General features: G+C 37.9%; 6 protein-coding genes, 1 long non-coding RNA gene and 1 other non-coding gene across 9 annotated transcripts; 4 read left to right on the top strand and 4 right to left on the bottom strand.

Moving 5' to 3' along the window:
- Window positions 1-94,711: 94,711 nt before the first annotated feature.
- LOC132142244 (uncharacterized) lies at window positions 94,712-218,977 on the top strand. Its single transcript, XM_059551961.1, has 3 exons — window positions 94,712-94,952; window positions 214,759-215,443; window positions 218,631-218,977. Exon 2 carries the CDS (start codon window positions 214,790-214,792, stop codon window positions 215,438-215,440), a length of 651 nt encoding a protein of 216 aa, XP_059407944.1. The 5' UTR covers window positions 94,712-94,952; window positions 214,759-214,789; the 3' UTR covers window positions 215,441-215,443; window positions 218,631-218,977.
- On the bottom strand, window positions 152,112-188,315 carry LOC132142242 (melatonin receptor type 1A-A-like). The gene is made up of 2 exons (XM_059551957.1): window positions 187,877-188,315; window positions 152,112-153,923 (listed from the first exon to the last, which is right to left on the bottom strand). The coding sequence occupies exons 1-2, from the start codon at window positions 188,058-188,060 to the stop codon at window positions 153,055-153,057; spliced, it is 1,053 nt and encodes a 350-aa protein (XP_059407940.1). The 5' UTR covers window positions 188,061-188,315; the 3' UTR covers window positions 152,112-153,054.
- LOC132142243 (kelch-like protein 5) lies at window positions 199,012-254,191 on the bottom strand. Of its 2 annotated transcripts, none has more exons than XM_059551960.1 (11): window positions 254,079-254,191; window positions 230,747-230,929; window positions 225,669-225,805; window positions 224,502-224,698; window positions 222,660-222,872; window positions 207,863-208,049; window positions 206,266-206,490; window positions 205,547-205,709; window positions 205,216-205,428; window positions 200,973-201,144; window positions 199,012-199,529 (listed from the first exon to the last, which is right to left on the bottom strand). In XM_059551960.1, exons 2-11 carry the CDS (start codon window positions 230,887-230,889, stop codon window positions 199,473-199,475), a joined length of 1,707 nt encoding a protein of 568 aa, XP_059407943.1. In that variant the 5' UTR covers window positions 230,890-230,929; window positions 254,079-254,191; the 3' UTR covers window positions 199,012-199,472. The 2 variants fall into 2 exon arrangements, with proteins under 2 accessions (XP_059407943.1, XP_059407941.1); XM_059551958.1 differs by lacking the exon at window positions 254,079-254,191 and adding an exon at window positions 239,032-239,719.
- A 2,097-nt stretch (window positions 254,192-256,288) lies between these two features.
- On the top strand, window positions 256,289-260,647 carry LOC132141813 (uncharacterized). The gene is made up of 8 exons (XM_059551477.1): window positions 256,289-256,399; window positions 257,556-257,753; window positions 257,926-258,330; window positions 259,111-259,218; window positions 259,373-259,453; window positions 259,535-259,582; window positions 260,069-260,116; window positions 260,281-260,647. Exons 1-8 carry the CDS (start codon window positions 256,321-256,323, stop codon window positions 260,355-260,357), a joined length of 1,044 nt encoding a protein of 347 aa, XP_059407460.1. The 5' UTR covers window positions 256,289-256,320; the 3' UTR covers window positions 260,358-260,647.
- A 481-nt stretch (window positions 260,648-261,128) lies between these two features.
- LOC132141812 (uncharacterized) lies at window positions 261,129-261,994 on the top strand. The gene is made up of 3 exons (XR_009433928.1): window positions 261,129-261,207; window positions 261,690-261,740; window positions 261,844-261,994. It is a non-coding gene; the product is annotated as an uncharacterized LOC132141812 (long non-coding RNA).
- A 150-nt stretch (window positions 261,995-262,144) lies between these two features.
- Window positions 262,145-269,751, bottom strand: LOC132142241 (protein NOXP20-like). Its single transcript, XM_059551956.1, has 13 exons — window positions 269,678-269,751; window positions 268,468-268,758; window positions 268,284-268,368; window positions 266,997-267,178; window positions 266,677-266,811; window positions 266,375-266,527; window positions 265,512-265,638; window positions 264,988-265,073; window positions 264,673-264,882; window positions 264,033-264,172; window positions 263,879-263,951; window positions 262,831-262,881; window positions 262,145-262,678 (listed from the first exon to the last, which is right to left on the bottom strand). Exons 2-13 carry the CDS (start codon window positions 268,750-268,752, stop codon window positions 262,553-262,555), a joined length of 1,653 nt encoding a protein of 550 aa, XP_059407939.1. The 5' UTR covers window positions 268,753-268,758; window positions 269,678-269,751; the 3' UTR covers window positions 262,145-262,552.
- Window positions 269,752-270,089: 338 nt separating this feature from the next.
- Window positions 270,090-270,161, top strand: trnap-ugg (transfer RNA proline (anticodon UGG)). The gene has a single exon. It is a non-coding gene; the product is annotated as a tRNA-Pro (tRNA).
- Window positions 270,162-270,898: 737 nt separating this feature from the next.
- On the bottom strand, window positions 270,899-285,157 carry LOC132142240 (Krueppel-like factor 3). The gene is made up of 7 exons (XM_059551955.1): window positions 284,961-285,157; window positions 278,901-278,940; window positions 277,478-277,843; window positions 276,251-276,374; window positions 275,930-276,071; window positions 273,830-273,978; window positions 270,899-273,088 (listed from the first exon to the last, which is right to left on the bottom strand). Exons 2-7 carry the CDS (start codon window positions 278,928-278,930, stop codon window positions 272,907-272,909), a joined length of 993 nt encoding a protein of 330 aa, XP_059407938.1. The 5' UTR covers window positions 278,931-278,940; window positions 284,961-285,157; the 3' UTR covers window positions 270,899-272,906.
- Window positions 285,158-288,358: the final 3,201 nt, after the last annotated feature.

Below are 288,358 nucleotides of genomic sequence, written 5' to 3'. Positions count from 1 at the left end.
GGTTATTAAAACCAGGCTGTGAGAAATTAAAAGCACCTGCTCTGAATCCACAGCTTTATTCTGCATCTACCACAGCTTTGCTTTATCTGAAGAGTGGTCCTCAGCTGATGGAACTTGCCTTGTAGTCTCCCCTTCTTGCTGCTTTCTAACACCTCTAGACAGAGATGTCAGGTGCCAGAAAAAAAGCATTTCCATCTATTTTGCTTCTGTGTGTGTGCGCATGTCTTCAAGATTTGTATTCAGAGGACGTTCCTGCCCCCCAACCTCCATTATGATAGATGCATCTCTCTAAATCATATGCAAATCATCCAAATCTTGTTACTTTTGAACAATGTGATTGAGAATTACCAGGGACAATTGGATGGGACTTATGAGAATGGAAAGAAAATAAAAATATATGTTTCTGTCTTTATTCAGTCAGTTTCATCTCTCTTGGGACAGTCGCCATCTGATGGGATTACTCAGGAAGACATTGCCAGGTTGTGCCACCGCTATGATTCTGTAATTCTTGAATGACCTCAGACGTGATCAAAGAAATTGGATTGTTAAAAGAATTAATGAATATTCAACTCATATACAACAAACTCAACGTTCATCATCACAACCAAGAACACCTTATAATCTGTCCAACAACCAGCCAGAACAACCCTAGCAATTATCTAGCAACTACTTCAAACACACAATCATATAGCATCAGTGGGACAGCGCTCTAAGGTCAAGGCACTACTGTGTGTAGCTATCGACAGTGTCATCCTTAGCTGACACGAGGCCCAACGCGAGGTAGGGAGGTGCCAACCATGGTCCATTCACATTCACGTTACAGGAGGGTAATGTATCAAAAGAGTCCTTCGATATGTCACGTCTAAAAGGAAATATATCAGTATATTGGTCATTAAGCAATGTTGAGGTATCAACATGAAATCCAAATTGACTCAGATTTTCAGTTTGTTCCTGGTCTTATTTTGCACAATTAAAAAAGAATAACAACTAATCAGTTTCAGTTTCACTTCAAATTATCTGTAAAATGGTGAGTAAAATAAATGTTAAACCAAATCTAGGAAAAGAAAAAAACTCATTTACATCTTGTTTATTGGTCTGATTGCATTTCAGCAGGCAGAAAGTGATTAATATCTTTAACTTTTTTTGTGGGTGTTGCTTGGATTACTGCGTTGATTTTATGATAGCTTATTACATAAGTAATGAACTGGATGCAGGGAAGTAAACCATTTTATAATGTAAAAGCATTCTCATGAGATAAGCTTTTTTTTTTGGCAAATTGAACATGTACACATGATTTTACTACTTGCTCTGCTTTTGTGCATTTACATTTGTAAATGTACTGTATTTGTGTATTTGTGCAAATAAACACAGTGTTTCTACCCTTTACTAAATTTGACATTCCTCTTAAAAAGAAAACATTTCATTGAATCTGTGGAATGTTTGTTAGAACAGACTAAAAATGCCTGGGAGATACAGTTTTAGCATTTTGCTTATTAAAGAAAAACAAGTTCTCAGCCTCACCAGTGATGGGAATATGTGTGAGAGAGAGTGAGAGCAAGAGAGAGAGAGAGGGAGAGAGAGAGAGAAAGAGAGAGTGAGAGCAAGAGAGAGAGAGAGAGAGGGAGAGAGAGGTACAACCTTTAGTCTAGTTCAATTTGTATATGTGATCTATATGTAAATGTACATACACTGTTCAAAAGTTCGGGGTTTATAAATCTATAACACTCTCATGCTCACCAAATAATTAAATTTACAGTACAAGCATATATTGTGTAGTACATATATAGTGTAAAAACAAATATAGTGTAAACTGCCATTCAAGTTCAAGCTACTCCTCCCAATTGTCTGGGTTTCACCCCAGAACTCTCAAGCTTAATAAAAAACAGAAATTCTCTTAGATTTCCCAAACGGTGCCCCCACCAGATTTCTGCAGTGAGCCTGAATGGAGGGAATCTTATGTTCTCCTCCATATCCCTCAAACTCTATTCCACGAGATAGAAATGTAATATTTGAAAAAGAAATTGATGTGATGATCTGTGCTGTTGGGATTGTGGAAATCGCCGCATTGCGTCACTACATAAAGTTAAGCTCAACTTGTTGCATCACCATTGGCCGCAATACCTTAAGGTGCCTGAAATTCCCAAATCTCATGAAGCCGCCATGACGTCAATATAGACTGACCCTGAAGGCTGTGCTTGCAGCAGAAATGCTTTATGCATTTTTGGAATAATTACTTTCTATTTTTGACTAAAATAAACATTTTTTTGGGCTACACTTGTGTAAAATTTGTGATAACACAAAACATCCATAGTGGATTCTTTCTTTCTCTTATAAAGCACAGTACATGGGATAAAGAGCATGTGTGTGAACATTTTCTCTTTTGTATGTTTTAAAAACTGTAACTGATCATCATATTTCTTGCACATTTTTCACAATTTGTAAATACCTTTTAGCTTTTTCCAGTTAAATTAAATAGCACTGCACTGTAAAAAAAAATTATTATTAAAGTGCAAATAAACCATATAGTGACTCAACATGAGGACATGTATACTGTAATAATAATCATACAATAAAAATGCTGTTTAAAATAATTTTAGATGGTATATCTAAGAATCTGCTAAAAAAAAAAAAAATAACGTTTAACACAAATTTAGACAGAATTATTCAGAAGTAAATGAAAGTTAAAACCAGGCAGAAAATATAGTTTAAAATATATATAGTAAAATCATGTATAAACAATATACAGAGCCTAAATGCCTAAACCCAATTTCTCAACTATATATACAGTATATTAAATAAAATCTCTTAAAATATAATAAAATGCCTTCAGATGTAATGATAAACAAATGTTTATTTCCCTTTCACTACACAACAGAGAACAGCTATTACTAATTCTGTGCAAAAGCTGTAATACTGTACACAAATACAATGATGTGTTTTATGTCTTATGTATATATATATATATATATATATATATATATATATATATATATATATGTATATATATATATATAATCACAACATTAGTTATTACTGAAGCATGTCATCACTATGTCTATGTGAATGAAATACTTAGATATGTGAACAAATGCGATATATCTTTTTTGGATGTTTTATTTATTTATTTTTGACTCTTGCTATGTTTCTTATTTCTTGTAAGGAAAGAAATCCGTCATAAGTAAAAGTGTATTGACATGACAAAGCAAAAGGAAGTAGAAATCAATCAGTGCGGTTGATATTTCTCTTCAGCCAGTGCTGATACAAGGGGAGAACAGAAGCCCTTATGATCTGCAGGGAGGTGAGAATAAAAAGTATAGCACTACAAAAACTTGTCTTCTGGTATCTTCTAAGAAATAGTAAGATGGTTTACTGAGGATAAAAAAATAAAAGGCTCTGGATTAACTACACTGCAAGCTGTTTACCTATGTGATTTTTCATGATATGTAGATCAAGGATGAGAAAAACATGCTTCCTGCTGTTAAAAAACACCAAGTTTTATTAAAATTAACAAAACCTACATCATCATTTCAGTCAATTTTGGTCAATTTTTCTTTCACACCTCTACCAAGAATCATCTGTCATTGCAATGCCTTTATAATAAAGAGACATGTGAATGATCTAATTCCTTTTGATTTTGAACAGTGAAGCATGACTACTGCTCTTTGAATAGCCCTTTAGAAATGTGTAACACTGTCATAATGGCAATAATTAATATAATAGGCATTATAGTTATAATAATACTAGGGAAATAGCTCTCAATTAGTCCCAATTTTACATGATTATCATGTATCACAACACAAAAAGACTTCAGACCAGTGCCCCATTCTCATTTTGTCTACTTACAGACAAATCATTATCAATGATGTTTGAATTATTATTATGCCTACACATTTAGCTTTGTTGCACCTAATTTAAAAGCAGTTATGGGTAAAAAAAAGAAAACAGAAAAAGAAAAACAGTGAAGAGCAGAATTTAGGTCTATTTATGTAAACAATCTGGTGATTGGTTAGGACTAACTTAGATAATTTTGTTTTGAAACTTGTACTCTAAAATGAAAAAATGAAAAAAAAAAAAAAAGTATTCATTATGCTAGCACACTTAACAGTTCAGTTCCAGAACACTTATCTTGTTCTCTACACTGTCATATCTTTCTTTTGTGCATGAAATTCTTTTGAGTTTCTTCTTTTTGCTCACATTAGCAATTTGATCCTGACATATGTGTGCAAATGTGCTTGTCTCACCTTAGTCAGATACTGGTTTTATTGAGGTTTTATGTAAATGGTTTTAATAAGCAGAAAGAGACTATTGTGCCCAGTCAGTTGGTATTTATAGCTAAAGATAACAATGGGATCTGTTGTTGTGTATCTACAGTATTGTTGTTGGCATGGCTCTGTGCAAGGGCAGATCGTTGGAAGCTTTTCAAGAAAGTCTGGTACTTTACTGGTACAAAAGGATGTCTTCTTAACCCAAAAGAGAAAAAGTTTTCAAGCCTTAAATGGCTTTTTGTGAGTAAAAGTTTAGCAAAACCGGCAAATGTAAAAGTGGTTTTCATTTATTTCTCACACACCAAGTGCAGCAGGGTTTTAGTGTGCCGTTTCGTCCTTGCGCGTTCTAAATGCGAGCTGTCGTCTCATCTTGCAGATATCTCTAGGGAAATCTCATCAAGGTCCTGCATTTGCAGCTCGTAGCTAATAACATTTAATTAGGGATTTCCATAACCAGCAAGAGATCACATCACCGGTTTCGACAAAGCGAGGATGCGACGACAAACTCAAGTACAGAATTTTCCACATGGTGTGGAAGAATGAGAAGAGAATATTAAAAATTGTTTTAAAATCTGGCTTAATGCACCATAATATTCATGTACAAAATGTATACTGCAGGATTTGGTACAAATTTTGATATAAATTCTGTTTTCATAGTAATAACCTGATATCTTGAACCAAGTGGGATATTTGGAAGCTTATTGAACAACCTACTGGTTTAAAGGTCCAAAATTAGCAAGCTATTATTAATGGCCACACATTACATGATTTTAAATCAAACTGCTAGTCTGACGGTCACTCATGTAAGTTATGTGAAAGATTAAAATCAACTATCCATTTATCTAGGATGCATTTTATTTCAAATCATTCCGCAAATAACTCCAACCACAGGTTTCAAGCAGATAATGGTGACAAAGGGGCAAAATTTACGGACTGCAGGTTTAAAGGGAAATATATTTAAAAAAAAAAAATTATTTTGTATGCTCCAGAGTACAAAGAAAGATCTGTTTTTTGTATTCCAACAAACAGATCCTACCTGAATTTTGGATATAAGCAGGACCTTGACCTCTGGTAATGTCTGAATGCCCACAGGCACTCTAGGAATGTTTCACCTACACCTTATGACTTTGGGTGGTACTGTACGTGTCTCTGCAGATATATATTTGAGCACTTATCTCCGTATATGCAGCGAAGCCCTGGGGCTGATCCTCTGACCTCTCTTCAGTCTGGCCACGTACAGAGTATCTGTCATTCATATTCTCCTTTTCCCATTTCCTCACCACAGGCTGCTATTAAACTGCTTGCTGCCCTGGGGCGCTGACAAATTTGCCCCTGATTTGACATGCAGAACTGGGCATATAGAATGTATGTCATCCCAAAGGCTTTGATTAAGGAAAACGAGAATTACCTGGCTTTTTCTGACTTGCGATTAAGTGTATTCGGGGTTGCTGCTGGGTACCAAATGTACATTTTGAAAGGCCATATAGCAGCCATTTCTATTAGACGGATAATTTAGAGTGCTATAACTTCTACAAAATCAATGTGCAGGTATTAATAATGTATGCTTGGGCAGAGAAGTCTTGTGTGTTTGTCTGCCCATCTCTCCATCTCTCTATCATGTGCATTTCACCCTTCAAATCGCAGGATCCTTATAGCTGATTTTGCCTATATATTTAACCCTGCCCGGCAGACATTTTTACTGCCTGTGTTTGTTCTTCTCATAGTTTGCAAAGGAAGCAAACATCAACATAGCTGTTTGTCCTTTTGTACTGCTGTGTTTTGACCTCCACCAGGGACCTTTCTATTTTCAATGGACAATCATAGACAGTCCTGCTATATTAAATTATATTATATTATATTTAAAAAAAATTAAATAATTGTTATTAAAATAAAACATCTACTAAAATGGTTACATATTTTACATTCAAATAATATGTGAACTTGCAAATGTGTTACTAAATTATTTAAATATATCACCTTAAATTCTCTGGTGGTTCTTCAGTAAATGTACATCAAAGGGGTGTGTCTGTGACAGGTGTTAAACCTAATTTGAAATACGCAATTGATGTAACATCCAGAGAGTTACCTGTACATACGAGAACTGGAAATAACTGACTGTAACTGAGGCATTATCAAGAGTGAACTTTTCTTAAAACTTAGTAATGCACAAATTGCACACATCACCTTTAAAATGTTACTTGCAAATACAAGAAATTCCTCAACTGAACTAGTTTAATGCCTATTGATACATTTATTATTAAACATTTCTATACAATGTAATGTTAATACTGTATAAAAGGTAAATAATGCAAGAGATTAGAATTTATTCAATGCACTGAAACAAATTAGGCATAGTATGAAAAGCAATTAATTTATAGTTAGTCAGTTTTGGATTGCATCCTCTTTTACCATGGGATGTGGATTTGGAGCAGTTCTCCTATTTTGGCAGTGAGTGAATAAGTGTAGGAACCACTTCAGTCAGAGAGAGAGAGAGAGAGAGAGAGAGAGAGAAAGAGAGAGAGCAGCCTGTGAGCATGAGCTTTGAATAGAGGAAGATTTCAAAGGGATCTTATCTGCCAGTTTGTCTGTGTGAAGATACATGCCAAACTTCTCCTGAATGTACATTTTCCTGCAGTGCTATCATCAGGTGAGTTTTCCAGGTAAATGTCACCTAAAAACTATTTGCTTTGTCATGGTCTAGATGTGGACCACATATGAAGCCCATTTGGAGAAATGTCAGTGCTTTTTGCATGATGCACTTCAAGACATGTTTTCCTTATTTATTTTTTCAAGCCTTGGAGGCAAAGTTTAGAACTTTCCTGAAAGTGTGATAATCCCATTTCACTTTTATCTAGATTTGAAGCAGCCTCATATTTGAACAGCCAGCTTTCCCTCAGATCTGCTGCTGTTAACTAAAGCAGGTCTGAATTGTGATGGCAGGGAGGAGATGGAACTTGCGATGCTTGATGTGATTTATTTTCATTTTGGTTGCATGCAGCTATATTGCAGCTGCTCAAGTGTTATTTGTGGCAGTGTGAATGCAGTAAAAAATCACAAAACTGAAGTTCATGAAACCCATTTAAAAAATAAATACTTACATACATACATACATACATACACACAGTACATATATACCAATTTTAAAGGCATTTCCTATACTCGTAACTAGCCCCATATTCATTGGTGCTATAAATACACTATTATGCAGGTAAAATGCAAAGTCATTTGAAAAATTCTGAATCATTTACTCAATATATATATAGAATATGAAAGAAGTACAGAGGAAAAATAGGGTAACAGATAAGGACACTTATTTTATTTGATCATATATATCTTTAAAAAAATGAAAATTTATTTACTTATTCTCATGTTATTTCAGACCTGTATGAATTTATTTCTTCTGTTGAACACAAAATCTTCTGTAACAACTTTTGTAAAGGACCAATTCTCACTATTAACTAAGCACATATTAATGCCTTATTCTGCATGACCATATTTTAGATCACTTAATCCTACCACATACCTAAATTTAATCAGTAGTTTATTGAGGCAAAATTCATAGTTAATATATAGTTAATAGTGAGAATTTGTTAATGGGCACCAGCAACGTTTTTGATATTAATTGTTAGAAAAGTAGTTGTTAAGTTTAGGTATGGGGTAGAATGAAGGGATGTACAGTAGAATATGGTCATGCATAAAAAGTCATTAATATGTGTAATGAATTAATCTTTCTAATCATCGGCAAGATGGAGGTGGGAACCGGCGGACAATCAACTGAAACTTTAATAATCACAAAATAAACACAAAACAGCGCACCAGCCCCTCACGGACGACTGATGCGCACAAAATAAAAACCAAAACACAACTAAAAGTCCAGGCCTGGTCCTCTCTCGTCCTTCACTGTCGTCGCTCCAGTTTTATATCCTTCCATCTCCTACGTGGGACTCGAGACCGGCAGTGTCAGGTGTCACTGATTTGCCCAATCATTGCCGGCCTCACTCCTTGTTCCCACGTCCCTCGGCCCCGCCCCACTCGCCACATACCCCCATCGCCCCTCGCAGGCCGGGGGGTACCCTCGAGACTGCGCTCTACTCCCCCCCCCTCCCTCCGGGGGGGGACCGCTCACGGGGACCTGCGGGAACCTGGGGGTAGGACAGAAGAGGCGAGAGAAAAGGAGATGGAAGGAGGAGCGACAGAGACAAGAGAGAAAAAAAAAAAATTCCAGTTCCCAGACGTACTGCTGCTCGGCCCTCCACCGGCTGGGCGATCTCCTCCGCGGTGCCTGGCGGTGGCACTGGACGGCCCTCGGCGGACGGCACGACACCCCTCCGCCGCCCGGTGGACGGCGACGGCACCTCCGGTTTTGGGCAGCCGGCAGGAGTCCCCCGTTCCCTGCTCCTCCGGATACCTTCACGGAGGCAGCAGGCTCCGGCCCCCTGGCGAACGGCGCCGACTCCTCCGCTCCCTCACGGACGGCAGACGTCCCTCCACATCGCGGGTGGTCGGCAGCGAGCTCGCCCGTCCCCGGCAACTCGCTCCAGTCCACCGCCTCAAGCGTCCATGGCGGCATCCTCCTCGCCTGCTCTGTGGCACCGCGGATTCACCCCACCAACCCCACCACACCCCACATACTAATCAGCAAGCCCCAATGATAATTTTAAGCTTAGTTTCATTACAATAGGCTAATTCAATCAAGTGTTATTAGCATTTTTTGAAATTTCATTATTAGTGGCTAATGAATGGTTTATTACATTTGACCAATAGGTGGCACTGTTACCAAATTGAAGTTGCGTGGTCAGTGTGAGGTGATAATGGTACATGCCAAGTTTGCTGTCACTATCACTATCAATGTTTGCAGAAATAGTCTCAGATACAGTTTGCCATCATTCCAGCAAATTCATTGTTGCGTTATACAACAACTGTTTCGTATATCAACACGAAATCCATAAATTTTTGCCAGCATGGTCTGAAGATGATCTGAGTCAAATTTGGTGGGAATCAGACCAAAGGAGGAGTTCAAAAAAGTTGGCTTTAAACATAAATTCAAAATGGCGGACAGGAAGTTCAGCCAGTTGTGGCATAATTGGTATTGATGTTCTCAGGACGATCCAAGGAGCGAGTTTCATAACAATAGTCCTGTCTGGGTTTTGCACTTTGTGGGTGAAGTCTGTGTGTTACGCGTCAGCACTGATTAGTTTGTGGGTGTCTCTGTTAATTGTCATCAGCAACAGCTGACACTCATTACTCATCCCTATATATTGGCTTGTCTAGCGTCTTGTGTTCGTGAGAGCATTGTTTCATGTTTGTGACCTATGCTTTGCTCTCTTGTGTGTTTCTGCGTTGGATGTCCGTGTCTCCCCGGAACCCCGTCCAATCTACGCAAACCACCACCACTTACTTTCGGCTCGCTTCCCAGCAGTTCCTGTGTCACCCTCTCCTGCTGCCAACTCACCTCGGCCTTCCGGATTCATCATTCATCCCCACCATCTTGGACTGTGCATTCCTCCCAGCGTTATTTGTGTCTCAGTATTGTATTGTTTCATTGTCTTTATTAAATCTCATTAATCTCGCACTTGCTTCCTGCCACTCCTTCACGTCGTTACAGAACGCTCTCACCAAACATGGAAGCAGCGAGCACCCCTTCACTGTCTGAATTCATTCACCACAGCATCAACCGCATGGATCAGCAGCAGGAGAGCATCGTGAACACCGGACCCGCGATCCAAGCGCTGGTGACACAGGTGTCCGAGCTCACCCAGCGGATTCATCAACTCACCTCTCCCACTGTGCCCACCGCACCGCCTGCGCCGCCCGTCCCCTGGGAGACCTCCCAGGACCACTTCCACCCAGAGCCGTGACTTCCGTCGCCAGAGAGTTACTCCGGTGAGCCAAGCTTTTGCAAGACTTTCCTTAACAAATGTTCCATGCATTTTGCATTGCAGCCCTGCAACTTCGCGACAGAGGAGTCCAAGGTTGCATTTGCTCTTACCCTACTCTCTGGCAGAGCCGCCTTATGGGGGACAGCGGTGTGGGAGAATCAACATCCGTGTTGCGCCTCGTTCCACTCCATCTCCGAAGAGATGAAACGGGTCTTCGATCGAGCCGTGGCCGGCAGGGAGGCCGCTCACCAGCTCTCGGACCTTAAACAAGGAAAATCATCAGTGGCGGACTTTTCCATTCAGTTCCGCACCCTGGCAGCCGCGTGCCAGTGGAACGAGGCGGCGTAGTGGGATCGATTCCTGCATGGGCTGGCCGACCGTGTTCAGAAGGATATCTACCTCCTCGAGCTGCCCCCAATGCTCAACGGCCTAATCGACCTGGCACTCCGGGTGGACGCTCGGATTAACCGCCTGGGGAGACAAGTCAGTCCTACACGCCATTATGTTTCTCCGGAAAGGGGCCGCTCGAGTCGAGAGAACATGGTCGGTCCCGTCTACGATCACAAACCCATGAAGGTGGGTAGAGTTCGGCTTTCCCGGAGGGAGAGAGAGCGGCGGAGGTCCCAAGGACTATGTTTATATTGTGGTGGCTCGAAGCATTCCATCCATTCCTGCCCGGTAAAAAGAGCCAGCCCAGTAGTAAGTTTGACGCTACTATCAGGTGGGATCTCCACCGGGAAGTCCTCAACCACATCATCGACTCTCCTTCCGGTGAAACTGCGGTGGGAGAACCACACTCACGACTGTCACGCCCTTCTGGACTCTGGGGCCGAAGGTAATTTCTTTGACCCTCTCCTTGCACGTCACCTGAACCTTCCAGTCCTTCCTGTGTCTCATCCCATCCATGTCACCGCACTCAATGGCCAGGAACTGCCACACGTCACCCACTACTCTGAACCCATAACTCTGCTCACCTCAGGCAACCACAGTGAAACCATATCCTTTTACCTCATGGACTCCCCTGTAGCTCCCATTGTTTTAGGTCACCCCTGGTTAATCAAACATAATCCACGACTGGATTGGGGTTCCAACACAGTCACCTTGTTGAGTGAAAGTTGTCATGAGTCTTGTCCAGGGCCGGCCTGAGGCATAAGCGAACTAAGCGGCTGCTTGGGGCCCCCTGGTGGCCTAATCGTTTTTTTTTTTTTTTTTTTTTTTTTTTTTTTACAATTAAATAACTTAAACAAGTGATATAAATTAATGAATATGAATGAATGAAGGAATAATTCAAGAAAATAAAAATTTGTCGACAACTGCTGCTGTGCCTGCGTTTGAGTCATGCGCATACACACTAGACACCTCGCGACGGCTGTCACGACAACTCGCGCAGGCGCGGGCGCACACGCGGAATTGCACGTCACTCTTCACGAATCTAGCCACCTGCCATGTCACAAAAAAGGACGTATCCCTCAGGTGCCGAAAAAAGAAAAAAGAAAAGGACCGAGGAGGAGAAAAAAGAGCGAGATAAAGGTATGTTTGCATGATTATTTACAGTATGTTTTGTGCAGCAGCAGCACAAATTGTGCTCACGTTACTTGAGGTAACGTTAGCAGCTAGCTAGTCATGACTGATGATATTTATAAGCCATCACCAGAGCTAAATCCCCGCCATCAACAGTGAAATGTTATTAATATACATTTATCTATCTAGGTAGCAGCTAGGTGTGTATTTCACATTGATAGATATCTGTTTAAGTTGGAGAAAACACCGATGCCAGCTTAACCAGCTTGGCATGAGTGAATGTTCCAGCTTCATAGGCAATGCACGTGCGCTCTCTGCTCTAAGATCTTTGTGAGAGATGCGGTATTTATCTTTATGAAAAAAATATACCAAAACCATGTTGGTGGGTGGGGAGGGAGACTTCAATTAATATGGTGGCGATTGATGTAACGTTAGCAGTGCTATCCTTATAATTATAGGCTGCAGTGTAGTAGATCACCATGTTAAGTTTTCACCATACTGCAATTATGCCTCATTTGGCAAATAGCATATGAAATGTTAGGTGTGTTGTGGAATTGCTTGTTGTGTAAGTAATGATGGCAAAATAAACTCATTCTGCTCGATCAACTATGCATTTATGAAATGCTATTTTTTTCCCCAGGAACACTGTTGAAGTATTTTGGAGCACAACCAACCCTACCTGCCCCTAATGTTTCATCAAGTGTCAGAGCCTCTTCAGGTGATGATACAGCAGGTGAGGTTTTTCTTGATGGCAAATGGTTACATAGCCTGTTAAAGGACAATTACGGGGGAATTAACACATGGTTACTGAGTCGATCGTTCCCTGGAATGCGTTTTCATGATAATCGAATGTAAAGATTTTTATCTCTAAAAACAGATGATCTTATAACGCTAGTATATGGGGCACAGAGTAAGTAAAAGTAAATCGCTAGTTAATACCACTAACAAAGCTCAAAATAGCCTCACACTAACACGGTAGCATAATGAGGGTCCCTACATGCAAACCGAAGTATTGAGAACTTTGTAAGTGTACAGACAGTTTAATAAGAAGATACTTTATAAAGACTTTAAACGATACTTTATACTTACTATGTGCCCCATATACTAGCGTTATAAGGTAATCTGTTTTTAGAGATAAAACTCTTTACATTTGACCATGTGTTAATTACCCCTAGGTTCATTTTTCACTGGAATTGTCCTTTAATATGACATGACACATTTAGCTTTTTTTTATTTATTTGTTTGTTTGTTTGTTTATTTTATCATTGCTGGTTCATCCACTGCAGAGTTACATGCGACTGAAAGCGAGGAGCAGTTACAAGCGACTGAAAGCGAGGAGCAGTTACAAGCGACTGAAAGCGAGGAGCAGTTACAAGCGACTGAAAGCGAGGAGCAGTTACAAGCACTTACATTCACTGGTACATCGGTTTCAACTTCAGCCGGCATGACAGGTCAGTTAATCTAAAAGTTTTTGTTTTGTGTTGGCTTTACTATAAAATATTCTGTGTTATGTTATTTTATAATTCTATTTTTTTTTTATCTAATGTCCCTACAGGTCCTTCTACATCTGCAACCACTGCAATAGATTTCCCATCTACTCCCTCAACAAGCTCCAGCTATCAAGATCAGCTATCAACAGCTCCTCCAGTTGACCCAGTTGAATGGTCAGCATTCCTGTCAGACTCAGAAAGGACTGATCTGGTAAGAAGAGGGCCAGTGCCAATAAGTGACACCTTTACCTTCCCCAAGAAATCAGATGGACGAAGCTTTCACTACCACTACACATACAGACAGTTAGTTAATGGGGAAAAAATCAAGCGAAGCTGGCTGATTTATTCAAAAAAAAAAAGATGCGGTTTACTGCTTCTGTTGCAAAATATTCTCAAGAAAGTCCACAAAACTATCAACAGAGGGACAGCGTGATTGGGTAAATGTAGGTGCTTTGCTGAAACAGCATGAGAATAGTCAAGATCATTGCAATAATATGGTGAAGTGGAAAGACTTTGCCCTCCGTCTTTCTAAGCAGAAGACTATTGATGCAACAGAAATGGCCCTTTTGGAGGCAGAAAGAAATCGTTGGAGAGATGTTCTCATCCGTTTGATTAGTATAATTCAGTCTTTGGCAGAGAGGAATCTTGCACTCAGGGGGTCTGTCGATACTTTGCACCAGGCCAACAATGGGAACTTCCTTAAAGAGGTGGAACTGATGGCAAAATTTGACCCGGTGTTAAAAGATCACATCAGACGAATTGATAGTGGAATGCAGCACAACACGTACCTGGGTAAGACTATCCAGAATGAGCTGATAGAGTGTGTCAGTGACAAAATAATTGAGGTAATGGTGGCAGAAATCAAGGACTGCAAATATTATTCAATTATTTTAGACTGTACACCTGATGTTAGTCACCATGAACAAATGTCTGTTGTGGTGCGCACAGTCACTCTGGGCAAAACACCAGAAATAAAAGAGCACTTTTTAGGATTTCTGATAGCTCCAGAATCCACTGGCCTGGGTTTGTCCAATCTAATCCTTAACAGGCTTGAGGAATTGAACATCCCTTTTCAGGATTGTCGGGGGCAGTCCTATGACAATGGGGCTAATATGAAGGGAAAAAACAAAGGTGTGCAGGCTAGGCTATTGGCTAAGAATCCAAGGGCTTTTTACGTGCCTTGCAGTTCTCATACACTAAATCTGACAGTTTCAGATGCGGCTAAAGCATCAACGGATGCTTCTTGTTTTTTTGGAAATGTGGAGAAGGTGTACAATTTGTTTGCTGGGTCCACTCAAAGGTGGGCCATCTTACGGAAGTTTGTTGACATCACCCTCAAGTCCTGGAGTGAGACACGCTGGGAAAGCCGGATAAAAACACAGAAGCAGTGCTGAAAGAGAAGCGATTGCGTTCTACAAAAAGGCACTTTGCCTATGAGGCTGCAGATGAGCCAATAGTGGATGCTATGAAGAGGCTGGAAGTGTCATTTTTTAATGCTGTAGTGGACTGTAGCATTCTGTCATTGGAGGATAGATTTAAGTCTCTAAGTGAGGTTAAAGAGAACTTTGGAGTGCTGCTCAATTTTAGGGAGCTAGATCGAAAGGTCCAGAGGGAGCAATGTGAGCTTCTTGGGGAAAAACTCTCTTGTGGAGAGGAGGCTGATATTGATGGTAGCGCACTGGCAGTAGAGATAGAGAGTCTTCCTGAACTTCCCCAAACTATGATGACTGCCTTTGAGCTTCTCACATACCTCTCACAAAATGAGATGTGTGAGCTTTACCCAAATCTTTGGGTAGCTCTCAGGATAGCCTGCACTCTGCCTGTGTCAGTTGCCTCAGCAGAGAGGAGCTTTTCCAAGCTCAAATTGATAAAAACATACTTGAGATCATCAATGGCCCAGGAAAGACTAAGTGGACTTGCAGTCATTAGTATTAATAACAAAGTTGGCCAAGCAATACCATACAATGATGTCATCAGTGACTTTGCCTCCAGAAAAGCAAGAAAGGAACGATTTTGAGGTCATTGTTGTACAGTTGTGAGGTGTCATTGTTGAACCCTTGCTGTTCTTATGTTTGCTTTCATTATTTAAGGATCTTTGTTTTTGTAACATTCTATTTTTTATTATATTGATGTCTATTTTGGTTTTATTTAAAAGATTGCACATTTAATGCACATTTGTAAATAGTTTATTTAATGTTTTGTGACAGATTGTATTCAGAAGTTTTAATAAAAGAGTGAAATATTTTAAGTATCGTTTTTTTTATTTATTTTGTATTATAACCTCACTGTATACATTTATAATATTCGCTATAACATTATAGCGTGACATTTGTGTCAATAATCTAGCACAGGTGACTCTGTGTGGTGGGAGGGGGGCCCCCAAATCAAATTCTGCTTAGGGCCCCCAAGAGGCTCGGGCCGGCACTGGTCTTGTCTGATTTCTGCTTGTCCTGTTGTGCCTGTTTCTGTCTTTCAGAAAGAGAATATGGTGTTATCAAACGTGCCTGCAGAGTACTTTGACCTGAAGGAGGTGTTCAGTAAGTCCCGTGCTGCTTCTCTTCCTCCGCATCGTCCCTACGACTGTGCTATAGATTTAGTGCAAGGTCAGTCTCCGCCTAAAGGCAAGCTTTACTCTCTTTCTATTCCGGAGAGGGAGGCCATGGAGAAATACATTTCTGATTCCTTGGCCTCGAGGTTCATCCGGCCTTCCTCTTCTCCAGCAGGGGTGGGATTCTTTTTTGTGGGTAAGAAGGATGGTTCTTTGCGACCTTGTATTGACTACCGAGAGCTGAACAAAATCACGATAAAGAATACCTATCCATTAGCATTGATGTCTTCAGCTTTCGAGAGGTTACAGGGAGCATCCATATTCACAAAATTGGATTTAAGTAACGCTTATCATTTGGTCCGCATCAGGAAGGGGGATGAATGGAAAACCGCCTTTAACACCCCTAGAGGGCACTTTGAATATTTGGTGATGCTGTTCGGGCTCTCCAACTCGCCAGGGGTTTTCCAAGCACTCGTTAATGACGTGTTGAGAGACATGGTAGATCAGTTTATATATGTTTACCTGGATGAAATATTGATTTTTTCTTCATCTCTCCAGGAACATGTTCAACACGTCAGACGAGTGCTCCAGAGATTACTCGAGAATGGGCTTTTTGTCAAGGCAGAGAAATGCGTATTCCATGCACAGTCTGTCCCTTTCCTAGGGTATATCGTCTCATCCGAGGGAAAACGTATGGATCCTGACAAGGTTAAGGATGTGATAGATTGGCCATCTCCAGATTCCCGTAAGGCCCTACAGCGGTTTCTGGGGTTCCCCAATTTTTATCGACATTTTATTCATAATTTCAGCCAACTAGTCTCACCTCTGACAGCCTGGACCACCCCCAGTACTCCGTTCAGGTGGTCGGATGCAGCCGAGACTGCATTTACCAACCTCAAGAACCGCTTCGTTTCGGCTCCCATCCTTGTAGCCCCTGATTCAACACGGCAGTTCTGCAGTTCAGTTTTGTTTTGGCTAGCTCAGTTTGTGCCAGTGGTAAGTCGTCTAACCAGCCTCCTGATGGGCTTCTTCAACTGCTGTCTGTCCCTTCGAGACCCTGGTCACATATCGCACTAGATTTTGTTACCGCCCTCCCGCCCTCTAATGGCATGACGGTCGTTTTGACCGTAGTGGACCAGTTCTCGAAGGCGGAACATTTCATTCCCTTGCCCAAATTACCTACAGCCAAGGAGACAGCAATCACTGTCCTAGATCACGTCTTTCGGTTACATGGCCTCCCGGTAGATGTGGTTTCTGACAGGGGATCCCAGTTCATATCCAAATTTTGGAAGGAATTTTGTAAATTGCTAGGAGTGATGGTTAGTCTGTCTTTGGGTTATCATCCCCAGAGTAACGGACAGTCTGAGCGAGCCAACCAAGATATAGAGAGAACGTTGCGATGTTTGGTCTCCAAGAATCCTTCTTCCTGGAGCCAACAACTCTCTATGGTGGAGTACGCTCACAATTCGTTACCAGTGTCAGCCACGGGCCTCTCTCCGTTTCAGTGCAGCTTAGGTTACCAGCCACCAGCTTTTCCTAGTCTGGAATCGGAAGTCGCGGTCCCCTCCGCTCACGCATTTGTCCAGAGGTGCCACCGCACCTGGATCAGAGCCCGCGAGACTCTGCTCCGGATGCGGGAGCGCACTAAGGCCAAGGCCGATCGCCACCGGTCAAAGCCTCCCGTTTATGTCGTGGGTCAAAAGGTGTGGCTTTCTACAAACAATATTCCTCTCCGTGCCGTTTCTAACAAATTAGCTCCCAAATTCATTGGCCCATTTACTATCACCAAGATCATTAGTCCAGTGAAAGTCCGCCTCAAACTACCTCCAGCGTACAGGAGGATACATCCCGCCTTCCATGTGTCCAAAATTAAACCCGTGTTTTATTCACGTATTAATACGCCTACCCAGGTTCCCCCGCCACCGCGTCTCGTAGATGGGGAACCAACCTATTCGGTTAATCGTATTCTGGACTCGAGATGGAGGGGACGAGGATTCCAGTACTTGGTGGACTGGGAAGGTTACAGTCGAGGAGAGGAGAGGAGTTGGTTTCAACCCACCACCAAGCAACACCACTTACCTTCGGCTCGCTTTCCCGCAGTTCCTGTGTCACCCTCTCCTGCTGCCAACTCACCTCCGCCTTCCGGATTCATCATTCATCACCACCATCTTGGACTGTGCATTCCTCCCAGCGTTATTTGTGTCTCAGTTTTGTATTGTTTCATTGTCTTCATTAAATCTCATTAATCTCGCACTTGCTTCCTGCCACTCCTTCACCCAGTCGTTACAAGTCCAATGCATCTGTTAAATATAGCATTTTATAACAAAATACAAAATGGGCAACACCCAAAATGGCTGACATGGGAAAATTGGATATGGTTTAACTTGGCATGTTGAACCAAATCTACAATAGACGAGTTTTGTGATTTTTGGTCAAATCATTCTGAAGTTGTGCAGATAGCCTCAGGTCATGGTTATTATAACACACCAAGTTTGGTCTCTTTGGTCAAGCCTCTTATCCATTTTTGTGTGCTCTTCATCAAATGTGTTTGCACATCAGAAAAAAAAGAAAGAAAAAACGGTTTATGATTGTAAAAAATATGCCTTAAATGTTTGTATTTGAATAATGTTTATTACAAAAAAAAAAAATTATAATACATTTGTTGGCACGTTATTTGAGAATGGTTTGATGAATCAACTTAAGTTTTTGCCAGCATAACCTGAAGATGATCTGAGACAAATTTGGTGAAAATCAGACAAACTGTCTAAGACGAATTTGAAAAAAAAGTTTTTTTTCGAACTATTAAAATTTATGAGAAATCTTGACCTTACAAAATTGGTGTCGGCATGAGCCAAGAATTTAGAGTAAAAATATTTTCCTTCTAACCTTATGGATAAAAAGTTATAGCATAAACATGAGTGAAACTTTGGACACGTGGTGACGATAGAGAGTTTGAGTTAGATCATAGAATTCAAGAGCAGAAGAAATGGAAAAAGAGAATAATAAGAACGTCAATGGATGCAATAGGTGCCTTCACACCTTTGGTGCTTGGCCCCTAATGAAATAAAATTAATTTCACAGTTTTTACTAATTTTACTTATATATTCATCATGTGATCAGGTAGGAAAAATCAATACAGCATATATTGCAATATTTTGCAATCAATTCAAATCCAATTCAGATTTATTAATCATATCTAATGCAATATTTTTACAATCATATCTTGAGGTTTTAGGAGTGAATCTCACGCATATTATGTGATATATTATTCAAATTACTTCCCCCCACAAACTATTTCTCTCATTCATATTCAGTATACAAGTACAAAAAAACAATATGGTGAATAAAAAACATAACAGATTCCTTAAACCATACATGCATTTTACAAAGGCACAAGCCAGTTTCAGATTTCTTGCTTTGAGTCACAGTGATATGTATCAGCCCTCTTACTCATCTGTAAAAAGTTAATGCCTAATTCAATTTTGCTCAGAATGCGGTTATTAGAACTGTGAAGAGAATAATTTAACACGCTGTCTTCCATCCCAACATTCCTCCAAAACTATTGTCAAGCAAACACAGCACACACTAGAAGAGAATGAGAAAGACATTTATCCTTCTTCTCTAGTCTGATGTCTGCATCTCATACTAACAGCTCTGTCATGACATAATTTATCAGTCAATACATTATGTTTGTGCATGGTAAGAAGCTATGCTGTGTTCTCAGACTTAACTGGAAAGTAAATGGAAGTCATGCCATGCCATGCCATGCCATGAAAATAAATATGCTGGACTGTTTCACTTTCTATACATTTAGAACTGCACTGCTTACTTGCTATTAAGGCTTTGATCTTCATACATTTTTTATTTTCTTCACTCTGTAGTTCACCTTAGGGCTCATATAGCTTTATATGTGATGGGTTTATGAATTTTGCTTTGTAGTGCATGTGCAGTCTGATCAACTGAACTGGGGCCCAGGGCTCAGTATTAAATATGAATAAAAGTTTTACTGATAAAACTACAGATAAGAAAAGATGAACATTGAAGTAATCATGGTTGGTCTATTGGTTTGTCCTTAAGTGTCCACAGCTCATGTCCTTTACAGTTTTTGTTGTTTGCGTTCACCATAGCTTACAGTAGGCTATAACTTCTGTAAAACTGCTTTAATTAGCACTGTTTACTAGAGCCACTCTTGCCTCAGGTGGATTTTAATGCATTGTCAGTGCCACTGTATTTAAATAATTTTTACCCCTTTAACAGATATAGTTCAGCATTTTTTTTCTTTTTCTTTTTGCTCTTTCATATTTGTGAGACAGCCCCCTTGAGCTTTGCATTTCTGTATGTCATTATGTGTCAGAGGATTGGAGTGCATTCAGAGTGTTTAGTACAAACTCAACAGAGAAAGATACTAAATATTTACAGTGCGAGAAGATTTTGCTTTTGTTAACTTTTATTAACATGCAAATGAACTCATAATAATAATAATAATAATAATAATAATTCATTACATTTATATAGCACTTTTCTAGGCACTCAAAGCACTTTACTTAGTTGAGGGGGTATCTCCTCATCCACCACCAGTGTGCAGCATCCACCTGGATGATGCGACGGCAGCCATATTGCGCCAGAACGCCCACCACACACCAGCTTACTGGTGGAGAGGAGACGATGTGAGTGATGAAGCCAATCTGTTGCCGATTGTTGGGAGGCCATGATGGTCGGAGGCCAATGGGCGAATTTAGCCAGGATGCCGAGGTCACACCTCTACTCTTTTCGAAAAACATCCTGGGATTTTTAATTACCACAGAGAGTCAGGACCTCGGTTTAATGTCTCATCCGAAGGACGGAGCTTGTTGACAATATATTGTCCCCATCACTACACTGGGGTGCTAGTACCCACACAGACCAAAGGGTGAGCACCCCCTGCTGGCCTCAGTAGCTCCTCTTCCAGCAGCAACCTAGTTTTCACAGGAGGTCTCCCATCCAGGTACTGACCAGGCTCAGCCCTGCTTAGCTTCAGTGGAAACCGGTCTTGGGCTCCAGGGTGATATGGCTGCCAGCGTCAACTCATACCACCCATCATCAAAGATTACATAATCTGGAATTAACAGTGAATAAACTGACAAAATACTGACATAGTGAACATTAAAGTTGCATGAATAATCAGTTGTTTCTCCTAATGGTGTCTTTTTTTTTACTGTTGGATACTAGGTTACCAATACCACCATCATCCCCTCAAACAACTTGATGGAAACACACCTAATTTTTGTTTTCCCGCTTCAAAAACCCAGCTAGTGCTTTAGGATTTTGACAGTTTAAGAAAGAATAGACATTAAAAATGTAAAATGAAGTAGGAGTGAAATAGTATTCTATACTATTATTTCTAAGCCACTAATAAAATAAGTACATTTATGACAATGATTGTGCGAACCTCTTTTGTACAGAAGATCAGATTTCCTTGCATCCGTATTTTTCAAATATTTCTGGATAATATGATCATCATATTTTGCACAAGCTTATGAAGTTAATGTGAACTTAAGGTATGTATAACATGATATGCCAATATCTGAAAAGCCGATATAAAAAAAAAAAAAAAATTATCGGCCAATAGCCGATGCCGATACCAATTTCCTTTAATTTTGATACAACACCAAGTCTCCTCTGTGCAGAAACTGTAAACAAATTATTTTACATTTCGGTTAATTTTGAGCAAATATCTATTTATTAGAGCTAATAAACATTATTAAAATATATATTTTTAGAAGACTACATTGACAGCTTTGAAAATAACTATAATAAAATTACTCTCTGCTGTTTTTATTTATTTATTTTTTCTTTTGCAGACAAATGCAGTTGAAACCTTAACATTTTAATTGTGGATTTAAAGAAATAATCCACCCCAAAATGAAAATTTTGTCATTACCCCCATGTCGTTCCAAACCCGTAAAAGCTTTGTTCGTCTTCGGAACAAAATTTAAGATATTAATGAGGAAAACCGGGAGGCTTGTGACTGTCACATAGACTGCCAAGAAAGTTACACTGTCAAGGCCCAGTAAAGTATGAAAAGCATTGTCAGAATACTCCATCTGCCATCAGTGTTTCAACCCGAATGTTATGAAGTGATGAGAATACTGTTTGTAAGTGAAGAAAACAAAAATAACAACTTCATTCAACAATTCCTTTGTCAAAACCACAAGGATGCGCTGCTTTCTTTCAAATCAAATCAAAATCAAAAAACAGCACATCATTGTGGCACAGCTGGCACAGAAGAGCGTAGGCAGTTTGGTGGTATGGAGAGACACAGAGCAGACTGTTGAAGTTATTCTTGTTTTCTTTGCTTACATGGGACATGGGACAGTCACAAGCCTTCTGGTTTTCATCCAAAATATCTTAAAATGTGTTGCAAAGATGAACAAAGCTTTTACAGGTTTGGAACGACAAGGGGATAAGTGATTCATTACAAAATTTTTAATTTTGGGGTGGAGTATCCCTTTAAAACCACACATAAAATGTTAAAGTTTCAACTGCATCTGTCTGCAAGAAAACAGCAGAGAGTAATTTTGTTATAGTTATTTTCAAAGCTGTCAATGTACTCTTCTAAACAAAAGATAACTTTTATAATGTTTCTTAGTTTTAATAAATAGGTATTTGCTCAAAACAAACCAAAATTAAAAATAATTTGTTTACAGTTTCTGCACAGAAGAAACTGATGTGTTGTTTCAAAATTAAAAGAAATCGGTATCGACATCGGCTATTGGCCAAAATTATTTAAAAAAAATGTCGGCATTTCAGATTTGGAACGACATGGGGGTAAGTGGTTTTGGGGTGGAGTATATCTTTAACTTTAATAGATAGTCTTAAGCAAAAGAATGGTAACAATTCTAAAAATCATTCTAGTATTTGGGTGTTCATTATTCATTTAAAACAAACAAACAAACAAACAAAACATTACATTTTAATAAATAAATCTGTATGTATTAAATTATTTAATTTATTTAAAGTGTCATGTTTGTGATTTTTATTCTGGAATTGATCAAAACAGACTCATGATTTTATGACATAAATTACTGATTTATTTATATATAAACAGAAGTATCTTAATTGTATTTGTGTATTTTACTTTAAGTACGCTTTACTTTAAGTTTACTATAAGTAGGCGCCCCCTTAATAAAATTGTTCAACACTTCTCACAACCATCAGTTGTTAAGCTTATAGCAGGCCGGCCCATTTCATATAATTATAATATTTTCAGCTCAGTTTTATAGTTAATATCAATAATTTAGTTTAACAGTTGATGGTTGTGAAAAGCTGAACAGGTGAATTAAAACATGATTTCAGGCTTATGGATTGTAGTATTTGTGTGTGTTATATGGTGTCTTCTGGTTGTGTAATGAATGACATCACCAGGAATGTATATGATTATATCATGTTTTCACAGCTGAAACAGGAATTGACTAGAGATGTTTATATAATTTGAGCTTTGTGATTACCAGTGAATTTGGTGCACAGTGTCACCAATCAGTAAATAATCTGCAGCATGGAATTACCGAAAACCTTAATAGTTTACTAACATAAAGTGATCAGTAATTATATGGGTCAAAATCAAGGTCAGGTTAAGGCAAAAAAGATCTTGTCTTACGTGGTTTGATGTGAATCCATATATGTGAGTTAATATATAATATAATATTGTAAAATTAACTTCTGGACCTCACTCTATATTAATAAATCAGAACAGCATAGAAAGGTAGAGAAACAGACAAGAGAAAGAAATGCAAAGATAAGGAAATAATAAATGAATATGTAAATAAAACTAAATTATTAAATGAACTTCTGGCATAAATCTATGTTGAAAGCCTTAGAGGATGCTCATATTCTTTCTCCTTTATATGTGGCTGAGTAAAATGGAAATGTTCTCATTAGAGACTGAGAGAGGAAGTTAAGACCTTGTTTCGCAGTCCTTCTCATAATTAGGCAGCAGATCCATAATTAATCTGGCCATTAATAACTGTTCATTTAGCTGCCCCTAGTGCTGGGTTTGATTGACAGCCAAGGGACTATGACATAGGGTTAGGAAAGGTCTATTACTAGCCTTTGATGGAATGCAAAATCAAACTTCAAGTGGAGCTAGGCTCACTTCCTTTTTAATGAGGTCTTAAAACATATATTCAGTCAGACCCTGCAGGTCGTACCCATAATACAGTGCATAAGTCCTGACATTTTAGCCCCTGGTTGTCAGCCAGGCTGAACCACTGGTTCTAATTACAGAAGAATGAAATGCCTTATTTGGTCTCTTTCTCCTTCCCTCTTTCTCAGGGTGTGCAACACCTCTCAGTCATCACCCTGACCCTCACCTCATGCTTACCCCAAGCCCTGCTGCAAATTCAGCTTTTTTTTTTTTTCCTCCCGCTTGGATAACCTTAACCATTTTTCCTTGAAACTTTAGTTGAATCAAACTTAACCTTAAATGTATCCCTCAGATCTTATTATTTTAAAAAGCTATTTGCTGAGGACAGAGGGCCTGATAGATGAACACACTCAACCAAATATATATCTGAAACTTTTTCCATGAATAATTTGGAAAACTTAGATTGGCTTTAAATTGCATAACACTTGCTTTCGGAGTTTGAATACTGTCATTGTCAACTTTATCAGAGGCAGTTTCTCTACCTCCTCAATTATGTTCCTCTGCTCAAATGAAGCCTGGAATCTCCTGAACCATCTATCATAACAAGTTTCTCATCTATAACAGTGACACCTATCAAACACTGAGGAATGTGAAAGCACTTAATTTTGTTTCACTCTGGTTATAGCCTCAAGTGTGCACGGAGTAACTTTGATAAATTACTGAGCAACAGTTAATTTAGCTGGACAGTTCACAAGGAAAATAGAAAAAGAAGTGTGTAAACTGTAATGAGTCTTTATATAATTTTTTATATAAAACCGTACCTGTCAGTGTCCTTGTAAATTAATTTTTTTTAAGGAATTTCTTTTTTTTTTGTGATATGTAGTACCACACTGTAAAATACTGTCTCACATGTTCTCCCTTTAGAAAAACTAATTTTCTTCCATGTAAATCTGTAAAAGATTTTAAAATCTTTAAGACAAAGAGAAATTAGTACTTGAACTGAATACTGTAGGTTTTTAACATTCTGCAATAATACTGGACAGCTAATCAAATGCATGCACATTCTTTACAAATGTTTCTGTACAAAAGGCCAGATTTCCTTGGTTTCATTTGAATGTTCTTTGGAGTGTTTTCAAATCATGCTGAGATTACTTAGATCAGGTTTGGCACAAACTTGTAGAGTCTGTGCCAACTTGAATACATGCTGTCATAAAGCAAGAGGAGAACATGTACCAAACACAATGAAAATGCATGTTTTTCCACTTCTCTTTACTCTAATTAAAATTGTTCTGGATTCGTCTCCATTACTATTTTACAGAATGCGTACACGGCACAGTGCTTGGTCTCATTTTCTTTCATGTTGTCTCAAGTTCTATTCATTACACGTACTCACAGATATCTCTCAACATTTGCATTTCAAACGGAATAATTTTACATGTTTGCGCAGCACATTTGTTGGCCATTTTGTTGTTCTGGCACATTTTTAGTGCACTGCCTGTGATAAAAGTTCACAGACTCCTTGAGATGATCATACACATGAACATTTGATTGTTACAAAGGCAAATGTTGAAAACAGAATCAGTAGAGTATAGTATTGCAATCCTTGGCAGGCAAGGAAACAAAATGACAGTGAGTAAAGTTTGTATGTATGTATCTACAGAGAAATGTGTATGCTTTACTGATGCTTTTCCTGTTTATTCAATGCTATCTCACGACCAATTCGTACGTATTTTACGAGGTGGCTTATTCGTACGAATTTGTACGACCTCACTCGTACGATTTTATACGATTTGTCTAAACCCCAGTGACGGTTAGGTTTAGGGGCGGGGTTAGGTGTAGGTTTGGCTTAATCATTGTTTCCTGGACCAGTGACTGTAATTAATATAACTAACAGACTTAAAGGTGAATTATTTGTTAAAATACGTTCTCTAACTTTCTCAACTTTAAGTTAGCCATTCATAAAACAAAAAATAAAAACAATTAACTACCTCAAGTGGGTTTTTATGTGCACCTTCTTCGTTACATTCCAAAAAATGTAGTTATTTTCCAAATATTCACATAATATATATATATATATATATATATATATATATATATATATATATATATATATATATATATATATATATATATATATATACATATACATGAATCCTACTTCACACACTACATACACAGGAACTCATAGGTCCTCTATTAATGTTTTTGGTGAAATTGTATTCACAACCCTTTTTACTTACGTATTATTACATCAAGTGGTAAAATGAGGTATTCAATAAGAATTTTTTAAATTTCTATCAAAAATGAATCATTGCAAGAGGTGACAGTTATTACTTTCTGACCAGCAAACTGAATTACGAATTTGGTTTCATCTATTCTGCTTGCTTTATCTCATGTTTAGGTTTGGGGTGGACCTTCAAATCGATCGTAAGGACACTGACACTGATCAGGATACACATTTTAGGAATGTGTATTAATAAACTGAATAGACTCAGTTTTAATCCTATATCTGTTGGTACAGCTGTATGTGGTAAGTCTCTTTCAATTATTTAGCATCTTGCGTACCTCGGAAGTTAATTCAGGACAGAACTGTGCATGTGACTGGTGTGTATTTGTGTGTGTAATTTAATCTAGGCATTGTTTGACAGAACTCAAGGACAAGTGCTGTAACACACATGAAAAAAAGAGGAGAGAACAAAAGAAGAGAGAGATAGAGGTTCCCCTTCGAGGGAACATCGAACTGCGTCGAACGACACTTTGGGGGAAGCCCCTCAGCTTAGCGCCTCTGAAGTATGAATGAAACTGAGCCAATCTTGATTGGTGTTGCGTCATGACATAATGTGTGACGGCATACGCGGAAGCTATAAAAAGGACACCGGCACACAACAGAGATAGCGTTCTTCAGCAAGCGCTCTCTGTCTTGTGTGTCTTATTTGGTGTTGTATTGTCCCTAGTCACAAGCATTATTATGGCGAGCAGTTTCACGAGGTGTGTGCATCCCTGCCCACGTTATATCACGGGTGGAGACACACACCGAATGTGTGTGCACTGTTTGGGAGTGCAGCATGCGCGGGCAGCTCTCGAGGGGGCTGCTTGCGAGGATTGTGAGAGATTGCCAATCCGTGTGCTGCGCTCCCGCCTGGCCGTTTTCACTGGGGATGGCCAGGCTCGCGAGCCCCGTGGTGCGGGACCGGCGGACGCGGCGACGCTCTTCATGGGGCTCGCAGATGGATCTGGTGGCGGATCTCGAGACTGCCGAGGCACGCTCTCGCGGTTCATCCGCCAGTTCTGATGCTCTCTCGCCTCGCGCGGAAGCCCGCCCCGCGGCTTCTTCCGCACGAGTGGAGAGCCCGATGCTTGACTTGTCGGCTTCCGAGGAAGTAGATGTGCTCAGCATCGAGGGCGGGGATTTTGGGGATGACTCGCCACCCTGTGTCCCCGCATATGAGGAGCTGGTAGAGGTTGTCTCTCATGCAGTGGCCCGTCTTAATATCAGTTGGCCACATGAGAAGCAGGAAACACTTATTAAAAGCAAGTTGGACGAGCGTTTCCTGCAGCATAGAGAGCAACCTCGTCATCAGGGTTTACCGTTTTTTCCAGATATACACAACGAGTTGTGTAAATCGTGGAACAAACCTCATTCATCTCGCGTGTCCAACCCCCCTGTGTTAAAATATAGTAATATTTTGGGGGGGCGAGAGAACGGTTATGGGATGATGCCTCGGGTGGAACAGCCGCTGGCCACTTATTTAGCCCCCGAGTCTGCATCATCCCTAAAAACCCCGGTGCTGCCCACTAAACCGTGCCGTGATACATCTGCGTTAGTGGGCAAGGCTTATATGGCTGCGGGTCAGGCTGGCGCTAGTCTGCATACAATGGCAGTACTGCAGGTGTACCAGGCCGACCTTCTTAAGGATATTGATGAGGGCGAGGGTCCAACTCCGGAAATTGTTGCGGAGTTGAGGAGGGCCGCAGATTTGTCTCTCCGAGTCACCAAGGAAACAGCCCGTGCTATCGGCCGTTCCATGGCGGCAATGGTGGTCTCCGAGAGACACTTATGGCTAAATTTGTCAGGCATTAAAGAGAAGGACAGGGCTTTCCTCCTTGATGCCCCGATTTCGCCCTCTAGCCTGTTCGGCGACTCAGTTAATATCGTCGTCGACAGGTTCCAGGAGGCAAAGAAACAGTCTGCAGCCTTTAAACAATACCTCCCTCGCCGCTCGAGATCTAAGAAGCCTGCCCCAGGCGGGCAGCCGCAGCCATCCGCCAGCTCCTCCGCCTATAGACAGGCGCAAAAGGAGAGCGTCACTTCTAGAGCACCCCCTCAGGCAGCCTGGGGGCATAGACGACGCTCTCAGCCGAAGCCTCAGCCTAAGCCGGGCGACCTGAGGGCCGTCCTACAGGCGAAGAAGGCTTCAACAAAGAGGTCCTAGCCAGCCTAGGCCCTCTGCGGGCGGCCCCACCCGTGGGGGAGCGATCGAGGTCGCCTCCTCTGCGGAGCCCGCAGGAAATCGATGTCGACTTCCCGCCGTTAAGTACGCTTCGGGACGCATCGGTCTCCAACGAACGCGCCCTGCACTGTCCGCCCCACGGGCTTGCGGCCAGGCAGCATTCGCGTCCGCACATCGAGAGTCGTTTTTGGTCGAACCCTGCCGGAGATCCGCTTCGGGGGGCCAAGAACGAATCCCGATTAATGCCCGAGGCCAGCCTCGAGAGGCTGGTCCCCTTAGTAGAGTATTTCGATGCATGGGAAAATCTCACAAATATTTCTCCTTGGGCTCTGCGCACCATTCAAAGGGGGTACAGACTACAGTTCGGTTCCCGTCCACCAATGTTCAATGGGGTGGTCTGGACTGTAGTCAACCCAGAGCAGAGTCGGGTGTTGGAACAAGAAGTAAACTCTCTGCTGGTAAAGGAGGCTATAGAACGTATTCCTCCTCCAGACAGGGACTCCGGGCTTTACAGCCGCTACTTCTTAGTTCCCAAGAAGGATGGGGGGTTGCGTCCAATAATAGATCTCAGGCACTTGAATCGGTCTCTGAGGAGGTTCAGGTTCAAGATGCTCACTATTCCCATCATCGTGAACCAAATTCAATCCGAGGATTGGTTTGTCACGATAGATCTGAAGGACGCATACTTCCACATTTCCATCCTTCCGTCTCACAGGAAGTTCCTCAGGTTCACCTTCGGGGGCGAGACGTACCAATATCGGGTTCTTCCGTTTGGCCTAGCTCTCTCCCCTCGCACATTTACAAAATGTATGGATGCAGCTCTAGCACCACTGAGGCTTCAGGGTCTCAGGGTTCTCAATTATATCGACGACTGGCTGATTCTAACCCAGTCACAAGAGCTGGCAGTTCGGCATCGAGATGTTGTCCTTGCCCACATCCAGAGCCTGGGATTGAGACTCAACACGAAAAAGAGCGTGTTGGCACCAGCCCAGAGAACCACATTCCTGGGAGTGGTGTGGGATTCGGTCTCGATGCGAGCACAATTGTCTCCTGCACGGATCGAATCCATCCTGGCCACGGTGACCAGGATAAAGCTAGGCCAGGCCATCACTGTAACTTTCCAGAGAGTCTCCTGCACATGAGGCCCTTGCAGTGGTGGTTGAAAACCAAGGGGTTCTCCCCGAGGGGAAACCCATTTCGCATGATCAGGGTCACGCGCAGATGCCTTCGTTCCCTATCTATGTGGAAGAAAGCTTGGTTTCTGTCCCAAGGTCCCGTGTTGGGAGCGTCATGTCGCCGGAAAACCATCTCGACGGACGCCTCCCTCACGGGCTGGGGCGCGGTCATGGACGGCCGCTTTTCGAGAGGTCCATGGCAGGACCATCATTCCTCCTGGCATATAAACTGCCTGGAAATGTTGGCGGTGTTCCGAGCTCTGAGGAGCTTCCTGCCGGATCTCAAGGGTCATCACATCCTTGTGAGGACGGACAATATGTCTGTGGTGGCTTACATAAACCATCAAGGGGGTCTGAGGTCTCGCCCTCTAAGCAGACTGGCGCATCGGATCCTATTGTGGTCCCAGGGGAAATTGTTGTCTCTCAGAGCAACATACATCCCAGGGAATCAGAATCAGGGAGCAGACATCCTGTCGAGACAGGGGCTGAGGCCCGGGGATTGGAGACTCCATCCCGAGGTGGTGGAGTCCATATGTCAGAGGTTCGGCCCAGTGGAAGTGGATTTATTCGCGTCTCGAGAGACGACTCACTGTCCACTGTGGTTCTCTCTCACACATCCAGCCCCACTGGGGTTGGATGCCATGGTACACACGTGGCCGAGGCTGTGTCTGTATGCCTTTCCCCCAATCGCTCTGCTCCCGGGAGTTCTAGAGAGGGTTCGTCGCAACAGCATCAGTTTATTATTGGTAGCCCCATTGTGGCCGGCCAGAGTATGGCTCTCAGACATAATATTACTCCTGGACGGCCCTCCGTGGGAGCTTCCCATCAGGAGGGACCTGCTGTCACAGGCAGAGGGCTCAATTCTTCACCCTCGGCCCGAACTATGGAAACTATGGGTCTGGCCCCTGAGGGGGCACAGTACCGAGAAGCCGGCCTGTCAGCAGGAGTAGTGGAGACCATACTCAACTCTAGAGCTCCCTCCACGAGGAAATTGTACGGCCTAAAATGGAATGTTTTCACCGTTTGGTGAAGAGAGCGGGAGGTGGACCAAGTTAACTGCCCGGTGGCTTCAGTGCTGGAGTTCCTCCAAGATCGCTTCTCAGTTGGTCTTACCCCGTCCACTCTCAAGGTGTACGTGGCTGCCATTTCGGCTTTCCACGCTCCTCTGAGTGATGGGCCTCTGGGGAGACAGCCGTTGGTCGTACGTTTCCTCCGTGGGGGTACCAGGGTTCACACTTGGGACCTAGCGGTGGTTCTCGGAGGGTTGGTTGAGGCCCCCTTCGAACCGCTGGAGTCGGCTGAGGCCAAGGACCTTTCCCTTAAGGTGGCTTTCTTGTTGGCCATTACTTCTCTGAGGAGGGTAGGAGATCTCCAGGCGCTCTCTATATCTCATGGGTGCCTGGAGTTTGCTCCAGGCGACATCAGGGCCATCCTACTTCCTAGGCCAGGCTATTTGCCCAAGGTGCCATCTAATGTGGCACGGCCTACGGTTCTGCAGGCTTTTCATCCTCCACCTCACGTGACGCTGGATGAGGAGAAACTTCACTTGCTCTGCCCTGTCAGAGCTTTGAAAATATATATCCAGAGGTCCTCTTAATGGCGGAAGTCAGACCAGTTGTTAGTCTGTTTCGGGTCGCCCAAGAAGGGGCTTCCTGCTTCCAAACAGACCATTAGCAACTGGATTGTCCAAGCTATATCTATGGCCTACCAGGTGCGCAATTTGCCTTCACCTCTGGCCGTGAGGGCTCATTCTACTAGAGGCATGGCGTCCTCTAGAGTCCTCCTCTCAGGGGCCCCCATCCAGGAGGTCTGCAATGCAGCAGGATGGGCCACCCCTCACACTTTTATTAGATTTTACAGCCTGGACATTCCCTTGTGCTCTCGTCCTAAGTGTGCCTGTGCACAGCTTCACACTAGGACAGGCAGGGCTCGTTGTGGCATAGTGGGTACTCGTTCCCCCAAAGTGTCGTTCGACGCAGTTCGATGTTCCCTCGAAGGGGAACGTCTCGGGTTACGACTGTAACCCTTGTTCCCCGAGAAGGGGAACGAGAACCACACCTCCCCCTGCCTGGGAGCGCTTCCTTCATCACATAAGCCATCTCTGTTGTGTGCCGGTGTCCTTTTTATAGCTTCCGCGTATGCCGTCACACATTACGTCATGACGCAACACCAATCAAGATTGGCTCAGTTTCATTCATACTTCAGAGGCGCTACGCTGAGGGGCTTCCCCCAAAGTGTTGTTCGACGCAGTTCTCGTTCCCCTTCTCGGGAAACAAGGGTTACAGTCGTAACCCGAGACGTTTTGCATCGTTGTCTGAAATGAAGGGGTTTTCTATATATACATTTTATCAGTTCATGCATTCAGTGTGAATCATACCCATGACCTTGGTGTTGCAAGTGCTATACTCTGGTGCTTGAGCTACAGGAACACCACAATTGTTGACTGCTGAGTGTATCTGTGGCTATTGATCTAGGCCTAAAAACTGCACTATGGCTAAACTGTGAACATGGAATAAGAGTAGTGATTTTTGTTACTTAAGTATATATGAGTCCATCTGTGTTTGTGGGGTTTTGTCAGAGTACAATAGCCAATGAAATAATGACTAGATAAGTAGTGTGTAATTACCATGGAACGGTGGGTGGGGTGCTGAGTACAGGCACGCAGGCAAGTGAAAATAACACTGGTTTTGACCTTTTCTGCAGTGGTCCACCACAAAAAGCTGCCACATTAATGCAGAGGGTACTAAACACAGGTCACTGAGACCTCTACACACACCTTCTTTTCCCAGAGCTTTTTTCATGTGTGTGTTAATTCTATCACAGTGGTTCCCTTTCATAGGTCACTTCAATGCTGCGGTGACGTCACCACTATGGGAACACCTTCGGTGTGACGAATGTCTGAAGCCCTATACCATCCCGCCAATCCTATTGGCCAAATAGCGCGTGGCACCACCCATGCATGCGTACGCATATATATACCTGGTGCTGCGCGCCATTTCACTCAGATTTCATTCCTTCAGTAACGAAGCGAATCTTCTGTGCCCTATTATCTCGCGTTCAACAGCGATCGTCAAGAGCAGTATACTCCTCAACAGCGGACGCGATGACTCAACGAAAGGTAGGAGTCGTATGATGGGTTATCACGAGGAGGCACTTATGAGAGGTTCGTTGCAGCCTCTCTACAGGTTCTCTCCTTGATAGCCTACGGCTACAGTAAAAAATATATATATATATATAAGAAAGTATCCGCGCTCTGGAGTGTATTTCTTAAGTCGCCTCGCGTCTAACCCCCACCGTTTCGCTGTTGCTTCAGGATTATACACAACGAAACGCAGCGAGTGTGACGCATGCGTTTTTCCTTCATGTTTGCCAAGGACTGTGCCCGCCTCCAGAGAGCGCTGTTGGACTGCTAATGCAGATCTAATCCTCTCACTGCAGTTTCCACACTCTAACATTTGACTGTCTCGCAGCAAGGGCACCTCAAGCGTCATTGAACTGAGCTATCATTTGAGCGCCCCCTCAGACACTCTGCACAATCCAGCCTTCAGAGTTTGAGGGACGGCGCGGAGGCTGGCAAAGATGGCCAGCGTATGACGGTTCACACAGCCGCTGCGTTCTCGCTTGCGGCGTGGCCTGATGTTTATCTTGCTGGATTAAATCCTGCCGTGGATACGCTTCAGGATTATTGGATTGAGCTGTAATGCCAATCGTTCCCTCAGACACTCTGCGCAATCCAGCTTTCAGAATTTGAGGGGCGATTCAAGGGTCCTGCACAGACGACCCATTTATGACGGCTCGCACAGCCGCCGCTTTTCGCTAGCGGCAGAGCCCAATGTTCAATCTGTTGGCCTAATTCCTGCCGTGGACACGTTTCAGGATTATACTCAACGAGACGCAATGGCTCTTATGCATACACTTCCCCTGTGCACGAACGCCACAAGCTTTTTGTGCCCGGACATTTTAACATCTATGACAGCGTTGCAGGAAGTGGGAATTTTGAGACAGCTAGTATGGTCTCGGGCCGTGTGTGAACGCTTGCCCAACATTTCTCTAAGGGTGTTACGGATACACCATTCAGTTTCAATAAGGCCCGCCTCCTTTCCGCAGTATTCTTTCCACGGTGGCGGAACCGATGGAAATAGCGGTGCTGCAACAGGAGATGTCAACTCTGCTGAGCAAAGGGGCTATAGAGGAAGTACACCCCTCTCAGATGGAGGCGGGGTTTTTACAGCCGTTATTTTGTGGTAAAAAAAAAAAACGGCGGATTACGACCCATTCTGGATTTACACCATCTGAATCTTGCACTCAGGCCGAGGAAATTCAAGATTTTGATGATCATCAGGAGACTCAGGAAGTTCCTCAGATTCGCTTTAGAGGGCAAAGCGTATCAGTACTTCTCAAAGTGCATGGATGGATCTCTGGCCCCGTTGCGGCCCCAGGGCGTTCGTGTTTGAACTATTTTAGGCGATTGGCTGGTGTTAGCGCAATCGCAGACTCAAGCACACTCTCATGGGGATCTTGTGCTGAATCATTTAACAGCCTGGGCTTACGCATGAAATCCAAGAGAAGTGTTTTAATCCCCTCTCAATGGATAACCTTCTGGGATTAGAGTTAGACTCTCGCGCGATGACAGCGAAGCTTTCTCTCCCGCGCGCTCAGTCGATTGCATCATGCATGCGGCGCTTCAGAGCAGTGACAGTGAGATTGTGCCTCAGACTTAGGTCTTATGGCAATGGCATTCCCTGTAACTCGCTGGGATTACTTCACATGCGCCCTTTTCAGTAGTGGACGAAAAGATGGAATGTTTCACCCCGTTGTCTCCGCATCGGACGATTCCGGTGACACGGCGGTGTGTGATGTCACTAAAACTATGTATGTCAACCGAATTCTCCTGACCGGAGTTCGGCTGGGGATTTGCGCTTCCCGAGAGACTGTCACGACGGATGCGTCTTTGACCGACTGAGGAGCTGTTTGTCAAGGGAGTTGGCACATAAACCGGTTGGAATTACTGGCGGTTTTTTTCTGGCTCTCCAGTATTTCTCGAATCTGCTGATCGGCCGTCATGTGCTGCTCAGATCAGACAACACAGCGGTTGTGTCATACCTGAATCATCGGAGAGGATTATGCTCTCGCCCCCTGTGCAGGCTGGCGAAACATGTTCTTTTGGTTTCAGAACTAAATTCTATCGATCCGAGCTGTTCATGTCCCCAGACTTTGGACTTCGGAGCGAATTTGCTATCCAGGCAGACTCTGGAGCAAGCGGAGTGGGGATTGCACCCCCAAACGGTGAGTCTCCTATGGCAGATTTTCGGGGAAGCGAAGTGGATTTATTTGCGTCGAACACGACTACGCTTTACCTGCTTTGGTTCTCCCTATGCCCTCCAGCACCCCTGGGCTTGGATGCATTAGCCCACAACTGGCCCAGGACCAGTTTGTATGTGTTTTTTCCCAATCCGTCTGATTTCGGCGGTATTATGCAGAATACGGGTGGACAGGGTGGAACAGCTGCTGCTGGTGGCTCCGCGGTGGCACACACACAGCCGTGGTTTGTGGATTTGATCAATCTGTTAGCGGGCTCTCCATGGGAGATTCCCCTCAGACAGGATTTATTATCACAAGCACAGGGACTGATTTGGCACCCGAGGCCAGATCTATGGAATCTGTGGGCGTGGCCTCTGAGCGGAGTGAGTTCATATGTCCCGGTCTTTCTGCTGAAACTACCGAGACTATACTGAATTCTAGAGCAGCTTCTACGAGACGCTTATATGCTTTCAAGTGGAAACTGTTATGACCTGGTGTGAAACTCATAATATGGATCCAGTTTTACTGCCCAGTGGCTTCAGTACTGGAGTTCCTTCAGGAACGTTTTTCGGATGGAGTGACACCAGCTACCCTAAGGTTTACATGGCAGCCATTCAGCTTACCACGAATATATAAATGGTGCCTCAGTGGGCCGTCATCCACTGGTTTCTCGTTCATACAGGGTGCGCGCCGGCTGAGGCCTTTCCGCCCCGTGCGAGTTCCTTCATGGATTTTCCATTGTGTTGCATGGTTATCAGGGCATCTGTTTGAGCCCTTGGAATTTGTTCCGGATAAATCCTGACTTTTATAACACGGGCTCTGTGGAAGTGTTGTTGCGACCAAGGCCTAATTATGTCCCTAGGTCGCATCTATCCCTTTCGCTTTCAGCAGGTGGTCCTGGAGGCTTTTTCCCCTGCTGTGGTGAAGTCTGGAGATCTAAGTCTTGCCCTGTGAGAGCTTAAGACTTATTTGGATCGTACTGCCCCATGGTTGAGTCTGTCCAGCTGTTGTCTGTTTGGACAAAGGAATAAAGGCCATGTGGTTACAATTCAATTCAAGTTTATTTGTATAGCGCTTTTTACAATACAAATCGTTACAAAGCAACTTTACAGAAAATTATGTTTCTACAATATTTAGTAGTAGCTAGTAGTTTGTGCACGTTTGACAGGATTTTATAAAAAATAAAAAATAATAATAATAATACAAGACGTAGTCAGCTAGACGATGAACTATCAATATTATTAATTAATAGTAATTATATGATGCAGTCACACATGTAGCACAAACAACGCATGTCCCATTGGCTGGTGGAGGCAATATATTTAGCCTATGAGGCGCGCGGGCTCGCTTCGCCCTTAGGAGTAAAAGGTCATTCCACGAGAGCAGTGGCTTCTTCTCAAGCCTTTCTCAGTGGATCTTCTATGGATGATATCTGTGCTGCGGCAGGCTGGTCCTCACCGAGCACTTTTATCAAGACTTACAGTCTGGATGTGAGGATGGCTCCTAGCTCCCGGGTTTTCTCTGTTTGAGCAGATGCTTCCTTGGATCCCAGCTATCAGGTACGTCAGGCGTTATGGTATAGCGTTCCCATAGTGGTGACGCCACCGCAGCATTGAAGTGACCTATGAAAGGGAACATCTCGGTTACGTATGTAACCTTGGTTCCCTGAATAGGGAACGAGATGCTGCGGTTCTGGCCGTGCCGTACCTTGATAGCATTCTTCTTCAGTCATGAAATCTGAGTGAAATGGCGCGCGGCAACAGGTATATATATGCGTACGCATGCATGGGTGGTGCCACGCGCTATTTGGCCAATAGGATTGGCGGGATGGTATAGGGCTTCAGACATTCGTCACACCGAAGGTGTTCCCATAGTGGTGACGTCACCGCAGCATCTCGTTCCCTATTCAGGGAACCAAGGTTACATACGTAACCGAGATGTTTTCTTTCTTTCTTTTTTTGTGTTTGTTGCATTTTAAAATCTTTATTTAAATTATCCTTATTTAACATCTTACAAATACCATGAAGTCATAGAATATTTCTTGAAGCGGTGCAGCAGCAGGTTTTATAATCAATAAAAGCTTAAAAATTTATGTTTCTGTGTGAGTCTGTATGTTTTATATATTCCTATAGGAATCTCCTGTTCCTACCCCTGTGATGTATTTGTTTTTGCAGTGTATGTGTAGTGTAGTCCACTTTAATAAGGCCAAATTAAACTTGTACAATTAAAATGTGTTGACCAATATACTAGAGCAAAATACTTTTGACTGTATGTATTATTCAGTATTACATGTAAAGTTAATATATATATTTTGAATGTACTAAATTGCAGCTTTACCATTTCAAATGTGTAATTAAAAATATATTTAAATAAATGCATGATATATGTTTAAGTAGAAGATACTTGAAAGTTTTTTATTTATTTTATAAATGTATTTTTTATTTTATTTTTTTGCAATGCAAGTCTGCAATGCAAAGCAGCAGCACAGTGGAATACAAACATGTTCTTGTGTGAAAGGCTCCTATCAAGTGTAATTTCACATATGAGCACTTTATATTCTTATATTCTTACATGTGCACTTTCTTGTAACTCACGTTGACATACTGTAAGTGCTTTAGAAAAGAATTTAAATTTAAAAAGAAAATGTTTACAGATACTGGTTCTCTAAGGTTTAATTATTTTAAAAATATGAGGATCTTAGAGAACAATATCAAACCTTAGACAACGAGGTCCATCCCTGCCTGTTTGCTATTGCAAGGGAAGATGGGCCTTTCTCTCTCTGTACTGTATGTGTGTGTGTGTGTGTGTGTGAGAGAGAGAGAGAGAGAGAGAGAGAGAGAGAGAGAGAGAGAGAGAAAGTATGTATATGCGTGAGGATATCTCCTCTGAGTGTATGTGTAAGCATGTGTATTTGAAGTGCTTCAAACATTCTCACAAATATGTTTCCATAGTAACCCTGAGCTCTGTCTTTTTTATCTGTTTTGCATACCCTATTTGTCTCTTTCTTTTACATTTATCTGAATTTTCTTGGTTCATTGCATTATTGTCAACTTGCATTATTGCTCATCAAACTGAATTTTTCCAGGTTCCCAAGACACTTTCCTGGGAAATCATCCTACAAATGCCTTTATTATTGAATAGTTACCTCTGTATATTAAGCTAAGATGTGGGGATTTTTTTTTTAATTGTCACAATTTTTATTCTATGGCCATATCAGTAACCATTCATTGTTGAATGCTCTCTACAATATCCAAATACATACCTTGCTCTCTGAACACACAATACCTTTTAGCTGTTTTATATCAACAGTAAAAAAGTTTGACAGCTCAGTCATTAGTAATTGAGTGAAAAGCATAACCTGTAACAACCACACTGACATGACAAATGTCTAGTTGCCCACTGACAATCAGGGCAACAGTTAATGTCACTGTAGCTTCTGTAAATCACTAACGACACACTTTTCAGGTTTCCTCTCAAGAAACATTTAATTTCAAACCCTGTTTGTTATAGATCTAGATATTCCCTTGTAAAAAAAAGAAGTACAATTTAGAATTTTTAAAAAGAGTACTTATTATGCAAATAATAACATATTTAGTGCAAATTAAATGTAATTTTTAAACACTTTAGTACTTTTAAAATATGTTTACTGTGGATGTAATATTGAACATACATACAAATTTCTAACAAAAAAAATTTATAATGTACTTTAAAGGAAATAAAATGACATGTACTAAAAGTACTTTTTAATCAGTCTTATGTAACCTGTAAGAGATGCTTTTACATGAAGACAGACCATATGGTTACAATATCCTTTGTTATGAAATTTTAACAAAACCATCTTGGAGTTGAGTAATTTGCTGAAGGGCAAAGTTGAAATACAGTAGAAATATTTATTTCAGGTTCTGTATTACCACGATTTGAACCTTAAACTGTGTCATTAACCATTAAGCTACACTGTAAAAATTTGTGCCATTAAATAACAGTAATTTACTGGCAGAAGGGGTGCCAGTAAAGTACTGTTAATTTACAGCTCTCAACCATTAATTTACCACTCTTAATTTTTTTACAGTATTTTACCGTAAATTCTTCCATGGAAATTAACTCCACTCCCACTGCTTCAAACAGTTCGAGTTTAAAAACTAGCATTCCTATGATGTTAGTACTATAAACTTCTTTCATTTGAGTCCACTGAGAAGGAATATTTCTTAATATAAAACTGCAAACACTTAATGTGTAATAGTAATGTAACTAAATGCATGACTTTTACTCAAATCACTGCAGCTCACACGTATGTGCTGAAATACTTAACACAGAGATCACCACTGTATCAGGAGACTCCAAATTTACTGTCTTTAAAGCAGCAGAATATCAGAATTTGTGGCTCATAATTGACTGAAGCACAGGCTCTACTCTCCAGCACAATGGTGAACAACAAAACTACACTAACAGATCTCTCTTGTGCAAACACATTAATACAGTTGAGTTCAGTATTTACTCTCATTATCAGTGTATGACTTTGCATACATTTTTTTCTATGGATGTTATATTTTTATTATTAACTAATATTTTAGTTAAATTCACTTTTTTTTCATTTGGTAAATCTGACATTTACATTTTACAGTATATTACTGTTTTTCCTTGACTTAATGGCAACAAACTGTAGACAAACACTTTTTTTGCTGGCAACCATTAATTTACGGCAACAAACTGTAGAAAAACAGTTATTTACTGGCAGCAGGGGTGCCAGTAAATAACTGTTTTTCTACAGTTTGTTTCCTGTAAATTAATTACAGTTTATTACTGTTAAATTATGTTTCAAGCTGTTTTTTGTCATCTTAAATCTTTAACACTTTAAACCCCACAACAAAATCCTCAGTTTTAAATGAACACTTATAATGTGTACACACTACAGAGTGTTTGAGTAACACTGAATTAGTGAAGTTAATGAGATAATTCTGTGATTAATTGATGATTGAGCATTAGTGATGAACACCTGCTATTAAAAAACAGAATGACTAAAGGAAACAGAAACACAAGAACTACAAATGACTTCAGCCACAGCCTTGAATTCATCAAATCTCTCAAGATCTGATTAAACAACTCCCAAAACAGCTTCACCAGATTCACATTACTAACCAGACTGACTTTATGTCTGTCAGATGTCTACAGAAGATCTTATTGTGAGTTAAATAGGTTTAGGTGTTTTTTTCACTACCATGATGGAGATCAGTGTTTACTTTAGTTGGGCTCTTGAACGTGACTTTTCAACAACTAAGGTTTTTTTATTTTATTTTTTACATGCTGTAACAATGCATCTTTGGAACTTATTACAGCAAAAAAAAAAAAAAAAACAGTCAACAGAAGAAATAAATCTGGTATTGTTGTTTACAGATTGACAAGAACAAACACTCTATTATTTCTGATTCAGTCCTGTGTCCCTTCTCTTATTGAACATTGATACTACAGCAAAATAAGAAACACTGCTGAGCCTTAAGTTATGAAAGACTGTTAAGAAAATTTAACTCATAAAAAAAAACCTTTGCTGAAATTTAGACAGAAAAATCAAGAATCAGCGTATGAATCACAACAATGGTGACCATCCACAAAATAAATAAACAGATAAGTTTTGAACTTCACAAAACATGCTACTTATACTTAAGACATAAGCAAAATTATAAGCACATAAGAATTCAAGAAAATAAGTGAACAATTCAGGGGCATAATTTATTCATGCCACAATGCATGCTGGGAATCATGGATAAGTTTTATCCTGTGCTGGTACCCAGCATGCATTGCATCATGAACCTTTTGATTGTCACCATTGTTGAGATCCATATGCTGATTGTTGATGTTTCTCTTTGAGTGTTGTTGACACCGCTGCCCAAAATATTTAAAATTCAAACTGTCGTTAAATCCATATGTTCTGGTCGTCGCATTACTGTTCAATCTTATAAATTGAAAAAACAAAAAATTGTGTAATTCACTCACACATTTCAACACCAAATTAATATTTGATTACTATAGCAATACTTTAAGTCAGTCTAGTAGATAACGCCTGACAGAAACCTCCATAATCACTTGACTATTAATATTGCTGTAACAGATGTACCATAAAGATACAAATACAGCAATGAAACAAAATTTAAAGTACAAAAGTCAAGGGACAGGAGCCCAACTAAAGCAAAAGCTGATCTCCACAATGGTGACGTCACACGAAACAGTAACATTATCATCTAAATCTCTGTAATTCTCAATAAGATCTTTTGATCTCTGATCTCTGATCTGATAGAAATAAAGTCAGTCTGGTTAGTAATGAGTGAAGTTGGTAAAGCTGTTTGTTGATTGTTTAAATCTTCAGTTGATTTCATCTAAGGCTGTGGCTGAAGTCAGTTGTATTTCATGTGTTTGTCTTGTTTTTTTTCTTCTTCAGTGATTCTACTCGTTAACAGCAGCTGTTGATCAGTGTCTGAATTCACTCATTAGTTTTCATTGTCTCTGTCAGGTGGACTATATTAGTAAACTCATGTAGGAAATAGTGAATGAGGGTGTAGGGTGTGATTTGAAACACAGCCGCTGAGTGTCGACTTTGAACGTTGTTAATTTACGATATATAGCAGCAGGCTACCTTCTCGAAAATGATGAATATTACCCAGAATGCACTGTTTTAATGAAAAACAGTATGTTACTGTCAAAAATTTTTTTACAGCAATTTTTAACAGTGTACCTCCATCCCAGTAGTGCCTGTATTCATTTCCCACTTGTGAACAAGTCTGGAAACTATTCAATAAGCCTATATACTGTATAATATGTTTAAATCTTATCTTTCCCAAAGCATCAACTGAGCCAACATAACTATCTGAAGGTATCTTATCAACAAATCTGGAAATCCTTTTGTGGAAGCAGTTTGTCCGACCACCAAGATCACGTTAATTGCCTCGAAAATCCCATTTTAACCCTGACTGTCCCTATATACACAAATACATGAGAGTTCACATGAGAAAAATTATTATTTTAACAATAACTGAATAGAGTGCACAAGTGTGTGTATATATTTGTGTGTATATATCTGTTTGTGCATTACACAATGAAAGTCGTGACTGTATCAGGGCATCAGGAGATTGTATGACTAAAGGGCCATAGGTTAATAGGATTGCTTCATTGCTTCTGAAGATCATCCCTAAGGCTTTGTTTGAAGGCCTTGCTCTGCCCTTCATTCAGGACTACCAATACACAATCATAGACTGACACAAAGAAACTCCACTCCCACACAATCCTTCTGAAATACAGTATGTCATAAACTATTACAGGAAATGCGAAACCACATATTTTCCCATGTTATTGTTCTATATTTATATTCCCCCAAGAATTAAGTCAGATTTGTGCATGTGGGTGTGTGGCTGTTGTGTTTTGGAGTTGATAAGGGGGTAGTCTTGCAGAGGAGGGAACAGCAAGGCAGTGGGGCATCAGATTAAGGCCCAATCCCAATTCTATTTTATACCCCTTCCCCTTCCCCTTCCCCTACCCCTACCCCTACCCCTACCCCTCCGCCTACCCATCCCCTTGTCCCTTGAAACAGAGTGTTAAGGTGTAGGGGATAAAATATTCCCCTAAGGATTGGGACACCACTACCATGACGTCACACGCCATCATTCGTCATCTAGCTCTTACAATACACACATATACTGCTGTGCATTAGAGCATTTAATTATCGTTCTGGATTAATGAGCTGCATACTGACACACACACATATCGGAAATCGTGCAGCTCACACATCCAGGAGAAAATAAACTTGTTAACGCTGCCCCATGACTTTTATTAAATACGGTTTAAATACTGAATCACGACATTATATTTTCCAGCGACGAGAGGATACAAGCGCTGTTTTTAAGTAAACTCACTCTAAAAAGATAAACGCACAGACGCGAATACACACAATTTCCCTTTCTCTCTCTCTTTCTCTCTCGAATAGGCAATATTTGAGAAAATGGTTTAGCAGTTTCTAATTATTGGGGGGATTAGTCTACAGCAGTTATCGCCCTGATCAGACATACATGCTGTGGCACTATCATGCAGTCTGTAATGATATGACGTTAGCAAATATTAGCGAATTTTTGCAAACATTTCTTTGAGTAACATGACTGTTAATATGAACTCACAATTGAATGTAACATAAAACAAATGATTACTTTTCGTTAAAATCTTTATTTATGCCAGAAAAGCTTACATTTATGTGTCTTTTTGTTCGCTGTAGCAGCCATGTTTCCGAGATAATTCATACCCTTTCGCTTGAAGTGTGGTGTAAGGGAAACAGGTCAATTTAGCTCAAAGGTAATCATTTAAGATTTTAAAGGGAATTTGAACAGAATCACTGTTTCACGGCTGATCACTGAGACGCCCTGCGATTCACAGAACGAGCCGTTTAACATCAAATCTGCACCGGATATTAATATCCAAACTATAGTGAAAACACTATCAATTAGCACAGTAACAAGATCGGCAGTTTAAGACATTAACTTGTAAGCACAAAACACAAGATACTTCTCTTTTTTTAATATGAATAAGGCTTTATTAGATAAATCTAAGACATATAAACTAATCTAACACATAAACGCATGCACGCACACATTCACACAAGTTGCAGGAAGATCAAAAGATAGGGAAAGATGAGTTTAAGAGAATGGAAATGTGGAATCCCAAGTTCACAGCAATACGTTAAATTGCATAGACATGAACAACCATCAATCACTTAATTAACCCTCGCATTGAGTTCCTCAATGAGGTTAAAATTATATTAGATACACCAGTACAAATGTCTGAAGGTACATTGCCTGAGTAAAGGGGTCCCTTTGTTGTCGTTGATTGGCTGGAAGTTCAGTAGTCGTTGAAGTGACGTCTTGGGAAGCCCATGGTTGGGCGTTGGCTGAAGATGCAGAGTTGTGTGTAGCTGGTTGAAGTTGAACTCGACGTTACAAAACTTAACTCAGAACACGAAACTCTCAAATGGAAAAGAAAATAAATAAAGTTTGCGAAGACTAGGTGGTGTTCCTTCTCATCGTGGCTAAGTAGCAGCAGGCGTGCAGGCTGAAGCACATTGGAACCGTGCTCAAAGAACAGTGATGACAAACACCATGGCTAAAAGCTAAAGCTAAGAAGCAAAGCTAAAAGCTAAAAGCAGGCATGACTGATAGCAAAAGCAGAGCTAAAACTAAAAGCAGGCATGACTACTAGCAGAAGCAAAGCTAACAACTAAAATCCGGCATGACTAGTAGCAGAAGCAAAGCTAACAACTAAAAGCATACATGACTAATAGCAGAGCAAAGCTAGAAGCTAAAAGCAGGATTTTATGGTGTCCTAAGTATTTAAACTGGCCTGTTGGCCACACCTCAAATGTTGTCTTGACCAATCAGATATTGTCTTGGCTCGGGGGTATCATAAATCATATGTTGTCATACATTGTCCGAATTTTCCCGCTCTTGCAGGGTCTTATTTTGGACATGATTCCTATAACAAGAATATGATACATTTGACAAATAACTGATGGTCAGGACTATTTCAAGCAAGCAGATTCGATTACATAGATACTAGACATGAATATGTATCCTTAAGCTATCCCATAGTTATTAAAAGACATACACAATAAGTGATTATAACATGATAGTCAAATGTGTGGGTTACACATAAATGAATATGGAGTGAAGCGATGGACTGATATTCATTTAGAAGTCCTTTTGAGTTCATTTTGGTCCATATATACGTAGAAAAGACAGTTTCTGTGTCACTATCTGACAAAGATTTCTGTGGAGACCAGAGGTTCAAAGCCCCCCCCCCTTAGGAATTTCAGTCTGGTTCTGCTGGGGGAAGTCAATGGAACTTGTGTAGTACTCTCATGGGTTTACACGTGATGTCTGTCTGATCGACTCTTTAATTTGTCTGGTTCGAGTCATTTCTGCTACAGTGGTCCCGAAAAATCTTCGTTTGAAGGGCTATCTGGCCCTTCCCCTTACCCCTACCCCTCCAACCAAAAGAGAATCGAGAAAGGGGAAGGGCTAAGGGGTAGAATTGGGATTGGGCCTAAAGCAGGACGCAATTACAATACTGTGTGTGTGCGCATGTAACTATGTACTGTATTGTCTTAGTATCTATAGGTTGCTTCTTAATCCCATGCATACTGAATTTGTTCATGCACAACATCCTTTACCGATACACAACATCAATGACAAATGTGCGTCATACATAAATACTGTTAGCAGACTAATTAAAATAACTAGTCAAAAAAAGTGCTTATTTTCTAAAAACCTACAGGGGCAAATATTAGTTGTAAAAACACAGGTTTATCTGAAAATTCAGGTTTGTGAGAATTCTGGTTAAGTCCACAGGCATGCTTTCCTCTCAGAGCAACAGAGAAGATGAATTAAACAAAGAGGCAGCAAAAAGCAAGCTGATTTATTAAGCTGCTTGCTAGACATCCAAAAGATCGATCATGACCTGAGCAAAAACTGTGCCAGCACCAAGTGTACAGACAGCAGGAGAAGTTTAAAACTGTGTGTGTGAGGTACAACCCGAATTCCGGAAAAGTTGGGACGTTTTTTAAATTTTAATAAAATGAAAACTAAAAGACTTTCAAATCACATGAGCCAATATTGTATTCACAATAGAACATAGATAACATAGCAAATGTTTAAACTGAGAAAGTTTACAATTTTACGCACAAAATGAGCTCATTTCAATTTTGATTTCTGCTACAGGTCTCAAAATAGTTGGGACGGGGCATGTTTACCATGGTGTAGCATCTCCTTTTCTTTTCAAAACAGTTTGAAGACGTCTGGGCATTGAGGCTATGAGTTGCTGGAGGAATTTGGTCCTATTCTTGCCTTATATAGATTTCCAGCTGCTGAAGTGTTTGTGGTCGTCTTTGACATATTTTTCGTTTAATGATGCGCCAAATGTTCTCTATAGGTGAAAGATCTGGACTGCAGGCAGGCCAGGTTAGCACCCAGACTCTTCTACGACGAAGCCATGCTGTTGTTATAGCTGCAGTATGTGGTTTTGCATTGTCCTGCTGAAATAAACAAGGCCTTCCCTGAAATAGACGTTGTTTGGAGGGAAGCATATGTTGCTTTAAAACCTTTATATACCTTTCAGCATTCACAGAGCCTTCCAAAACATGCAAGCTGCCCATACCGTATGCACTTATGCACCCCCATACCATCAGAGATGCTGGCTTTTGAACTGAACGCTGATAACATGCTGGAAGGTCTCCCTCCTCTTTAGCCTGGAGGACACGGCGTCCGTGATTTCCAACAAGAATGTCAAATTTGGACTCGTCTGACCATAAAACACTATTCCACTTTGAAATAGTCCATTTTAAATGAGCCTTGGCCCACAGGACACGACGGCGCTTCTGGACCATGTTCACATATGGCTTCCTTTTTGCATGATAGAGCTTTAGTTGGCATCTGCTGATGGCACGGCGGATTGTGTTTACCGACAGTGGTTTCTGAAAGTATTCCTGGGCCCATTTAGTAATGTCATTGACACAATCATGCCGATGAGTGATGCAGTGTCGTCTGAGAGCCCGAAGACCACGGGCATCCAATAAAGGTCTCCGGCCTTGTCCCTTACGCACAGAGATTTCTCCAGTTTCTCTGAATCTTTTGATGATGTTATGCACTGTAGATGATGAGATTTGCAAAGCCTTTGCAATTTGACGTTGAGGAACATTGTTTTTAAAGTTTTCCACAATTTTTTTACACAGTCTTTCATAGATTGGAGAGCCTCTGCCCATCTTTACTTCTGAGAGACTCTGCTTCTCTAAGACAAAGCTTTTATAGCTAATCATGTTACAGACCTGATATCAGTTAACTTAATTAATCACTAGATGTTCTCCCAGCTGAATCTTTTCAAAACTGCTTGCTTTTTTAGCCATTTGTTGCCCCCGTGCCAACTTTTTTGAGACCTGTAGCAGGCATTAAATTTTAAATGAGCTAATTAAGTGGATAAAAGTGTAAAATTTCTCAGTTTAAACATTTGCTACGTTATCTATGTTCTATTGTGAATAAAATATTGGCTCATGTGATTTGAAATTCCTTTAGTTTTCATTTTATTAAAATTTAAAAAACGTCCCAACTTTTCCGGAATTCGGGTTGTAGAAAGACTATCAATGAGTGTCTAACTGGTTGGCTACAGTAATTATTAACATACCAAAAACTACATTGAAAAAATAGGAAAATATGTTCTTTTGGAGGACACAATGAGTGCAAACATGAGTAAATGTTGAGTGTTTAACTGTTCCAGAGATTATTAGCTGCCATCAGGCATGTAAAATGGCATCATATAGTACATGTTTGCTTAATTACTATGCACATCACATGTGTCAACATGCATGAAGACAGCAACAAGGTGCAAGTGACTATAATAATGTGCACATACATGCACATGTGTAGTTCAGAGATCTGCAAGAGTGACTTCATAGAGTGGCTTATGGACTGATATTCATTTAGAAGTCCTTTTGAGTTCATTTTGGTCCATATATACATAGAAAAGACAGTTTCTGTGTCACTATCTGACAAAGATTTCTGTGGAGACCAGAGGTTCAAAGCCCCCACCCTTAGGAATTTCAGTCTGGTTCTGCTGGGGGAAGTCAATGGAACTTGTGTAGTACTCTCATGGGTTTACACGTGATGTCTGGCGTTGCATGTCAATTAATTGCGCCAAATTTAACAATCTCTTGTCAATAATTGTTCTAGTGGTGTTAATGTTGAAAGCTGTTCTGTGGAAGAGTTGGTTGGTTATCTTGCTTGGGACTTGTGGCACAGAATGTTTTATTACTTCCTGTTGCCTTACTGAGGAATTCGGCTCGTGTTTCAACCACAGCCCTGATCGACTCTTTAATTTGTCTGGTTCGAGTCATTTCTGCTACAGTGGTCCCGAAAAATCTTCGTTTGAAGGGCTATCTGGCCCTTCCCCTTACCCCTACCCCTCCAACAAAAAGAGAATCGAGAAAGGGGAAGGGCTAAGGGGTAGAATTGGGATTGGGCCTAAAGCAGGACGCAATTACAATACTGTGTGTGCGCATGTAACTATGTACTGTATTGTCTTAGTATCTATAGGTTGCTTCTTAATCCCATGCATACTGAATTTGTTCATGCACAACATCCTTTACCGATACACAACATCAATGACAAATGTGCGTCATACATAAATACTGTTAGCAGACTAATTAAAATAACTAGTCAAAAAAGTGCTTATTTTCTAAAAAAACCTACAGGGCCAAATATTAGTTGTAAAAACACAGGTTTATCTGAAAATTCAGGTTTGTGAGAATTCTGGTTAAGTCCACAGGCATGCTTTCCTCTCAGAGCAACAGAGAAGATGAATTAAACAAAGAGGCAGCAAAAAGCAAGCTGATTTATTAAGCTGCTTGCTAGACATCCAAAAGATCGATCATGACCAGAGCAAAAACTGTGCCAGCACCAAGTGTACAGACAGCAGGAGAAGTTTAAAACTGTGTGTGTGAGGTAGAAAGACTGTCAATGAGTGTCTAACTGGTTGGCTACAGTAATTATTAACATACCAAAAACTACATTGAAAAAATAGGAAAATATGTTCTTTTGGAGGACACAATGAGTGCAAACATGAGTAAATGTTGAGTAATTAACTGTTCCAGAGATTATAAGCTGCCATCAGGCATGTAAAATGGCATCATATAGTACATGTTTGCTTAATTACTATGCACATCACATGTGTCAACATGCATGAAGACAGCATCAAGGTGCAAGTGACTATAATAATGTGCACATACATGCACATGTGTAGTTCAGAGATCTGCAAGAGTGACTTCATAGAGTGGCTTAATCATAGCATGTGTGTTTGATTCATGCCAGAAGGACACCACGTCATAACGGGGGTTTGAGGTCATACGTGTGCAGATTTTTGTTTAAAGCTGTACATCACATTCACAAATGTGTCCCAAGCACACGTGTCCTGCTAACTCAAGGGTGTTATTTGACCTCCATACATATCAAGCCAGATTCAATGGGATAAACACAGAACTACTAAATTGGCAATATGTATTTCTATAAAAGTTTCTGGCCGGAAACAATTACTTAAAATGCAATCACAGGAACCCATAGATGATAATAAGGAATTCACAGCAGGGAAAAAGGTTGTTTTGTCCAGCCATTGTGTTTGTCCAGGTGAGTCACGGGGTCAAAAAAGAAAGCACAATTCCATAAAGGAACCCATTTTCTGAAGGAAAATCTAAAACCTCAATTCAAATTGAAGGTTGTCACGAAGTGAGGAAAAAAAATTGCACCGTCTTGTTCTATGATTGGTGTGTCACTGAAAAACGTGCATGATATGAAATTATGTAAAAATGATCAAAACCAAGATTTTACTTTTATTTTAGCCACATAATTTATTTTAACATTTATTTGTAAACTTTTACTTATTACTTATATGGATTTTATAAAAAAAAAAAACTCCCCTTTCTTAATATTAGGATCAGAAGGAAGGTGATGCAAAGATTATGTTTCTCCACAACTTGGCACTGCACAGTCTTCTTGTCTTCAGAAAATCTTTTTCATTTAGATTCTGCGTGTACCTGTGTTTCCCTCTCTCGTGATTAACATTACACGTGCAAATCGGTAGGCAGGGCTAAGCAATGATGTAGAAGCAGGTGTTAATCTTTTGCAGAGGCAGTGTTTAGCCACACTATTACGTCATAAAGTGGCACATTCCACAACCTGTTGTTTTGGTAGATTGGCTTCAATATAAGCTGTTTTTAGACTAACAAGAAAGTTTAGGATTCTGAAACTCACAGCATGTTTTTATATGTCAAAAGATCAAGGGAATTTAGATTTTTCAGTTCATGACCCCTTTAACCCTTTAGAACCTAAAGCTAAAATTGGCCGTTTTCACTCATTTTGTTTTTTTGAGTATAAAATTAGAACATAATGTGGTATCTTCAAGTGTAAGGTGTCATTTTTTTCAGAAAATGATAGGCTTTGAGGAAATTACAGTTATTGTACATTATTTTGTGAAATTAGTTAGTAAATAGAATTTAAATAGACAAAAAAATTATAAACGGGAAGAAATTGTACTGGTTTTTATTTAGAAAAAATCTGAAAACTCATGATCGAAAGAATCTAATTCCTCAATCTTGAAAAAGGAACTATAATACATATATACAAGTCTTTTTGAGACACTGGATTGCACAGTTTTCACTCAGGAGCCATTTGTTGTACTCCAGTTCTATAGGCGTTTTTGGATCCTTCAATAGAGTCATTTGAATGTGGTCTCTCTGAAGCAGTTCCTGTCTAACTGCAAGCATAATCCCACATCACATTCCTTGCACTTCCATGGGGTACTCCTTTTGCATCATATGCAACTCTGTGAAAGGTCTTGAGTATCACTCACAGGAACAGGCAGATGATCGCATCTCTCTCGAGCTGCCATCCAGGGGAACACCTGTGAGCGGAGCTGCTAGCAGCTCCTGAAAGTTTTGCCGTGTCATGAGCTTATCATGGTGGATGGCACACATCCCTTTGTGTAAAATGAAGCTGTTGGTCACTGCAATGTCCAGGAAGTGCTGCAAAATGGTCACATATGACTTGTTTTATGGGGCAACGACTTTGTTCTGAGCATCTTGTTGGAGGTGTCAAGTCTCCCCATGTACTTATTGTACAGCTACAGCTGCGACCACGGCCCCGGCCCCGGCCCCGGCCCCTCTGAGATGGTGTTGTGTTCGATGTAGATGGCCCATTTGCTTCTTCATAGATAACTGGAGTAAGCCACACTGAAAAAAAAGCAGCATGTATTACAAACTCACTATATATGTACATAAAAATACTTTTCATTATGAAGCAATCTATTAGTAAGAGAACATTTGTACAAATAATATATAAATATATAATAATATAATAAATAAATAACTATAATAATACTACAATAAAATAATAAAAATAAAGCCTGCAGTTACTTACATTTGCATACACACAATCACACACACATATATGCACCTACACACACGCAAATATACAGATATAGACATAAATGTATGAATGCACAAAGTCACGCAAGCGCGTACACACACACATTTGCATACACATCAGACTGTATAAGATACACACATGCACACAGATACACACAAACAGATATACATACACACACATACACACAGATATACACATGCACACATTAGCAGTAGCACACACAAACACACATAAACATATGCACACATGCATGCACTTACACAAACATACATATAACGTTACACATCACGCACACATTCGCATACACACACACGCACCTTTACTTACTTACACACACACACACACACACACACACACACACAGAGAGAGAGAGAAAGAGAGAGAGAGATATGTCCATGCACTTACATACACAATTATGTATGCATGCACACGCACCCATACACATAACGTTACATAAGTAAATATGAACGCATGCATGCATGCACATATGCACTGTAAAACAGTGTTTTTTCGAACAGAAACACGGAGTCTGACTATTTTATTCATTTCTCATCGATTCATCAGAAAGAAACAAATAAATAAGCTTCACTTACCAATCCACGACTGGATCAAAACCAGTACACCTCCTCAACGTCTGAATACAGACACCGGGTCCGATGAATCATATTCAGCCTCTTCCCAGGTGTAATCAGAGATCAAATCAATCGCCTCCTCTTGTGTAAAACATTTTTTCGCCATGTTTTTGTTTATATTTCACACTCTCAAACTTTCAAACCTGCTGCGCTCCATATCTCCCGCTTCAACTCCGCCCTTCCCCCTCTCCCCGAAAGCTGCTGTGATTTGCTGCTGGAAAGCATGCAGTTACTGTATTAAGCTGTATATTGTCTTAAAGCGCAAGCTGTCTTCTATCAGACGCAATTAGATTTTTTTTCATAGTGCAAACGGTTGCTGAGTTATGAAAACATTAATAGCTCATGTTAAATTGTGTCGGCGCCGACACGTTCGGTTTTAAAGGGTTAAAGAGATAGTTCGCCCAAAAATGATGATTTCCTCATCCTAAAGTCATTCTAGGTGTATATGACTTTCTTCTTTTGAATATGTGTGAGAAATGTACTGGCTCTTCCAAGCTTTATAATGGCAGTGAATGGGTGTTATTTTTCAATAGTCTAAAAGAGGTCAAATAAAGCACATCCATCCATAATAAAAAGTATCCCACACAGTTTTGGGGGATGAATAAAGGCCTTTATACCTTTGCTCCTGTAAACAAACACTGGTTCTCGCGAGACTAGCATACTCACTGGACCTTACGTTGTGCCTACATCCAATGGCATCCGCCGTAATGGCATTCTATTGTGAATGCTCATACAACAGCTTATTAAAAACAGATATTACGGTTTATAAAATGTTAAATATGGATTTTTTTTCTTACAAAAACACATTGGTTCGCTACAGGGGGCCTTTATTCTCCCAACATTTGTAATAAAAAAACGAATTATTTGATTTGATTTAATTTAATAAAATATGTTAATCAAAAATATGTATACATATTCAGTTTGAGGGAATTTACTTATTTTAAAATCAACAAGTCAGTGTTGCTTAAAACTGGATAAACTGAAATAAATAAATAAGAATACTAGCATACTGGCCATTTATTAGTACTTATAAAGCAGATTAATGCCTTATTTAGTATGACTATATTTTAGATTCCTTAATCCTACCTCATACCTAAACAGCCACCTTACTAACTAATAAACAGCCAATTAACAGTTGATTGAGTGAAAACTCTTAATTAATAGTGAATATGTGTTCCCTTTTCTAAAGTGTAACCACGTTGGCCAATGGATGTTAAAACCATTGTGCCTTTGTAATGAAGGTCATGCTTAATGACATGTTGTATGATGTCATGGGCCACATGGACCAATAGGATGGGCATACAGTGAAGTTTCACACATGCTTCAGACACCAGTCATGCTGGCAGCATTCCCCATTGTGTCTGCAAGAGGATGCAGTGTGGGAACACTGCATTGATTTGGAAACATATTGATTCCCATGCTTCCGTTTTTGTTTTTATAGTGATGTTGAATTCAAAATTTCCTTTCATTATGTCTATCCTTAAATATTACTTGAGCAATTAGCAATAGTTGCTCTTGTGTCCTGTTTGCCTTCCTTTTAAAGATAAAATGAAATTTTTTTTACTATGTTTGTTTGAAACTCGATTCTAAGCAAAGCCAGTCAAGAACTACTGCTTTAAATGAAATAATTCATCTGAGAAAGCACAGCTCACTTAGAGAAAAAAAAGAAGGTGAGAAAAAGAAATGATATAAGTAGAAACAAATAGATAAAAGAGCTGACAGTAGCCCTTTTTATTCCCTGATGCTTCCTTTGATTCAATCCTCTTTGATTTTCAATCAGTGGACAGCTCACCTTCTCTACAGATATTTCCAGTCAGCAGCTCCAAGAAAGTGACCAATTACTCTGGGCTCTTATCCCAGAATTTCGGGATTGAAGAACCATCTGCAATATGAACCACTTTACTGAACCTTTGTATCAAAGTAATTATAATCACTAAACAATTGAACTGATTCATAAGCAGCATAATCAAGCACCATAAATGCATATACATTTATTTAATGGTGTATTAAGGGCTCCCCTACAGTTGAAATAATCATAACTTTGTTTATTACTTTGTGACTTTTCAGTTTTTTTTGTTACTTGATATTTTGAACATTGCTGCCATTTTCCACGAACAGGGTACAAATACTGTATATACTTAATCATTTTCTCTTACAATAACTTGTGCCTGATGTTACTGAGAGAGCTATTATAAATTTGCCTTCTGTCCAAGATCATACATCTCCTTACACTTCAGGCTAACAGCAAACATGTTTTTAATGTTTTTAACTCATGAGATCTAAACAGATTAAATGCTTATGTTTCTAAGTGTTTTCCTTTTGCAATCTCCAGTTTAGCTGCCTGTCTTCGCGAGGTCATGGCTGCAGAGCTGTTCAACCATAAACACAGATGAAAACCACTTTCAGAGGATAAAGTTATCCAAGAGCTCTTAGAGTTAAGAGCCTCATATCACAACTGTGAGGGGCACCAATGTTTCAACCCCAGTAAACATAATTCAAAAGAAAGAGAGAATTGTATTCAGCCAAGGGGTAATTTCTCTGTTTAATTTGTGTGTGTGTGTGTGTGTGTGCATATAAATGAAAGCAAACAGAAAATATATTCTAATGTGATTGTACCTTAATTCGACAAAAATAGAGAGCATGTGTGAGAGAGAGATGGAGTGAAGGACACAGAAGATGATCGCTCACTGTCGTGTCTCATCCCATCAGTCAGTATAAATGCCGTTCTTTGAAGGTTGGTGAGTTGTTAGGCTCCGCAGGAGGTTTGCAAATGCAGCTTGGGTGTGAAGCACAGATCAGGTGCAACAAATTACATAGCGCTCAAGCTTAAAGTAGTTCATCCAAAAAGGACAATTCTTTAGTTAATTATTACTCATTCCAAACCCATATGGCGTTATGTTTTTTATGTTGTTTGTTTGTTTTTAATTGTTTGTTTGGTTTTTCTATGAAAGAGAAAAGGAAAATAATTGAAGCTGCTTTTCATTTTACAACATTAGCGACCTGACTACATACAGGTGCATCTCAATAAATTAGAATGTTGTGGAAAAGTTAATTTATTTCAGTAATTCAACTCAAATTGTGAAACGCATGTATTAAATAAATTCAGTGCACACGAACTGAAGTAGTTCAAGTCTTTGGTTCTTTCAATTGTGATGATTTTGGCTCACATTTAACAAAACCCACCAACTCACTATCTCAACAAATTAGAATACTTCATAAGACCAATACAAAAATTAAAAATTAAAAATAAAACCTTGTTAGTGAATTGTTGGTCTTCTGGAAAGTATGTTCATATACTGTCCATGTACTCAATACTTGGTAGGGGCTCCTTTTGCTTTAATTACTGCCTCAATTCGGCGTGGCATGGAGGTGATCAGTTTGTGGCACTGCTGAGGTGGTCTGGAAGCCCAAGTTTCTTTGACAATGGCCTTCAGCTCATCTGCATTTTTTGGTCTCTTGTTTCTCATTTTCCTCTTGACAATAGCCCATAGATTCTCTCTGGGGTTCACGTCTGGTGAATTTTCTGGCCAGTCAAGCAAACCAACACCATGGTCATTTAACCAACTTTTGGTGCTTTTGGCAGTGTGGGCAGGTGCCAAATCCTGCTTGAATATGAAATCACCATCTTCAAAAAGCTGGTCGGGAGAAGGAAGCATGAAGTGCTCCAAAATTTCTTGGTAAACGGGTGCAGTGACTTTGGTTTTCAAAAAACACAATGGACCAACACCAACAGATGACATTGCACCCCAAATCACAGACTGTGGAAACTTAACACTGGACCTCAAGCAACTTGGACTATGAGCTTCTCCACCCTTCCTCCAGACTCTAGGACCTTGGTTACCAAATTAAATACAAAACTTGCTCTCATCTGAAAAGAGGACTTTTTAACCACTGGGCAACAGTCCAGTTCTTCTTCTCCTTATCCCAGGTAAGATGCCTCTGATGTTGTCTGTGGTTCAGGAGTGGATTAACAAGAGGAATACGACAACTGTAGCCAAATTCCTTGACATGTCTGTATGCCTAGACCGCAGCCTCAGTCCATTCCTTGTGAAGTTCACTCAAATTCTTGAATCGATTTTGCTTGAAAAAGGCTGTGGTTCTCTCGGTTGGTTGTGCATCTTTTTCTTCCACTCAACTTTCTGTTAACATGCTTGGATACAGCACTCTGTGAACAGCCAGCTTCTTTGGCAATGAATGTTTGTGGCTTACCCTCCTTGTGAAGATTGTCAGTGATTGTCTTCTAGAGAACTGTGAGATCAGCAGTCTTCCCCATGATTGTGTAGCCTAGTGAAATGAACTGAGAGACCATTTTGAAGGTTCAGGAAACCTTTGCAGGTGTTTTGAGTTTATTAGCTGATAGGCATGTCAGCATATTTTAATTTGTTTAGATAGTGAATTGGTGAGCTCTTGTTAAATGTGAGCCAAAATCACAATAAAAAAAAACAAAGACTTGAACTACTTCAGTCTGTGTGCATTGAATTTATTTAATACACAAGTTTGACAATTTGAGTTGAATTACTGAAATAAATGAACTTTTCCATGACATTCTAATTTATTGAGTTGCACCTGTACTTAGTCTAAAGCAGAAGGGTCCAAACTTTATAGTCTCAGGCGTCACACCTGAACGTCTGATGCATATGGCCCACAAAAATGGAAACACTTCGGAAGTTTTGAAGTTGTCATCAGATTGGTTGAATTATACAGCATTTCCGGGAGACGTGTGTGTCGCGTTCTTTAATGTTTTGCCTGGAAACAAAGATGCCATGGCACCAACCCCCCTCACAAAAGAAAGCCCCCGTGTTTACAACTGTGACGATGAGCGCATATCAGGATCAACTAAGGATTCTCAAAAGTATGTGAAATATTTAAAGTTCATGGCATAGAATCTTTAAAATACATCCGAGAGTTTTGCACACCGTGGCGACATTTCCACGCCCCGAAACGTGATGCTGAAACAAAACAAATTGTGATTGGTTGTTTGACATGTCAGTCAAACAGCCTTATGGGTGGGCCTTGGCCAACGAAAGCAGCCATGGATTCCAGACCTTCACCAGAGCTTTTTCAGCTCTGCTTTTTTTTTTTTTTTTTTGGAACATTTAAGTCTTATGAAATGGAAAAAAACTGTTGAGTGAAAAGGTAAATATGCCTATATTTAGACTCAACCATTGTGGGTTTTTTTGGGGGGGGGGGTGCAGTTCAAAGAATTCACATGATTATTCAAACTTAAAGCACTCACTTTATCCTGTTAGGCTCTCTTTTTTTTAGCAGCCGCTGCAATAATCGTTCTGTACATTTTCCTGTATGTTGTGTTTGAGATGTCATTGTTCATCTGATGTTCTTTTAGTCTCCTATAAGCTAATATAGTAGATTCTCAGGAGACAGTTTGGACTTAAACCACTGACATGCTTATACTGTGTGTCTGGCTTTCACCGTCTCTGTCTTCATCTCCCCTCTGCTTCATTTTATCCCATCAGTCCTTTCATGCCCCCATGAGAAGAGGAGAGAGAAAGTGGATCAGTGAGTGCTTATATGGAGATTAGCAGGCAGACAGAGAGAGAGAGAGAGAGAGAGAGAGAGAGAAAGAAACAGAGAGAGCTCAGAAATATATTAGAAATCAGCCAAACACACACAGGTGGCATCTGTAATCTAATAAGAACCAGGCTCTATTCCTAACTATTCAGTTTTTAGAGTTTTAGGACATGCTGAATTGCTTTTGGAAATGAGAGTGTGGTTGAAAAATCTCTTCTGTTTGGGCATATTAATTGTTGTATAGTTTGTTTTTTGTGTGATGGTTCTGCTTTATGCAGATTGGAATAGAAAAATATAAAAATGTTAATGAAGTTTGTTGTTTGTATATGGTTTAGGGGTTTATAACAAATTTTACTAAATCCAATATTGATTTTACAATATATATATATATATATATATATATATATATATATATATATATATATATATATATATATATATATATATATTAAAATATAATATGTTCCTGTGACGCAAAGCTGAATTTTCTGCATCATCACTCCAGTCCTCAGTGTCACATGATTTTTCAGAAATCTAATATGCTGATTTGGTGCTCAAAAAAACATTTATTATTAATATAAATGTTGAAAACAGTTGTGCATTATTATTTATTTATTTTGATGAATAGAAAGTTAATATTTATTTAATAGTTTATTTAATGTATCATTGCCAAATAAAAGTATATTTAAAAAAAAAAAAACTTAATGAACCTGAACATTTTATTAAAAAAAGGATCTAACCTTTTTTATATTTGTGACTTGTGCATGTAAATTAATACACTTTTGAGGGTTGTACTTTACTTTTGTGAGTGAATATTTTCATTTTTAACACTACTGGTACCATATGCTTCATTAAAGCTACTGCATCATTTTACTGTCCTTTGGGATTATTATTTGTTCATTACATGTAATCTTAAATGTCCTTAAATGTCCATTTTTGCCTTTCCTTTCCTCAGCTTGAGTTTGCTGGAAGTATAAATACACCTGTAGTGTGTGTCATGTACCCTCCACAGCTTCACATTAAGAGACATATCGGTAAAGTTTCCTCTTTGAGCCATTGTGTATGAAAACAATTTTTCTCCATTGATCCTTTCATTGACTAACACTAACCACATACATGATTGCATGCTGTCCTGTCTGTATGTTTTGTTCATTTCCTGATAGTATTGGGCTTTATTGGCTGATTGGCTGACACTGACCTGCTTCTAGTGACTGTGAGAGTGCTATATTTATAAAGGCATTTATTACCTGTGAACAATGACACATTTGATGTGGGTAATATTGTGCTAAGACTAATTAATAAAGAGTTATGAAATGGTGTGCGTTTAACTATAATAAGGTTGACCTGAATGATTGATTTTACAATGACGTTGTTTCAGTATGGCTAACTGGCTAGAATGTTGTCATTACTCATCTGCTGACCCACATGAAAAATTTGAAATACATAGATTTTGTGTGTTTACTGATTAAATATTTTCATTGAGGTGCTTTACTTAATTTTTTTTGGGATGGGAAATACATTGAAAGTCAATGGGGCCTGAGTTGTTTTGGAACCCATTGACTTTCATTATATGGACAAAAACAGATAAAACAATGTTTGAGACGTATAAAATTCCTTATTTTATGAAGAAGAAAAGGCAGTTTCCACCACTGAATAAATCATAACAAATAAAAGAAAGATATTGCGACTTTTATCTCACAAATTTGACTTTTTTCTCTGCATTGTGTTATATTATGCTGCATTCATGCCATGTCATAATTACTGTGATATCGAGATACAATTCGACAATACGTGACACTCCAACGCTATCTCACGACCAATTCGTACGTATTTTACGAGGTGGCTTATTCGTACGAATTTGTACGACCTCACTCACACGATTTTATACGATTTGTCTAAACCCCAGTGATGGTTAGGTTTAGGGGCGGGGTTAGGTGTAGGTCATTCGTACAAATTCATACGAATTGTGCAACTCGTAAAATATGTACGATTTGGCAAAAATCGTATGAATTTTTACGAGTGTGGTCGTACGAATTCGTACGAATAAGCCACCTCGTGAAAAATGTATGAATTGCCGTGAGATCGGGTTGGACACTCTACTTCTACTGTTCACACCCTTGGACTATCAGTGCCCAAACATAGCACGTAATGAATCTGAGGGGGTCAGGTGGTACTAGTACAAGTTGTAGAGTTGCGAATTATAAAGTCAGAATTGTGAGATATAAACACAATGTTAATAAATAAAATCAGAATTGTGAGAGGAAAAAAAAGTCAGAATTGCAAATTATAAACTCGCAATCAATGTTCCCTCTAAGCTGCCCATGTGCATGGACATGCACTGCATTCGTCTCGGCCGCACAAAATAAATAATATGCCACACACAGGACATTCACAAAAATAAGTTGAGAAAGCCATGAGATTGAAGTCTAGTTAAGTGCAAAATGATTGCAGTTTTCAGGCAAACCACTATAGAGGCGGTGTCACTATGGAGACAGAACTAGTAACTAGTTACAGGTTTCCTAAAAAGGGAATGATGTACACCAAATCTGTCACATGAATACTGAAAAAAAAAATATTCAGCAGAAGAAAAAAAAATTGAAGGAACAGTGCTTGCAATTGCAAGATAAAAAGTCAGAACTGAGAGAAAAAGATAAAATAAAATAAACTATAAAACATGAAAAAAGTCACAATTGCAAGTTTATATCATGCAATTCTGAGAAAAAAAGTCAGAATTGCGAATGTAATCTTGCAAATTGCAAGAAAAAGTTCTGAATTGCGAGTTCATATCCTATCTTGATTTCATGTCATTGTGAGTTTATAACTCGCAATTCAGACTTTATAACTCGCAATTGTGAATTTATACCTTGCAATTGAGACAACAAAAAAAAAGTCCATAAAAAAACTGTGCAATAAAAAGTCGCAATTAACCTTTTTTATTATTTATACTGGGAGCAGCCACTGAGAAGGCCCGGTCACCTTTCGTTTTGTAATGTGAGCGAGGACCAGAGAAAAGTAGATGATTGGAAAAATGTAAGGATCTTGAAGCATTGTATGGGACAAGAAGATTACCGATATACTGAGGGGCAAGACCATGTAAAGCTTTATTAACAAAAAGCAAAGTTTTAAAATCAATCCAGGACCTAACCAATAACCAGTGGAGAGAGACAAGTACAGGAGTTATGTGCTGACACTTTCTAGTGACAGTCAAAAGCCTAGCTGCTGCGTTTTGAACTAGCAGGTGATTTACAATTGAATTGAATTGACATTACATTTCAATCAGACATGAGGGTGAGTAAATGATGACAGAATTTTGTCATATCTGTGCTGTGCTGTCCTTTCTGTGAACAAATCACTGTCTGGTTTTGGAAAAGATCCTCAAAATATTGTTTTATTTTCAAGTTTACAAAAGTCTGTTTCAAGGAATGACAGCTATTTCAGACGTTCAAAACCAACTGCTTGTGAAATGCTGAAATCTCAAAAACTGATTGCCAAATTCACATTTAAATAGCATTTCAAATCAGCAATAGAATCTCATACAAACTGACCCATAAATTTGGTTTCTTAATCTCAAAAAAAAAAAAAACTTTATTTAAAGTTGGTCCAGTGAGCCAGAGCTTCTAACGTATTTGCTCTTTTATTTACAAGGTGGGTCTTGTTCTGCCTTATTGTGTGTTGCTGTTTCTCTGAGGAAAAAAATAAAATAAATAATAGCCAATAACATAACGGCTAACAAATTTTAATGTTTTGAATAAATCCATTCTTTTGATTTTCCAACAAAATCAGCGGATGAAATATTAAAAATTCAGCAGATTCTGTCTGGGCTTGAAATTCATGAATTTTTAATTGATACTTTATTTTTTTATTCTTGTCTTATGATTTATCTATTAAATATTCTGAAAATTATTCTTATACCTGTCTTCTCCTTTTTTTCCTTTCTATTAACTTTAGAACAGCCACTTAAAAAGGTCAAATGTGTAACAGCTTATACAGCAGTGGCACTGGAACTCGGTGGAATGTGATTGGTTGAGGTTCCCCCAAACATGACACTCCGTTTTGTTACACGTCCACAAAAGCACTTCCGCTTATGAAACAAACCAGGCTAAAGCACTGCAAAGTGGCTAATGGAGAAGATGCATTACATTCTGTCCTTTCTGAAGGGTGTCATTTTTCAATCCGGTGCACCAGCGACAGTCAACGAAATGACAGACCTGAATTTAAAACGTCTTCCCTGAAGGGGAGAAAGCGCTTGCTGCTTCTTCTTCTTCTAAATCAACAAATTCAAAGAATCTTTTAAAAATCATGGTTAAGGGGGAAAAAATAGTCCTTGAAAAGAACCGTTGATTGAAGTCCGTGTATTTAAATAAAGATTCTCATATTAAAAATATCGTCTTTGCTTAACATTATCTGTTGTCATATAGCTTGCTATAGGTGGTTTTTAGTTTTTCTTTGTCACCACAGGAATGTAACCATAGCAACTCATGGTTCATGGTTCACTGTCTTAGTGACATTTTTGTTTCCCTTTATCCCTCACAATTTTCTTGTCATTCTTGTCTCTTTTTTCTGTGCTGTACATTTTTTATAATTTTCTGTGAGAACTCATCCGTTCTCTATTTATTTTTTGAGGGATGTTCCTATTAGTAATGTAATCATCACAAACTACCTTTCAGGAAAAATAAATACAAATAGGGAATACAGTACGCATCCTTCTAGAACATGCAGTGCTCTGCCTAATGTATTACTTCACTATGAGTACAGAATGTTGAAGCATGAGAAAAGGGAAAGTTCTGACCTTACTGTCATGTTGATGCTTTTCATATTTCCTGCATTAATGAAGAAAAATGACTTTGAAATATTGCCACATACAACAAACTGATTGCATCCAGGATTTAAACATCAATTTTGACATAGATTGTAATTTGTGATGGAGGAAACAGGCAGTTGATGATATTAATGATGACATAAAGAGAAAGTCCACTGCCTATGTTGCACAACTATTGGAATATCCCTGTATGCACATATTCAGAACAACCTAATGAATAAATCTACATTCTTTTCCTGTTATTCCTTACCCCATTTCTGTTTCAATGTTAAAATTAAACTTAATAACATAAGACACATTTTGAGATATAAAATCAGTTATAAGAAATACATTTTTTTACAACATTAACGTTTATCTCCTTGATAACTCCTTTATAGCATTACTGTAGAATCAAATCTATGGAATTTAGAGTCAAATCTGACTTACATTTGTACATGTGTAATGAAGGGTTTGAAGGGAATTATCTGGAGAAAATAATGAACTATGAATCCGCTGTCTGTCCTAAACGTAAAACAGAATGATAAGGACATCACACTCTTTTCTATTTTCATTTTCTCCCTTAGACACTTTAATCACCTTTTATGTTTGGATATTTTATTTACGATAAATGCCTCTCCAAGGTGTGTCACATTGTGTTTTCAGTCCCTGACAGAAAAATAGAAAACCTGCCAACAGGATGAGTGGAGACGGCGCAGTTTGGAATATTCAACACAGTGGTGGACATCTCTCTCTCTGGCCCTCCTGGAGGCTATAGTCAGTCTGGATTGGGGACATTGCATCCACGGTGGAACAGCAATGATTGCAGCATATAAAAGGCTGTCATCCTTGAGTTTTTGGTTGAAGCTGTTGTACAGACTTCTTTTTCACTGTAGCTACCATAGGGTGAACAGGAGAGAGTCGGAGAGATCCTGAAGAGGATAGTGTGGAAGAGGTGGACTCCCTCTGGCGTGACAAAGTAGCAAAACATTTCCAATGCTGGAACTGAAAAAGGATGTAGCGGAAGGAGATGAGACCAGCATGACACTCGGTAGGGAACTATAATAAAGAATCAGCCTTCCCTTGAATCACTCTAGCTTCGTCCCTAATATCAGCCACACAGCAGCAGTGCATGTCAATAGAATTGTGTGAACTAGGATTTTTGTAACAGCCGTGAATAATAGATTTTGACTTAGACCTCTCAAGTTTAAAACAAGGTATTGAAGCTACCTACATTATCTGTCCTAGAGGAACGGTTTTGAGATACAGAGATTTCACAGTAGTTGAGTTCATTTGTAAGAACATCAACATCCAGACTGAATCAAATGAATCTGAGTTTACACTACTGTTCAAAAGTATAAAAAATAAATAATAATAATTCAGAAAGAATGCATTAAATTGATAAAATGTGAAAAGGAAATTAAATGAATGAATGAATGAGTTCATATTACAAATAAATACTGTTCTGTTGAATGATGACCTTTATATAAGTGAAATAGTCCCTTGATTTTTTTTATATTTCACAGGCTATGAATTTCACAGGTTACGAATTTGAGATCAAGGTGAATCAGGAACAGCATGTCTGTCAAGAAAACATGTTCGCTCTGATATACGAGATCTGAGCTGCCCTATTCCTAGCATTCTGTGAGTTATTTATCTCCTGGGCACAAAGCTGCAATCAATAGTGATATAACATACAGTAAATAGTTTCATTGTATTTCAAGGAAGTGAAGTTCAAGGAAAGTCTTGAATTCTTTTGTTTTTGCAGGAACTTAGCGTAGCCAGGTAAATAATTCTTGACTTAGGCATATATAAGACCAGACAAACAGTGTGTGTTTGGTGTTTGCTTTTGTAGAGGGGTGCTGATGAGGATAATCATAGACAAATGTGTGATCTTGGAGTGTGAACAGGTGTGAGCCAGGAGGGATTCTGGGAAATGTAGTGTGCTGAGGTGACAGGCTTAGTGAATGTAGAATAGATTGTGATCATGATAGTAGCAACGGCTCTAAGCCAGTTACCTTGACCCAGCTTTTAGACACTTAACTATACATAGATGTGCTGTTAAATCATAATTAACCATACAGTAGATCCAATCTCTTTATGAATTATGTGATTAAACATCAGCTATGTGACCACCTAATTTTCAAGTTCAAGTTCACTGGGCTTTCCAAAAAGTGGAGTCTGTGAGGCATTTATTGTTATTGTTCATGTGATCTGAGGAGTAAATGTGCTTGTGTGTGAAAGACACAAAGGACAAACAGATAGTAAGAGTAAAAATGTGGAAGATAAGGAAGTGTGTGAAGGACAGTATGCCCTACTTGAACTTCTGCTGACAGAAGTAAACAAAAAGGATCAAAACTAAAGGAAAGTGAACATCACAAACTTAAAAGGATAGTTCACCCAAAAATGAAAATTATGTCAATAATAACTCACCCTCATGTCGTTTCAAACCCGTGAGACCTCCGTTCATATTCAGAACACAGTTTAGGATATTTTAGATTTAGTCCGAGAGCTCTCAGTCCCTCCATTGAAACTGTGTGTATGGTATACTGTCCGTGTCCAGAAAGGTAAGAAAAACATCATCAAAGTAGTCCATGTGACATCAGAGGGTCAGTTAGAATTTTTTGAAGCATCAAAAATACATTTTGGTCCAAAAATAGCAAAAACTACGACTTTATTCAGCATTGTCTTCTCTTCCGTGTCTGTTGTGAGCGAGTTCAAAACACTGCAGTTTAGTGATATCCGGTTCGCGAACGAATCACTCAATGTAACCGGATCTTCTTGAACCAGTTCACCAAATCGAACTGAATCGTTTGAAATGGTTTGCATCTCCAATAAGCATTAATCCACAAATGACTTAAGCTGTTAACTTGTTTAATGTGGCTGACACTCCCTCTGAGTTCAAACAAACCAATATCCCGGAGTAATTCATGTACTCAAACAGTACACTGACTGAACTGATGTGAAGAGAGAACTGAAGATGAACACTGAGCCGAGCCAGATAATGAACAAACGATTGACTCATTCTTGAGTCAAGAACCGGTTGCATCGGTTTTTGGATCACCAGTAGTGATGGGAAGTTCAGTTCTTTTCCGCGAACCGGTTCTTCCGGACAGTTCGATTCAATAAACCGGTTGAAGAAAACGGTTCACCGGTTCTTTTGCGCTCGAAGTAATGACGTCATTGGCGATGATTGCCCTCCATTCAAGCCTTCGGTTTACCCGCGCTCATAACATTAGCACAGAGTCAGTTCAGAATCAAGCACCAAAAGAATCAGTTTGGTTCAGACGCTCTGTGTGTCGGTCTGCTTCACGCTGAATCACACATGCGCAGTATCATCAGCTCCTTGGTTCTCGAATTGGACACGTCTGACAGAAACGGTTCTTGACTCGTGAACGAGTCATTATCTGGCTCGGTTTGGTGTTCATCTTCAGTTCTCTCTTCACAGCAGTTCAGTCAGTGTACTGTTTGAGTAAATGAATTACTCCGGTATATTAGTTTGTTTTAACTCAGAGGGAGTGTCAGCCACATTAAAAAAGTTAACAGCTTAAGTCATTTGTGGATTAATGCTTATTGAAGAAACGAACCGTTTCAAACGATTCAGTTCGATTTGGTGAACTGGTTCAAGAAGATCCGGTTACATCGTGTGTTTCGTTCTCGAAGCAGATATCACTACACTGCAGTGTTTTGAACTCGCTCACAACAGAAATGGAAGAGAAGACAATGCTGAATACAGTCGTAGTCTTTGCTATTTTTTGACCAAAATGTATTTTCGATGCTTCAAAAAATTCTAACTGATCCTCTGATGTCACATGGACTACTTTGAAGATGTTTTTCTTACCTTTCTGGACATGGACAGTATACCGTACACACAGTTCCAATGAAAACTGAAAGCTTGGACTAAATCTAAAATATCTTTAACTGTGTTCCGAAGATGAACGGAGGTCTTACTGGTTTGGAACGACATGAGGGTAAGTCATTAATGACATAATTTTGATTTTTTGGAGAACTAACCCTTTAAGTGCAGGCATCAACAGTTTTGTCAGTGAGTTTTTGTTGTGTATACACTATATATAAGATTAAAAAAAAATGCATTAACAAAAATAGTATTGTTTCTAATGAACATTTAAATAATAATAACAATAAAAACATAAACAAATTATCTGGAAAATAAATGATATAGTCATATAAAAAATTATATATCATGACTTAATTTGTTCCCTCATTTAGTTAAATCGCAGACTAAATGAAATTAACAATTCATTAAAAACCATTCATATTGACCGTTCATTAAAAAGAATCATCTCAGCTATCTATCATCTATATTGAAACAGGTTCTAAATAATAGTACTGCTTTATTGGGAAAGGCACAAGTCAACTGCCAATATATAAACAATAATGATATAGGTGTGAGAAGATGCGAAGGAAAAAATAGCACCACAAAAGCACTTCTTGTTATAGAAATGAGATATTGTCACTCTGGATGCTTGAGCAGTTCGATTTCATTAGTAATTCAGCCGATGTAATCGCAGACTGCATGTCCAATCTCTATGGAAGTAAAATAATGACTTATGTCTTTGAAACAAAAAAGCATGCTGAATAGCACTAACTGAAAAATAATGCATTGCATTAACAGTACTTGCATTTTAATGCCTTGAATTTCCAGGGCTTGCATTGTTAGGTCCTGAAATTTTATATAGTTGTTCATTTAAGCTGTGAATATTTCAATTCAAAATATTTCACACACCTTTTCATAATTAAAAAATCAATAATTCATATTCACGTTCCAGAATTCACTTCCAAAATATTAAATCGGTTTAAAAATACGATGTATAATATTCGACAGACAAATTTCGGTCCATTTTATTTCACTTTCCAAATTCGCTTCCACAAATTCAGTGGTTAAAATTCGGCAGATAATTCGCCCTTTAACATCCGGGAGCTGCAGGAATATGAGAGGTCTTATGAGAGGACATCTGAGGTCTTATATCACAGTATTAATTGATTGAGAAGCGTTACTCGTCATTGGGGAATCCTGGAGTGTGACGTGAGGGGATCCCCAGTATTACAGCACAGCGATGCACAAGCCATGACACAAAGTTAGGCAAACTAAACAACCGAAAGCAATATGTGTCTTCCTTAGATGTAATGTTAGTTCTGTACTTCAGCGTTGGGTTAAAACACCATTATAATCTCCTTTGAATGCTGCTTACTTGGTAACAGCAAAGATGTTGAAATAAACTTACGCACAATCAGCTTTTCCACATGCCCCGATAATCAAAACTTCTACTTAGCGTTTGCTTAATTTCTGCAGATCAGTTTTTGTAACTGTATTACTTAATCCACCTGTTGCTTTGGCCTTATTTAACAGCCGCTTGCACCACCTGCTGGTGAGCAACTGACAGCAGATGAAGATCATGCCTCTGTGCTCTACTGCTATTCCTGCAGCTCCCGGATGTTAAAGGGCGAATTATCTGCCAAATTTGAACCACTGAATTTGTGGAAGCGAATTTGGAAAGTGAAATAAAATGGACCGAAATTTGCCTGTCGAATATTATACATCGTATTTTTAAACCGATTTAATATTTTGGAAGTGAATTCTGGAACGTGAATATGAATTATTGATTTTTTATTATGAAAAGGTGTGTGAAATATTTTCAATTGAATTATTCACAGCTTAAACGAACAACTATATTAAATTTCAGGAGCTAAAGATGCAAGCCCTGGAAATACAAGGCATTAACATGCAAGTACTTAGAGAATACTAAATAATTTTGTACGTTACATGTTTTTCTGGAGCTGATTAAAATCTGCAATTAAATTTAATCTGCTTAAGTAATATTGAGATAAAACAAATGGGAGCACATGGACTTTACTCATTTCAGGTCTTTAAATTACATATACAGAATTGATAATTAGGGAATATTACCAACAATATTGTCAAAGAAAAAACAATCGCTGATATTAGCTGGATCATTTTAGTTTTAAGAAGCTGATAATTTAAGCTTTAATAAGCCATATAAAACTGAATGTTAACACAAAGATAGGCATAAAAATAAACTCTACAGCTCTTTTTAAATTACACATTTTATTCTCAGTCCATTTCAAATGTTTTTTTGAGGCTGCAGATCAACATGAGCTCTAGCTGGGAGTCTATGGTCAGTCCCTTTCGAGGCAATTTCCAGTTTCCAGTACATTTTCACAACCATCCCTTAATTTTCAAACAAGTTTACAAGTTTGATAGAAAAAGTAATCTAAAAAGTAGTCAGAATACATTTCCTAAAATGAGTAACCTAGATTACGTTACTACAGTTTTCATCGTGAGTAATTTACCAAGCACAGCATGACAACAAAACAAACTGCCACACTCAAGACTATCACAAGAGTATTTCCTGTCAAGTACAGATGAGCTTTGATCACTTTGTCTTTGTGAGCAAATGTGGAAATAAAAGAATACAGAGGTACCTGTGCCACATGTAGGACATCATTAAATCTCTCTGATGAACCTGTTAAAGTTGTCAGTTCTAATTCATGTCCACATCTTTTTCCAAAACACTGTCTAAAATCACAGTTTTCCCTCAAAAACCATGATCTATAGTCTTGCCTGAAGGTTGCAGGGTTCATGTGAACTTCATAATTCTTCTACAAAAATGTTCGTAGATCCAAATGACAAAGGTCATCTATAGTCTCAAAGCAAATAAATATAATAGTCTTTTAATAAGATATCAGTCATCTATGTGCACATACACAACTCGCAGAGGAGACAGAGAGGCATTTAAAGTGCATGGACACTCCAGACAGCAAACATTTCCTCAGACTAATACAGTCACATAACCCACCAACCAGTAGAGCTCTGATCAAGCACCACAGCAGGACTGGACCCTACCCTGCCTTTACCTCTTAGAATTTGAATTTATAAGCATAAGCATTATAGCAATATCTTAAACTAGCAAGCCCCCCCCCCCCCCCCCCCAATAATAATAAAAAAGAAAATATAAAGAAAGGCAAGAGTTCCAAAATATTTGCATTTATACATTTATAAACTAAATGATTTAAAAGAGCTGGACAAAAACACTGTAAAGATGATGGTGAAAGGTTTCATAAATATGATCTTGTCTCTCCAGGAAGTGTTTAAGTGTGTGGGCAGGAAATGTCTTCACTGCATGTGTATTTTTTTAATATATTAACATTTTCAGAGAAAAGGCAGACTATTTCTTTTCTAACAACACTTATGCTTTAAGAATAATGGTGTGATTTTTCAGACATCATATTTAGGAAGTCACGTCATATATTAGGCAAGTTTCTCATTCATTCATTTTTACAGAAAAAAATACCTTTTTCTCATAAATAATGTGGTGTGGTCCAATTAAATTTAGTGTTCATTAATTTTTGCACCCCTATAACAATAATTTTGAAGATAACAAGGTTGACAAACCTAACTTGTTAATTAGTTTATTATTTAATGACATTATTAATATTACATACAATTTTAATATATGTAAATGTTATTTTTTATATTACATTTATATATATATATATATATATATATATATATATATATATATATATATATATATTAATATAATAATTATAAAATATAAATTGAATAAGGAATATATATGTAGAGAGCGAGCGAGAGAGAGAGAGAGAGAGAGAGAGAGAGAAAGAAAGAGATGATTAAAATATAATAAAATACTGGGGCTACTGGGACGCCAGTGGTTGTCCACCAATATCTGTTGTTATATCCCTGGTAATTTGGACCTGAAGCAAAATATGGTATTATGAAAGTTTAGATTTTTAAATAAAATAACAAAACTGCAAAAATGGCCCATCTCCTCTGAATAAACCATATAGTTTTCACACAAATTTGAGTAGATTTGAAATAGCAGAAAGGGGCAAATAGGCTTTAAGAAGAACAGAAAAGTGTGTCAGCTGATATGTGATTCATATTATTTTTTTAAATGTGATAGTGAAAGCTGCTCATCAGTGTCTGATGGACAGTTATTTGAACACTGTGGGTGTTGTGTTATGGTGTTAAAAGTGTGTGTGTGTCTAATAAATTGTTCAAACGGGGAGGTTAAGGAAGCATTCAATCAAACATTCAAATGACCACACACACTATACTATTATGTGTGAGTAAATCCAGTTTGTCCTTTCAAATGTGTCTCTAAGTTGACACATTTGACTACAGTTTGACCTTTCTCTGAGCTTGTACAAGGTGCAGTGTCCTATGAGTTTCATGCTGAGATTTCTCAGGCTTAGTGGATGCCCTTTACAACCGTCCGCTCTCTTGTTCCTCACACCGCAAAAGATAAAACAACATTCGTTTATTCAAATGCCTGATTCGGCCTTGACTCATTTAAGTGTATTTAACTAACTGCATGCACTCAGGTGTTTGTTTACATGCACGATAGTCTTTGACTAGACAGCTACTGCAAATCTGCCAACCAAAATTAGTCTTGGGAACTCAGAGCCAGACATCATGAATCATTTATTACTGTAGCCAGTTCCAGATGTTTCACCGCAATCAAAATAGACTGAATGAATATGAAATCACCTTGACTGGAGCTCCAGAGGCAGTACAAAACATTAATCTTCTTTTATTGCCGGAATAATTCAACACTACTGTAAGTGCATCCAAGAGTGTCCAACTTCTTCAAAGTTTCAAAAATGGCCTCAGAGGTGTATGATTTTTTTGTGCTTGTTTACAAACAACTAAAAAAGGCCGGCTCAAAGCTGCTCATGATGTAAGTGTGCTAGTACAGCAGGGAAATTAAAAGCTACACATTCATCCTTATTCTCACTTTTGCATTCTCACACTCGCATGCTAATACAACCACAGAGTAGAAAGGTGCATTTTTGTCCCCTTTTCATGTAAAAGTCAGGAAATACATGCTACAATCTATAATGTATAAAAATAAGTTCCTTGCAGCTCTCCTTTTTTCTGAAAAAGAACGGGTGAATGTGTAATCAAGGTGAAAAGGCAATGCTTGAAGCTTGCGCAAGGGTAAACACTCCTATTTTTAGCATGCTTCCACCAAGACATACACCAAAACAACTCAATCTGTTTTGACGGTGAAAGAGAACTTATCTATTTTTAGAAAAGTGCATTTATATATTCACTTGAATTTCATCAATCGGGTGGAAAGCCCATGGCATTTAAGCACGTGTGTGTGCACTCACATACATGCGTGATCCAGATGTTGTGGAAAAGCAACCTGAGTTTTTCCTCACTGTGAAGACAGATTAGCTGTGACAGGTTCAGGACAGTCGTGTAGAGCGCGTGCACGTATGTATGTGTACTGATCTAACAAGCGTGCATGCATCTTTCACAGGGACTTAATGTTTGCATATTTATAGGAAACAAATTAATGCTCTGAGTCTGCTGATGTTAAATAGGTTTACAGAAATGAATGTGTGTATCTGTTGGTATGTGCACAGTTGGTTAATCTGTATGTGCAGGTGTGTGACAGAGAGAGAAAGTGCATTTCAGGGGACATCTGGCTCCAGGGAGATGAGGGAGCTGTGAAGTGGAAGTTAACCAAATGTATAGTCTCTGTGTGAATATTTGTGTATTTATGGGTATTCTAATTGGATGATATGGAAAATAACAAATATAGCCATAAAAATGTGAAGAATAGTCAATAAAACTATAAATTCTGAAATTATTTATCCAACCTCGTCCTCTTCCAAACATATGGTTATATTTCCCAAAGAAAAGCAGGATGTAGAAAAGTACAAAAGGATTGTTATGCAGTTCTTGCCATAAAAATAAAAATAAAAAAGCAGTTCATTGTGACCATGTCAAGGCAAGGGTTTCATTTAAAAAAAAAAAGAAAAAAAAAAAAAAACATTATTCCCAAACTTCTGATCCTGAAATTAAAATGTCTTTTAATTTTTAGCTTTATTGAATCTGCAAAATGTCATTCATGTTTGCATTGTAATTAAAAATACAGAAACGGCATTATAAAGTAGTCCAAACAATGCACTATATTGCAAATCTTATGTTGTCTGTGTGTTGTTGTCTCTGTGTACTGGAAGCTTATGTCACTAAAACAAATTCCTTGTATGCTCAAGCATACTTGGCAATAAAGTTCTTTTTGATTCTGATTCTGATTACAATAACTTTGAATGACAAAACAAAATGTAACCTTAATTTAAATCTTGCCTTCCTTAAAGCTTGTTGTCAGCCAGCATTTGCATATAAAATTCACATTTAACCACACTGAGTCGTATGAACTATTTTTATCATGACCCTGTTTTTGTTCATACTTTCATACCAATTATATTTTTACCTGTTCAGCCTGCAATCACTTTTGCTAGCACAGTCGCATTAGTTGTCACTATAATGCCACAAACTTGTTCACCAATCTCTTTGGTGTTACACCTGACATTCCTTGCTGCACAACAATCTGATCAGACTGAGGTGCATCGAAGAGACTTCTCGAAATATCTTCTTATATGTTCAGCAGAAGAAAGCAAATCATGCAGTTTTAGTAAAAGGTCGTTTTCATTTCTAGGTGAACTATACCTTTAACAAAAATCTGATTTGAAATACAACTGAGACCCACTAGAGCATGGTGCATTAAACGAGTTTAAGAACAAAGCCAAATATACAAACACTTTATATTCTCCATCTCTTTACAAATGATCAAGCATGAGTCCAGTGCCTCTGTTCTAGCAAAGGCAGAGAGAAGAGACAAGAATCTTAAGCGGAGTGTGTCTGTGTGTTCCTTCTGTGGGAAGGAGTCACGCTGTTGCACAGGGGTTTGTTTATATTGACAGGTTTTCTCTAAGACTGGCGGTCTGCTCATAAGGAACACACACAAAGCAGTTACAAGCTCTGTCGCACATAATCACTTTCTTTCTAACATATATATCAGCCCCATGTAGCATTGTTTGTGTTCACACAGTCTTCACTATTTTAGTGTCTGTTTCAAGTAACTAGGCAAAGCATGTATTGGATTGATTCTGATTGGCTGTCACTGTTTTTATCGTTCATCAGCTGGAAAAAAATTGTTCTGAAAGTCATTCCAGCAATATCGTTTCTCCGTGCCTTTATCATTATAGTGGTGGTGTGGACTCCGTTACAGTATTCTATAATACTGAGGAGGACGATTTTTAGAACTATATCTTCATCCTTATCTTTATAGTTATCGTCCTTGGTGTGAACAGGCCTTAAGTAAAAGTGACCCGAGAACTGGTCAGAATCCAATTATCACTGTGCCCTTGAGCAAGACACTTAACCTCTGGTTCAGGGAGACTTTCCATGCAATTAGTGTAGCATAAATCTCTTAGGATGAAAAGTGTCTGCTAAATGGAATGTTACTAAGACAGACAGTCTTGTTCTCTCCTTAACAAACCCATCCTTTTATTCAATTTATCTTCAATCTATTTCTAAATACATGATAAATGAAGGTGTTCTATCATGTTACTGCAGCATTCAGTCAATAACCCAACCATCCAGCTGCACAATTCAGACCAGATAAGAGCAAAGAACAATAAAAAGAAGCTGGTTAATGAGTGTTCTTGCAACTTTGCAATTTCTGCGGTTAAGAAAAAGTTTTTTCTTTCTTGTGTTTTTCTCATGAAATATTGCATTACTTATTTTTTTAATACACTTTCTTCCTGAAATAAGATTGGTTCGTCGGTTTTAATATATATTTAGGTCTCTCTGGCTGCCAACAGCATGTAAGCAGGGATGAAATACTTGCTTCTTCCACAGTAATTGAAGCAGGTTTATGAGGAGAAGCATTATAATCTGTAAGGAATACCCTTAATATCTATTTCCCTCTCTCTCTCTCTCTTTTACCAGCATTTAGCTGTAGAAAGTGGCTTATCATCCTCTGTCTGCTCTAAAAAATGCACAGCTAGAACAAGTCCCTCACTCCAGGGACAACAGCAGGTTATTCAAATATGATTGTCCATATTGCTGTCAAATCTTATTGTATTAGCATATAAATCAGAAATAGTGGAGCCCACATGGAGGTGCATACAAACAAACACCTTTCTTTAAGGGACAGGTTACTTTAAAAATGAGAGCGCAGTCAGCATTTACTCACCCTCAGGTTGTCCAAACCTATATGACTTTCTTCTCTGATTTTTTTTTTATTTTACGAGATATTTTCCAAGGCATTTTTTCTAAATGCAGTTAATAATAATACAATTATTTAATAAGATTTTAAATAATGTTCATAATAATGTTTTTTTTACACAGACTGATTATTTTGCTTCATAAGGCCTCAAAATGTTGCCAGAAGTCATGGTTATTTATTTTGGGTTGCCTGGTAAGCTTTTTGCATTGTGTTGCATTTTATGAATCACCAATGAGCACAGTTTCAGCTAACAATCTTCTTAACTGTTCTACTGAAGACAAAAGTCACCTCATTTGTGGGTGAACTATACCTTTAACGGTAAGTAAAATTAGTACTTTTCCATAAAGTACAGTACCTCTTTCTTCCTTTAGCTCTCCTTGAAGTTCTTGTAGTTGTTTTTATTTTTTTATTTTTATTTATTTTTTTAATAAATGTTTAATCATCCAACTTTTTTTCTTATTGGAAGAGGCACCAGGCAACATTTGTAAAGCTTTGCCCTGTGCGCCTGCCTTGTTAAATATACAGTATCTAGCCGTTGACTAGATATATTTAACATTTTCTTTAAGCCGGGGCCATTATCGTCACTGCTCCAAAGTCCCTCGTGGCAGTACTTTATTTTAACAGATTAAAAATCAGACCCTTAGGAGCTCAGAGAGGTGCCGGATGTAGCAAAAAGTGTGGTTGGCTAATTAGTTAATGACTTTTTTAAACTCATCAGAAGCTGACTGGACTAAGCTAAAGATCGCAGGGTCATTGTCAGAAGCCCCTAAAGCTTTTACGCTCATTTACTGCTTATACTCTTCAATGAGCCTATTATTTTTTCTGCTTTTCATGTTCATATTTTATGTATACCTATTCAGTTTTTCAACTTCCTATCTGTTTTGGGGTCTCCATCCGTACTCTAGATCAGTAGTACATGTGTAGCTACAATACATTCTCTTAACCCCAGTTTATTAATCATTGACTACTAGATGTATGCCATTCATGGGTTTTTCTCCCCAAAACTGTAAACTTTGAGCCTCCCAGGCACCATCAGAACATTTAGGCTGTGTTTAAAATCGCATACACTCTTGAGTAGGTACTTTTTTGAAGGATTCATTACTTCGCAAAAAGAGTATGTTCTACTGTACTGTATATACCGTAGTACAAATATGTGTAGTCTTCATTGTCACGAGACCTGTCAGATGTGTCGCATAGCTGCTTTTCATAAATCCTCTCCCCTGGTCTCATGGTATAGTAAAGTATCTGTCTTATGCACACTTCAGAATCAAGCCAGAAGTAGTAGGTCATCTGGCTACTTTTTGCTTACTTTTTATGAGTACTATGGATTTTTATGAGAACCTGAGATAAAGTAGTAAAATGTTTAAGAATAAAGACATTCCCATTTACATTTACAAGTCCTGTCTTTCTTCTTCACATTGTTTTTAGTCTTGTTCATTATCTTCACGTCCTGCTCACCCAGTCATTCAATTGTGCTCGTTTTATTACCATCTAAGCACTTTTCTTTGCCCCTACATTATGTCTTCCATCTTTGTGTGTGTGTGTGTGTGTGTGTGTGTCATACTCATCATCTCCATATCCCTCACCTTTGCTTCACTTAACATTCCTCTCATGTCATTAAGATTAAAGTCCCGAGCAGGCAGGATGACACACCAGTCTAAATTATTTAAATAAGGGTGAGTGGGTGACAAGGACTACAGTGACCTCAGAAGTACATTATACAGCTGGTAGTAATAAAATTACCAGTCAGCTGCAGAGGAACGTCATTTTATTTCATCGCCAAGCCAAAATTTACTTGCATTTGGCTCTTGGTTCATTTTAGGTTATTTATTTATTTATTTTTAAATTAAATTACATTCAGATTTCACGATTTATATCGATCATCACCTTTAAATTTAAATTCAACATGAAGTTGATATTGTTCTATGATCATGCCTTAGTATCATAAACACGTAATCATTCTTTTAAAAGCCTTAATGTGCGATCTGACAAAATCGCTAAAATTAGGCGTTCTCATCACATCTTCTCATTGATTTGTTCCAAATGGAAAGCTCTGTGTTTCTGGTCATGAAACAGTGACCACAAAGTTTATGTTTATAGACTTAGGCCCAAACACAATTCTATTTTACACCCCTTCCCCTTCCCCTAGAAAATATTCCCCTAAGGATTGGGACACCACTACCATGACGTCACACGCCATCATTCGTCGTCTAGCTCCTACAATACACAAATATACTGGTGTGCTGGTGTGCATTAGAGCCTTTAACTATCGTTCTGTATTAATGAGCTGCTTACTGACACACACACATATCGAAAATCGCGCAGCTCACACATCCAGGAGAAAATAAACTTTTCAACACTGGCCCACGACTTTTAATAAATACAGTTTAAATACTGAATCGCTACATTATATTTTCCAGTGACGAGAGGATACAAGCGCTGTTTTTAAGTAAACTCACTCTAAAAAGATAAACGCACAGATGCGAATACACGCAATTTCCATTTCTCTTTCTCTCTCTCTCTCTCTCTCTCTCTCTCTCCCTCTCGAATAGGCAATATTTGAGAAAATGGTTTAGCGATTTCTAATTATTGGGGGGATTAGCCCCCATCAATGTCCACGGCAGTTATCGCCCTGATCAGACATATGCTGTGGCACTATCATGCAGTCTGTAATGATTATATAACGTTAGCAAATATTAGCGATTTCTTTGAGTAACATGACCATTAATATGAACTCACAATTGAATGTAACATAAAACAAATGATTACTTTTCGTTAAAATCTTTATCTATGCCAAAAAAGCTTACATTTATGTGTCTTTTTGTTCGCTGTAGCAGCCATGTTTCTGAGATAATTCATACCCCTTCGTTTGAAGTGTGGTCCCGAAAAAACTTTGTTTGAAGGGCTATCTGGCCCTTCCCCTTCCCCTTCCCCTACCCCTCCAACCAAAAGAGAATCGAGACACCCCTACCCCTTCACGTGAACGCACGAAATGGAGGGGTAGGGGAAAGGGGAAGGGCTAAGGGGTAGAATTGGGATTGGGCCTAAATTGATCAGCTTTTTGCATGCATAAAAGGAGACACCGTGTAAATGCATTGTAGGAAGTGCAACCTTCGGTGATTGTTTAACAATGTGACATAAAAAGATCACACTGAGCAAAATCAGCAGGCTAAAGTGATGTTGGAAAAGCTATCCCTTCACATCTCATGCTTTTTGTCTGAGGGAATGTTGGGATTTATCCCACTCTGAACCAGCTGGCCATCATGTGCAGATCAGCAGGGTGTTTCATGGGTCCAGGACTGGGGCACGAGTCCTCAATAACCAGCAACACTTTAATCATCACTAGAGCAAGGCAAGGTCAGAAGTGAAGTAGCTTTGAAAAGAACATTCGCATTACCAGGAGAATTCAGATAAAATTCAGGCTGTCTGGGTTGAGACTACCTGTTGTTAGCAGTCTCACCTCAATCAATAATGGTGCAGCATGTGGCAAAAGGTGGAAATGTAATGAACATATACCTGCTTGCTGTTTGCTTCTCCCACTCTGGAGGCTCAAAGCATGTGGATCGGTTGCCCTAAGAGCAATTATTTAGTAATTGTACCTCCAACGCATGGGAATCAAAGGTGTAGCAATTCCTGGCTTTCCCACAGCTAGAGATAAAATGAAACACCTTTGATGAGGGGGGCTTCTCTTAACTTTCAAGTGCCCTGGAGACAACAAAGAGGTAGACAAACAGAACAGAAGATGAAGGTAGAAGAGAAGGGGTGGAAGGAATTGAAGGAATTACAATGAACAAAAATCTGAAATCAAAAGAGTCTGAAAGAGTGGTAACTTGCCCAGTGAGAGTGGGATGAGTAAAGTGAGTTGAAGTGGTAAATTTGGTATGGGGGAGAGTGAGGTTGTAAAGAGGGAGAGAATGGAAGAGACTTGTTTACCTGGCCACTTGCTGCGGATCTCAGTTCTCATCTGCTCTCTTGCTTACTGTCCTAGAATGCCCTGCTGTGATGCCATCTCGCTGTTTTCAGGACTACAAATCATTCCTCATCTCATGTGGCCCAAAGCAAGTCTAAAACCAGACACCACAACATTAGACAAAGATCTGCTTTCAAACAGTGCCAGACTGCACAGATGTATGGTACACATTGGTGTGTCATCATTTTTTTAAACATTAGAGGTACAAATTAGGTTTTTGTTGTAAGAACTAGACCAGTTACCATTGATTAGCTGTCCTGACTTTCACATCCAACAATTAAAATCAGAAATTTTGCCATTATCTCTTGATTTCATATTGAAATGATTTTAGTAAAATATACTTAATTTACATTTACTTTGTCTTATATTTTGCATGAAACCCTGTCTTTTTTTTGTCTGCAGTAAAAAAAATCTGTTTTCAAGATTTTAAATGACGTTTTTATTAACAAGATTAGGGAGGAGTGCATCATATACTTAGCCTAATCAACACAGGTGCACCATAATCAAGTAATCAATCCCATAGTATAAATATCGCTGACTTAACTCTATCCATTGACGTTTATCAGCATGCTGGTTCGCTTCGTCTGTCACCTTATCACAGACCCAATTTTCGTACCAACGAAGAGAGCTACACCGAGGATTTATAAGACCTGCTGCTTTTGCCGGACCAGCGATCACTCCTACCCCACCAAACACGGCCGTTGAGCACCAATTACGCTTCATCGCGACAGCTGCTCTCCTCGCCAAGCCACACATTGTGGCCAATAGACCGTGCCAGCTCCGAGCTCGCCTCGCTCGACACAACGATCGTGCCGCCCGAGACTGAGCTCTCCTCGAGCGCGGGATTGCAGCAGCAGGAATCCAACCAGCCTTAGTCGCACACCAATTATCACCGCTGCAAGCCTCTCTCACTTCCCGCCGCGGCTCAGCCTTTCACCCCGGCGTTCCGGCCGAGTGGCAGTTTGAGGCCGCTTCCTCTAGCGGCGCAGACCGCGTGACATAAACCAATACATTTTCAGGCGAATACGCTAAAAGCAGGTTCTTCTTCTTCATTGGATTTTTACGGCTGTTGGCATCCAAAGTGTTGCATCTAAAAGCAGGTTTGCGGCTAAAGTTTGTTAAACGACGTCATGACGCAGTTCCGTCGTCTTCTACTAGTGTTTTATGGCGGTTTTGGCAAACCAGCATAAGGATGCATTACCGCCACCTGCTGATCTGGAGTGTGGAGTGCGCATAGATTTGGACGACAGATACAAACGTAGTTCCGTCGGATGATGATGCCACTTTTAACCACGAAGCCAAGGCATTACTTCCAGAGTCTTCATCCACACTGAAATGTCCAAGACATTACATTCGCCTTACCACGCACGTTTAAACCTCACTGAAATGATACAGACATAAGTTCCATGATAAATATATAAAAAAATTTTTTTTAAAAGTCTGAATGCACCGTAAGTCGCTGGATAAAAGCATCTGCTAAATGCTTAAATTTAATTTTCAATTTTAATTTCCATGCAAGTATTCGGGCAGGACCGTCTAAAACTCAAATCAAATCAGGCAACCAATTGCTAAGCTGGCAACACAGTAGGCTACCCATTCATTTTTAGCTTGCCCCATCAAATGTTACTAACCCTTTTTACTCTTCCCGCAGCCAACATCTACAGCAGCCGAAGCAAGCTCTGCAGGTGGCCCAAACCGCTATCTCTCCTCCTCTTCTCATGCTCCCCTTTACTTCTCTGTTTTCCACATCTCCTCACTGCTGCAGCAGTGTCTGCTCCCGCAGGAGCCTTTCCTGTATCTCCTCACTGCCGCAGCAGTGTCTGCTCCCGCAGGAGCCTTACCTGTATCTCCCCACTGCCGCAGCAGTGTCTGCTCCCGCAGGAGCCTTTCCTGTATCTCCTCACTGCCGCAGCAGTGTCTGCTCCCGCAGAAGCCTTTCCCGTATCTCCCCACTGCCGCAGCAGTGTCTGCTCCCGCAGGAGCCTTTCTGCTCACACGCAAAAAAAAAAAAAACACCTCTGCTTAAAAGGTATGCCATGCATCCTAGGTTGTGGTGATAGTATCATGTATCGACGATAGCTAAGACGATATTAGGCTCATTCTCCAATCAACGTTTTTATTATAATTATTATGCGGCCTACCATTATTCGGCTATCAAAATGCTCCGTTATCCCATCTCAGCACTGCACTTCACGCTCGCCCGTGCTCTCAAAGGATGATGTGAGCCCATGGGCGGCGGAGAAGTCTCCAACCACAAATAGACATAAATCGTTTGCAGATATAAGGTATTCCATCGTACTTTAACAGGTAATCCGATACGTGCCATATTTTACACGAGCTCTCACTAACGGAGTTTAATGCCACAATATATATTTCACAGGACAAGCGAGATGACAGTAGTGCCGACTACATGAACTAGCTGTTTTAAATATAGTATTTTATATTTAATGCCAGTTTATCAGTACATCCGGAAGTCTATTTTTAGATTATTGGTGATTCCATATGCTCTTTTTCATGCACCTGCATGGTTAAAATGGCATATAGTAAGCTCAGACAAGAATAAAGAATCTTTCTCTTACTCCACCCATGCACAATTACATTGTCGATATGTACCATCGATCTCCTGTGCTGACAATATGACGATTCGACAACGACCACATCGCTGATTCATGGCACCTATTCCGGGTACACTGGCACAGGAAATTTTATTTATTTTTGCACGCTTAATTTCGAATACAATGACTGCACCAAGATTTTTCTGACTCGTTATCGGAAGCAGCTCATTGGATTTTGCTAAACAATTATTCAAGTAAGCCTCACAGTGTCTACCCTGGTAGACAACCAAATCATCCTTAGTATTGAACTCCCTGTCAGGTGCTGCAAGAGTGCTCCCGGATGAGCCAACCTTTGCCTTCTCCATTAAACTATCAGCAAAGCCTACTCGTATGACAACCCGAGTATTAAACTCCTGTCAGATCCTTTTACCGCTTAAGCAATCTTGGACTTTCCATTCGACCACCAGCGAAGCTTACCCGATTAATGCCCGATTAACCCAATAAATAAAAAATAAATAAATAAATAAAAATAATAAATAAATTCTTTCAGTCAGCGACACTTACCTATCGAACACCGAGTACATCGCAGCTAAAATAAATTTTCCCTCCGATGGCAAGACGTACCCATCCAATACCGCAAATTAAGCTTTTGCTGAACACCAACAGGTGCTTCGCAGATAAAACAATCTCAGTTTCCCTCTGATGGCCGGAGAGACTACCCATCCGGTGTGGCAAATAAAAAATAAATAAATAAATAAATAAAAACAAAATGTAATAAAATAATAATAGATAAAAAAAGTAAAATAAAAAATAATATAAAAACACCGGATACCGGCCATAGCCTCCCGGCCAGATAACCCTACCTTTTCTATCCTATGGCCGGCGAGGCTTCTCTCTTCGATGCCAGGAGCTCGAGCTCCCATCGGATGCTGACGAGAGCCTCCCGGCCAGACAACCTAACCTTTTCCATTCTGAGGCCAGCAAGTCTTACCCGTTCGTTGCCAGGAGCTCACTCTCCCTTCGGACGTAGGTGAAAGCCCCCGGCTACCCTGTTTGCCATTCTGTCTTACGTACAGAGAGGTTTACCCATCCAATGCATGGAGTCGGGGCTCCCTTGGACGTAGGTGAGAGCCTCCCGGCTAGACAACCTTACCTTTTCCGTCTTTTGGCCAGCAAGGCTTAACCGTTCGATTCCGGGAGCTAAGCTCCTGACGGACGAAGGTAAGAGCCTCCCGGCTAGACAACCTTTTCCGTCCTTCAGCCATAGAGGTTTACCCATTTGATTCCTGGAGCTAAGCTCCTATCGGACGTTGGTCAGAGCCTCCCGGCTAGACAACCTGACCTTTTCCATCCTTTGGCCAGCGAGGCTCACCCGTTCGATGCGTGTGCTCCCATTGGACGCTGGCAAGAGCCTCCTGGCCAGACAACCACGACCATTCCACGTGGTTTAGGTCACAAAACCCATAAACAAGCCGTCCGAGAGCCTCACGACCACACAAACTTACCTTTTCCATCCTACGGCCTTGCGAGGCTTACCCAGGACGTCTCCGTTGGATGCTGGCGAGAGCCTCCTGGCCACCTAATGTTACCTTTTCTGTCCCACATCCGGAGAGGCTTACCAGTTCGATGCGTGTGCTCCCTTCGGACGCCGGCAAGAGCCTCCCGGTTAGACAACCTTACCTTTCCTTTTCTATGGTCAGCGAGGCTTACCCGTTCGATGCATGTGCTCCCTTCGGACGCCGGCGAGAGCCTCCTGGACAGACTACCTTTACCTTTCCACTCTACGGTCGGCGAGACTTAACCCGTTCGATGCGTGTGCTCCCTTCGGACGTCAGTAAGAGTCTCTCGACCACGCAACTTACCTTTCCATTTGACGGTAGGCGAGGCTTAACCATTCGACGCTACGAGTCTCGTCCTCTCGCCAAATCCTGCACAAAACAAAACAAAAAAAAACTCTCTCAGCTACCCTCAGCTACCCTCACATCTTTTAACCCCGCCTGGCGAGGCTTACCCGTTCGATGTTCTGAGTTTAATGCCCCATCGGATGCCGCGAGAGACCTCCCAGTCAGGTTTTCCTTTCCACTCTCCCTGTCCGGCGAGGCTTACCCGTCTGATGCGTGCGCTCCCTTCAGACGTCTGGCGAGAGTTCTCCTGGTCGGGCCTATGCTTGCCGGCCGCAAGCGAGTCTCATCCATCCGATGCCGTGAGTCGGGATCTGCCTTCGGATGTCACCAGAGTCCTCCTTGTCGGCCAGCCCAAAGCTTTTTATCTGCCAAGCCGAGAGGACCCAGACGTCCGTCATCCTGAGTCTCAATCTCCTGTCGGAGGCTTCATGGGCCCTCTCGGTCCGTATTAGGCCCTTCGCCCACTGAATAGCAGGGGCTATCAGCCAGTAGGGCCCGTACGCCGACACCGTGACCTATTCCGGTCGAGGCAACTCGGGGTCCTCCCGGTCGGGCACCACAACCACGCTGCTCCTCCTCATCGGCTGGTAGGGCTCACCGTTCCAACGCCTCAAGCTCCCGTTGAGCATCGGCTCGAGCCCTACCGACCGGGCACTAACAACCACGTAGTTCACTACCTGCAGCCAGTAGGGCCTACTCTTCCAATGCCCAAGTCGCTCCCTCCGGAGTACGTAGACCCTTCCAGCCTGCCAACGAGACGACTTCTCAGAAAACCAAATCAGCCCCCGCCAAAACTCTATGCTATTTTTGGGGGGGCGTTCTTTAAACTGGTGGCTGTCCTCTTGTACATTTGCTTTTTGGGGGGTACTCTAGATTCGGGCTATTTCCGAGCTCGGAGCCCTTCCCCGGACAGCACGCCAAATACGCATACTATACCTCAGCTAAGTATATGTAAGCGTGAACTAGTGAAATGACGTTTTTATTAACAATATTCGGGAGGAGCGCGTCATATACTTACGCCTAATCAACACAGGTGGACCATAATCAAGTAATCAATCCCATAGTATAAATATCGCTGACTTACCTCTATCCATTGACGGTTTATCAGCATCCCTCCTCCACCCCATCTCCTCATTTTGAGTTCACTTTATAAATAGACGGGGAAGGGGGGTACTCTAGGTTCGAGCCATTCCCGAGCTCGGAGCCCTTCCCCGGACAGCACGCCAAATACGCATACTATTCCTCAGCTAATTATATGTAAGCGTGAACTAGTGAAACAGTTTTTGCTAACAGGGTTGCAACAAATCTTGTGTTACCTTATAGAAAAATCTAAAGAAAATACAATAACGCAAGGTTACAGCAGCTCTCACTGATCATTTCTTGAAAGAAAAAAAAAAACATTTCTGGCCTTATTGTGTGCTCTACTTGTGGAAAGTGCCCAGTGTTTTTGTAATTGTGATTTTAAATGTGATTTTGCAGTTGATGTTGCTTTTTGCATCAAACAAACACACACATACACACACGTCTGGTTTACTATACTTGTGGGGAATATCCAAGGCGTAATGTTTTTTATACTGTACAAACCATATATTCTATCGCCCTACACCTAAACCTCACAGTTTGCTTTCTAAAAATAAATAAAAAAAATCATTCTGTTTTGTATTTACAGTATAAGCTTGTTTACCCATGGGGAACTCAATTTAGGTCCCCACGGTGACACAACTCTCCATGAGTCAGTGTGTATTCAGGTTTCAGGTCTCTACCAGGATAGAAAAACATGCACACACACACACAAAATACCAAATATTTCCCATATTCAGTATTTTCAGGATTATTTTGCTCACTTGGCTTCAATGTCTCACTTGTGGACAATACCTCAGATGGGCATCTTTTTAAAAGGTTTAGCCAAAATAACTAACATGTACCCCAAAAACTGAAAAAGAAAATAATTTACTTGTTTTCACTCAGAAATTGCTTGTAAATTTCACAAATATTTACCCAGAAATTACAAGCAATACATTAGGGCTAGACGATTATGGCCTAAAGTCAAAACTTCGATTAATTGAACATTTTACCTCGATTACGATTCATGAACGATTATTTTGTTTCTGTTTTGTTTTTTTGCCTCATAGTACACTTACAAGGTTTGTACTGTAAACAGGGCCAGTTGGGGTTTGCGTGGCCCCGGTTCAGGTTGTACCACTGGGCCCTGTTTGAAAGTGTTTAATTTGTATGTTCGTTCTGTTTATTTGTTCATCAAAATGCTCGCCACGTCCAAGAATGCAACGCGGCACCCAAGGCGCGGTCACTTTAAGAGACAATGAATGCATCCAATATAATACACATGCGATTTTTTTCTCAACTGTTTACTTTAACTTAAGACATAACTGACAGTTTTTTCGAACATACTATCCAAGACGGGTATTTTGACATATTTTTTATGTATTCGTCGGTACAAGAGCAAAAACAGACAAATTCGGTGTTCAAGTGTTTTGAGACGCCTCTCTCTGCGTGAGCCCTGAACACCAGAACACTGCGGTGCTGAATTGGGCACTTACACATCCTTTTCTGTTTGTTTAAACTGCGATTTGTTTTTGTTCGTTGAGGAGCAGGAGGAACTTAATGGAGAACTTTGCAAACGAGAAGTCGGTTCAGTGTTGCTGTCTGTGAGACGCGGCTCTCTCTTCACGTGCGCACCGAGCACAGCGCGAGTAACCAGCTACTCTGTTCAGCTTTTCCACGTCTTGTGTTTGAATGCTTTAAAGTCTTTTGAATGGTTATATTTGCAAGTGGCAGGGCTTAATAACACGTGAAAATGATACGCTTTCGTGTCGACACTCAGCAGCGTTCTGTCAACTGTCCTGAGATCGTCTATTAAAGGTGGGATATTTTTTCCTATTGAAAGAACGATCATAGCTCACTATCAGCAGTTATTTTATCTATGTTCGCAACATTTCTTACATATTATTGCTCGGTGTAAGAGATAAATAAAGATTAAAGGCAAACAGTACCAGTACGAGTGATTGCGTGTTTGAATTAGTCATACCGTCTCTATATTATTGTGACGCTGGGGGTTGTAAATAGCCTAGTTCCTTCAAAAGTAGAAAAAGATGCTATAATAAGTTTTGAGATTCTAAGATACTTTAGTGATAAATCACAGGACAGCGCTGACAACTTTGTTCCTCTGTGCGCGCGATCTTCACAGCTATGAGTGTTCGTGCCACAATGCAGCTGCGCGAACATGGTAGCTCGATATAATAATACACATCCGATCGTCTAATCGCTTGAATGTCCAAACCATAAAACAAATACAACTGACAAAGTTAAGTGAAGACTCAAGGCTCACCGCTCGCGCACCATCACTATGTGTTGAACCGGCATTCACCTCCGTGTTTTGCTTTTATGCCTCTGACTGGAGAGCCCTGTGGCTACACACACGCTAGTATGCTTTTAAGGGGGAAGTATTAACAGGAAATAAACGAAATAACCGACATGGGAAAATTACGTTGGTTAGAGGTTCTAAATTTCGGTTTCGATTACTTTTTGATTAATCGTCAAGCCCTACAATACATTGAATTAAACATGATTATTCTTTTTATTTTTTTTAAGAATACTGAAGTAGTATTTTCTTGTAAAATGTACTCCAAAAAAATCAGCTTGATTTACAAGCTTGAAAATTCATTTTTTAAAGTGTACTGTTACTACAACGAGAAGCTTATGTCATAATTAACAATTAAAACATTCAGTTCTTCCTGACTTGCCCAATCAATGTGACATTTAGCCTGTTCAGTTACGTTAAAGTAGATTCCTGACAGCCCGTGGCTCTTGGGGGATTTTCTCCTGACAATCCCAGATCATGCAGCCTTTCCGTAAGGGATAATTCCCTGTGGACTTCTGGGGTATAAGGCCAGATGAGACATTACCTTCCAATTAAAGTTCCACCAGCAGAGGCTTAAACCACTGGGATATCAGACTGGCCTAGTGTGACCAGATATGGTTAAGGATGATTAGAGGACTCATACAAACCCAAGGCTATTTTAAACACAATGCTGTATGTAGATCAGCTCGGGACTGCATTACACGCAAGACGACGGGGTCTTATTGTCAAGTGGATTTCCTTTTCCACACTGTTTGGGTTTTCTAAATGATAGGATTGATCTCTAATCACGGATGTTGTGTTTATAATCGTGGTTTGCTTTTTCAGCAAGCTACATGGATGTAACGACCTGGATTTAACTGTATTCAAAAAGGAAGTGATGCCAGTAGCTACATCCAAGCATGGCGAGCTGGAGTTTACTCGATAGCACCTTTACATATGTCGAGGTGAATGACACTTACAACTTCTAAATGTACTTTCCAGGAGTGAAATATTCAAGCGTAAAATCCTTTCTCTGGGAAGGTACAGATATTAACACCCTGCCACGGCCCGCTAGGTCTCAGACATCCCTGTTCAAAGGTTCAATTCTCTGAGCTTTTTGCTCAGGCAATGGCCTGTCATCATGCCAGGTCCCTCGTTCCCCTAATTATTCATACCTCAATGTTTCAAGACTGCTATCTGCTCAGTCTGACAGCTTGGCACTTCTTGTGCATGTTAATCACTTGGTGTGTAGCTAACGGAGCGGCGCCACACACTCACACCAATAACAAAAAAAAAAGAAAAAAGAAAAATAAAAATTAACAATTATCCGATAATGCTTACAGTAAAGTAATAAATACCAGTTGCAGACTGATTATATTTATTATTTCCTATGGAGAAAAATATTTTAAAGGAAATGAGCATCTTTTACAGATCTCTCAAGGTCTGCAAGGGCAATAAAGGCAAGAATTAATGAAAAGCTGCTAACACTCGAACGCAAATGGCAGAGTTTTTAGTATTACTTTCAGTGCTTGACAAGTCTTGGTCCTCTACTTTAAGTAATTTATTTTCTTTCTTCTTAAAATATGACATTGGCAAAACGGCCATTAACTTTCCAGTTCACTCAATAGCAAATGAACAGGTGATGGGACAAGATTCCACCTCAGATTGGAGGACATTGTAGTGATTCATTTAAAAGGTAAGGAGTTCATCATTGATATTTTCACCAATTATACTGGATTGAGTTCTGACCTCCAGTGATCTTTTTGGCCTTGTGGTTTTAAATGGATGCATGTGGTAAAATCAAAGACTCAGTAGCTAAATTAACAGCCTGACATTCTACTGCTGCATACAGTTTTCCCTTTTTCTGTTCTAGAAAGAAATCATGTGTAAAGAATAAAAACAAAAGTAATTAGTAAAATAATTAATTCCCAAGTTGTGTTGGTTAAATCAAGTAGCAATTAATTGGATATCAAATTAAGCATTTACAAGACAGCTTTAAATTGGACCTACAAGAGCTTCAAGGAAGGAAAATGCAGAACGTAACATTTAGAAATTTGCAGACCTCCACATGGACAAACCTGAAAGATTGTATATTTTCTAGATGATTTAAATTCAAAATGTAACCACTGTAATTGGCAAAAACCCAAAACTTGGTAGACAACCAAAATAACCTTTATGTCTACAGACCACTAGGGGGATTGTTAATTTTCTATATTAATGGCTATTTTTCCTATTCTAGACCTGAACTGCTCTACATTATTAGGACTATGGTATTCTCAGGAATACCAACAGAATAGCATGCCATTAGTCAAGGAGCTAAAGCGGAGTTAAAAATAGGTCTTCTAAAAAGATAATGACCAAAAGGATTCAAGCAAATATGCCAAAAAATTGCTCAGGAGAAAGAAGATCAGTGGATTTGCCAGTGAATGTCAAAGTCCTATCTGAAATCCAAGTGATATTTTGTGGCAGGATGGTTTATGCCGTTGAACCTTATACTCAACTGAATTCTACAAGGAGGAGTCAACTACCTCAAAATACAAACCTGATTGCAAAAGAGTTGGGACACTGTACTAATTGTGATGAAAAACTGAATGCAATGATGTGGAAGTTTAAAATGTCAATATTTTATTCAGAATACAACATAGATGACATATCAAATGTTTAAACTGAGAAAATGTATCATTTTAAGGGAAAAATAAGTTGATTTTAAATTTCATGGCATCAACAAATCTCAAAAACATGTGACAAGGCCATGTTTACCACTGTGTGGCATCCCCTCTTCTTTTTATAACAGTCTGCAAACGTCTGGGGACTGAGGAGACAAGTTGCTCAAGTTTAGGAATAGGAATGTTGTCCCATTCTCGTCTAATACAGGCTTCTAGTTGCTGAACTGTCTTTGGTCTTCTTTGTCGCATCTTCGTCTTTATGATGCACCAAATGTTTTCTATGGGTGAAAGATCTGGACTGCAGACTGGCCATTTCAGTACCCGGATCCTTCTTCTACGCAGCCATGATGTTGTAATTGATGCAATATGTGGTCTGGCATTGTCATGTTGGAAAATTCAAGGTCTTCCCTGAAAGAGACGACATCTGGATGGAAGCATGTTGTTCTAGAACTTGTGTATACCGTTCAGCATTGATGGTGCTTTTCCAGATGTGCAAGCTTCCCATGCCACACGCAGTCATGCAACTCCATACCTTCAGAGACGCAGGCTTCTGAACTGAGCGCTGATCACAACTTGGGTTGTCCTTGTCCTCTTTAATCCGGATGACATGGTGTCCTAGTTTTCCAAAAAGAACTTCAAATTTTGATTCGTCTGACCACAGAACAGTTTTCCACTTTGCCACAGTCCATTTTAAATGAGCCTTGGCACAGAGAAAACGCCTGCGCTTCTGGATCATCTTTAGAAATGGCTTCTTTTTTGACCTATAGAGTTTTATTCGCTAACAGCGAATAGCACAGTGGATTGTGTTCACCGACAATGTTTTCTGGAAGTATTCCTGAGCCCATGATGTGATTTCCATTACAGTAGCATTCCTGTATGTGATGCAGTGCCGTCTAAGGGCCCACAGATTACAGGCATCCAGTATGGTTTTCTGGGCTTGACCCTTACGCACAGAGATTGTTCCAGATTCTCTGAATCTTTGGATGATATTATGCACTGTAGATGATGATAACTTCAAACGCTTTGCAATTTTTCTCTGAGAAACTACTTTCTGATATTGCTCCATTATTTTTCACCGCAGCATTGGGGGAATTGATGATCGTCTGCCCATCTTGACTTCTGAGAGACACTGCCACTCTGAGAGGCTCTTTTTATACCCAATCATGTTGCTAATTGACCTAATAAGTTGCAAATTTGTCCTCCAGCTGTTCCTTATATGTACATTTAACTTTTCGGGCCTCTTATTGCTACCTGTCCAAACATTTTTGAAATTTGCAGCTCCCATGAAATCCAAAATGAGCCAATATTTGGCATGACATTTCAAAATGTCTCACTTTCAACATTTGATATATTATCTATATTCTATTGTGAAAAAAATATAAGTTTACGAGATTTGTAAATTATTCCATTCCTATTTTAGCCACAATTTGTACAGTGTCCCAACTTTTTTGGAATCAGGTTTGTATTTGTCAGAGACTGATTAAAGACTTTTTAAGAGCAGGTGTGAATACAGCAGTCACACTCAGGATGTGGACCAAAAAAACACACTGTGGTTTTGTTTACAATATCTGGTTCATTTGCAAAAAAGGCAAGTGTGAAAGCGAACCACACCAAACAAAGAAACAAAAAAAATCATCATTGTATTTGGTCCGGACTAAAGCAAGTGAACTAGAGCACGCTAAAACACTGCTAATGAAGGTGGAAAATGATATTATTATTGAAAGGTTAATAAGTTTATTAGAATCAGAAAAAAAAGCATTTTCAGACCTGTAGCTCACTTGCTTTTTTTTATAAACAGAGATTTGTTACAGTTTTGCAGTTTCTTCTTGGTTTGGTTTGCTTTCAAAATGCAACATGTCAAAGTTCACCAAAATGTGTTCATGCAAAACACATGTGAGTAAAACTGACCTCTTATTGGGCAGAGTATGTTACTCATAGCATGGACCATCAAGATGATTCGCTCCGCAGACATTCTGTGGCCTTATCTGTAGCTGTCGTTACACACACACTTAGTATGCAGATGTGGCCACCATTTCCCATTTTAACTGACAAATTACATATATAAATAATACTGTATATCAGTTAGAATGGGAGAAAGGCTTTGTCGGGACAGCATTCTTGTTAAGCACCTGTTTCAGAAAAGAGCAATTCAACAACATTTTAAGATGAAGAGACACTCTTTGGTCTTCAACTGCTATAACTAATGTGATCACTCACAGAATTATACACTGCTGCTCACATTTTCCATTCTCAATTTTGCTAAGGGAGGCAATCTCAGAAAGAATATTTTGGGGAGGATCTGTGTGATTGAAATGTTTCTTTTGTGCCTAAACAAATCAAACTAATGGAGAAAATGTGCCAGAATCTGAAACAAAGCTGCTAAGTACTTCTTATGTAAAAAAAAAAAATATTTTATTTCATCAACCTGGTCTTTACCTGGCACTGCTCTGTCAAGCATAATTTTAAAGGTGACACTCAAATGATCTAAGTAAGATTTTTAGAGATAACCACAAATCAAACAGGCAGATTCTGTGGTCTATAAATACTCACAGGAGGCAGGAGATTATGTGTATCTATTATGTAAGGGTGACAGGGACATGATGAGAGACAGCCAGAGGTCTGACAGGATCTGACAACTTTTTGTCTCTTGTTCAGTTACACTCTCTCTTTTCCTCTAGAAGTGATTGACAGATTAAAAGACTCAAAATGACAGTAGTTATGTTTTAGGGAGATGACATACCAAACTTGAGAACAACTGGAGGAATATGACTGCAAAAGTAGACTCTGCCCCTTATTAATGTATTGAGATTTGCAGAGAATGACAGCTTAGCTTTTTTTTTGGGGGGGGGGGGGGTTCTCAGTGTTTAACAAACTTCTTGGTTTCACTCATTTCTCTTATACTAGTTATACTAGTATAACATCGATTACTGTTGGGAAGACTAAAGTGGAGTATGGAAATGTAAAGACTGAAATAAATGTAAAAGAAAAAAATGTGATCTAATATTTAAAATCATGTGAAATTAATAACCATTTTTATCGCAACTGAAAGTACCAAGGCCATGTAACATTCAGCTGATTCTGATTTATTCTAACATTAAGAGCCATCTTTTATCTGAAGAAAATGAGATGAGATTGAGACTGTCTCCAGGGAAAGGAAACAACATGAGAAGAGGACAGAGTAGATGCAGTTTTCCTTTAATGCTGTTTAGAGTTACAACAGAACAGAACCTCTGTGCTCACATTGGAGGAGAAGCTCAAGGCAACGTCAAGATCAGTAACAGGTTTGGTGGAAATGGTCACGGCATCCATTGATGCATGAATTGATTCTGTCAGTCCTAATGAAGTTAATGCCCCAAAATAAGCATTGTTTTGACTCAGCTCTGACAAAATGTTGCCAGCCACTTTAAAATGAGGACAGGTGAAGGTCAAAAGAGGTCAAGTTCTGTCCAAATGCTCAGCATGAATACATGTACAGACCCAAATGTGCATTCACAAACAGATGCAATTGCAAACGCTGCTGCATATAAAGATGTGACTGCAGAGCTTTATGTGTCATTTCATCGGTTACGTGGAATCGATTACCTAGAGTCTGTATTGAACTCAGGTTTAGGTTTCTTTAAGTACAGTTAAAAAAGGCTTGAAAAGCACAAATTTCCCAACAACACAAACTTCAGTTCATACCGGCTTCTATCAGTCAATCAGTATATCTTGTTTTCTAGTATGAATATTTAATTTCATAAGACTTGATTTAAGCATAAACCTCTCATAAATGTGTTATTTTACTTCTTATTTTCGAATAAAGTTTTAGATATGTGTTTTGTTCTAACACAATCGCATCGCTTCGCTTCAGAAGGCCTATATGAAGTCAATCAAGTCAAGTCTGCTTTATTGTCAATTCTTCCACATGTACAGTACATACAGAGGAATTAAATTGCTTTACCCCACGGAGCCATGTGGAGCACTTTTTATAATGGATGAATGCACTTTATTTTGCTTCAAATTTTCAACCACTATTTAACACCATTATAAAGCTTGGAAGATGAACTGTATTCATCCAAAAGATGAAAGTACGGGTGAGTAAATCATGGGGTAATTTTAATTTTCGGATTAACTATCCCTTTAACTATGAAGAATCTATCAATAGAAACTTCTGCTAACTTTCTGCTAAACACTTTAATTAATTTAGGTTATTACGATTATTTTATAATGACTACAAATGCTTCATGTTATAATGTGCATGTTATAATATATTTTCAACTTCACATTCTCAGTGATTTAGTTACGGTAACAGGTAATCAGATTGTCATGATCCTGGTATTCTCTTTCTCTCTCTCTCTCTCTCTTTCATTAGCCTTTCATTCCAAGCACTCACACTCTAGCTCATTATCCCACTCACCTTCAGCTGCTTTCCATCATCTCATCTCTGCGCTCTCTCCGCAGCTGTTTCCTACCTTCTCTGATTAGACTCTCTATTTCTAGGCTTTCCTTTCCTCTGTTCTTTGTCAGATTATTGCCTGATGTTACATTTCCATAACCTGCCTCCTTACCTCTGTTTAGTCCTGTCGTATCGTATCGTGTCCCGTCTGAGAAGTGAACCTGATTACCAGACTTATTGCCTCTGCTCTGTTCATCCTCCAGTGGTCCACGGTTGGTGTATCCGTGCTCTGAACGCACCCAGCCGCTCTCTCTCTCTCTGCCCCCAGGGGTTTTCCCGTGGCCGGTCCTGACCGCAGTTTTCTGTTGCTTTACTGTTGAAAGACTTTCTGTTCCCGTGGGGCTGAGATTATCATCTGTTGGAGTTATAACCCAGATACTTTGTGTTGGATCAATCCGCCTTGACGGCTACCTGTGTTTCCTTCTAAATACTGAGACTCTTCATTAAATCTTTGTCAAATCGCCTTTTGCTTTTGGGTCCTCTCTCCTTACCCTCTGACACAGATTAATAAAATTCTGGCCTCCTCCACATATCTCATTTATAGGAGCACTGTACTATATGCCAAGCTCTTACATGTTCACTTTTCTCCAAGAAAATACAGAGGGAAAAAAGAACAAGCATATGAGTAGGTCTGTCCTTTTTCTGTATGCCCTCATATTATATAACCTGACGAATCTGGACAATACAAAAATCCAAACCACTTTCATTTCCTTCTAATGGTTTTTTACTTTTGACAAGGGATGTTTCTATTTTGTGATTGATTGTTCTGTGAAGCATGGAAAAATATACACAGAAGAGGTGGACAGTAGCTGTTGGCTATGTTGGATAGCCATTTACAGTATAGGGCAAATTGATGGATACTGTATATAGTGAATCTGCATATCCTATTCATTCCATATATATTTTGGGAAAAAAGCATAAAACAGACTTTTTTCTTCTTGCAAAAAAGTTAATGAATTAACGAACAATAAAAAATAAATATTCTCTTTCCTTCAAAACAGATGCAGGTATATAGGCTACTGAATAGAAGACACTGTGCATATATATATATATATATATATATATATATATATATATATATATATATATATATATATATATATATATATAAACATGCCTCTTTGAATGCATGTGTGAAATTCTGTGTTAAATTTAATTTCAGTCTCTCACTGAAGGTTTTAAAGTACCTTAATGGTCCCTATACCACATTATAATGGCCTGTATAATTGAGCCCAGCATAATTTTCAGTTTGACGTTTTGTTATTCATTCATGCCAAAAAGTAGATGTTCAAAAAATTCTGTGACTTATGGAAATCCATTTCTATAATCCAATATAATAATAATAATAATAATAATAATAATAAAAGTAATTGAGACTTTTTATTTCATAATCAAAATTTTGCAATTCTGAGTTTATAACTCACAATTAATTTTTTTTCCTCACAATTTTTAATAGTTAGTAAGGTAGTTGTTGAGGTTAGGTATTGTAACAAACCTGGTTTGTAGCCTTCTGTCTATTTGCCAACAGAATTTGCCTGTGCTTTACATTGACTCTTGCACCACACAGACTTTCACAGATCACCCTGGACTACAGTTCCCACAATGCATCTCACTGATTACACTCACATCTTGCTCATCTGGGCCGAGTGCTGTTAGAGTTTAACGCTCGAGAGCATTAGCTGAGTGGTTCCCTGACTGAGTTACATTTTGTGTCTTAGCCTTAGTTAAGCCATTCTTGTTCCCTGCCTTAGTTCTAAGTTCTTAGTCTTAGTTCTACTATTCTAGTCATTTTGTGTCTTAGCTTTAGTTTATCTGTATTTTTCGGACTATAAGTGGCACCTGAGTATAAGTCGCATCAGTCCAAAAATACGTCATGATGAGGAAAAAACATATATAAGTCGCACTTATAAGTCGCATTTATTTAGAACCAAGAACCAAGAGAAAACATTACAGTCTACAGCCACGAGAGGGCGCTCTATGTTTTCAGTGTAGACTACAGGAGCGAGAAGGGTATTCCTGCACAACCCATAGACAGTAAAAGAAATGGACACAGCGACCCCATTGGAACTCAATTGAGACAAGTGAAGCCCATTTTTAGTGTTTTTAAGCACTTCCGTTTCTGACGCGCAGACTCAAACTAAGCTTGATGACGTCAGCAACCTGTCTGACAGATGTAAATCTTCTAGTAGCTGTGCGTGAAAACTGCCATCGTTAATCTTGCAGAGACGGCGAGCTTGAGCGGGGAGTTCTTTGGCGTGAGTGAGCAGGAGTAAGTATTCTGATTAATTATTTTGTATAGTATTTTAAAATGTAATGCCAGTACGCCATATTAAGTTAATTGCCTGCGAGCTTCTCCTCCTGTCTGTACGGTAATGCGACAGAGAGTCAAGTGGTTATGACGCAATCGTTAGCCTATTTTAACAAAAACTTTTTCTACGGGGCCATAACGTAACATAGAAGGTAATGGAGCCCTTTATACATTGTCGTGTATCTTTAGAAATAAATAATGGACAAACAGAGTCTTTAAACGCCACAGATGTAAAGTTATTCGCTGTCAAAGTGACGCCAAAATGAATGGGAGTCAATGGGAATGTTAACGCAAGTGAAGTTCTGCTACAAGATGGCGGCACTCAACTTCCGGTCGACTTCCTTGCCGCCTGGCACAACCGGAGGCTGCAGTTTCATGACCGAAACTCTTTAGGACCCTAGTTTTTTTGTGACAGCGCCACCTACTGTACTGGATCAACACTAATTGGACAATCAGATGGTGAGTACCGATATTTAATTAAGTTTTATTTTATAACGTTTAAACGGTGCTAGTGAGAACTGCTAACTATGAATTAATAATTAAATCCCACCAAAATAAGAATTTGTGAGCTAGTTTTATTAATTACTACAACGTTAATTCGTGGCCATGATTTCATAAATCCTTGTTGAGTTTTAATGATGAAGTATTATAAGTGAATCTAGCCTGCACATTAATTAAACTTATCAGATGACAAGAGCATGGTTGATGTAAGGTTTGTAAGATTTACATGCAGCTTAATGTATCAGTGTGAATACTGGCTTAATAGTCGTTGTTTTACCATATTTATGTATAAAATATCTTTCATAATTAAACTGCACTGACTGCCTAGTTGCAGTATGTGTTAGCCTGTTGTTTTGGCATTGTTTTGCAATGATGAATGTGGCGTTTGGCAATTTTAATAGCTTGAATTTGGCCTAATCTGCAGGTCGACTCCACATACACTCCATTGATATCATGTGTTAGTTTCTGTCATGTTCTGCATGGCCAATATGAAGTGATTTTATGGATTTGGTTAGGCTCATTGTAGGACAGATGATTAAAAAAGGCACTAGGGATATTTTCATGATCTCAAAATATTCTAACAAGTAGGCTCTCTCTTTTTCAAGATACATATAACAATCCAAAAAGGGAGATCCCTGCCCAATTGAAGAGATGCACCACATGCTGCAAAGACTTTCACTTTTCATATATATATATATATATATATATATATATATATATATATATACATTACAGACCAAAAGTTTGGACACACCTTCTCATTCAAAGAGTTTTCTTTATTTTCATGACTATGAAAATGTTAGATTCTTACAGATTCTTACATATATATATTATGTGTGTGTGTGTTCAAAATAAGCTAACTAAACTAACTAACTAAAATGACTAAGTACTGCAGAAAGGCAAACGATTACAATCCAAAAATAGGCTATAATTTCAGAGTCGATAATAATAATAGAAGTCGATTTTAGCCACTTCTTTTGTCAAGCCTATAATGTTTTAATGTAAGATGTCATATTGTAATTATATATAGCGTAATATGATATGATATATAATTATTATAATATTATTATATTATGTTATTATATTATATTATGTTATTACTATACAATACGATTTGATTTCCAAAATCACACACACGCAGACATATGTGAGTTTATTCTGATGCGTCATTGAGCGTTCGAGTTCAGCTTGCTTGCACTTAACGTAACGTTATATACACCTGGCTAGTCTGAGCCCTTATTTCTGGAAAGCCGTGATACTTCGACCTTGGAAACTTCTGATCATCATTCAAGACATCTAAGTATTGTGTTATAGGTGGTATTTTGTTAATTCGGTGTGTTAACTGTTTGTTGCCTTTTTTTCGTGATTTCATCTTCAATTTACTTGTTGCTAGCATATTTTCCCTCGTGCGAAAATGTCTTGCTGTGTAGCATACATGTGTTCTAAGAGGCAAGTCTCTTCTTCCGAGTTAAGCTTTTTCAGGTAAGTACACTTTCTCCATCTGTATAATGCAAGATTAGAGGCCATGGGGTGGATGGCTAGGGTGATACATGAATGGCACGGAGGGGAGAAAGAAGTGTGGGGGGAAAAAGAGCAGTGACTATTGAACAGTGTTATATCTACCAATGTGAACATGTATTAAACTAAAGACAAAAGGCACATACACAACCCCAAAACAATTTAACAATCTTCAACTGTTTCAAGTTAAAAACATGCTGAGAGGTTTAATCCAGCATCACCCCTACTGGATTAAGACTCTCAAGCCTTCAGCTAAATTATAAAAAAAAATATCATTACCCCTAGGTGATAAATGAACTTCGTCCCTTAGAAACAGTTGAGGCTTGTTACAATTTGAGGGTGATGCACAATACCCCTGCATTCCCAAGACAAAGGTAGCCATGACACTGTTCACCCATTTACGGGACTTGTCAATTTTCCCCGGAAGGCCCGATCTCCACCGACGTCTCTGGGTGATGTCAGACAGCACAATGGTCATCTGAGGGAAACGCCGATAGAGATGTTGCAGATCCTGCTTCATCAGGTCTCTCTGGCCCTCTCTTCCCCACGATGAATGTAGCTACTCCCATTGATCCAAATCACTGGACCTGTTAATAGCATACAGCAATCACAATCAAAACACTGTTTTGTCAGTATGAGTAAACAGATTTTAACACACAAGTAACTTGTCTCTGGCCATTGATTTATTTATATCCGATCAAAACAGAAAAAAAGTCTATGCAAATATACAATAAAACACAAATGAATTGCTCTTATCTGTTCATTGAAATAATAATAACAATATAGGTATTACACAAGGTTAATTTATTATTTTATTCTCTCTTACAGTGTTGCTTTCCATATTTTATACTATATTCTAAATGATACTATATTAATATGGCTTATCTTTGTTGGTAGCGTAGTTAGCCATAGTTTTAGTTTTTTTTCTTTCTTCATTTTCTGTTGTTAGCAGAAGAAAAGTTTGTATTTTTACCTATGAGGAAAGAAAAATGAAAAGGGCAACCATTAGTTATAGATGTTATTGGTGACATTCGTTATTGTCCATTTATTATCTATATGTTATTTAACAGGCCAAAGCAGACGCTTTTGTCTAAGCGATTTACTGAATAACTTTTTTATATGACTGATTCGTCCATTTCTCTTGCGATGTAGATGTGTAGATAACAGTTAACGCCATTTTGTGGTTATATTCGGCGCCCATTAACGTTATACAACATCATGTGCATCAAAAATTCAATTATATTTAAAATATTCGATCCCTGGGCGGTTAAATAACTATTGGGTATGAATTCATATCAGTTCTTGAACATAATTTTACATAACTTCTTAATAGTGTGCATTAACTTAATATGGCGTACTGGCGTTACATTTTAAAATACTATACAAAATAATTAATCAGAATACTTACTCCTGCTCACTCACGCCAAAGAACTTCCCGCTCAAGCTCGCCGTCTCTGCAAAATTAACGATGGTAGTTTCCACGCTTGTCAGACAGGTTGCTGACGTCATTAAGCTTAGTTTGAGTCTGCACGTCAGAAACGGAAGTGCTAAAAATCGCTAAAAATGGGCTTCACTTGTCTCAATTGAGTTCCAATGGGGTCGCTGTGTCCATTTCTTTTACTGTCTATGGGAACATACTATTGACAGAAGCACTGAACAGCATAGAGCGCCCTATTGCGGCTGTAGACAGTAATGTTTTCTCTTGGTTCATGTCTCTAAGTTAATTGTCTCTAAGTTAAATTAATTTCTCTTAAGTTTCATCCCGTGCCTCGACCTTCTGCCTGCCTTAGTTTACCTCTCTAGTCCTGCCCCTGTTGGACATTGTCTACCCCCTGCTTGATTATAGCCTGGATACGGATTACCCTATTGGATATTGTTTGCAGATCGCAGATCCACGCCCACCTATGCATTATAGGGGTGTAACGGTACGCAAAAATCACGGTTCGGTACGTACCTCGGTTTTAAAGTCACGGTTCAGTTCATTTTCAGTACAGTAAGGGAAAAAAATGCAAACATTAAACTGCAGGTTGTTTATTACTATACACTTTAAAAAAAAATACTTTTTAATAAAATATATATAAAATAAAAAAAAGAATAAGAAATAAAATACTGCTGCAAAGTTCTCCACTAAATAAAATACTCTCAGTCTCAAACCAATATCATATAATAAAATATAATGAAAAATATAAATACCGGTAAATAACTATGATTACAGTGCAGCATTACCAATCCCAGATTGTAGGCCTGCTTCACCAGAACCGAGCCTGACGCGGCTCTGGCGCGCTGCTCATGCGCGTAATTTGCACGGGGGTTACGGGGGTCATGACCCCCCCAAAAATCAGATCCAGCTAATATAACCCCCCCCAATATCATCACATCATTCAGATTAAAATAGATATGAAATATTCAGAATGAATACTTTTGTTCATTTTCTTTATTAATTTCATTTGCAAGCAAGAAAGATAGTATCATATTTTAAATAATCTGTAATGTACCCCCCGCCCACCGCACCGATTTGGTATTACCAAAGTCTCTGGTATTACCCAACCCGCTTTCAGTACCAAGTTTGTTCACTATTTTGCACAGTCGATGGGATGAATGGTTGGAGAAAGCTGACGGAAAGATGAAAAGGACACTGAAAGGCAGCCAGACAACGATTTTTCATTGTTTGTCGACACCAGCCAAAAAAAAAGAAAAAAAGAAAAAAAAAAGAAAAACGAAAAATCCTGACCAAACGGAGGTACCCTTAAGTTAGCTGTTAAGTTAGCTCAGCTTTTCTCAAAGTGTGGGGAATAGAAACATGACAAACAGGTTTTGTGCCCATCTTTTTAATTCCTTTATTTATTGACCATACACTCAAAACAAAGACACATTTAAATGTAAGCCTTGACGTTACTTAACCTCTTCACACGTAAGTTTAAAAGTATTTCAAGGCTACCGTTATTGATCGTAGTATCGCTTTATGGTTCCCATGGAGACGCGCCATTCATTGCTTGTCACACCGTAGCCACAATAGTGCTGAATGACTGATGATCTGCTTTTATTTCCTTTTTTATTCAAAATTTCACAAATGTGTTAGCTATAGCAGGATATATCTGATATTCCGATTGTCAAATATGTGCAAGTGGATGTGTTTTGTTGTTCAAACAGCTTTATAACGATCGCATTACTTGAGCTGTATGCGCAACGTATTTTAGGTATCTATCTTATTAAAATACCTAAAAAAATATGTACATTATTAGGAATTTACCACCTCTGGTTCAATTTGAGATTATTTTTATTTTTGTTTGTTTTTTTGTTGTTCTTTTTGCATGGATTTTGCAAAGTGTCAAAATGAATCAAAGCACAACTAGGTTAATGTTAGTCCACACTTGTATTGATGTTATCAGAGGCTAAATGCAAACACAATTATTATTATTTTTTAATCTAATTTTGAGTCTTATTTCATGCAAAGTGATAATATAATTGCACTTTCATTTTCTTTATTTGAAAATTTTTAATGCTGTTATTTGATGTTAAGTTTTTAAAATGTGATGTTAATAAAATACATTTTAACAGTTAAACTTAAAGCCTAGTTTATTAACATTTTGTTGGGGTGATTGGGGACAGGTGGGGCTCGAAACCCTTTCCTACCTCTGAAGTGGGGAATGGCAGAAAAGTTTGAGAAACACTGAGTTAGCTGATGATTTGTTTTGTTGACTGGAGTTGGCTGGCTAGATGTTCGTTTGCCATTGTCCTATGAGGTAAAGCCAGAGGGTGCCAGGGACTGTGTAGAACCAATGTCACTGAATTGTAACTGCTGTTTGCTCCAATACAGTCACCCGTTTTGGGGGGGATTGCATAATTAAATTATGCAAATTAGCATGTTACCTTTTACACAAGAAAATAATACAATAAATTAATAAATAAATAAATATGCCGCGAGTTTAACCCCCCCAATGGTAGACCCAAAGTTACGCCCTTGGCGCTTCTGCTACTGTAGGTGACATAGAGGGAGACCGCTGACAGACCAGGCTCTTGTCTTCATGACAACAATATCTATACTTCATGTTGAGCATAAATATAAAGCCTACTGATAAAGGACACCGTCAACAGTATTGACGACAAAATAGACTATGTTTGACAGGTGCAATATTTGAAAATTGATAATTATTAATTTATTGAATTTGAATTGATCTGAATTTATGTCAACCTATAGACTTTCAAACATCAAAGTATCATGAATTAATATGTATTTGTGTACAAAATGACATATAAACATATTTTCCTATTCTATTTTGCCTGGAAACGCTTCCAACACGCTTGCCTGTTGCGTGAAAAATAGGCGTCGGTTCTATTTCTAGAATGCACGCGTTTTCCTGAGATGCGCGTCTCACGCAGGCAGTCTGCAAGCTCTAACCTGTTAACATGGGAGCCGAATTAAAAATGGACACGCCACGCAGCTGAGACGCTTGCACCACGCATCTTATGTTTCACCGGCCTTAGAATCAGCTGAAGGGCGGGATTTGCGCTGAACGCGGAGACTTCCGCCACTTAATATGTTCGTTTGGAAACACGAAAATGTACTTATGTTCCGCGCACAAAATATTGCATTCCGTCATTCGGTACACACGTGCACGGTACCGAAAGCCCTGTAGTCTACCGAAACGGTCCGGTACGAATACACGTACCGTTACACCCCTAATGCATTACTCTTCGTCTTGTCTCCTCTGTTTCTGTTTGCCGGTGTCTGATCTTAGCCTGTCTTACCATGTGGTCTAATAAAGCTTTGCATTTGGATTCGCACATTTCCTGTTCTGTCAGCTCCGTAACAGGTATGGTGTATGGAATGTTAAACGATATTTCATCTACAGTTTGTAAACTGTGAGATTGCTGTATTGTGTGTATCCAAAGAAATCAACAAATATGAAAATGAAGGGACATAAAAGCTGAGATTCTTTCTATACAACCAACATATACACATGTACAATCCTTGCATTGATTTGAGAATAAAGAGGTGAGAACTTTTGTCAAATCAAGAAGTTAAACTGCTATAGGCTACCTTAGAGGAATGGTGGTGAATAAGAATGGACAGGCTTAAGGATGAGCTGCAGGAGGCTTTGTTTGGGAAGAAATTGTAATTTCAGTGTAAGTCTGTGACAATGGGGTCTATCTCTTTTCATTGACTCCACCTCTTTTGTGTTTCCTTATTCTTGTCTTTTCCAAGAAAACCGCATGCATTTCAACACACTGTATGATGTGGTTGAAAATAGATTGAAGTTCCTTCATTACACAGTGACCTTCTCATCCTGCGCTACAATGTCTTTATTTGAGAATGAATGTACGTATTAACGACGACTGTCACAACTGAGCGTCATCTTTGTGAGATGGACAAGTACTAGGACAAGGATGGCGACTACAAAGTGAATGTACATGAATGAAGCTTGCCAGGGCAAAGAGATAAAAGAACATTGGAAGCCTCTTTTTTATGTGTGTTAAATACAAATAACATTAGAACAATGACGATGCAAAATAAACTGAGTTTAGATAGAAGTAGATTTTAGGAGAACGTAATTAAGAGATGCTTATAAATGAGACACTGAGTGCTACAAGGTTCCTATTGTGAGCTTTCTGTATAATGATTGCTCACCAAAAGGTCAATAGTGCATGCTTTCTGAAATTAATAAACAATATGTAATAGATAACATATATAACAAATAGATGTATTGTGTCATGAAATATAAATCAACATCATTCAGTGTTATTTTATGGTTTTGTGTAATTTTGTGAAGGTGCCATTACGTTGGTTGAGATAACACTTTTAAGCACTTTAGCTGAATCCTTTTACTGATGTCAAAACCTCATTCTGAGTGTTTTCAAGTGACACCAATCTGCTTAATCATTTAACAATTCTAACATTTTAATACTGTAAATTGACCCTTCGCAAAGACTAGACCCTCCTTATTTACCGTTGCTTCATCCAACAATCCATGGCACTCTTACTCCACACAGTGAAAAATACATTGCGGAGCAAAAAGGACACTGACAACATGCAGACATGGTATGAAACAAAGTCTCACCTCTCAAATTTTGTCATTTTTTAACCAATTCAAACAATGAATACCTTTTTGTGTCTCTTTAACCGGTTAACCAGTACCCCCCCCCCCCCCCCCCCCCTCATGGGACTCCTACTAACTTAAATTTGTAATATTTCCTGCTTCAGTGAGCTACACAGACAATTTTGGTGTGTTTTTGCTGTCTATCATCCAGAGTTGATAATGCTCAAAAAGATAAAAATGTTATAGACACTGAAGTGCCTTGTAAAAAAATTGTACTCACTGATTTTTTTTCATTTCATATAAAAATACATGAAATCAGTCCTGGAGCAATCCGGAAAAGTCATGGGTTGAAAGTTTTAAATTTGAAGAAGATACCATGAAAAATGAGATTCCTGCAAACATTTTTCTGCGACTATGTCTAGAATGTGTAAATATTTACCAAAAAAATATTGTACTATATGCATACATACTGTACCATATGCATAATTTTTCAATTATAAAACAATAGTTTAGTAAAACGACAAACTCGCACAAAAGGTGAAAAGGAACAAAACATCTAATCAAAAGGTTTAGTGCCAAAATGTTGCCTTTTAAGACAAACAAAAATGACAATTCCAGGAGCCTATACAAAGAAATATTATGGATGAGTACTTGTATTTCAGATCGACTGAAGTAAAATAAATAAATACATTTACTATAAACACAGAGATTTTTTATGTCACAAAACATAATTTGATGGACTGGAGTCGCGTGGAATACTTGTGGATTACTGTGGTGTTTTTATCAGCTTTTTGAGCTCTCATTCTGACGGCACCCATTCAAACAACCTCATACGTATTGATGCCTTGAAGGCAAGTATAATTTCAGCAACGTTTCATTTGTGAGCAAACTATCCTCAAACTAGCCTGCACCCCGACGCCCTCGTCCTGAACGCCCCTCAACTTGCACGTGTCAGTGTTTATGAATAGATTAATGAAACGGGACAAATTTAATCTTGACAAACTATGTATCATTATACAGATCTTAGTCTCAAGCATCGACGACAGATCGCTGTTTTTCAATGGAAAGCTTATAAAGACTGTATTTGTTACATTTGTGTAAGCAGTACACATAAAAACATGAACATTAGAAATGCAGTACATACCAGATCCGTCGTAATAACGAGTCATAAACACATCCACAGCTGTAAATCCTGGTTTAGTTAGAAAGGTAAGGGTCCACTGAATGACATCTCATGGAGCACGTTTAGTCCAACGAAGCAATAAGGTTGTAAAATGGATCATAATTCCTTTGTTTACGTTTCAGTTCTTCAGCGACAGAACTGTTTGTGTCCGTTATGGAATAACTCACGGTCGGAAACTGTGTCTTGGTAGTAAAAAACGGCATGGTTTTGTAGTGTACAGTGTCACAAACAGAATGAGACGATCCACCGGAAAAAAGAATGAATGAAAGATAGGCGAAAGATAGTATATTTGAATTTTGGCGCTCCCTCGTGACGCGCTCTGATGCATCTGTCAGCTGATGGAGGCGGAACTTATAGCGATCGCCTTTTTCTTAGTTTTTTCTTTTATTTTTCAACAGTTTTATATATGTGAGAGTGTGTTTTATGTTGAATGTGAATGAATCTGCATGATTACCATCTGTTTGAGTGCAAGTCAGCTCGCTATTACTGTATGATCATGGCTATCAAAGTGAACACATTTGTGTTATTACCATTTGTATAAGTGGCCATCAGCACATCAGCACTTATTTGCATCGTAATTCATTGTAAATGCTGCATTTCTAGCAATCTCAGGATTTTCTGTAATTGGCCAACAAAGTTAAATCTTTTTAAATTTTTCTTATTATTCTTATTTTTCTTACTCAAATTAGTCTTATTGTATTTTTCTAGTGCTCAAATAAATCACTTATATGATGTCTAAGTTTCTGTCTAGTGTTTTATAATTGAAAAAAAAACTATGCAGTGGTATGTTTACAGACTAAATAGTTTGTAGAAGCCTTCAATGCTATTGGGAAATATATTTTCTTATATTTGGGGGGTGGGGGGTGTAGACATAGTCTCATAAAAATGAAACATGTGACTTTCAACCCATTACTTTTCTAGATTGCTCCAGGACTCATTTCATGTATTTTATATCAAATAAAAAAAATATTTAAGTGTGGTAAAAAAAAAAAAATTTCAAGGCACTTCAGTGTCTATAACTTTTAATATTTTTGAGCATTATCAAATCTGGTAGATAAAAAGTAAAGCCCAAAGGGTCTTCTTTCCAAAGACACCAAAATTATGTTTGTAACACACTGAAGTAGGAAACTGTTACAATTATAAGTTAGGTAGAGAACTTCATCTGTGAGTCCCATAATGGGGGGTGCTGGCTAACAGGTTTTAAGTCATTATTTACAGATAATCTGCAAAAGCTTATCCTGTTTTGTACATTATGCAGTTATTGGCAAGATGGTGCATGGGGTAGACATAAAAATTTCTGTTTGTTCATCACAGAAAGTTGTCAAAAGGCTTCAGAAGACATGGAATTCATTGGTATGCGTCATCTGGACTGCTTTTATGGAACTTACATAGAGATTTTTTGGCTCTTTATAACTGTTGTTGTATGGCAAAACCCACACAATGACTCCTCAAACAAATAAAGATTTTTGTGTCCCAGAGGAAAATAACAGAATACAGATTTTGGAATGGCAGATTCTTCATTTTTGTGTGAACTACTTCAAGATTCAGTTTCGGGTGCTCAGTGTTCTTTGTAGTGTTCACCTCAGAGTATTCTATTTGTGAAATGATTCTCCTTCTATTTGTGCTTCTTCCTCTCTCACTCTGAGTGACAATTTCGTTGCAGCCTGACACATATGCCTATTTCCTACACTTCAAAACATGAAAAAAAGATCCTCAATTACTTCCATCCACTGCAATATACATTCTATTCTCTTTTTCTTTTCGTTCTCCCCATGCTTCCCACTTCCACACGGATGTAAGCGTAATGTGTGTTCGGAAGGGCAGATAATCAAATTTTGAGGAGGAGAGTGCAAAAGGAAAAAAGAGAGACACCTAGAAGACATACACAGACGGAGAGAAAGAAAATTTAACAGAAGGTATAGTGTTATCTACATTCATATTTTTCTTGCTCCATTGTGGGCCATATGTTTGTTTGCACTCTTTCGACTGAGGTAGCTGTTTTTAAACAGAGAGATGACGGAAGGGGAGAAAGAGAGTGGCATGTAGTTTGTCTGAACAGAGAGAGTGCATTGTGAAAACCACCTTCACTTATGCTCCCAGTTTGAAATTCAAAACTCAAAGCACTGTTGGTGAAAAGATGAAAGATGAAAAAATGAGGGATGAAGAAAAAAAAGCGGGAGAAAAAAGTGGGAGAAAAGGTTTTATGTGGGTGAGAGAGTGCTGAGGATGGGTTTGTTTATTACATGAGAAAACAGTGCCAGAGAATAAAAGAGAGATTTGACTAGCTGAGAGAGGAACGGGTCAGAAAGAGAGAGACTGAGAGATTTTCTTTTAATTAGACGAGTCCATGCTAGTCGAGAAGAAGATTAGCTGGATTTGATTCTGTGTGTCTCTGTCATCCTCCATTATTCCCTCTGCAGTCACACACAGAATGTCACAGTCACACAGAAGTGTTTCACTACAGCACAAGGTGTCATGAAAACCCAACCTGTCCTCAGCGATACTAACTAGTAAGAACTAAACCGCTTAGAACCAATAAAATACAAACTACATATAAATTATAAAAAAGTTGTTTATCATCATGAAGGATTTGCATAATTCATGAAAGTTTATGGGAGATTATGAAGTGTTCAATTACAGGGCTGTCAAATCGATTAATCGCATCCAAAACAAAAGTTTGTGTTTAAATAATATGTGTGTATATATACATGTATATATTTAAGCTATGTATATATATATATATATATATATATATATATATATATATATATATATATATATATATATATATATATATATATATATATATATATATATTTATGTATATATATATTAGTGCTGTCAATCGATTAAAAACTTTAACTAGATTAATCACACATTTTTTCTGTGATTAATCGCAATTAATCGCAATAAAAAAAGAAATGTTTTTGAACGTTTTTAATTTATTTTATAATGTAATAATTTCACAGTTAATCAAACTAATGTAGAAAAACATAAAGACAGTATATTTTAAATACTTGTTTAAATGGCATCTTTTTATGAATGAAGGCCAGTATTACTACTGATATTAATACAGCTACTGATTTTTTTTTATTTTTTACATTTATTATTAGGCTTCAAAAATATAACAGTTTTTAATTTAAGTAAACTTAAAACAATGCTAACATAATAAATGTCATGTTTACTCCTGCCCTTCCTGTCTTAACAGTTAGGAAATATACAGAAATTTAATAAAGTTATCAAAGTTATATGCAGTCTGCACTGCATAAACTATAAATTAAATAGTTAATCCTTATTAAAGCTACAAAAGTTATTTAGTCAAGAGCAGCGAGTCATTTTCTCTGTTCCCTTTGTTCTTTAACTTTACTGACAGGAAGCTTTATTGGCTGCTGTCCCTTTAAGCAGACAGACACGCGGATCTCACCGTTTATATACTGTCTATGGATCTCGCCTCATTCTCTCACAACTCTTTTTGTTCATTTTAGACTTTATATAAATCATTTAAGATTGCTCTTATGAGGATAATCGACAAAACTGGCACTTTGGGATGTTTATTGTTAGTTCAAGCGCTTAAAAGTACTGGATTCTGGCGCCCTGTCTATGCATTGTGTGTGTGTGTGTGTGTGTGTAGCCTACGTGTGTATGTGTCACATAAGGGCATTCACAGACAGCGCATTCTCTTTTGTCTTGCCACGCTTGAAATGTTTAAAAGCATTTAAATGAATAAGAGCGTGATCATATAATGTAAAGCTAGCCATGGATGGCAGAAAATACGGATGCTTTGACACGTTAAACCAGACAAAAATTAACGTTAACGTTGACAGCACTAATATATATATATATATATATATATATATATATATATATATATATATATATATAGTACACACATATATCACGTAAACCAAACTTTTATTTTGGATGCAATTAATCACAATTAATCGATTTTACAGTTCTAGTTCAATATTATCCATTTTGCCAATTATATATGAGCTAAAATTATTAGTTAAGGCCACAGTTATAGAGATCACAAAAAAAAGATGTGGCTGCAATGACTCATTGGAAAAATATGCTTCAATAAACTCCAAAATTGTACCTATACATACAGTTAACAGCTGAGAAGAACACCACAGGTAGGGCTGGCATAAACTCAACTGCTGCTCAAGGAGAAACACTCATGGCGCAACCAATTCACATTCACAATTAAATATGATGTTTAAAATCATACTGCAATAAAAAATGTAAAAAAAAAAAAACACTAGTAGGTTATACTGTAGCTGTGCAAATTCTGTAGGCTATTAGATAGCTTATGATTTAATACGTGTAGCCCGGAGTGGCCATCAGAAGAGATGAAAATTAATGTGAATGAAAAGCGCTGAGTGCGGCATTAAATTATGCTCATGTTGCAGCATATTTCTTGTTACTTGTTTATAAATCAAATCATACCCAATTTTGTGAATGCAGTGACCAATCAGAGGCATTCAGATGAGTCATCGCTGGCATCCTATCCCAATGAGTGCCAATTTATGTGTCAATATATGTGCATTGCTCAATAGGCATCTGTATTATTTAGGGTGAGCTCTAAAATTCATCGATTCATCAAAAATTCACAGTGCAATCACAAGTCTGATAGCAAGTAGCTTGAAGTATGTGCGTGAATACCTGCACTGAAATAAAAGTATTTCAGTTTCTCAGATTAAAGTCAGTCAGATTAAAGAAGATTTGACACCTGCCAATTCACATATTTTGCCTAGCTGCCAACACATGCAGTGTCCCTCTCTGCTGTATCTCTTATTAAAGTCATCTCTCTATGCTTGAATATAATGCAGTCTGCGCTTAGAATGTTTTGATGATAGTCATTTGATTGACACGTGGGCTGTGCTGAAGTGACAACACGGCTGTGCAACAGTGGCAAGTCTCCTCATTTCAAATCACATTTAGTCACTATGCTAAAAGAACAATGCTAAAGGTGAATGGAGCCATTTGTTTTTTAATAGCTTTTGAAATTATCCTGGTGTTACAGCTGCTGATATTATGATACTTTTTACAGCATTAGAGATAGCTGATCCAAAGAAAGAAAAAACCTTCAAAGTTAGAGATCAAAGTCCAGACACATCTAAAACACACTAATTCTGTCTCCAGAGAGTAAAGGAGAGATGCTTGCTGAAAATGAGACCCTTCCAAGATGACTCTTAAAAAACTTTGCAATTGGCAGAATATCCAAATGAACCTGAGTGGGGACAAAAGCTTTTCAAGACAATTGTATGATTTTCATTGCAAGTAATATGAAAAAAAAAGATATATATTAAAGTTATATTTATATTTATATATTAAAAAATATACAGTATACACACACACACACACACACACACACATACACATACAGTATATATATTGAAAATATTTACATTTATACAATTATATATATATATATATATATATATATATATATATATATATATATATATATATATATATATATATATATATATATATAAACAACATTTTTCTTAAATATTTACATGCATGTGTTTGTATTTATAAATATGTAATAAACACAGTATACACACATATGTTATGTAAACAAAAGCTTTTATTTTGGATGCAATCAATCACAATTAATTATTTGACAGCACTAATATATATATATATATATATATATATATATATATATATATATATATATATATATATTAAGGTAAGGCCATCAATTACTTTAAAAGATCTGGCTGAATAATTGTGGCATCACACATAATTTAGATACCTTTAAATTATAATTACAATAATAATAATAATAACAAAGATGTAATAAAAATCTAATAATATTTTTTTTTTAAATTATGATAACTGAGGAAAAACATAAGTATAAAATCTGAATATTTTACAGTAGTCAAAAAAAAAAGTTAACTACATCCATATCTTTACAACAATTTTTACATAAGAAATCAATTCACAATATTAAACTGGGGAAAAAATATTGTAATATTTATTTTTTATCATAAACAATTTTTACATAAGAAAATCAATTCACAATATTAAACTGGGGAAAAAATATTGTAATATTTATTTTTTATCATAAACAATTTTTACATAAGAAATCAATTCACAATAATAAACTGGGGAAAAAATATTTATTTTTTATCATAAATATTTTTTTTATAAAGAATATATACCTATGTAATTTATCCTTCAAATATAGTGAATTTTTGCATATGGTCTCCTGCTAAGTTATTTGCATAAATATATTTGGTCAAGACATGCAGCAATCAAGTATGTGTACCTTAATGCTGCTTGTTCACTTTTGAGAAATTTGTATAACAGAAATCAATCAGAGACCCCACCCCAACCCTTCCACAAAATAATAATAATAATAATAATAATAATAAATGGCAGGCTGGATTTAATGTTCCATCAAACAGCCCTGCTTCCACCTTTGTTTATAGCAAAGCCTTATTTTTTTCAGCAGACAGAGGATAAAAATATATTCTTCCAAATGTCTTGGTTTTTGGCTACCTACAGATCCTTAGAGCTTTTGTAATTGTTGTGTCTTAGAACAGAGATATTTTTTAAAACATTCATAAACATGGCCCTGTCACTGGTGACATTCCCTATTTTTCCACCTTGTTATCTATGGGTTTGGAGGTGGGGGAGTGGGGGAGGTGGCTCACGTGCTGCACAGTCTAGCAACAGACAGCTAAAAATAGATCAGCCTCGCTCTGATCCCAAAAACCAGAGATCCGATGAATGAGCATGTTTCTAATATCCACCTCATTGAAAAATGCATGAGATTAAAGTGTCGAGAACATTGCAGTTTTTATTTTAATGTGAGAAACATTGTTTTGTTGAAACCAAAAATCCTGGCTTCCACAGTAAATTAATTTTATATCGACAGGCTTTAATGGTGCTTTTATAGTCAATCATCAAATAGAAACAGAAGCTGTGTGTAATGTATCTGCATCCAGGGTAGTCTAATTAAATAATCAAGGCTCTGGGATTTTAGCTGATTAGTTTTTCTAATTAAATCGTACACATGGTTTTTGCCCTTTGAAACATTTTCCAGGTCCGAGATTGAATACACTTAATCTTTTACAATGGAAAAGTGAGTTACAGCTCATGATATACAGTATCTACCACAGAAGTTAAAAAGCAACACTGTGTATTTTAATTTGTTATTAGAGAGGAGGCTGATCTCCTCTGGTTATGGAAAGACAAGCTATAAGGAATGCTAGTAGCTAGCTGATCAGTGAGGTACAGTGAACACTGGGGCTTCCAGATATCCAGTTTGACAGAATGAACAATTTCAAGACTTTAGCAACCTTGGTGGCTTTAGTTTTTTTTTTTTTTAAGTTTGGAAAAAAACAATAATAATAAAAATACTGCTGTTCAAAAGTTTGCGATCAGTAAGATTTTTAATGTGTTTTTTTTTACAAGGTTTCTTATGCTCATCAACTAGGCTGCATTTATGTGATCAAAAATACTGAAAAAACTATATTTTGAAATATTATTGTCATTTTAAATAACAATTTTCTATTTTATTCTTGTGATGCAAAGTAGAATTTTTTTCAGCCATTACTCCAGCCTTTAGTGTCTCATGATCCTTAATAATTCATTCTAATAACAAAAAGACAATTCTCTAATAACTATTATGATGAGTTTTGTTCCACCCGCTTAAATGATAAAAGTACTTGCGCTGTAAAAACTATTAAGACTGTGTCTGTTCCCCGAATAGTGAGGTCAAAATATAATGTAGGATCTAGAAAAAATCTTATCGTAATTAAACCAGAAAAATGTAAAGTAAATGAACAAAAACAATTTTTTAAGTTTGGGCTCATAAATATTAGATCACTCACACCCAAAGCAGTTATTGTAAATGAAATGATCACAGATAATAGTTTTGATGTACTCTGCTTGACTGAAACCTGGCTAAAACCAAATGATTATTTTGGTCTAAATGAGTCTACTCCACCAAACTACTGTTACAAGCATGAGCCCCGTCAGACTGGTCGTGGCGGAGGTGTTGCAACAATATATAGTGATATTCTCAATGTTACCCAGAAAACAGGATACAGGTTTAACTCTTTTGAAATACTTCTGCTAAATGTTACACTGTCAGACATGCAAAAGAAGTCTAATGTATCTCTTGCTCTGGCTACTGTGTATAGACCACCAGGGCCATATACAGAATTCCTAAAAGAATTTGCAGATTTCCTCTCAGACCTTCTAGTTACAGTTGATAAGGCGCTAATCATGGGAGATTTTAATATTCACGTTGATAATGCAAATGATACATTAGGACTTGCGTTTACTGACCTAATAAACTCTTTTGGAGTCAAGCAAAATGTGACCGGGCCCACTCATCGTTTTAATCATACACTAGATCTAATTATATCACATGGAATCGATCTTACTGCTATAGATATTGTACCCCAAAGTGATGATATTACAGACCATTTCCTTGTGTCGTGCATGCTGCGTATAACTGATATTAACTATATGTCTCAGCGTTACCGTCTGGGCAGAACTATTGTTCCAGCCACCAAAGACAGATTCACAAATAACCTGCCTGATCTATCTCAACTGCTATTTGTACCCAAAAATACACATGAATTAGACGAAATGACTGACAACATGGGCACTATTTTCTCTAATACATTAGAAGCTGTTGCCCCCATCAAATTGAAAAAGGTTAGAGAAAAACGTACTGTGCCATGGTATAACAGTAATACTCACTCTCTCAAGAAAGTAACTCGTAGTCTTGAACGCAAATGGAGAAAAACTAACTTGGAAGTTTTTAAAATTGAATGGAAAAACAGTATGTCCAGCTATAGACAGGCTCTAAAAACTGCTAGGGCAGAGCATATCCACAAACTCATTGAAAATAACCAAAACAATCCAAGGTTTTTATTTAGCACAGTGGCTAAATTAACAAATTACCAGACGCCACCTGATTCAAATATTCCACCAACGTTAAATAGTAATGACTTTATGAATTTCTTCACAGATAAAATAGATAACATTAGAAATACAATAGCGAATGTAGATTCTACAGCATCTAACACTTCAGTTTCATCCATCGCACCCAAAGATAAACTGCAGTGCTTTACAAATATAGGACTGGAAGAGCTAAATAAACTTATCACTGTATCTAAACCAACAACATGTTTATTAGATCCTGTACCCACTAAATTACTGAAAGAGTTGTTACCTGTAGCCGAAGGACCACTTCTCAATATCATTAACTCGTCGTTATCTTTAGGTCACGTCCCAAAACCATTCAAGCTGGCGGTTATCAAGCCTCTTATTAAGAAACCAAAACTAGATCCTAGTGTACTGGCAAATTATAGGCCTATTTCAAATCTTCCATTTATGTCTAAAATATTAGAAAAAGTTGTGTCTGCTCAATTGAGCACCTTCCTGCATAAAAATGATCTGTATGAAGAATTTCAGTCAGGTTTCAGGCCCCACCATAGCACAGAAACTGCACTTGTTAAAATTACAAATGACCTGCTTCTTGCGTCAGATCAAGGCTGCATCTCATTTCTAGTCTTACTTGATCTTAGTGCTGCGTTCGACACCATAGATCATGACATACTCCTAGATCGATTACAAAACTATACAGGTATTCAAGGGCAGGCTCTAAGATGGTTTAGATCCTACCTGTCCGATCGCTACCATTTTGTTTACTTAAATGGGGTGTCATCTCATTTATCATCAGTAAAATATGGAGTGCCACAAGGATCCGTCCTAGGTCCCCTTCTATTTTCAATATACATGTTGCCCCTTGGTAATATTATTAGAAAATACGGAATTAGCTTCCACTGTTATGCTGATGATACTCAGCTATATATCTCAACGAGACCAGATGAAACTTCCCAATTATCTAAGCTAACAGAGTGTGTTAAAAATGTAAAAGATTGGATGACAAATAATTTTCTCCAATTAAATTCGGATAAGACAGAGATATTAATTATTGGACCAAAAAACACCACACAGAATCTTGTAGATTACAATCTGCAACTAGACGGATGTACTGTTACTTCCTCTACAGTCAGAAATCTGGGTGTTATATTGGACAGCAATTTGTCTTTTGAAAATCATATTTCCAATGTTACAAAAACTGCATTCTTCCATCTTAGAAACATTGCCAAGCTACGAAACATGTTATCTGTTTCTGATGCAGAAAAGCTAGTTCATGCATTCATGACCTCTAGACTGGACTATTGTAATGCACTTCTAGGTGGTTGTCCTGCTTCGTCAATAAACAAGCTACAGGTAGTCCAAAATGCAGCAGCTAGAGTCCTTACCAGGTCAAGAAAATATGATCATATTACCCCAATTTTACAGTCTCTGCACTGGCTACCTATTAAGTTCCGTATCAGTTACAAATTATCATTACTTACCTATAAGGCCCTAAATGGTTTAGCTCCTGCGTACCTAACTAGCCTTCTACCACGCTACAACCCATCACGCACCCTAAGGTCACAAAACGCTGGACTTTTGGTAGTTCCTAGGATAGCAAAGTCCACTAAAGGAGGTAGAGCTTTCTCACATTTGGCTCCCAAACTCTGGAATAGCCTTCCTGATAATGTTCGGGGTTCAGACACACTCTCTCTGTTTAAATCTAGATTAAAAACGCATCTCTTTCGCCAAGCATTCGAATAATGTATCTCTTAAATTGTGAGTGTAGTTGCATCTGCATTTTTATTCTTTAGCTTGGGTTAAACTAATTTTACTTCAGTTTCAGCAGCTATGCTAATGATGTCTCTATTTTGTTTCTATGTTTTGCCACGGGATTAACATCCCGTGGTAACTAAGATTTACACAAGCTCCAGTCTGGATCCAGAACACCTGAGAAGAGATGATGCTGACCCTCAGAGGACCCCAGATGATCCTAACCTTGAATCAACAAACAGAACTAACAAATATTGCTACATGTGTGACTGCATCATATAATTACTATTAATTAATAATATTGATAGTTCATCATCTAGCTGACTACGTCTTGTATTATTATTTTTATTTTTCTAAAATCCTGTCAAACGTGCACAAACTACTAGCTACTACTAAATATTGTAGAAACATAATTTTCTGTAAAGTTGCTTTGTAACGATTTGTATTGTAAAAAGCGCTATACAAATAAACTTGAATTGAATTGAAAAAAAAACTTGAAAATTCTAATATGCTGATTTATTATTAATGTTGGACACATTTTTTGGCTGCATAATTTTTTCCTTTTTTCTTTTTTTCAGGATTAATTGATGAATAAAATGTTTAAAATTACATAATTTATTTAAAATAAAAAAAAATTGTAACAACATACATTACCATTCTTTCTTTCTTTCTTCTTTTGAAAGAAATTAATACTTATGCACAAGGATGTGTTAAATTGTTTAAAAGTGATAGTAAAACTTATATTGTTAGAAAAGATGGGTTTCATTTTAGTTAATGATAATAACCATGGCTTAAACTAAGAACTAAACTTACTAATTAGCAGACTGCATTTGATCGTTTATATGTTAATTTGACTAATTTTAATCATTTTACCTGCACTGTAAGCTTTTTTACATACATGTTCGGTTTCTGGCAGGTCTCTCTCGGACATCACACCCCTGCTTGTGCTCAAATGCCCATATGGTTAATCTGTCCCAGAACACAGGGAGCTATCTGGAAAATGTTATAAATTAGGACCCAGTGTTTAGGGATAATGTATTACAAATGACGCGAGTTACATAATCAGATTACTTTTGTCAAGTAATTTGCAAGAAAACATCCAGGTTACTTTGTTTTCCCATTTATTGACTGAAAAGTCTCCTGTCCCCATATTGGGAGAAATCGGAAGTACAGAAGTAGCTATTGTGTGCGCTGTGCAAACATGATGTAGTTCTAGACTAAATGTGCATGTGCATTAATTTATCCCACTCGCAAAAAATGTAAAAAAAAAAAAAAAAAAAATTAATTAATATTCATCAAAATGAATTAAAACTGTAAAGTGCACACTTAGAATATGACGCAAACCTGCAATAATTAAATTGTAAATTAGCTCAGAGCAGTCACCTAAATAAATCACTGGTGTACAGCAGGACTTGCAACTTAAAGCAAGACACTACAGACATTCACTGGTCAGTTTTGAGATGTTAGACTATTTTCCATGATCCCATCTGTAAAACTCTAATACTTATACGATAATAACGATACAAGAATTTTGAACATGGCTTTATCCAGTTCTGTTCTAGAAATGTATGCAAAATATTTAATTAGATAATTAGATAATTTCATTTACATTTTTAAAAATAACACACACTGATCAGACACAGCATTAAAACCACCGACAGCTGAAGTGAATTGATAATCTCGTTACGATGGCATCTGTCAAGGGTTCAGTTCAGTATTTGAATTCAGTTCTTAAATTTCATGTGGGGCAGGTGAAAAGATCTGAGTGACTTTGACAAGAGCTTAATAGTGATGACTAGATGACTGGATCAGAGCATCTCCAAAACGGCAAGTCTTGTGAGGTGTTCCTGATATGCAGTGGTTAGTACTTAAAGTGGTGCAAGGAGGGACAGCTGGTGAACCAGTGTCAGGGTCATGTGCAACCAAGGCTCTCTGATGCATGAGGGGAGTGAGGCAAGCCCATCTGGTCTGATAGCACAGAAGAGCTACTGTTGCTCAGATTTCTGAAAAACATGCTGGCGATGATAGAAGGGTGTCAGAACACACTGTGCATTGCAGTTTGCTCTGTAGCTGGAGACCCTTTACGTTTACATTTTATATTTAATCATTTAGCAGACGCTTTTATCCAAAGCGACTTACAAATGAGAACAATAGAAGCAGTCAGATCAACAAGAAAACAACAACAGTATACAAGTGCCATGACAAGTCTCAGTTAGTAACGCATAGCCAGGTTTTTTTTTTTATAAATGAAAAGAAAAGAAAAGGAAAAAGTGCTAGTATAGGTTGGTTAAGTGCATGCGAAAAAGATGAGTCTTTAGATGTTTCTTGAAAATGAGTACGAATTGAGATTGGGAGGTCATTCCACCAGCTGGCCACAGTCCAGGAAATGGTCCGTGAGAGTGATTTTGAACTTCTTTGGGATGGCACCACGAGGCGTCGTTCACTTGCAGAGCGCAAACTTCTGGAGGGCACATAAGATTTAACCAGTGAGTTTAGGTATGTTGGTGCCGTGCCAGTGGTCGTCTTGTAGGCAAGCATCAGTACCTTGAATTTGATGCAAGCGGCTACTGGTAGCCAGTGTAACCTGATGAGGAGAGGAGTAACATGAGCTTTTTTTGGCTCATTGAAGACAACCCTCGCTGCTGCATTCTGGATCAATAATGTTGTATAAGGCAAACCTGCAGGAGCGGGTCGTTGTAGCAATGTGGTCTGTGAAGCTTAACTGATGATCCATCACAACTCCTAGGTTTCTGGCTGTCCTCGAAGGAGTAATGGTTGATGAACCTAGCTGTATAGAGAAGTTGTGATGAAGCAATGGGTTAGCTGGAATCACCAGGAGTTCTGTCTTCGTAAGGTTAAGCTGAAGTTGATGGTCATTCATCCTGCTAGAAATGTCACTCAGACAGGCTGAAATGCGATTCAAGAAGCGCTGGGTTTAGAGATGGTTTCTTGAGCAGTGGGCTTACCCGAGCCTGCTTAAATGCTGAGGGAAATGTTCTAGAGTGAAGAGAGGAGTTGATAATGTGAGTAAGCGAAGGTATGACTGAAGAAGAGATCGCTTGAAGGAGGTGAGTGGGGATCGGATCAAGTGGACAAGTAGTAGGATGATTGGACATTTAAGACTGGGACATGCAAAGCCGACTCCAAAGAATCAGTGACGACAAAGCCAGTGGTGTTGTTGCATCTGGTCGACTGCTTCTGGACCAAAAATCTCTGTTTGAACACACCACAGTGAATACAGACTAGTATGTGCTTTCTGTGCCTGCATAAGAGGAATTAACTGTCTATATCAGCAGATATCAACAGAAACCAAAACATGTGTATATACGAGATATAGACAAAATGTAAATCAATCAGCGCTTGCTTAACATTTTGAATATCAGTTATGTTGATAACTTAATTTTAAGCGACTCATGTTGTTATGAAAATATTTGCATACTGGAATTCTCCGGTAGGATGACGTAACATTAGAACAGCCTTCTGTCTTTGCCGTTTTGACTTACTTGCTTGTTTTCATTACTTTTGCTTTAATCATCAAGCACTTACTAAACTGATTTTTAGTTTGCTAAACTGATCAGTTCAATCAGTTCTCACTTTCACCAACAGCCCTGACAAATTGAAGAAAAGGATGCTGGCGTGTATAACACCACAAAAGCTAGCCCAGAAGACATTTACTGATGGCCAGATGTTGGCCAACGACCGTCAGTCAGTGTGGAGTGTCCATGATGACCCTTGCCCACTGCCAAAAATTCCTACAATGTAAGCACCAGAACTGGACCATGAAGCAATGTAAGAGGCTTTCCTGGTCCATGACAAAGTGTTCAAGGTGTTGCCTTGGCCACCAAATTCCACAAATAGATCCAAATGAGCTTCTATGGGATGTGCTGGACCAACAAATCCAATCCATGGACTCAAAGGATCTACTGCTAATATCTTGATGCAAGCTACCACGTGACACGTTCAAAGATTGTGTGGGGTCGATTACGCAGTGCACCAGAGCTATTTTCACTAGTTAACTAATTGGGACAGCATTTGGTGGAATTCTGTTGGTCTAATGTGAGTTTAAGCTTCACATAATTTACATTTCTTAGTATTTATGCCTTGAAAGGTCCCATAAACTGGAAAATATGTCATTGTGTAGTTGTTTTCTTTACAGTAACCTTCCACATAAAATTGGTTTTAACATCCAGACCACAAGGAAAGGGACTATGAATTGTCCATACCTGGTTCCAGGACTGTCTCCCAGTGTTTACCTAAACGCTGCTCCGTCATTCAAGATGTTTCAAGACATTCAAGGAGAATGGGGTGGATGACATTGTGATTGTTACAGTTCTAGTTTCACATCTTCATAATATAGTTTCTTGGTGAACCTCTAGGATAGTTCTGACTTCAATAAACTCTTCCAATCAAAAGCCTTGAGGGCGCAGGCTATACTGTATGTATTTTTGGCAACAGTCCCTTCACATTGTTTCATTGCATGTTTTTGGACTTGTTGTTTGGTCCTCACGAACAAATTACACTGCATCAAATATTTAGAGGACTCCACATGAACATATCTATTTTTATCCAACAAAGCCTCCCAGAGCAGACAGCTTAACAGCGGAGTTAGGGCACTTTCTAAAAACAGCATGCACGTTTTCAGGCAATGAGGACTCATGAGCAAGAAGGGTTTTAAACAGAGAAGGGCTTCAAAGCCTCTGCGCTCCACTATCTCTCTCCCAAAGCTGTCGCTAGCACGGACACTTCGTATTAGCGTCAGTACCCACGGGACTCAGCGCGAGAAACCGTGACTGACTTCAGTACTGCAGGTCACAAGCTGCTGAGACCCAAAAGAACTGAGCTATCCTGGCTTTCCCTCGCTTCTACATCTCTTCTTTTTATTCCTTCCCATGAAGTTGAACTTCTAGGCAGCTAACATTATTGAATATGCAGCTAACAATTGTAGTAGAGCTGTAATCGGGCCTTAAAAGTTAGGCCCGACAGGACCCGAGCCCAACAGGTTTCGGCCCGAGCCCGACAAGTACATTTTGATTGACAGCTTTTTAAAAGCCCGAACCCGTTTACGGCCCGACATTATTCAAATGTGCACACACACAGCTCTTTTTCCTTTTGTCGAGAATGAGTCATTTATACGTGTTTTAACAATTTATTTTAATAAAATAGACCAACGCACCAATAAAAATGAGTTTTTTTAAACAAATTAATTTAAGATACATTTTAAGTTAAGATTGGTATTTGTCAATAACGAAATTAAGATAAAGGCTCCGCCAGATTTGCTTCGCCACTAGCAGCTGACATTTAATAAAAGAATGCCAACATTAGCGTAAATACTCTGTCCAAATTATGCATTTAAGACTCTGAATATTTAGTTATCATTTGAAAAACCAAAACGTAATCGCCAGAGGCAAGCCTCCGTTAAACCTACTCAGCATCCATTTTCACATCTTTATCGCGCTAATCGAAACACATTACATGACCCTTCGTTTACCTTGCAAACCGGAGCGCAAACCCGAGCCTGACCCGAGCCCACGTAAGATTATATAAATTAAGCCCGAACCCAACCGAACCCGTCGGGTCCCATCGGGTCCCGTCGGGTTCGGGCAAAGAACTTCAGCTCTAAATTGTAGCCACAAATTAGACTCAGTAAAGTTAATGAGACCTTGAGACAGCATGGAATATCTGAACAAAGTAGAAAAAGCATGTAATGTATTTACAAAATTACATTGCTACATTACATTGCTTCTTGCTTCTTCATTTCACTATACTTTTAAAGATAAATCTCCAGTCTGTCAATAAAATGTGCAGTGAGTGGTGATATAAGATTAATGTTATATTTTGTTTGAAAATGGAGTACCATTTACTCAACCTGAAACCTACTGTTACTGATATTGTTTAAAAAATCACCCACGAGATGAAAATTCATTTGCTGAAGCAAGCATACCATTAAAACTTTATTCTACAAGTCTTTGAGCTCTGTTATCTTGACTTGTTTCACTTGACTTGTACCCAAGCCAGACCGCAAGTGAATGTTGTACCAGGTGAGCTACCAAGCAAGTTTACTATGTCAGAAAAGCCATATGTATGGAGCTGGTTATGTGATGCAAACGTTAAAATGTATTTGTTTACAAATCGTACAATATGGTAAAAGTGTTTTGAAGTCATAACATAGTATCGTGCAAGGAACCATGCAAAAGTAAATCTTTTATTTTACTGCCTCTGTTGTGTTCATTTCAGTTGTAATCTTCAGTAAATTGTATGTTTACGCTTAATTTGGAGTTTTTCACAAATGTAAACAGATCCACATTTTCCAGTTAACCCAGGTTGCCTTGATCTTTGAAGGTTAACAGCATTTGAATTACTGTAGCACTAAGGCTAGCAAAGTTATTAATAAGCCACTATTGTTAGCATCTGACGCATCTCATAAAAACGGCCCAAATTCAAACAACAAAATCAAGCAACACCTTTTAATCATATCATGCCAGAGATGTGACCAAGCGGTTCACATGCACACAATGACGTCAAATCGTTTGTGTCATGAAATTCACATTTATGTGACATTTCTAGATCCTGACCAAAAATAACTATATTTAGGGTACAACAAGCCTAAAGTTTTCCTGAGTAAAACATTAGTTTTTAAGCACTACAAAATTGCCCTGGGGTGCGTTCTCCGAAACTACCTTAACGCTACGTCGTTCTTAAGTTGTACCTTAAGAAGTACCTTATCGTTAATACGTGGTTTCCGAAACCTTCTTAGTTAAGTATACCTTCTGTAAGTCATGCGTTCGTAAGGTTGGTCTGGAGCGCTCTTAGCTATACCTTATCGCTGCTGACGGTTCATACCGCTAGTGGCCACCACTACACAAAAAGATTTTTTACATCGCAGTTTAATTACACATAGAAAATTTTATATGAACATTTAATATAAAATCTGATTTAGTAATTTAGTACTTTAAAATTATACACATAAAATACTTAAGTTGTTATAGCCTACACCCAGTGTATGGAAGTGTTTTCATTAATAAAGTTTCCATACACTAATGGTTGTTAGCTTTTTTAATTACTATCCTAAGGCACATCAGCTGGCGAACCATTTGACAGAAAAGGCTTAGGAGTCTATATAAAGAAAGATTAGTTTACACAAACTTTATAGCTATGGCAGCGAGACAGCGAGTACTTGTTTTAAATCAAAGACGGCGGCGTCCGCGGAGCCAGTTAGTGTATGTCAACTACTTTATAAGAGAACATTTTAGTCCACTGACTACCATGTCAGAAGAGACCATTGTAAAACATTTTGCCTGCCACGGGAGCAAATTCTGCAGCTCTTGCATCTTGTTGGCCCAGATTTGTCAAGACAAACTCGACGGAGCTACCCCCTCAGCCCCGAAATTCAGCTGCTGGCGGCTCTTCGTTGTTATGCCGTGGTGGAGTTTTCTGGAGGTTGTTGGGGATGGATATGGGCTGAGTAAGACCTCAGTGTGGCTGGGCGATCTCTTTTTGCGGACTTTTTTCCCCGACATAGTGAATGTCGGTATGTCTCTCATGTTTGCGCTTTTATTGAGGAAATCATCCAATTACACAAATGAGCGATTTACGCCAATAATGTGATACGGCTGGTGGATAATCAGCATACGTTGTGGAGAACATTAACACACTTATGGCCGTGAGGGTTTGGGATTGTACACTTGCTAAATTATAAACACATACTCGTATTTATTTCTGCATGTACTTATTTCAATAAGCCCCAATAAATGCAGTTTGTACTATTTCTAAAACGCTTCTTTATAAAGAACATTGTTTTCTCAATACTTTACCTTTACCGCTGTGAAGGAAAGAGCGCACAATCGATCATCGAGGCGTTGATATCAACTTATTCAGCACCTCCACCATGGACAGCAACTGCTAAGGTCGAACTTAAGAAGGTTTACCTTAAGCAACATCCTAAGGTATAGTTCGGAGAACACACGTAGCAAAGGTATACCTGTAGTTAAGGTGTACCTTTTGAGTATTCGTAGCGCGCTAAGAGACAACGTTATCGGAGAACGCACCCCTGATCATTAAATCATTGCATGCAATGACAAAAGATTTATCAAGAGGTTTCGGATCAATTTTGTAGATTTAAGCAGCTAATTATCATATTTTAGGACAAAAGATTTTAAATTTTGTTGTTTTTGAATGGTTAAATCTATAATTATATGGGAATAGACTCCGAAGTACTGTATGCAAAGTTGGCTGCTCCATATCACAATGAAGATTGATTTGTGAAATATACTGCATATGTACTAACCCAGTAGAGGTTATAAAGTCCCAGATGTAAATAAATAAATAAAAATTCTTATTCATAATTCTTATTGACATCAAATTTAGATCCATATTACTCTGTAACAGACTATTCTTGAGCAGCTATCACATTCAGCACCTATTCTCAAAAGAAAAATGGCCATTGGCTGATTGAGAAGTTCAGCTCCATTCATGTTGGGAAACTGGCTCATGTCCTCAGCATTGGCAGGTACTAAACGCTTTGCAAAGTCTGAGTCTATGAGCTGACCATAGAGGACACAGCACTGAAACATTGTTGCAGACGGGCCACTCCATTGGTTTTGATGTGTGAGAGGGAATGTGTGATGACATTATATGAATGTCCTCTCGTCAGGTACCGAATATGTCAGTCAGGCAATGAAGCCTACAAACAGTAGACAACATGTCAGGTCTTATTCTTAGATTGTGCCTGTGGTGTTCTTTGTCTGTAGCTCACACAGAGTTTCTCTCAATCTCTCACACACACATGGTCTGACGGTCTACTCTTCCTCATCCAGCTTTTCTCCTTTGCCATTTCATTTCTTATTCATTTTCTGTACCTGCCACTCATTATTTCTCTTGACCTGGTTTTCACTCTGTTGTTCTGTTCTTTCTCTTTTTCTCTGTTCCCTTAATCTTCCCCCATGAGGTTTATCTTTTTAATTCACCTCAGCAACAGCCTTTCCCATTCTCCTGCTGTTGTTGACTGGATCACAGGACTCTCATGCTTGACTACATATAAGTAAGTATTCATGTGATGTGTCTCAGACTTTAGGGGTCACAGTTATAAAAAGGGGTTTAATCATAATCACACTGGCTGTGTAATGCACACAATGAATAAGATCAGGTATGGGGGGTGAGTCAGGCTCCGTAACATGCATGAAATGTACAAGAAAAACACATCTGGAAAATAAGTATAAAATATATTCATAAATACATACACTGATTTACTTTTTGGCCATTTTTCATGAATTGGCAAAAACATATCTATACATCAAAATATATAAAAAAAATAAATAAATAAAAAATAAAAAATAAAAATAGTCTGCCATGTGGATTAGTAGCATTTTTCCCATCTTCTCAAGTTTCAAAAGCAGGTTTTCGTTTAGCTGGTTCCCCAAAGAACCTTTCAGTGAACAGTTCTTAAAATAACCATTTTTTTTATTAGTGTTAAGAAAATTTCTAAAGAATGTTTTTCCCTTCTAAATAACCTTTTGTGGAATGAAAAAGGTTCAATGGAGGTTAAAGGTTCTTCATGGAACACTAGAATGCCAAATAACTAATATATATATATATATATATATATATATATATATAATTTTTTTCAATATATTTTCCAAATAACTAAAGTAGACCAACTGCTGTCAAGCTCTTAAAAAAAAAAAAAGAATAGTTGAAACAGTGCGGAAACACAGACATACATATGTATGTACATACAGTATGAGCACAAAGCTTGACTTTTAATAAAAGTCCAGTTGAATTAACTTGACTGGATTCCGGTAAAATAAAACTTTTCATTTAAAAAAAAGTACTGTAGATGTGGAGAAGATTTTTGAGAGGCTTCTCCAGGATCCAGGATTCTAGATCCATAACACCAAAAGATCTACCACCCATGGAGTATATAATCTAAGCCATGGACAGCTGGTAAACCACAGAAAGAAAACCTGAGAGTCAGTGAGTCTATTGATGTACAGTAGTAGCTCTGCAAGAGTGACAGGGACAATGACATAAATAGCTTGAATACAGAGAACTTAGCAAAGTGTGCTGTGCTGAGCATAGAGCAATAAGAGACAGATCGTAGGCCGTAAATTGAATTTACATTTAATTAATATTAGTTATTTTTATTAAAATAATTTTCATTTAATACAGTTTCATGTATAAACCCCAGCTAAATGAGGTTTATATTATGTTAATATTATGTATAAACAGTTGGGTGAGAAAAATATGTCATGTGATATTGAGAAAACAAGCAGATTAAATAATTGCTTCTGAAATTAAATAATTTTCTTTATACTGTAACTTTTCTAGAGCAAATTCTTAAAAAAAAACTAAAACAATTGCACTTATTTGCTAATACTTGAGCAGCATGTTTTAAGAATGCTGTGTCATACGTGAGCACAACAGTCCAACATTTGTCTTGCATTTGTACATACGAAAAAGTAGCTTAGTGGAATGGAAAACTGCATTCTTGGAGTGTCAGTGAATGTGCTATATTTTTTCAGACAGCACAGCGATTCTAATAAAATTGGTTCATTAATGAACCCACTTTATCACATACTTAACTTCTGCTTATTTTATGTAAGAATTGCACACTCCTTATGGCCTTCATACTGTCCTCCACAGTGGGGTGTGGTGGTGCAGATGGGCTTGGAAAAAGTATAGCGGCAAAAAGTGAAGCATGTGCCACATACAGCAAGGTTCAGCTGGCCCATATGTCATTAACACACATGCACACACACACACCTCAGCATTAAGCCTGGTATCCCCCTCTCGGCCATCTTATCCTTGGATAGTGCAACATATAGAGCATTTGGGTTAACTGGGCCTTCATCAAAGACTGCATTAAACAGTCCCCCAAGCACAATTAGTAACTTGCGAATTTACATTTTGCCAGTTAAGGCATATACAGTTTTCTACACACATCAACATTTCAAAATTATCTAGAGAACAGATATATTTCAGTCATATCAATATGCCCAATGTGAAAATAGCAAAAATTACTTGTTTTTTTTTTTATATGGCAGTGCAGGTCAAACCCACATCTGCAGAATCAGGATGTCTGTTCACATGTAGTGCAGGGCACAGTTGTGTGGATTACTTGTCAAAATTTACAGGATGAAGCCAAGGAGTTGTAAAAAGGTTACAGCTGTTGAGTTTCTGCGATTAACGGACTGCCACCGAGAGAAGAGCACCAACGGCATGTGTTAACGCAAAATCTATTAACTGATATAATGAATTTCACAGCTTGAATTTCCACTGTCTTGCACCTTTAAATCAGACTTTTGTAGTCCTTTGAGAACTCACTGAAAAGTGAGAAAAATGGTTGAGTCTTAATATTGCATAAACCCTTCTAAGTAGTATGATGGCACTGTGGTGACTTTGAAGTGTGTGTGAGTTTAAAATGACTGTCAAGATCAGATGCCCTCAGTTTGGTATCCAATAAACTCTAATAAAATTAGAGGGTTTTAAAAGTTTTTTGGAACAGGACTTAAAACTCAAACAAAAGCATGCCTGCTCAGACAGGGCTCTTGAGGGATGTTTATTGAGCATTTGGGCTGCTTCTACAAAATTCCTCATCGAGCCCACCACGGAAGGAGAGCCTGGGTCCACTGCAGACTGAGAGCTATTGCCCACCATGGACCCTGAGCCAGAACCTATGCCCACAAAGGAGCCAGAGCCTCCAGCATGTCCATCCAAGAGGAAAAGCCTGCTGCCCAGTCTGCCCAGGCCAGATCCAACAGCCATCCCTGTGGGAGTTTTGGTGGAGCTGGATCATTATGAGTCCTCTAGCATCGGACGTCAGTCTACCTCAATCTGGAATGATCGATTTCCTAATAGATTCCTGTGCCCAAGCCCTTCCTTCTCAACTGGTTCCAAGTCTTTGTCTTCTCGTTCATTTCCATCCATCCGGTTTCAAGTCTTCATCTTGGTCTCCTATAGCTCCTAGTATTCTTCATCACTGCTGACTGTGTATACAAAAATAAACTGCTTACACTTTAGATTATGTCAGCAGATTGATAATGTATGAAACATATAGAATACCTGTCAATATTCTAAAGATCACAAACTATAAAATCAAGATATACCACAGATGAAACTCATCCAGGAACAGGAGGAAGTCATTCATCCATACAATTTCACGTCTTAAGGGAAAGGCACTGAAAGCTAACAGCTCTTCCTCCTCATGTTTTACATCTCATATGTGTGTGCGTGTGTGCATGTTTCACAGATAACGGGTCTGATGATCTTTAGAAAGGCATCAAAACTGACCTCCAAATGTCAAATAAAAAGTGAAATAGGTCAGGCATGAAGTTTGGATGGATTAAGTTGTAAAGAAATTGAAAAGAAACTACAAATGAAAAATGGTGGTCATTTATGGATTATGGCATTACATTTAGATTTATGCTGTTTGCCCAAACACAAAAAAAAATGTCTAATAATAATACTTATGATTACAATATCAAGAGCAATAACGTTAATGTTAATGTTTTTTTTTTTAATGAAATTGAGCTAAAAGTTCCTGTTTTGCTCATTTTATTATTTATGCATTATATATAGTCTGTTTACTTTATGCAGTTGTGTATGCCACCTTTGAGCAGTATTAAACGGTCTTTAATAAATGCCATGGACAACTTCTGTTGCAATTTTGCATTGAGAAGATGGCTTTCGATGTAGATAAAATTGTAGTTTAGTAAAGTTTCAAAAACTGTTTATTGGTGTCAGTTATAAGTACTCTGATTGATTGAGGCAACTGGTTTGACATAAAAGACAACACATTTAATAATGTAATAATAAAAATTGCTCTTACCAAGGTATAAAAATTCCCATAATGCAAAAGTTCATTTCCAACCCCGCTTTGGACATTAATATATGTTTACATTACTAATAATGTATTGTTTTCTGCATTATTCAATATTAAGTGCATTAGGTTTGGCAACAATACTGATCAACAATCAGTATAGCAAAATGTAAGAGCTACGTCTTTTTACACACAATTGTTCACCATTGCAAATAGTCCAGATTGAGCAGATGAGCTGGCTTTGCCCACTGTGAACCAATTAACCTTTCATTCAGTAGCACTCTTTCCTCTCTCCCAGAAGCTAAAAATATATGCTTGCACATGTTAATAAAAATATGACTGGACTTCACTCTAAATAATGCATTGAGTGGTTTAAGAAATTTACTAAGATACGTGCTGCTCTCTGACAGCCAAAGCACCAGTTCAACACACATATCGAAACAGTCTCTCTCGTAATTTATGTGCCACTAGTAGCGCCAAATGTACAGTAATTACGAAAAAATAATGATTTCCAATGTTCACACACAGGTTTCCCAAACCAACATGCTATAAGGAAACCTAACTTTAGTAACTTTTAGTAACATTGCAAACATCACTGTGGTGCTGTATTTAGCTTGTTTCCCTAGATTCAAAGTCCCTCAGAGCTGATTTCAATTCAATAAAAGTGAATGCTGATCTGCTGTCAGGTTCAAAAACAACAGTTCATTCTGTCTCTGCACATTTTCTCAGGCCATACAATATATGATTTTAAGCTGTTTTCCTAGAAACATTTGTATCATCAATTGTAAAAAATGTTAACTTTCATTCAAACATTCAAATCATGCTGTTTCTATTGGCTACATTGTGTCCTGTGACTGATTGTGACAGGTGAAGTCTGAAAGTGTATTTCTGAATGACATTTGAAGATTGTACTCCAAAACATACATGGATATTTTGGAATGACCATCAATGGAGAAAGACTGTTTACATGCAGTTATGGTCTCTACCAGCAATTGTAATTATACCAGCTAAACCCTGACTCACAGCTAAACCTACCTACTTCAAAATAAGAATATCCAACTTGTACATATAAAGACATACCGAGCAATAGAACAATGTTTGTAACTCACAGAGTGTTTATGCTATTTGGAATAACAGTTTATGAAATGCTTAAAAAGTAGAATTTATTAAAAAATAATAATAATAATAATAATAATACACAAAGTTGGAAACTTTGTGAATTAACAAAATAAGTGAATTAAAAAGCACCCATTCAAAAAAATAAATAAATCTTCTCTTGGCTTAAACCAAAAAACCCTCAACATTCATCTTTACAAATCCTCGTTTTGGACTTCTAATTAGTGACAGTTGTTTTGATTTGATCTCTCCCCTGCACTTCTGCATTCATCACTTCTGAGCAGCGCAACACCGACCTCATCCGCCCGGAGCTGCTTCCTTGAACAACAGTGAGCGCAAACTAGATTAAATTGATTATTACATTTTAAATATGTTTTTTTTTCTTACAAAAACACATTGATTCGCTACAGGAGGCATTTGTTCACCCCTCGGAGCTGTGTGAGACACTTTTCATTAAGGATCGGTGCTTTTTATTTAACTTCTTTTGGACTGATGCACTGCAACGTGCGCTGAGTGCCATTAAACAGCTTGAAAGATCAAAGACCATTTTTAATATAACTCTCACTGGATTGGTCTGAAAGAAGAAAGTCATATACACATATGAGGGTGAGTAATTTATGGGCAAATTTTCATTTTGGGGTGAACAAACCCTTTAATAACAAAGCTTTAAAAGCACACCAACAATTGTACTGTACATATGTATTTATAAACCCATAATTACATTCTTTACAGTAACAATCTTACAAAAACATGGTCCATTTTAAATATAATTCTGTACTATAAAAGATGGTTTTCCTGCGATGTTGGTCCAGCTCCCAAAAGCTGTACCTCAGAGTGCAAAATATCATCTTCTACTGTACTAAACATGTTTTTCACACACATGCATGCTCTCACATCCTACCTCAATTGCACAAAACACATATGCAGTAAAATGATTTCCACATAAGCGCACCTCATTTTAAGGTAACCCACATAAACTGCAACGTCTTATCTCAAAACACATAATCACAGCCACCACATATAGACTATCTTCATCTGTTTAATATCAGTTATAATTATGTCTTATCTGCACCCAGTTACAGCTGCCTAACCTAGTGAGCGTGACGTGACGTAGCATGATGTGAATTCTTGATATCTGGATGTTTATTAAGCTAGCTTGTGTGTTTGTGGGTTGCAGTTTTGTATCATCCTAATATGTGTGTTCATATGCATTTATGGAGGAGGGGCAGCTCCAGTATTATCTGATGGCATACTGCATCCATGTGTGTCTATATGAATGCATGTGAGTGTTCTACTTTCCTAATCTCAATAATGAGGACTGGGATATTATTAAGCCGGTTTATGATAGCAAATATAAATAATGCGTATGCATTTATAGCATATCCATACTTTGGAGACAGATAAAAGTTCCATCTTGGTGATTTTAAAAAGGCTACAAAAGTCATGAAGCATTCATTTTTATTTACTTTATTTTATTTTTATTTAAATTTTTTAGATAGGGATTGGGTTAATGAAAAAATTTGCCAATGAAAAAATAATTAGATGAATCAATAAACAATAAAAGCAAATGTAGAGCATCCAGCCTTTTAGATGGTTAAAATATTAGATAGTTAAAATTTAAAAAGCTATTTAAATTACTATTGACCATTCAATTTGTATGAAAGAAGAAAGTCATATACTGTACACCTTGTAATTTTCATTCACCACTACATACGTTTACCCAACTATGACAACTTCTGCTTCAGAGACACCTTAAAAGCTAAGGGTCTATGGAAAGTGCAAACTTAAATGGATAGTTCACCCAAAATGGGAAATTCTGACATATTTTACTTGCCCTATAAGTTGGTCCAAACCTGTATGAGTTTCTTTCTTCTGCTGAACCAAAAGGAGATAATTAGAAGAATTTGGGCAACCAAAGAGTGTCTGGTCCCCATTGACTTCCATAGGAATTTTTTTTTATTTCCCTCATATGAAGTTTCCTTACAAAGTAGGTCTGTCTATTATGTCATTATATAAAGTTCATGGGAATCAAGAGATACCTTACATCTCTATAAGTGCAAGTTATCGCAGAGCCTATTGCAGAGACACTGCAACTATTCCTTGCTAAACTAGTCTAGTCTGTTCATGAGATCAGGTGTTGTTCATGAAAGGGCTTTTAAGATGAAGAGCAGCTCTTATGGAGTTTCTCTTCACTGTCCAAACAGTAGCAATATTGAAGAAATGTTCGAATTCAGCTACAAGGGCAGAAATAAGCAGTCTGGCTCTTTTTGTTGAGAGATGGTCAGTATTAATATGTGTATTGATCCTGATTGGATAGGAAATTACATTAGGTTGGTTTGTGACACAGAGCATGAGGGAAGCTAAAAAATAGAGGGCAGCTGGAAAGCCACAAAATGATTAGAAAGGATAATGTAGGCTAAAAAGGAGGTGTGTGTATGTGTGTCCATGTGCATTCACAGATGTCAGTGAATGTGAAGGATTTAGTTACCAACACAGCTTAGATACACTCTCATTTTACGCTCCAGCAGAACATGTTGATACTAGAAAACCTTCAATGGTAAATGATTTATCTCATGGGGGTGTACTTGTCCATTTAATTTTAATGACTGAGTATTACTGGAATCCTCTAAAGAACTGGATTCATTCATCAAATGATGCAGTCCTTTGAGGCTGTTACAGTGTCTAGTGGTGGTGCCCTAGACTGGCCACTGGATGATACTCTCCTCTTCCACTGTTTCATGTAATGAACTCCGTTTCCCATAGTTCTTTGCCTGGTCTATTCGTTACCAATTATCATCAGCTGATGGCCATTTACCCATTAACTCATCACTATATACAGTACAGACCAAAAGTTTGGACACACCTTCTCATTCAAAGAGTTTTCTTTATTTTTAATGACTATGAAAATTGTAGATTCACACTGAAGGCATCAAAACTATGAATTAACACATGTGGAATTATATATGGAATTATATACATAACAAAAAAGTGTGAAACAACTGAAAATATGTAATATTCTAGGTTCTTCAAAGTAGCCACCTTTTGCTTTGATTACTGCTTTGCACAATCTTGGCATTCTCTTGATGAGCTTCAAGAGGTAGTCACCTGAAATGGTCTTCCAACAGTCTTGAAGGAGTTCCCCGAGAGATGCTTAGCACCTGTTGGCCCTTTTGCCTTCTGTCTGCGGTCCAGCTCACCCCTAAACCATCTCGATTGGGTTCAGGTCCGGTGACTGTGGAGGCCAGGTCATCTGGCGCAGCACCCCATAACTCTCCTTCTTGGTCAAATAGTCCTTGATGCCTTCAGTGTGACTCTACAATTTTCATAGTCATGAAAATAAGGAAAATTCTTTGAATGAGAAGGTGTGTCCAAACTTTTTGTCTGTACTGTATATACCATACTCATGTTGTCTTTTGTTGCTGCACTATGGAGCCTGTTATGTTTTTGCTGTTTCCTTGGCGCTTGCTTTGTGGGTTACCTTGTATTTTTGCCCTTGCCTTGCCTTTTTGTGTGTGTGTGTGTGTGTGTGTGTGTGTGTGTGTGTGTGTGTGTGTGTGTGTGTGTGTGTGTGTGTGTGTGTGTGTGTGTGTGTGTGTGTGTGACAAGGAATAAAGATTAAAGATGCCCTTAGATTAACTTATTTGTCTCTGAGATTCTGTGACAGAAGCTTACTGTAGGCCTAGCAGAATGAGTTGTAATAATAGTTCATTTTTAGCAATGGTTAGGGTTGAACTGGTCTGCATAGTGAAATGCTTTTTTTATTTTATGGTTCTAGTGAATTCAATAGGTTGTGTGGTTCATGCCATATTTCCAGAGTGGGGAAATATGCAGCACTAACCAGTAAATCATGATTTCTGTGAGCCCACAGATAATTGTGTGATTTCAAAGACAAACATACTGTTGTCTAGCTACACAAGCATGATTGCATATGTTGTTTTCAAACACTTGTCAGAACATAATCAATGCAATGAGTTGCATTCTCAGCTTTGCCAAAAGAGACACTTTAGCAGCAATTAGCTTGAACTACTTTTCTTCTAGAGTCAGTTTTTCCTCTTTCAGGTCAACTATAGTAATGGCTGAGTCACAGTTTCTTGAGAATCTTGATGAGTAAGTTACCTGTCAACATGCTTATACTAAAACAATACTGTTTAACAGCACAGTCTCGTGAGGTTTCTTTACAAATATAACACAAATACATGTTTTGTAGTTCACTCAGAAATGTCAAAAGGTTTTGAACAACAGAGTGACAGAATATCTGGGAGAATTATCCCTTTAAGGATGTCTGTGTTTTTAAGAAATTAAGAGTATGCTATTTTTACTGAGCAAGAATACATTTAAATTGACCAAACGTGACAGTAAATACATTTATTATGTTGTAAAAAATTCAATTTCAATTATATGCTGTTCTATAGACTTTTCTGTTCATCACAAAAGTGAAAAGAAAAAATCTGCACAACTGTTTTCAAATATTGATCATAATAATAACAAATGTTTATAGAGCACCATATCAGCACATCAGAAGGATCATATGACACTTAAGACTGGATATTTTTATACACTGCAAAAAAAATTCAGACCTCTCCAACTCTATACATTTTTTGACTTGGAGCCCTTTTTTTTTTTTTTTTACAGTCTAGACTTACTCCAGTCTGTGGCTTTTAAAAATAAAGAAATAAATAAAATTAAAACATTTGTCATTACAGGAATAAATAGCTTTTTAAAAGTTATAAAAATAGAAAATGGTTATTTTAAACTGTAATAATATTTAACAATATTACTCCTTTTACTGTATTTTCAATCAAATAAATGCAGCCTTGATGATCACAAAAGTCTTTTCAACAGCAGTGTATGTTTTTGACTTTAAGGAGAAAGACAGAGAGAAAGACAGAAAGAGACCAGAAAAAGAGAATTATATTTGGATGACTAGAAAAATTAATTGGACCAATAATTATAAGATTGTATTCAGCCAAACAGTGGCGGTTCTACATTGAAATACACCCCCCCACCACACACAAAAATAAACAAAGTTCTGCACAAACAGTTATATTTTATTATAACAACATAAGTGGTCATTTATTAACTATTGCAATTTAAACAGCAAACACACTTTTTAAGGTGCACAATTTCCACCTCCAACATTGCCAAAGGACAATGAACACAATTCTGCACAAAATATGAGTATAAGTTATCAGAACTTAAATAAATATACACTATATTAATATGCCAAAAATATATACAATCAGATATATAAAAAGTAACAAAAGCAGAGACTATTATCAACAAAAAATCTAAAGAATATTTGGGCTTCTCCATCAGTGACACCATCTAATGACCACTGACAACTGTTCTGTGTGGCTTATATCTGGGGTGCAATCCAAAATTATTGAAAAAAACTTTGCCCGCTTGATGTCATCCACTATAGCAGATATGATTTTGCTGCTCAAAAAATCAATCAGCTCATTCTGCACATGATGGCCTAGGTAGCTGTTATGACTTGCTGTTCCTCGGTTGGCTCACTGACAGTTCCTTCCATGCTTTCATGTAATTGAGGTGTTCTGTACTGTTTTTATGTCATGTGAGATAATTGCTTGCATGTTTCCAATTTGCCATTCCTGCACTTGTTAAATTGATGTTCCTCTTGGAAAACAATTTGCAGCAGAAGCAAAAGAGGCTGTTGTTCTTAACTGAATAAATCAGCCAACTTCTTGCCATTTTTTCACCACTTACTAATGTCTTCTTAAAATATTGGTGGTGGCAACTTCTCCCATCACTCTCACTCCTACGGAAAACAAAGCCAGGTGGCACCTTACTGTCAAGGTTCGTGAATGCACCGTCTCCAGCTGTAGTCATGTTATGTCATGTTGATTGGTTCATGTGGGTGTTGCCACTGATCGCCTGATCAGCGGCAGGTGCATCTCATTCCAACCGCCTATTTAACGCCCTGTCTTTCGTCTCCTGTTTGTCAGATCGTTGTTTGAGGTCCATGTGTTGATGTCTGTTCGTACTCCTGTGTTCCTGTCCTTGCCCTGTTTCCTGTTTCGGTCTCCTTTGGATTATCACAGTCACTCACGGATTATCACCACGGATCACCGATCTACCACCACCGTCATCGCTACCAACGCACTCAAATCACCTACCCACCTGTCTGTGCTGCCATCGTGGTTCCTGCGTCACTCACCAGCATTCATCCATCACAACTCCTGTCAATATACTACCTTTACTTGCATCTGCCTCCTGTCCTCCATTGTTAGTGTCACAGAACGATCTGACCAACATGGAGGCAGCGAGTAATCAACCTTCCTCCCTCGAAGTTTTCCTCAGCGCCAGTGTTCGGACGATGGACTCCCAGGAGCGGACTCTTAACGACACTGGTCGCGCGGTTCAGGCTTTAGTGACGCAGGTGTCCGAGCTCACACACCAGTTCCAGCTATTACGAGCTCCCATTGCGCCACTCACACCGCCTGTTCTACCAGCACCATCAGAGGCCCCCTCCCAGCCGGAACCACGCCTCCCGATTCTGGAAGCGTACTCGGGTGAGCCCGACTATTGTAGAGCTTTCCTTAACCGTTGTGATATGCATTTTGCCCTCCAGCCTAGAACTTTCGCCAGTGAGAGGGCCAAGGTGGCCTTCGTTCTGACCCTGCTCTCTGGGAGGGCGGCATTGTGGGGAACAGCGGTGTGGGAGAACCAGGACCCATGCTGCGCCTCGTTCCAGGCGCTCTCCGCCGAGATGAGACGGGTCTTTGATCGGGCCGCCGCAGGACGGGAAGCGGCCAGGAGGCTGGCGGAGTTACGCCAGCACGAGAGATCCGTCTCGGACTATTCCATCGAGTTCCGGACCCTGGCGGCGGAGTGCCATTGGAACGAGGAGGCGCAGTGGGACATGTTCCTGCATGGGCTGGCTGACCGCGTCCAGAGGGAGATCTACGCCCTGGACCTTCCCCCGTCGTTCAATGGACTTATTGAGCTGGCCCTTCGGGTCGATGCACGTCTAGCACGGATGGAGAGGAGGGGGCTACTCAACAGCCCATCCAGGGGACCGGCAGACGTGCAGTTCAGCGGCGGGGACGTGGCCAGCCCCGTCTACGATCACGAGCCCATGCAGGTAGGGCGAGCTCGGCTTTCCCGGGAGGAGAAGGAGAGGCGGAGGTCCCTGGGCCTTTGCCTTTACTGCGGGGGAGCCGGACATCAAGCCCACGCCTGTCCGGTAAAAGGCCAGGCCCGGTAGTACATATGAGGCTACTATCGGGTGGGATCTCCGCCAAGAAGACCTCATCATCATCATCATCATCACCATCATCTTCTACGCTCCTCCCGGTATGGCTGCGGTGGTCAGCACAGACACATCACTGTCAGGCACTACTGGATTCCGGGGCAGAAGGTAACTTCATGGACAGCACATTAGCCCACAAGCTCCACATTCCCCTCAGACCTCTTCCGCACCACATCACGGTTCACGCCCTCACTGGTCAGCAACTTCCCACCATATCATACATCACTGAAGACATTACACTCATCACCTCTGGCAATCACTCCGAGACCATGTCTTTTCACATCCTTGACTCTCCCCTGGCACCCATTGTCCTCGGACACCCTTGGCTCCTCCTTTTGTCTTGGTGTAAAAGGTGTCATGAGTCTTTGTTTAGTGTCTGCCTGTCCATCTGTGTCTGTGTCTGTGTTGCAGGAGGAGGCGGTGGATTTGTCTAACGTGCCCGCTGAGTACCTCCATCTGAAGGAAGTGTTCAGTAAGTCTCGGGCTGCTTCTCTTCCTCCGCATCGTCCTTACGACTGTGCCATAGATTTACTATCAGGTAGGTCTCCGCCTAAGGGCAAACTCTATTCACTTTCTGTTCCAGAGAGGGAGGCTATGGAGAAATATATTTCTGATTCTCTAGCTTCTAAATTCATCCGCCCTTCCTCTTCTCCTGCGGGGGCGGGGTTCTTTTTTGTGGGAAAGAAGGACGGATCTCTGCGACCTTGTATTGATTACCGGGGACTGAACAACACCACGGTAAAGAATACTTATCCTTTGCCGTTGATGTCTTCGGCCTTCGAGAGGTTGCAGGGAGCGTCAATTTTCACAAAACTGGACTTACGCAATGCGTATCATTTGGTTCGGATCAGGGAGGGGGATGAATGGAAGACCGCTTTTAACACCCCCAGAGGGCACTTTGAATACTTGGTTATGCCCTTTGGGCTCTCCAACTCCCCAGCGGTCTTCCAGGCACTCGTCAACGACGTGCTGCGAGATATGATCGATCAGTTCATTTATGTCTACCTGGACGACATATTGATTTTTTCTTCTTCTCTCCAGGAACATGTGCAGCACGTCCAACGATTGCTTCAGAGGTTGCTAGAGAATGGGCTTTTTGTCAAGGCGGAGAAATGTGAATTTCATGCACAGTCAATTCCATTTTTTGGGTATATCGTGTCGACTGAGGGAATACGCATGGATCCCGAGAAGGTTAAGGCTGTGGTAGAATGGCCAAGCCCAGATTCCCGTAAGGCCCTACAGAGGTTTCTGGGGTTCGCTAACTTCTACCGGCGTTTTATTCGCAACTTCAGCCAACTAGCCGCACCTCTGACCGCCTTGACCTCCGCCAAGACTGCGTTCAGGTGGTCGGACACAGCTGAGGCTGTGTTTGCCAAACTGAAGAGCCGTTTCATTTCAGCCCCTATTCTGATTACCCCTGACCCTACACGTCAGTTCGTGGTGGAGGTCGACGCATCAGAGGTGGGGGTAGGAGCGGTGTTATCTCAACGTTCTCCCTTAGACGACAAGGTCCACCCTTGCGCGTATTTTTCATATCGTTTATGTCCGGCAGAACGAAATTACGATATTGGTAACCGAGAATTGTTGGCAGTTAAGATGGCATTGGAGGAATGGCGACACTGGTTAGAGGGATCGGGGGCTCCTTTTATAGTATGGACTGACCACAAGAATTAAGAGTACATTAGCACCGCCAAGAGGTTGAACTCCAGGCAGGCTCGGTGGGCACTTTTTTCCGGACGTTTTGACTTAACTATCTCGTACCGCCCGGATTCCAAAAATATCAAACCCGATTCTTTGTCGCGTATTTTTGACCATTCCGAACGCCCATCCACTCCCGAGTGTATTTTTCCTGAGACATTAGTGGTCTCCACTCTCACATGGGAGATCGAATCGAAGGTCAGAACGGCCTTAGAAGGGGTAACGCCTCCGCCCGGGTGCCCACCGAACCGTTTATTTGTGCCGGAGGGATTAAGGTCCAACGTTATCCAGTGGGGACATTGCTCGAATGTAGCTTGCCATCCAGGGGTTAACCGTACTAGATTTTTAGTCAAGCAACGATTCTGGTGGCCACTTATGACTCGCGACATTCACAGTTTTGTTTTGGCTTGCTCGGTTTGTGCCACTGGTAAGACTTCCAATCGGCCCCCTGATGGGTTACTCCAGCCGCTGCCGGTTCCTTTGAGACCCTGGTCCCACATCGCTCTAGATTTTATTACCGCCCTCCCGCCCTCCCAGGGCAACACGGTAGTTTTAACCGTGGTGGACCGGTTCTCGAAGGCGGCCCACTTTATTCCCTTGCCCAAATTACCCTCAGCCAAGGAGACAGCGTTGACCGTCGTAGACCACGTCTTTCGTTTACATGGCCTCCCGATAGACGTGGTTTCCGACAGGGGACCCCAATTTGTGGCTAAATTTTGGCAAGAATTCTGTAGATTACTGGGAGCGACTGTAAGTCTGTCCTCAGGGTTTCACCCCCAGAGCAATGGTCAAACCGAGAGAGCCAACCAAGATTTGGAAAGGGTGTTGCGATGTTTGGTCTCCAAGAATCCTTCCTCCTGGAGCCAACAATTGTCTATGGTGGAGTACGCCCACAATACCTTACCAGTATCAGCTACGGGCCTATCTCCTTTTGAGTGTAGTGTAGGTTACCAGCCACCTATTTTTCCCAGTATGGAATCCGAAGTTGCGATCCCCTCCGCTCACGCCTTCGTCCAGAGGTGCCACCGCACTTGGACCAGAGCCCGTGAGACTCTACTCCAAGTGGGGGTGCACACCAAGGCCAAGGCCGATCGCCACTGGTCTAGGCCTCCCGTATACGTCGTGGGTCAAAAGGTGTGGCTTTCAGCCAAGAATATTCCTCTCCGGTCCGTATCTAATAAATTGGCTCCCAAATTTATTGGCCCATTCACTGTCACCAAAATCATTAGTCCGGTGGCAGTCCGCCTTAAACTCCCTCCTACGTACAGGAGAATTCATCCCGCCTTTCATGTGTCCAAAATTAAGCCCGTATTTCATTCTCCCATTAATCCGCCTACCCCGGTCCCTCCCCGCCGCGTCTCATAGATGGGGAGACCACCTATTTGGTAAATCGTATTCTGGACTCTAGAAGGAGGGGACGCGGATTTCAGTACTTGGTGGACTGGGAGGGTTACGGTCCGGAGGAGAGAAGTTGGGTACCTGCTAGGGACATCCTGGATCACTCCCTTATCGATGATTACAATCGACAGGTAAGAGATTCTGGGGACGCCAGGAGGCGTCCTTAGGAGGAGGGGTACTGTCACGGTTCGTGAATGCACCGTCTCCAGCTGTAGTCATGTTATGTCATGTTGATTGGTTCATGTGGGTCCATTGGTTCATTGGTTCCAACAGCCTATTTAACGCCCTGTCTTTCGTCTCCTGTTTGTCAGATCGTTGTTTGAGGTCCATGTGTTGATGTCTGTTCGTGCTCCTGTGTTCCTGTCCTTGCCCTGTTTCCTGTTTCGGTCTCCTTTGGATTATCACAGTCACTCACGGATTATCACCACGGATCACCGATCTACCACCACCGTCATCGCTACCAATGCACTCAAATCACCTACCCACCTGTCTGTGCTGCCATCGTGGTTCCTGCGTCACTCACCAGCATTCATCCATCACAACTCCTGTCAATAAACTACCTTTACTTGCATCTGCCTCCTGTCCTCCATTGTTAGCGTCACACTTACTTGGTCCCCTGCGAACCAGCTCAGTCCGAATCCTGTAAGTCAGATGTGAGGGCCAGTTAGCAGGGTCGGTTGACAGAGGCTCATCCTCACCAGTGGGGCTCAGTGGGGGTTCAGCTCCAGGCATTTCTATCAGACAGCATATTGGCATATTACTCAAAACACATAGCAGTGAAAAAACATAGTCCTACTCATAAATTATCAGAAATATTAAAATTACATTAAATTGCAGTTGTCCAGTTGTCTTGTAGCCCACACCCACACACACACACACACACACACACACACACCTGAAAGCTCATGCTGGGGAGAAGTAGAGGCAAAGAGGTCTTCATCCTCAATATCAGATATTTGTGGAGACATATGTGTAGTGGAGGAGGTGGTTGGCTCATCCTGACCAGTGGCAGAGGATGCTCCAAAATATTTTAGAAGTGCCCCTGAAATTGCAATTGAATTGCATTTAAATTTAAAAGACCATAGGATAATAATTTATAAAGCTAAAACAGCCTGGGGTAAAATTGACTCAAAACATAATAGAAGGGTTACATAAACATGCTCTTACACACTAAATGTCTGTCATTAAACGCTATATCCTCCTAGACCCGGAAAAAAAATATTTATTTATTTACCCCCCCCCCCCCCCCCCATGTCATCACATTGTTTAGAGCATAGAAACAAATTGTAAAAAAATTATTGAAAAATTATATTTTATTCATGTTATGCTATGGTCACTGGGACTCAATTGTTTAAAAAATAAAATGACTTTAAATTATATGTATAGGCAAAAACAATGGGATTTTATTTTTTAATCACCAAAAACTTTTTGGGTTTCAGGATATTTTTCAACCAAAATTTGTATATTAATCTAACTTTCATGGAGGAACCATTAGCTCTTTGGTTACTGCCTCAATTTCTATGCATGACACACTTTTAGTTATGACTTGTATTCTTAGGAAACTATACTTAGCATACTGTGTAGCAAATAAATAGCAAATGTTCGTCTTTAACCTACAGATTTGAAAATGCCGTTGGTTATTTACAAGGCCTAACGTTAAACCAAATAATGGAAATAATAACTGAACTTGTAACAGTTTTATTGCAAAGCACAATATTATAAATTAGATCTCGTGATTGAGTTGAAACCAAATTATTGTTGTATAAGCATAGCAAGCATCATAGCAAAAAGGCTAACAAAGAGTTATACCCACCACCAATTAACATTAGCCCTTCATTCATGAAATGGATACTGTAATCATACAGAGAGAGAGAACATAGTTGCATACCTTTATCTTTTGCTCGTTTCTCCTCTTCTTCTTTTCTTTTTTTTCGAAATTGGGCACCTGATGGCTTTGACCTTTTCTTCTCCATCTCTGTTTATTTGGCACTCGACAATCAACAGATTTCCCATCCCCCCAACTGTCACTCACGACCTCACGACCAGAAGTCAAGACTAAACCAATTCACCTTGATGACCGCATAATAGTTTTCTATTACCTAGTTTCATTTGCAGGAACTATATGCCTTTATTATAACATTATGAATGAAATGTGCGTTATTTGGAAGAAAGTCGAGGTGTGTGACTGATTTTAGCCTATTATTAATTATATTAATAGTGTGGATTCCCCCCCGCCCTGTCCGTTCAATTTGAGAGACCCAGAGGTGAAATGTCGCCAGCGCCTCTCGCCCCGCCCCCTTTTACACTTCTCTCACAACACACAGCTTCTGTGCATGGTACATTTTTAGCAAGCAGGGGCGCCGGCAGCTGCAGGGAGCGCCAATTTGCCAATTCCACACACAGTGAAATGATATAAATGATGAAAAACCGTTTCGCGACGCAGATGATTTTTTTTTAATCTGCTCGTGCTGCCGCCCCCAATGTGTCACGAAAAAATTACGCCCCGGGCGGCTGCCCGGTTCGCCAGTGCCTAAAACCGCTACTGCAGCCAAAGTCTGTGGTGAATGTAAAGAACCCAGTGAAACAGAACAGGTCAAGTGGGAAAAAAAAGAGTCTGTTCTGTGGGAGCAACACAACTATGCCAGCCGGACTTAAAGAAGCGTGTGTGAGAAAGATTTGACACAAGTCACAGGCTCGCCTACATCTAAATCATTGGTAATGCAGCATAATGGCAGATTGTCTAATGTAGATGATCAAATCTCAGTGCACTACAAATTGTCTAGGGACCCTGTAGCCACCCCATGTTTTCTTCATATGCAAATGAATATGCAAAAGCACAAAGCTGGAACTACAATGCTTTGCTTAATGCTTGCTCGGTGTCAGTTTTTCTGTCACAAGTGGAGAATATTAAAACATTATGTTGAGCATATGATGTTTTAAAACCAGCCTCTTTTTATCAAGGGCAAAGTCTGGTGAGTTTGAGTGAAAAGCAGATATCAGAGGTCCTGCTGTCCTCTTGCATCAGAGCTCTGCTTTCATCTGCCATAAAGCTCGGGGCACTCTGCTGACTTGCAGTCTCCATCTACTCTCCTCAAAGTCAATGGGTGATTCTGGTTGGGTAAAACCGGTTTCAGAGAAAAGTTTTGCTTATGAGATTTAAAAAAAAAATAAAGTCAGTGAAGTCCAGATCTTTGTCTCTTTTTTATTCCGATTACTTTATTTGATGTACAGAGACTGACAATAAATCACATTAAGCAAAAAGGGCAATACTCAAGAGGTAGATGTAGATTCTGTTTAAAATAGCAGGAGGGAAAGCCCTACCTGCTTAGCTGTTATATACAGAGAGTTAGCTCTCCAAAATCTACCCTGAACACCTGCAGCTAGGGAATGCTGCAGATTTGCCTCTGGAATACAGTCAAGGGCAGGTCAAAACTGAAATCTGTTGCACTGCCCTGTGATACAGTAATGCACGTGTGCCATCTAGGATATCAGACTGACCCTGATGACCTCAAAGCTTGCGATTTAAAGATTGGAGACTAATAGAAATAAAAACATACAGGACAGGCATTACACATTTCATAATTCCACCACATTTTCCCCACATTATCATGTTGCTTGAGCTGTAATATTTCCCTATTAGGTCATTTTATCTCTGTCATCAGTAAATGATTAACAAGACACTTTCATTGCAGCAGGGATTAATATCTGCCTCACACTGGGACTTCCTAATTCTAATCTATATGCCACCTGCAGAGTGTTTCCAGCCACAGTGATTTGATTTCAAGGGTGATAGATGGCCAGCTGTCCTCATGTGGTTATTCATGATGGCCAAACACCTTTTTTTCTGGAGTGTTTGGGGTTCATTCTGTTAAAGAGTGCAGCTGATTCAATAATTCATTTCTCCCATGTTGCTGCTCACGCATCTGTTTGGTATAATAGGTTTTCTTAGAATCCCCTCTAAAATGCAACATCTAGTTCTAGGTCAGTGCTGAAATATTTATGAATATGCAAAATATTTGCTTAGTAGGGTGCAAATGGGAGCCCGGTTTGAATTTGAGGGGCCATCTCTCCTGAGATCTCCCGTGTTGCATATTCATATACGTCTATCAGACCTGTCCTGCATATTTCGGCAGAGTGATAGTGTTTGCAAAAATATTGCTGATGAAAAAGTGTGTGCATGTGGTAGGCAAACAGATGATGTCACTTTGACTGCTTTTACACCTGGTATTAACATTCATCCGATGAGCAGATCACAAGTGGAAATAAAATAAAAAATAATCTGATGTCCATTTCACGCTTGTCCTTCCAGTTTAATAGATTTTAAAAAAAAATCTAAGTTTGCCAAAATTATAATATTAATTCTTCTTTTGTAGTTCATCCAAAATTTGGCATGCTTTTGACACCAATATATTGGATTATATATGCTTATGACATCAAAATTGACACTTTTTTATTTAATGTTGCAGTGTTTATTATAAATGGTTTATCCAAGCACATCATTATTTTATAAAAACAAGTGTCCCTTAATCAAAAGCATTAATTGGTCTGCCCCCTTGCAACCATATCTCTTCTCTGATTATGTGTATAACAACATGAAGACTGGGCAGTAAGGTCATGCAGTAGCTAGACTAGTATCAATCCTTTCCCCCCAGAAACCATTTCAGCTCACATGAAGCGATCACAGCAAAGAGCAAAAAACATCAACTCAATGATCTAATCCATTCCAAATGGAAGTCTGCTCCTACATTATTCTTCTTGTTTGAGAAGACATTTCACTCAGGTACCCTGGCCCTTAAGTCAGAAATGTCATTATGAGCACATCAATGACCAAGTCGTAAGTGGGAATATAATATAATATAATATAATATAATATAATATAATATAATATAATATAATATAATATAATATAATATAATATAATATAATATAAAAGATCAGTTAACAGAAATAAAGTCTATAGTGAATTGTGTAAATTAACTGAACATCTGTGTTTGACATGCAAAATTTTACATATCAGTTTTGGTCTGTGTTTGACCACTGTAAACTCTCACCCATACTTTCTCTCCCACTCTTGATCTCTACCGATGCTATCCATCTTCACCACTGAGATTGATGAAACCAAGCCGAGTTCAGATAGCCATTCACTTGGTTGATGGTGTGTGGGTGAATCGCCGACCTTTGAAAGGATGGAGAACCACAGAAGATGGAAGAATGCAGGACAAAAAGAGAAACAAGAAATAAAAAATCATATGAAACTGCACCACGCGTATTGGCAATCACCGGCTCAATCTGTCATGCAGAGAGAACAGTGACCATATATTTTTTACAGGCTCAAGCCAAAACGTGGGCACAATATGTCATGCATGCACACAACACATTCAGACAGGCTCCACAAGGTATTGTAGTACATTTACTGTACAATTTACTCCATATGTAGCTGCACTGAAATGCAAATCAGCTGATTAGTTAAATGCCAGTAAAACACTTACTGTGCTTTATAGTAGATAACAAAAACCATTTACTTTTTATTAACAATTTACAGATTGCATAGAAAACAATCCATTAGGTCTGTTTCACACTGCTTTCAAAATTAATATAAGTGCTGCATATTAAATTATTTTAATATTTAAATATTAATAGCTTACAGCATTCACACATTCACTGTAAGCATTGCGGTTTGAGCTTATTTTTTTACAGTGGTAAACCTATTTATCAACACAGCCTTTTCATTACAGGCTTTTATGCAGTAATATAAAATAATGGCATGAAGTATAAACACATTTGAAAGAATACATATTTTCAGTAAATCTGACCGAATCCATATAACTGAAGTCATTTATAGCTTCACTCTGGGGTTTCACTCATCTTCATTCATGCACACGTATGTGACCTACCTCATAGCAATTAGATTTCAGAATGAATTAAAGCTGCAAGCAGCGATGAACGGGCCCTCGCACCCGGGCCCACCACCATCGTGGGGCTTTAGTAAAAAGGTGAACAGTGAGAACTATGCATTAAAAGTCGTGAATATAAGTGGAATATGTAAAAGTCATTTATATGTCCTAATCTTCATGTTGCCAGCAGGTGGCGCTATCATTATAATGGAATATTGGCCTTCAGATGTGTTCAGGCCAGGACTCTTATCAAACATGTGAAGTTTGGGGAAGATCGGACATTTTATGCCTGAGTTACAACAACTTCTCTTCCTATGGCGAGACATCACATTTTGTCACAGCGCCATGGACACGCCCTTTAACAAAAACTCAAGATCTACACAATTTAACATTGCAAAGACCTTTAGATAAGACTGACCAAAATAAAATGTTAATGTCATTAAATTTCTTGGGAGTAGTTCGTTACAGCATAAAATATGTCACTTCCTGTTGCCAGCAGGTGGCGCTATGACTATAACTGAATATGGGCATGTAGATCTGTTAAGGGCAGAAGTCTTATCTAACATGTGAAGTTTGGGGCAGATTGGACATTGTATGTCTGAGTTACAGCAACTTCCTTTTTCATGGCAAAACATCAAAATTTGTCAGGCTGCCATGGACACTCCCTTTAACGAAACCTTAAGATCTTCGCAATTTAACATTGCAAAGGCCTTTAGATTACACTGACCAAGTTTGGTGTTGATCTGAATAAATCTCTAGGAGGAGTAGCTCGAGACGCACTCCGTTGAATGTGTATAGGTGGCGCTATCGAGCCATTTTGCCACACCCGATGGAATATTGGCCTTCAGATCTGTTCAGGCTAGGACTCTTATCAATCATGTGAAGTTTTGGGAAGATCGGACATTTTATGCCTGAGTTACAACATCTTTAATTCCCATGGCGAGACATCAAACTTCGTCACGGCGCCATGGACACGCCTTTTAAAGAAAACTCAAGATCTTCACAACTAAACATCACACAGGCCTTTAGATTCGACTGACCACAAATAAGACACTGATGTCATAAAATTTCTAGGAGTAGTTCGTCGCAGTGTGAAATATGTCACTTTCTGTTGCAAACAGGTGGCGATATGACTAAAACAGAATATGGGCATGTCAATCTGTTCAGGTTCGGAGTCTTTTCAAACATGTGAAGTTTGGGGCAGATAGGAGTTATAACAACTTAATTTTTCATGGCGAATCATCGAAATTCGCCAGGCCGCCACGGACACTCCCTTCAAAGAAAACTCAAAATCTTCGCAATTTAACATCGCAAAGGCCTTTATATTAGGCATACCAAATTTGGTGTTGATCTGAATAAATCTCTAGGAGGAGTTTGTTAAAATACAACGCATGAAAATGACAAAAATCACACAAAATTTGCTCATAATATTAAAAATAACCGACTTCCTGTTGGGTTTAGAATTTTGCTCCAAGAGTCTTTTTTGTAGGTATTGGTGTGTTACATGTGTGTGCCAATTTTCGTGCATGTACGTGAAACATAGCTGGAAAGCTATTGATTATCTTAGTATAGGTGTCGCTGTCGAGCCATTTTGTCACACCCTCTTCTGAATCCTATATCAGACAAAAAATTTCACCAGGTTTGACGCGTGTGCAAAGTTTCAAGACTTTTTGAGCATGTTTAAGCCCTCAAAAATGCGATTCATTTGGGAGAAGAAGAAGAAGCGGAATAATAATAATAGACGAAGCAGATACAAGAGGGCCCTAGCACCTCCGGTGCTCGGGCCCTAACAAGTTTACAATAATTCTCAGTGTCCCACACCCCATAACCATTTTAGAATTTCTGGACTTTATTAAAATAAATATTCCATCTACTACAAATAAATGCATTTATTCATTTATTTATTGCAGATCTGCTGAGCAAAATCACAACACTTGCTGTTAAACATGGTTAGCATAGTGTATGTCATGTGAAACAGACCTTATTTATTATAGCAGCTGAAAAGCAGAATATGAACATTTCTGAAGGCCACCCTCTTGGTATGTGAACTGAAACTGTCAGACAATAAATCTGCATCGCATCTAAACTAATCTGCCAGTATATTACTCACCTGTCAAGATCTCAGGTTATTTGTGTCTCTTTGTGAAATTTTGATCACAAATCAACTTGGCTGCCACTAAGCAGCAGCAACCAATCTGGATGGTACATGCCTTGTCATGTGGCTTGATTCATATCTCGTTTAATTCAGCTCTGACTCTACTTCCAGTCAATATTAAGACACAACAGATGAATTCCTCAGTAAACAGAGGTTAAAATAAAACAGATATTTTACAAATTTTATCTGCTTGCTAATAGTTTGCAAAACATTTAAGCTATGTTGCATCCCTTGTAGCCCTCGCCCCTTTTCATGGTTTTCTATGCATAATATAAATAGGAATTTAATATATAGAACCAGTCAAACGTTTTGAATAATTAAGCTCTTTAATGCCTTTGAAATAAGTCTCTTATGCTCACCAAGGCTACATTTATCTAACCAATAATACATTAAAAACAGTAATATCCTGAAATATTATTATAATATAGGTACAGTGCTTGATCCGTTAAACAAATGCATCCTTTGTGGAAAGAAACACATTCACAGTTAGAAACTGTTCTCCACAACAAACTGCATGTTCGCAGCCGTGCACATTTCTGCGGTCTGATATTTACTCTGAACATGAACTGAAAGAGACATTAGATTATGAGATCATCTGCGAAGCTCAGTTATCTCAGACTGAGGTAATGCTTTACAATAAACTTCTAATAGTTAACATTAGTTAATGCATTAACTAACATTAACAATGAGCAATACATCTGTTACCATTTGTATTAATGTTTGTTAACGTTAGTTAATAAAAATAGGCCTACATTTGTTCATGGTTATTTGTGTTAGCTCTGGTACGAATGTTAACAGATACAACTTTTAATTTTAATTATACAATACTGTTTATTAAATGTTGACATTTAAATGTTAATCAATGCTTTGAAAAGTTAAGTTGAACTTGTGTGCTTTATTTTTGGTGGGCAATTTGACATGCAGTTTTCATACTACACTTGTCCATCCTGCACTCGCTCTAATGACTGTTTCGTGGTTGTCCAGAATCGCTGATGACAACAAATAATGTCCTAAAAACTCTTTTCGTGTAATGACTAAAAAAATATATAGAGCTTTACAGGTATTCATTTAGTGTTGACACTACAAATACATACAGGCACTGTATAAGCAACACAAAGTATTAAATGAAGTGTTTCCACACGGTTGCTACATGAAAACATCTAAACATCTGTGCATTTGACAGATATTGTATCCAATCCACTTCATCGGTGATAAAGTATGCAAACATAGCAAGAGCGTTACTATAGTAAACAGCCAAAGTAAACTCATATATGAATTATTTTTATTGCTCAAGGGATTGGCTCAAACATGGATGCAAAACTAAAGCTGATGATACATGGGGCAACTTTTTGAGCAATTTTGCTGGGCAACTATTTTATTTATTTTTTATTTTTTTGAGCAATGTCACTTGGGCACTTTCCCATTGCGAATAGAAAAACATGTCTACTGTATCTGGATACTTTAAAACTGGTCGTGTGCCCTGTGTCTCATCTGGTTGCCCACTGGCGACAAAGTTGCTCAAAAAGTTACCCAGTGCATCATCAGCTTAAGTGTCCTGAGCAAAGACAGTAGATTGTGTGGGGGCTTGAACCAGCTGAGCATCTATGCGATTATATAGAGCTGCTTATAAGTGTGAATTATTAAATACTATCACATTGCTGGATAATTGATGGACCAAACTGTGTGAAATAAACATAACTACACATTCTGCCCTCCAGGTTTTTTTTTTTTTTTTCAGTTTGGCATCTATTCACAGAGAGTTATGGTTTTCTCCCCAAGCTGCCAGTGGGTTTTCATGCCAGTGAAATTCTTGCTAAGTTGAATGGAGTGGAAGATTTACTAAAGTTGGATCCAGTCCCAATTTTGTGGATGCTGGACCCATTCACCCTGTTCCAACACTGCTGACACCTATAGAACCTGCGTTTTTATAGTTACAGCCAATGTTCAAGAGGAGGCCAATTTAGCTATTCTGCCCTAATGCTTCAGTAACATTCCTGTTGTGAACTCATGAATCCTTGGTTTTAAAAAGAATTGGAATCTAGTTTATCATATGTACACTGCTGGCCAAAAGATTGGAAGAATTCAGATTTTTCAATGTTTTTGAAAGAAGTTTCTTATGCTCAACAAGTCTGCATTTATTTAAATTACAGAAAAAAAAAAGAAATAAAGATAATAATATTTAAAATAATAATATTAAAAAATATTGTTTTTACTCTGTTTTTTACTAATTTATTTTTGATCAAATAAATGCTATTGTTAAATGCTAAATGCCAATGTAATTGAGCATAAGACATTTCTTTTAAAAACATTTAAAAAAATCTAATTATTCTTAACCTTTAGCCCATTATGTATATTTTTGGGAGGTATGATGTCAAACCACATGATACAGATAATTCAGATTCTTACTCTGGGGTTGAAAAAAATATTTAATGTGCATGCATTCCTTAGTGGCAAAGTATGGTTGTGCAAAATCCATACACACACTGAGGTTGGTTGCTTATAGATAATAGAACTGGGTCACATAACTCTTGCACTGGTGATTCTACATTGGAAATTCTTTGCAGTGTAGGGACAGTCTTAATCTGTGTCTAGGAAACCAGACCTTACAGGCTCATCAGCAAATCACTTCAAATTAAATGGACCATTTCTGAATCAGCTCTGAGCATCATATTACATCAAACTAAACCCTGATTAGGCTGCATCCAGCTCTAAAATAGCCCCATATCTTGAGTACAAGAAATAGCAAATCAACACAGATTCATTTATCTTAAAATTGCTGTTTGCAGAAAATGCCAAACACTAAATTACAGCCTCCACGAAATTGACCAACCCTCATGTTCCGACCATAATCACACTTGGATGGGGCCAGAGTAAATCACCCCTCCTTCCTCCTAACGCAATCAATTTTATACATATGAATCTCTTGGTCTCTTGCAGAGGGCGATAACTGCAAAAGAGACTCCGATTAGTGCATAATTCATAACTCTGTAGCCCAGGTCAGGCGCTTCTGCCGCTGTTTCTGGTTCAAAAGTGGCTTGACCTGGGGAAAGCGGCACCTGTAGCCCATTTCCTGCACACGCCTGTGCACGGTGTCTCTGGATGTTTCTACTCCAGACTCAGTCCACTGCTTCCGCAGGTCCCCCAAGGTCTGGAATCGGTCCTTCTCCACAATCTTCCTCAGGGTCCGGTCACCTCTTCTCGTTGTGCAGCGTTTTTTGCCACACTTTTTCCTTCCCGCAGACTTCCCAATGAGGTGCCTTGATACAGCACTCTGGGAACAGCCTGTTCGTTCAGAAATTTCTTTCTGTGTCTTACCCTCTTGCTTGAGGGTGTCAATGATGGCCTTCGGGTCAGCAGTCTTACCCATGATTGCGGTTTTGAGTAATGAACCAGGCTAGGAGTTTTTAAAAGCCTCAGGAATCTTTTGCAGGTGTTTAGAGTTAATTAGTTGATTCAGATGATTAGGTTAATAGCTTGTTTAGAGAACCTTTTCATGATATGCAATTTTTTTGAGATAGGAATTTTGGGTTTTCATGAGCTGTATGCCAAAATCATCAGTATTAACCCCATAGAGAATCTGTAAATGGTTTACTGACCATGGTATTACTGTGCTCAATTGGCCTGCCAACTCTCCTGACCTGAACCCCATAGAGGATCTGTGGGATATTGTGAAGAGAAAGTTGAGAGACGCAAGACCCAACACTCTGGATGAGCTTAAGGCCGCTATCGAAGCATCCTGGGCCTCCATAACACCTCAGCAGTGCCACAGGCTGATTGCCTCCATGCCACGCCGCATTGAAGCAGTCATTTCTGCAAAAGGATTCCCGACCAAGTATTGAGTGCATAACTGAACATAATTATTTGAAGGTTGACTTTTTTTGTATTAAAAACACTTTTCTTTTATTGGTAGGATGAAATATGCTACTTTTTTGAGACAGGCATTTTGGGTTTTCATGAGCTGTATGCCAAGATCATCAGTATTAAAACAATAAAAGACCTGAAATATTTCAGTTGGTGTGCAATGAATCTAAAATATATGAAAGTTTAATTTTTATCATTACATTATGGAAAATAATGAACTTTATCACAATATGCTAATTTTTTGAGAAGGACCTGTACATGAATTCATTCTTCAAAGATTAAGCAACGGTTAGCTGATAGATGATTTCCGCGGACAAGATGTGTGTGATCATGCCTGCATAAGGAGGAGCTGGGGATGGAGGGGGCATGTCTGTGCGAAAGACTAAAGGCAAGTATGAGTATGTTGTATACCTTATTTAATTCTAGTGGGAGGAGTTACAATCAGCTGCGAGTCATCTGATGCTTGCTGTCACGCCGTGGTCTGACTGAAATATGCTTGAGCTCCATTAGTCACTCAAATGACACTGTATAAGCTTCAGTGTAATACTGTACTTATATAGAACCATTGGTAATACTGCATGTATCTTGTCCCATTTTCTGTGTTAATCAAAAGGTGATGCATAATAACAGCTGGCATAATATGTATTCACTTTCACACTGTAAAAGAAAAAAAAACATCAATCAGTATTTGTTTTGTTGATTTCCAGTAAAAAGATCTGCCTATCCTAAAAAGAAACGTATTTATCTGTCATCTGCTTATGCAGTTGGCAATTTTTTATTATCATCATTTTCACGATAATAACAATAAATGTATTACTATAATACACCTTCTAAATATTTGAGATTTATGCTTAGAACAAGAAAAAACTATTTGCCAGTTACATACAAAAAATACAGTTAATTCAAAATATATTCTCAGGAAATTAGCCTTATAAAAAAAATCATCATTTATAATGCAGTTTTGATTTTATATTGTTTTATTTGTGTATTTTTTTTTTTTTAAATCTTGCCTTATTTTATTATATATAATGTATAAATTTCACATACTTATGCAGAAATTCCGATATATTTTTTATTTATCAAACATTTTACTTTTTTTATTTTTACTCAGTTTGCATATGAACTTGTCATTAGATCCATGCACAACAAAGAGTGGAGTAAAAGAGACAGATACAAAGGAAAATAAAAGGAGGGAGGGGTTTAAAAAGACAAAGAGAAAAAAAAGAAGGAAAAAAAACAGAATAGTAAGCAGAAAGGATAGAAACACACCACAAAGCAGGAACCCCATACTTTCAAACATATTTGCAAGGGGTTGTAGGAAAGCAGCAATCCAGGTGTATTGCTTTTTGAAATGCAGAGTAACAGTGTCGAACCGGGTGAGATCAGTTCAAAACTGTAAACTCCATAACAAACTCTTTTGGTAATGTTGTGGCTGCAGTTGTGGCCAGGCATTGTAGAGATATGCTGATGTTCATGGCATCATTTTGACAACACCTTTCATTGTTCTCCACTGAATGATCAACATCAGTGAAACACACTCAATATACATTTATATACAGTAATATAATCAATCATACCACTATATTTGTTTTTTGTTTTTTTCTTCAGACAAAGATAACTCATATAAAATCATTACACAAAGTATGTCTTACATAGATATGCTGATACAATTAATGTAAACATATAAACAAATAATTCATACATACAAGTACTTCTGACCAAGAATGAAAAAGTGCTTTAAAAAAGACATTGAAAATAATAAATTCCTGTTTGTTTTGAATGTGTTGAGGCAACAAATCACAGTTTCTGGGCTAGGCGCTCCTTCCCGACAACATATTTGGTTATCAGATTTTTTTTTTTTATTCAAGTTTACTTAGTTTGCACTTACTTTTAAGCAAACATTCATTTTCTTGTGTTCTTTTCACATCTTACACAATATACACTCACACAGAGTCCACCTTGACCTGATTGTTGTTGGTCATGAGTGGAGAGGGTTTGCTCTTAAGTCTCTCTTGCGCTTCATTAGAACTTTCCGCAAAGAAGATCCTCGCAGTACATACCGAAACCACAATGCGCTTATACTCGCGACGGAAGTTCTGGTTCAAAACTCCATAAACGATTGCATTGAGGCAACTGTTAAAGTAGGCCATGAAATAACTTGCCACAAAGAGCCACTCAGGTATTAAAGGAATCACACGCTCTGGAGAAATCGCCACCACCAACCCGATGAAGTTTAATGGTGCCCAGCACACGGCAAAAAGCACGAAAACAACAAACATTGTGACAAAGTTTCGTACATCGTGAGGTGTGATCTTGGGACGATTGTCGGGCTTCACTCGTCGTCGCACCTGTATGACCAAAACCCAGATTCGCAGGTAACAGTAGGTGACGATCATGATGGGAAGGATGAAATGGAAGAAGACGACGGCGATCGTGTAGGCTGAGCTCGCCGACTGCTCAAACGTACAAGAATAAACCCGTGGATCATACTGCAGGGAGCCTACGAATAAGTTGGGCACAATTGCAATCACTGTCAAGGCCCATATTAGCAGTACATAGCAAACTGAGTTTTTGTCGCTGTAGAGCTTGTCATATTTGAGGCTGTGGCAGATATAACAGTAGCGGTTAATTGCGATGCCGGTGATGTTGAAAATGGAGCCGATTACACTGACGCCCATCAGGAAGCCGCTGATTTGGCAGTGCATGTATCCCAGGTTCCAGCCCCGGTGAAATATGGAGGTAAGGACCAGCGGATACGGATAGATGGCCACCACCAGGTCTGCAACCGCCAAACTCACCACAAAAATGTTACCTGAGAAATACACAGAAAGAGAAAAATACAGGTTAATTATACTTTGACTGTATCAGAATGCTTAGGCTTAGACTTGAAGCCATATCAGACAATATTTTGCACACAAAGGTACCTCTTGAAACGGATTTTTGAGGCAGCATTATGCCTTATATTAAGTGTACAAACATATGTGTGTGTTTTATTTTTATATATTTATATATTCATATAATTTATTGTATTTTATTTATATATATATATATATATATATTCAGTGGAGATCAAAATTAGAGAAAAATCTACAATTTCCTAAATTTCAAGGTCACTGCTTAGTCCTATTTTAAGTTATCCTAACACAAGTATTTTTTAACTAAGTCTTCCATGAGTTCAATAAAGCTTTCATTGCCCCATAAACACAAGCATGAGCTGCACTCCAAATATTTGCCTCCATCAATTCAGGGAATGTGTATTCTATGTAAAGTAGGGTGCAGGTGTGCCTTTATAAATGTGAGAGTGTGCTATTATTAATTAGTTTCCCTCACTATGTGGATGGTTAGGCATGGCCTATAGCTGATGGCTGCATTAGGGTAAGAACATGGGCGGTTTTAATGAATGCACGTCTAATTGCCGCCAGGCACAAGGACTTGACATTGTGTGTAAAGCTGAAATAATTAACTAACATTGTAATCAAGAGGAAAACACTAACGGCAGTTGCAGCTGAGTTGCACTCCCTCTTTTCTTAAGACTGTGTAAGAAGATGCATGCCAGTGGCAACGTAGATGCTTTCTGTTTCATCTATATCTGCATCTGTCCAGTTTTGTTCTTTGTCATACAGTTTACAAAATATCAATTGGTTCCCCATCTACTGTAGCTTAAGTTTTTGCTGCGTTCACACAGGTGTTTCCTTCAGTGAAGCACATATGAACGCATACTTTATAAAATGATCATGTTGCCATTTTCATTAGTGTGATCATGAAGACTTGTATTTGACTTATTCAGTTATATGTGTTTTACCTATCTATGCAACACAGTGGAGTACTGCTCTTTTTGGTATATAAATTTAGCAATAGATAGATAGATAGATAGATAGATAGATAGATAGATAGATAGATAGATAGATAGATAGATAGATAGATAGATAGATAGATATTATACCCTCATTGGAGGCTGAGCCCCCCTAAAAAGGAAATCCTAGAAGTGTCCCATCTGGACTACATGATATGCTTTTCATCCTGTTTGTTTTTAAGTCAGAGATTATGAAACTAGGGTCACCTCAAGGGGGTGTGATGGAGTCAAAAACTGCAATATATATTGTAACCGTCCTCCGCTTTTTGAAAGGCACAGCTACTGATAATTTTTAAGGGAGGGGCCCACCAACCACATTTAATAAAAGCACCTAAAATGCTGTTCACTCAAATGTCAACCAAGATAAGAAATAAAGTTTGTACCAACACAGATAGAAGAGTAATACCAAGTTATTATTGAATATTGGGGAATAAGCAAAAACAACAGACAAGGAAAAATAAAGCAAACTAAATCAGCATACTCATTTCATGCAGAATGGAAAGTGCCATCAACAAAACCCGTAAACATAAAGACAAACATCAAAGTAAACCAAAGTGAATTTTTGGTATGAAAAACCTTATACGATCATTGTCCATTTAGAATCTCAACTGTCCGTTGGAGACTGTCTGTTAAACCCAACGTAGAGGACGTAGAGGCTGATGATGCTGACAATGTCTTTTTCAATGAGCAATTAACAAAAATCCAATCGGATCTCTATCTACCATGTGCTTCCCAACTGAGGCTTTAGTCGTGGGGAATGAATATTCCTGGTAGATTCACTATAGGTTTCTGTGAAGTCATGTCACAGTGGAAATGCTCCTCACATCCCCATTGTACCTCTTAGTAGTGATTCTACCAATAATAAAGAGTCCTTATGATTGAGCTTGAAACACATTTCTCAATCTGGACTCTACTGCCTGGAATACTTGAGGAGAAAACCATGCTTCCACTTCACCAAACAGATCTCTCCTTCCTCTACTACCTCACTGGGATTTTAGCTAGATGAGAAGATCCACTTAGGGTCCCTAGAGGACAGGAGTAGTACTACACCCTACTAAAACCATAGTAACAGAACTATGGACTGTTACTATATATATATATATATATATATATATATATTTATAATTTGTGTTGGCTTCAGTACATTTGGACAATATAAAAGCCAATTATTACATTTTAAAACAACATTACAATGTACATTTTCACACATTATAAGTAGGTCTGTGTACATGAAAATATATAGCTGCCTTTTTAATTTTAGGAAGGAAGTTTCCCCACAAAGAGATCATAGTTTTTAAAGAGAAAAAGTTTTTACTTCAATGAAACTGACAATCAATATCATGTCTCGTACAAATGATCCCACTATGAACATCAAACTTTTCCTCTGGATTCTCTCTGATTACTCAAACTCTCAATATTTTATAAAAATAATTAGGCTATATTAAGCTGGGCTTTCAGTAAAAAGGTCTTATTTGCCTTTGATACAATGTTGATAAGTCACTGAGAAATGGGCACATGAACCCGTCCTTATGAGTCAGCTTTCTCACAGCCCCTTCGCAATGTCAGTGTGTCAGTAGTCTTGTCAAAGCATAGAACAGAAGCACTAATTTGTGGGCAATTGCGGTCCATCTTGACAATAAGCTTGCAGTGGCCTGAAGCAAAGCTGTCATTCACATATCTCCTCAAGCATGCTGTTGACATGCTATCCACATAGGGGTACATTCAAGCAACATTCTCACTATTTGCACAAATATCATCCATGCTTTTCAGGCAAAAAACCTTGGCTGTTCTTAAATACCAGAGGTCATTTCTCTAAGCATCCTTCTTGTGGCTTATAGAGGCTCCACCCCGTTTCTTCTACTTATTTTCTAATGTAAAGCTTAAAGGGATACTTCACTTAAAAATTATAATTTTGTCATTGTTTACTCACCCTCATATTGTTCCAAACCTCTATGATGTTTTTCTTTTATGGAATATGTTTTGAGGGAGAAATAATCTTCTTTTTAGTATGTTTTTATTATTATTAGTATTATAATTATTATTATTTCCCACTACTATTTCGGACACCACTGAATTTTATTATATGGACAAAAGCCAATCAAGGCTCATTGGAAAAACATTTTTGTGGCAACATTTCTCAAATATTACACTGCTTGTTGCACATTTAGCAACTTTTTTCAAAGTGAAATGTCCAGTCAGTGGTGCTAAAAACAGATGAATGTGATTCTAGCAATGCATACAATCCAACCGATAGTGTTAACAAAGGCAAATGTGAGAAAGAAAAAAAAAATAAGATGCAGCCATGCGATTTTTGCTTGTTTATATCGCAAGTGAATGCTGTACCAGGTGAGCTGCCTAGCAAGTTTACTAATGTATGCCAGAAAATCCACATATATGGAGCTGGTCATGTGATGCAAACATCAAAATATATTAATTTATAAACCATGTACTAAGGTAAAAAAAAATGTTTTGTGGTCTGCCCCTGTAAACATAGTTTTGTACTGAATTTTTGTGTAAATTGTAAGTATGTTGACAAAAGGGTTGAAACAGTCAAAATTCATTAAGTGTTCCACAGAAGAAAGAACATTATACAGGTTTGCAACAATATGGGGATGAGTAAACAAGGACAGAATTTAAATTTTTTTGTGGAAACTATCCCATTGATGATCTCTAACTGAATCTAAACATATTCTTGCTCTTAGAGGCATTCAAAAGGTTACAAAACAAAATTGTTTCAAATCTCTCGGCAGTCACGGTTTTTCCTAAACTCAAGACCTCAGATGGAGCCATTACAGGTTAAGTCTTAATGCACACTGACAGCAGAGGTTACTTGGGTTGTCTCGTTGACGACTTCACTGGTGCACTCAGCTTATTTGTGACTAAGAGGGGTGGATGATGGAGGCTAGGCGGCCTTCTTTTTTTACAGACAGATGGAGGAATGGAAGAAATCAAAGAATTGTCCTTGACAAAGTCAAGCTGTTAAGTCCCAAGGGAATGTGATGCCATTGGCTTTGCTTGGCTGCCAGTCTATGAGTTTGGGTTACCAGAGAGATTATGGTGTCACTCAAACCATTTTATTTAGCTTACAGGAAGATAGGGCTCTGACTCATGGAAGACATTCCCCATTTTCTCCATCACCCTTTCAAGTTGGTTCCCAAACGTTTAAATGTTTTCCCTTATGGTATTTTAGATAGGTACCAAACTGACAAGTGATAGAAGCATATTACCGGAAAGATATGAGTCTGTGCCATTAAACAAATGGCCTCCGACACTCCCTCTAACCACTTAACACCTTGTAATCTTCTAGCTTGGGTGAATCACATTATCGTGTGCATATCATTTTCTCTTTTCAGAGTCTTCTATCTAATGAATGGAATATCACATGCTAAAGTTCAGGGCTGCTTCAGGCATGTCCAGACTCGTCAGGTGCGGCCAATATCCTTGCAACACCATGCTGTCTCAATTAGAGCACAATGCCTAGGGCCAGAGCTCAACTTGCGCAAGAGGAGATAGGTCAGCAGGTCACTAAATCGACAAAGTCAGAATGTGAGGCAGCTTCCCTTACTTCCTTCCGGCAGGTCATTACACATAACCTTATTGTATGTTAATGTATGTTAAACACCTCACCAATATGACTACATTTCAATATGTCAAGGCATGCCATTTTACAGATGCATCAATGGAGGAAGCACTGTAATTGCATGCATATATTACATTTACACTTGACTACTTAACAATTAACATTACGAATACTGTTTTAGTGTAGAAATATATTATCAAGAATGTCACTCTATACATACAAAAAATATTCTAGATCGCTTCCTGAGCTCTTGAAATGGAAAAAGTTTTCCAAATAGATTGATATTATTTTTTTTATGTACTCAGTTATGTATGTACATTTTAGGGATACCAGCATTACTAAATTTAGTTCAACAGTCAAATTATTCTCATGACTTTTGGTTCCATTATGTTTCCGGAATGTCTGCATTCTTCCACCAATGCAGATGGAACACTGAAATAAAATATATGTGAAACACAGCATTAGAGCAGGGGTGTCCAATCCTGCTCCTGGAGGACCAATACCCTGAAGAGTTTAGATCTAACTTGCCCCAACACACCTGTCTGGAAGTTTCTAGTAATGCTTAAGACTTTGAATAGGAGTTTTTTTGCGCATTTACTTGGGTTGGAGTTGGGAGCAGGATTGGACAACTTAAAACTTTTGTGATTCGTTGTTTACGGCAATTTAAGATGCTGGTCGACAAACATGGGTTTATCAATGACTAATGTTGATAAGAAGAATGTAAGTTATTGTAATTCATAACATGCATATTGTAGAATTCCCTGGCAATAATGCAAATACAAGGTTTTCAGATCAATTCCCAACTGGGCCAATTTTTATAGGGAATTAGATAAAGCAGATAAAATAAATGTTGACTTTGGTGATCTTATCATTCAAGGGCTGCAAGTGAAAGAAAGCAGAAAAACCAAAAAGCAAGGGAAAGTGGAGAAGCGTCGCCGAACAAAGAAGAAATGTGGAATTCCAGCACAATATGGACTTCACATTGACAGCTGTGATAAAGTTGATGCGGAAACAGGAAACTTTGAATAAAAGAATAATGAAGTTTATAAAAGAGATGTCTGACTATAACAGGATCAGTCTGGAGCTGCATGCATTAACAGATGACCTAGAATTGTTACTCAAATCTCCAGCTAAAAGAAGATAAGAGTTTCATATGTATATTTTTGATCACACCTATCGTACCCCATAGCTAGGTATTATCTTTTGTAGTTTGAAGTTTGAAGTATGTGCTTTGCTTGTGCAGCAGGTAGAAAAAGGTAGGTGATGCATTTTGCAACAAAGTTGCAGAATGGGACATCTACCTAGCTTTGCTGCTTTTGCTATACTAACATGCAGGTGTGACCTGTGTGGTTAACACAGGACAGGCCTGCAGCTATGCTTGAAAGGTGCTATAGATGATATGACCAGTTATGTGTAGTTGGACACCCCTGTAGTGTTTCCACTCTGAACTTTGACACTCTGCCTAGACTGGAATGAAGGTCATGTGAATACATGTGATTACCAAATAAGGAGTAATGCAGGGGGGTTTGAATGCAAATTGTATGCAAGAGCTATAAAAGGGCTGAGAGATTATTGAGTTTGTGGCCGTACCCCGTGGTGAAGACTACCTTGCTGTTATTTTCATATTTTTATTGCTTATGAGTTATTGTCTATTAACAAAGCGAATCCATTACAAATGGTGATGCGTTAAACCTTTATTAAAAGAAGAGTCTCTGTGTAATTTATTTATGAATAACATATTCTTCTGGAACTGAATAGTCCTACTAAGCCTCAAGAGGCTCGACTCAGCTGAGCAGGTGTGGTGTTGGGGAGAAATCCAGGTCTTTTGGTCACATATCCAAGTCTCCGAGGTAAGAGCAAATGGTTTATACCTGCTAACGAGAAAGAGGAATGTACATTAGATAATATATGGTATTCCCTCGACTAATAAACACAACAATATGCATAATACATTTAACACAAACTAACTGAATCATAATTTTTTACTCAAAAAAATAAAAATAAAAATAAAAATAAATAAATAATCCACTGTCCATTCATGTGGATGTCAGTAGAACAAACACTTTGGTTAATAATTCAAGTGGATATGGGTTTCTTCCAATGTTGATAACTTAAAAAACAGCTACCTGCAATATATATGAGCAGGGTAATGTATCATGAAAAGCTCTCATTTGGCACTCAATAAAATTTTCTTTTTATTGTCAATACTGAAAATAGTTGTCCTGCTCAAATTGTTTTGTGGATCAGGGTTCTTTGATGAATAGAAAGTTTAAAAGAATGCCATTTATTTGATATAAAAATATTTTGTGAGTGTGCTTACTGAATCAAAGAACTAAAGTCTTACTGACCCCTTAACTTTTGAATGCTAGTGTATGTCTGATTTGTTCTGACTCTCATGCTGTCTGAAATCGTAAGCTGAAAAAACAAGGTAGCTAATGCAAAAAGAATTGTTTCTCCATTTTCATTCTATCCACCGCAAAAATTGCTATTCAGTTAGATGTTTATTTTGTGTGAACCACTATCTGCTTCGTGGATTGTCCTTATACTACGTACAAACTTGAAGTAATGTTGCAGTTATCTGCATGACATAGCACAGAATCACCCATTTAATTGGGCCTGTGTGTGTTTTCACAACTCAATGAATGAGGGAGGTTTCTGAACCCTTCGTTGATGAATATTATACAGTAAAAACCCATAAAATTAATAGCAAAGACTCACTAAGTGGAGAACAGCACGTGTGGCTTTGAATGCACCATTCATAATGACTCCAATTATAGTCAATAAAATGAAAACCTCTAGACTTTCAGCTAATTACCATCCAATTACCCTTCCTTTTCAACACCCATGTAGTTGGCTGTGGTCCCTTTATATGTCTTTCTGAGACAAAAAAGGACAGGGAACCTTTGACAGAAATAGCCTTCTAGTTTTCTAAAGAAAACAAAGAAGTCTGAATTTTATTTAGACATCTGAATGGAAATGGCTCTCTTTTACTCATATGGATTCCCCCAAAGACACACCAAGCAAAGCACCAAGGTCAAATAGTTTTCAGTCATTGGGTTTAGTGCTGCACTCAGAGGCAACACGGTGTTACATGGAGGACTGTGAGCACAGTAATCCGCCTGATTAACTTCATTCAGTAAACAGCTCTGAAATTCAAAACCAACCCCTTCGACCATGATGCCACGCTGCTAGTGTGGAGTTAAACTGAGGGACAAGGGCATACAGCGACACATTAACACATTAGTTTCCAGACACATGTGGCATGAAACTGCAGATGCCAGAAGCTTCCGTATTTAGACTCAGAATTACCTCAACACATTTAAAGATTATATGGCATTGTGTGTGAAGGATGACTTTAAATACAACATGCTTTACAGCTAACAACAATGAATCTCATAAATAGTGAAGATGAGGTGAATTTATTTTGCAGGTCTCACAACATATATTTTATTCCTTATACATGTCAAAATATGTTTTCATATGAGTTATGAGTTCGTTTGCTCATATATTTATTAATTCATAATGAAGATGTCCATATTTGGCACTCAAAAAAAAGAGAAAGAAAGAAAGAAAGAAAGAAAACACTCCACCTGGCATATTCAAGTTAGAAATTAAATAGCAGTAACTAAAGGAAGATAAATGAACTATAAATGATGGGGAAAAGCTCTCTTTGTTGTGTTGTGAAAGTAAAAGTGAAAAAGGATAAGTGACTCATATTACCAAAGGTATAATTTATTCACATTTGGCATCTAAGAAAGAAATAATATTACTGTGTATAAACTGAATTTATTAAGAAACTTAAGGAAACTGGTTGCCCTAAAAATGTAAGTACTGTGAACTTGTGATATCAATTAATTTAAAGTTATTAAACCTAGTATATTTAAGTTATATATTCAAGTTAATGTACCAGTTTCCACAAGTTCAATCTTATCCGTTTGTTAAACTATAAAATTAAGGGGAAAAAAGCAAACATTCATACAATTTTCTGTTTTATTTCAATTTAATTAACAATTAAAAAACGTAAAACTTTTTATTTCAGAATCACAACAAACTGCATACAACTGATATGGGGTTTTTTTTACACTTTGAGTTCACAATATTGGTAGTATTGCATTTTGGGTGCCAGCTCACCTTTTCCAGGTTGAGCATTATCTGCTGAATAAAAATGAAAGATTGGTCAGTTCATCCATTACCAAACTTTCTTTGATTTCCACAATGGGTTTAGCTATGGACTTTCTTGACCACTGCGGAGTGAATCTGTACTGACAGCTGCATCCTAACAGAGGATTATTAGGATTTTATCATTTGAAAGTACTGCCTGTGTAACATAAAATGGCTTTTTTAATGGTAAGCTCACCAATATTCAATCATTCTTTGTAGGGTTATGGTGTCTATATGCAAATAAACAATGTGTACTCTTTCTCTATGTTATACCTGCTCCAAAATATCCCTGTTTATTTCTCAGCAAAAGTCTGCCAGATTACGTATTTAACATCAACTGGCTGACATTTGCTGACAAATAAATGGGGATTTTTGACAGTTCCAGGGCTTTTTTTTTGGAAACAACAGATCATGCTTCAGCATTTTTGAATCCCAGCTCATGAATAAGTCAGACAGTCTGTCATTCCCAAACCAATAATATTTACATTTATGAATTTGGCTGAAACTTTTATTCAAAGCAACTTACATCATTAAAGGTATACATTTGATCATCTCAGACATGACCTTGGTGTTTCTAACATCGTAATCTCTTTATTACCTGCAGTAACATGTAACAGCCAAAGTGTAATAATCAACCCAAAACACTCAGAAGTGAACCACAGACCAGCTTTATGAGATGAGTTCAGTTCAATTCACATTAAAGGGCTTCTGTTCACTTTAAAGTTATTATAATTCAAGCGAACCGCTCAAAAACCCTTAAAACAAATCCAATGAAAACAAACACTGCCACACATAAATGACAAGCAAGCACTTTAAGAAAACTCAGATCCCCCTGTGAATGAACATCCTAGCGAATTTCTCACTGGCCACAAGAATAAACACCATTGCATCCTTTTAAACTGACTTTAAATGATTACTCTTTGGCTTAACTAAGTGTTTCCATTTTGAAAAACATGTTTCAATCAAGTAGCTCAAAATACATCGTAATCAGGATGTAATCAGTGCCATCTTTAGACTTCCAATCTCTAACATCATATGTGTAAAGAAAAGCTAGATTTAACTTGCTAGTATGTTATTCTAACACTTTGGCTGAACTTGATTTAATCATGGACAGTGGTTCCACATGATTGAAATGTGTTATTTCCTCTCAAATACTTAATACAGTGTATATGATTGAATGATGTTCAGCCAAAGAGTAAAGTGAAATATAATTTTATATTAATTATTCTTTTTATTATTTTTGTAGTTGTTATTCCCCTCAATAACTAATGCTTATATTGAAGAATCTAACCCTAATCTAAATGAAAATACTAAATGCATAAAATAAAAACTGAAATATTATTTTTATATTCAGCAGCCATATCACCCTGGAGCCCAAGACCGGTTTCCACTGAAGCTAAGCAGGGCTGAGCCTGGTCAGTACCTGGTTGGGAGACCTCCTGTGAAAACTAGGTTGCTGCTGGAAGAGGTGCTAATGAGGCCAGCAGGGGGTGCTCACCCTGTGGTCTGTGTGGGTCCTAGCGCCCCAGTGTAGTGAAGGGGACACTATACTGTGAACAAGCTCCGTCCTTCGGATGAGACGTTAAACTGAGGTCCTGACTCTCTGTGGTCATTAAAAATCCCAGGATGTCTTTCGAAAAGAGTAGAGGTGTGACCTCGGCATCCTGGCTAAATTCGCCCATTGGCCTCTGACCATCATGGCCTCCTAACAATCCCCATATCTGCTGATTGGCTTCATCACTCTTGTCTCCTCTCCACCAGTAAGCTGGTGTGTGGTGGGCGTTCTGGCGCACTATGGCTGCTGTCGCATCATCCAGGTGGATGCTGCACACCGGTGGTGGATGAGGAGATACCCCCTGACTATGTAAGCGCTTTGAGTGCCTAGAAAAGCGCTATAAAAATGTAATGAATTTATTATTATATTGTTTATTATACTTATATCTTTATTGTTTTTTCTGTACCCTTTTGTTTAGGGACCAATTATCACTATTAACTAGTTGCTTATTAGCATGCATATTACCAGCATATTGGCTGTTTATTAGTACTCATAAAGCACATATGAATGCCTTATTCTGCATGACCATGTTTTTGATCCCTTAATCCTACACCATATCTAAACTTAAAAACTTACTTTATAATTATTAATAAGCAGCAAATTAGGAGATTATTGAGAGAAAACTCCTAGTTAATAGTTATGTAACTGTGAGAATTGGTCCCCAAAAAAAAGAAAAGAAAAAAAAGGTTTGAGGAAAACCAGTTATGTCATAATCATAGCTAAGCACAAAAAACAGGGGCTCTTTGAGTCAAAAAGTTTGAGAATACGACCTTGTGTCACTGGTGTTATGCTGCAGCTTGCGGACGGTGTGGCGGTACCTGTCGTACAAGCTCAGTGTCTCCCATGAGTGAGCAGAGATGACAAAACACCACAGGTGGTGTCACACTCCGCGTCAGGCAAGTTCGGAGCAAAGTTGGAAAGACAAGAGCTGACAGATCCATGCCACAGACTCTGAAACACATGCACATTCACATGAACTCTGAAAGAAAGAGAGGTGGAGACAGAGAAATACACACAGCACTACTGAGGCCTTCACCCTGTTAGATGACAGGTTTGAGCCCAAGTCACCAAACACACACACTGACAGGGCTGTCAGTTCTACTTCTCATCCACCGAGTGTCAAGCATTGGGCTGTCCTATTCAAACAAGCATGTCCTCCAAGAGCAGTGGTGGTCTTCTGTAATTTTCCAGTGTAAATTCATAACGCTTTAACAGTTTTAAGGTATATGGATTAGCATTTACCTTACACTATCAACAAGGAAACAACAATATAATGTAATAGGAATATCATATCACTTTTTTTTTGTTTTTCATTAAAAAAAAACTGAAAACAAGCAGATTTGTGTTACAACATAAATACTAAAAATCAGATATACTGTCAGCATGAAGTTTGAGAACCTGTGCTTTTAAAAAAAAGTTCAGGGATGCTATCAAGCATTTCAAAATGGATTTCATTTATTTGTATTAATATACTTTAAATCAAGTTACACAGTAACAATAACAATATAATTTTTTCTATATATTATTCAGAAAGAAAATGCTGTTTGACTATTTTTATTAATATTCTCCTTCATAAAGGCTCATTAGTCATCAAATTCTCACCAAAACTTGCAGCAAAAAAAGGCTCACGCGCAAATCATTTCAATTTTGATGTGACCAAAAATAATGTTGTGGGTGAGGCAAAAATATGTTTCATTCTGAAATATTATCTGTTGATGTCTCTGTCTCTATTAGATAGCATTACTTCAGAAATATCAATTAAAATGGTTGTATTGCTATTAATAGTTATTCAAATATTCAAATGTTATGCACACTACCACTCAAAAGTTTTGGGTAAGAAATAAAATAAAAAAAAATTTCAAAGACATTAATACTTTTACTCACGAAGGATGCATTAAATGGATCAAAAGTGATAGTAAAAACTTTTACACTGTAACGATAAAAAAATCTATTTACAATAAATTGAATTTAATCTCTTCATAGAATCCTGATAAATGTATACATTTCCACAAAAATATTAATTATTTTCAACATTGATGTTAATAATAAATGCTTCTTGAGCATCAAATCAGCATATCAGAATGATTTCTGAAGGATCATGTGACACTAAAGACTGGAGTAATGATGCTGAAAAAAAATCCCTGGCTGAAATGGAAAATAAATAATTTTATATTTCACAATTTATTTTCAATTGTAATAATAGTTCATAATATTGCTGTTTTACTACATTTTTGATCAGACGTTAAATGTTTGCACAGTAAGCTAAATAAAAAAGTAAGATTTAAATCTTTTCCTTACAGTACCCTTAAAGTGGCAATTTTCCTTTTCCCACTGAAAAAAGCTCTTTATTAGGCAAACAGGAACAAATGGTGTAAACGCGTTCAACATGACTCACTTTCTGGAATAGAAGCAGCCCCCAGTTTTTATGAGTTACAATTACGATAGCAGCCGAGAAATGTGTGCTACGCTGAATAACAGACAAGCAAATGAGGTAACTGCTGACAGTAGAACGTGAAGAAGTCAAGCATGCCTTTTACACATTTCTCATATTCATTATGAGTGTGTACTATTAGGCGTGGGCTGAAGAGTTGAGCATATTATGAGTGTCAGGAATACAGCGCTCCTTCATTTCACCTCATCAGCACTACAGAGAGAACTGCACATGGGTCTATTCAGCACACACTGAATCTAATGCGCATGAGCCCATAGACATTTCCACATACACTTGTTTATAAATGTAATATAAGTGTATAGTATATAATTATTATATATAATACATATAATATTAGATATTATAAGTGTATACACACACACTAGGGCTGCACAATTAATCGAATTTACAATCGCCATTACAATTATGAATGCCACAATTATCATTTAAAGTCCACTTATGTTATCAGGCATGCTTAAGATGCATTTTTTTTTTCTACGTGTTATCTTAAGGGTTTTTACCATGTTTTTTTTTTTTTTTAGTTTTAGTATTACATTATAATACCATTTATATTTTTACTTTTTTATAACTTAAAGAAGAAACCAATCCAATGTATAATTGACATTTGAGGCTACTATAGAAAAGCACTATATAGTGGTATAAATGGTATAAAAATCATTCAATGTAAATTGTGATAATCATAATTAATAATAACAAATACAATTTCAAGGGAATAATCGACAATTATGATTTTAGTCATAAACGTGCATCCCTAACACACATAAACACACACAAATTTGCTTATTTTGAATATTTAGTCTCAAATCTGTATTTAAACATTTTACTCATCAAAATCTTTATGATATTGTATAGTATATATACTGCAGTACATTATACACACACACACACACATACTTTTATAACAGAAATAATTTTAGAATTTCTAACACATCCACCAAGGTCATGGGAGGTGGAATGTGACAAGGGTCAGCAGGAACAATATAGTGTCTCTTTCCCTTTTGTGCTGCTGTGAGTAATAGTTATGATTGGTGTTGGAGAAGGTCCTAGAATAGCATTAAACACATTTATTGAGCATGAACAATAAGGAAAAAGCTTGTTTCCAGAACATTCCATGTTATGAGTCCATGATTTCAAGACAATCAACTTTTAAGAGGTGCTCTGTGTCAGCAATTCTCACTCCGCGTGAGAGATTTTTAAAGGTACAGAACATCAGAACAGCAGCAGTGAAGCCCAGTGGTGGAAGTGGCTTAGAGAATTTACTCCAAGATAGTCTCAATTTCCAGCCTTTACATCACAAGTAAATCGATTTTGATGTGTTTGAAGTGTGTGCACACATATAATAAGATTTATGGATCACAGGACCTGCATTAGACGGAGATACTGTTCTTTCTCTTTTTCTCTCTCTCACACACATACGGTATTTTTTTATATGTAAGGTATGTTTATATGTAACTCAATAGCATGCATATGTTTGAAAACAAGAACAGATCTGTCCCTTTATTGACAATGGCTGTTGCCTTAGTGCCTTCCATCTGCCATTTGCTTCTCTTAAATCACCATTAAGAAGCAGATATTTTTAAAAGCTCTGGCATGATGCCTGATATAGAGCCTGATCAGCATTTGTATATGTGTCTGTGTAAGTGGTAAGGGACCTGCAGATCACAGTTTTAGAAATACTGCCTCCAGGCAAAGAAACACAAGCTATTGCAGTCCTCATAACTGCTAGATCAGGTTGAGTGTTACAGAAGAAACTTTGCATCTTTTAGGTGTTTTTTTTTAAAGTTGCAAGGGATCTTGTAGCCTATCTACAAAGCATGTAACAACGTGAACGTGTCATAAGAAATTGTTACATTTTGTGACATTACACTGCTACTCGAAAACGTAGCTTGTTACTTTAAAAGCAACACGGACAGTTTAGAAAACGTTTGTTTGTTTTTTTAAAGGTATTGACAGTTACTCAATAGTAGTGGAATGTGATCCAAACCAGGTTTAAAACACAGATTTAATGAGATCTGCTATAATGAAAACATTCTACTAGGTTCTCTACTATGCTCAAGCAAACCCTTCAGGCTCATTTTGAAAAGTCACTATTCAGGCAAATCAGTGACCCACTAGGAGAAGAACAGAAACCATACGGCAAAATGTCCTATAGCATGACAATGGATCCATTATGTGCACACTTTTATTCAGAGTAACCTTCACCTTTTCATATGATGTACAATGTATGCAGTGGCTCAAAAGCCTTCCTAAACCTCCACTTATCAGCTCCACTCGGTACAAGATTCAGTGTTGGACAATAGGTGAGACTGCAAGGCCCACTCTCAAGCAGTATGTCAGACTGTACAATATATAGTACATTTGAGCTTAAGACTCTTGTAACAATAGAGAACAAAAGAAAAAGAAAAAAGAAATAAAGTCACACTGCAGAACATACAGTCACATTGTGAAGTACAGTATAAATTTGCATTTATGAGAAATATATTTGCATCATCTTGTTGCTCAGAGGTGGGCATCCACATTAAGAAAAACCTGTTTCTGAAGAGGAAGGTTGTAAAACCATTATATACTGATTAGATGAAAGACAATTGTGCCGAAGAACATTTTCAAAAGCATTTCACATAATCTGTACACCTGCTCTTTCTTTTCTTATTTCTCAATATATGATTCACAGAAAAGTATAAAACCCGCACTCTTCTTAATGGGGTCTTTTTATGCGCAATTAAATTTTCCTTAATGTTTTGAGATAAAGAGCATGAGCTTGTAATACATCCTCCTCAGTCCGAAAAGACCATTTATTACTGCAATAACGACTTATTCTGAACTTATTCGGTACAGGTTGTTTTGAAGACTTCCATAACATTTTGCAAGCTTTTTAATAAAGCTGTTACTCAAAGCTGCAGTAGCTGATTTCTTCTCAATGGCATTTGCTCGGCTGGCACAAGACTCCAACGTCCATAATTTGAAAACTGCCACCTTTGCTCACATGCACTCAGTTCTGAGCCAATCTCCAGAGTTGTAAATGCTCTCAATCACTCTGAAACAAAGGGGAAAATGACGTCATAACACTGAATAACTGATGGCATCAACCAAACCCTTCACCTTTTGAATATCCATGAATTGGCGAAGGTCTGTACTAGTAGGGACTAATGGGGCCATGGTAGCTAAACCTTGACCCCACTAAAGCTATGTGTAAACCTGCGCTCCTCTAAAATTAGTCAAATAAAAGCTCTATCATATCAATAATATACAGAGAAAGAATGATTTCTTGCTTCTCCCTCTTTCGCTCCTCTTCATAAAACAATCGAAGGGTTGTGAGTTCGAGTCTCGGGCCGGCAGGAATTGTGGGTGGGGGGGGTGCATATACAGTGCTCTCTCCACCTTCTATACCACGACTTAGGTGTCCTTGAGCAAGGCACCGAACCCCCAACTGCTCCCCGGGCACCGCAGCATAAATGGCTGCCCACTGCTCCGGGTGTGTGTTCACAGTGTGTGTGTGTGTTCACTGCTCTGTGTGTGTGCACTTCTGATGGGTTAAATGCAGAGCATGAATTCTGAGTATGGGTCACCATACTTGGCTGAATGTCACGTCACTAATCTAATCACTAAGCTTAAGTTTCCCGAGTCATTGCAGGAAGGCAGAAACTGTTCAGCAGCTAAACAAATCTGATTCCCAAGGTAACATTATTTCAATGATTCAGTGCTCCTACAGATGGGATTTCTCATGGCAGACCGAAATATGGAATAAATTAATGTCAAACAGAAGATTGAAAACAAAAAAACAAGAAGAAAAAAACAGAAGAAACAAACAAACACACCCATGTGTGAAATTGCACCCACGCATACAGTATATTTGTTTTGTTTATTTGTTTTGACATTCTCAAATATTCTACAGCATGCATTTGGGGTCTATATCTCGTCTGATTGGCCAGCAGGCTGATTCTCTTATTTCTATCTTATTTCTATAATTCTTTGCTTTATTAAGCATATGTATTCAGCCTCAGTTCAGCTGAAGAGGTCAGATAATGCTTACATTTAAAAAAAAATAATGCTTTTTTTCTCTTACAATTTCACTTTCAAAATATTATTTTATTTTCTGCTAAGAAGACTGGATTTCTATATCAAGCAAGTATGCAGCTGTGTAAAGGTAAGACAAAGCATGGATCATCTGGCTCCATGTAGCTGGAAGATACAGCACAGTAAAGAGACAGCTAGCCTTAATGCTAAGTTTTACAAATACTGCAGATTTTTTGTCTTATGTTTGGATGCAACATATTTTTCTCTCTCATTTCCTCTTCCCGACAAAGAAAAGAAACATTTCAGTGCTAATGAAAGAATTGTACCATCAATGTTCATAATTAAAGCTTATGATCATTAATAATCAATCAGTTTTCTTCCAACATTCTTACACAGGAGAAATCAGGATTCTCTGATGAAGTGAAAGATTAAAAGAACATTTTCATTTACCATCATTATTACTCACCCCAAACTTTTTAAAGGTAGTGTACAATTATAATTTTGTGATGACAATCATGTGCACTTAACTTGCAAATATCATTCCTATATGACATGAAAGTAACACTGTATATCAAATATTTCATAAGGCTTACATAAACATTTTATATACTAGTTTTCATTGTGCACCATGTAGTCTTTTAACACACACACACACACACACACACAAAGTAGGACAGGAAAGAAATGTAAATGATACAATATTGCCAAACTATACATGTACAAGATAAAAAATTATAATATAATAAAAATAATAATAATTAAATGAGCATCACAGTAATAGAATGAAAAATTATAACATCTTAGAAGTATTAACTGTAACTAATTATAACGTAATAAACCTTATCTCTGTCTCACTTGCACACACATAGATGGATGAACACTGGCAGACACATGTATTGTAAATACATATAATAATAATAAAAAAAATTGTGTCTGAAAGGAGATAAAACACAAAATCTAACACTGCTTCTGTAGAATGCAAGAGAACAGGACCCGAGATAAGATTTTATTAACATTATGATAACACTTTTTCTCACTTTCTGTCACCCTCTCGCTATTTAATACATTTTCTGTCTCTCTATTTCTATCTATATATTTGTTACCCTGGAACACAACACCAGTCCTAAGTGTACATTTTTTTAAATTGAGATTTATACATAATCTGAAAGCTGAATAAATAATCTTTCCATTGATGTATGGTTTGTTAGGACAGGACAATTTTTGGCTGAAAATCTGGAATCTGAGGGTGCAAAAAAAATCTAAATACTGAGAAAATTGTCTTTAAATTTGTCTAAATTCATTCTTAGCAATGCATAATACTAATCAGAAATTAAGTTTTGATATATTTACAGTAGGAATTTTAAAAAATTTACAAAAAATCTTCATGTAACATGATCTTTACTCAATATCCTACTGATTTTTGCATAAAAGGAAAATCTATCATTTTGACCTGTACAACAGTTTTTTGCCTATTGCTAAGAGTATATCCCAGTGACTTAAGACTGGTTTTGTGCTCCAGGGTCACATTTATATCTACAGCAAATATTCAGAGTCAAGATAGAGTCAAGAAACTGTTTTAAGATTGGTTTTTACATAATATATATCTTACAATAGTATTTTTCTTGTTTTAGGCATGAACCTCACCTCACTAAATTGTTAGATTATTGAAAGAAAACAAAAATGTGAAAAGCAAGTTATGTTTCTTTCTGACAATATCCGTATTGAGCAATACTGCAACCTTTAGTATGAACATGAATGGAAATGAGTGATTTCCGAGGAAAGGCTGGTGATGAGGGGTATGTAGGTCAAAAGAACAGGAATTTTATGTTTTCTCTGGGGTCTCTTAGTATTGCGTTGTCTTTGTTAATGGCTTCAGTAATGTATCTCTGACCTCTGAAAGAATCCATTAAAAAGCCGTAGTATCTCATGGTCATGTGTCTCTATTATAGTGACCAGTGGAGGAGAACAAGAGATAAAGGGCAGAAGAAAAATACAGACAACAGCAACCAGGCACAGCCTGTGAGATTCACAGGTAATGCATCAGCTACAAGATTATGTGACCTATTTCTGACTTTAATTTAGGGCCTCTTCCATTATAAAGCCTGTAAAAAATAAGCTTCCTCTTTCACTCGGCCTCACTCTCTTTTCACATACACATTCGCTTCCGAAATGACACAAAACAAGAGCACTTGACTTCAAAATCTAACTTCAAACATTATGAGAGAATAGAGCTATTGTCTTTTAGTTCTTTGAAGCTTTATTTATCACCCCTCTCTCTTCCTTTCATGCTCTCTCTCACGGTCAGACCAGAGTTAGCTGCAAACGTGACGGTGCGCTTATAGATTGGCGCTGTACAGCATGTGCACTCCGTGCGAGGTCCTGAGACAGGAAGAGATGGATAAATGATTGGATGAAGGGATAACGAGCATTCCTCAGCAGGCTGTTCGCAGGGTGGGTGGGAGTATGAGGGAGCCAAACTGATACTCATGTGCAGACATCTGGGTGTTTACTTTGTTCAGATGCATGTATCCAGAATGCCTAACCCCTCTTAATAAACCAGAGACACTCTAGTAGCTTAGTAATGTTTGGTAATGCAAAGAGTGAAAATGACACAACGGAACATCATTTCATGCTTTTCCACTGGACACAACAGGAGAATCATTCCAAGTCCAGCCCAAGTTGATAATTTTTTGCTAGACGGGTAAGGAATTAATTTTTATGTGCACACTCTATGAAACAAACTGGTCTTAGTGTAATTTATATAAAACCCACAGATGATCATACTGATCCATTTCAATAGGTAGCAGTGCAGCACAATCACTTTAGTAAAATTTCACAGGCTAAAAAGTCCGTTGTCAATAGCGTAGCGAATTATGAAGTATGAAAGTCACTTTCAAACCAGCTTTCTGTTGGTCAACAGTAAATGTGAACAAGTACACAAAAAAAGAGTGGCCCTAACACTACATTTTGACTCACTTTATCACACAGCAAAGCACCCAAGAGTCTCAGAGAAATAAAATTGTAAGACTTTTTCAATAATTTTAATTATACTGAATTTTAATAATAGGCCTACCAGCCAATTGTCATGTCTGTTTTTGATTTAATAATAACTTTTCTTTTTCATGTTCCTGTCGTGTGTTTCCCTTGTTTCCTCATGTGATCATACTGTAGGGAGATGAGAGGGTCTGTATTACTTACTATTGGAGAAAGAGTATCTGTCAACTTGGTTAATTGAGTTGTGCGTTTACCGATCCCATAGGAATGAATGAGAAATGCCATAAGCTGAATCCCACCTGTCGCAAAAAGTCTGTGACTTCTCTTATAAAACTGCATTTTTTTCAGTGTTAACTCTAAAAATAGTCCAAAAGTATTGTTTAGTGTAAAAAATGTTGGAGATTAGCCGATAGGCTATCGATTCATTAAATGATAAGCTGTTTCCCTTTGTGTGTGTGTGTGTGTGTGTGTGTGTGTGTGTGTGTGCACTTTAACTTCCTCCAGCAGCAGGGGGCACAGACTGAGAGTGATGCACACAGACAATTGTGTCACAAAGAATGAGCACACCCTAACCAAAATATGTCTGAGTAAAAGAACGAAAGTGAGGGAGAAGAAGGTCACAAAGAGGTAAAAACTGAGAAAGAAGCGGATTGGCACAGATGGAAGAGGTTGGGAGGGAATGTGACCCAAAAGACTGAGAGAGGGGTCCTGAGGACAAGTAAACAAGTGTGCATAAGCGAAGCGTCTCTGCACGAACAAGTCGAGCAATGTGTTACGCGAGTTGTGCCTTTTAAAGAACATGTTTTGCGATGCCCACTGCAGGCATGAGTGATTTCGGTTCCTTTCATGTTGACTGCTTTTCGGGTCACTGTCTCTCACCTCTAGCAGCTACACATGCAGCACACACAGAGAACTCCATTCAGGCATCACACACTTCAGCTCTATACACATGCACGTACACAATTCTCAATGCACTACCCCCTATCCATTAGCAGAAACACACACACTCGCTCACAAACTCACACATACTGCTCCTTTAGCTCCACTCATACCAAACCAGAGACATACAGTATACTTCACTTATGTCATAACAGTGAGGAAGTTAAAGGCTTAATCACAGCAAGCTGCAAATTGCTTGAAAACAGTATTAATAACATAACAAAATGATTACACTGATCTTACCAATGTGGAGCAGACCATTAAAATACTGTACGGGTCAGAGAACTTCACTCTGTCAGAGCTGTTTAATTAACTTTCCAAGATGACATACTTATTTAATCCTAGAAAATGTAGAAGTAAACACATTTGGCTTGCTGTTTGTGAAAAATGGGGTGCCTGGATAAAAGAAAACATATTATGTGAAAGAAATGTTGTATATGCTGACTTTAAAGCATAACACCTAATTTACACGACCAGTCAAAGGTATGAAATCATTATGATATTTAATGTTTTTGAAAGTATTCTCTAATGCTCACCAAGGCTGTATTTATTTAATCAGAAATACAGTAATAATATAATATTATAAAATTGTATTATTGCTATTTAAATATCTATTGTTTTTTATTGTCACGTGATCCTGCAGAAATCCTTCTAATATGCTGAAATATTCCTCAAGAATCATCTCTCATTATTTTGTCAAAAAGCAAAAAAGTAAAACAACATAAAAACTTTTTTAAAAAAGCATTTAATGCTACCGTTCTGGATGAGAGAGCACCTCAGTTAACTGTCTGGGAGAAAAGTCATGCAAAAGTAATGCATTTCTTTCCATAAAAAGCAACAATGTAACATAAATAATTAGGTATTTAGGAGTAACACAATAATGTAACATGACATTTAAAACTAATGTTCTCTTAACACATGTGCTTTGGTATTCAGCCCCCGAGTGTGTACTGTTCTATCTACTCAGAGATGTGATTTAGCACAATTTGTGATCATAATTGGAAGTTCTTCTCGACACGTTTTGTGTGTGTGTGTGTGTGTGTGTGTGTGTGTACATACTCATCTGTGTGTGTGAGACAGAACACCTGAGCTCTACAGGGGGATACAGATGCAGCAGTGTTTACAAATACAGACACTTGAGCACAGCAGGATGTGACAGAACAGAAACACACATCACCAACTTCCTGAAATTTACCAGCCTCTCAGCTTATTATCGCTAACAATGGTCAGAACAGATAGACAGGGGACTGTGACAGATCGAATGCCCTATGTAACCCTCTCCAAACTGGAAAAGGCCTGTAAGCGCAGAAAAAAATAACATGAACATGTTGCAGAAATGACAAACCAGCATTTATGTGGTGAGATTTCAGCACATGGATGTGATAATGATTCCCACTGTGATGTTCCTCATGCTGTTAATTAGTAAATGTGTACTTGCTGAGGAAAACCACATATAAAAGAAAACAACAGTGCAGCAGGTAGTGAAGCAAAATCTAAAGACCTTATATTTTCAAAAGACTGAAGGTTTAAAGGAACAGTCCACCCAAAAATTTAATTTTGCCTATAATTTACTCACCCTACGGCTTTCCAAGATGTACTGTAGAGTAGTTTGTTTCTTCATCAGAACAGATTTGGAGAAATGTAGCATTATAACACTTGCTCACCAATGGATGCTCTGCAGTGAATGGGTGCCATCAGAATAAGAGTCCAAACAGCTGATAAAAACATCACAATAATCCACAAGTAATCCACACCACTCCAGTCCATCAGTTAACATCTTGTGAAATTAAAAGCTGCATGTTTGTAAGAAACAAAACCATCATTATAGCATTTTAACTCTAAACTGTCACTTCTGGACAATATACTAGTCCATAATCAATAATTATGCTTCTTCCAGTAAAAAAAGAAAATAAAAATGTGTTTAGAACCGTTTTGGACTTCTTGTAAACGGTTCTTGATCTGTGTATATTTCTCTCCTGATTCAGATTAGATGACTTTTTCACTGGAGAAAGCAATATTATGGATAGAGGACTCGTATTTTAACTGGAAGCAATGGTTTAAAGTTAAAAACATCTCAATGTTAGATTTGTTTATTACAAACTTGCTTAAAGCTTGTGGATTACTAACATCTCGTGGATTATTATTATGTTCTTATCAGCTGTTTGAATCCTGCAAGTGTTATAATTATAGCTTTCTCCAAATCTGTTCCAATGAAGAAATCAACTCATCTACATCTAGGATGGCCCGAGGGTAGGTAAATTTTTAGCTAACTTTTATTTTTGGGTATATGATTCCTTTAAGGTCTATCTAGGAAAGCAATATATTTTCACAGAGGGCAGTGTGTGTGTCCTTAGAAGTGGATAAAAAATTCAGCTGAGGCCATCCTTAAAAATATTCTTGTTTGCCGTAACCGAACCGACCCTGTCAATTTAGCACCGACTCAATTTTTTTATTTTTTTGCTTTTAGTCCCACCGACTTGCCGATTGTAAATTTGCGTTAAGACCGACCAATTATTTTTTTACTCTTCAAACAACTAATACAAACGCAATAAAACACTATTAATTATATTTAAGTAAGTATTGTAAATATATAAATTGCCTTGGCCTACATACAAATGAAGGCTATCTTCTTTAATTAAAAAAAACCCTTGACGTCATCTGTGTTTACACGGATGTCACACTGTGGCCTGTGCGTTCTCTTCGTCTCATACTCTCACTCACTGTCAGAGTCAATGGTTCGCGCTTGCTAATGATGGCTGCGGCTGCAGTAAACTAAATGTTCGCGGTCAATGTTCAAAGTCATACGGGTTCGGGCACCATAATACATCTAAAAAAATTCATTAAAACAGCTCGACACCGCTTTGACTTGGCACAAAGTTCTGGAAAAACTGTACCCAGATCTTTTCCCATCCCTTCTCCTCTCTAGTCTAAAACCTTGACCGTGTCGACTGTCACTTTATGTTCGAAAATCTATTGCACGAATCAAGCACGAATCAACCAACACAAGTTTCGAAAACGAAAATAAGAAAATGATTTTAACGACCTTTTCTCGGAGCGCAGCCAGGTTTTTTTTTTTTTTTTTTTTGAACAGGCGTCACACAGCAACTGCAGCTTCAGACAAACACGCATAACAGCAAATAATACTTCTGCACAATATTTCTCTTTTTACAACAGAAATGTGAATTCAGCTGGTATTCAGTCTCATACAGTTTCGGACTTGAATCGCCTAGGGCTGTCAAAATAGCTGAAAAAACTAAATTCGAATTTTTTACTTAAATATTCGAGTTTGTCATTTTGCAAGTAACTTCACGCCAATAAATCATCAGAAATATTGGTCTTTACCAATATATTGAATCTTTACATTCCTCCTGCCTGTGGCCCATGGATTTACCTATATTTGGTGTTATTTGCCGTATAAAACTTTAGACATGCAAAATCGATTTTACAATCAATTCAATGAACACTCGTCATTCAAATCAAACAGGATTTTTTTCACAAAAGTGACAACCCAAGAAAGCAACGTAAACGTTCTCTCATTTGTAGGTTGCATTGATAGGTAGCGGCGGATGCAAGTAAAACAGTACCTCATTTTTTTCTCACCTGAAATTCATGCAATAAACATGTTTTTGACAAAGATTAAAATTTGTTTGTGGTCTATATAGCCTGCATAAAAATGAGGTTTGCAATGATGCGCCCGAAGGCACGGGTTGAAGACCCAGTCAGTGACGTCTCGATATGCTAATTTGTTTAAATTCATACCGACGTCATCACCATCACAAAAATGTACTTTTTTTTTACATTGAAACTTGAAAAAAAAATATAGACCGACCCTTTTTTTTTTTTTTATTACTGTTACTGCAAACCAAAATATTTTTAAGGATGGCCTGAACTGAAATCTCTTTTGAGTTTTTTCTTAAACGCTTAAGGTTCGGATATGGTTAGTGAGGCACACATGAGGAAAGAACTGAAAAGTTTTCCCTAAATGTGCAGAGGGGTCAGACTTATGGGGGCACGAAATGAGAGGATGTTTCTTACAGTAGAGTGCACTCTTACTTTAACCCTCCCTTGAAACACACTATAATCCTGTAAAAGCTTAAAGAGCCAAGATGGGACAGTTACCTTGTTCAGCTTCTGCCTAATGGAAACACATTAGTTCCCTTTCAAGGGAACTTCGAACTGCGTCCTCTGAGGGGACACTATGGGGAACACCTCGTCGTGACCCGTGTCTGAAGCATACTTTGAAAAACACCAACGTGTTGGCCGGCGACAGCCTCTGACGTCACTACCAGCGCGACTATAAATACGCGCCCGTAGGACCCGTCACTATCTTCTTCGTCTTCATTGACTGTTTTGTTTGAAGCGTGCATCTGAGAAACGACCAAAACGGTAAGAGCGATCTATTATTGTTGTCATGGCATCCACTAGCAGGCGTTTAAACAGTGTGTATATCCGTGTCAGTGTTTTACGGCACACACACTCTTTGCGTCTCTTTTTTGGGCGGAGAGCACGCGCGTGATGTCCTCGAGGGGGCAATCTGCATGCACTGCGAGCGTTTTTCGGTGAAAAAGCTCCTCTCTCGTTTGCCTCTCTTTTCGAGGAAAGAGGGACAGCCATCTGGATCCCGCGGCTCAGGACCCACCGTTGCCGAGGCACGGAGGAGGATGAGCTCGGGGGGATTACAGGTGGATCTCGCTGAGGAGTGTAGAGAGGGACTTTGTTCCTTTCACACTCTCCGGCGGCAAACGAGAGTGAACTTCGGGAGGAAGATGCATTGTCATTAACCCTTTCTTGTACTGAAGTTAGTGCTCAGCTGGGTTTTTTCCCAGGAAGAGCAGGAGATGTCTGAGAGTGGAGAAGAAACTGAGGCTGAGCCTTTCTCAATCCTCCTGCCCTGCGTATGGGGAGCTGTTAGCTGCAAAAAGACAAAAAAAAACGAAAGGGAATGGAAGAAGGCCGTTTTTTTTCTCACATCCATCGGTTTCAGCATACAAGTTATGCTGATATCGGGGGCATGCACGAAAGCGGCTATGAGAGGATGCCCCCTGTAGGGAGATGCTGGCTATCTATCTCTCTGTGGGGGAAACGTCCTCTCTCAATTCCCCCGATTTTAGATCCCGCTTAAATGGCAAAACATACGCAGCAGCAGGTCAGGCGGTGGCTTCGTTGCACACGATGGCAGTGCTTCAGGCTTACCAGGCTGGCCTGCTGAAGGACCTGGATACCGTCGAAAGAAAGGAGTCCAGGTCCGAGCCCGAACAACACAGGGGTCCCGGCCCATCTCGATCTGAGGATCTTAGATGGGCGCAGAAGGCTAGTGTTGCGGCTCGCGCTCCTCCCCCGCCTACGGGCAGGGGCAAGAGGAACCGCGGGTCACGGTGTGGTAAGCAGGGTCTGAGGGACATGATTCAGACGAGGCTGCGTCCTCGCCCGGGTCAGAGCGGTAGGAAGACCTAGTAGCTCCGGATGTTTTAACCTCTGTTTTTTGTCCTCCCCTGCCTAATTCCCCTGTAGCCACCAGCTTTCCACCTGATCGAGATTAGGTGGACAGTCTCTCACATAACAGTCTCCTACCTGGACCGATGATGTTTTTGGTTGGGTCTATGTTCATAGCAACCACCTTATTGACGGTCCGGACCAGAAGGGGGCGCCCCGCAAGCGGGACTCCAGTACAGGAGGGTGGGTGAGTACGTAACCCTTGCTCTACCTGTTTATGGATGTTATGTTGCTGGTGGTTATATGTCTACTAACAATCTCTGTGAGTTTCCTTTACAGTAGCTAGGTGGCCAAAGAATTGGCACAGCACTGCAGGGAATTCCATAGATGTCCGGCCAGGTCACCCTGAGGGGCCGCCTGGCCGCTTGGCGCATCCGGGGAGGTGGTGGTTACGGCAAGAAGCTCTGTATTAAAAAAATATTGCCTCAGGTGATGCTCCCCTCGCCTAGAAAAGAGGGTTGGAGCTCACCGCTCCCGTGCGATCCAGCGCCTCTGCGATGCTTGGGAACCTCTCTGTACACACGCTTGCCTGTATACTTTCTCAAAACCACATAGTGGTCAGTGTGCACGTTAACGTTTTGCGCACTGTCTGAAATCCACGTAAAGTGGTAAGTGTGCACGCAAGACTCTGCGCACTTTCTGAAATCCACGTAAAGTGGTAAGTGTGCACGCAAGACTCTGCGCACTTTCTGAAATCCACGTAAAGTGGTAAGTGTGCACGCAAGACTCTGCGCACTTTCTAAAATCCTGTATGGTAAGGGTTACGCGCTCCGCTTCGTTCCCTTTCTTATGATGATTAGCCCTGTGTTCCTTGGGCTTCATCCAACCAGTGTGTATTTGTTATGCACCTCAAGCATCGCTTCCCTCAACATGAGGGGCTGGGTGGACTCCCACATATTGTGGTTATCAGGTGGTAGGCTTCATCAGGCCTCCCTGATGGTGAGCTCCCACATACTGTGGTTGCCAGGGAGTAGGCCTCACCAGGCCTCCCTGGAGATTTAGCTCCCACATACTGTGCGTCTCCACTAAATAGCATATTGTGTTTTTTTTTCAGATAGTAGGCTTCACCAGGTCTCTCTGAAGGTGAGCTCCCACGTTCGGTGGTCGCCAGGTAGTAGGCCTCACCAGGCCTCCCTGGAGATTTAGCTCCCACATACTATGCGTTTCCACGGGGTAGCATATTGTGGTTTTTTTTTTTTAGATAGTAGGCTTCATCAGGTCTCTCTGAAGACGAGCTCCCACTTACTGTGGTTGCCAGGTAGTAGGCCTCACCAGGCCTCCCTGGAGATTTAGCTCCCACATACTGTGCGTCTCCTCTATATAGCATATTGTGGTTTTCAGATAGTAGGCTTCACCAGGTCTCTCTGAAGGTGAGCTCCCACGTTCGGTGGTCGCCAGGTAGTAGGCCTCCCCAGGCCTCCCTGGAGATTTAGCTCCCACATACTATGCGTTTCCACGGAATAGCATGTTGTGGCTTTTTCAGATAGTAGGCTTCACCAGGTCTCTCTGAAGACGAGCTCCCACATACTGTGGTTGCCAGGTAGTAGGCCTTACCAGGCCTCCCTGGAGATTTAGCTCCCACATACTATGCGTTCCCACGGAATAGCATATTGTGGTTTTTTCAGATAGTAGGCTTCACCAGGTCTCTCTGAAGACGAGCTCCCACATACTGTGGTTGCCAGGTAGTAGGCCTTACCAGGCCTCCCTGGAGATTTAGCTCCCACATACTATGCGTTTCTACGGAATAGCACATTGTGGTTTTCAGATAGTAGGCTTCATCAGGTCTCTCTGAAGACGAGTTCCCACATACTGTGGTTGCCAGGTAGTAGGCCTCACCAGGCCTCCCTGGAGATTTAGCTCCCACATTTTGTGCGTTCCACTAAATAGCACATTGTGGTTTTCAGATAGTAGGCTTCATCAGGTCTCTCTGAAGACGAGCTCCCACATACTGTGGTCGCCAGGTAGTAGGCCTCACCAGGCCTCCCTGGAGATTTAGCTCCCACATACTGTGCGTTTCCTAAAAAGCGAGCTCCCGCGATTTGTGGTTGTCAGGTAGTAGGCCTCACCAGGCCTCCCTGGAGTCGAGTGCTTTCAGTTTCCACTGAGGTGGTTATCTGGTAACAGATAGTAGGCCTCTCTAGGCCTCTCTGTAGGTGAACTCCTACATATTGTGGTTATCAGGTAGCAGGCTTCACAGGCCTCTCTGAATGTGAGCTCCCACATACTGTGGTTGTCAGGTAACCTTTCAGTACACACGCTTGCCTGTGTACTTTCTCAAATCCACATGGTGGTCAGTGTGCACGTTAACGCTTTGCGCACTGTCTGAAATCCACGTAAAGTGGTAAGTGTGCACGCAAGACTCTGCGCACTTTCTGAAATCCACGTAAAGTGGTAAGTGTGCACGCAAGACTCTGCGCACTTTCTAAAATCCTGTATGGTAAGGGTTACGCGCTCCGCTTCGTTCCCTTTCTTGGGATGATTCGCCCCGGTGTTCCTTGGGCTTCATCCAACCGGTGTGTACTTATTGTACACCCCAAGCCCCCTCAACTTGGGGGGGGCTGTGTGGGCAATTCTCGGGTAGTTCAGCAGCGCTCCCCTTTTCTGAAAGGGTCACCTATGAGCATGCTGCTCAGAGCTCGGAGTCTTCCTCTCTTGGGAGACTGATTCCCGGTTCTTCAGAGCGCTCCAGTACCACATACTGTTTGAGACGCTCTGTGAGAGCAGGCATCCTGCTGAGGCAGGGGCTGAGGCCTCCAATTGCTCTGCTCCCGGGCCACTCTTCTGCGAGCTGCTCTGACAGAGTTCCACAAGAGCCCCTCATTAGAACAGTATTTGTAAATCCATGTTATGGTAAGTGTGCACGGGAGTCTTTGCGCACTTTCTGAAATCCACATTGTGGTAAGTTCGCACGCTAGTCTCTGCGTTCTTTCGAAAATCCCTAGATGGTAAGGGCTTCGCGCTGCTGCTTCGTGCCCTTTCTTGAGTTGGTTTAAGCCCCGTTCATCTTGGGCACCACTCCACCTAGGTATCCTCGGATACCTATCTAGAACAGGGCGCCGCTACTAGAGTGCTGTGGGGACAGCCCTTTCGGCAGGTTTTGCGAAAGCTAGCAGTAGCCCCTGTGTGACAGGCAAAGACTTGGTAGAGGAAAGTGCCAGGCTTTTAGCCGTATCCCTTTAAAGGAATCTCTGTGATTCCAAGCCTTTAGCTCTACCCCGGGCCAGGGCCCTACAGGATAAGTTGGGTATGTAGCTTAGGCCTTTGGCCGTAAGGGATAATGTCATAAGGCAGCTGTTAGACCGTCCCAGGGGCGACTCCCGGTGAAGAGAAAAGCGGTAGAGTTGGAACTTAGTGTTTGCCATGATTCTGGTCTGCACTCCCCTCAGCATGGCGGCGTGGGTATACTGTTCCCCATAGTGTCCCCTCAGAGGACGCAGTTCGAAGTTCCCTTGAAAGGGAACGTCTCAGGTTACGAATGTAACCATGGTTCCCTGAGAGGGAACGAGACACTGCGTCCTCTAGCTCCCTGCCATGCTTCGGACGCAAGCTTCACGAAGAAGATAGTGACGGGTCCTACGGGCGCGTATTTATAGTCGCGCTGGTAGTGACGTCAGAGGCTGTCGCCGGCCAACACGTTGGCGTTTTTCAAAGTATGCTTCAGACACGGGTCACGACGAGGTGTTCCCCATAGTGTCCCCTCAGAGGACGCAGTGTCTCGTTCCCTCTCAGGGAACCATGGTTACATTCGTAACCTGAGACGTTCTATTTCTTAGATATCTCAAGCATGATACTAAATATGGATTTTACAACAAGTAACCTCCAAAATATTGGCTAAACGTGTGTTTTTGTGCTTGTTCTGATCCACTTCCAATGGCAATTCCCAGAAATTGCTTACTGCACCTTTAAGACGACAAAATATCAAACCAGGTATATTTGTTTCAAAGCCAACATTTCCTCATTAAAGCAAAAAAAAAGAATAAAGTAAAGTCTATCAGTTTCCAAATGACACCTGATTTGTTATTCTGTTTTCGATGCTCTGAAATACATTTTAAGTCTAGTCCAAAAACTTTTAGTGTCCTTTATATTTACAGTTCAGTACAAATCCAACCTAGCAAGAATCCAGTGTGTGCCTCCTTCCATTTTAGTGTAAAAATCTTTCTCAAATCTCAGATCCCTCAGAGTGTCTATTCTGAAGCCTTTCTCCACTGGACAATGAACATGGCTTAAAGTCGCAGTGAAACGAGAGTAGACCCACCACCATTTCCATCCACTGAGAACTATAAACACCACATCTGAGGGTTTGGTCAAGTAATGAATTCCTTTCAGACTTCAGAACGTCTGCAGAAAGGATATCACTGTTATCATCTGCAATAATTCTTTGCCTACACTTATTAGAAACAGCTAATCCTTCCCAGAATTCACTTGCAGTACATAGCCTTCATCAGTCCCCCCCCCAAGCACCAAAATAATACAATAATACACAACCACAGTGTAATGAAAAGCAAAAGAAATGTGAATGAAATAATGTGGTGTGCATAAACCCAAGCCAGAAAACGTTCAGCCAATACAAACAGAGAATAAGCTGTGACAAACCAATTATATCAGGCTTAATAGTGAATACCAAAGGGAGAACGCTGACAACAACTTAAACTAATACAGCACATCTAGTACAACAGTCATCATAAATTACAGTTGTCAAATCTACAATAATAATCTGCATTAATGACCCTAAGAGACATATTAAAAATATGCCTGAAAAACACTGTAATTGTAAAAAAAAAAAAAAAACCCAGCAGAACCAATTGTACAAATGCCACTCTAAGTGTAAACATGAGCTGTGTGCTAAAGCCTGTGGGTTTCACACAGTAAGAGCTCCCCATAACTATACACATCCTCCTGTGACCTAAAAACAAGGCTGTGGTTGCCTGCTACACGTACAATGACTCGAGAGAGACATCTCAGATTATGGTTGAGCGCTGCAATCACACAGGCAGCGGCACAGCACTCCTCCCCCAGCACACTGTCACTCGTTCATCTGGTACTAGAGGACAGCCGTATGTCCAGCAGTGGTGCTGGCTGCTTCGATCGCTCTGAATTACAAAGAACGGATTTTGGTTGATTAAAATCCTCGGCTCTCTGTGGTAATTGTTCATGTTCTGTGTGTGTGTGTGTGTTTGTAGTTTCTATACATTTCTTCAAATGTAAAGCCAGCCCAACAGATGCAGACTGGGAGAGGGTGGGTTAGGTGTGACTCCAACATAAATGAAAATATTTAAAAAGATTAACACATCAATTTTAATCTTTTTTGGATTAATTGGCCTTGCTTATTAAATAATCATTGATCATAAATGTCTAATATGGATTACAGACATTTTCCAGCATCCATTCAACAGTAACCACCTAGTCAGTCCAAAGTTAATGTCTGTTTCTTTCATCTTATCATGGTCTGTCTAACCTGTTCTTCCCATAAGAAAGTCTGCATTCTCTTCACTCTCATTTCTCCAGCTGTCTGGTCTTCCACTCTCTTTCTCATCGGTTTCCTATCACTTCCAAATAACAAGAGTCAATAACACTCAATTCATTATTAACTAGGAGTTTTCCCTCAATAAACTCCTTAATTAATGCTTATTAATAGTTAGTAAGGTAGTTGTTAAGTTTAGGTATGGTGTAGGATTAAGGGATCTAGAATACGCTCATGCAGAATAGGCATTAATATGTGCTTTATACTAATAGGCAGCCAATATGCTGGTAATAAGAAACTAGTTAATACTGAGAATTGGTCCTTAATAACTAAATAAACTCTTCCTTATGAGCCTATCTGGAAAAAAAAGATACAAATTCAAATACATGACATTGCTTTTAAATACCAAGAAATTATCACATCAGTTTGCATTTGATCTATTGAGCTCTTAAAATACTTCTCAATACTGAGCCAGTTTCATCACTAGAATCCAGTAAAACAACATCTTTAAATGGCAATAAAATAACTTCTAGATTATCAAAACATTAACCCAAATAACTCAAGAATTAAATATAAATACTATAACAAAAATGTGCATTTGCTGTGAAACAATTTCTGTGGTATGTGTGTTTATTGGTGTTATATTATATAGTATTGCGTAAGCACGTGCATACAGTATGTGATTTGTTTAATTGTTGTGGATCAAAATTGAATAGAGGATTAAAACTGTCATACCAAATTAATAAAAGCATGAATCAGTGAAAACTGACACTGGAAAAGAATCAGCCTCCAACTGCTCGCGAGCGGACAAACTTCAGCGCGCAGATATTGGTTGCGCTCTTTCCACAAACTTCTCCAGCTCCCAAACGTCCAGCTCCAAACACACATTTAATGAGCACCTTGGAAAAATGCCAGGATACACAATGTGGGTCAAAGCTTAATTAAATTGAGTCTGCTGTTTTTCTAACGAGTCTATATGAGTCAGGTTTTCCAGTACTTATCTGCTGATATTCTGATTCTGGACAGGTTTCCTGTTCGTGTGTTATTTTCCCACTCTGTGATTGACAGGAAAAGAAGTACAATCCCATGGCACATCATACTAAGAATGCCAAAATAATCTGACATATATCGGGCACAGCACATCAATCAAACCCAAAGAACGTGTTCATTTTCCCTAACAAAGCCCAACAGCCTCTCTGGGTTCAGATCCGAGTTTAATACTGAGATACCTGCCTAGACAATCTCACAAGATGAAAAAGAGAGGGAAGCCCCAAAGCACAGATGCTGACACAGATATGGACTCCACATAATAACTCAACTAACCCCTTCAGACCTGAATTTTTCCAGACACATACACACAAACACACACACACAAAGATGTTTAGGATCATTAAACTGTCTATTAAACTGGAAATTGAATTTGAACAATATCAGCATCAAGATGATTATTCATCTGCACCTACCTTTTATTTATGAAAATCATAGAATTAAAAATTGGGGTTATGCCCCTTGCTCAAGTGTTCAATGATTCAAACCAGAAACCTTTCACTGAGGTCACACCACCTACAACTTTGGCAGCTTACCAAAAATAAATAAATATTATATATAGCCTATAGAAGTTTTGACAAAGCATGTAGAAGCGTTGCTGTTACAGGAAAATGGTTTTGAAAATAAAATATATAATATCCTTTGTCAGATATGATATGAAAATCCCTCAAATTTGATGAAGATTGCACAAAATGTGTATTAATCATATCTTGCTGTTTTGCAATAATAGTACACAGTCCATCTTTTGTGTACAGTGAGACCACTGTCTCTTACACTAGACATCACTTATGACTTTGTATTATGACTTATGCTATATGACTTATATTTTGGCTAGCACTGATGCCACCTCTCAAACAGACGTAATTTAATAACAAAATTTAGTTCATTTTGATAGTACTGTTAAAACAGTTGTGCGTAAAACACGCAAACATTTCGAGTTTTAGGGCAATTTGGTTGTATTTGATATCAACTGTCCAACATTTCAGTTAAGGGCAAACGTTGGTGTACAGATCAGGACACAACACCTGTGATGCAGTTTCAGGGAATCGTGAAACATGAGCGTGTATTAGAGATGCGCGCGCGCTCTTCTTTCTGATTCCTGCCTGTCACTGTTGTTATCTTCTGTTCACGCTTCAAACACAACACTTCAGCAGTTAATGTGAAATAAACGTGACACGCGTGTAAAACCTTCTGCAAGATCGCGCGCGCAACTCACCTGCGTTCCGAAGTTTCTTGTTTCTGTAAACGGAGAAAATCACCAGCAGGTTTCCTAAAATATCCACCACTATAGTGAATATGAGGAAACACCCGAGAGTAGTAGTGACCCAGGGCGGCCGGTGAAGTGCTTGCTCGCTAGGGTCCAGTGCAGAGCTGTTCAGAAAACTCCCATTCATAAACATTGTATTTCTTCATGAAACTTTTCTCAATCAACAAAATAAACCGCGCGGTTCAGGTGGCGCGCGTCTCTCCTCTGGGATGTCATCTCTTCGTGAGGCCCCGGACAACTTCCCTCGGTTCTCTCGTCGGGGCTTTCGTGTGTCGGGGTCTGCACTTTTATGGTTCTGTGTGCACCCATCACAATGTTGGAACATGACATCCACGGGCATCTTCAAAGCGCCTGTGAACATGTGATGAACTGCAGCGGTGTGTGTGTTGCCACCTTGTGGTCGTCATCGGTAATGCCGCTTTCATTCACCCATTCCATCTGGACGAGCCCCTTTTTTCCCTCTCCTCATTCATTATTTTTTATCCGGACTTAAAAAAAAATGCTTTATTTAATTTTTGTCGCTCCGTTCAGGATGTAAGATACGTAATAGAAACTCTGATTTTAACTACTATAATAATAATAATAATAATAACATTATATTATGATGATGATGATGATGATGATGATTATCAATCAAAATTATAAAAAATAAAATAATAATAATAATACTATAATACAGGAATAATTATTCATCAGTTAGTATCGGCCCTCTTATAATTTGATAGGCCAAGCAGCATATAAATACAAAAATTCCAGTCGTTTTATTTGATTGGCTGAGAAGCGGCAGGTTGGTTTGGTTTATGATTTATTATGCTTAAAAAAGGGTCTGGTTAAAATCAATGGGCAAATGTAATACTTTCGGTCTGGTATATACTATGGCATAAATAGTATTTGTCGCGCAGTTCACAGCATGCTCCATAATGTTGCTTCTCTCTGTGTAAAACCATAACATTTATAACAATTTATAACAAAAATATAACATTTTAAAGTAATAATATAAATAACATTTCTTAGGACATATAAAATGGAACTAGCATCAGACCCAAAAAAAGATGGATCAGTTATAAATGAATTTTGATAGTTACATTTTACCTTGTTCATAAACATGTATATTTGTATAATACGCTTGTTAAGTTGTGACACATCGTCAGTTTCCGTGTCTGGGCCTGTGTGATAAAAGCCTCCAGCCTGTCTGTCTCTTCTCTAACTGTAAGGTGGTCTGGAAGACTTAACTGTGAAAGGTCTTTACATTTACAATGAATAGACAGTGTGTTAAACTCTTGCAAATCTATTTGCACAAGTTTGCGGAGTATGAGACATTCCTGAGGAGGGAAAATGAGCTTGTGGGGAAAGGAGAGATGTAACGTTGTTGGCCAGTGTCAATGTGTCGAGATAAATACATGGCAAGGCCATTACTGTTGCAAGCATGTGTCTCATTGTACTTTGAGATTGTTTGATTAATGCTCTGAATGCATACGGGAGTTAAGCAACATATTTAGAATTCCAACATCTTTCTGAAGTTGCAAAGGAAAAATATTTTATATATATATATATATATATATATATATATATATATATATATATATATATATATATATATATATATATATATATATATATATATATATATATATATATATATATATATATATATATATATATTCTGTCATCATTTACACACTCTTATGCCATTCCAAACCTATATGAATCTCTTTTTTTTCTGTTGAACATAAAAGAAGATATTTTGAAGAATGTTGGTAACCATACAGTTGACGGTAGCCAAGTTACCAGCATTCTTCAAAATATCTTACTTTGTGTTTCACAGAGCCAAAAAAAAAATCACACAAGTTTGGAATGTAATGGACACTATGTATCAAAGGGTAAAACCATTCTTTTCTTTACCAGACATAAAGTACTTTAAAAGATCATAGCATGATTCTTCACGATGTAATGTGCATTTTGCCAAAGCTAAATTAACAATTTAACTTTTCAGTCTTCCTGACAGAACTTTAATAAGTGGAAACTCCTGATGAAGCTAAAGGTATAGAAAGAAAGGATGGATGACAGATGAGAGAAGTGAGGGGATGGGTACTCCTTCGAGAATGACTGGGGAAACCTTTCCTCATATATGACAATGAGTTATAAAGTTGTGTTTTTTGTAAAAGAGCAATATGTTGGTAACTCCAAATTCCAACTTGAATTCACATGTGCAAACATCTGAGCTAGTGTCCTTACCAGTAATCAGGAGCTGCTGTTGTTGACCTTTCCTTGACCTACAATTTAGTTTGGATTATTGTGACACACTAAACTTTCCCACCTACTGGTGAATAACTGGCATAAGAATGCTAACACATTTAGAGCAGCACTAATGTACTGCAAACACAAAAATAATGAACATATGTTGTATGCAATGCAACATATAATGCTAAGAATAAAGATTAATATTCGCACAAATACATTTTGATAGATATGTAAAATAGTTTTGATCTGGCCTTAACAAATATGATGCAATAGCGCCCTCTGCTGTTTAAAGTATGGTGCCTCAGCTTTACCTAACAATGGGTAAACGTTTCTGGAAACCTTTTTGGTGCAAATTTATTTGAAAATAAATCGTTCTGTTACTGAAAAGTATTTCAGTTATGTATTTACCTCTTCATGCCGGTGTTTAAAGGATAATTCAGTCAAAAATAATAACCATCACACCATCCATGAATTAATTTTAAATGTAGCATTCCATAACTTGCTCATGAATGGATCCTCTGCAGTGAATGGGTGCTGTCAGAATGAGAGTCCAAACAGCTGATAAAAACATCACAGTAATAATAAGAAATCCATACCACTCCAGTCCATCGTCTTGTCAAGTGGAAAGCTGCATGTTTATAAGAATTTTCTCTTGATTTAGACGTAATAACTTTTTCACTGATGAAAGCAATAAGAGGACTCGTATTGTCGCTGATTTGAAGTTAGAAACATCTTGATGGATTTGCATTCTTACAAACACAACTTTTCACTTGACTAGGAGTAATTGATAGTCTGGGGTTGTGTGGATTACTTGTGGATTACTGTGATGCTATTTAGAAAATGTAGTTTTCATCACTATATCATTGCTATTGCAGAATGCAGTGCACAATTTGAGATGTGATGGAAATGTTTATGACATCTCAGATAAGTGACAAAAAAAGAAATGGAACTATAATCTAATTGCAGACTGTCCATTCTCATATCTGAGATGATATCTGTCCACATGGTTTTCGCATTGTCATAATTGGGATATCATTCTGACAGCAGCAGAAATCACTTTTCTGCTGACTAGATCCATCATCTATATGAAAAATGCTTGAGCCCAGCAGAAAGTCACAGAAGACATCAACAGTCCTGTCTTGCCCTGTCATTCTGAACCCCAGCATCTCCGCTTCCCGCAGATCATCTGCTCTAATACACAAACACACTAAAATGCCATGCTGGAATAATATTATGCAGGTCACATCTCACATATACAACTGCAACAAGAACATTTTTGAATAAACCTGGATTTTTAACCATAGAATCCTTTGCCATGTCCTTGAGAAAGTGATTTGCATGTGACATTACTGAATTTTGAAGAAATCCAATCCAAAGGTTTCACATACTTTTTCCATTAGCTATACGCATGCCATAGAGGGACCTATGGAGAAAGCTAATAAATGAAGTCTGCAGACTTTTATAAGAAGAGTCACAGAAGTACCTTTGAAGTATTAAGTACACTTAAAGTTCCAGAGGACATAAGTTATAGAATATGACATGTTTGTTGAATTAATCAAAGGTGCACTCATTTTTGCAACCCTTCATTTAAACAAAAGAAGAAGAAGAAAAACTGGCTGATTTACTAAATAAAAACATTCTAAAATAGAATAAAAGAGAAGTTAATTATTGTTTAATTATTTTTTTTTATTTTAACTGATATATATATATATTGCTATTATATATATACACACATATATATACACATATATATACACACACACACATATATATATATATATTGCTTTCTTAGTTATCTCTACACGTTAAATTGTGATTTTAGCATTACATTCTATAATAACATCATTGTTAAAATTGTACATATTTTTGACCAAAAATAAATAAATAGAAACTATCTGTGTGACAATTTTATCAAAACAAACATTTCAAATGAAACAAACCGAGACATTTTGAGATTTTTATTGTTTAATATGATGTTTAACCAGCAATACACTTTTTTTTTTTTACTTATTAATGTCATTCATGCATCTGAAATGCACTATTATTTTTCATTAAGTTAATAATTTTCTATAAATATTTATAAGGCATTGAAACACAGTGTTCATTTAAATTTGCATTCAAGCTATTTGGCAGATGCTCTTTTCTAGAATGTTGTACTAAAAGCTTTTATTGTCCTGCTGTCCTGAATATTAACAAAACATATCTGAATTGGCTGCTGTTTGCTGTCCTAATGGCCTGTCAAACCGTCAGACAGAGTCAGTGGCATTGAATTCAGAGTCAGTGTGTGTAGAAACAGTAGGAACTTTGTGACAGGAGGTGAACAAATGGATGTGCTGTCAGCCATGTGCAGTATTAATATTTGTCTTTGTGTGTGAACTCTAATAAAGTTGCTGCATTCTGGAATGTTTTCTTCTCTCTGCAGGACTAAAGATGTGAGGAGAAGGTAGATAAGAACAGTTACTGTGCTGATGTAATGTGAAGGTTTACATTACATCAGCACATTACATTACCCCCCCCCCCCCCCCCCGGTTATATCCCACAAAATTAAAAGAGGGGAATGGTTGAGTCTTACAAGGATTTATCAGGTTACCATCTACATAATTACTTTGATACGTATGCAGTTCTCTTATTTTCTTCCGTTTAAACACTGAACTGTGTTCATCTGCATATGAAAATGAATGCTCTGTTCGCATTCCACTAGGGGGCAGTATAAGACTACGTAAAATTTCAAATGCATTCATTTGACCTGTGAACCGTGTGTATTTTAAGTAACTTTTAATCAGACATATACACCAGTGACATCAGCAAGATATTACACTGCTTCATCTGATGTCCTTTAACAACCAACATGAGTCACTATACATGCTTCATAACAATAAACAAACAAATATATATATTTTTAAAAAAGACCTGATAAAGAAAGGTTACAAGGTACCAGGCCCAGATACAACGCAGGGTTGCTACCCGTCCCTTAAAATACGGAATCGTCCCGTATTTGAGAATAAAATAGCGCGTCCCGTTTTGAATCAATACAGGGTTTGTCCCGTATTTTCGGAGTTGTCTTCAATGCAACATCTCATACAAATAATCATCCCACCGGCATTCTGTGAAGACTCGTCCTATTCTGCCCTGATTGGGTAATACTCGCTGCCATCGTTGGATTGATTGGTTGTTTTAGTTTCACGGCCAATCAGAGTCAGAGGAGGGCGGGTCAATTTGTCGGCGAGTGTTCTCTGTTGCGCTTGTCAGATGTGCGACAGCATGCCTCGGGAGAACCCAATCATCTCCTGAGGCAGATAGTGTAATGACAGTGTTTTTTTAATCACCTAAATCATTTTCTGATTGATTACATTAGATTTCATAGGTTGCCTGTTTGTTAAGAAATAATGTTACAAATGTTAATGAATCATGTTATGGTATGATTTGTTGGTAACACTTTACAATAAGGTTCATTTATTAAACATTAATGTATTAACTAACTTGAACTAACAATGAGTAAGTAATACATTTGTTACAGTATTAATTAATCTTTGTTAATGTTAGTTAATAGAAATAAAGCTGTTCATTGTTTGTTCATGTTATTTCACAGTGCATTAACTAATATTGACAAGATTTTAATAAAGTATTATTAAATGTGGAAATTAACATGAACAAACATGAACAATTGCTGTAGGCTATAAGTGCAGTTCATTATTAGTTAATGTTAATTAATGTAGTTAACTAATGAACCTTATTTTAAAAAGTGTTACCGAGTGTGTACAGTCAGACAAAGCATCATTTTAATAAGAGATAAGAGGGTTATAGTTAATAATAAAAATATAGTGCCTATATGTGAAGCAAATAAACAACTTAACTAATTTAAATGATTGCATTCTTCAATAGGCTAGTGTAGAATTAACAATAGACTATATAAAATAGATTAACTTACCAATAATAATAAAAAAAAAATGTGTCTTTTAAAAGAGTTTAGAAATGTTTGTAGATTGCTAATTTATTTATCCAAAATCTGTGTTCACACCACCTTATACAATTACTAAAGTTCATTAGGAATTTCTCATCCTACTCTTCTCTAGGTTACAGCAGCGGAGTTAACGCAGGTGTACCACACGGTTTAACACAACCTCAGCTATAAGTTGTAGCTGAGGTTGTGTTTAACCGTGTGGTATTTTTTATGAAAACATGTTTTAAGTTGTGATTTACCACCACTGGCACGTCATCTGACCTGTGGTCATTGTAATCCCGAGAGGTGCCCCACCCCAGGCGTCCCTTATTTTTCTGTATTGAAGGTGGCAACCCTAGATACAAGCATTCTCTTCCAGTCCTCTCTTCATTCTAGACAGCTTTGATTTTGTTTATCTGCCCAATAATAATGAGAAAAATAATAATATAAATGATGATTCTGTTTCTGTTGGGTCATCATAATTTGAATTCCCCTATTATGACTTTAATTTTAATATAAACAAATTCAAATATCTTTAGACTCAGTTAAAAATTTTTGGAGGTTTGGAGTGATATGAAGTTCAGGATGTAGGTTCAGGAGGAGCCTACTCATTCAGACATGTCAATCATATATGCAGCAGTCATTGCAGCATCTCAGCGACAATTCTTCCAGCATCCCTCCACTTCTCCATCTCCCCCTCTATTTCTCTTCTATGCCTTCATCGAGATCAGCAAGACAAGTTTGCTTACAATTAACCATCAGGCCTGGATGGGCAGGTCAACTCGTGAAATGAGGGTTAGTATATAATGAAAGAACTCCATTTCTGGGTGAACTATCCCTTTAAGTCTTCCTGAAATAAATTGACTGCACTGAGGGGAATAAGGGATGAATGAATCATTGATGAAGCTGCATCATTGACCCAAGGTTCAGCTCATCTTTAACTCTTTTCTTCTACTGGTTACAGAGTGACACATGAGGGAACACATGACCTCTGGAAGAGCTTGGTCAGATGTTTGTCAGACCCAGTGGTGATGCTGGACTTCTGCACCTGAATCACAGTGATAACTAATGGACCGTTGAGCCATCGACCCAGCAGACCTGCGCTGGCTCACAATGTTTGTTCACGCACACTAAAGCACAAACACAAGCCAAAATATTCTTTTACAGTTTAATAACCAAAAATATTCATAAATCAAACAATACACTCAAGTGTGATATGCACCGTATAAGAAAAACAATTGCACGGACGCAATTCATTACAATAAAAAAACTGCATGCCTCCAATCATCATACATCACAAGTTCTGCACAAGTGATCCATGATCATCTATGATCAAATTACAACATGTACATAACAATATGCATAACATTTAAGTGAGATTTCCTCCTGAGATCAGTCACTCTTTCCAGACACAGCTTCCAGTATTTAAGATAAAAAAGGAAGTGTATTCCGTGAGAATGTTACACAATCAGATGTAATAATCATATAAATGTGTGTGGGTGTGGATAACCAGAGGTTTTACAATTAAATCAAAGGAATTCTGTCACAAGGGAATAAAATGGGTTCATTTTTAAGACTTTTTTTTATGACTCAGTTTAACACCATTGTATTGAGTATGTGCCCTACTGTACACTGTACATTTTCACATGTGATTTTTTTTTCTTGATAATGTTGAATCTTTGTATAATAAACATTCACAATATATATATGATACCCAATACAAATGAAGCAAAACTGTGATTAGGCAATCAAACATCTGCTCTGGTGACTGGATTATTTCAGCAGAACACGCATAAGGAAACCATGACACATGACACTTTAAATGTGCAATAATATATAAATAACAGTGATCAATAGGACTTTTAGAGATGTAACATAGATATTACCATATGTAATCTTGTTTGACCATCATAAACAAAACTAATACAATCATTGTGTTTAAAGTCTTTCTTTCATTGCATAAATCTCAAAGCTGCACAAGTATGACAAGATAATGCACAGATATTACAGCATAATGATAAAATATAAAATTAATAACAACAATATGGTGCTGAAATAATGCTGCGTTCCAGGCAGGTTTTTGAGCCCGTAAGTCACGATTTCAAACCACGACTCACGACTTTATAGCGTTCCAGGCAAGTCACTCCAAACTTCCTGCAATTGCGCAAGCAATTGTAGCTAGATTATTAATTTTATTGCAATGTTATATTGTCCTAAAATCGTTTTTTTAACGTGCACCACTTGCGTAAACACTGCATCCATAGGCAATATTATCCGTAGAGGCTGCCATTGTTGTTTCGCAGGCTATGTGACGTCAGAGTTCGTAACTCGGAGTACATCGATCTAGTACGAGTTCACGGGTGGGAAGTCACGGGTTTGACTGCTGTTCCAGTGCAGTTTCACAGGTAGAAGGTTGGAAAAACACGGGTTACGGGTTGCCTGGAACGCGGCATAAGATATTACATCAACAACGGTTTTACAGTTTGTGATATTGACTGAATGAACGGAGTCTAGTGTGAGTATCCTATTGTAAACAGTATGTGGTGCTTTCTTGCTCTATATTTTCTACTTTTAATAGCTCTGATCTATAGAATTGTTCCATCTTTTCATTCGGTTTCCTTTCATATGTTAATCTGTACACTTTCTTCATTTAGTACACTGAAACGGATCTTGGGATATAGAAAACTAGATCAAAATACCATTTTATTTCTGACTCAAGCTGCGCTTTATGTATGGGGTTTAAGAGTGTGCCACTAAAACACACACATCACACTTTTTTCTAAGACAACCACAGAGATGCACAGGTAGGCATACACACACACACACACCTGACTGAAAAAAAAAAAGGAAAGAAGGAGAGAAGGAGGAAAAAATGAGACCGGAGAGCAGAAACAGATACCCTTTGTGAGTGAGACATAGTTGTGCAAAATGAACAAGTGCACTGAAGCAATCCAAAGAGTTGGTGAAATAAAAATTAAAAAAACTGCCAGTGGTATAAGAACTATAATTTATTTCAGATACAGTCTCTTGAGATTACTTTTTGATGTAAAGCTAAACTACTCCAAATCTGTTCTGATGAAGAAACAAAACTCATCTACATCTTGGATGTCCTGGGGTCCTACATTTTTAGCAAATTATCATTTTTGGGTGAACTATTCCTTTAATTCCTTATACAAATTTGCTTTGTTATTAAGATTGTTTATATATTTTTACTGAAAACCAGGTACAAAACTATTGGTTAAGAACATTTTGCAATCCATATGAGGAAGGGAAGGTTAGAAAAATCATAACGTTTGTAAAATAAAATACCAAAACAGCATTTTAACTGCTTTCTCCAAACTGAATGTTCAAGTCTCACCCTGATGAATTTGAGAGATTTGGGATGCAAATCTAAATGGTGCTTAATCTGGTCTTTTTGCCTTTGTTCAGCTCCCCAGCAGACTTTGTTTCCATTAAATGGACAGTGACCCAGAATCCAGCTGTTATTGTGGAGATGAATCACTGTGCGAAAATAGAAATACTCTAAATAAAACATTGTGTAAGGCATAAGGGAAAACCCCACAATAACCATTATTTACAATGATCTTCTTTAATCTTTCGCTAAAGCTTTTCTTTATTTAGCATGATAACAGCATCTGAGTTTGTGTGGTTAACTTCCTCCACTGAGTACTGGCATGTGCTTCTAAATTACAAAAAGCAGAAAGAATGATACAGAGATCTGAATATGCATTAGACCTTGTTATGATGTTCTTTCTCTGAGCTTGAAGCCAGTTGGGGAATAAGGGCACAGTATAATGAAGGATTGTGTTACTCCCTTGTAGGTATAATTACCATATTCACATGCAATATTGCTGATATGCTCTGACTGTGTTTGGGCAGGTAAATTAAATATAAATCGAAGACGTGTATGCTTACAATGTTAAAGTGAATTCCAGTATGTGGCCTGATTTCCGTCTTTCATCTTCCTTCACCAATTTTGCTCCTTCCATCCATAGCTTCTACCCACATTCCTCTCTCTTATTTTTCTCCTCATACTCTCCATTCTAGCCTGTCTAATATAGACAGATTTGCTATTATGTAGCAGAAGCTGCTCATTGATCAGTACCGTTTGATCAAATCTCAAAATATCTCTTTTTTACTAAAGACCTGTCGCAAAAAAAAAAATAAAATACTGCATGAAGATGAAAATCTCATCTACAACTGCTGTCACTTTTGATTTCAGTGCCAAAGCATTAATAATGATGCTCGATTTCAAAATAGACTGCAGGTAATACACACACATACACACTTCTCCAGCACTCTTTTTCCCTAGAGACATTTTACTGCACTCCGGCAATTCTTAGACGACAGACAACTTCTACAGAGAAAATCTGGCTGTGCACATTACAGTTATGTTTTAATATATATATTTTAATTTATGTTTTAATATATATATATATATAACTAATTACTTTTATATGATGTTTTATATGTGTGTGTGTGTGTATATATACACACTACATACATAAATGCATATATAAACACATATACATATATATACGTATATATACACATATATATTCAAACACATATACATATATATATATATATATATATATATATATATATATATACATACATTCCCGTGATGCAAAGCTGAATTTTTAACATCATTACGTGATCCTTCAGAAATCATCTTAATATGCAGATTTGGAAACATTTTTGATTACTATAATTTTATTTACAACAGTTGTGCTAATTAATTTTTTTTTGGAAACCATGATAGATGTTTTTCTATTCTTTGTTGAATTGAAATAAATAGAAAATGTATGTTATTTGAAATAATTAGTAACATTACAAACGTCTCTTTTTGTCAACTGAATGCATCTTTGCGGATTAAAAACTATAATAATAAAAGAAAAAATTAAGTAAATAAAATTCTTACTGACCCCAAGCTTTACAACAGTATTGTATATATTATACAGTTACATTTTAAATAAATACATATAATTTGTTTATGGTGTTCCCAGTAAATGGGAAGTAAAAACTGTATCTAGCAAAAAAGACCCTGCCTTCTGGTGGAGTGGAAATATGGAGGGATATACAGATAAACAAATGAATAGATGGACATTAAATCAAATAAACCCTGATCATCAGAGACCGAAAAGGAGGAAGTCTCTCTTAATGTGCACAGCCATTTAAAAAAAATGCTTTTAATAGATAAAAACATACTAGAAGGCATAACGGAAGACCACAGCTGAGTATTCAGCTGTATGTCAATAAGTGATTTTCTGATCTGTCTGGATACACTACAACAAGAGCACTGGGCTGGAGGCTTGTACTGTACGACAGTCACCATGGAGATGATTGACAGCAGGAAGCATTTCAAAGCTTCACTGCAACCACACAAGCTCCGGCTCGACCCAAACATAACGGCGCCACCTAGAACAAAAACACAAATCCCAATTAGGATTGATGTTCTCAATGATGAATCAATTTCTCTCCGTCAACACACACACACTGCTTAATGCTCTCTCCCGCGCACATACACAAACACATCGTTACCCACACACATCCCAAGGCTTACAAACGAAACAATATGAACTCTCAGCATGTGGGAGAAGAAAACGTCGCCTAAAAACAATAAAACATAACGAGAAATGAAGCCCAGGAGAAATCAGCCGGTAGCTATAGCGAGAGGTAATAACAGACGCTGTGATGCAGTGAAGAGCTGTGCTTCTGTCACAATGATGGAGGTCTTGCATTTACATAATGAACAAACAGTGCCAGGAGGAATGAGGCAGAATCACACCGTAACAGAACACGGAGCTGTTACTTGTGACACGAACGGAGAAGCAGATGGATGAATAATGTAAATGTGCAGATATTACTAGAATGTCAGGTCGATGGACAAACACTAACTCTATGGGCCCTATTTTAACGATCTAAACGCAAAGTGTAAAGCGCGCGGTGCAGGTGCACTCAGGTGCACTTTTGCTATTTTAACGACGGAAAAACGGTCTGTGCGATGGGGTAAATTTTTAGAATAGGTTGTCCCTATTCTCTTAATAAGTAATGGGCGTAACGTTCAATAAACCAACCAGAGTGTCATCTCCCATTCACTTTAAGAGCGAGATTCGCTCGCGCCATGGCGGATCGTTATTTACATGGCGGAATTTGTTGGCGGAAAAGCTGAATGCATCTTAAGTGAAGAAACCGACCTGTTAGTGCGCTAAGTTAAAGTGCATGAACAGATCATCTACGGGACAAGCAGGAATCCACCAAAGCTCCGCGCGATGAGTCAGTTAATATATATGTGTGTGTATTGGCATGGTTGTTCAATTAATTCGCCAATTTCTTTCATCATTATAAGTAGTAATAGGCTGAATTGCAAATAGGTAACCTAATTCTAATACATGCAATGACTATCCATCATTACATTTTCATATTTATGTAGCCTACACAATAATATTCTTTTACACTGTAATCTTTTTGTTTTTAATATTTGGCATGTCTGTGTGATGCATCCCTGTGTATAATAAGCAAATTCAATGCGCACTATGGACCCGCCCAGAGGCGCATTTTCTACCAACGCGCTTTTTAAATAACAAAAAAATATTGCACCATTGACTTTAGACCAGGTTTGAGTTGGTCTATTGCGCAGTCTATTTTCAGCTCCTTAAAATAGCAATGTGCCAGCAATGCGCCCGAACACACCTCTTTTTTTAAACCAGAGTTTGGGCACACAAATTGGCACAAATGCATGTGCTAATTAAACGACGTGACCCTGGACGGGAAAATGCGATACTAGCAACTAGCAAATACACATACGCTGCGCCTTGCGTCACATTGCGCCAGGTGTATGATAGGGCCCTATGTGTTTACCTGTGTCCACTCATTGGTTTGGGGGTCATAGGCTTCCACGGTTTTCAGATACACCTGACCATCATAACCACCGACAGCATACAGACGGTCCCCCAGAAGACACACCCCCACAGCATCTCTGCTGAGGCTCATGGGAGCTACTGCTGTCCACACGTCTGTCTTTGGGTCATACCTGAAAGAAGTGATAAAACAGATGAATTATATAGACTACATTTATATTTCAGTAGACATCTCTGCACCTCAAGTGTCATATAACTTGGCTTTTTTGCCAACAAACACATATTAGACTTTCACAGAAATCCGTCATTATTAATAGATACATATATTATTCATAAAATCACAGATTTAAATACACTACCAATTCACTCATAGGTGCACAGATATCTTGAAATTGGATTTTATCACTAAACCCAGGTGGCGTGCCAGATTTACGCCACACTGCAATTTTGCCCCAGTAATGTTGTATCAAAAGTTGATTGTATTTTTTTATGAAAAAAACAGTGGTGGTGAAGTGCTTAAAAACAAAGCACCAAAAATGTGATGTGTTTAGAAAACAAAACAAAATCATCTTATTTACCGTGTGTCATTTACATTTACATGTCTGTAACATTCTCATATTATGCTGAATATTTGAACATTTTAATAATTTGTATTTTTTGATACATAAAATGCTAATTTTGAAATGAGTCTCAGCAATGTCATTTCCACCACAAAATTCTACTGAATACAATATAAGACTTTATTTTGTAAAGGTCCACAATGCCCAAAGTTGAAAATAACTTCTATTTAACTTGCTAAAGAATCCCTGGGAAAAAAGTATCATGGTTTCCGCAAAAAAATAAGCAATTTTTCCAACACTGATAAAAAAAAAAAAATGTTTCTTGATCAGCAATTCAGCATATTATAATAATTTCTGAACAACCATGTGACACTGAAGACTGGATTAATGATGCTAAAATTCAGCTTTGCATCACAGAAATAAATAACATTTTAGGTTGTAATAATATTTTACAGAAGTACTGTTCTTACTGTGTTTTTGATCAAATAAATGGAGTCTTGATGAGCATAAAAGACAATGAGCAAACCGATGTGTAAGATATGCAGGGAGGAAACGTGCATGTGTGACTCCGTTCTGTCAGAAATGAAGGACATGCCAAACAAATGTTGACAGGCAGAGACTGAGAGCAGTTTGGGTGCAGGAAATATTCAGCAGACAGACAGCTCTTTTAAATAAAGATGCAGACAGAGACAGAGAGACAGACAGATGAGAGAAGATGATGAACATGAGTCAGTCACACTAAAAAACAAATACCTTCCAAGACATGACCAAGAGGACATCACACTTACTCTGAGGCCTAATAACCACCCAGAAAAAAACATCCCAGTAGACTGATGCTAGCTAAATGTACTTACAACATGAAGCAGCTCAAAAAATAAAAATGCTGTAGAGCAAAGTATTTCTGCTCTCAGAGGAAAGCTTTTATCTCTTCGTTTATTTGGAAAGTCGCTAAGATAAATTCTTTTTTTTTTCACAATATCATGCTTAAATAACAAGTGGGACATTAACTATGCTTCTGTTCAAATTGAATCTCGCAATTGTTCATTCAAACACAAGCTGCAGTGTCATGTGGTGCTCAGATGTTGTGATGAAGGTATGCACAAGTTTGTTTGCAAGCATGTGTGTAATAAAAATCCAGAAAATACTAATCATTTAGCTGGTCTTTGCAACAGACAAGGATTTTTCCATTATGAATAATAGGAAATCAGAATAGATTACATAGATGCAACATCTTTGTTATTTCATGCACAAAACGCTGGTGAAAATAAAGCTGTGCCAAAATGGGTGGTTTTATAAATGACAAAAGAACAGAAGAATTCTATAAAGAACACATGGCACTGAATGTCAGAAAACTTTATCAGAGTCCGTCCATCCTCTGACTCACTCTCAGCTACGAAACAATTAGAGGAAAAGCCCCATATCCTTCATTAACCTGCACTACAAGTTTGTAGAGCACTTATTAGTCAGTTTCTCTTCAGGGACTCATCTGTAGCACTTTGATGTGAACACATTCAAACCTAACCATAGCATATGACTATTTTAGCAACATATACTGGTATTTGCCACTTACACAACATAAGAATATTCTTGTCTTTTTAAAATCATAAATACTGAGTTAAAACTACAGCAGAGTTTCTCAGATGGTGGGTTGTTGTGACCAAAAATAGGCCACAAAAATAGGTTAGGTGTGATTAACCAGATAATTGTAGTTATAACAAAACTGAATAAATAAACAAAATAAGAAATATAACTAAAGGGATATTTTCACTGTATATTAAATACCATTCAAGAAAAATAATATAATATTAACCCTCTGAGGTCTAAGGGTATTTTTGGGGCCTGGAGAAGTTGTCATGCCCTGACATTTGTGCTTTTTTTCAGTTGCTTATAAACATCTAAATGGCTAAAGTCTAATCTCAATGTAATCAGCACAAACTGGGCTATAATAATATGTGAGCAGCATGTATGTACATGATTGTGTTTTTGAGAAAAAAAAATGTTATGCGTGGTTAGTGAAAAACTAAAAATGTTAAATCACTTGAATAAGGCAATAAAACACATACAGAACAATGGCTCCCGGGACTTTTGAGAACTGGAGCTTGTAGCCTTGAATTTTTCTTTCTAAATTGTGTGAAAATCATCTTGTTTGCTCACTTACAGAAAACAATATAGTGATTTAAATTTTCTAAGACACTTTTTGTTGGTAAAAGTCATATGCGAGTGGGCGTTAACTATCATGAATATCATTGTGATTTACACCTGAGAAGACAAAGGCCTGCATAATGAGCTGCATAATGAGCCTCTCAGTCATCTGTGCCACTGAGAGGGAAGAGTTACAAGAAAGAATGTGAGAACAAAAATCTATATAATTTTATGTTTGTAGTTTATTTAGAATATATTTAATTATCCAACAACATAATGTAATATTCACTTGCGAGTGCAGTTAAGCAGTTTATTAGGAACAATCAAAGCTGACTTTCAAAGCTGAATTTTTGCATCATTACTCCAGTCACACAATCCTTCAGAAATCCTTTTAACAATCTTACTTTCTAAAAAAAAAAACATTTATTGTTATTATTATTATTATTATTATTAATGTTGAAAAGAGCTGAGAATATGTTTTATTTTTGGGGGGGATAAATTGAAAGAACAGCATTGTTTGTTACAGTTTTATTTATTTGTTACATTTATATTATTTACATCAAGCTTTTGAATGGTATAGTAGTGTATATTGTTATTGAAACTTCATAATGTTTCACTTGATTATACATTTCGTCAGGAATTATAGTTTGGAAAAAGTCTAACTAGTAAAATGTTTACAGGTTATGTGAAAACTAGTACAAGTATATAAATAAATAAAAAGAGACTTACACATGTTTATGATCTCTGCTGAATAGAGCGCTTCATTCTTTTTTTTCTGAGGATATCCAAATCTCAAATCCTGATATAATCCTCATCACATCTTTTTGGGGTGAATTATGTCTTATTCCTCTCATTGCGAAGCAAACAGTAAAATAAAAAAACTTGAAGAACTGTCTCTCTGCATTGTCTTCTGTTGTGTGGGCGTATTTAAGCCGCGTGCTTCAGTGAAACATTATAATCTCAATAGCGTGTTCAGCGCGGGGGCGTGGTCGCATTAGATATAATGAAGGGAGACGTGAAAAACGAACATTGCATTGTTTTCATATGGATTACTTTATCACATAATATTTTGCACTTGTTTAGTTTAAAAGTAGACATGTCCGACTTTCTATAGATATCTCTCTCATGTCTCTTCGTTGAGTATTCACGGAGTTACAGTTCATTTTAATGACGTGTTTGTAAATGAAGATCAGCGCAGACAAAGGCTGCAGACAGCACACCTTGTTTATCTTTATTTTATAAATGCACAAAGTTTTGTTGTTATTATGTCTGTATACAAAAAAAGTAGACCCTTTACAGATTCAATAGATGTATTGCTCTTATCTGTACGATCAAAACTGAAAGTGTAATTTGATTTCTTTTCGAGGTTATCAGGAGAAAATGCCTCATAATGCGTATACGCGTTAATCGAATCCAAAAGGTTAATAATAATAATGTGAAACAACTGCTTTTATTTTGGCAGAAAACTGCAGAAAGAAGTTTTTACACCTAAACGTTGACCCATTGACCCCGTTCCAGATCTTTAGATTTTGTCCCTCTTACCTTTCGACGCAGTCTGACAGTCGAGAGGCTAAACTTGACGCTGGAGCATCATGGCCACCGATGGCATACAGAAAGCCATTCCACGTCGCTACACCAACACCGCCTCTGCGTTTAGACATGGGAGCGCAGCTGCTCCATTTATTGGTGTGAGGATCGAAACACTCCACTGATTTCAGACATGAACTTCCATCCCTGCCGCCCACAGCATATAGCCTTAAAAAAAGAGACAGAAAAGGAGAACATTATAGATTAAAAAGATAGACAGCATTTTAAATGGCAGACATGGAGTCTGTTTAGTTAGAAGCACGCTTTTTTTGCTGTCTGTGCTTACTTGCTGTTTAACACTGCAACTCCCACAGTGCTTCGAGGTGTTGCCATGGATGCAACAAAGCTCCACTGGCGAGCTTGAGGGTCCCAGCGCTCCACCGTGCTGAGATAGCTCCAACCGTCATGACCTCCCACTGCATACATGGGGCCTTCTAACACTGCAACGCCTACAAACACACACACAAAATGATGAGATGTCACACATAAGCCTTCATTTGGCTTTTAATGATTCTTCAAGTGTAATATGCTTGAAAATATTGTGTAGGCCTTTTGATTTCTGCAGTGCAGAAACATTGACAAAAGCGCAAATCAAGTCATAAACATAGAATATACATATATAACATGGAATGTCTCCGAATTTGGGATGTACAATTAACTAAATCATTAAATAGACTAGTGTCTATTAATATTAAACCACAAAAAGCATGTTCTGTTTGATGTGGATGAATACAACTTTTATAAAATACACACAGAAACCCAAAATCTTCACTATAACTTGTAAAAACAAAAGTTTGGTTTAACTTGAAGAAATTATGACAGAAATACATTAATATCGTACAGTAGAATGTAATTATCAAAAGTAAAAATAACTATAATAAAGTTTATAATAATAAAAAAAACTGATTTCACAGATTTCACTCTAAATATTGTGTCAAGCAATTAATACTGTGAATTATCATGAAAAGTCCGATGAAGATACTAAATGCAAATGTTATTCCTCACCCAGGCCGTGTCTGTGTGTGGACATGGGGGGCATGACGCTCCAGCTCTTGCTGCGGGGGTTATAACACTCTACTGTGTTGAGGGTCTTGAGTCCATCTCGTCCCCCGACCACATAGAGGCGGTCGTCAAGAACCGCCACACCAAACTGCAGCCTTCTTCCACTCATGACAGCCACCTGCCGCCACGTGTCCCTCCGTAAACAGTACTGCTCAATACTAGTGGCCCCTTTAAAAACAGTTACAATCAGTTTTAAAAACACCTGTACAGTCTGGTCCTTCTGTATGCCACACTATTAGCACTTTACACACGTGCAAGACTTCACAAACATTCCCTTATATCAATACAGAGAACAAAAAACCCTTTAAAGCCTTGACTGTTACAGAAAGTAGAAATCTGAAGAAGAAAAAATAGCTGTTATAAATCAAATTACAAAGTACACTTTGTGAGGTTTATGCTCAAAAATAAAAAAGTAAAAATCTGCAAAAATAAAAATAAATGAATTACATAAATTCACTGTAAATATCTAAATAAAGAGAAAATTTACAATCAAGGCTGTTTAGGCATTCATTCATAGTACAGGGAAAGCACAAAAGACAAAAAAACAACCCTGTTTTTAAGAGAATATCATCTCTTAGTTACAGGCTGGAATAAGAAATGAACAACAGGAAGTATAAAGCCCTAAGGACCAAACTGTGAAAGCAGAAGTCTCCATGCTTCTCTTCTAGACAATCAGCTTGTTTTACCTTCTAAAAATCTACAGTAATTGTATAGAATGAGTAAGATTACAGTAGGGAAGCTACAGAGCCACTTCAAAAACCCTTGAAAACCTGGTTCTGCCCCTGTACAGGCCAGTGCAACATTCGGTTCCAGAAGCAAAATCCAATTCACTTTTTTTATATAGTTTTATTTTATATAATTATGCACATTGCAGCGTTTCAGTTCATTCAGTTCCAATGGACTTCAGTCTTTCTCAGATTTTTTTCTTCTAATCCAAGTAATGCTGTGATTAATCTCAGAGCTGGGGGGGGGGGTTAGTTCACGCCTTGGAACTCTTTATTGAGAAATAATTAAAAATTCCAATGAAGAACATGAATGGAACAAAGTGTGCCGTCACTGTGGCACTCTATACACCAGTCGGTACGAACTATGAATTATATGAATCACCTTTATGATTCACCATTAACACAACACTGCTCTGAATTCAGTTCATACCATTCACCTTCAGCCTCATTAAACAGTACATAATTCAGACCTTCCAAGTTCATAACAGATGAGACCTTTCACCACAAAGAGGACACAATGCTAATTTAAATACAAACTTTTTTCTCATTTTTGATCTACTCAAATGTAAAACACTTAATGTTGAAAGCACCATTAACCTAAAAGACTCTGAAAATGGTAATGTCTCAGCAGTCCACTGCACTAATGGAGAAAGACAGACAGACAAAGAGAGTGAACAAGGGAGAAATGGAGGTTACCTTGTTATCAACTCAGATAATGTAAAAAAAAAAGAAGAAGAAGAAGAAGAAGAAGCAGCAGCTAAGGCATACAGAACTTAAAAAAAAAAAAAAAAAAAAAAAGGATATGAAAAGAATACCTTTTGTGGCATCCATGCCTCCCACAGCGAAAAGTGCCCCGACAGTGGCCTTGCGTGGACGTGTCCTTGGGCTCTGGAGAAGCGGCCGTCTCTCTGGCAACAAATGATACTTCATGGCCTCCATCACCAGACGCTGACACTCCACACTGTCTCGTAGCAGTGGATTTGACTCCATATCGGCTAAAAACTGCATGAAGAAAAGACAATAACTGTATAACTGTATGACCCAATATCACCAAAACTACACATTATAAAATGTATAATGTTAAGAGGAGGGAATTCTTTCTTAAAGCACTATTTTCCTCTTAGCCTTATCGCTTACATGTTTTTATGTAGATTATGAAGAATCCTCTTTCTGGAGAGTATTTAGATGTCTTAAGAAATGTATTAATTAGGGCTACAGCTAATGGTTATTCAGTTGTTTATTTGTTTAAATAATTGGATTTAAAAAAAATAATAATTTAGTATTTTATTGGGGGTGGGGGAAAGGTATTCCAGAGGTGCAATGTGCAAACTGAAGGTTATGAAAACAAATATAGTGAAGGTATCAAGCTATGCTACACACTACATGCAAAAAAAAAAAAAAACTTACATTATAAAATAATAATGTAAAAAATAATATTACATTATTAAAAAAAAACAATGTGTATAGTGCATAGACACAATCAATAATAAGATTGTCATTTATTTTAAATATCAATTATTTTCTCTTCTTTATATATATAGATTGCTACTAAATGGAATTGCAAAAATAACAATGTCTCAAAAAAACTGCCCAAACACTCCTCCCTTCCGCCACTGGCTGGACAAAACCAACTTATGCCCCAATCTCACTTGAATGGTTAAGCTAATGTCGCTAAATGTACATTTTAAACTTGTTTTTTTTGTATTTTTATCTCTGTCTGCATACTAAATTGTTATTGAATACACTTCAACTCACTTCAGGGCAACTTTGTGTTTATTGTAAATGCACGGCTGTTTAATTGCTTCTCTAAAAACCGAAATCACATCAGTCATGCTGTCATAAAGACCAATGAATTGCATGCCAACTTCAAGATGTTGATTTATGCTGCAGAGAAGATTAGCTTTAAGATTAGCTTAAAGCTTTAAATCATCCAGACAGGAAGGGTGTTCATGTGAGTGACCTAGGCACCAGCCACAACACTGACAGGATGCAGAGTTATTTGTCTGAAATGAACAAAACATTCTAGTCATTAACAATCTCATCACAGATCTGGCATCTGCAAGGGAGTGTCAAGAAGAAAACTGTCATTACGTCAGTGCTGGATATTGTTCGAATCCATGTGACAACCCTGAAATCTTCTGGAAGAAATTTCAGACTAATGAAGTTTAATTTGAGGTCTGTTTGGCACAAACCAAACATAGCTCTACAGTGCATATACTGTAGGTAATACCATGACCAGCCAGCAAGCATACTCTGGTGTTGCTTTCAACAGGACATTATTGATGAGAACACGTTTCAGCCAAAGATCTAGGTTTATGGCGTAGACTAATTTTCCAGCAGGTCAATGGTCCAAAGCACACAGCAAAAACTACAAAAGAACAGGCTTGAATCCATTTGAACATCTGTGGTATGACCTAAAAAACTGAAGTCCAGAAGCTTGGAGCAAAAATTCATTGAAGAATAGGAAAAACGTTCATAAACTAAATGTGCAAAGCTGCTGCAGACACGGAAAAGACTAAAAAGAGGCTTTGAAATACACTTTAAAAAGTGAAGGCAAATCTGAAGACTTCATCCTCGAAGAATACATAAAACATTCTTGATACATGACTGTATTTAATGTTGATTACAAAAAAGAAGAAGTAATGAGTGATAAATTATGTTTTCAGATACTTGTAAACACCACAGATAAAAAATTCCTAAGCTTAGCAAGAAGGCATTTATTTAACCAGAAATACAATGTAAAAGTTTTTCACAGTGTTACTGTTTTAATGTAAAATAGCTAAAATATGCAAATATCCCTGTGATGTAAAGTAGAATTTTCAGCATCATTACGTTAGTCTCCAGTGTTACATGATCCATCAGAAATCATTATAATATGCTGATTTGCTGCTCACAAAACATTTCTTTTTAATATTTTTTAATATGTATTTTTTTTGCAGGATTTTTAATAAAATATAACGTTGGAGGAAAAGTATTTTAAATATAAACTTTTGTAATATTACTAGAGTTGTTCCGATTCCGATACTAGTATCGGAAATATCTCCGATACCACAACAAATTCTGGCATCGGCATCGGCGAGTACATGAACCCATATACCGATCCGATACCATTTTCAAGACCTAGTTATGAACGCCAGCTTTGCCTAACCGCTGCACGGTTCTTCTTCGCTGCTCAGAATGCATTGCAAACACAGGCCGTTGTGCTGTAATGCCACAAGCAACCCCTGTGTAGAGCAGCGAAGAAGAAATGAAAACGCGTTAGCAGCACTGATCTATATATGACTGGATCGCTCATCGCGTTCTAAACTGCCAACAGACAGTGAAGCCGCTTCTATATTATAGATCAGTGGTTAGCAGTATGTCCGCTGTTTAGCAGTATTTCAGACTGGACCAACCAGACAGTAAAACGGCAACTAGGGACCAAGACGGTGCTGCAAATTTTAAAATGTGATGATACCAGCGTCTCTGTAGAACCGGTAGTAAGTTTGAGTATATTCGTTACCCGCAGCTGCGTTCAGTCGCTTCCGTGTTAGTCTAAGCGCAGGGCTCCAGACTGTAGCCGAATATATATACTAGTGTCTGTGAATATTAAACTGCAAAATACTATTTAAATATTACTCCTGCAAATTCTACATCTCTGTGGGTGACGGGCGCAGATGCGCCGAGCTCGCGGTTTTGTAGTCTCTGCCGTGTGTCACTATATGAGGACATGAACGCATAAACCGTCACTTCATGAGAATTTAACGTTTCATTTGAGAAAACTGTCATATCATAAACACAGACACTCAAAGATCTTCATGGCGAGTAAATTGACAATATATTAAGCTACTGTTGTAGCCTACAGTAGATTTAGCTACGTCTCTATGTAGTAATAATACGTCTCTATTAATAATAATAATTATGCCTAGACGGTTGCTTGTTTTTTACTTGTTTTGTTGTAAAGAGATTATCTGATTAATATAGATATTTTTATATTCCTAGACTTATTTGTTGCAGTTTTTTATACACCAATATTGTAAAACTAAAATACTAAAATACCTTTTTTAGTTTGCGGTGTTAGATTTTTGGCTGCATTTGAAGTTCTTTTTCGCTTAAGAAATTAAATAATATTACTGTCAAATTCATGTCAGATAATAAAAATACTGTAATAAATACAGTAGTTAACCATGTATTTGTTCATGTTTTATCAAGGGATAAGTCTGGAGCACACCATAAAATAATTCTAGAAATTTACACAGGGCTAGTAGTATATACAGCTGTATATACAGATACACACCCAGGTATCGGATCAGTACTCGGTATCGGCCGATACCCTGAGCCCAGGTATCGGAATCGGTATCGGGAAGAGAAAAAGGGTATCGGAACATCTCTAAATATTACTAACGTCTTTACTGTCAGTTTTATGCATCCATGTGGAATGAGAGCATATAGATGCAACAATTGCAATTTTCTTGTCCGATTCAATTATATTATATATTAATTATATATTATGATAAAAGAAATGATTAAGCATTACAATTCCCCCAATCTGGAATAAGTTAGATTGTCTCTCACTTAACTCTCAAAATAAAGTGCTCTGTTACTGGAAAGGTAGAAATTAGTTGCTGTATAACAAAACCGATGTCATTTCCTACGTTTATAAATGTTAAAACATTTTAAAATGTTATGAAATTATGAACAAATGTAAACTGAAAACGAAAAACTCAGAAACTGAAAACCTGAACCTGAAACCTGACCTGAAAACCTGAAAACCTCGGAATCGTCCGAGCTGATCATGCAGAAAATCGCTAATTCTGGTCACTTGTGGGTCGATTGGTGTATCTCTAGTACAGAATGATTAGCAATACCTACAAAGTATTGGCAGTTTAAAAAAAATAAAAATAACAATTTATATACATATACACACACATATATATATATATATATATATATATATGTATTATTTATTTATTTTTTATATTCCCGATTGATCTTTAACACTACAGAGCTATGTAACAAACTGGGTTCCAAACCAAACTCTAACCCTCATCCACTTAAAGACACACTTTGATAACCTGACAGGAGTGAATCTTTCCCAGAGGACTCTGGAGACACGATGAAGAGAGGAAACAAGATTCTGATGAAACTTCTGACAAAGGGTCCTACCTACATTCCGTTTTTAAAGGTGGGAATCCCAGTGAGAGACAGAGATGGTGTCCTCAGGGTCTCTAACAGAATACAGAGACTTGTCTTATAGGTTACTACTCCTGGGCAAACAAGCTTTTAAGAAGCTAAAACAGCCACAAACACACACACACACACATAAAACTCTAAATCATATCCACCTTATCCATAAACATCACATGGGAAATTCTTTTTTCTTCTTCCTCCCGTGTCTCTCTTTTTCTCATAGTCGTCTTAAACGAAACCTCTTGCGGCCCTGTTAACGAGTTTTAGTTCATCACATTCATCCTCTCATCTGCACTGTTTATATCCTCCCTCAGCTGGCTAGTAAATTGAGAAGCTTTTAATTAGAGGGGTATCTTGGATAGTAACTGTAATAACGGCATAATATTTTCTGCTGCAGTGCTATAGCCCCATAGAGACAGCCTGTAAGTTCACACACAGTCCAACCCTGAAATTAGTTTCTCACCACACCGAAATAAAAATGTAGCATCCAAGTCGATTTACTTATATAGCGCTTTTCACAATGCACATTATTTCAATGCATCTTTAAAGAACGCCATGATGTTAAAGTTTAAAATATCTTAAGTTCACTCATGAAAACTCTATGTCGCTGCTGCTGCTGCTGCTGCTGCTGTAGAGCAAGTAGACCTGCTTCTGCTAAAAGCTCGGATCATAAATTTAAAGGAAACATGCTGCTGCTGCTAAAGTGAGGAAGATCCTTCAGAGCAGATCTAGGCAGGTGGTGCTGGGGAGGTGGTGGGCTAACATGAGGACACGCATAGCGTGCAGACATAGCAATCATTGAATATGTCCCGTATATTTACAGTACAAAAAATAATAAGTATGTGAATCTGACTGGGTGGGAACATTGCATGGCATGAACCAATTAGAATGCAAGTACAGTTTCATGGCTGAACTTTTAATTTCTTCATGACTCATATTCACATTTAGCAGATCAGATCTTAGTGATAATATAGTTTGCATTTTGCAATGTTACAAGCAATCAAGCGGCACTTTGCACAGGCATAATTATTTCATCACTGAATAGAAGTGTATTTTGAAAATGATTTTGCTCCTAATGTATTTATATGGTGATATACTGTAATGTAAAAAAAATTCCACATATGTACCATCACATACATTTCTGGCGAATTAAATTGCTTGTACTGTATGTTTTTTTTTTTATTTGGATCATGAAAAGGTCACACAATAATTTTTACAGAGTAACTTAATTATAAAAATATTATGTCATACTCTACACATTTTTCTTTTTTCCTAATTTTTTTGGCAAACTCTTCCTTTACACTAGGGCTGCATGATTATGAAAAAAATCATAATTGTCAATTATTCCCTTGAAATTGTAACTGTGATTATAAATAAAAATGATCACAATTTACAATGAATAATGTTTATTCCATTGTTTGATGCAACTGCATGCCGTATTTTTATATGAAAATAAACAAGCTGAAAACACTAACTGAAAAACCTTTAGTGCTTTTCTATGGTATTAAGCTTCAAATGTCAAATATACATCGGACTGGTTTCTTCTTTAAATTATAAAATAAGTTAAAATATGAATCATATAATAATGTTATACTAAAACTAAAACAATGGAAAAACCCTTAATATAACATGTAGAAAGAAATAAAACATATCTTAAGCATACAGAATAACATAAGTGGACTTTGAACGATTAATTGCCGCTTTTAACGATTGCGTAATTGTGGCATCCATAATTGTAATCGCGATTAGAAATTTGATTACTTGTGCAGCCGTACTTTACCCAATGTATATGATGTAACTACTAATAAAGTTACTCATTTTTTTTTACTTACATTTGGTGAGTATTATGATGAACTCTGTTCATACCAGTGTTGCCATTGTTAACTTAAACTATTAAAAATGGTTTACAGTTACTAAAATAAAGCTGAAATATATACAGCATATAAAACTAAAACATAAAAAAAAAAAACTTTAAATTAAAGTTAGAAATGTTGACAAAAATGACAATTTTTGTCAACATTTTGACAAATGTTGACAAACATTTGGCGTCTGTACTGCATTTGAGCTCCGTCACTATATTCTTTTTATCGACTATTTTTAACTTTAAAATCAATTTTATACACCATCGTTTCCGTTTATATAACGTGTGAATATATCCTCTATTGTATTCTACAACAAAAACAATTAGAGCGCCTCGCTATCACTAGTTTTATTTTGATCTCCCGGGTCAGCTATTAGCTTATAGCCCGTTAGCATCAGCGGCGTGGTTGCAGCTAACTGCGCTTACATTGCTAATACTCTATTCACACACATTACCACTGCTGTACTCACTGTTACTTGCTTTAATGGCGGATGAATCTCTACCTTTGATTGTCGAGGCCGTGGGGAAGCAGATTCGCGACCTGGAGGTGAGGCAGGCCCAGCTGAGAGAGCGGAGAGCCGCGCTGGAATCATCCCAGGCTGAAACTCACAAGTCCAGGGTAAGTATACAGCGTGCTGTTAACAGTCACACCAAGTCTACTCCGTGTGTTTCTCTGCACAGGCCCGGTGCACCCAGGACGCGATCTTCCCAGATGTCCTTCACTCCGACGCCGGGACACCACGGACCCTGGGTGCATCCACAGCGGAGGACGCGAGCCGGGCCCTGGGCAACGACTTCTCCCCCTCCTGCCTTCGAGATCTCCATCCGGAACCGCTTCGCTCCCCTCCGCGAGACAGGACACGACGCTGTGATCATCCGAGACTCCATCGTCCGACACGTCCATGCTACGTTAGCCGAAGGTAAAGTGCACACTCATTGTTTCCCTGGTGCTCGTGTTCTCGATGTTTCTGCGCAGATACCCGCGATCCTGAAGGCCGACGAGAGCCCCAGATCGGTCGTGCTCCACGCCGGGGTTAACGACACCACGCTGCGGCAGACGGAGACGCTGAAGAGGGACTTCAGCAGCCTGATCGAGACGGTTCGCAGCACGACGCCCGCGGCGACGATCGTCGTGTCAGGACCACTGCCCACGTATCGACGAGGACATGAAAGGTTCAGTAGACTTTTTGCTTTAAATGAATGGTTGTTGTCATGGTGTAAAGAACAGAAACTGCTATTTGTTAATAACTGGAATCTTTTCTGGGAGCGTCCTAGGTTGTTTTGTGCTGATGGCTTACACCCCAGTAGAGTCAGAGCGGAGCTGCTTTCTGACAACATCTCCAGGACACTTCGCTCCATGTGACTAGTAAGACAATACTCAAATAACTATTATGATGAGTTTTGTTCCACCCGCTTAAATGATAAAAGTACTTGTGATGTAAAAACTATTAAGACTGTGTCTGTTTCCCGAATAGTGAGGTCAAAATATAAATATAAGGTAGGATCTAGAAAAAATCTTATCATGATTAAACCAGAAACATGTAAAGTAATTGAACAAAAACAATTTTTAAAGTTTGGGCTCATAAATATTAGATCACTCACACCCAAAGCAGTTATTGTAAATGAAATGATCACAGAAAATAGTTTTGATGTACTCTGCTTGACTGAAACCTGGCTAAAACCAAATGATTATTTTGGTCTAAATGAGTCTACTCCACCAAACTACTGTTATAAGCATGAGCCACGTCAGACTGGCCGTGGCGGAGGTGTTGCAACAATATATAGTGATATTCTCAATGTTACCCAGAAAACAGGACACAGGTTTAACTCTTTTGAAATACTTCTGCTAAATGTTACACTGTCAGACATGCAAAAGAAATCTAATGTATCTCTTGCTCTGGCTACTGAGTATAGACCACCAGGGCCATATACAGAATTCCTAAAAGAATTTGCAGATTTCCTCTCAGACCTTCTAGTTACAGTTGATAAGGCGCTAATCATTGGAGATTTGAATATTCACGTTGATAATACAAATGATACATTAGGACTAGGCGTTTACTGACCTAATAAACTCCTTTGGAGTCAAGCAAAATGTCACCGGGCCCACTCATCGTTTTAATCATACACTAGATTTAATTATATCGCATGGAAGCGATCTTACTGCTATAGATATTGTACCTCAAAGTGATGATATTACAGACCATTTCCTTGTATCGTGCATGCTGCGTATAACTGATATTAACTATATGTCTCAGCGATACCGTCTGGGTAGAACTATTGTTCCAGCCACCAAAGACAGATTCACAAATAACCTGCCTGATCTATCTCAACTGCTATTTGTACCCAAAAATACACATGAATTAGACGAAATGACTGACAACATGGGCACTATTTTCTCTAATACATTAGAAACTGTTGCCCCCATCAAATTGAAAAAGGTTAGAGAAAAACATACTGTGCCATGGTATAACAGTAATACTCACTCTCTCAAGAAAGAAACTCGTAGTCTTGAACGCAAATGGAGAAAAACTAACTTGGAAGTTTTTAGAATTGCATGGAAAAACAGTATGTCCAGCTATAGACAGGCTCTAAAAACTGCTAGGGCAGAGCATATACACAAACTCATTGAAAATAACCAAAACAATCCAAGGTTTTTATTTAGCACAGTGGCTAAATTAACAAATTACCAGACACCACCTGATTCAAATATTCCACCAACGTTAAATAGTAATGACTTTATGAATTTCTTCACTGATAAAATAGATAACATTAGAAATACAATAGCGAATGTAGATTCTACAGCATCTAACACTTCAGTTTCATCCATCGCACCCAAAGATAAACTGCAGTGCTTTACAACTATAGGACAGGAAGAGCTAAATAAACTTATCACTGTATCTAAACCAACAACATGTTTATTAGATCCTGTACCCACTAAATTACTGAAAGAGTTGTTACCTGTAGCCGAAGAACCACTTCTCAATATCATTAACTCGTCGTTATCTTTAGGTCACGTCCCAAAACCATTCAAGCTGGCGGTTATTAAGCCTCTTATTAAGAAACCAAAACTAGATCCTAGTGTACTGGCAAATTATAGGCCAAATCTTCCATTTATGTCTAAAATTTTAGAAAAAGCTGTGTCTGCTCAATTGAGCACCTTCCTGCATAAAAATGATCTGTATGAAGAATTTCAGTCAGGTTTCAGGCCCCACCATAGCACAGAAACTGCACTTGTTAAAATTACAAATGACCTGCTTCTTGCGTCAGATCAAGGCTGCATCTCATTTCTAGTCTTACTTGATCTTAGTGCTGCGTTCGACACCATAGATCATGACATACTCATACACTGATTACAAAACTATACAGGTATTCAAGGGCAGGCTCTAAGATGGTTTAGATCCTACCTGTCCGATCGCTACCATTTTGTTTACTTAAATGGGGTGTCATCTCATTTATCATCAGTAAAATATGGAGTGCCACAAGGCACGTCCTAGGTCCCCTTCTATTTTCAATATACATGTTGCCCCTTGGTAATATTATTAGAAAATACGGAATTAGCTTCCACTGTTATGCTGATGATACTCAGCTATATATCTCAACGAGACCAGATGAAACTTCTCAATTATCTAAGCTGACAGAGTGTGTTAAAAATGTAAAAGATTGGATGACAAATAATTTTCTCTAATTAAATTCGGATAAGACAGAGATATTAAATATTGGACCAAAAAACACTACACAGAATCTTGTAGATTACAATCTGCAACTAGACGGATGTACTGTTACTTCCTCTACAGTCAGAAATCTGGGTGTTATATTAGACAGCAATTTGTCTTTTGAAAATCATATTTCCAATGTTACAAAAACTGCATTCTTCCATCTTAGAAACATTGCCAAGCTACGAAACATGTTATCGGTTTCTGATGCAGAAAAGCTAGTTCATGCATTCATGACCTCTAGACTGGACTATTGTAATGCACTTCTACGTGGTTGTCCTGCTTCGTCAATAAACAAGCTACAGGTAAGTCCAAAATGCAGCAGCTAGAGTCCTTACGAGGTCAAGAAAATATGATCATATTACCCCAATTTTACAGTCTCTGCACTGGCTACCTATTAAGTTCCGTATCAGTTACAAATTATCATTACTTACCTATAAGGCCCTAAATGGTTTAGCTCCTGCGTACCTAACTAGCCTTCTACCACACTACAACCCATCACGCCCCCTAAGGTCACAAAACGCTGGACTTTTGGTAGTTGCTAGGATAGCAAAGTCCACTAAAGGAGGTAGAGCTTTCTCACATTTGGCTCCCAAACTCTGGAATAGCCTTCCTGATAATGTTCGGGGTTCAGACACACTCTCTCTGTTTAAATCTAGATTAAAAATGCATCTCTTTCGCCAAGCATTCGAATAATGTATCTCTTAAATTGTGAGTGTAGTTGCATCTGATCAAATGTGCATTTTTATTCATTAGCTTGGGTTAAACTAATTTTACTTTGTTGGATCAGCAGCTATGCTAATGATGTCTCTATTTTGTTTCTATGTTTTGCCACGGTAGGATTTACACAAGCTCCAGTCTGGATCCAGAACACCTGAGAAGAGATGATGCTGATCCTCAGAGGACCTCAGATGATGCTAACCCTGAATCAACAAACAGAACTAACAAATATTGCTACATGTGTGACTACATCATATAATAATTATTAATTAATATGAATAATGTTCATCGTCTAGCTGACTACGTCTTGTATTAATTTTTTCTAAAAATCCTGTCAAACGTGCACAAACTGACAGCCACCACCATAAGCTACTACTAAATATTGTAGAAACATAATTTTCTGTAAAGTTGCTTTGTAACGATTTGTATTGTAAAAAGCGCTATACAAATAAACTTGAATTGAATTGAACAAACGCACATAATACCACTAAAACTAAATTTAAAACGAAAAAAAAATAAGAGCTAATGCAAAATATTAACAAACACTATAATAGTATATAAATAATACTAATAACGACAGTTTTGCCTGATTTGCAGATTTGCCAAACCTCACACAACACAGACACATCCAGCACATCCCGATATATCATGACACTGATATAGTTTCAGTCCGCATTTGTTTAACACAACCATGCTTGAAATTTAAATCTGTATGTGTATCTGTGTGCACACCATCATTCAGCACCACCTCACTGAATCCATAATCACATCCATCACTGCGATCACAAAACAGTTTTCTACTTAGAGCTTGAATATTCCACCCATACAACATCATCTCCACCTCCTCCAGTCTCTGCTTTCACCTCCCTCACAATCCTCATACATCAACCAATACTTCTTTATCTTCACTTCTCCCTTTCTCCTTCTCCTCTTCATGCTAAAAACAAAAGCTAGTCATTTCCACCTCTTTCATGAAAGAGGTTGTGTCACATACAGTGAACAAGTGCATCTGTTATGAACTAAAATCGATCATCTCCACTGAACGTGAATACCGAGGAAACATGTTGGAAGAGAAATGAATGTTCTGGAGTTAGGATGGCTGGGCGGTGGCTTAGAAAGATTTTTCCTTCACTGGAAAGCACAGAACAACCTGTGATTTACATTTAGATGGAACTGAACAAACTCTGCTCAGCCAGCCACGAGTGGGAGAACACTCGTATGGAATTATTTAAATATTTCCCCTCTGCCACCTTGGAAAAAAGGGGGGAAAAGAGAAAGGTCGAAAAGAGGGAAAAGGGAGTTCAGTGGAATTCATCATGCATTTAAAATGAAAAAGTGCAAAGCTTTGAGCTCTGAGGGCAAAGAAGCTCAATTAAACTGCTTATCCATGTGAATATGTCCTGCGCCCACAGATTGTCTATTATTGCAGGATGATAATATCAACACTTCAGTACGCCTGCACAATCATAGAAAAAAACAAGATTACAATGACACATGTAGCAATTAACAAGTCTGCTCCTGTTGCATCAAAATGTGTGTTTTATAATGACAACCAGTCAGAATGAGCTAGATTTATGAGGTCTAATCCACAGATGTGTGTTTTACACTTAACTTTTGATTGACACACAAAAATTAGTGGTAAAAGAGACATCAAACCTTACATGCAAAACCAAAGCACTGACTGAATTTTTGGATTTTCTAGATAAGAATGTTATTACAATATTTTTATGGAACAATTCTGGCAAACAGCTGTTTTTTTTTAAACATAAATTTAGCTAATTTAGTTATTTTTTATTATAATTCTCTTCTCACAGGCCCTACAATGCAATATTAAACAGTATCTTGTTTAAAGTTTAAAATAAACATTTGTTTACGTATTTTACATATTTTTCATACGTAGAAGACAACAACAAGAAAAAACTTTTCAGTGGAGTGTGTGTACAAGGGAAAAATGTGATAAGGCAAAGAGACGCAACAACATTCTTATCACACTCAGCAGGCTCCAAATGCATCCCATCATTGAGTATACAGTCTCACAGCCCAGAAGAACAGCACTGACCTTCACACACACATAAAAAACACAGATACTATAAGGGCCAAATGGCAAATTTCTGCACAAGCACATAAAGGCAAAAGCTTTTAGCTACACAATCTTGATTTTTATGCCTTAACACATTAACACATTTCTTCGTAAAAACAGACAAAATGTGACAGAATGCAGTTCATAATGGAATGCAGGTACATGTTTGATTCCATAATGAAAATTAAAAGGGATAGTTCACAGAAAAAAATAAAATGAAAATTGACCCTTATGTCCCCGCTGATTTCCATAATATGGAAAAACATACTATGGAAGTCAATGAACGTTAATTGAACGTTCGTTTACAACAAAGGAAAGTCTCCTCTAGGCTTATATAGAAATCCTCCAACATTTTTCTTTACAAATCTTCGTTTTGTACTTCTAATTCGTGATCAGTGTTTACACTACGTCTACATCCTACGTCATCTGCTGGAATGCCACTCTCTAGTGAACACGCGAATGACAGTTAGCGGAAGCTAGAGATCACAGTTTATAAAGTTTTTAATATTTTTCTTACACAAACACATTGATTCAAATAAGAAGGCCTTTATTAACCCCCAGGATCCATGTGGGGCACTTTTTATGATTGATAGATGCACTTTATTGGGCTTCAAATCTCAACCCCCATTCACTGCCATTATAAAGTCTGGAAGAGCCAGGACATTGTTTAAGTTATATACACTAGCATTGCTTGAGCGTGAGTAAATCATGGGGCAATTTTTAATTTTGGTTCAACTATCCCTTTAATTAAGGGTGCGTAAATGATAAGAGAATATACATTTTTAGGTGAACTATCCTTTTAAGAGTAATCTGACTTATTCTACAGTCAGTCTTCTCTTTCAGGTCAAAGACGGTCCACTTTGCCCTACAATGAGATATTTTACAACCCCCAAAATTTGTCTGAGATGGCAAAATCATGTAAATTACACTATGCAACCATATGCATCTGTATTAGCATCTGTATTAGCATATAATACTGTTTAAAAGATTTGGATCTGAAAGATTTTTAATGTATTTGCTCACTAAGGCTGCATCTATTTCACCAAAAATACAGTAAAAATTGTGAAATATTACAATTAAAAATAAATGTTTTCTATTTTAATATATATTTTAAAGCTGAATTTGAATAACATCATTACTCCAGTCTTCAGTGTCACATGATCCTGCAGAAGTCTTGCAATAGATCTTTTATTATATTAGATTTTTTATTTTATTATTCAAAATAGGGCAGCAGTGGCTCAGTGGTTCATGTAGGTTGTCTACAAACTGGAAGGTTGGTGGTTCAATCCCTGGCTCCACCTGACCAAGTGTCGAGGTGTCCTTGAGCAAGACACCTAACCCCAGCTGCTCCCGACGAGCTGGATGGCGCCTTGAATGGCTGACACCGCAGTCGGTGTGTGAATGAGTGTGTGAATGGCTGAATGTGAGGCAAATTGTAAAGCGCTTTGGATGGCCATGTGGTCTGTTGAAAGTGCTATATAAATGCAGTCCATTTACCATTTTACCAAAATAGAAATCTAAACATCATTCAATGAATGTCTTTACGGTCACTTTTGATCAATTTAATGCATCTTTTCTGTATAAAAGTTTTTTTTTATTATTAAATGACCCCAAACTTTTGAACAGTAGGGTACTTGCATGAAGCATTTGCAAAGCTTAACATCATAACCAACAATCATATGGTCCTTATGATCTTGAATATACAGTACACTTAATATTTGCTGGATCACACCAGCAAATACAGTTTTATATCTTTATTTTGAACTTAAAAAAAAGATCCTGTGGACCTTATAAAGATGTGCCGACTCACTTTAAAAAAAGACAAAGTACAAAGGCTGTTCAGCGTTCGACTGCAAAATTTCCAAGCAGCACATGAACGTTAATTACTGTGACTGACTGGATCACTCAATTAACTGATTAGCTGATACATGAATTACTGCAGAATAATTATCTTCTGATGTGGATTTACAGGCATACTGATCAAGCTGTCTGAACGAGCAACAGCACAGCAGAATTAAAGACTGGCCGTCTGCTTGAATGATGGACAGATGGATGTATGGTTGACTGACCTGGGGTTTAAGCAGGGGTAGGCGGATGTGAGAGAGAAGAGCAGGAAGCTGTGATTGACGTGAGGGAGCATCGTGGCGGACCCAGCTAAGGAGAGCTGTTACCACGGTTTCCTCTTCTGGAACGTTCATGTCGTCAGAAGCTAAAAGCTTCTCCACCTCACATGAAGGCAGGAGCAGAAACTCCTGATGCCTCATGACCTCCATGAAGTGCTCCTACAGAGAGGGAGAGAGAGAGAGAGAGAGAGAGGGAGAGATAGAGATTATCTGGACTGGTTAATGGAACCGAGGATAAGGTTGTCAAAGCATACACACCATCAGTGTATGTGTGTGTGTGAGTGTGTGTGAGACTAGTGGCCCTTCAGCATAGCAACGTACAAAACACACAGTGATCGTGCACTCCTGTAAGTCAATTTGGCAGACAGCATCTGCCAAGCAAAGAAATGATGTTTAGATCAGGTTTGGGCTGGTAGATGTTTAGCCACAATGACACAATTTATAGCAGTGCAGCTTTGCACAATAACACAAAATCACTGAGGAACAACAGCTTATTATTATTGCACAGGTTACATTATGTGTACCAATTATAATGAAATATAACTTATTAATATATCATATACATAGTTGTACAACAGTTCAAAAATTTGCGGCCAATTTTTTTTAAAGTTATTAAATACTTTTATTCAGCAAGGATACATTAACTTGATCAAAAGGGATAAGAGCATTAATAAAAAAATGTAACTTACTAATCATTAAAAAAAAAAAAATCACTGCATATCTGAAGAATCATGTACCCCTTATAATTGGACTAATAGCTGCTGAAAATTCAGCTTGCATCAAAGAAATAAATTACATTTTAAAATATATTATAACAGAAAGACATTATAGTTCACAATATTACAGGTTTTATTCCTTCTGCTTTTAAAATTTTCCTAAATCTTCCCAAACCACAAACAGTAGTTATTGTACATACATATACGTTTGTCTGTCTGTCTAGACAGATAGATATTCTCTTCCCTTAAAAAATGTCTGTAGCATTGATTTCCCTGCTTTCTTTGCAGGTCTGTTACCAAACATGGCCACACATCCCATAATAAGAAAGAGAGTGGGAATACCAAGTGGACTACAGAACTGGACATCATTGCATTGCTGGGGGATGGGAGGGATGAAATAAAAACAAGGGAAAGAAAGCCAGATAGGAAACTGGATGGAAAATGGAGAGCAAGTTTTCACTGCAGTCTCCATGACAACCCCCCTGTTGTGAACTGTGGGCGGGCTATTATGGGTTATATTTTCTTGAATGAGTTTCCCTCAGGAGCAGTGGAACATCAAACGCCGAGCAGAAAATTTGCGAAGAGGAACAGTAGCATGTCCAATTAAATAAACTTGCCTCGTTCAGGGAACTTTTTCAGCACTAGTGCTTCCACGCCTGTTAAAACGGGCTCAATTGCCCACTCATAAACCTACAGGCACAGGCAGCCACATGGACACAGATGGCAATATATGAATACAAATACACACACCCACTGTAGTAGCAGCTCACATAGACGCAAGCAAAACGCTGAAGGACAAACAAAAAAATATATACAGCGACTCTGTAAGTTAAAGCAATAATGTCCTCTAATTCACTAAAGTTTTCCTTCAGTATGCACTTGGTTGGGAGGTGGACAACCAAAGAAGAAAGAAAGAAAAGTGATAAAAGAAGAAAAATGAGGCAGAGAGAGAGTGGTGCTCACTGAAGATAAAAAACAAAGAGATTTAGTAGAAACTCCTCTCGACTTTGCCAGAATATTATCTGTACTAATTAAGTCTGTAACTATTTTCAGTGTGAGTGTGTTTGCTCACCATGGTGTAGTTGTGTGCCACCTTATGGAGGTCCAGACAGCCCTGAGCATCTGCAAAAGACCGAATGCCCAGGCAGTTGGAAGGATGGAGTTGCTTCATTAGATAACTGCAGCAGGCTTGAACCACCGCAGACAGCTGCAGAAGACAGGAGGCAGACAACAAACTCTCTATAGTGTCCTCTCTCAACTCCAGATGCCCTGGAGAAAGAAAGACAGTCATTTCGGTTAATGGATGTTAATAATTATTTATTAAGCACACTACTGTTTAAAGGTTTGGGGTCAGCAATATATTTTTTTAAAGAAATTTATACTTTAATTCAGAACTGATGCAATATTTTTTTTAAGTTTAAAGTTTCAGTTCTCATTTCAGTTCCATTTAACTGTATTAATATTTCATTTACATATATAAATGTAAATGTGTGTGTGTGTGTGTGTGTGTGTGTGATATTGAATATTTACTTGTGCATGGTAATTGGCCATGTTTACTGATTACATCCAGTGTCATCTAACACTCAAATTGAAATATTTACACTTAAAATTTATTTTTAATAACAATAAATAATTATATTTTATAATAATATGTTGATAACTCTGTTAAATGCGATCTTTCAAAGATTTCAAATTTTGTCTTTCATATTTTCATTTAGGGCTGCACGATTAATGGCATGTGATTGTCACGCGTGTCTTGTCAGTAAAGCCGGTTCTGTGATTAGCAGTAGATGTCCATCACCTGCTTTCAAAAGGAGCAGCATTTAATATACAGAGTCGTATTTCTCAGACAAGCTATGTAATATCGCGTTCATAACCGCATGCAATTCATCTGCGATTAAGATGCGGTATTGCGTAGCTTGTCAGCGAACTACGGCTCTGTGTAGTAAGTGCCACTCCATTTGAAAGCAGGTGATGGATATTTAGTTCTAATCACAGAACCAGCTTTACTAAAGAGACAAGCATGACAAATCACATGCGATTAATCGTGCAGCCCTATTTTCATTTATAATGTTGTAATTTAAAAGTGTTGCATTTAAAAGTAATTTTATTAAGTGCATTTTCTTTTCTTTTTCGCCATTAAAATAGCATACAATTTGATGACAATCTTTAGTATGTGCATGGTCATCCTTAGTATGTGTATGTCTAATCAAACATTTCCTTCCAGATAAACACATACCTGTGTAAGCATACTGTACCAAGACCCATAATGCATCAGGATCCACACCCTCCATTTTGACCTCCTCTTGTTTTGCCTCTCGGACATCACTGGTGAACATGGCTGCAAAGTAATCGGACACTGACGAAAGAACCAGTCTATGATAGAAAGAGAGAGCGAGAGAGTAACTATGACACAGTACCTCACTGAGTGCCCACATGCTTTTACATGCTCTCGTTTTTTCACACATACAGTACAGAACGTCTTCTGGATCACTGAAAAGACACTTTTGAATGCTGCAGGTAAAGCATGATAAAAAGTTGAAAAAGAAAACAGATAGAATAGAGAAACAGAGACAGATAGAGAGAGGATCCGTTTAATCTGAAATATGGTAAAATGAGGAATTCCTATTCAAATCCAGCTCTGCAGACAAAGATATTCACACATGCACACTCAGTCAAAGCTTGCGTCTTAAAATCTATAAGACTCATAGCCAAAATGCTAATTACTCTATCAAAGAGCTGAGCTGAGAGCTTCTATTACTGCTTGAAAGGAAGGCAAACTGTGTGGTTTGTTTTTGTTTGCTTTAAATTTTAAGTTACTAAGCGTTTTTATTGTTCTGCTTGCAAAAATGCTGGTTGTGTTAAATAAGATTAAATAAAAAAAATTATCATTTACATTAAATACATCTAACTGGATTACCAACTGACACCTCTAAACCTTATAAATTTGACACTCAACTAGAAATAAAAATGATTGTCTCCGATTATCCCGCAAAGTTCATTTCTTTTTTGACTGATCAGATTAAGATCTACCTGAATACTAACCATGCCACATCAATATCAGGACGACATGGAATATATGTCCAATATGTGGAATGGATTTATAGTAGATTTTTTAAATTTACTTAAAGACAAACCATTTGCAAATTCATCAGTCAACACAACTGTTGAGCATTTTCCCTTTAGACCTGCAGTGTACCAAAGGCATTGTTAAAAATGCATTTTGAAACAGCCCGTGTGGGTTGGGGCTTTTTATTTCACTAGCAGTATGAAATGGCGAACAGGAAAATGGTTTGTGTAACATTAGCAACAAATTATTAGCTGTTTGATAACGGAGTCAAGCCAGAAGTTAATGATATTAATTACCATTACACGTTTGAGGTTGTGTATTACTATTCTGAAACAGGGACTTGTAGACAACCCTGCATAATACTCTTCAGAATCAGAATCAGTTTCTGGCTCAAAAACACATGGCTGAATTATCACCACCTACCATTTTGTAGTATTTACTATTTCATTTAACCAAGTGAAAGTGGAGCAGGTAGTCCAAGGTGTGATTGAGCGGAGGCGGGCCTAATTAGCATATTCATAATTCCACGTATACTAAATGAGGTAAGGGTGTAGGGTTATATTCAAGCCATGTAAAGGCATGCAAAATTACTTTGACTGGAAAAAACAAAAACAATTAAATGTGTCATTTTGATCAAAGTTATTTTTGTTTGATGAAAATGACCTCATCCTAGGGGTTTATGACTTTATTCTTTAGACGAATACAATCTAACTTATATTTAAAGCTTTAATAAAGCTTTATAATGTAAGAAAAATATCCATACTTAAAACTTTAAAGCTTAGACTATGCCTATGTCATATCATCATACGACAATAAGTGTAAGCTAGAGATTATGGTTTATAAAGTTTTAAATGTGGATATTATTCCTACACAAATGCATTGCTTCACTTCAGAAGGCCTTTATTAACCCCCCGCAGAGCACTTTTTATGATGGACGGATGCATTTATTTCGCTTCAAAATCTCAAGCACTATTCACTGCCATCATAAAGCTTGGAAGAGCCAGGACATTTTTTGATATAACTCCGATTGTATTCATCTGAAAGAACAAAGTGCAGACTATACTCATTTTGTGGGCAAAATGTCCCCACAGACAATGAAAGCATTTGAGTAACAGGAAGCGGTGCAATTATGAATATTACTGTGATGCCACAAACAATCCCCCACCCCCAACCTGATCTCATGAGAAAATGTATCTACTTTACAAGTTTATTTCACAAAAAAAAACTTATGCATGGTCCAACCCTATAAACCTAACCCTCAGTGGGGCAAAATTTATGGATGAGATTGTACGAATTCTTTTGAATTTGCCAAAACATAGCATCGTTAAAAATTGCCTTGAGAGTGCCACTTCAAAACTCCAGCAGCACTGGAAGCTAATACATTCAAACATAGAGATATGGAAACACATGAAGCTGGTAATGGTGAATATGTATGCAAGAATTATGAAGAAGTAATGAGGGGAAGACGAAAAGAGAAAGAAAGGAAGCACAAATGAGGTTTCAGCAGAGAGCGGGGACTGAAAGTATATTAGAAACTGTGAGACTCATTTGGCAGCATGAGAAACACTCAGCATTTGCCCTCTGCCACTCTCCTTCACTCCCTCTATCTGCACTTTCATCACCGAGCAGATTGCTTTTAAACCTTTCCCTTTGCACACAAGCAAAATAATCTAGCAGTTTTTTGTTTTTACTCATATTAGAGTGTCACTGAATAACTGATTCAGCTTTCTTGTCAGCTCTTTCTCATAGTAGCCTGAAAGTCTGTTTGCTAAAGGAAGATTTTTGGGATTTTAGCTTGTAGATAGTGTTCTAGTTAAAAAAGTACAAAGGCTATTCACTCTACAGTGCATGTGTGTGCTTTTTGTGCATCATTATAAATAAAACGTCAGCAAAAACCTTCCAGCTGCCCGAGGCAGCCCTGAAATCAGCAGAACTATGCCATCAAAATACACATGGAACCAACACAAAGAGGAGGGGAAAATAATGAAGGAGAGGAGAGATCAGAGAAGAATAGAGAGATTGAATACCATGGTGCTGCAATATACAGGTCATTTTTCGATTATAGAAATGTTTCTGTCCTCTACTATGATTTTGAAGTACAGGGGTGTCAAAGTGTCCTTGTTAACACATGCATTTAATACATTATTCAGTGCTATTAACACATTTATTCAATTTGACACTATAAAGGCTATATTAAAACTGATTGGATCAGAGCTGACACACACAGAAGTCCTTAGCGAAGCATGCATTCATCAAGTAAATACTGGCGACAGACCATCCTTATGTGTTATTAATTTATAAATCAAAACAAAGGGGACGTTTAACAAAGGTGGTCATTTGCATTATTTGTATGGCAGAATTGAACTGACAGTGAAAAACCCATGCATAGAAATGTCAATGTGAAGATGAAGTCTTCTAAATCCGTATCAATTTACATCCCTATTTCAAAGACATACATTGTAATATGCATTTCAAATGTTCAGTGCATCTTTAAACGCTTTGTGTCTATAATTACTTTTTTTGTAAATTTGCTTTTAACAAACAGTGTTTGAAGATCAAAAGAGTAATTTATTGTAAGATTTTAAAATAATGATTTGAGAGCAAGTTTATTGGGTGTCAGACTCAAACCAGTACATTTTGAAGTACTTTAATGCAATATAGGAAAGTACAAATTCTTTGGTCTTCACCAAAAACATCTAAAAATGTATTTCCATTACCATATCAAAATATAAATTCATATCATATAATTAACATCAACACAAATTTAAATAAATCTTTGAGTGTGAATAATTTGATTATGGAGGACTAAATTTTGATTTCATTCATGCACTGAAATGACATACTGAAAAAAAGAACAAACTCTCTGAGCTGGATTTAAACCTTAGGATCTAAGCTGGAAAACCTTCCACAAAATGCACAAACGGTGGGGGGAAACAACAACTGTCTGTTACAGTTTTATTTCACTTTAATAACAGTATAAAATACTGGTCACATTCAACAAAATGCACACATATTTTGTAATAACTTTTCTAATCCGTTCTGTATGTTTACAATACCTTACACAATACACACAGATCAGTTTAAAAAGTAATTGAATATGCATATAAATACATTCATTTGCATTTGTACCCTGAACTGAAAATATGTGAATGCACTTTTGCATTTTTAATAACTTCTGAGACTGTTGATCCAGAACACTGATTCTCAAATACAAGTAGTTTAATAGTTTAACACAAACATCCACCTCTCCACAAACTCTGGTGTGATACATACGAGTTGAACACTGGTCACTCTATCAGCATCACAGGGAAATCTCACTTGTCATAAGCTATGCTTTCTTTTGAATAATATCAAAATCATATGTATGTGTGATTAAACTAATGACTTTCACTTAAAATTATATCAATTGTGTTTATACATCTCAAATAGAGAAAAAAAGGGGGTTTCGTAAAGATAAGGTTTAATGTAAAGTTAAATTACGTTTTTGGTTAATCCAAGACATCTTCACTAACATTATAAAGGGACCCTTTAAGATCTAACATTCATGTCCTAATTTTCCATATAATATTCGCAAATATAATCTATGACCATTTTACAAAATACAAGATGCACATCCACTCAACTCTTCAATTGCCTGTTAAATTGATCTGATTTTAGTTTAGAACAATTCACTAGGTTTTAAATTTTCTTTTTAAAGTAATTTTAAGTATCATTTTAGTTTTCATCCATTGTAACCATAACTTATTCCAAATGTTCTGCTGCTATAACAGACACTACACTTTTTCCAAAAATCTCAAAATAGTACCATGGCAGTTTCAAAAGTCCAAAGTTTTATTCGTCAAAATCAGAAACTGCAATACTTGCTGACAATGAACTGTGCTATAAATGTGCCACTACTGCTACATTCAGCAGTAGACTGTAACTATCACTCATCTCCAGCATCTCCAGGGCATTTATGATCCAGCAGCATGGACTGGATCTACTCAGGCTGAAGAAAAACTTAAACTTGTCACTGGATTTCCTAAAGTTTTTGTGGTTCAGATTGAGGCTCTATTTTGTTCAACTAAAAGAAAATTAGATATAATTTGTATTGTCTTTAATATGCTTCACAGAGAAGACTCCAACATTATTTGCTGCAAACTGGTTTATTGTTTTTGCTCGCATTCCAGTGCAACATTTTAAGGCTTGGATGTGATTTCAATGAACCATTTTGAGATGTGCACGTTTTTTTTGTTTTTGTTTTTTACCTGTGTGCAGGTATTCTGCGTTCTCCAGCCAGAAGGACAACATCACAGAGTTTCCGGGTCCTCAGGTAGGCCTCCATGCGTCTGAAGGTATGTTCAGCATGACTGTGTGCCTGGAAATGTTCATCTGACACACACGGCTCCATCGACGCACATGAGGACAAAGTCGCACTGCTGTTAGATGTCCTGAAAACACACATGCACTGGGTTAGAAAATTCACATTGCACAATTTGAACTATCAGGCATGAGGAAGAACTTATATTACAGACTTCGTATCTGGCTCTTTATATTAAGTATTATAAATAACATTTTAAGACTATAGAAAGAGAGTCGAGACGGTTTTGTTAATTGTACTCCAATGATCTTTGTTTTAATAAAATGTGTTTTACAGTGTACTGTATATGGGGGTGGCTTCAATTTATGGTATAGGACATTTGGGAGCTTTTGAGTTAAAAAAAATTAAGTGCCACTGCTCTACAGAAATGTTTGGGGACCCCCAAGTCTGCAACTTTCTTATGGGCCTTGATTACAAACATTCCCGGTAAGTTCAATCTCAACTTGTGCTGAATTGGACTAATATATCAAAGACTAAAACAACAGTAACAAATTTCGTTCCACAAAAAATCTAAATCATTTTGAATAGAGGTATAATCTTTCCTTGCAAAATTAGGGCTGAACACACTCCGAATTACACACACATGCACACGATCAATGGATGGATAAATATAGAGGGCTTTAGAGAGCTGTTAGTAATTAGCTTTGATGATGAAGCTGGCCATGAAGTACTCAAAGCAATTTAGCCGGTTCCCAAACGGCTGTCGTCTCTACTGCCTCTCGCTCTCTCTCCCTTTATCACTCGCTTCCTGTCATTCTTGTCTCCGTCTCTTCCCTGTCTCTGCTGATTGCCTTACAATCCCCATTTCTAGTTCACACTTATTTTCTCTCTCTTAACTGTGCTCTTGTGAGCACATCTCTATAGTAGAAATTCTGTCCACATTCGAGGCCTCTGAGCTTCTGACTTATCCAGGATCCATGATAATTAATTGTTCTTGCTGTAATTAAATCACAATAGCCAGAAAGTGAGCCTGCGGAGAAGGCGATAGTAAAATCTAACCGCTCGTTCTTGTCAATGAATCACAAGTTAACAGTCAAGCACGATCAAGCGCTAAAATGCAAGACATTTTAAGTCCGTTATTGAGAACCAGAACTTCAGGTTTGTGCAACAGTTATATCAGCAAAATCAGTCTAATACCCACTGGATGTTTATATAACAAGTAAAATCCACATTCAAAACAGCCCTTTGTTGAAATAAATGGTATTCGAAAAAATTGTATTAGCTTGGCCTAAAACTAACTATGATGACTTGAGAAAATGTGCATATGTGCATTATTCCATAAAAAATAAAAATAATAATTAACAGGCAGAACAAATTGAGGAAAAATGTAATTGCAATAATTATTATTATTAAATGTAAAAAGAAAAAATTAAACCAGTAACAAAATAGTACTTTAATAGTGAACTGTAAAGTATTTCATAGTAATAATTTTAACTTAAATTATAATAATAATACTAATAATGACGATAGATTTTATATTAAAAAATAATAGTAATAAAAAAAGCAATGATGATGATGATTATTATTATTATTATTAATAATTTATATTACAACAGTATACTTAGACTATAATATTTATGGTTTGCTTTCAAACATTTAGCGCTTTTATTTTGAAAAGGAAAACCACAGGAAAACTTCTCTTGTTGATGTCAGATTTATAAATCATTCTCATTACAAAAAGCAGAATTTACTGTGAACTGTGAAAGATCGCGATGTCTTTTCACTCTGAAAATGCAGTGTAACAGATTACATATACTGCATTTATATTTATACAACATAGTCTTTGCATTCTGATAAGCATGCTAAACCATATAGTGTTCTCAGACACTGCTAGAATTATTTTTTTTAAAGTTACTGGCCAACTGGTAAGTAATACGGTTTCATGTTTTCGCTAATGCTGATCTTTACTCATATTTGGTACTTGGAGAGTGTTTATTTTAGCATTGATATTGCAGAGCATAAAATAGGCCCCTTTTTAAGGAATGTTAGTATCAGAATAATATAACATTTGATTTTTTTTAAACAGGCAGTAATGCTCCACCATTCAAAAAGGATGATTATTTTATAGCTAGGGATGGGACGGTATGAAAATTTAATATCAACGATTATAGTGACTAAAATTATCACGATTATCAATATTATCACGGTTTTGTTGAAACGAGATGAAAGTGTTCAAAAATAGTTGATGCTCACACTGAAAACATTTCAGCAAGTTTTATATTTAATAATCAACAAACAACTAATAAAACAAGCAACTCTATGCACTTAATTTAAAGAAAGATTAAATTCTGTGGCATTTCCTTCCTTACAATGAAAAGTGTAGAAGCATAGAAAAGTCACTGACTTACGCCATTCCTTCTCGAAAAAAAACAAAAAAAACATTGTGCGCTGCGCTTGCGTCAGACTGTTGCTGGCTGGACATGATTTAATAGTGAGTTATTAAAACCGCGATAATCAAACACGGTTTTAATGATAATTCATTTTTAAACGATATTACTAAACTTCAGCACATTTTATCACGGTTATCAATAAAACCGGTTATCGTCCCATCCCTATTTATAGCACAAATGTGAAGATGCTACCTGACATGTATAAAATCAATATTTAAGTTAAAATATCACTAAAGGAATGGCACAAGTTAAAGGCAGATCTGTTTCTAGGTTCTTAAGGTCATGCAATTGGCAAATATGGGTAAAGGGAAGAGCAGCGTGTCTCAGCAAGGGTCTCTAGAGTTTCAGTGTGCTCAGCAGCGGAAGATAACAGTCAGACTACAACCTTTTTATAAGCCAAGATCTCTCAGCCTCATAGACCATGATCAAATGGAAAATCTATTTCTTTCAAGCAGAAAGTGCTAAAAAGAGGCCAATCACACACACACACACAGCTTTCAGTCACACCATTTGAAAAGAAGACAGATGGTGAGATGATGAGAGCGAGATGGAGTATATTTGAGCTCTCCACTCCAAATCTTTTAAAAGCAATTAAAAACTTGCAGTCAGATGAGTGTAGAAACCTAGTCTATCATGTACCTTAGGGAAAGAATGAGAGATGGGGAAGAAAAAAAAAGCTATGGCAGAGGGCAAGATATTTTGATAATACTTCTTACATTTGGTCTCTAAAATCATATAGTTTCAGAAACTGAACATAGTACTCAAGTCTTTTTTCAATGGAAAAGAGTGGTCGACTGGTTCACATGAATCATCTCAACAAACTGATTCATTAAAAACAACATGCTTTTGTTTAAATTCCACATTTGTTTTCAAATCCGTTTTAGTGTGGAAAAATAATCCATAATAAGACCCAAGACCATGAAAACAAGGTCTTAGACTTGGATTTGAGACCAGTCACAAGTTCAACAGCACTGGACAAGAGCATTAATGCGTTTCACAGAAGAAAGAAAGCCATGGGATGAGTAAAAGACTGAATTTTTATTTCTGGGATTTTGAAAGTAAGAGAAGCAGACAGGAGGAAGAGTACAGATGCCGAGACGAACTGCAGAGATTCCCTCTCTTAAGCGCTTTAGTTAAGTTATGGGTAGCAGGTTTTCAGCCTCTGGCTCTTCTCAATGCCAAAATTATTTAGTCTCATATGAAAACAGAGACTAGAGGCAAAGTAAAGCACACACTCACACACTTCTATCTCAAACACAGCAAACACACAGGCAAATTCACAATCCTCCAAACACAACCTACCAAAGTAAACATCACACAGACCCCTGCATGAGTGCAAACACACAGGAGAGAGGCAGCAGTTTATCTCAAAAAGCCAGATAAACACCTGCCAGTTCCTGAACATCCCCAGTGGGCACTCGTCCATTCATATTTGCACTCTTTCTCATACTCCCTCAGCTTCCTTTTCATTGAGTATCCTCCTTATTTCCTGTCTTCCTCTTTCTCTGTTCTTTCTGTCAAATGTTGGGGAGTAACAGTAACCAAAAGTAGTGACGCTACTGTAGCCAGCATGAGAGTATCCACAGCAATACTTCAAGTTTTCTTTCTAACAGAAACTTGCAAAACTCCAGTTTTTAAATCAGATGTAGAAGAGCAGTTGAGCAAACTAAAGCAATAATTGAACAAGCTCTTCTAAACTTCCCTCCCTCTTATATAGCACTGGACAGTCTGGTTCATTTTGGTGAATCGGTTAGTGCGGATCATTCCTGTTAATCTAGCAGATTGACAAAAAAGAAAAAAGAAAGAGAAAAAAAAGAAAAAACCATGTGATTTACATTAATAAACCAATTTAGGAAATCAATATCTGAGTTGAAGAATTTGGTGTGTTTAATAATTTTATTAGTTGTATTCGGCAAGACAACAAGAAATAAAACCAGATAATGCTGAATTCAGCATAATTAAGTGAAAAACAGCATTATGTTTTAGTGAATACATTTGTTTGGACCGTTAAATCAATCAGTTCACCAGAAGCTGAATTATGTGAATCAACTGAATGTACCAATTCACCCGACTCAGCTGTAGGATTTTGCATGTTTTATTATTCTATTTGTTCTATTTAGCAAGAAAACACAAAAAAACCTAGAAAATGCTACATTTTAAAACAACAGCATTTCGTTTCAGTGAATCAATTCATTTGGAGAGGTAAATCAAGCGGTTCACAAAGAGTTAAAACCTATTCAATCAAATTTGGCTGGAGAGTTTAATGCTGTGGAAACATTGTTTTTATTTATTAAAAGGTATTAAATGCAAAATACATTTATACACTTAGCAGAAACTTATCCAAAGAGACAGTGCATTTATATATATATTAAAAATTTTTTATAAAGTATAGCTTCCTTTAATATAATAATGCAAGTTAATTACTAGTTATGAGTAGGGTTAGGGTGTAGTTTCAAAGCAGCTTCTCCAACGCTGCTTCAGTCTTTCATTCTTTCCGTTCTGCGAACTTCATTTTTTACATTTTCAGTATTCCCTCTTTCTCGCCCTTCTGGATCTTTTCCTTAATCACTCCATTCTGTGCCATTGTTAGTTTCCATTCCTCTTTAAGTATACGACTCTCTCTCTCTCTCTCTCTCCCCATCTCTTTCTCATTTTATGAGTATTCTGCTCTATTTTCAAAACCTCATGCTGATCTGACATTCAGTCCTTCAAAATGAAAAGTTAAAATATGCATATGCATGTCTGATCACTTGAGTTGAGGTTAAAGGAAAGAGGTGGTTTCCAGGCTATAATGAGCTCCACTCATAACTGCTGTCATTTCAGAATGGATTTGAGCTGGGATTACGACACCATTTGGAGAACCAGATCAGATGTAAACCTCTATAGGCCAAATCATAAGGTAACGAGGGAAGATATCAGATGGAGAGGGAGAAAAAGAGGGATTTTACACTTTAGAAAAGCGTGGTGAACATTAATTATGTAAATGCATTTCAAACATCATCTTACAAGACTCAGAGTCTTATTCTACAAATAGGTATACATAACCACACATTCAGCTTAAAGCAGATAAGAAGACATAGAGCGCCATAAAAGAAGGGGGAAAAAGAAAAAGGAAAGAGATGGAAGGAGGAACTGAAAGGAGAAAATGGTTTAATGCGGGCAATTAAAGACAAGCCACCCAAAATATCCATTCCATTCCCAATGCAATTATAACAATTTCCATTGTAGGCTATGTCCTTATTCATCCGTCTAGAGTCTAGACGACAGCAAAAAAGATAAAAGATAAATACAATACTAATTAAAGACTAAAATAAAAACCATCTTCCACATAAAATGCAGAATTTATCCCAAAATAACAGATTCTTCCCACACTCTCTATTACTCCATTGTTGCAAGTGTGTGTGTGTGTGTGTGTGTGTGTGTGTGTGTGTGTGTGTGTCTCCACATAAATGGAAGCGTGAGCTGAAGACAGAGAAAAGAGAGGGAGAGCCCTGGTTTAATGCTCAACGGATATCAGATGCTTTGTCCCATTATCTCAACATCGTAATTGCAGTTTTAGTCGACTAGACTGTTTTCTTCATCTTCCTGTCTCTCTCTCCTTCCGTCACTCTCTTGCCTTCTTGTAAGTCATAAACAGCCCCAGGGCCTGGAGGCTTATGGGGTCACACTTGAATCCTCAAATAGTCAATACCTATTTATGCTTCAACTATAACAAACCTTGTGTCTGAAATAACAAAGAGGTGGTGGTCAAAGGCACAAGCTTATGTGGTTTGTGAATGTAATAAACAGTATGACATTTTCACAAAAGTACATTTAGAGGACGGAAAAACAATCACTGTGTGAAAGGCGTGTGTCTGTAATTTTTCACAAGAAATAAGTCCGTTTCAAATTTTCACATTTAAATTCAGTGTTACTTGCCATTTCTTAGAAATGTAAAAATTCACAAAAAACCGCTTTCCACACCATAAGTATGAAGAGACAGTTCTCACAGTCTTCGGGTTCAGTTTTTTAGATGCGTGTGTTTGTGTGGTTATGAACCGTAAGGAGCAGAAGTAATTAGTTCAATCTGCCGTCTCCAAGGCGATGAGTGACTAAATGCTTTTCAGAGCTGCACCACACTGATTGAACCACATCCTTCACTTTCACTAATAAACAAACCCACTCACATAGTACAAGAGTATGAAGTCTACAGACAATCAAAATCAGGAACACTGCTGCTGGCGGAATGTCATAAGTGTCAGACACCGAATGAGTTGTCAAGCCCAAGAATGGGTATCAGATTAGGAAGACAGAGATGCTTGCACATTCACAGTCTCTTTTCAATCACATAAAGCATGTACTGTAATATTCTGCAATCTCATAAAGCACTGCAACACTTCACAAGTCTGTTTTCATCTTTCAAATTATTTCATAAAAGATTCACAGCCGTTTATCACGCTAAAGATCTGTGAAGGAACGTTATGCACAAATCATGTACACATCACTTCCTCACTGAGGTGAGGGTGTTTAGTGGAAGTTACATCATAATCGCACTACTATGTTTACAGTAAGTAAGCGAATACATCAAAAGGTGGGGAAATGGCTTTTTACGTCCTCATGATGCAACAAAAGAAACATGAATTTAAAATCTCTGTCACACACTGAAAGTCCCCCCCCCCCAAAAAAAAATTAGAAATTCTGTCATTGTTTCTGAACCCTCATGTCTTCGATCTTTTCAAAGAATCAGTTGTTCTAATTCACAAAAACAGTCTGTGCTGTGTTTTCCAGGAACACTGTCATAAGCCAATTAATGCCAATGGTTTGGATGATCTATATGCTTTAGGGAAATGCAGTCTTGAATGAGTCACTCATGAATCGAGTCAGTTCAGCTCACTGATTGAACATAAAACTTTTGTATGGCTTCACACTAACACTATATAATGCAATAGGTAGACTTTCATTGTACTTTTGTATCCTTTTTGAGATTTGACCTCTTAGGTCACCACTTATTGCCATAAAAAATATAGATTTTTGGTTCTGCAGAAGAACTCATAAAGGTTTGGAATGGTGGATAGTGAATTAATTAAGATAGAATTGTAATTTTTAGTTGAGCTAGTAACACCACACCTAATGCATAATATATAATTGCCAATCATAACACATTCGATAAGACATCCACAATAAGCTATGAAATATATGATCGCTGTTGTTAATTCAACCAGAGGTGTGGTGCTGATAGCAATTGCTTTTTGCGATATTTCAAATCATCCTTTTTGCCATCACTAACTCTTAAAATTTTCCTGCAGTATGGCAAATTCATTGTAAGTTCAAATATTGCATGTCATTTCTCAATTAATATGGATGTCATAAAATATTCATGCATAATAACTAAAGAAAAAACCATCAACTTCCATTATCTTCCATTAAATCCTTTATATTGTATTCAACATAATTTCTCCAACATAACAGCACAATTGATAGAAGACAGACAGTAGTATCTGATACTATCATAGATTATAAATAAACTCAAGCTTATTAGTGTCTGTTTATGAGTGTTTAAAAGTCAAACATTTACATAACATTAAGCAATATTTGTTTTAGTCATTCAAGATAATTATTTGAATATACCATATGCACTGTTCATCATACAGAGAGAGTGTGAGGAAAAAAAAGGGAGGGCTCGTGGTAACAGTTCAAACTTAATAGAAAACAGCTAGCGATACATCTGTTGTGAACTGGTACCAGCTCAGTTCAAGCGCCCTGCTGTGCTCGACTGGAACCACACCAATAATGCTTCCCATACCTGCACGAGCTGGAGTCACACTCCACGTTATTGTTGTTCTCCTCGTCTCCAGGGCCAGGGGTGTCTTTCACACGCGAGGTCTGCTGCTTGTGCTGCTGCTTCTGCGGCAGCTGCAGGAGCGGCTCCAGGCTCTCGCTGGAGCGCGAGTGAGCCGGGAAGACCCAAGGCGCCGGCGGGGAGCTCCGGCACTCCTGCTGGCTCATGGACCGAGGACACGCGGAGGCACTAACTACCACCGCTGCCGCTGCTGAGTGCCCGCCATTAGGACCCGAATCTCCAAACTTTCGATTGTTGTTTGTGTTGGAGGAAGAGTTGCCGTTACTCGAACTGGCACCGGCGGCTGCGCTGGAGTTGCTGCAGCCGCCGAGGGAAGGCTGATCGCCGCCGGATGAGGAGCCTCCGGTCCCCCGGCTGCTACCACCGCTGCTGCTGAAGAGATCCCCCGGTGGCTGGGTACCGGGAGAGGGAGGAGATGTGGGGTGGCCGAACCATCGCCAACGGATGCGCAAGATCTGTTTCACGTCAAACTCCTTCCTGGGATTCGACATTCCCGCGACTCCGGTAACAGGAGACGCGGGGACGGAACGACGAGCCTCGTTATCCGTGATTGTCTTGGTTACGAGCACGCGAGAAATGCTGGTGAAGATCACGGAGACGACGTGTTGAGTGAGACTGAGTACGAAGAGGAGAGGGAAATACACACCTCTCTCTCTCTCTCTCTGCGTGTGTGTGTGTGTGTGTGTGTGTGTGTGTGTGAGCGAGCGAGCGAGAGAGAGAGATAATCTGTGCGGTAAAACCTCCATTGCTCCACACTTTTTAATGACCTGAGTACATAAATATATATTCAGGCAAACAAATGTCAGCCAAATGCCAAATCAGTGAACCTTATTGACATTTCATTGATATATAAGATCATCACACGATGATGATTTCAGAAAATTACATTTGGATTAGTCTATGCCAAACATGTTATGCAGAAACAATAGCCCTATCATGGAAATAAATTAATTTTTGACAAATAAACAAATTAAAACCATTTTGAGAAATATCATTAAATTACGTTCTCTCAAATGAGATGGAGACAATCGTATCATTCTTTAGAACTTTTCGTTAGCTGAAATAATTTAACCTCAAATATTTACTTGAATTCAATTAGTTCTAATTTAGGCCTACATTAGTCTTTTTAGTAACGGTTTTATTTTCAGTGTTTTTCTTTTTAGATTATTCAATTGTATTCATTTAATTTTAACTTTTATTTAAATCAACTCACAACACCCCTTTTTGGAAAACTTTTAAGTCATGTATCCCTACTATGAATTAATGTTCTGTACTCTTTCACTGTTTTTCACCCAGGGAACTATGCATATTTGGATGTGGTCAAGTTGTCATGCTACAGATCAAGAATAAACTGCAAGAGAGCTTGATGCATAACTGCTGCTGTAAAATAAAACAAAAATGTTATCTTTTATACAGTTTAAAAAAAGAATCTAAACCTATATAAATAAACACATTGGGGGTATTTCTAGTCATTCAACTCTATAATGTATGGTCACCTACAGTATATAAAAAAAAAGAAAGATGAGAGGAAATGAATGTTTAGGCCTACATTAACCGCTAATGTGTCACATCACACACCCACACAATCTTTTTTAAGGTTAACCTATAAAACCCTGCATTACACATCAGCAAAGTTTCCAGCAAAATTGCTCCACCAGCATCACCCCCTAGAGTCTCAAGCTAACCTTTATTTTCACCGCACTTTACCATGACAAATACACCGACTTGCCATTTTAAGCACACACGCCTCTCACATTTAATGCCTGTTGATTCCTTGACCTTTTCTACTTAAAACTAACTTCAGTCAATAGAAATACAATCCAGACCACCGCTCTACACAATCAATACCTCACATTAAAAGCTCAATATTCCTTATTTCACATTTGTCAATACCACAGTACACACATTCACGTCACAGGAAATGCAAATGACAAGCAATGCAAAATGTTGAGGGGGAGAAATTTATGCCAAGAAATGTGTAAGAAATGAATGCAATCGAGAGACACTGAAGTGTAAAAAAGATTGAAAAAGTCAATAGACGATTGACTTTCATTTTAGCAGACGACAATGCAATTGTAGATGTTCATCTGCCACAAATAAACGGCTATATTACTTGTCTTCTATATGCTGTCTGCACACAATACTGAAAAGAAAGAGAGGAAGGAAGCAAGGAAGGAAGCAGGGGGGGCTCTATAGCTTAAATATCCACATTTCTTTCACTTATGTTCTGTGCAAGAGTGAATGTGATGCAAACCATCCATGACAATCTTGCGATTGTCTTGCAGAAAGGGTAAATTGTTCACAGTAGGATCAGTTGGGAGTTTGGTCTCAATCCAGGCCATGCAAACCACAACAGAGAGCTGGAATTCCTGTGTGCTTTTGAAACATTATTTACAGATGTTGGCTCTAAGGGCACACAAAATAAACACAGCAAGACCCACACGCCCTGAGTGCCATTGACAAGCAGCACAACATCAGTTAACTAGTGGACTGGAGACCAGGATTCTTTCATTTTATCATTATGTCCCAGAAAATCACCGGTTCCACACTGAATCGTTTTCATCGAGGCAACCAAATACAAACCACATAATGCAGGCAGACAGATTTTTAGAGCATCGTACCCATAATGCTTCCTAAATATAGCTTTTGCCTGAAATAAGCACTTTTCCTGAAAAAAAAAAAAACTGCAGGATATAGCTCCCCTAAAAGTAAAAAAAAAAATCACTCATAATCTATCATTATTTACTCATCCTCCTTGTGTTGTTCTAAATTTGTGTGGAATTCTAAACATGACTTCATAAACTCAAAAAAGAGCAATAAACCTATATAAAAGTGATTAATGTCATTTCAAGGTCCATATGATAGCTCTGAGCAAAATGTATTCACAAATTTATGTAGGCTACTGATAATCTTCCTTTACACCATAACTGTTAAAGTCAGTGTGAAATGAAAAAAAAACATGCAAATACATGTTACTGATGTTACTACGAACAAATCATTCATGCATGTGGGGTTTTTAGTTTTTTTCCCCTTCATAATTTGTAAATGTCATCATAATTTGATCTTTCAGTGTAATGGCAGACTTCTATTGTGATGACTGATTTGAATTTTTTATTTTTTATTTTTTTTTTTCTGATTTTGCAAATTCACCAGCTTTTTGTCCACAAAATTGAGTGCTTTGTTTCCTGACAGCAATGCTGCGCTCCTGTCAGCTGGAACAGAGACTGCTGTGAGTGAAAACACAGGTCTCAGGTCAGTAGTCATACTAGCTTCTGAGAGAGAGTCAATGGTGACCCTGTGATGGTCAAAGCTTTATTTCTCACTGATTCAGGTCTGGAGAAAGCAAGCCTGACATGATTGTTAACCTCTATATGCGCCATCATAAATACACACACTCACACCTACACAGACACACAGTTGTCACAAAGCTTTATGGCTAGTGTGACTGCACAAAACATCACCGAATGATGGGAAGGATGATTAAGCAGTTTATTCTTTATGGCCCCTACTTATTTTCTCAAGGTTAATCCAATCCTTCTCTCCCTCTCCTTCACCCAGCCCTTAATTTCATCTTTCATCTTCCCTGCATGTAAATCAAAACTCTCTGGCTCATATATCACACAAACTGGCACATGGAGGAGACACTGGGCAGACTAATTAAACTATGTCATGATTCAGCATTTCTTGTGGTGTAAAAAGAAGGATTACTGCTGCACACATGCAACATCCTGCAGGTGAAATATGTGCTGTAAACAAGACACTTTCTTTGTATGCTTTCAAAGCGCACTGTGAAAATTCATCAGAATATATGTTTTCATGTTTCACAGAAAGAAAAAAAAATCAGTCATACAGATTTGAACATAAGGGCTAAGTGACAAGAGAATCTGCATTTTTAGGGGAAACATTCCTCTATAGAAAAGATACATATTCCTTGATTAACTTTTTAATATTAACCATGATTTATTGTGATCATTAAACTGAAGTTTTGACTGCTGTAAACAAGTTTCCTGTTTGACCAGAAACAAGTTATTATTTATATATATATATATATATATATATATATATATATATATATACACACAACACATATTAACATATTAATGCGTGTGTGTGTGTGTGTGTGCGCATCAGTTCGGCTGCATCCTTCATTGAAACACACACACACACAGACAAACAAACAAACAACACCTACTTACATTCACACAAAATGTAATCTCATCCCAGAAACCCAAAGCTGAACTGTGCGGAGAGGTTATATGTCTCATTGCTTTGATTCATGTCTGCAACAGTCATGGGAGGAAAAATATTTGTTTCATTCCTTAAGAGAAAAAAAAAAAATTGACACACATCTGACACTTTTCGCTGAAACTATGGATATTTATAGTCATACACAGCATTATGACGATGTGTACACAGTTATGCTTTTCAAAAGGCCACATATACATGCAGACATTTTACTATTCAGAGTGTGTTCCTTTCCAAATAGCATTCTTCCTGCTCAGGTGCATTCATATTTCCTCTACTGCCATTGGATGAAATTATTATCCGGCCATACACACACACACACACACACACACACAAACCATCCATTCACTGCAAACTCATCAACCAAAATATCACCAGGCCCATTTTGCACACAGCAATGACATTTTCATTCTCTGCTCAGCCTTCCTTTTAGTGTTTCTCATATTGTTCTTCCTTAAGCTCAACAGGAAGCAGTGCGTGAATTGAATAAAGATAGAGGTGATATGGGGCGAGCCAGCAGGGTTTAGATGTCAAAGCAGATGGACGGAGGAATGGATTTAAAAAAGAAGAATTTCCGCTTGAAATAAACCATTGCAGGCCTGTGGTTAGGAGACTGGACACATCTGGCTGGCAGACCACCTCCAGAAACAATCCCTCTTTTTCCTTCTATACTGAAGAGCCTGTAAATCCTCAGGATGTCTGTTGTAACTCAAGCCCAGGATGGACATTTAAAGAAAGGCTGTATATATGCACGACTGTGAAAAGATTAAGCTTTATATTCCGCTGACAAAAAGTACAATAAAATTACCATGGTTTCTTGGATTTATTTATTTATTTGTTTTTTGGACACATACCATTACAAAGCTATGATATTTGTTGTATTTTACCACCACTGTACATGGAATAGTTATATATTGCCAGTACTGTGTTTTTCTGTACTACAGTATTCTCCTTTGACAATTATCATCAATGTTGAAAACAGTTGAGCTGCTTCATATTTTTGTGGAAACTAGGATACTTTTTTCCAGGATTATCTGATAAATAGAAAGTCATAGCTTTTGTAACATGATAAATGTCTTTACTATCATTTTTGATCAGATTAAAGCATCTATTTGAATGAGCTCCTGTTACATTATAATCCTCTACGTCTGCTACGTTCTCAAAACTCAGGCATTTGATAATACCTAGAATATCAAAATCAACTGCGTGTGGCAGATCCTTTTCCTATTTGGCGCCTAAACTCTGGAATAACCTACCTAACATTGTTCGGGAGGCAGACACACTCTTGCAGTTTAAATCTAGATTAAAGACCCATCTCTTTAACCTGGCTTACACATAACATACTAATATGCTTTTAATATCCAAATCCGTTAAAGGATTTTTAGGCTGCATTAATTAGGTAAACCGGAACCGGGAACACTTCCCATAACACCCTATGTACTTGCTACATCATTAGAAGAATGGCATCTACGCTAATATTTGTCTGTTTCTCTCTTGTTCAGAGGTCACCATAGCCACCAGATCCAGTCTGTATCCAGATCAGAGGGTCATTGCAGTCACCCGGATCCAGTACATATCCAGACCAGATGGTGGATCAGCACCTAGAAAGGACCTCTACCTCTCTGAAAGACAGCCGAGACCAGGACAACTAGAGCCCCAGATACAGATCCCCTGTAAAGACCTTGTCTCAGAAGAGCACCAGGACAAGACCACAGGAAACAGATGATTCTTCTGCACAATCTGACTTTGCTGCAGCCTTGAATTGAACTGCTGGTTTCGTCTGGTCAGAGGAGAACTGACCCCCCAACTGAGCCTGGTTTCTCCCAAGGTTTTTTTTTCTCCATTCTGTCACCGATGGAGTTTCGGTTCCTTGCCGCTGTCGCCTCTGGCTTGCTTAGTTGGGGTCACTTCATCTACAGCGATATCGTTGACTTGATTGCAAATGAATGCACAGACACTATTTAACTGAACAGAGATGACATCACTGAATTCAATGATGAACTGCCTTTAACTGTCATTTTGCATTATTGACACACTGTTTTCCTAATGAATGTTGTTCAGTTGCTTTGACGCAATGTATTTTGTTTAAAGCGCTATATACATAAAGGTGACTTGACTTGACTTTGTGACCCCAAAATGTATATGGTATAGATGCATGGTAATTAATATCTTGGATTTTCCTAGACATGTAACACCATGGTAGCACCATAGTATTAATGTAGTATTCCACCTCAAAGTAAACACCATGTTACATGAAATGAGGACATATGTCTGAAAACCATGATGTTACCATGGTATGTGTATCAAATGATGTTCTTGTTATTTATAGTATTCTGTCTTGGAGAAATACCATGGTATATTGAATATAGAAATGTGGTATGCTATATATTAAAGTATAAAACCATCTAACCAGTCCTAACACAATATATTTTTGTAAGGTGATATTGTGTGTGTGTGTGTGTGTGTGTGTGTGTGTGTGTGTGTGTGTGTGTGTGTGTGTGTGTGTGTGTAAGGCACATATGTTTCCTAAGAGACAGATTCGTCCTTGATGAGACTCGTAATATTTCATAGCTTAAGTTTTATGGTATTGATAAACTGTACGCACGGCAGCAGAGCTGAAGACCCTGGGGATAAGTGCTGGAGATCAGCTTTCCATCAAAGAGGGGATAAACAGAAAGGTCTTAAAATAAAATGAATATACAAGCTAGAAACCTCTAGACCCTAAAGACCTTCAAGAGCTCATAAAGCACACGCTGGAATATTGAAATCCTACAATGTCACTCTCCCTCAAAAGATAAACAAATAAATGACTATTCCTGTCCCTAGTCTTGCCTTACTTGAGTCAAGCCTCACTCACACACACACACACTTCTCTTTTCTGAGTCTCCCGAAGGCTTATCGCTTAAGGATCATAAATAGTTCTGCCGCCTCATGCTGTAAATAAACAGATCATTCAGGTTTCCTCTCTTCTATCAGCCGCGAGGGAAACGCATGTGCACATCTCGTCCAGGAGAACTAGAACGAGAACGTGTACACCTGGGGTCTGACCTGCATACTACAACGATGAGCATAAATGATGTGTGTGTGCTAGAGAAAAGAAACAGTCAGGTAAATGTTGACTTTGCAGTTCAGTTTCCCTGCCCTTTAATTTCCATTGGTCATTGTCTCCAACTTAACTGTTCTATTCATCTCCATCATTTGCATTAGTTTACTATTGCTTTTTCTTTCTGTGTGGCTGCAGACTACTTCATTCCATTCTTTTGTATTGTATGTATCTGTTACAGTCAATTTATTTGCGTTCCTATGATAATGGGATTGCATATGTACCACCAAAAAGTTTGAAATAATAACGATTCTGAAATGTTTTTAAGTCTCTATTTGCATAGGATGGATTTATTTGAACAAAACTACAGTAAAAACACTGTGACACTTTTTAAGTGAATATATTTTAGAAAGGTAGTTTAAATGACTGCAGTCTTCAGTGTCACAGGATCCTTCAGAAATAAAACCACAAACAGGCAACACTGAAAAAATATGTCGACACAAACTTTTCACGTATTTAAAAGCGAACATTTCAATTTCTTTCTTAGCTTTTGAAATACCCTGTAACTGAATAGGCTTACATTCCCTATTAGTAGTGAAAAAACAGTATGTGCAATGAGCAGTATGTCTAAATTCATAGTATTCATAAAACAGTACACAGGTACCCAAATGACCTAGTACATTACCAAAATTTCAAAGTACACTTTACTATACTATGAACCCATGGGACAGGAGTTGTAAAAGGAAATGTAAGTTCATATAATAAATGATATATATCAGAAATGTAACACTCATTATACTCAAGAATAGAAATGAAGTACTTCAAGTATTTTAGCCCCTTGATAATAGTGTCAGCTGGGAACTCACATGTCTTTCTGCTGGGAAAATAAATTAATAAAGATAGTACAGGTGTGCATAAAAAGCTGCCTGGCAACATACTGTAGTGTCACGGTGTCATCTGAAATCGGAGACAAGGCCTTCATATGCTCACTGTGTGCATGCGTGTGCATATTCATGCTCTGCTCCCTCTCCATATGTTCACATGCAGAATGCAGTGACAGCGTCAAAACTTTTTCAAATACACGTACTCAGAGGTCAATTTTTTGTGGTGCGAGGTCAACTGCATGATAGTACGAGCGTAATTTTGACAGACACACTTGTGTAATACCCATTTGATGACAAGATTAGCTGACAAACATTACTGGCAAACAAGGGAGGAGAGAGGAAGGAGAGGTGAACTTCAACAGCGTACTAAAAACTCAAAGTGTGCGTGTGTGTGTAGACCAAGCCTTAGACCATCTGTGATTCAGACAAGCCAATTTTCCTCCCCTGGACCTTCACAACCAGCAAAGAGAGAGCTCTGCCAAGAAAAGAAAGATTTTAAAGCCAAGAAAATCCCTTTCCTCTTTCAGTCTGCCATTCAGCCTCCATCTGCGCTGACAGGGACTGGTGTGTTTAGACAGCTCCCTGCCGTCTTTTATCATCTGTCCCTTGTCTGTGTTTCAGTCCACAATCCGCTGAGATGCGGCGATTAACAAATTAACACACAGATCACAATATAATGATTTGTAATCCTACAATTACTGAACTCCATGAGCCTTTATGCATGTATATATAAGCAAATCAGTGTTGAAAATGACACCGTGAGCTTTAAAAACAAGCCATATGATGGAAAATGTAATTTATGGATAATACACGGATGCCCATGTAAAGTCATTTTCATTTTATTGGTGGTCTGTTAGCCACATTTATTCCGACAACAATGGATTATATTTCTATTAGTTATTAATGGATTATTATTGTAGATAATAATAATGATAAGTATTATTATTATTAATAAACAATCATATTGAACAAAATAAGAAATCTGACTATTGTTCTATTTCACTTTCATATAAAAATTATAAATTATACAGTACAGACCAAAAGTTTGGAAACATTACTATTTGTAATGTTTTTGAAAGAAGTTTCTTCTGCTCATCAAGCCTGCATTTATTTGATCAAAAATACAGAAAAAAAAATTTCATATTGTGATATATTATTACAATTTAAAATAATTGTTTTTAAATTTATTATACTTTAAATTATCATTTATTTCTGTGATGCAAAGCTGAATTTTTAGGATCATTATCACATGATCCTTTAGAAATCATTCTAATATGATGATTCATTATCAAAGTTGGAAACAGTTCTGCTGCTTAATATTTTTTCAGAACATGTGATACTTTTTTAGGATACTTTGATGAATAAAAAGTAAAAAAAAAAAAAAAAGGAAGCTATGTTTTTAAAATATAAATATTTTGTAATAACAATATACACTACTGGTCAGTAATTTGGGGTCAGTAATTTTTTTTTTTTTTTTTTTAAACAAAATCAATACTTTTATTCAGCAAGGATGTGTTAAATTGACAAAAAGTGATAGTAAAGAAAATATATTATTAGAATATATATTATTAGAATTTTTTTTTACTTTGAATAAATGCAGTTCTTTTTAACCTTTTATTCATCAAATATATTAGACAGCAGAACTGTTTCCAACACTCATAATAAATCAGAATATTAGAATGATTTCTAAATGATCATGTGATAGACTGGATGTTACTGTACATGTGACACTGAAGGCTGGAGTAATGATACTGAAAATTCAGCTTTGCATCACAGGAATAAAATTTTTTTTTAAGTATATTCGAATAGAAAACTATTATTTTAAGTTGTAATAATATTTCACAATATTACTGTTTTTTCTGTATTTTTGATCAAATAAATGCAGGCTTGATGAGCAGAAGAAACTTATTTCAAAAACTTTTGGTCTGTACTGTATATTGTATACATTTAATAATAATAATAATAACAATAAAAATAATTTTATTTTACAATATTAATATTATTTGCTTTTAATTTTAAAACGTTAAACGAACAAGCTTTTATGGAGGAGGTGGGGGGAACACAGGGCCTTTTTTGTTGTTGGTTTATATGTGCTTATAACAAGCTTGAGAAGATGGCTGGTGCATATTGTGTTCCTAAATCCATGTTATAAGTATCCCAAACTCACAGGAGATTGCGTTCATATGGAGAAGCATTTACTGTAAACCGAGCTGCTCTGAAAAACTTTAAATACTGCTCGCATTTAAATGAACACAGTGCCACGTTATACTTCGAAACATGCAGTGCATAAAACCATAAAGCGCTTTCAGTTTTAGTTCAAATAACCGTAAAATCTTATGTACAAGGCAAATTTGAATGCAAGTTGCCCACACGAGAACCAAAGCTCAATGTTGTGGAGCACATGCACTAACTGCTTACTGCCACACTTTTTTGCCATCTTTGTAAATATTACATGCAGGAAAAGAATACAAAAAGAGGGCAAGAACAGTATCGGGAAATGCAAGCCAGATTCAAACCTGCACTGCCTGCATGAGAACCACAGCACCATTTCTCCAAGAATATGTTCTAACCACAAGGCCTAATGTCTGAGAAACATCTTTAGAATTTCTTAATTTGTGCATCAATAATCAGGGCTGCATTTTTCAACCCAACCCTGACAAGGAAGAAATCCATAAAATAAAAAAAAATTCATAAAGAAAGCCACAGAGTCTGAGATTGCCCTGTGAAATACAGTCTGTGCAATGCAAAGAGGCTGTATCAGCTGTATTGAACCACCTTTTTGATGACTGAACAAATGCAGAGGGCCAAACACACCGACATTCCTCCACAAAGGTCACCTTAAAGCCTGCTGAATTGATCAGAGAGAGAGAAAATGGGAGAGCGGGAGAGAGAGAGAATGAATCTGATTCCAGAGGACGAAGTACATCCACTGCTGCAGTGACCTATGAATAAAAACCACTCAAGCAAATTATGTGCACATGAAATAAAAACTGCATAAAACCCCTCAACTTCTAAGATGGAAGACAAACTTTGGAGAACAATGCCTTAGTTAACCAAAATACTAGCATGAATACAATATGTCTGAACAGCAAGCACTGAAACAGGCAGTTTGTGCTGAATAATAACGCATGCATTAGGTAGTGTTTTGTATGTAACACGCAGAGCAGAGGTGCAGAGCGGAGCCCGCTGGGACAGATTAGTCAAGAGCTGTCATGGAGGAATACATGAACCATAATGGCTGCACATCTGTCCAGTGTTAGCGGCAGCCGTACAGGATCAGAAGGAAACTAGCAGAGCAGGGGCTGCTAGTTAAAGTTATGATGAGATAACTAAGACACATCACAACGGATGCTATTTCTCATATTTTGGAGATTCAACTTTTCCATTTCTTTCCCCAGTGCTGCAACACTGACAGAATAAATGACAAAATAAACATGGCTTATGAAGCCACGTGTACTGTAAGAGGTTAAGAAATGCTTTGTTTGAGGTCAGTATGTTTTTTTATTATTATTATTAAATTGATCAAAAGGGACAGTAAAGGGACAGTAGAGTCCCAAAAGGCTATTTCAAATAAATCCTGTTCTTTAGAACTTATTTATCAAAGAATCACGTACTGCGTTTTTCATAAAAATATTAAGCAGCACAACAGATTTCAACATTGATAATAATAAGAAATGTTTCTTGAGCACCAAATCTTCCTATTAAAATGATTTCTGAAGATCATGTGACATTGAAGACTAGAGCAATGGCTGCTGAATATTCAGATTTTCAACGTTATAAATAAAATTGTTAAATAAATGAAAATACAAAAATTTAAATAATAATAATAATTCACTACATTAGGCTCCTATTTGTACTGTGTTATTGATCAAATAAATGCAGCCTTGGTGAACATAAGAGATTTTCAAAAACATTAAAAAGTATACAGACCCCAAACTTTTAAACAGTAAGATAGATATATCTATATCAAGAAGAAAATAGGATGACAAATCAAATAATACCTGATAGTAAATTCAGTAACACAATGTTTTATAAATAAAAAATAAAGCATGCTGTATACTAGGGCTGCACGATGTGTCGTTTAAGCATCGATATCGCGATGTACGAATCCACGATAGTCACATCGCAGGATACACTTCAAATCATGCACATCTTTTCAATGCATGTGTTCTATAAACACATTTCACAATGATGTTATAATCCAGCAGTCCATCCTTTATATAGAACTACCAAGGCTGTATTCACTTCAATCTATAATTCATCTGCTATGACTTATTAATGTCTCTTTTCACAGACAGACACAGTGAGAAATCAACAAATCCCGAGGAGCTCTGAGGATGATAGGATGAACAGTTTAAAAAAAACGTAGATTAAGTTACTACTAACATACGGCTAAAAGTATGTGGACACCCAAACACTACGCCCATGAGCTTGACATTGAATCTCAAAACCACTGGCATAAGAACAACTTCTTTGCTTGACTGCTAGAACTTCCACTTCTCTGGGAACTAAGGCTTTCCACTGTGTTGGAACACGGCAGCAGGGATTTGCTCTAATTCAGACACAGTAAAGACAAGCACTGATGTTGGCTGTGCTGGATGGTGGGCCTTTAGCTTGCAGTCTGCATTCCAATTCACCCCAAAGGTGTTCAGTGAGGTCCAGCTCTGAGCTTTGTACAGACTAGTCAAGGTTCTACTCCAGATTCAGTAAACTATTTCTATATAGACCACTCTTTGGCCCATTTACACTGCATGGTTCAAGTGACCCAATTCCGATTTTTTCCTCTCATGTGGCACAGATCGGATATGACCGGTGAACGTGTAAGCAGGAAAAAACCGCATGGATTCCGATATTCTCAGATCGGATTCAGGCCTCATTCATATGTGGTAATAAATCGGATATGAATCGGATACGTGCATTTGCGTGATATTCCCCAGTAAATGCTCCTGTGCACACTAAGGCTGCATTTACACTGCAGGTCTTGATGCCCAAATCCGATTTTCTGACTATATCCGATTTTTTGACAACCCGCTTACATCATCTTTTGTCCCATATCTGATTTTTCATGCTGGAACTGAAAAAGGCCCATTCCCAGACTGTTGCCACAAGACTGGAATCAGATAATTTTCTAGAGCACAGAATTTAACATAATTTGTCCATTAACGATGATCTGCTGATTGACTCAGCAAGAGATCAACTCAATTTATGAATGTGTTTTTTGTGTTTTCGTATCAAGCTACCAGCTAACATTAACATTTAAGACATTTATAACAATTTAAATGGCAAAACTCACTTTCAGACACCAGCGGATTACTTGCAACTTACAATTGCGACTCGATGGAAATTGGAATGGAAGCCCGTTTCCGCCACTTAATTAAAAAATAAAAAAGGTAATTGTGACGTTTTTTTTCACAGTTCTGAATTTTTCTCATAATTGGGTGATACAAATTAGCAATTCAGATTTTTTGTTTCACAGAATTGTGATACAAACTCACAATTCTGACTTTTTTTTCAGAATTGCGTGATACAAACTCACGATTGCGAGTTAAGGTCAAAACTGTGATGACAATTGCTAGACATATAGTCGCAATTCTGAGAAATAAAGTCAGAACTGCGTGATATAAACTCACAATTCTGAGAACACATAAAAAAACAAAAAAAAAAACAAATATCTTACAATTCTGAGAAAAAAAGTCAGAACTGGGACAGCATGCAAATTGTGATGCGTAAATTGAAGATTACGAGAGCACTTGTATAAATCATTTATAATAAACACTACAATATACCATAAAAAAAAATACATTTTGATTTCATGGTGACTTAAAGTTAAATACCCACCACTAATGTATAAAACACAAACATTTTGTTTGTGTCCTAGCAGTGTGCAGTGCATCTGGATAACAACACAAGAGGAGAATCATTACTGCTCAAACAAGGGGCACACAATTAAGAACAGGGGATAAAAAACGAATAAACGCAAATAATCTCCATTCTTGTTGTTTCTCTGCTCTAAGTTAGCGCTGGGTCATTGAAAGACACTAATTAACTAAAAACATGTGAAAATCTGGGCTTGGGTGTATCTCTTACTAAATGTAAACATCTGCTTTCTTTTCCTCATCTCCTGCTCAAATCAGTCCACCTGAAATCTGTCCACAATGACACTAATGTACCCACAAATACACGAGACTCTGTTTATAACATCTATAGAAAAATATTCCCAAGAAATCCAGAGCTTAACAAACAGCATAACAAGAGATTTGCCTCTAGTCTTTATGAATAGTCCGCAGTGTCTATTTAGATAATACGACAACAGATTCAGCGATTTCCTTCTTTTTAAAAGAAACATTTAAACATCCTAAAACAGCTCAACCAAATTGAAGCTGTTAAAACTACATGCATGTTCTATGCGCCACGCTTTTCTATTGTTTGCCTGCCATTGTGAAGACATCTGCTCGAGACTGAAGTTTACACAAACACTTTCGTTTCCTGTTGAGTATCAACGAAAGCCACCTCTCTGTAGCCTACTTCCTTTGCCAGAATAGCCGGACAGAGCAGGAAATAATTGTCTTGCATGTGAAACTACTTTTAGTTCATCAATGTATCGACTCTTTCCATCAAAACTATCAGCACTCGCAGGCCAATCTGAACCCCGTGCTTTCCTTCAGAATGAGTCCGCTTTTTAAAAGCGTTTATGGGCTGATTCATTTCCCTTTAACCGCTTAACTGTCTGCGAACTTGTCTGCACGTATTTCTAACTGGCTTCAGCTGTCAAAAAAAAAAAAAAAACACATCCCAGCGCATGAAATGTGCTCTCTTACCTGGAGGGTTAATAGCTGCTCTTATCGCTTATTTCGGACATAAACTGCACATTTAGTAGCTGAACAGTGACTGGCCCTTTATACTCTGATTATAACCGCGTGATTCACTTTTGTATGAAAAGGCGTGGAGTAAGATAGAGCCCTGAAACTGCGTTTCCTTCTAAGTTGATTTTATTGTTTTATTTTTTTATTTAAAAAAAAAACTCTTAAAACTCGTTTGGAAACGTTGACTTTCACAGCATTTTGACTTTATTTAAAGGGGGATTATTTTATTTTTATTAGTTTACTTATGAATGTCCATTTAAATACAAAAAAATGCACTTTTAAAGTTGCACGTGTTATTGTGTAACAAAACAGTTCATTAATAATGTAGTTAAGTTTTCAGGAGCTCGCGACTGTTCAATTAATCATACTCCAATAATCGCTCCTCTTATCTTTACTACACTTTTAGGGGTGAAAGACAGTGTCTCCCCCTAGTGGACACTGGACACATATACAGTATAGGCACACAGACTGTCAACATAAGACTATTTATAATTTTAATATAGCCTACAGTAGTTTCAAAGGCTTGCTTATAACTGTTGGGAAAGAAAGAAAGAAAGAAAGAAAGAAAGAAAGAAAGAAAGAAAGTAGGTCTACTTATCCAGCCTGTTGTTCCAAAATCCTCAATACATTATGTGCAAAATTAGAAACTGGTTATAAAAAAAGTAACTTCTATTGACTTTTCCTTTAAAAAAAAACTATTTTCATGACATTTAGATGCATAAATCTTACTAGATGCAGCAGTCGAGATCATTAGATGGGTAACAGAGGGAGTATCATCATTCATCCATTTGAAAGAGAAAGCAAATGAGTAAAAACCCTTCATGAATACATTTCTCCGGCTTCTCTTATAAAGGTCACAAGAGCTGAACTCAAAGACCTGCATGTGACAGTGAGCAGGACACACAAACTCTTATTTTACGGAGTGTGTAGAGCTCGATTGACAGATTTAAAACATCTGATTCCCATTTTGAGAATGATGTAATTTCTATAATAATTAGTGTTTTCAGACATAAAATATTGAATATTAAAGTTTCACATGCTGTATTGGTTGTCAGTAAAAATAACCACTGCTTTAATACAACTTTGATTTTAACAGGTTTAATCCTGGTCTTTCAACATGTTGCCATGCATTAATTTATCCTTTCCTTGTGAAAAGACCCATATAATTTGGGGTTTGTTTTTTTAGCAGGGATGCATTAAATTAATTATTAGTTTAATTAGTTATTTCTTGAGCTCCAGATCAGCAAAATAAATTCTGAAGGATCATGCACTGAATGTGATACTGAAAAATAGGCGTTGCCATTACAGGAATAAATGTAATTTAAAGATTTATTCAAATAGAAAATATTTATTTTGAATTGTAATAATAATTCACAATATTACCATTTTTTTATCAAATAAACACAGATTTTGTGAGCATTGAGAGTTACAAAAGCATTAAAAAAAATGTAAAGTGTTTTCCTCATGTTATGGTGTGAGTTTTAACACTAAAGCTCAAGGGGTTTAAATGCAGCACAAGTCCACAGTTGGCTCGCTGGATGATGCTGATAAAGTGTTTGGTGCTGAGAGCTCTCCTAATGCCAGTGTGGGTCCTGATGAGAACCTTCCTCCTGGCCTGCCATGATAACTGGATGCTCCTGTCCCTGATCAAATCTGTTTGCTTTGCAGCAGGAATGTCCTTCAGGCTCTATGACACGCAGCCTTACACACTCATTCTGCCAAGAGTTTATATATGTGTGCTGCAGAGGGTACCTGGAAACAGAAGCATTTTTTATTTACTTACCCCCTTGACCACACTTGATGTCAATAATGTAGTACTTCAGCAACAATAGTAGTAGTGCTGAAGACAAAACAGGATGGGAAACACTAATATTATGGTATAATATAATAAGGTCTAACATTATTTGAATCCTTATGAGACAAGCAAACACATTAACAACCTGAAATGGCTTTCTTTACTCTTTCTGTGTTCAGAATGACACAAAACAGGAAGACAGACAGGAAGTGGTAAAGTATTTCATCATGTAATCAAGGCGGTATTGGAGTTGTGAAGGAGTGACACTAAAAAGTCTATAAAATAAATACGTAGGATTATTTCAAACTGAACGTGGAACATCTGGAAAAGCCAAAGGGTGAGGTGTGAGGTTGTGTGAGATTTCCAACAAGTTCAGAGGTTGGGTGACCTTAGTCTTTTACCATGACGAGATCAGGTGCCTTCAAACTCAGCATTGTCTTCTTTCTCACCTTAATCCTGTGTCTACCAGAGTTTTTTCCAGGTAAGTAAAAAAAAACAGAGGGGAAAGATGGCTTGGTGTGTTTAAGCAAGCATGAGGGAGGGAAATGTGGCAGTAGTGTGGGTTTGTGTGCGCACGTGCAGCTCAGAGCAAAGATTGTTAAATGTTCCTAAGATTGACCACATGAAACTTCAGTGTCTTTTGAGGAATGTGCATTCTTACCTTCTGTATGTCTTTGTTCCAACAATATTGAAGCTTAAAACTGGATTAAAACATCTGTCACAGGTGACTACATCATTGTGGTCTGGACATGGTATGGTAAGGGGTGTTAAAAACCACTGAGAGTGTGTGTGTGTGTGTGTGTGTGTTGGATTCTGTGCACAAACACGCACATAGCCTATACAGTATATACCGAAAAAAAAAAAAAAAAAAAAAAAAAAAAAAAAAAATATATATATATATATATATATATATATTTATATATATATATATATATATATTTATATATATTGTTATTTTTTTACATTTAAGTTATTATATCTTTATATCTTGTACATTTGCATGACCTTGATATTTTTTACTTTATGCCCCCCCCCCCCCTCCCCAAAAAGAAAATATATAAATATATATAAATATATATATCTTTTTAAATGATAATGAGCTCTGGTCACTCCGCCCCTCGCATTACCATTAAAAACAAAACTAATCCACTGTGTCCTCAACTACAAAACACCTGCATTGCTTATTAGACATATTGTTGTCGCTACAACCGCTCAAATGTTAAGGAAACGGCAGACAGCATACAGGTGGCTGACGATGGAAATATGCTAATACAGAACAGTCCCCCAATGGTCCTGGGCAAGGCCTGAACTGTATGACTTCATACTTCTCCGAAAATCAAAACGCTGATATTTGAGACTGTTTAGGTTTTTTTAGGTTTTAAAGAATAGCAGCGAATAGATTTTTATCATTGTAGGGTGGCTTTTGTCCAACCGCTTAGACGCATTTATATGCAAACACCACGTAAAAGTGAATTTTGCATCTGATGTCCCCTTTAAGAACTTAAATGTTGGGAACATGGGTTTAAGAACTTTAAATTTCCTTTACTGTAGACACAGAATGTGTTGCATTTTAAAGAGAATGTGTGTTAAATTACTAAAATCTAAAGAGCCTCTTGATTTTTTCTTTTGGTTCCCAGAAATATCTCAAATTAAGTTTATCTGTGAGCTGTTTGACCCTTGCACTCCTGAAAATGATGCACAGGTGTGTGCTCCAGATGACCCTCCATGTGTGACAGAAAAGATAAATGGCAGCAGTCAACACACACATGAAGACTGGTATCTGTGTAAGACTGAAATAGATCTGCAGCTTCTCTACAACAATACCTCAGAGTCAGGTGGAATGTTTTTTTAATATATTATATTATATTATATTATATTATATTATATTATATTATATTATATTATATTATATTATATTATATTATATTATATTATATTATATTATATTATGTAATTGTCTACAGTATTAAAAATAATAGTAACTGTGTGCATGTTGAAATTTCATAGAAATGGATGTGAAAGTGGTACTGGCAATGAAGGCAGGCAATCTCTCTGGATGGAACATTAGTGTGTATGCGTTTCTCAACAACACTGATCTGTACACTGGACCCCAAAATGACCAGAGACTCTTCTCCTGCTACCTCCCTCCAGAAAACAGCAAATGTCCAGATCTGAACATAACTATGCATGAAAACACCAGCACTCCAATACAAGACACCTCGATTTTAAAAACCATTACTTCTGCAAACCCAGCCACCTCTTCGCTCAAAACAACTACACTATCTTTCCAAGCAACAGCTTTTACAGATGAGCTGAAGTGCCAACCAAACAGCAGCAGTTTCCTCTTTTACTACCAAGAGCAAAATGAAACAGCAAGATCTGCTGCATTATCAGCGACACAAACAAGAAAAGGTGAGAAACTGTCAGAAAACTGTTGTCTGCAACAATTCTATGCTACACAGAAGACAAAAGACAATAAACCTGACCTTGACCTTAAGTCTAAGTCTATCTTTTCAACTTCGCAAGCAACATTGCATTTTTAGTATTTCCAATTTTTATTTTTACTTTTTTTATTTAATGATTACGTTTCAGGACAAAAGTTCAGACAGCAAATATGTGAGGAACAGGAAGAAGATATACATGCATACAGACATTTAGATCCTTGGGCCTCCATTATACTGTATTACAATATTGTATTGTATATGTTTGATATATTGATATATGATATATATTCATTCTGACATTAAAACACATATTTTTCCCAAAACATACTTGACTCCTTCTCACCCAAGTCTCTCTACCTCCCTCATAAATTCCTTCTGAAGGAGAGCTGAGAATGTCTTTTATCCTGTCTTTTGATTCGGGCATGGAAATAGACAGCAGGACTTCATAATTCAACCTAACGTTTGATAAATACATTATAGCCATACATCAAGCCAGTCTACTCACAGTGCTTGACTCATCCAAAACCACAAATCCTTTCAGACAGCACACTGCCAGACTCATACAAGGTTATCTGTATGAGGAACTTGGCAAGACTTAGAAGTCATGGGAATAGTGTAAACGGCTGATGTTTAAGTATTGTATTGTTATGTGCTTTATTATTTCTTCATGTCTTCTTCATGTTATGCTGTACTCGTTCTCTCTTTTAAGTTTTCTGTTGCGGTTGTACTTCATTTTCCTTGTTGTCAGCTGGCCGGTGGTGTGTGATCACTTTGGTGTGGTTTGCTCTGGTACTGACTGTGGTTGTGGTGACACTAGTGAGTGTGGGCAGTCTGATCTTCAAGAGCAGAAAACAGAGTGAGTATCACTTCAACGAAACAAATCTAGTCAAGCCCAACAGCCCATCATTGGGCACATCATGAATGTTTCAACTTGGAATCCATAATTCACAATGCATTTGGACATAAGCATATCTATACAGATCTATCTCGTTTTGGTCTTCTCTCTGCAGGAAAGTCCCACTTGGCCACATTTGTGCCTGATTCAGCCAGTGGACATCAGTTCAAAGAGCTCAGGAAACAAAAAGGAAATTGTGAGAGACACTTTAAAAGTTAATAGAGTCGCAAATATTTTCAATGATTGCGCTGATTAATTCTTTTATTTTTACTTTCAGTAATGAGAGATGCCCCTGATGTGTCCATAGCAATATGCAGCATAAGTGGTAGGCAAGTGTTTATGTTTTATGATTGCTAGGCTAATGTGTCCTTGTTAAAGCAACTATTATTTGTTTGTGTAAATAAATCAAAAAGTACTAGTGCCGTGGCACAGAAATGATATCAGAAGGTGCTCTGATACCATGGCATTGAGTTAATGCCATGTCCAAGGAACTTGGAGGACTGCCATGAAGGCTACCATTGTATTACCATAAAAACTATGTTCAAAACTATACTAATGCATACTTTTTTTGTGTGTGTGATTATGTTTTTGTTAGTACTATTTTTAGTTTTAGTAGTTTCAGTGTCCAGTAAAGAATTGTTGATTAAGTGAACTAGATATAGGAAACTGGAAATATTGACAAGGCATTATACATGTAGATTGCTAATAACTGGGAATTGTGCGTCCTATTTTATATCATTTTTATATTTCAAATTATTTCATAAGTTATTAAAGGCTGATAAATTTCAGGCTGTCTCTTTCATCTCTGCAGATGGTGGTGTATTCTCTCAGATCTCTTCAGTGGAGAACAGAACAGATGGTAAACAAACAACCTGTTCTATCATTCTGCACTCTTTTTACCCAGAAGAGATCTGTGCTTTATCACAAAGCTGTGAAGTAACCTTACATCTTTAACCAGCACTGAGTTTCCTTACCTGAATAGAAATTCTCCGGACCACTAATTCTCAATCTATACTTTCCCAGAAAACCTTCTGAAGGTAGATGACATCAAGAGAAGTAAGTTTTGGGATATTTTTATGCAGTGTGACAGAGCACAATAATTACAGGCGAAGTGTCCTGGAACTGATTTAATAATGAAAATTCTGTTATCATTTATTCACCTCACGCTGTTCCAACCAGGTGACTTTCATTTTCTGTGGAATATAAATAAAGATGTTTTGAGAATGTCCGTGCTGTTCATTTCCATGTAATGAAAGTGAATGGGGTTCAGGGGACGGCAAGCTCTAAAGGGACACAAAAGCACATGTGTGACTCTTCTGGAGCAATAAGATAACTTTGTGTGCCATGGGCTGTGGTCATCATTCGCTTTAATTGCATGTAATAGCAGACATTCTGCTAATTCTTTTTTTGATTGCTTTAAGAAAATTACAATTTTGGTTGAACTATGTACACACACACATGTACACAACAATCTATGTAATGTATGTGTGTAGATATATACTGGATGAGACTGTATTAATTGTATCTGTATTTAGTCTCCAGTATATTCCCTTATAGAGTCACGGTCTGTGTATTTAATATTTTATAATTGTCTCTCATCTTTTAGGATTGTCACCAATCTATGAGATTACAGGTATGAATGGGATGCACAATACCTTTACATATTCTTTAAATCAACAAATCAAAATAACATAGTACTTTCAGAGGACTATAGCATTATTCACATTAAATTGGCCAGCTGTAATCTTCTAAATACAACCATGTTAATGCCTTACAAGGCACTATTTTTAACTGTAAAGTTACTTTAAAACTATACGTATTGAAAAAATAAATAAATAAAATTATTTTAAAAACTCCTTAAAATTTGTTTCCAGATTCCTCATCAGATTAAGAAGAGAAAAAATGAAGATGAGGAAGAGGGGCACTGTAACGTCTCAATAACAAAGGAAGGTAAACAAAACAAAACAAACTGTGCACTTCATGAAAATCAAAATTATAAATCAAAGATGTGTATTGTTTCCTCTCTGTAATGGTGGTAATTTATTAGTTTGGATAAAAAATGCCTCAAAAGTCAATGTATTCAATGTATTCAAAGTCAAATAAATTCAATGTAAGTAGAGACTTTACAAAGCAAAATAATACTTCAAAAAGTTGTCTTCACTGATTTCTTCATCCATCAGCTGATGTAACACTAGACTCTGATGCTGTACCCTTAGTATTTTGATGCCACTCCAGTGTAGCCTGAAACAGTTTTTGGATCTTGCATAATGTCTTATCCGGTCACATTGATGATCACACAAGCTGATGATTTGATGCCAGTATGTTGCTCAGGGCAGAATAAATTACACTAGAGATGGCCTTCTGGCTGTCTGATGTTGCCATGGTTATAGAATTCTACAAGATAAGTTTTAAAATAAATATTCTTTTTACAGAGTTTAAAAAGTCAAACCAGCTCCAACATCAGGGCAACTGTGAACCACCTAGTACAGTAGTAAGTGACTGTTTCCAGTTTCTAAATGATTTATGTAGAAGCAACCAGTATTAATTTGACATGTTTGCAATCCATTCTGTTTTTTCCATCTCCAGCTTATCTGCATCATCGAAGCTTTTCTTGTTCCTGTCATGAAGACGATGTGGAGCTTTAACTATTTGAATCTAAGATAAACAGCAGAGGCACTTTATTAAATAGACGTATTTATTTACAACACGACAGGGACCAGTTAACTTGAGCATGCTTTCTTCAGAGCAAAACATCATTCAGAATTCAAAATTTTGCTAATATAAAAAGGTCCACTCTCTTGTACATTCGACGTACAAATATCTGTAACCACAAACAGTGAGAACTGAATATTTTCACGAGAGATGCTGAATAAGAACCACAAAGTACTGAGAATATCAGTCTTTAGTTTCCTGTTATTTAAATTACAGATTATGTTCTTGGTTCGTTTTATTCAAAACAAAAACTGGTAATGGTGTATGATTGATTGCTATTATTAGGTGAATGCCAGTGGCACCTCCAATCTTCTCAGACAATACAACACAAAATTAATCATCTTCATTTTTTGTAAAGTAACTTTGAATGGACATAGTATCAAGAAGTATGATACATAAGCAGCTTCCTAAATAAGTTAGGAGTTTCAGTATCTTATTTTCCCAATTATCTCAGTGTAAGAGTCTATATATAGACTAGCATTGCACTTTTTTCATGTAAGCTCTCATACTTAAGCAACATACCCAAACACAAAGCACAGATACAGACAAATTAAGACAAAAACACACAAACAGAATGAGGGCACTATTCTGTGGATGCTAGTTCTGGGGCTGGCTTGACCGCCGTTCTGAAGGTCTGGATGTGCGAGACCTGAAGTACAGGTAACAGCAGCTGGAATGCATTGTGAACGTAGGTAATGCTATTACAGCCCTAGGGAAACAAGACACGGTGTAGTGATGAATGGTCATCATTATCTTAACTACAGTCATTCTAATCATCAACATCAAGGCCCCTAATGCAGTCTCCTCATTTGTTAGCTGTGCATTATGAAAAAAAATAATAATAATCACAATCAGTTTTACCTCTAGCATCACTCTATCCACTAGAAGAGTTACTTCTGCTTTTCTCTGACTCTATAGGGTCAAAAAATAGAGAAACAAAAAACAAATGGATGTTAAATCTAAACTTCAGAACAAAAAATTAGATAATTTATTAATTTTATTTCAGTATATATACATATATATTATCAAAAGCAACAGTATACACAGTTTATGTATACACATTTTATATATCACAGTATTACAGCATTTTTTTGGGGACCATTCCATGGAGTAAACTATCTGGGGTTAAGTTTGGAGCAACCCAGTGTTATTTTATCATTATTCATATACTACCGGTATATAAAAAATATACCATATTAGTACATACTATACCCCTATACGTTTTTATTTTAGTTTTATTAATTTTGCTTATGTCTTTTTTTTTTTTTTTTTTTTATTAATTTCAGCAAAATTACATTTTATTTCGGCTAGTTGCCAAAGTGAAAAATTAGCAAAAAAAAAGGTGTGGACAGTTATATTTGTGGTTCACCTTACTGCATATGCATTTTTAGGAGTTTCCTTTTCAGAGGAGAGTGAATGAATCATGCAAGATCGTTTACTAAGGTTTGCAGCAGGCAGATTACCGGCATTTGCACCATTATATAATGCCTAATAAAGCATATATATTTATATATAATTTTGGAATAGCGCATTTCTCTTATGTTCTGATTAAATTTTGTTTTGACATCTGTTTTGTTTGGTCTTTTACTTTTTTATGTGTTATGCCAGAGTAGACATCAATGAGGAAATGATTGGTTCATGAAATGTCTCTGTATGGCAGGTGGTTGGAGAGTCAAAATGAAAGGGCTTGGTGATTTCATCTAAATACTGAAAGTTATTTCAGAGGCTGAGCCATAAGTTATCGCATTTTGTTAAAAGATTAAGACAAATGATTGTTTTCTTGGCAAGAACATCAACTGATGAATCGTTCACAATAAAATTAGGAACATCCATTAAGAAATTAAATAGGGTTAGTTATGTCATGGATAATGTTTTCAGAATGAACTGAGCTCAGGTCAGTTAGACTCACCCCTACAGCCATTAATGTGTCCGTGAACTTTTGGGCCAGGCACTTGACTTCCTTACACATGGCACTGGTTAACCTGAGCACACACAACAGTCACGAAACAGCTAACAAAAGGACTTGTCAAATAACATCTTACGGAAATGGCTGAGGAACTCACCTGACCAGTATACTGGCCTGTTGACAGGCTGGCCTCTCCAGCTCTTGTCCGTGTAAAATCAGCTCGGCCACTTTGTGTAGCTGTTCTATACTACGAGCGGTCACCTCAGCAAGACTGCCCACTGATGACATATACACCTTCTACATACACACACATACACAGTTAACTACATAATGATACACAAATTATTAGAATGATTTCTGAACGATCACGTGACACTGAAGCCTGAAGTAATGGCTGCTTAACATTTTACATTTCTGTCACAATTTTTTAATGAATCAAAATAGACAGCAGTTATGTTAGGCATTCATATTATTTCTCAATATTACCGTTTCACTGTATTTAAATCAAATAAATGCCCATAAGAGACTTCTTTCAGAGACATATAAAAATAATGTAAATATTCAAATTGTATTTTTTAAGAAGAAAGAAATTAATAATTTTATCCAGCAAGGATCAAATTAAACTGATCAGTAAAGACATTTATACATCAAATAAATGCTATTCATCAAAGAAATAAATGCATCACGGTTTCCAATTATTAAGCAGCACAAGCGTTTTCAAAATTGATAGTAATAAGAAATGTCTCTTGAGCAGCACACCGTTCAGACTTGATAACGCACTCGAAAGCATTTCTCACCTCAACAGCTTCTGAGTATCCATCCTTTGCATTACTTTCCTCATTCTCTCCCTCTTCTCCCTTCTCTATCTTTTCTTTGTCTTTCTGTTCCTCCTTTTCTGGTTCAGGGCCAGCGGTGGAGCTCTCCTCTATTAATTCCTCTGTTACATTCTTGACATCGCGGCGGGATTGCTCCACTTCTCGCACCCAATCATGAGCTTTTATACGGGCCTGCAAGGCACGGGGTGTGATTAGCGTTTGTGTTTGTGTGCTGGAGAGATCAGGTACACATTTGTGTTGCATGTGGATATGCAGTGTGTGTATGTGTGGCTGTACTTTGTTCAGTTTGTCTGGAGTTGCAGCAACATGAAGCTCAAAGAGTAGCTCAGTAAGAACACTGACAAACTCCTCTCCATCAGCAGCTGAAACACACAGATCACGTAAGTTTAATACCCGAGGGCAGAACGGAGGAGGACTGAAATATTTATAGTGCTCTGACATTGTCGCCTGTCGTATCAAATCAATGTTAGTTCATTGAGATTTGCTAATATTGGGTTTTCAGACACTTGGTGATTTCAATCAGAATTATAGCCTACAAAATCATTTCATAGTCAAAATAATTACGTAGATTATAAAACTAATCAAAATCTGTGATTGCATTTTAAAATTAAAATTGCGAATGTGACCATTTAACCTGATTAATCTACATTAATGCACAAATTGTAATATAGATTTATCGAGCACAGGATCTTGATTGTTGTCCGGATTTGACTGAGATGATCTGGATTTGTCTTATTATGTTTTGCCATTTGAAGCCTCACAGAGTGGACTGGAACACTGAATTTGTGAATAAAGATCACCGTTTTCCCCTGAGGCGGCATCAGCTTCCTCCTCCTTATGAGTGATGAAGATCTCTTTAATTGCAATCAGCTCCTTCTTCAGAACTTCCAAATCTTCCTCCTCCAAAGAGGACAAGTATTCCTGCACCTGAAATAAGGAGAGAAACAGGATGAAAAGAGGAAAGGAGTCTAACTTATTAGATACGCTGCATTTATTTGATCACAAATCCAGTAAAACAGTAATATTGTAAAATATTATTACACTTTAAACTTTATTATTACACTTTGTTTACTATTTTAATATATTTTACAATGTTATTTATTCCTGTGATGGCAAAGCTGGATTTTCAGCATCATTGCTCTAGTCTTCATGATCCTTCAGAAATCATTCTAATGTGGAAAACAAATTGATCTTTGCTGTGACTTATGATGAATTTAACCCATCTTTGCTGAAAATAAATATGTTACAATCTTTAAAAAAATACCTGACCAAACTAAGGCTTGTTTGTGAATGCTAGTTTCATGTCAATAGTACCACTCAGCCGTCTCTTTCTTCATGAGTAATAAGATCATTTAAATTCATATTAATATTTCATGTCCATTTATTTATGTATTTGATAAGTAGCTATGTAATAGTGGTTAAACTGTACAGTTTTACAACTAGTGCAAAATAAAGCTCTCATTGGTTTATTTTGCAATACGAAATAAAACAACTACGAAAAAAAGAAAACATTCTGAAAAATCATATTGTTGTTAGACAAAGCACTAAAATAATGTAGGACAGTCTTGGAAGGAAATGTATTTCTGGTGACATTAGTATTTCAGCTTGTTTTTACATTAGTAAAAGGTATTACAGGTGTGTGTTAATGGTGTGTGTTACTAACCCTTCCTTCACTCTCATTGGAAAGTATCTCCAGTGCCTCAAGATGAGACAAGCCTTGGTAATCATCAAACAAGATCCCATAGTGGGCGGTTGGTTCTGTGACCATCTGACTGCTCAGTCTCTCTCTCTCCTTCTCCTTTGCTTCTTTTAACATCTGCAGACAAATACAGCATACGCACACAAGCATATACTGAAAACTCGGCAGGATTTTCCAACAAAACCACCGTGTCTAAGGTAAGATGGTTGAAGGCACCCAATAATCATGGTGAGAAATGGTAATTGAGCATTTGTTGACCATCTAACCTGAGACAGTGAGACAGTTCTCTGCATCAGTATTTTGGTCTTTTTAAAACCTGGGTCACTCTCTGCCAAGACATTCATGGTCTTCTTTCCAATGAACTCCAAAGCATCAAGGCCTCCTGTTATTACTGACTTTCCCTGAAAAAGCAAGAGGGAGAAAACATTTGTATGAACGTGACAATTGTTCTGTAGTCCATTCACAAGAGGTCAACTGAGACTCATTAATATCTCAGAAGCATCTTCAGATTTGAAGTAATGGGTCTGATTTTGCTACATTTCAGTGATGTGGTAAATCCTGGTGTTCCACACATGTGCAGACTCACAGTGTTCTGAACAGCGCTGCTGATGGTTGACAGGACTCCTCTGTGCACCCGCTCCGAATGAACATCTTCTGTCATCTCTGACCCAGAATGCTCGTGGACCTCTTCTGCCTCCTCACATGATGAGCTCTGCCGGATCCGTAATGCCACGCCTGCTTTCTCTTTTACAGAGCTTAACCCTTGACCTAGGGACAACCAAAGGATGGAAAAACATTCAGCTTTAGGGCTGCATTTACCCTGCAAGGCCTAATGCACAGAACAGATACTGACTGAATCTAATTTATCGTCCAGATAGATTATATTCACACAACTGTGACAATAACATCTACAAAGACACACTGAGCTGACAATAGCACTTTCAGCATTTAGAAGTTAACCCTTTAGTATTATATATCTGACATGTTTTTTTATGAATCCCATCTAATATGATATTTTTGCTCTGTATGCTGTAAATTTAAGAAATACAACTTATGTGCTGTCAATCACCAGAAACCTTACTTTTTTTTTTAAAACAAAAAAGGAAAATGTGCATACAGTAATGCACTTTAAATCACTTTACTTTGGTCCCACCGATGGCATGAATGATAAAACAGATCATTTGAGATCATTGCAAAATTTAAAAAAAAAGACTGTTCAAAAGTTTGGGGTAAGTAAGTTTTAATTAATGCTTTTTATTCTGCAAAGACGCATTAAATTGATAAAAAATAACAGTTAATTTATGTTATAAGAGTTTGTTTTTTTTTCCAAATAAATGCTAAACTTTCTATATATAAAATATTATTTAAAAAAAAGGATCAAGGCTTCCACAAATATATTAAGCAGCACAGCTATTTTTAATATTCATAATAACGAGCATCAAATCAGCATATTTAAATGATTTCTGAAGGAAAGACTGGAGTGATTCTTTTTTGCCATCACAGGAATAAGTTACTTTTTAAAATATATTCAAATAGAAAACCTTTTTTTAATATATATATTTCATTATATCATAATTGTTTTTACTGTGTTAAAATTATTTAAAAAATTGTATCTATCGACCTTAAACTTTTGAACAGTATTGCGTTTTTATTACTGAATTTAGAAAAACTTTTTAGTTGCCACGAATTGGATAGCAAAACATTAAATCTCATATGTATTTTTGTTTGCATGCATGCAACAGAATCTGATCTGTGCTAGATCAACAACCCAAATGCTCAAATGTGACAAAAACACTGATTGATGTTATCTTACAGTTAACTGTGGAAGCATCTACTGTATGGTTTACTATGGCAGCCTCATATGGTGACTTACCCACAGTGGACGTAGCATTGGTCAGAAGTGACTTTCCCCAGGAGCCCCAACTACTCCAGCCTTTAGATTTAGACTCATCCAGGCACTGATAACATGCATCCACACAGTCGAAAAATACACACAAAAGATGGATTTATGGATTTTGTAACATGACACGAACATGGATCAATCCTATTAAATGTACCTCTGTTCCCTGCACTTCTTCCTGTGTAACATCTGTATCCACACATTCAGTCACCTGTCCCTCAGGTTTTTCTTCTGATGGATGTACATGCTTCATTTCAACACTTTTAGTTGTACAGTGCTCTTCTGCAGCCACATTGGTTGAGCCAGGGCTTGATGTGTCTCGTGAGAGTTGTGATATCGCTGGGTTCTCATCTGTATTTGCTGCAGTTTCATCAGAGACAGTTGTCTGGAGGGAAGGGGGAGATTTTGTAGCGAGGTCTTCCAAGGTCTCGTCTTGCGACATGGTTCTCTGTTAAAAAAAAAAAGAGAGATAAACAAACAAAGTGAAGCAGCTGGCCATGACAGGTTGTGACTGACAACGAGTTAACTGGTGACGAAACACAGAGACAGTTGAGCTCTGACTAAGGTTTGCAAATTACAACTGTAAATGGCACAGACGATTAGCAAAACACACCACGAGCACAGTGAATAGAAGAATTATGCTGCTCTTGTGAAATATTAAGTCACATTTTAAAATATGTTGCTGTGAGACTCGTTTCTCAAAAATGCAGATATAAGTTGATGTGCATGCAGAACATACTGGGTGTTAATATATACCTTGAATATAATATGAATACAGTGACACCAATTGTATATGTACGTGCGTGAACAGAAAAGCACAGACACATCAGTCAACAGAGCTGTCTCTGAATGGTGCAGCACTGTCAAGCGCCTTTGTTTGATGCGGATTGCAGCGCCATCTACTGGTTGTTTTATACACGTACAAGCCACTTAAAAACTCCAGTTTGTAAATACACGTTCAGTAAATAAAATAAAGCAGATTCTATACGTCAAGTTACACGTTACAGTTTCTATACAATAGTTTTATGATTTTAAAGACTGTATTTTTTCTAGCTGAGATCAAACGCCCATGTTTGATTATAAATCGTTTATTCGTTTCAAAGTTATATATGTCTTTTTTATTGGAACTTATTTATTTGAATAATTTTATTATATATACACTTTGCGAGCACTTGAAAAGCAACAATACAAACAAATTTAACTTTAAAAAAACGACAGGCAAAATAATAACAACAAACGCGACAAATGCAAGTACGCTATAAAGAGAGGCATAACGCTAAAATATAAAATAAACACATGCAAACCTAACATACGTGTTATTTCTTGCTTCTGAAATACAGTTTATTCATGGGCTCGTCCTTTCTCACCAGTTCTGCTGATGACAGTCGCGCTCGCGCAACTCTTCCGCTCGAGCTCGCGCCACGTCGGCAGCAGGGTTGCGTGCTGCTGTGGACGGTGACGTCACTTGAACTTTTGGCACACGGGAAAATACATAAGTGCACAAATTCCAGTCACACCTCGCGTTAAATTGCAGTTAAATGCTACTCCCAACTATAACTGTGCTAAGTATAGAGTGAGGTGTTCATCGGTTTGGGGTCGGCTATTAAGGTGGCTTTGCGTTTCAGAGTTGTTTTTGTAAGTGGGAAAACTGGAAGTAATGAAATAACTGATCTATTGCAAAATGAGACAAAATAGGTTTTCCTAACACTGCAACAAATAATAAAATTAATCATATTAATGAAATGATGGTAATAAGAATATCACGTATTTTTCTTAGGTGGCTCGTTGGTCTAGGGGTATGATTCTCGCTTTGGGTGCGAGAGGTCCCGGGTTCAAATCCCGGACGAGCCCTGGCTTTTGATGTAGCCTTATGCAACCGGTCAGAAATTGATATTTACAGTATAAATAACTTACAATTGAAATGTGGAAGTCCTGGGGCCAGATGCATGCCCTAGCTATTGAGACTGTGTCTTCAGAACTATTCTGAGCAGTTGTTCAAAAGTTAGTCTTAGCTTTTGGATTCAGATTAGACCAGTCTACGTTTTTATGTAACCAACTTAAAAACAGTTATGACCTTAAAGAACAAAAATAAAAACAGATGACAAACCTGTAAGACTAGTCAAAGATTTGTTTGCTGCTGGTCATAGAAAATCTGAATTTGTCGAGCAATTTGGTAAAATAAAAACCCAATGACAACACATTTAAACAAAATATTCACCATAAAAAGTTTATTGAATGATACATATTGAAATCTATATAATACAAAAAATTGTCTGAACAATATGTATATAATTCACAGTTTGATATGATGACAGCATAATATTCCCTTTGAACTGCAAAAATATAAGTCATTTAGAAAAGACAGAAGATTCACATCTTTATAAAAAGTTTTGGATTAAAAATGTATCATAATCATGCTTTCTATAAATTGCCCATTCAGTCACATTTATATATATATATATATATATATATATATATATATATATATATATATGTATATATATTATCCTATCCGATTAGTTAATTTCTGTTATGTGTAGGTTTATACATTAGACCAAGAAGCAAATGCTTCCTCCTTTTCTTTCCTCCTCTGTAATTCTTTCTTTGACTCATCTCAACTTTTTTCCTTTCTTGTGGAAGCTCCCCTTGTTCTTTTCTTCCTTCAAAGTTGTCCTTCAGTTAAGAAGGGAAAAACAGGAACCGGTCTGTTACAAACTGTTAAACTAAAAATTTTTAAAAAAGAGAAAAACTGAGATACTGTACAGCACAAAGCTCAAAGCGATTCATGGACCCCCATTTACAGATATTTGCCATTTCAAATCTATTTTTAAAGTGCACTTTTTTCCATTTACACATTGCCCTTAACATCCGTTTGTGTCAAAAAGATTTGCAAAACCAACAAACAGAAAAACAAGAGTACACTCGACTCATCCCTGCATATATCTCACACGTTTAACAAATATCTCACGAACAAAGTGTTACCAGTAAGACAATGTTACCCATAACCTAGATGAACACACTCCAATTAAATAATGCCCCTTATTGAATGGTTCACATTTCTCCACCTAAACATCCCTCAGTGAAATAATAGTTTACCCTTTTGAGCCTCGGACACTGGATTTGATAAAATACAACAAGACACAACAAAATATTTCGGATTATATGGATATTCATGATTACAGAAATTATTCAAATATGAATAATGGTGAGATTACGCAAAATAAAGCTTGCTATAAGTCCTTGCAACTAACATCTATGTGTTGGACGACCAAGCGTTCAATTCTTAGACCTGCCTATTAGCCTCATTTTGAACTTTCACACTTACTTTCTACTTGTATTTTGAACATGTATGTAGGGTAAAATCATGATTATAATTTCATAACTAAATCTCAAATTGTGCATGTGCAAAGTTGCAAGAACTTACACAGTACATAGTACTTACTGTACAGTAATAAACTACACTATTAAGTCATGATTGCAATTAATAAAACAAGCCACTGTTTCACTAAGCACATTATAGGTCAGGTGCTCGGAAGCTACTTTTGGAACCAAAAACTTTTTGTCAAAACTCAACTCTTTAGAGTCACAGTATAAAGGCCCATTCACACCAATGATGATAACTATAACAATATAATTGACAACTTTATAACTAGACTCCACAATTGAAGCGATAACATCACAGAGGAGCGATATCTTTGGAACTGTTTTCATGATTTCTTCCAGCTTATGAATGATAAAAGCATTGACAGCCAAACAGAATCCTTTCTGCTTTAAAGCGCATGAGCATTTAAAGTGGCTGATGACAAAACTGCATCGCGTGCTTATAATAAACAGAAAGTTATCGTGGGTTGGTGTAGTTATCATTCTTAATGTGAACAGACCTTAACGACTGACCGAGCCAACCAAACGATCTCAGGAAACATATGAAGGTGTAAGACAATCAGCCTCGGTCCTTACACTGAAACATGAAACACACATGCTGAATACATATACAGGACCTGTGTTTACACATTCGTTTTTCTGAATAATATAAAAAAAGAGAAAAATTCACATTGTGCAGGTTTGACCCGAGTTGCATCTTAAACAACATTTAAAGTGTGAAACTGTCCGAGGTGTGTGTGTGTTTGTATATGTGTGTGACTAGCTATTGATATACTGTAAATGTATTTTGCTTGTTTGTGTAGTGCTGTAACTGGCACAATGAACCCTCTGACCAGCAGAAGGGGTAAAACAGAATGGTAGAGAGACATGAATATAGAGACAAGGGAGAGAGAGAGAGCGAGAGTGCTTGGTATCAAGAAAAGACTTAAAGGTGCCTAGTGTTCTGAATTTTGCCTTTATAAGGGTCTTTCCACAGCACTATTAACATTTGTCCAAATCCGTAGAAATGGTGACAAAATCCACTTGGATAATAATTATTTTCAAGAAGTATGAGCTAACCATCGTATTATCCATTAACTCCACTCCGTTTCCTGAACAGAAAGGGGACGGGAAACACAAAACGGCCCTTAACATCACTGAAGATGACACTCCTGTTGAGCAATGGTTTAATCAAAGGTGCAATTTCTGCTCCATTCACATGTTGCAGTATTGAGTTCACATCAGCTGGTGGCGTTTCTTGTGCAGGGCGAGGTGATCGGAGCGGGAGAAGGTTCGATCACAGTCAGGGCACTGGAAAGGCTTTACACCCGTGTGCTTCCGAAAGTGACGGGTCAGCTCATCAGAGCGGGCGAACTTCCACGTACAGCCTTCCCACAGGCACTTGTAAGGCTTCTCTCCTAAACAGACACACAAAGAGTAGGGAAGGAACATTTAGAAAAGTCTTTATTTATCTGAATGAATAGTAAATGAGCATTTTCATCCGTATGTCAATAACAATCTCTAAGATGATTAAAAAGTATTTGATGATTAAAAAAAAATGCATGAATCAAGTGATTAATAAAACGTTGGAAAATCGTTGGTAACATCATAAATGCCTTTACTGTCATTTTTGATCAATTTAATGTGTCTTTGCTGAACAAAATCATTCATTTCTTTCTTAAATACATACATACATAAACCTCCCCAAAACTTTTGAATGATAGCATATCAGGATTTTAAACTATGATAATAAAAACTTTTCTTGAGCAGGAAATCATCATATTAGAATGATTTCTGAAGGATCATGTGATACTGAAAACTGGAGTAATGATGCTGAAAATTCAGCTTTGACTCACAGGAATACATTCAATTTGAAATAGATTCAAATATAAAAACTTTTTTTATTATAATAATAATTAAAAATATACTGTTTTTCTTTATTTTAGATCAAATAAATGCAGCTTTGGTGAGCATAAATGACTTAAAAAAAAAACTCAACAAAAAGATCAAGTCCCATACAACGCAGAAGTGTACTTTATGCAGTTTTTGTGTGAATTGAATTTGTATTGTATTTTTGAACTTACATCCAGGAAAAATAAATAAATAAAATGAGCGTCACATTAATTGTGCATGTATGAATGTACATATAGCCTATGTACCTGTATGTGTGCGTCTGTGAGCTTTCAGGTGGGAGCTTTTGGTATAGACTTTATTGCAGCCATTGAAGTCACAGCAATGAATTCGACGCTTCTTCAGTGGATCTGGAGACTCTACCTTTCGACGCACAATCACAGAGTGTGTGTTTTCCCTGTTAATGACAAAAAGAGAGATAAATGTATTTGTGGTCTCCACAACCACTCAGTTTGAAGTGCACCTCTTGTTTTAACCACCAGGGGTCAGATCCATAACATACAGTCCGCCTCAAAGCAAAAGCCAGTACTTTGTGTTAAGTTACATACAAGTTGTATTAATGACCTTAGAACTTGTTTATAGTGCCCCTATTATAAGTTCCTAATATTGTTTTGGGAGTCTCCTACAACAGGTTTACATGCATGCAAGATCAAAAAACACAAACAAAGTTTTTAACTTCACCTTAGTTGATTCAATAATTAGTCCAAAGCAGTTCTAAGAATAAGTCTCTCTACACCCCTCGTTTCCGTGAGTTTACACTGCTCTGATTGGTTAGATGGCCTAGTCTTTTGTAATTGGTCTACTGTGTACGGTGCATGCTAAAGTGTTTGAGGGGGGGTCAAGTTGTTCACAGACAGACAATGTAGAGCTTGGGAAGGCATTAAGCAAATGTGTTACCCTTATTACTGCTCACACGCAGGCCTTAACCACAAGGAACTAATGTGGGTAACTTGTTCCACGCCGTTTGAACTACACACATGAATAATACATTCAATTGTGCAGCTTTGAGGAAAAGCTGTTACTTTTCTAAGTGACCGGACTCACGGTTTCCAACTTAAAGACAATAAACCAGTTGAAAAAACTCCTATCATTTACTTAGAACAGCTCTTACTGTAAGTTCCTGCCTAAGTACACCCTGTAATTAAATACATCCTTATCTCTCTCCATTAAACTTCTCCATGCACTTTACCCTCCCTGTACATATTTTCAATCTTAGATTACATTGTCACTTATTCACCCACTTTCTGACATTTATTCCTAAAAGAAGCTGTTTTCTGGCACCGCACCCAATATAAAATTAACATTCTACCTTCGTCCTCCCTGCCTCATCGCTTCTTTCTCTGTATTTCACCACTTTTTTTTCTGTCACACAGTATGTCCATAACTGATGACACCAGACCCACTGGAAGACATCCCACACATACATCCACCATGAAAGTGCACTAAACCACGTACAAATAAGAATCCCTTAACGTCTAGTATGCACTTATATGTGCTCAAGCATGACCCCATGAGGGTTTGAAGAATACGGGGAGACACACTGTCTCTGAAATGCATACTAGGGGACTTTATCAGACCCACAGCAAGAAACATCAGATACAGAAATATATGCATTACACCACACATACATACACACATGGATGAAAGAGAACTGTAGGCCAAATGTACTATAAATGAGATCCATAATAGACAGACAGACATATATATATATATATATATATATATAGAGAGAGAGAGAGAGAGAGAGAGAGTACATGTATGTGTAGCATTTGTTTGTTTCTGTGTCTAATTACAGGTTTCTGTATAGAATCCAGTAGGCTGTTTTAACAAGCAGATGTACAGTGTTGACTGGGGATGAACATGCATGTGTAAAAACATGCAACAAAACTCCTTAAAGTGACAAGCTGTGACCTGTGTCACAAAGACATTCACCCTCGCTTACACATACACAAACTCATTTCATTTAACCACAAGATTTTATATATATGTAGTGCTTCACAAACCCTCCACCTTCCCCAGCTCCACCTGTATAGATCTGCCGCAGGGTTATTTCATATGTATTATATGTGACGCAGCAGTATTTCTCACATGCTCACAGCAGCATATATGTGGATGTCTTGGCAGTAGCAAATCTTCATATCAAATATTTGCTCTGAAACAGCAGCAGTGCATAGCAGATCTATTCCACCAAGACCAAACTCAATAATATTGGCAGGTATATTACCATGCTGAAGAGTTGCCATGACAGAAGTGCATGTCATGACAGTATTATCCGTGATCATACAAAATAAATAGTGATATAATACAAAAAATGAGCGTATGTGTGTTTTTGAGGACTCAGTACTCACTCATTTTTCGGTGGGACAGTCCTGGCAGGTGAGGTTAATTCCTGGTTGTGGGAATCCTGGGCGTGTTCAGGGTAGGGATCGGATTTGATTGGCTTGAGGAGCTCTTGGTTGTCTGGAGGATTCTCTAACTTCATTATAGGAACTGAAGACAAGAAACAGGAGACAAATCAATCAGCCAAGCAAAAATATGTAATGCTATATTATTACAACTGTCACCCACTACAACCCATGAGAAGAGAGTGAGAGCATGGTTTTGGAAATGTCTTGTTTACTTCAAAAGTGAATATGTATGTGTGTGATGGAGCATGTCATCCCACTTACACTGTTTGTGGTTAGGATCCTCAGGTGTGACGGGTGATATCATGATGGAGGGAGACAGGTGTAGGGCAGGAGGGTAGAGCACAGAAAACGGCATAGGAAGTACTGGTACAATAGGTGTTAAAACCTGCATCACATGTAAAGCAGAAAAACAAGCACAGATGGATTATGACACAAGAAATGTCTGTTAGTCTCTTAAGTATTTCTACGATATACACTTTTGTTCAAATGTTCAGGCTCAATATTTAAGTTTTTTATTTTTTGAATGCAAGTATGCATTAAATTTATCAAAAGTAACAGTAATGATTTTTACATACATTTTCTATTTCAAATAAATACTATTTTGAACTATTGCAGCATAACTGTTTTCTAACATGATAATAATAAGAAAAGTTTCACGAGCACCAAATCAGCATGTAAGAATGATATTAAAAGGATCATGTGACACCGAAGACTGAAAATGCTGCTTTGCCATTACAGGAATAAACTACGTTTAAAAATATATAGAAATAGAAAAAATATTTAAAATTGTAATAATATTTCACAATATTACTATTTTGCTGTATTTTTGATTAAATATTTGCAGCCTCGGTGAGCTGACTTCTTTCAAAAACGTTAAAAATCTTGTGACCCCGAATAGTATTTTCATCCATGTTAGTCACATAACAAAACCATTTTTTGGTGGACAAAAAGTTTTTCAAATATTAACAAGCATTTTAATGAAACTATTAATACTACATTTTAATATGTTTTGTTAAAAATATTGTTTTCTATTAAAAAATAATAATAATTATAATAATACATCTATTTTAAATTAAAAATAAACTTTTAAAATAAAAATATTCTTATAAAAAGACGTATAAATTGCATTTTTATGTATTTTTGAAATTGTCAAATCATACGGACATATGTGACAGAGCTAATAAAATTAGAAAAGTATACAGCAGTCAACATTTGCAGTGGATCAAAATAGTTAATCAAAGTTGTCCAAAGACAAGAACGCATTTTGGTTTTAGGTTTTAGGACAACTTTGATGAAATGTTTGATCTACTTCAAATGTTAACTACTGTAGATATAGATCATGCTGTTTTTTTCCTTTTCTTTTTTGCACATGTAAATTGGATTACCATGTTGATACCATTGCAAAGGAATACGGTAATCATTCAGTATCAGGGAATCACCGCAGTGCTTTTTAACACAGCCCTACCAAGGCATCATCACTATTCTTACCGGAGGAATGGGAAGGGCCAGTGGTGGGGTCAGCTGCCTTGTCTGAGTGCTTCCTGTTACAAAACCGGAGCCGGAGCCAGGGCGGGGATGTGACACTGGACTGGGGTAATCAAAAGGGGATGGGGGAGTGGCTCTGGGTGATGATGAGGCCACAGATGAGGAAGGCGACGAAACGGAGGATCTTTTGATGGTCAAGTCGACAGGTTCAGTCTGGGACTGATGGACATCCTGGGACTGAGGGTGTGTGTGACGGGGGCTATATAGGTGAGGGTATAGTGGAGCTGTGGAAGTAGGGACCATGGAAGGTGACCATACGACTCCAAATGCCTCAGGTGTATGTTTAATCAGGTAAGTCGAGTAAAATGACTGAGAGAGAAAGAGAGAGAGAGAGACATTGAACAAGCTGAACTTGCTAGCATAATTACACATTCACATGTACATAATTACACAAGCACTCATATAAAGCAGCTGCGCTGAGCAGCAGTTGAGTCTGGGGAGTATAAACCAACAAATAAGACTAACTTTGAATGACTGAGTATGAGCCAAATTCAACTTCCCACCCCATATAAACTCCTAACCTAATAAGAAAGGAATGCATGTCCATCTGTAACCAGAGGAAGAAAGAAAAAAGGGCAAGTAGGAGATGAGTTTTAGAGATACATTTGTTAAGATTTTAATAATAAAAAAATATTCTTATTAGTCTCTATCAATGAGTCTTGTGCTATTACTGAGAATTCAAAGACTGTACATGGATACTACACAAGAACAAGCACACCAATGACCTAACACCAGGGTGTTCAGATGGCCAAGTGCCAGGCAGCGCATTTTGTGTACGTTGGTAAGGCAGGTTTGTTATTGGAAACGGAAAGAAAAGCATTGTTTTCTTTAAAATCACATAAACCGGATACAAAGAACTAGACATGCATCAGGAAGGTGGAGGACCATTTCAGATCAGCCCCAAACCACTGCTTCTTGCTAATAGATTTTAATCAGGTTAGATGTCATACTCATTTAAAGCAAATGAAAATGAGTGTTTACAATGGCACGCACTGTACAAAGGTTCTATTTGGAAGTTATTTTTTTTTCAGATGAACAATCGGTTAAACAACAGTACAACCCTCATTTTCATTCCTGTCAAAAATTAAATATGGCGCTACCCTGACTAAGGTATATACACTAAACAAAAAAAACATTCACTCAAAAACTGTTAATATATTTCACAAATGATTACAAAGAACACCTTGAAACTTTTTAAACAGAAAGACTGAAAGTAACTATGTTCTCATAAAACTTAAAAAAAAAAAAAAAACTATTTTTACAGTGTAGAAGGGATCTCTACAAAACCTTTCAGAAATTATTTATACCATCATACCAACCATTTCTTACTTTATTTGAGAATATTTACCCTTAAACCCGTACTCACCATATCTGGCTTTATTGGGCCACTAATCATGGCTGGAATTCTGGAAAATACAGAGAACAAACAGTAGTATATCAGATAGCGACCAAAAATCTCTTATTAGAGACATGTCCAGAGTCATCAGGAAGTCATTTTTCATTCCATGCACACAGAAGCAGAGAAGCATGAAACACTAACCACTTAAAATACAGGGGAAGTCAGAATGCCCAGGGCTATGATCGCTGGTAGTGTGAGGTTGTACATAAGATTGCAACACTAAGGAGTTTTTCCACCTGACCCACATGTCTTGGTAAACAGAGAGGCCACATCCTACTACTGCGACTAAATACTACCATTTCATCCGTAGATAATGATTCATTCCCTGATCTTACCACATCTTTGGGTGTTTCTTTAACTTACCGGTGCTTTCTGTCCAGGATGTTTTTTTTTACTAACTGATAACTTTCCTCCTTTGTGTTAAATGGCAGTTACATTAAAACTTCTTTGGAAGTGTTTTTTTTTTTTAAAGAAATCTCTAACTTGACACTGTAAAAACAATAATATTTAGAAAAGTTTTGTCCTTTATAATATATTTTAAATTTTTATTAGATCATTAATGTCTTACAGTCCCTTTTGATAAGTTTAATGTGTCTTTTGCTGAACAAAAGTATTGAACATTTGAAAGGTACTGTTTATAAATAAATACAATTTTAAATTTACACGAATAACATAAATAAATTGATTTTAAATACGATATCCTGATCAAAGAGTTAAATGCAAGGTCATCGATTTTACAAACGAGTCAAAATAAAATAAATAATTTTACACAACTTTTAATGTCCCCTGGATTTAAAAAAAAAAAAATCCATCATAATCCAAAGTTTATGTATTCAAAGCATGCTTGAAATGAAATATGAGAGAATAACAAAGCAAAAATAAATCTAGGAAATTAATTTTAGCAAGACAAATTCATCAACTATTTTATTAAAAAAAAAAATTCAAATCTCATTTCAACCACAGAATGCTATTAAACACAATACATCGTATGAAATGTGATGGAAATGTTTATATCAGAAAAATGTGATGGCAGTACTGTTTGATATTATTGGCAGACAGATTAAATAAACTAGTGATAGTTTGAAAAGTGTATTATAAGAGAGTTTACTTTGTAAATGTACACTGGGTCAAAAGTAGAAAAATAACACACCTTACAATTCTACAATGCACAAAGGAAGCTAAAAGCTAAATATGAAGGTCTACAGTGCTACCAGCTCATCAGATATCTTAGATATTGTCATGTTGTATTGCGAGCACAAAATATGTTTTGTGCTTTAATCTATCTATGTTTTGTGTGAGCGCACAAAGCCTCACACAAAGATGCAGGTACTACAGACTATACAGGTGCTATAGGTGCTGATCAATTTCTATACCCAACAATTAAAGTAAAAATGATCAAAGACTTGTTTTCATTCAGGAACGAGATGTGGGAATTCAGTGAGCAATGAGACTGACTTCATGATATGTGAGTGCATTTACAGTCCAAAGTCTGAGAGACAGAGGAAGAAAGAAAGAAAGAGAGGGGTGAATGTAAAGTCTCTTTTTACAATCATTAAGCCAGGGTGGTGCTTTTAACACACACACACACACACACACACACACACACAGAAAAATCCATAATAGGTCCACTGAGTCCAGATCCACTCCCAGCAAACTGAACACTCCTCAGTCCTCAGACACACATATATAAACAGGACTACTATCGCAAGAGACAATGCCGATCACACACACACACACACACACACACATGCTTGCGAAACACTCCCTTTGGCCCCAGGGTCAGGTGTGGGTTAACAAAACAATGTATTGAAGCGTACACACAAACACAGACATACTCATCCCAAACTGAAACCAACAGTATAGAATTCCATACAGATAAAGAGACTCATCAAAACATAAGACAAGTCACAACATATGAATTAAACACCTCAGTTTGAATCCTTCACTAAGAGGAACTAGACTCTGTTTTCTTGTCCGTAGAATTTTAAATGAATAGTTCAGCCAGGACTTAAAGTTCTACCATCATTTATCCATTATCATGTCAAGCCTGTATGACTTTCTTTCTTCAATTAAAAACAAAAGGAAAAGTTTAGGAGTTCTTATTCATACAATGAGAGTGAATACTGTGATCACAGGTCTACATGTGCAACTTTGTAGGACACCTCATTTATCCCAGTGACCCTACAGAGGACAAGTGTTTAGAAAAATGGATGGATGAATCTTAATTTGTGTTCCATGGAGAAAGAAAATGAAAGTTACATGGGATTGGAATGACACGAGAGCGAGTAAATAATGACTTTTATTATTGGTTGAATCAAACTCACATTTAGAAAACTGCACGTGCTGAACTTTCTTTATTATTTTGATGAAAATACGGGATGTACAGGTTTGTAAGGCCACTATGTACACTACAATTGAAAAGTTTGGGGTTAGTAAGATTTGGACTAGCACAGGTTTTCTCTTCAACTTGTCTGCAGAAGCATCAAGCTCTGCTAAGCTCCCTCTTGGGAAATCTTAGTCAAACAGTCCTTTTCCAAATAAGAGACAGATTTTTTTTATATCGCCATCTGTTGCACTCGGACAGACCTCGCTAAGGAAAAATAAACACTGTTTTGATACATACATAGCTAGCTAGATAGATGATAGAGGTGTTCAAAACTGTCCTCCGGGCTTGGCAAAGTTCAAGTGAACCTGTTATATTAATCATGAAGCCTTTTACCATTAACAACGACAAGCACACACTCACATACACACACAAATAAACACACAAGACCTTCAATTAAACTTTACAGTCTCATAAAATAAAGAGAGTTTAGTACACGCTCCACCAGAGGCGGTTAGTACGGAGAGATTGGAGTGCTGTCTAACTTCATAACACATGAAACACCAATAATCATCGTTTTCTGTAAGCAATTAAATTAAGATGTTTAAATGCTTAATTTTAGTGTAATTATAGTCTTTGTGAGTTGATAACACAATCTGTTTACCCTCTATTTTAGGGTATCCATATCTGATCATCACTACAACGTTAAAGGTCCTATGACATGAAAATTTCACTTTCTGAGTAATTATATAATCAACACTTCCACAATTCGTTAATCTCGACAGCTGTAATAGTAAATATATATATATATTTGAGAGGGGTTCCACATGTAATGCGCATTTCGAATGCAACGATGTCAGCCAATCACAACAGCTGTCGTTTACTCGGAGTCTCACAGCAGACACGCCCCTTCAAACAGAGCATTCACGATATAAAAATGCTTTTTATTTCTAAATTTTAAATGTAAAAATCATACTAACAATATAAGTACACCTAAGGAAACATTAAAAAGCATTTAAAGAAAAGGAAATAATCCATGTCATGGGACCTTTAAGATGTAATGGTAAAGATGAAGGCCCTATAAATCAGCTAAAAATTAAATGTTTTAAAAGATCTTTTGAATCACACATTAACATCTTTATACTGTATGTTAACAAAGTTAACAATGTGGCTCAGTTTAATATTTTTCTTGAATGCTGTGGTGTGTGTTCAACCGGTGTGAACGAGAAGTTGAGACTCTTCGAAAAACTCTTTCTGTCAAATCCACTATGTGTGATACCTTATAAATTACACATACTCAGCAATCAACACTGCAGACCAGTGAAGTAGGTAAATCAATTAAGGCACCCACACACACACACACACACACATACTCAAAACCACAGAATGCCAGTGTTACGCTCTAATGCAGTTTCCTAGTGGAGAGAAATGGTCTGGCTTGCTGACATGAAGAAAATGCAAAGACCAAAATAACAAAGTACAGAATCTAATAGCAAACCCATGTAAAGTCCAAAACCAAGCTAAATGGCTCTGGTTCTGTGCATCCAACCCGTCAATAACCGCCGTCGCTCTCAGATAAAAGGTTTTCAGCCAGGTGCCAGGTGTCTGAGAGATGCGTGAGATCTGAGTTTGATCAGGTGATAAACTGGATGATCACAATGTGAAAAACTTTACAGATAGGCTTCTATCTGACTGAAAGATTTAGACTGAAGACCAAATTTGGCAAGAGGGCCGCAATGTGTCTGTTATTGTTTCCGTAGTGAGACCAACACATAGAGAAGCTCTGCTACATGGGGGCCATAGATTCCCTTCTGGCCTTTCCTCAAACTAAAGAAAAAAAGAAAGGCAGACAGAGAGCGAGAGAGAGGCTGAGCATTTTAACAATGGTATGCGGCTCTGAAAATGATCCTCTTTTGGTTGTAGTGGACTGTTTGTGTGTGTATTGCGATAACATCAGAGTATTGATCCAAGGAAAGAGTCGTGGAAGTGGGTGGAGGGTCTAGGCATGTGTGTGTGAGTGTATGTTTGTGTGTATGTGTGTGTGTGTGTGTGTGTGTTCACTCCCCTCAGTTAGCCTCCCCTCAAATGCTGAAAACAGGAAAAGAGGCTCCATGTTCCAGATGGAATGTCTGACGCAAACCTCAGCCTTGAAACAAAGCTCAGAATACAACAGCTTTACTGACCCTGGGACTTTGACTATTAGTTTTATTGTATTTGAGTTGTACACCAATAATGCTTTGTCCACCATGTGCATATGTACTCTACAAATAATCTTCATACAGTCCAAAATGTAGGGGCAGGATGTTCAAATTTTGACTTTTCATAATAAATGCAGGTCAAGCTGATTACACACCAAACCAGTTACTGCAGAAGCCTACATAATTGGGCTTGGAGCCATATTAAATAATATTTTTGACTTTAAAAAGTTAGAATTTTGTCTGTTATTCAACAAAAACTATCTATGCACTATCTTGGCAAAATTTTATTTGAATAATTTCAGTGAATAATCCAAGTGGCCTAATGATTAAAAGATCAGTAGTTCATGCCCACTCAGTACATAAAATATATGAATCAAGGTGTCATGACATTTCTAACTATTTTTAAAGTAGATTAACTGAAGACCTGTCAAGTATTTTAATGCAATACTGTTTTTGTTAACATTTAAACTTCTTATAAAGAGTTGCAGGTCCAAACTCAGCAATGTGACAAACTGCAATGTTAAGTTATAAAATGCAACGGAGCCAACATGATCCTGCACGCATGTTCAGTGCATATAATTAACCTGAAAATTATATTTGCATATAAGCTCTAGGACTGATCATATGACTAAGAGACTGTAAATCATGACAATTATTCATGCTGATACAGAACAAGATTCAAGTTCAAGTGCAGCTGACAACACAGTATCAGTACAACAATAAAAAAGGTAAGTGCAAAAAGAGAATTATTAATACAACTCACAATAATAAGAAAAAGTACATGGCAATGACAGATCGTCAATGTTTTTAAGTTGTTCAAAAATACAATAAAAATGCAATTCATACTGGTAAATTACTTGAATTCATCTCTCATTTGATAAACACGTTTCTTAATTCAAATAATTTAGATTTTGTGTATACATGGACTGTAAAAAAATATATTTATTTTTTGTATAATATAGAAATGACTCCTTTAGATGCCCTTGATTGCATGTCAAGGACATTAAATATTTGTACAATCAAGTATAAAAAATGTTTTTACAAAACATTTAGACACTTTAGATCCATTAAATTCATGTTTGTATATAAAAAAAGAAAATCCTACAAAAAAAATTACTTTTTTTCCGTTTAAACATAAATACATAGATGACACTTCTGAAAACTTGGCACATGTTTTAAACTAGATTCTTAAAGGATTTATCGTTGTCATCCTTATTTGACACTGGCCCATACGTCTGTCAAAACTACTGTAGAACTAATTACTGCAGAAGTTCAGTACACTGTGTAAAATAAAACATTCTAAAATGGACAAAAGATAAAAAATAATTCTATATAGGCTACACGATTCTTACGTGTGTATTTTGTTTTGTTTTATTGAATATTAAATATTAATTTATTGAAATAAACCAATGAAAGATGGATTAAATTGTTTATAACTATAGCAGGACGGTTTGATTTTGCCTGTTTGAAGTCAGACTATGGTATTTCATGAATATAGCAACTTACTTGTCAGTAAATATTCCTCAAGTTAAAAGTGCGCTGTTATGAAGGACCGCAGACGACAGCAACAACCCAGATCACAATGGCATGAAACACTTGATGACACACTTTAGGCTAACGCCGAAAAAAACTTCACCGAGAGTTACGAAACAACAGCTTGTCCAAGTGTTTAAAGTGTCCTGAGTGAATTGAGCGTCTATCACATGATTAGGACCGGGCGGGCGGGCACGCGCTCGCGGGAGGTGAGGGTGGGGCGCGCTCTTGGCTCCAGATACGCGCAACCGGAGACAGGAGGGGCAGAAGAGAAGAGAAGAGAAAGGGCTGGGTGTGTTTGTGCCTGCCTGCCTCTCCCTCTCCACCCTTTCCTTCCTTCTCTGTTTGTCTCTCTCTATCTCTCCTTCTTTCCCTTCCTGACAAGACACGCCTCACAGTTTCAAAGATCTAACAAGTATGGATAAAGGTCGCCTGGCTCTTTAACAATGGGTGAAGTCAAATTACTTACATCATTTACAAATGATACATTTTTATTTAAATGGGTCATATGATGCAATTTCTTGGTGCATAACGAAGGTCTGAAAAAGTAGCAAAAGACTAAAGTCTCAAACCCAAAGAGTATTCTTTATAAAAGTTAAGACTTGTCCATGCCCCCCTAAAACTTATCGTTTAAACACGCCCCCACGTCTACGTCACTGTGTGGGAAGATTTGCATAGCACCACCCGAATGTTCACGCAAAGAAAGAAGGCGTAACTTTTATTCTTGCTGTAGTATTGTTGTTGCCGCCGCTACCATGTTGTATAGATGCTGTGTGTTTCGTTGTGAAAGCGAAACTACTTTGTTTGACCTTCCAAAAGATTATGATATCCGCTTCATCATGCCTAGAGCTGATCCATGCTGGTTGTTGAGGAAATACATCAACTTCGCGCCGGCGATCCACAGTCCAGCCCGGGGTCGTTACATGTGTCCTTCGTCGAATCCGCCAGCCATTTCTCACTCAAGCCCGCAGTGTGTGACACATTTTATGGAGGACTGTTTCCTTAACCTGCAGATCAGTACAATGGGTCTGTGCTCAAAGGTAGCTAATTTTACATAATGATAACAAAATTTGTCTAAAAAAGGTTTTTATTTAATGATAAAATTGCCTTATCAAACAATATATACACACACACACACACACACACACACACACTTGTGGTCAAAGGTTTACATACACTTTGCAGAATCTACAAAATGTTATTTAACCAAAATAAGAGGGATCATAAAAAATGCATGTTATTTTTATTTAGTACTGGCCTGAATAAGATATTTCACATAAAAGACATTAAAAAAATGGCTGTGTATCATCCAGGTAACAGCACAGAATTAAGAATCAAGCATAGGTATGTAAGCTTTTGAACACAGTAATTTTTTGTATAAATTCAACTATTATTTTCTCTTATGGACAATATGATATTTTTTATGATATATGAAACAAATATCTTATTCAGGTCAGTACTTAATAAAACATAACATGCAGTTTGTATGATCCCTCTTATTTTGGTAAAATAATTAATATATTGCAGATACTGCAAAGTGTATGTAAAATGTTTAACACACACACATATATTATATATATATATATATATATATATATATATATATATATATATATATATATATATATATATATATATATATATATAATGACACTATAATAACACATAATAATTATATTAACACATTAAGATTATGCACCGAACCTGTCAGTCACGTAAAGATGTGTATGTATAGACTGGTTGCTGAAGTTAATGTACACTGGCGTTATGCCAAGTCATCAGTAACAATAACATATCGCATACCTGATGATGCCAGTGCACGCAAATGCAAGCAGTGTCTATTTACCCGGAATAATAAATCAAACCATTCAGATTTACCAGACCTTTACTAGAACTACACTCGCCCCCAACACTCTCACTCTCTCACCCACCCACATCTCTCAATTTGCGCAAACCCGCAAAACCAATACTGCACAACTGTGAATTTATTATCTTTTGGCAGTTAGGGGCGTGGAAGTGGAAATGATGAAACTCCACGCTCTCAAGTTTGTTTTTATGCATGTATTCATATTGTACAAACCCACTTTGCATGTGTGCGTGGATTGCAGAGGGTGACAAATTATCTAACTGTTATACCTATCATTTTATGACTATAATGTTTTGTGTGTGTGTGGGTGGCTGGGTGGGTGTATATACAGGTATAGACAGGGTTTTCAGACAGCCTGTTTTTCAGTAATTAATTAGTGTAACAATAGCAGATGGTGTCATTTTCCTTGTAAATGAACAATAGAAGAAGCCTTTGCCAAAATATTTTCAGGTAAATCAAGTTGGGCAAAAATCGGTAATGAAAAAGATGCCAAATATCCGGAAACGTTGTGCTTTCATTTAGTTCACGCTGTCAAATAAAAACTAAATTCTATTGATAAACACTAGATACTTAAAGAGACAGCAAACTTTACACCTTTTATGAGCCCAAAATAGAATGCTAAAATATTTTTAGAATGTTTGATAAAGCATGATCTCATGAAAGTCATGATGTCATCATAGACTCATTCTCTCAGCCAATGAACAAACAAACACACATTCTTAGAAAGATTCCAAAAACATTCAATAATCGCTATTTCTTGAAAGGTAACAAGCATGTGTAGCACACATATGAAACCAAACACCTACAGTACTTTATTTTTTACTGCTAAACATGCACACAGTGGAATGTTCTATTGAAATGAACAAAAAAACCCCAAGGCAGAGATGAGGTTGGAAAAAATGAAAAGAAGAGATGAGAAGATTAGGTGAAAATGAGAAGATTTTCAACACTGAAATACATACGAAGCATGACGGTCTGAATTTTAACAGCACTATATTAACTTATAACTACTATATTGATATTTACCTACTCAAATTTACATTTTTACATACATTTTGATTAAATATTACAAGGTTTTTAAATATTATTATTATTATTTTTAATGAAATAGACATAGGATAAATAGTTAATTAACACAAATAAAACAATTAACAGATTCCAAACAAAACTCTGTCAATAACAATCAATATGAATAATTTAAAGTTCATAATACACAGCCAATGAATGTGTACTAAATTATGTAATTTATGATGACCACAAGTAATTTGGAGCATGTATAAAAGATGAATCACAAACAAAACACCATATTACAAAATAATGAGGAAAACATTTTCTTCATCGGTTCAATATTGTTTAAATATGGTGATTCTGAACACAATTTAAAAAAAATTAACATTTAATTCTAGATGATCTACACATTCTACAATTGTGGTGGCAAATACTATCACTTTTACAGAGCAAGAAAGTTGAAAAGGTATATCTATGGTTATGAATAAAATACTTA

This window comes from Carassius carassius, chromosome 6 (assembly GCF_963082965.1).
Source record: "Carassius carassius chromosome 6, fCarCar2.1, whole genome shotgun sequence".
NCBI classification, from domain to species: Eukaryota; Metazoa; Chordata; class Actinopteri; order Cypriniformes; family Cyprinidae; genus Carassius; species Carassius carassius.
This window is presented reverse-complemented; position numbering and strand designations above follow the sequence as displayed.

Coding starts and splice junctions, on each gene's coding strand:
- LOC132141813 (XM_059551477.1), top strand. CDS start 256,321: ATGACGAGATCAGGTGCCTTCAAACTCAGCATTGTCTTCTTTCTCACC. Junction 257,754..257,925: donor CAACAATACCTCAGAGTCAG/GTGGAATGTTTT, acceptor GAAATTTCATAG/AAATGGATGTGAAAGTGGTA. Junction 258,331..259,110: donor AGCGACACAAACAAGAAAAG/GTGAGAAACTGT, acceptor CCTTGTTGTCAG/CTGGCCGGTGGTGTGTGATC.
- LOC132142240 (XM_059551955.1), bottom strand. CDS start 278,930: ATGATTAGTGGCCCAATAAAGCCAGATATG. Junction 276,072..276,250: donor GGATCCTAACCACAAACAGT/GTAAGTGGGATG, acceptor TCTTGTCTTCAG/TTCCTATAATGAAGTTAGAG. Junction 273,979..275,929: donor ACTGTCCCACCGAAAAATGA/GTGAGTACTGAG, acceptor TGTCATTAACAG/GGAAAACACACACTCTGTGA.
- LOC132142241 (XM_059551956.1), bottom strand. CDS start 268,752: ATGTCGCAAGACGAGACCTTGGAAGACCTCGCTACAAAATCTCCCCCT. Junction 265,639..266,374: donor CCAATGAGAGTGAAGGAAGG/GTTAGTAACACA, acceptor TCCTTATTTCAG/GTGCAGGAATACTTGTCCTC. Junction 262,679..262,830: donor TGGATAGAGTGATGCTAGAG/GTAAAACTGATT, acceptor TTGTTTCCCTAG/GGCTGTAATAGCATTACCTA.
- LOC132142244 (XM_059551961.1), top strand. CDS start 214,790: ATGTCCTTCACTCCGACGCCGGGACACCACGGACCCTGGGTGCATCCA.
- LOC132142242 (XM_059551957.1), bottom strand. CDS start 188,060: ATGTTTATGAATGGGAGTTTTCTGAACAGCTCTGCACTGGACCCTAGC. Junction 153,924..187,876: donor CAAGAAACTTCGGAACGCAG/GTGAGTTGCGCG, acceptor TGTATTTCTCAG/GTAACATTTTTGTGGTGAGT.
- LOC132142243 (XM_059551958.1), bottom strand. CDS start 239,579: ATGTCGAATCCCAGGAAGGAGTTTGACGTGAAACAGATCTTGCGCATC. Junction 225,806..230,746: donor CGCAGAATACCTGCACACAG/GTAAAAAACAAA, acceptor TTTCTATCATAG/ACTGGTTCTTTCGTCAGTGT. Junction 222,873..224,501: donor TGGCACACAACTACACCATG/GTGAGCAAACAC, acceptor CCCTCTCTGTAG/GAGCACTTCATGGAGGTCAT.